The sequence below is a fragment of the Choloepus didactylus genome, chromosome 1 (assembly GCF_015220235.1).
Source record: "Choloepus didactylus isolate mChoDid1 chromosome 1, mChoDid1.pri, whole genome shotgun sequence".
Lineage (NCBI taxonomy): Eukaryota > Metazoa > Chordata > Mammalia > Pilosa > Megalonychidae > Choloepus > Choloepus didactylus.
Window position 1 is genome coordinate 101,225,463 of NC_051307.1, and position 288,358 is coordinate 101,513,820.

At 37.4% G+C, this 288,358-nt stretch overlaps 2 protein-coding genes and 1 pseudogene across 4 annotated transcripts in view; 2 read left to right on the forward strand and 1 right to left on the reverse strand.

The window, feature by feature from the left end:
• Window positions 1-18,361: 18,361 nt before the first annotated feature.
• Window positions 18,362-186,757, reverse strand: LOC119535870 (interleukin 1 receptor accessory protein). 3 transcript variants are annotated; one of them, XR_005217310.1, is made up of 12 exons: window positions 186,605-186,757; window positions 126,865-126,929; window positions 94,037-94,322; window positions 91,379-91,565; window positions 79,101-79,266; window positions 77,868-77,939; window positions 76,000-76,126; window positions 72,785-72,933; window positions 60,663-60,812; window positions 59,199-59,342; window positions 22,997-23,940; window positions 18,362-18,717 (listed from the first exon to the last, which is right to left on the reverse strand). XR_005217310.1 is itself a non-coding variant. In XM_037838271.1 (11 exons), the coding sequence occupies exons 2-11, from the start codon at window positions 126,926-126,928 to the stop codon at window positions 23,222-23,224; spliced, it is 2,064 nt and encodes a 687-aa protein (XP_037694199.1). In that variant the 5' UTR covers window position 126,929; window positions 186,605-186,757; the 3' UTR covers window positions 22,607-23,221. The 3 variants fall into 3 exon arrangements, 2 of the variants coding, with proteins under 2 accessions (XP_037694199.1, XP_037694203.1); XM_037838271.1 differs by lacking the exon at window positions 18,362-18,717 and having other exon boundaries at window positions 22,607-23,940; XM_037838275.1 differs by lacking the exons at window positions 18,362-18,717; window positions 22,997-23,940 and adding an exon at window positions 53,501-56,634.
• Window positions 186,758-275,928: 89,171 nt separating this feature from the next.
• TMEM207 (transmembrane protein 207) overlaps window positions 275,929-288,358 on the forward strand; it is a 21,056-nt gene continuing 8,626 nt past the window's right edge. The window contains exons 1-3 of the mRNA XM_037816677.1: window positions 275,929-275,978; window positions 276,270-276,314; window positions 277,188-277,330. Coding sequence (XP_037672605.1) covers window positions 275,929-275,978; window positions 276,270-276,314; window positions 277,188-277,330 — 238 coding nt within the window. The remainder of the gene's footprint in view (window positions 275,979-276,269; window positions 276,315-277,187; window positions 277,331-288,358) is intronic.
• LOC119540155 lies at window positions 284,748-285,352 on the forward strand (annotated as a pseudogene).

A 288,358-nucleotide genomic window follows, 5' to 3' on the forward strand; every position in this document is an offset into this window, starting at 1 on the left:
GAAAAGAATGGAAAAATATGAGCAACATCCCTGATAACTTAAGGACAAAACAAAAAGTAGGAATGTATGTGTCATTGGTGTCTCAGAAGGAGCAGAGAAGGAAAAAGGGGCAGAAGCAATAATAGAGGAAATAATCAATGAAAATTTCCCATCTCTTATGAAAGACATAAAATTACGGATTCAAGAAGCACAGTGTACCTGAAACAGAATAGATCTGAATAGGCCTATGCCAAGACACTTAATAATGAGATTATCAAATATCAAAGATAAAGAGAGAATCCTGAAAGCAGTAACACAAAAGCGATCCATCACATACAAAGGAAGCTTGACAAGACTATGTGTGGATAGAAGCCATGCAAGTAGGAAGTGGGGTGATAAATTTAAGATATTAAAAGAGAAAAACCACCAACCAAGAATCCGATATCCAGCAAAACTGTCTGTCAAATATGAGGGAGAGCTTAAAATATTCTCAGACAAACAGACAATGACAGAATTTGTGAACAAGATACCTGCTCTACAGGAAACACCAAAGGAAGCACTGCAGACAGGAAGGAAAAGACTGGAGTGAGAGGTTTGGAACTCAGTTTTGGGAAATAGTAGCACAGCAATGTAAGTACACTGAACAATGATGGTGAGTATGGTTGAAAGAGGAAGGTTAGGACCATGTGGGACACCAAAACAAAAGGCAAAAGATTAAGACTGGGACTGTATAACTCAGGGAAACCTAGGGTGCTTAACAATTGTAATAAAAGGTACAAATATGTTTTTATATGAGGTAGAACAAATGAATGTCAACATTGCAAAGTGTTAAAAATAGAGTGGGATTGGGGGGGCAAATATAATCAGCACAATTAGAGACTATAATTAACAGAAGCATTGTGTTATGCTTCCTTTAATATGACAAAGGCAATACACCAAAGCTAAATGCTTATGGGGACAGAGGACATAGGGGAAGGGTATGGGACTCCCAGCACTGATAATGTTGTCTGACTCTATTCTATTTTAGTTTAATGCTATCTTTCCTTTTGTTGCTTTCTAGCTGTCATTTTTTTTCTCTCTCTCTCTCTTCTTTCTTTTTCTTTCGTCTCTTTACTTTCTTTCACTCTTCCTCCTTCTTTTTGGAACAAATGGAGATGTCCTTATATAGACAGTGGTGATGGTGCTGAATACATAAATATGTGACTATACAGGGAACTAATAATTGTTTACTTAAGATGGAATGTATGGTGTGTGAACAAAACCATCTTAAAAAAAATGGGTTGATGAAGAAAACTTGAGGGCACTATATTGAGTGAAATAAGAGAGACACATAAGGACGAATATTGCAGGGTCTCACTGATATGAACTAATTATGATATATAAACTCATAGACATGAAATACAAGTTACCAGGATATAGAATGAGGCTAAAGAATGGGGAGCAGTTGCTTATTATGAGCAGAATGTTCAACTAGGGTAAACTTAAATGTTTGGAAATGGACAGAGGTGATGCTAGCATGCTGTGAGAATAACTAACAGTGCTGAAAGGTTTGTGAAGGTGGTGGAAAGGATAAGCTCAGAGTCACATATGTCACCGGAAGGAAAGTTGGAGGTTAAAAGATGGGAACATATGAAACAGTGAATCTTGTGGTGGACAATGTCCGTGATTAACTGTACAAATATTAGAAATTTCTTTCATGAACTAGAACAATGTATGACACTATAACCAGAAGTTAATAATAGAGAGGCATACAGGAAAATATATATATATCTATTGCAAACTATATACTGCAGTTAGTAGTATTTAAACATTCTTTCACCAAAAGTAACAAATATACTATACCAAAACTATGAATCTGTAATGGAGGGGGAGGTGGTTAGGGGTATGGGAGGATTTTAGTTTTCTTTTTGTCTCTATTTATTTTCTGGAGTAATGAAAATGTTCTAAAAGTTGAAAAAAAAACATTAATTGTGGTGATGGATACACAGCTGTATGATGGTGCCTTGGGCAATTGATTGTACAGTTTGGATCTTTAGCTAGTTCTATGGTATGTGAACAATCTCAATAAATATATATATAATAAATAAATGTATATATATATACACACACACACATGTATATATATATATATAATCTCAAGCCCTAATATGCAGAGGCCACTTTACTTCAACTCTTGCTCTTTGCTATGGCTCTAGGATAATTTTTCATTTCTGGCATCAGTATGTTTCTTTTCTTGCCTTATAGCCTATCTAGGTCTATTTCCTCAGTTTTTGACTGTTTTTGAGTGTCTTCCTATCTCTTTTCTTCCCACTGAAAAGCTGTTTTGTTTTGTTTTTTTTTTCTCTTCTGTATTTCCCTATTCAATGTCCAGAAAAAGAGTATGGGGCAACAGCCATTGCCCTTAAGAGCAGATCTTTCATGCTAGGCCACATCCTAAGTTGACATCAGTTTATAGATTTGCTGATCTTGCATCATGCCAAATTAGTGAGCTAACTCAAAGAAAAGCCTAGATCTAGACATGTCTATTAGTAGGGGTGCTAGGTTGGGACTAGAAAGGTTGTTGTGACTTGCAGGCACTTTCACTAACACAGCTAATATACTCTGTAATGGAAGGCTCAAGATTATGAAACTGAGCAATAGATTGGATATCACTTAAGAAATAGTGTGTGGCACATAATAGTTACACGGAACTTTTTGTTGAAAGAGTGAATACATTAATGAATGAATGACTTGTGTTTTCCTATAGGCTTCGATTGAACAAATCCCTTTTCTGTCCTTCAATTTCTTCAACTGTAAATAATGAGTAGAGTATTGACTCTGTCTACTTCACATGTTGTTGTGAGCACAGAATCACAGGAGATAGACAATGTGAAAATATTTGAAACTGTAAAATAATATATAAATGTGATTTATCACTATTGCTATTGTAATAATGTAACAAAAAGCTATATATTTTAACTCAACAGATCATTTACATAGTCTTATTATAGTTTGTGATATGAAATGACAAAATAATAAAGCTTATTAATCATCACACCATCAATGATAGTACTTCATTACCATATTATGACAATGGTGCCAAAAATATAGACAACCATTTACGTGCCACATTGATTTGAAATATGCAGCAGCTTGATTTGTGGGGAAAACTTGGACTTTGAAGACAGATTTATCTAATTTACAAATTTTTGTTCTACCACTTGCTAGCAGTTTGCTCTTGAGCAAGTTAGTTTATCTGAAACTTGGCTTTCTTATCTATGAAATGGGGCTAATTATACCTGCTTTTCTTGGTCCCAAGGATGATTTAAATGGAGTGATGTATGTGAGTGACGGTAGGTAGATGCTACTACCCTTCAGCTCTCTCTCTTTAATTAGTTCCTTTCTGCCTAATTCAAAACAATCCTTTACAGAAAACTTCAAGATCAGAAAGATTGAAAAAGGCTATATAAATGGAAGAAAATATTTTACTCTTTTAAAGGAAAATGCTACCCATAAATGCAAGTATTTATTAAATACACAGCTTTGGCATTTTCCATAGTGTTCGATCAATGTACACCTTCAGTAGAAAGGTGACAGTCTGTGTTTAATTGAATTTGATAACCAATCACTATGACCTGCTTCAGGCAATTAATGTAATTCCCTGAATAGATGTGAATGTAGAGATCTAGCCTAGGATTTGCCAGATGCAGGTATGTATAATAAAACTGTGTAGTGTGTTATGGACATTCTATTGACTATGACTCTCTTATTATATTCCAGAGGAAAAGGTCATGTTGTCTTCATCCCCCACCCTCCCCCTTAACTCTACAAAAGATAATGTGAATCACAAAATTAATGAATAAGGTATGTCTTTGATATGCGTTTCAAAGTTGGAAGGTAATTATGCAGTGTATTTGAAGAAGTTATCTCTGTGCCTTTGTGTGTAACCTTTCACTGTTCTGCTCTAGGTTATTGCCAAATTAATGTTAATTGATTAATTAATTGGTTTATAGCTCTGAATAAAAGTTTGAAATTCTTGAATAAAAATTATGGAAAGCTGTTCCTAACAGCAAGTGGTTTGATAAAATGTAAAAGGAAAACAGTCTTCCTTTGAAATATTTTGATGTTAAACTATTCTTTGTTTCTCTCAAGGGCAGGTTTTGTCTTCAGACTGTGTGACTTGTGTTGAATATGGGCATTGTCATAATTGAATGGATTTTTAACTGTAGATTTTGGGTGGCTTTCAAAAGGAGAAAGAATTTCCCCTAAATCATCTTTGGCTAATTATCTCTGCATTAATGGCTTGACTGATGTTATTCATCATCTGGGAAGCATAAATAGAGGGTTAGAGCTGAGAAGAACAGTCTCAGATGAGGTCTTTTCTCTCCACTGTCAAAGAGACTAACTGATCCTGTTATGCATGCTAGAAGGCCCAATAACTCTCAGGAGCTTGATTATTAGACACAGGGCTTCTAATTCTTCACCATGCAAAGTGATTGTATTAGCATGATTATTTTATTTATAAATGGAAGACACCCATTCCAGCTGTCTTAAGGAAAAGTAGGAAATTTATTGGTGCACATGATTGAAAAGTTCATAGGTAGAAGTTGCTGGAGCAAGGGGCTCAAAATGTGTCTTCAGGAGTCATTCTCTTCATTTCTTAGCGCTTCTTTCTCCCCCTGTTGGCTTAATTCAGGTGATCTATTCCCACACAGCAGAAAAGGCCCTTAACAGCTTGTGCTAGTTTGAATGTATTATGTCCCCCAGAAAAAGCCATATTCTTTGTTGCAACCTTGTGGAGCAGACATATTAGTGGGAATTAAGTTGGAATGTTTGGATTAGGTTGTTTGCATGGAAATGCACCCCACCCAACTGTAGGTGATAACTCTGATGAGATATTTCCATGGAGGCATGGCCCCATCCATTCAGGGTGGGCCTTGATCAGTGGAGCCATATAAATGAGCTGACAAACAGAAGGAACTCAGTGCAGCTGAGAGTGACATTTTGAGGAGAAGTGACAGCCAAGAGGGACACTTTGAAGAAAGCACAGGAGCTGCAGATGAGAGACAGTTTGAAGACGGCCATTGAAGGCAGACTTGCTCTGGAGAAGCTAAGAGAGGACAAATACCCCAAGTGCAACTAAGAGTGACATTTTTGAGGAACTGCAGCCTAGAGAGGAACATACTGGGAGAAAGCCATTTTGAAACCAGAACTTTGGAGCAAATGCCAGCCACGTGCCTTCCCAGCTAACAGAGGTTTTCCAGACACCATTGGCCATCCTCCAGTGAAGGTACCCGACTGCTCATGTGTTACCTTGGACACTTTATGGCCTTAAGACTGTAGCTGTATAACCAAATAAACCCCCTTTTATAAAAGCCAATCCATCTCTGGTGTTTTGCATTCTGGCAGCATTAGCAAACTAGAACACAGCTCCTATTCTTTAATCAACCCAATCAAAAAATAATTTTCCTTTCTAAAAATTCCAGTACTAGTCTGATTGAATCTCTTTGGACAGATTTGAATCATATGCCTTCCCTAAACTAATTACTGCACTGAATCATATGCCTTCCCTAAACTAATTACTGCAGCCAGGAAAATACTACTGATTGGCTGATCTTATGTGGTGTACACTACTCTTCTCAATCCAACCCTTCCCATATAACAAGGATTGAGAAAAAGGAAGGGTGGTGTGATGGTTAATTTTATGTGGCTAAGTTATGATGTCTAATTGTTTGGACAAATATTGGTCTAACTGTTGCTGTGGAGGTATTTCATAGATGTGTTTAGCATCCTCAATCTTTGGCTTCAAGTAAAGAAGATTACCCTTGATAATGTGGAAGGGCCTCATCCAATCAATTGGAGGCCCTAAGAGCCAAGAACTTAGATTTCCAAAAGGGAGAAGAAATTCTGTCTCAAGACTATACATCTACTCCTATCTGAGATTCCAGTCTGCTAGTTTGCCCTACAGACTTGAAACTTAAGACTGTAATATCACTCCTACATGAATTTTCATCCAGCCAGCCTGCCAGCCTGCCCTCTGGAGTTTGGACCTGCCGGCCACCACAATCACATGAGCCAATTCCTTAAAATAAATCTCTTTAGTTCTACTTCTCTGGAGAACTCTGACTAGCACAGGCTGGATCCTGTTAAAAATATCAGGATGTTATTACTGTGAAAAAGGGGAAATGCATACACAGCATTGATCAAGGATGTAATATTTGTGTTGAGTCTCAAATGATGAGCAAAAAGTGAACAAGTGGCTGTAAGAAGTGGGATAGTGGGCATTTGAAACAAAGAGAAGAGCAGAGCAAAGACATAAGGGTGGTTAAAGAGTATAACAGGTTTGAAAAAATGGAAGTAGGCTGTTGTTGTGGCTAAATGTCATGATAATGATCTCCAGACAGTCACATCTGGTCCAGCCAGGGCACTTGAGACTTTCCAAGCATAAAGCATTTAAAATCTATAGTGCACAAATTTAGGAAGAACAAGGCAAGATAATGTTCAGTGCTATCTGAGGATGCCTCAATCACTACTTCAATATAGGCTTATAAAATAGCTACCATGGTGAGACCTTGGAGGGTGTAGAGAAACTAACCAAACAGCAATAATCCTGCTTTCAATGAGCTGTTAGTAAGGGTATATCACACATCTAAACAAATCACTATATGTAGGACAGAAAGTAAAGAGCCTAGTTCTTATTTCTCACACTTCCATTAACATGTGTCAAGAGGAAGTCCCAGAGCTCTCTATGGTCTTAGAAAGATCTCTGACTCTCCTTAACCCTAACTCTCACAGCCTCACCACCTCTTTCTTCCTGGAGAATACTGGGACCAAATCCCATCATGCTCTGTCCTTCTTTACATTGATTATGACCACAAAAAAAACCAAGACTCTCTGGTGACCCCTAATCCATTAGTTTCTTCTCCTCATGGGTCTTTCTATATCCCTCCAACCTGATCCAATTGCTGATTCATCTCTGCTGAGATCCACCACAGGCAGCACATAAACCCAAGGCTCTCAAACCACCTTTATCTCCTATATTACAGTCCACATGTGTTGTTGTACTTTGCCATTTCTGATCTCATCTTTCTCCACTCCCCAATTACCACGATGCTTTCACTGAGCCCTCTGGAATTCATGACCAGTCATCAGCAAAATCTTTCATATCTTCTATCCCTTCTCTGTAAATTCCCTTCACATCTTACTTTAATCGTATAAAATCTTCCAGCTTTAAATTTCATGTATACCACCCAGATTGCCTCCTGAATGCAGTCATCTACCAACACCTGATCCCTTGCCAAGCTTTTGTGAGCACTTTAACTGCTAGTTTATTCTTACTCTCTCTATAGTACTGCCTTAATTATAGGTAATTAAAATATTCACATAGATTATCCTTCCAGTACTCTGTCCTCTCAGTTCCTTGATTGCCTCCTTCCAATGATCCTATCTAATCTACCACACTCCCTCACTTCCACTTTCTTACCCTTAGCCTTGCCAGGCCTAATAATTGCAGCTTTTCAATAATCTTTGTTTCAAGCATCCCAATTCCTGTACATCATCTATTTTTCTAGCTCACTTGACCTGGTGACGTAATTTCAACAATCCTTTGACCTCTCAAGAATTTCCAACTCATTGATGCTACCACTTTTCACTATTCCTAGACTGCCTTGTGTCCTCAAATCACTCTTTTTCTGTCTTAAATCCCAAGGCCAATCAACATAAACATGCCTTTGCATGCATTATCAATCCCAATGCTGGTTACACCCTTCTCCCCATCTAGATGCCTCCTGCACATGTGCAGCCCAATGTGGTAGAGAAAAACACACAACTAAGCTGACTGATCTCACATCAATTTCATGAACATTATCCTCAAGGGAACCCCTATTGCTCCCCAACAATTTTATTACATTGTTCTAAAATATTCACTCTCATACTTTTCTAGATGGTTATTTCATATCTGGCCCTCTCCTCTCAAATATCTAACACCTAATATCTCCACTCCAATTCTCACTCTAGACTGATTATTTTGATTCTTTTTTTTTACTGAGAAATCAATAGAAGAGAAGCAGAGGAGACAACTTCAAATTCCTGGCACAGCTTCTCAACTACCAGCATCACTGCTCTTCCTTTCTGTTGCTCTGAACCTTGTACTACTTAAGGAAGCCCTTAAACATATGGACTACATTCATTTCACTAAGGGACATTTTTGCAGCAGTTTTCTCCTCTTTATCCTGCATCTTTAATTTTTCCCTTTGTGCCAGTTTGGTTGTATTATGTCCCCCAAATGCCATGTTCTTTGAAGCAGTCTTGTGGGGGCAGATGTATTAGTCTTAATTAGACTGGAATTCTTTGATTGAGTGGTTCCATGGAGATGTGACTCAATCAACTGTGAGTGAAACGTTTCATTGGATAATTTCCATGGAGGTGTTACCCCGCCCATTCAGGGTGGGTGTTAATTGGATCGCTGGAGTCCTATAAAGGAATTCACAGAGAGAAAGACTTCAGAGCAACTGAGAGTGACATTTTGAAGAGCAGCTGCAGCTAAGAGAGGACAAAACACCCCAAGAGCAACACTTTGGAGGACGCCATTTTGAAACGCAACCTGGGAGCAAGCAGATGCCAGGAACATGCCTTCCCAGTTAACCGAGGTTTTCTGGATGTCAATGGCCATCCTCCAGCGAAGGTACCCTTTGTTGATGCTTTAGCTTGGACACTTCATGGCCTTAAGATGTAACTTTGTAACCAAATAAACTGCCTTCATAAAAGCCAATCCAGTTCTGGTGTTTTGCAAACAGGCAGCATTAGCAAATCGGAGCAACTTTCTACCTATCTATCTGTCCTTGGGCAGCTGAATGTCAGTAAAGGAAAACACACAAACCTGCTGAATGGTATCACATCAAATTCGTAACTACCATCCTGAAGTGAACCCTTCTTGTGTTTATTATGTTCATCAACATGGGAACAACAACCGCCACCAAAGAGATTACTGTCCCTCTAGTAATCATCTCATTTCTATGTTCCCTGCTGATCCAATTATTATCTTTCTCTTCTCTTTTGAATCTATTCCAATAAGGATTTGTTCCCACTATACCTACAAAATCTTGTTAAATTCACCAGGACCATTATGTTGCTGGACCCAGTAGTCAAATCTCAGTCCTTATATTATATGGTCCACCTCCAGCATTTGACATATTGATCATTTTCTTCTCCTTGAAGCACTTTCTTTTACTTGACTTCTAGGGCTCTACATTCTCCCTTTTGCTTTTTGTTTTTTTTGTTTTTTCTGTCCAGCTTTCTTGCTGATTTTTTCACATTTCCTTGACTTCTCATCACTGGGATGTCCTAGGACTATGTCTTGGTCCTTTCCTTTTCCCAATCAACCTCCACTGTTTTTTCTAATGGCTTATGATGATTCTGATATGACTATATTCAGCCCAGACCTGTTCCTTGAATGCTAGACTGCCAGTACTACACTGTCTCCTGAAGTTCTTCATTTTAAATTCTGAGAGCATCTCAAAAAAAATGAATTCCTCATCTTTTCCCCCTATTGAAACTGCCATTCCATTTTTTCAGTTGCTCAGGCCAAAACTATGAATTCATCCTTGGCTCCTCTCACACTTTCACATTCCTCATCTAATCTGTCAGCATATCCTGTCAGTTCAACCTCCAAAAATGCTGTTTGCAACCACTTATCAACACTTTCCTGCTAACATGCTGATCCAAATCCCCATCATCTTTCACTTAGGTTACTGTGGTAGCCTCTCACTTTCACTCTTGTTTCCCAATAGTTTATTCTCCATGCAACCCGCAGAGTTATCCTCATAAAATGCCATTTCTCTGCTCAGAACCTTCCACAGGATCCCTTGAATGTCTGGATATCTTCTGTTTTGCCCCCTAGAACCTCTTTATCTTTCTCTGCCCTATTTTATGCTTTTGGAGGCCAAACATTTTATATTGTGTCAAGTTTCTTTGGCACTCGAGACTCTGGATAAAATCATCATGTTAGAATCTACTGATACATAGAGGAAAATATAGATCCTACAGAGTGTTTAGAAGAGCTGAGCTCTTAATTACCAACTGACCCTAAATCAACAGAGTACATTATTTCATTTTTCCAAAATCATCTGTATTTTGAATCAGTAAACAGTTTACTTTTTTTCCGTTTGAATTCATTAGCTGGAGATAATCGATGGTATATAGTAGGTAGAGAGTATTTTTCACAGCTTTGTTTCTGTCATTTTGTGTGTATTTTATAGAAAGGTCACAAAAAGAACATCTGTTGATAAACATGCTGCAGATTCCAACATCAGCCATCATTGCAGAGTAGAGCAGGAATGAGAGTCCTTTATGTGCCAGTCCAGGCACAGCACAGTTGGCCTCTCTCCACCCCTACCTGGTGATGGATCATCTGTCCATAAGCAAGGACAAGGGCCAGGTATGGTGGTGTTGGACCATGGTGTTGGGAGCCCCAGGATTCCAAAATTGGAATTCATTTTATACAGTGATGAACAAAAGCTTAAAATGGTGCCTTCAATAAAACACTGCATCTCTGGTGGATGGGAGAAGAGAGGAAGCAAGAGGCCAGGCATCATTACTTTGTTCCCAATGACAGCAGTCATGATAATTAATTTATTTGAAGAAACAGTAATGAAAAAACTGTTACGTGCTAGACACCATGCTAAATATTCAACATAGAGATTCTATATATAGTGCTTATCCATGGAAACTTACAATACAGCAGGTGAAACAGATACCTAGAGTTTTATAATTCAGTATCACAAGTGTTATGAACAAAACAAGTACAGAAGAAGGAGCATCCAACTCTATCTGATGAAAGATTCATAGATTCAAGAAAATTTGTGCTGGATTTGAAATAATATAAGAGCCCTTAATGGAGAAAAGGGGTAGACATTTCAAGCGGAAGAAATAATATTGGCTTTATTGAGAACTCTGTATTTTATGATTTTTCTGTAAACTTAAAACTTCTCTAACAAAAAATTTTGTTAAAAATAAATAAATAAAAATACACAGACTCTTTAGGAAATAGAGATTATAGGATGTATGTAGCTTTATTTGTTGGGGGGAATGTGCCAGTTTGGAAGTATTATGTTCCCACCAAATGCCATAATCTTTAATGCAGTTTTTGGGGGGCAGACGTATTAATGTTGATTAGGTTTGGAAGCCTTTGATTGAGTGTTTCCATGGAGATGTGATTCAATCAACTGTGGGCACAGCCTTTGATTGGATAATTTCCATGGAGGTGTTACCCCACCCATTCCGGGCAGGTCTTAATTAAATCACTGGAGTCATATAAAAGAGCTGACTAACAGAAGGAATTGAACACACCTGCAGCCGAGACAGACATTTTGGAGAACGCCATTTGAAACACAACCTCAGGGAATGAGGAAAGGACAATTTTGAAAGAGTATTTGGAAGTAGAATCAACAATTAACAAGCAATTAACTCAGGATAAGTGGGAAGGAGGAGATAAGATCCCTGTGTTTTCTGATTTTGTACAACTCAATTCTCAATTCTCATTTTACGCACTTACTTGGAAAAAATCATGGATTGTACCCTGGAACACACTTTGTTCTTACCATATTTATTCCTCAAGTATTGGAATATTAGAGATATTTGAATATTCCCACAATATTAGAGATGGAAAAATACATATTGAACTTTGACTTGTTTTGATGTGGAAATTACGGCGCAGTTAGTACATGAAAAAATAGTCATATAGCAGAATAGGAAGGGTCTTTGGGGTTTGTACAGGCAAGAGATAAGGATTTAAAACTTTTAAGAATACAAAAGGCAGTGTTGGAGACTCGGGCAAGATGGCATAGAGAGGAGTGGAAGCTAAGTAGTCCCCCTGGAACAACTACAAAAAACCAGAAACAACTAGTAAATAATCCAGAATAACTGGGGGGGGGGGCAAATGAGACCATCCACTCATCATACACCAACCTGAATTGGGAGGAATGCCCGAGAACGCAGCATAAAATCTGTAGGTAAAACCTGCGGAACCAAGTCGTGAGACCATCTCCCCCATAGCCCGAGCTGCAAAGCCTCGTGATCCCAGCAAGTGAATATAGCTCAGCTGAGCTCCAACTGGGGTTTAAAGTAGCGAGTGTGAACTGCTCACTACAGGTACACGTCCTCAAAAAACAGACAGAAGCTTTGGGTGACGACTGACCTGGGAGAGCCGGAGGGTCGCCTTGGACTGGGTCTCAATGGGACTATCTGTTTCTTTCTCGGCTCAGTGGAGAAAGTCCCAGTCATTTTCAGTTTCCAGGCCTGTGACTCAGGGAAGGGTGGAGACAGCACAAGCAGAGAGCCAGACAATTGAAATGCTAATGACCTCCACCTGAGGGGTCTGTCTTCTCCAGGAGGAAAGGGGTGGGGCCCTTTCCATTCAGAACCAGACTCCAGAGCCTGGGGGAACACGGCCATACCTCCTCACACCAGTCAAGAATTATAGGCTAACAGGCATCACCTGCTGGGCAGAAAAGCACAGTAATCTGAGGCATGAAAGGGTGGAGCAATTTTCTAAGACACACCTGCAGGGAAACCAGATAATGAATATTTCTTCCCTCTGGGACCTCAACCTGTTTTGGTCTGGGAAAACCTGATTTGGATAACCAAGGAAACCATGCCTAGACAACAGAAAATTACAACCTACACTAAGAAAAACAAAGTTATGGCCCAGTCAAAGGAACAAACGTACACTTCAACTGAGATACAGGAATTTAAACAACTAATGCTAAATCAATTCGAAAAGTTTAGAGAAGATATTGCAAAACAGATAGAGGCTGTAAAGTAAGCACTGGGCATGTATACGGCAGAAATCAAAAGTTCAAAAAAACAACTAGTAGAATCTATGGAAATGAAAGGCACAACACAAGAGATGAAAGACACAATGGAAACATACAACAGCAGATCTCAAGAGGCAGAAGAAAACACTCAGGAACTGGAGAACAAAACACCTGAAAGCCTACACGCAAAGGAGCAGATGGAGAAAAGAATGAAAAAATATGAGCAACGTCTCCGGGAACTCAAGGATGAAACCAAGTACAATAATGTACGTATCATTGGTGTCCCAGAAGGAGAAGAGAATGGAAAGGGGGCAGAAGCAATAATAGAGGAAATAATTAATGAAAATTTCCCATCTCTTATGAAAGACATAAAATTACAGATCCAAGAATTGTAGCATACCCCAAACAGAATAGATCTGAATAGGCCTACACCAAAACAATTAATAATCAGACTATCAAATGTCAAAGACAAAGAGAGAATCCTGAAAGCAGCAAGAGAAAAGCGATCCATTACATACAAAGGAAGCTTAATAGGACTATGTGTGGATCTCTCAGCAGAAACCATGGAGGCAAGAAGGAAGTGGTGTGATATATTTAAGATACTGAAAGAGAAAAACCGGCAACCAAGAATCCTGTATCCAGCAAAGCTGTCCTTCAAATATGAGGGAGAGCTCAAAATATTTTCTGACAAACAGACAATGAGAGACTTTGTGAACAAGACACCCACCCTACAGGAAATACTAAAGGGAGCACTACAGAGTGATAGGAGAAGACAGGAGTGCGTGGTTTGGAACACAATTTTGGGAGATGGTAGCACAACAATGTAAGAACACTGAACAAAGATAACTATGAATACGGTTGAGAGAGGAAGGTGGGGAGCATGTGAGACACCACAAGAAGGGAGGAGCAGTAACAACTGGGACTGTGTAACTTGGTGAAATCTAGAGTATTCAACAATTGTAATCAAATATACAAATATGTTCTTTTATGACGGAGAACAAGCAAATGTCAACCTTGCAAGGTATTAAAAATGGGGAGGCATTGGGGGAGGGATGCAATCAACATAAACTAGAGACTGTAACTAATGGAATCATTGTATTATGCTTCCTTTAATGTAACAAAGGTGATATACAAAGGTGAATGCAGATAAGAGGAGGGGATAGGGGAGGCATGTTAGACATTTGACATTGGTGGTATTGTCTGATTCTTTATTCTACTTTGATTTAAGGTTATTTTTCCTTTTGCTGCTTCCTAGCTGTCATTTTTTTTCCTCTTTCTTTTGCCTCTCTACCTTCTTTGACTCTCCCTCCTGCCTTGTGGAAGAAATGTAGATGCTCTTATATAGATAGTGGTGAAGGTGGTGAACACATAAATGTATGACCATGCAGAAAATCATCGATTATTTACTTGGGATGGAATGTATGGTGAGTGAGAAAACCATATTAAAAAAAAAATGTGTTGATGACAAAACCTCGAGGGCAATATACTGAGTGAAATAAGCCAGACACATTAGGACAATTATTGCAGGGTCTCACTGATAGGAACTAATTATAATATGTAAACTCATAGATATGAAATATAAGGTATCAAGATATAGGACGAGGCTTAAGAATGGGGAGTGGTTGCTTAGTATGAGCAGAATGTTCAATTAGGATGAACTTAAATGTTTGGAAATGAACAGACATGTCGGTAGCAAAATGTGAGAATAACTAACAGCGCCGAATGGTGTGTGAATGAGGTGGAAAAGGGAATCTCAGAGTCATATATGTCACCAGAAGGAAAGTTGGAGGTCAAAAGATGGGAATGTATAAAACTGAATCCTATGGTGGGCAATGTCCATGATCAACTGTACAAATACTAGAAATCGCTTCCATGAACCAGAACAAATGTATGACAATACAATTAGAAGTTAATAATAGAGGGCATATAGGGAAGAACTATATACCTATTGCAAACTATATACTACAGTTAGTAGTATTTCAACATTTTTTCATAAACAGTAACAAATGTACTATATCAATACTACGAGTCAACAATTGAGGGGGGTTGGTTAGGGATAGGGGAGGATTAGAGTTTCCTTTTCTTTTTTTCTTTTTTCATCTTTCACTTTATTTCTTGTCTGGAGTAATGAAAAGTTTCTAAAAATTGAACAAAAATTAAGTGTGATGCATGCACAGCTGTGTGAGGGTACCCAGGGGCAAGTGATTGTACACTCTGGATCTTTGGATAATTGTATGGTATCTGAAGAATCTCAATAAAAATGAAAAAAAAAATCAATACGGTAAAACCCCTGTCCTTAAAAAGCTCCAAGATATTTCAATATACATAGAGATATAAAGAGGCAGGACTGATAAAGCTCTGTTGAGATTTTAGAGAATGAATGGATTCACTTATTCAGTTAATCAGTGGAAATGGACTTGAAATTATTTTATGAACATAGTACTCTGTTTAGCACTAGAGGGAATAAGTAAAAGTATAACCTTGCCCTCTGTTAGGAGGTTTACAATCTAAACAAGGATCAATTGCTCAATTGACAGTTATTTAATGGATGCTTACTACATATATTTTTACAGTCTTCTCCACTGAGGGTTTAATTGTCTTTTTCCCTAGAGACATTGTCTTGAAGATGTGGTATACTAAATAAAATGTATTAACAATTAAAAAAAAAAAAAAAAGGTAGTGTTTCTCAATCCAGTTTACAAACTAACAACATTGAACTTGGAGATTAAAATTGGTTTAGAGAAATTGAAGGCACAAGAGCTGAAGAATGAACAATGTATCTAGAAAGGAGTATTGACTCTGTTATAATTATAATTATATAAGTATTTCAGGGCAGAGTTAAGACTAGAATCCAGGTCACTTCAGAAAAAGCAATTATCTGCCCATCCTTCGTCTTGTGGTGGCTGCATGTGGAATAAACAATCACTCCCAATCTCTCTCGAGGTAACCACAGGAAAAAAAAAAAGTTCTATTTCAATACCCAGACCCCAGACCAGGAGTGGAGCTAACCAACCTCATTCATCTCTGTTTTGCAGAACCTGCCTGCCTCTTTTTCTGTCAACAAGAACAGAAAGAGGGGATGGGGGGAGGAGAGGGGGTCTGAGATGAAGACAATAGGACTGCAGAGGATATACTACTTTCCCATTCTGCAATCTTTCACCAGGTGAAAGAAATGTCCTAACATAGTTAGCTCTCATTTGAATTGTGGTGCCACTACAGCCAGTTAGACTACCAGGTTAGGGATGAAGACAGGAAGGTCAAGGAAAAGCCAGGAACAGTTGCTTTCCTTTTCTGGACCTTAATTCATTCATCTTAAATATAAACATTTGTCTAAGTTTCTGTGGTGGCTTAGATATATGTCTAAAACTACTTGATGCTCCTCTCTTCAAGAGATGGGACTGAATCCTCTCTGCTCTTGAGTTTTGGCTGGACTTTAAGACTCATTTTTAACAAATAGAATATTACAGAAGTGATAGTATGTCACTTTGAGATCAGGCCATAAAAGGCACTGTGGCTTCCTCCTTGCTGGCTCTCTTGGATCACCTGCTCTGAGATAAGTCAGCTGATGTGCCCTGAGGATTCTCATAGTCGATTCATCTTAATCCAATATGGCTGATGTCCTTATAAGCAAAAGACACAGAAAGAGAAGCCACAGGGAGCTGCCAGAACCTGAAAGTCAACCCAACCCAGAAGGGAAACGAGAAGACTCCACCATGTGCATTGCTATGTGACAAAAAAGCCAAGGAACTGCAATGATTGCTGGCCAGTCAGAAGAAAGCAAACCATCTAGTCTATGAAACAGGAGGCCAATAAATTTCTGTTGTTAAGTCAACCCATTGCATGGTATTCATTTTTGCAGCTGGGAATCTAAAGCACTAGGGTTCTGGCCTTCTTTGGCTACCTAGTTTAGTATCTACATTTATTGTTTCTATAATTTTATCATCTTTATTTTGTTTTTCTTATACTTTATATATTTCATAACAAGATATGAAAAAGTACTCTAAATCCCAGTATTTAACAATGAGTTTCAAGATTTTCCCTTTAAAAATAACATTATCTAGAATATCAGGATTTGGTTTTATCTTTTTATTGTAAATTTATAATATACAACCACTAATTTTTCATTGAAACATTTACAAATATTTTAAAGGTATTTAAGGCAGATTTCCTTTGTAAAAACATGTATCAAAGTCATTTTGGGAGATTTAATAGTCTGAGGTGGACCCCAAAATGTGCAAGTTTTAAAAAAATAATGCTCAATCCTGGTTAAGAACCATTGACCAAGGTATTTCAAAACATGGTACTGAATCAAAAATTAACTGTAAGCAAGTGCCACAGTTTTTGACAATAGAAAAAGAATTAATAAATTGTTATATATGCCTTTCTTATTAAACAAACACACATCAGATTTTATCTTAAGTTTATTATTTTCAACAGAGCAACAGAGTATTAAAAATCTCATCCCCTAGGGTAGGATAGAAGTAGCTCAGGATTTGACTTTAGAGTTTAATTGACTCTTACTGGTTTCTTTCCATGAGCCCATTTTAAACCATCATTCTTTCTATTAAAATATTTTCAAATGTTTTGAACTGTCCAAGAGAACTTTTTGAATTATGCATCAGCAATCTCTTCCCTATTCTCCAACATTATAACTTATTAACACAACATTATATACTCAGCATTATAACTTATTAACATAGATTTGTTCTACCTCTATCAAGTCTCTTTAAGAACTGATCTTCATCAACTAAAAAGACCTTTTTCTCATAATCAAATGATATTACACATATTAAAGAAGCCATACAAAAAATTCAGATCCTTAATACAGAGAATCCAAATCACAGAGAGAGCAGATGTATTGAAAGCACCAGAGTTCATAATACCAACACTAGCACCATCTCTTCTTTCATCTGAGCTTTAACATTTTCAATTCGAATTCTCTATTTAGCTGTTCAGGTAAATGGATCAAGTGATGTTTTCTAATGACCCCGTTATATGCTCTGCTGTGTTCTAAATGCCTTCAATTCTTCTGAGGCTCTCTGGATATTCAAAAGTGAAATGGCTCATTGGCAGGTAGTTGAGCATCACATTTTTAAAGAACCCACTAAAGCCAATGAATGGAAATTAGACAAATACTGTAACTTACAAAATTTTAAGAATGTTTTCTTTTAAACAGAAGCTATAATTGTTACTATGCATTCCTTCAATAACTTTCTTTGGTGAACATTTATGGGTGATGTCTACTCTTTTCTGTATTTTTTTTTTTTCCAAAACTAACTGGCTTGATACCCTAGAAAGCTGAGGTAGGGTGTTGGCAGCAAAGTCTTTCTATTCCTTCATCATCAAAGCTCAGTGTAAAGTCTTCTGCCTCTTCAGCCTCTTTACATAGATCATTCTTAGGCAAAGACAATGCTATGTGTTCACACAAGTTCCATTTCATTTTCCTCTTCCTGGGAATATAGGAAAGCTGCATTTACCAGCCTTCTCAATAATTACATCAGGATCTTGCAGCTAGTTCTGGCCAATGAATTGCAAGTGAAAGTATGAGTGTCATATTTAGGCTGAACCGTAGAATAACAGGAAGCAACATACTTCAGGTAGCAGAGCTACAAGAAAGTAAGGCTCCATGCTAGACATGTGGCATAAACAAGAAACGTCTTTTTATATGAAGCTACTGAAATATTGTGATTATTTGTTAGCACAGTTTAGCTTATCTTATTCTGATTAACATGTGAGATGACTACATCAATCTCACTAGATTCCAAATGTCACTATTTGATATTTCATACATTAGAAATATATTCTACTAACCCCTCTTATATTCAACTGTCTCCTTGTGCTCAGGCATCTCCAAGGGTTCAGCATGCCCTACATTTTCAGCCATTACCTGCAAACACCTTGTTAAAAAGATGATTTGAAGTCCTTCTTGGCTGGAGAAAATCGGAACCTATAAGGGTAAAAAAGGAGTTAAAGAGAGAAAAATTAATGGCTCTTAGAATTTTTGTACATCAGAATCACCTGGGAAGTTCATTCAAAATGTAGATCTGTCGCAAACTAGAGATGCTCATTTTGCTAATCTGGGATGGGGTAAAAAAAAAAAAAAAAAAAAAAAAAAAAAAAAGTATAATTTTAATACACATCCAAAATGATTCTGATACAGATATATCAAGGAACATGCTCTGAGAATTCTTAGACCAGGCCCTAATAGAGACTCTCTCTCTGTGTAACCTCAAGAACTATATAGAAAATCATGGGAAGGGTTGGAAAGAGTTCTCGTAGGTAAAACTATCTCATAGTTTTCAAAGTGTGATCCCTGGAATACCTCATCTAAATTATTAAGGGCATTATTTAAAGATATAGACTCTGGCACAATGCTCAGCACCAAATAAATTGGCCCCCCTCAGGGAGGGGCCTACCTTGGGGTAACAGTCTCCCCACACGAAGGTTTGAAACCACTGCCATAGGGAATGTTGCCCTTCTGTGCATATTTTTATGATTGGTTCCATTTATTTATGAATTTTTTAGAACAGGAACATTTTCTTCCCAGCTACTCTAAATCTTCAAACTTCAAGTGAATACATTATTTCTAGTATTTGTACTATTTATAAAAGGAAGTAACTCTGGAACTCACAGTGTGTATCATACCCACTGAAAGATTAAATTTGTACTTCAAGGTAAATGGTGATTATATTTTTATGTTCCATTATTTAGAATGTAAATTATTTATTTTTTGAAAAAAATGCATTATAGCATAATAGAGTCTAGAAGACAACAAAAAATGAGTATGTTATTTTAATGCTTAAAGAAATGTATAATATTTAGAAATGAAATTATAAAAAATAATAATATAGACTAGACCAGATGGCACATCAAACATTTAATGTAATAATTAGCTGTGTGTAGGTTTAAATTAATTGCTTATTTGATTTGAATATATTATGGTTCAAATTAAATCATTTCGTCTAGGTGGGTTTGTAATACTAACAAGGCTACTTGAATCTCACAAGGACTCTAGAATTGACACTGAATCAGATGTCAGATGCTTAGATTAAGTCTCTTACTAATTGGCTGAGTGTCAATAAGAAAGCCACTTAACCTGTATAATACATTCAGTTCTGTACTGCTTTTATGATTTTTATGAGAGTAAAAAACAATATGTGATACATATGATTAATTTGTAAACTTTACATTGCTTTGCAAGTGTAAATGTTTCCTCCACACAGTGATTTCACTATATGCATAAGGCTGGCCAACACTTACTGAGTACAGTGTGCCAGGCACTGACTTAAGCATTTACATGCATTATAACATTTAATGTCAACAAAACCTAGCAAGGTTAATAATGTTATTATCTCTATTTTAGTGATCAGGAGATTGAGGCTCATAGCTATTCAAGGAGAAAAGTGCGGCCCTCTATTTAACACTCATGTTCGTAAATCAACAATCTTTACCTATGTAGTGATCTCTATTTAATCTATATTTAACTATGTCTTAGTTGCCCAGCTGCTAAAAGAATGCCATACAATGGTTTAGTTTAAACAACAGGGGTTTATTGGCTCACAGTTTTGAGGCCAGAAGTCCAAAATTGATGTGTCATCAAGCTGAAGACTGGAATTCTGGGGCTGGCTGCTGGCGGTCCTTGGGTCCTTGGCTTTTCTGTCACATGGTAATGAACATGGCAGTGTCTTCTCCTTTGTCTTCCACATTTGGTTGACTTCATGCTTCTCGCTTCCCATAGCTCCTCTCTGTCCTCCTCTATAACCTGCCCTGGTTCAGTGGGCTGGCTATATCTTAACTAAAAATAACCTCATCAAAAGAACCTATTTGCAATGGGTTCACACCCACAAGAATGAGCTAAGATTAAAAGCATGTTTTTCTGAGGTACATAATTCAATCTGCCACAACCTACAATCATATTACTTCAGTTACAGATACATATGGCCCATAAGGAAATTTTCTTTTTTATTATTCTTTGCCTTTTTGAAATATGTGGCATTGAATATATAACATTCAATTGTAACATATTGAGTTAGGGAATAATAATGTCACCTCTTAGCCTTTTCCCACGTTGTAAAAGTTATGATCCATTATCTTTCTGACCCCTATATAGCTAATGCCAAAATCTATGACTTTACACTGCTTACACTGTGCTTATGTTGTCAATGGAAATTGATAGTAACCATAATTTAGCTTTTGAGAGCACCAAAATTATCTAGCCAATGCATTCATAATAAGAGCTCATGTTTAATTTCCATGCCTCTGCCATTAGTCTTTTTTTTTTTTTCTTTGCTAAGAATATAATTCATAAATGACTATTTTCCAAAGACATTTTGTAGTTTGAAACATGGGGCTAATAAGGAGTAAGACTGATTATGGGCAAGAGCATTCTCTCCCGTCTTAGGATTTGGAGCTACTTACATTATCTAATGTTAACAGATTTCTAGAGAAACTGCTATCTGTCTTCCAAGTGAAGAAACATCAAGGATTTCCCTGTTCCAGAAGGAAAGTAATATAGAACAAGGTCTTTGGGTTGTGGTCAATAATTTTCTGTTGGATTTCTACTAGACAGATATTATAAGATCTATGGAGTCACAGTTATTCTGTTTCAGCAGAAGGGATCTTCTGCTTTCTTCTCCAAGAGGAGTACTGGGATGAAATTTCTGGCTTCTTTCTTCACCTTTCCCTCACTATTAGTGACTGAGACAGGCTGATGCTCATTGTGCCACATCTCACTAGCGGCCAGGACTAACGTATTGAAGGTGACTGCTCATGTCTAGTATGGTTTTTTTCTCTTTTTCTGCTCAGAGTAGCAGGCTTTGTGTTTCTAATATTCTTGCAGTAAACACACCTGGAAGGGAACCTCCACAGAGTAGATGGAAGGCACCATTTTCCAGCTTTTTTCTTTACAGATGGAATACTAGTTCAAATCAGCCATTATTCTGAAGGCTCAAATTTCTTCAATGGGGACAAATTTAATTTAAAGAATAAACATCCCCCATTATTTCCTCAGGGCCAACCTGTGTTCTCCAGTCCCAGTATTGCCAGGGGCACTTGAATACTCACTTAGACATCTGCTCTTTGAGTGAATAGTTGAGTTTTGAAAATGCAAACTTGTGACTCTTAAGCTGAATATGCTCCCGTGGATGTGTTTTGTTTGTTTGTTTTTTTTTGCATTTTGTCTTTTTTTAATTTTTATTTTTAAGTTTAAGTCATCCCATAACAATCTGGCAACACTGGGCCTAAATTTCCATATGGCAACAATCAACTGGAGCTGAGCAGAGGCTGCCTCTTTTTTCGGAATATATGCTCTTCAATTAGCCACAGACCCAAAGTTCTCTATTGCCTATGTAACTGTGAAATCAAATGCCATGTTTCTTTTACAGCTGTGTTTTAAAATGGTTGGAGTAGAGAAGTAGGTATCTATACCTTTGTCTCTATACACATGTGTACCAGCCTGAGAGCATGTGTATTATGTTTACATTTGGCCACCTTGCTCTCTATTGTTACCTTCTGATCCTTGTAGGTGCTTAAATTTTCTACCTCTTCTCAGAATCCTGAATGTGAAGAAGCGATGCAGTTGCCAAATTCTACCTAACAATACTGAATTTTTCAGCTTTCAGTTCTAAAAATGTGATAAGAACTTCCATTTTTGTTGGAAACCTTTCTCATTCTTTTTTTGGAGTTCTCTCTCAGACCAATCGCTTTATATATTAGAAAGAAACTAAAGATATAACTAGGCTTTCCTGGTACCTAAACCAAATCTTATCTTCCTAAGACGTAATACTTTTCAGAAACAAATTCAAAAGCCATAAAAGGTAAAGGGGAGAGAGGAAGTTAAAAATCTGTTAGTACAAATGAAATGGCATAAAAATATAAACTTTATTGATGCTAACAACTTTAGGCAGTTCAGAGAACACTAGTTGACAATGAAACAAAGAACACCATGTATCCCTGTGTTAGTATGTTTGGTTCTTTGAAGGAAAATGTGCTGTATGTTTTCTGTTGAGCTTAGTCTCACAGCTTTTACCAGAACCAGTTCCTTTCCATGACCTTCCTTTGGGATATACATACCCTGTGAGTGTCATTTTTCCAAGTGCATCTATCTGAATGCCTCATAATGTGAGGTTCATCAAAGGCTCAAATGAATCACATTTAAATCCTTTGCTTTGTTTTAAACCACCAGGCAGGAGAGAGGATCAGACTTTAGGCAACTTTTGCATACTGACCTTCTAGGGCCCAAGAAGAGTGTGCTCTTCTGAGGCCGTTAAAGCCAATAATTCTGGATTCGGGTCCTTCAGGTCTTTTGTCTCCTAGAAATAAATATTTTTTAAAAATCAATAAAGGGGACATAATCTGATAGTCAGATGATAAAAATGTTAGTTATCTCCATAAGTTCATGACACAAAGAGGGTCGACAGAGTGAGCAGCCACCACCCCACCACAAGCAGTAATTATAGGATATAGAAGTCATTGTTATTGGACAAATCCGTGAAATGGTGAAGAGCAAGGGCTGAGATCTGGGGAGCAGGGGGTTCCAGTCTGGTGCCATTTTGTATCCATTGAGTTTCTGAATCTTGGGGAGCAGGCTTACAAAGGTGTGTCTCCCACTGGGGCTGGGTATGAATCTCTGCCCGACTCTTGCTCCTAAGGTGACTCTCTCCTTCACAGTAGGTGACACAGCAACGACAGGCTGCAGAGGGCTTCCCCCTGTGCTTGGACATTGTGCCTGGGGCAGGAGAGGCCCCTGCTGCCCTCTCTGAACTCTGGACTTCTGGAGGCTCTTTCAAACGACTTTTCCTCTTTTGAACATGGTCCAGACTGATGTCAGACAGGGAAGAGCAGCTCTCATTCCAGCCAGAGCTGGCACTCAGACTTCTCAGGGGAAGAGCCAGTCTCAAGGCCTTCCAGAATTTGGAGCCAGAATGTTTGGACTTTTCTCCCTTCCAGCTCACAAAAGACACAGACTCTTTCAGCTGCAGAATGCCTGGGTGTGGATTCTCAAGGGGACGGTACTCAACCACAATGAGCTTGGTGGCAATGGAGTTCTGGCACATGACCCCCAGTTTAAACTCCAGCATGCTGATGCTCTTTTCAGTCACATAGTCTGGGCTCAAGACAACAATCATCCTTCGGCTCCTCTGAATGAAGTCAAAAACTGCTTCCACTGTATCTATAGGAAGATGGAAAGATAGGAAAATGGCCAGTGAAAACATATATAGGATATGCAATGAATTAACACTTGAAAATATAGGATCTTAATGTTAGAAGGGAGCTGCTTGATAATCTTTCCAGTTCAGTAAGTCTCGTCAGTACCATCCTTACCAATGGTTGCTAAGCATCTACTGCCTTTAAGGATGGGAAATTAGCCACCCCCCAAAGCAGCTAATTTTAGCCCTGTATGTAAATTATTTCTTGTTTTGAAATCTTCTTCCTTACAATTTTTGTCTGGTGGTATTAGATCTGACATCTGCAAATATTTGAAATATTTGATAACTATTGTGATTTCACTTCTCACTTCTAGGTTAAATAACTTAAGGATTTTTATCTTATTCACATATGACATGGTTTCAAGTCTCCTCCCCAGTCTTATCATCTTCCTCTGAATAACATACAGTTTATATGTGTGTCTACCTAAAAGTACTAAACATAATGCTCCAAACATAGTCTGATTAGCAAAAAGCAATGAGAAATCACCACCTTCTATGATCCAAACAGTTGTATCTTTTATACCTAAAATTTTTAGAAACCACATCAGATAGTCCATAATGTTGACCTCGCTGTCAGCCAGAATTCTCTTTCCTATTGTGTGTGTGTGTGTGTGTGTCTGTTTGTGTGTTGTGAAAACGTGGACTAAAAATCTAATAAAGGGGAAACAACAATGACAACATGTAAGAATCTGTCAATCAGTTAAGAATTCTGACAAAATATTCATTTCTAGTAGTTAATGAGATGGTTTTGGACAGATCCCAATGGAAAGTCCTTCAAATAAATGCTGTGCTTAACTCACCGTGAGATCTGTTAACATAGGAAAGGGATCGCAAATGTGTAAATCACAGCCATCTACAACTCTGAAAACAAGTACTGGAGATGGACCATGAGGCTGCATGCCAACACTTTTGGGGCCACAGGTGAAACAGTGACTAAGAGACTTCAGTCTGTGGACACAAGCTTCAAGTTTTCAGTGAATTTGATAATTATGAACTCCACAGGGAATGAGGAATTTGTGCTCCTTTCCAGTTGAATTCAAAAGGAAATCAGAGGAGGCAGGTGCTCAATTTTTAAGAATTTTTGGCTGGTTTTAACAAGGTTGCAAAATGTTATATAAACTTTTTGGTTGAATCTTAAAAGATGAATCTAAATTTTTACTTAACTTTAAAGCCCTACTGTGTGTGTGTGTGTGTGTGTGTGTGTGCATTGTGGTAACTGCTTTGTCTCCTCGAGTCCTACTCAGGATCTTACATTGCTGCTCTCAATCCTGAGAGTGTGAGAGTGGGAAGTGTGCTGGCTCTCTTGTCTTATGACAAATGAGATATAACCTTAAGACAATAAGGTTAGCTTTTCAACAATCGTAAATTGTATAGCCAAATTGTGTGATTCACTTCAAAACAGTCACTTCAGGAAAAGGTATGTTTGTTCCATTGGGTATACCACTGTTGAAAATGAGGTACTGTTCTAGATCCTCTAAAGAAAATTGCCTTTAGAGCCTGTGGTTTTGTTGGGTTTTTTCTTTGTTTGTTTGTTTTTTATACTGGTACCCCATCATGAAAGTCAGGGTTTTACATTTGAAAGAGAAAATTCTTAAGATTCAGATATAAATAGTAGAATTCTAGACATTAAAGAATGGATGTGGAGATGTTTCTCAGATGTGGGTTGAGTTCTCCTCAAGTGATGCTTAGAAAGAGGCTACCTCCTTTTTGTGGCATATTCTTTTAAATAACTTCTGTATTATAAAAGCTAGATATTTGAGGATGGGAATTGTTATTGTTTTAATGCTAAAGATTATGGAAGTCATAAATTGGGTGATTTATTCTGTTTGAATTCAAAAAAGTGACAAGTGGCTATACAGTAATGACAACAGATATCCTTTGTGGTGGTAAATTGGTTTTGAAGTCATTTTTGCTGATCTGGAACTCTTCAATACTCCACAGTGCTCCTGCCTTTAAAAGTCATAATATCCCTAGAATTCACCTAAGAAAAAACTAAGGCTGTATTCTGTTCTTTGGCTAGGCTGTTTGTAGGTGGAAAAGCAGAAAAGCTCTCTCTCTCTTCTCTCTCTCTCTTTCTCTCTCAAAACTTGAAAGATAGTTAAAAAAGAAACAACAACAACAAAAAAGGACATTCTAATTTGCAATCAGATGAATGTGAATCAAAATCTCATTTTCTCCATTTATATCTGTGTCTTTATACTTTCTTTTGGTACTGCTTTTCATCAGAGAAGTTGTGGGTTACAGAAAAGTCATGCATAAAATACAGGGTTCCCACATGTCACCTGATTGTTAATACCTTGCATTGATGTAGTACATTTGTTACAGTTGATGAAAGCACATTTTAAAAATAATAGTATTAACTACAGTCCATGGTTTAACTTAGTATTCACTTCTTCTATTGTGCAATTCCATGAATCTTTTTTAAAAAATTTTATTCTGGTAACATACATACAACCTAAAATTTCCCTTTTTAACCACAATAAATATATAATTCAGTGCTGTTAATTATGTTCACAATGTTGTGCTATATTACCACCAACCCACCAGCAAAACTTTTCTATCATCCCAAATAGAAACTGTATATTTTAAGCCTTCAATCCCTATTGCCTACCCCCACCCCTCTCCCTGGTAAACTGTATTCTAGTTTCTGACTCTATGAATTTGTTTATCCTAATTATTTCATGTCCATGAGATCATACAGTATTTGTCCTTTTCTGTCTGGCTTATTTCATTCAACTTGATGTCTACAAGGTTCATTCATGTTGTCTCATGTATCAGTACTTCTTTCCTTTTTATGGCTAATAACATTACATTGTGTGTACATACAACATTTTGTTTATCCATTCATCAGTTGATGGAGATTTGGGTTGCTCCCATCTTTGGCCATTGTGAATAATGCTGCAATGAACATCTGTGTGAAAATACCTGTTCAAGTCTCTGCTTTAAATGTTTATGGGTATATACCTAGAAGTGGGATTGCTGGGTCAAATGGTAATTCTGTACTTAACCTTCTGAATAACTGCCAAATGGTCTTCCACAGTGCTGCACAATTTTACATTCCCACTAACAATGAATGAGTATTCATATTTCTCCACATCCTCTCCAACACTTGTTAGTTTCTGTATTTTTTAATAGTAACCATTGCAATGGGTATGAAATGAACTGTCATTGTGGTTTTGATTTGCATTTCCCTAATGGCTAATGATATTGAGCATCTTTGCATATACTTTTTGGCCATTTGTATATCTTCTTTGGATAAATGTCTATTCAAGTCTTTTGCCCATTTTAAAAATTGGGTTGTTTGCATTTTTGCTGCTGATTTGGAGATATATATATGTATATATATTCTGGATATTAAATTCTTATTGGATATGTGCTTTCCGAATATTGTCTATCAATGTGTAGGCTGTCTTTCTACTTTTACAATAAAGTCCTTTGAGGGACAAAAGTTTTTAATATTAATGAGGTACCATTTATCTATTTTTTCTTTTGTTGCTTGTGTCTTGGGTGTAAAGTCTAAGAAACCACTGTCTAACACAAGGTCCTGACAATGCTTCCCTAAATTTTCTTCTAGGAGTTTCATAGTTTTGTCTCATAGTTAGGTCTTTGATCCATTTTGAGTTGACTTTTATATATGGTGTGAAGCCCACCTACATACTTTTGCAAAGGACATCTAGTTTTCCCAACACCATTTGTTGAAGAGACTCTTCTTTCCCAAGTAAGTGGTCTTTGCCCCCAGGTCAAAAATCAGTTGGCCATAAATTTGAGGATTGACTTCTGAGCTCTTAATTTGATCCCATTTGTCCATATTGTCTGACCTTGTGCCAGTACCATACTATTTTGTTACTGTGGCTTTATAATAAATTGTAAGATTGGGAAGTGTGAGTCCTCCAACTTCATTCTTTCACAGGATGCCTTTGGCTAATTGGAAGCCTGTTCTGGCTTGCTAGATCTGCCAGAATGCAAAATACCAGAAATGGATTGGGTTTTATAAATGTGGTTTATTTGGTTACAAATTTACAGTTCTGAGGCCATAAAAGTGCCCAAACTAAGGCATCAACAAGAGGATGGCATCCAAACACCTCTGTCAGCTGGGAAGGCATGTGACCAGTGTCTGCTGGCCCTTTGCTCCAGGGTTGCATTTTAAAATGGCTTTCTCCAAAATGTCTCTGGGCTTCTGCTCTCTTAGCTTCTCTTAGCTCTCCGCTTGGTTCTCCTGGGGTGTTTCTCTCTAGGCATCTGGGAGTCCTTTGTTAGCTTCTCTGGGGCAAACTCTGGGCTTCATCTCTTAGCTGAGTATCTCCAAATGTCCTTCTGCCTGCATCTCCCAGCATCTCCAAGCATCAGAATCTGGGTGGGCTGTCATCTGTCTTAAGAACTCCAGTGATCTAATTAAGACCCACCCTGAATGGGCAGGGTCACATCTCCATGAAAACAACCTAATCAACATATCCCACCCATAATAGATCTGCCCTCACAAGATTATATTAAAGATCATAGTGTTTCCTGGGGTACATAACAGTTTCAAACCAGCACAAACCCCTTACTTTTCCATATAAATTTGATAATAACTTTTCCATTTCTGCAAAGCAGGTTGTTAGAAATTTGATTGGGGTTGTGGTAAATCTGCAAATTGCTTTGGGTAGAATTGAGATATTAAGAATATTTAGTCTTCCAGTCCTTGAACATGGAATGTCCTTCCATTTATTTAGGTCTTCTTTGATTTCTTTTGGCAAAGTTTTCTAGTTTTCTGTGTACACATCCTTTACATCTTGGTTACATTTATTCTTAGATGTTTGATTCATTTAGTCCCTATTTTAAATGGGATTTTTTTTTCCTGATTTCTTCTTCCAATTGTTCCTTACCAGTATATATAAGCAATACTGCTTTTTGTGGGGTTGATCTTGTACCCCACCACTTTGCTGAATTATGTATTAGCTCTAGTAACTTTGTTGTGGATTTTTTTCAAGATTTTATGTGTATAGAACCATGTTTTATTTCTTCCTTTCCAACTTGTTTGTCTTTTATTTCTTTTTCATTCTAATTGCTCTGGTTAGAACTTCTAGTACAATGTTGAATACCAGTGATGACAGTGGGTATCCTTGTTTTTTTTCCTGAACTTATAGGGAAACCTTTCATTATTTCACCTTTAAGAATGACATGAGTTGTGCATTTTTCATTTATGCCCTTTATCATGTTGAGAACATTTCCTTTTTTTCACAGTTTTCCAATTGTTTTTATCAAGATGTGCTGGATTTTGTCAAAAGTGTTTTCTGCATCAGCTGAGATAATAATGTATTTTTTTTCCTTCATTCTGTTAATGTGGTGTATTGCCTTAATTGATTTTATTATGTTGAACCACCCTTACATGCTCAGAATAATTTCCACTTGATTATGGTGTACAATTACTTTAATGTGCTTTTGGATTCAGTTTGCTAGTATTTTGTTGAGAATTTTTGCATCTACAGGCATAATACAATTTATTGCACTTTGCTTTTTTGCACTTTGTAGATGTATTTTTTTTTTTTTAACAAAATTGAAGGTTTGTGGCAAACCTGAAAGTCTCTTGGCACCATTTTTGCTATAACATGCTTACTTCATATCTCTGTGTCACATTTTGGTAATTCTCACAATATTTCAAACTTTTTCATTATAATTATATCTTTTATGGTGATCTGGATTCAGGGATCTTTGAGATTACTATTGTTATTGTTTTGGGGTGCCATGAAAAACACCGATATAAGATGGGGAATTTAATCAATAAATATTGTAGGTGTTCTGACGGCTCCACTGACCACCCATTCCCCTGTCTTTTTCCTTCACCTTGGGCCTCCCTATTTACTGAGACTCAACAATATTTAAATTATGTCCACTAATAACCCTATAATGTCCTCTAAGTGAAAGGGAAGAGTCACATTTCTCTAACTTTAAATCAAAACCTAGAAATGATTAATTTTAGTGAGGAAGGCATGTCGAAAGCTGAGATAGGCTAAAAGTTAGGCTTCTTGTGACAAACAGTCAAGCTGTGAATGCAAAGGACAAGTTCTCAAAGGGAATTAAAAGTGCTACTCCAATGAACACACAAATGATAAGAAAGTGAAACAGTCTTACTGCTGATACAGAGAAAGTTTGAGTGCTCTGGATAGATTAAACCAGCCACAATATTCCCTTAAGCCAAAACTAATCCAGAGCAAGGCCCTAACTCTCTTCAATTTTATGTAGGCTGAGAGAGGTGAGGAAGCTACAGAAGAAAAGTTTGAAGATATCAGAGGTTGATTCATGAGGTTTACAGAAAAAGCTATCCCCATAACATAAAAATGCAAGGTAAAGGAACAAGTACTGATGTAGAAGTTGTAGCAAGTTATCCAGATGATCTAGATTATTAATTGATTAAGGTAGCTACACTGAACAACATATTTTCAATGTAAATGAAACTACCTTGTATTGGAATAAGATGCCATCTAGGTAATTCATAGCTAAAGAGAAAAAGTCAATGCCTGGCTTCAGAGCTACAAAGGACAGACTGACTCTCTCGTTAGGGGCTAATGCAGCTGGTGACTTTAAGTTGAAGCCAATGCTCATTTATCATTCAAAAAAAATTCTATATCTTTAAGAATGATGCTAAATCTACCTTGCCTGTGGTCTATAAATGGAGCAACAAAGCCTGGATGATAGCACATCAGTTTTACAATATGGTTTAGTGAATATTTTAAACCCACTTTGAGAACTTCTGCTCAGAAAAAGATTTCTTTCAAAATATTACTATTCATTGTACCATACAATGCATATGGTCATCCAAGAACTCTAATGGAAATTATAATGAGATGCATGCTAACACAGCATCCATTCTACAACCACGTGACTCAAGGAGTAATTTCAAATTTCAAATCCTCTTATTTAAGAAATACATTTGGTGTTGCTATAGCTGCCACAGATATTGATTTATCTGATGGATCTGGGCAAACTCAATTGAAAACATTCTGGAAAGGATTCACCTTTCTAGTTGCCATTAGGAACATTTGTGACTTGTTTCCCAAAGTTTCATGTGTGGGAGAGTATGGCATGCAGACACATTTTGCATGGCTATGGCTCAGCCTGGGGACCCAGAGGATATCCAGAAAGATGCCACTGAGAACAGATTCACTGATATCATCAAGAACTGTTCAGGAAAAATATGTGCTTCTGGGAAATGGTGGATTAGGAGAGGAAGAGCAAAATTCTCCTCGGTGAAAAACACTAGATAAAGGATAGGAAATCCTCCAGAACAGCAGTTCCAAGGATCCACTGGCTGGGCAGGGATTTCTGCACCCATAGTGAGTATGTACATGGAGAAGCTGAGAGAGACTGCATTTAAGATCGGTGAGTGTTCGGCCCAGAACAATGCCAGGGAATGGGTGGTTGGAGCCAGCTGACAAGCACAGAGTAGAGCAGCCTTACACAACCCAGGCACCTTTCTCAGCACTTGGCTCAGATGATAACCCTTCATAGACCCACAGCTGAGAGAGCCCATGCCAGGGACTGGCTGTTGAAGCAGGCAGATGAGCATGGGGATGGGGAGAGGGCAGCTTTCCATGCCCTGTGTAGCCACCTTTGCAATTGGCTGGGGAGATGACCCTTCTTAGCCCCATGGCTGAGAGCTTCTTGGAGAGATTTCAGAACTCGGTGGGCTTGTGACAGGACTCACTTTTCCTCTATGGGTGCCAACAGTATGCACAGCCCAGAGTCAGGGGTGCCACACTGAAGTGCCAGGAGACCTCCCCCAATCCCGAGGACACAGGTGCACAGAAGACAGGGACTGTGGGACATTTGAGCTGGAAGATGAGACACACAGTTCTGCAGCCCCAGAGTACTCCACCCACGGCCCAGGGAATAGCCAGGACCACTGTGTCCTGGAGTGGACTCCCTGCCAAATTGTGCAGGAAATGCCCCCCACCCATAGGCCTGGCAGTCCCCAGTACACACAGAAAATTGGTGCACTGATTGGACTTCCACATGGCTTGGACCCCCATTCAGTACACAGATGAACTTGGGGGAGAACTGGCTTGAGGGTTAGAGGTGGCTCAAGGTCACCATCTTCTGGTAGGTCAGGGAAAGTACACTCCACTAAACTGTAGCACTGCCAAATTTTATGCAAATGTTCAAATAATCCTGCATACCATAAAAGAATACTATCAAGATAAACAAATGCCAAGAGGCCAAAAACAACAGAAAATTATAAAGCATATGGAGAAACCAAAAGATATGGATAACCCAAATGTCCAAATTAAAAAGCCAGAGGCAACATAGAACTTGGAGCAATTAATCAAAGAAGTACACACAAACATCAATGTCATGGCTCAGTATATAAAGGACATGAAGGAAACCATAAAAGAGCATAAAAAAGAATTTTCAAGTGGATCTTATGGAAATAAAAGCTACTGTTGACAAAGTTAAAAATATTCTTGAGACACATAACAGCAGATTTGAAGAGGCAGAGAAATGAATTAGTGAACTCAAAGACAGACTGATGGAATGCAAAAGCAAAAAAGATGGAACAGAGAAAAAACTTTAAAAAAATTGAAATGGATCTCAGGGAAATTATGGACAACATGAAGTGCATAAATATAAGATCATTGGTATTCCAGAAGGTGAAGGGAAGAGTAAAGGGCTAGGAAGAGTATTTGAAGACATTGTTGAGGAAAACTTCCCAACCCTCCTAAATGGCATAAATATCCAAATTAAAGATGCCAAAATGAACTCCAGATAGAAATAATCCAAGTAAACCCACTCTGAGACATTCTCTGATCAGACTGTCAAATGCTGAAGAGAAGGAGAAAGTTCTGAAAGCACAGGTAAAAGCGATTCACCACATACAAGGGAAACAACATAAGACTAAGTACTGACTACTCAGTGGGCACCATGACATATTTAAGATTCTGAAAGAGAAAAATTGCCAGCCAAGAATTCTTTATCCAGCAAAGTTCTCTTTCAAAATTGAGGGAGAGCTTAAAATTTTCACAGACAAACAAATGCTGAGAGAATTTGCTAACCAGAGACCTGCCTGCAAGAAATACTAAAGGGAGCTCTACCAGCTGAGGAAAAAAGACAGAAGAAAGACACCTAGGGAATGACAGAACTGAAGAGTGTTATTTAGAGTAACTTGAAATAGAGAGGGAAGAAATAGACCTAGCAGCTAAAAACCAAAGAATAAGATGGCTAATTCAAGAACTTCTGTCACAGTAATAACATTGAATGGGACTGGACTAAACTCCCCAATTAAAAAAATAGATTGACAGAATGGATTAAAAATATAAACCAACAATATGCTGTTTACAAGAGACTCACTATAGACCCAGTGACACAAAGAGGTTGAAAGTAAAAGGATGGAAAAAAACTTTCCACACAAGCTACAGCCAAAAGAAAGCAAGAGTAGCAATACTAATTTCAGATAAAATAGACTTTAAATGCAAGGATGTCATAAGAGACAAAGAAGGACTCTATATACTAATACAAGGGACAATTCAACAAGAAGAAATAACAATCATAAATATTTATGCACCCAATAAAGGTGCTCCAAAGTATGTGACACAAACATTGGCAAAACTGAAGGAAGCAATAGATGTTTCCATGATAATCATGGGAGACTTTAATACACCACTGTCTCCTATAGATAGATCAACCAGAGAGCCAATAAGGAAGTTGAGAACCTAAACAAGGCAATAAATTAATTAGACTTAACAGACATATATAGAGCATTACATCCCAAATTACCAGGATATTCACCCTTCTTTAGTGCATGGAACTTTCTCCAGGATAGAACATATGCTGGGGCATAAAACAAGCCTCAATAAATTTTAAAAGATTGAAATTATTCAAAGCACATTCTCCAAACACAATGGAATGCAACTGGAAGTCAATAGCCATCAAAGATCTAGGACATTCACAAATATCTGGAGGTTAAATAACATACTCCTAAACAATTAGTGGGTCAAAGAAGAAATTGCAAGAGAAATTGCTAAATATCTAGAGATGAATGAAAATGAGAACAAAAAATATCAAAACTTATTTGATGCAGTGAAGGCAGTATTGAAGGGGAAATTTATAGCTCTAAATGCATAAAAAGGAAGAAAGGGCTAAAATCAAAGAACTAATGGAACAACTGAAGAAGCCAGAAAATGATCAGCAAAATAAGCCTAAAGCAAGTAGAAGAAAAGAAATAGAAAGGATTAAACAGAAATAAATGATATGGAGAAAATAACAACAACAAAAATAGAGTGAATAAATAAAACCAAAAGTTGGTTCTTTGAGATCAACAAGATTGAGAAACCCTTAGCTGCACTAACAAAGTCAAAAGTAGAAAAGGCACAAATAAACAAAAATAATAAATGAGAGGGGGACATTACTGCAGATCCCAAATAAATTTTTTTAAAAATCATAAAAGGATACTATGAACAACTCTATGCCAACAGACTAGACAAATTAGAGGAAACGGATAATTTCCAGGAAACACATGAACAACCTAGACTGACAAGAGAAGACATAGAAGACCTCAATAACCAGTCAAATGTAAAGAGATCCAGTCAGTAATCACAAAGCTTCCTACAAATAAAAGCCCAGCACCAGATGGCTTCACAGGGGAATTTTACCAAATTTTCCAAAAGAACTGATACCAATCCTATTCAAACTCTTTAAAAAAATTGAAGAAAATGGAACACTACCTAAGCCATTTTATGAAGCCAACATCACTGTAATACCAAAACTAGATAAAAATGCTACAAGACGGTGGGGCAAGATGGTGGAGTGGTGAGGTGTAGGTTTTAGTTACCCCTCCAGGGCAGTATGTAGAAAGCCAGGAACTGCGTGGACTGGACACCAGAGAGCAATTTGACTTTGGGAATACTTCATACAACACTCATGAACACATGGAACAGCTGAGATCAGTGAAATCTGTAAGTGTTCATGGCCAAGGGACCCGTGCCTCTCCCTCCCAGGCTCAGTCCCATGAGAGGAGGGGCCACTGGTGCTGGGAATGAGGAGGGAGAACTGCAGTTGTGGTTCTTATTGAAACCTCAGTCTGCTGGTCCAAACTCCAAACATAGACAGACTGAGACCAGACACCGGAGAATCTGGAGCAGTTAGCCCAGTGGAGAGGAGATAGGGCTAGCAAAAACAAACAAACAAACAACAACAAAAAAAAAATAAATAAATAAAAACAGAGACTTTTTGGAGTTCTGGTGAACATAGAATGGAGAAGAGCTGGGTTCAAACAGAGTCAGGCTCATATGCAAATCCAGAAGGCAAGTTTCCTTGCCTGAAGAGCCGGTTTCTCTGCTTTCTTGATTGTTCCTTAACGGCCCTAATCTCCTTGTCTCTTAGCATTTCAATAGCCCATTAGAGCTGCAAGGAGAGCCCTTCTTTTTTTTTTTTCCCCCATCTTTTTCTCTTTTTCTAAAACAATTATACTAAAAAGCCCATTACAGAAAGCCTCAAAGAATTGCAGTTTGGGCCTAGACAAGAGCAGAGCTAAGAGAGCTCTGAGATACAAGGCAATAAGTCCAGTGGCTGAGAAAATTCACTAAACACCACAACTTCCCAAGAAAAGGGGGGCATCCTCTTACAGTCATCTTCCCAGTGGGCTGGGAACACTCCTGCCCAGTGCCAGCACCACAGCCCAGAACTGCCCCAAACAACCCAGTATGACAGGAAGTGTTTCCAACAACACATGCACACACCACAATATTAGGCATGGACAATAGCCTTTCCAACACCCTCAGCTAATTGTCCCAAAGCTGGGAAGATGGAGCTGTGTGAAAACGGGGAAATTAACATGCCCCATTCAGCCATCCTTTCAGCAGCCTGGGAATGCCCCTACACAGCCCTGTAGCCCAGAACCTCCCTTGGGGGATGACTCTCACCTGTGACATAGCATAGTCTTCCCTCAGCAGAGGACCAAGGAAGGAGTGCACGGCTTGGAAGACAGACCCACTCACAAGTCCCAGGGACCATACACTGATACCAAGGACTTGTGGGTCAGTGGCAGAGACAAACTGTGGCAAGACTGAACTGGCAGATTAGACTATTACAACAGCTTTAAATATCCAAGAACACCTGGGAGATTTGATTATTAAAGCCGCCCTCCCACCCTAACCACTCAGACACATGCCCTGTATGCAGGGCTGACAACGCCAACTACACATGCAAGCTTGGTGCACCAATTGGACACCACAAGACTCACATCCCCACTCACCACAAAGACAAAGGGGGGGAGAACTGGCTTGAGGGGAATAGGTGGCTCGCAGATGCCACCTGCTGATTAGTTAGTGAAAGTGTACTCCACAAAGCTGTGATCTGACAAATTAGAGATAAGGATATAAATCAGTCTACATATCCTAAAAGAATTCTATCAAGTAAAGCAAATGCCAAGAGGCCAAAAACAGCAGAAAATTTTAAAGCATATCAAAAAACGAGACAATATAGATAACCCAAATCCAAACACCCAAATCAAAAGATCAGAGGAGACACAGTACTTGTAGCAATTAATCAAAGAACTAAAGACAAACAATGAGAGCATGGCACAGGATATAAAGGACATGAAGAAGACCCCAGAAGAGCATAAAGAAGAAATTGCAAGAGTAAATTAAAAAAAAAAAATAGACTATCTTACGGAAATAAAAGAAACTGTTGACCAAATTAAAAAGATTCTGGATACTCATAATACAAGACTGGAGGAAGCTGAACAGCGAATCTGTGACCTACAGGACAACAGAATGGAAAATGAAAGAACAAAAGAAAGAATGGGGAAAAAAATGAAAAAATCAAAACGGACCTCAGGGATATGACAGATAATATAAAATGTCCCAATATAAGACTCATTGGTGTTCCAGAAGGGGAAGAGAAGGGTAAAGGCCTAGGAAGAGTATTCAAAGAAATTGTTGGGGAAAACTTCCCAAATGTTCTAAACACCATAAATACACAAATCATAAATGCCCAGCAAACTCCAAATAGGATAAATCCAAATAAACCCACTCTGAGACATACTCTGATCACACTGTCAAATATGGAAGAGAAGGAGCAAGTTCTGAAAGCAGCAAGAGAAGAGCAATTCACCACATACAAAGGAAACAACATAAGACTAAGTAGTGACTACTCAGCAGCCACCATGGAGGTGATAAGGCAGTAGCATGACATATTTAAAATTCTGAGAGAGAAAAATTGCCAACCAAGAATTCTTTATCCAGCAAAGCTCTCCTTCAAATTTGAGGGAGAGCTTAAATTTTTCACAGACAAACAAATGCTGAGAGAATTTGCTAACAAGAGACCTGCCCTACTTCAGATACTAAAGAGAGCCCTACTGACAGAGAAACAAAGAAAGGAGAGAGAGAGATGGAGAAAAGTTCACTACTAAAGAGATTCAGTATGGGTATGTTAAAGGATATTAAGAGAGAGGGGGGAAAAATATATCTGACAAACATAAACCAAAGGATAAGATCACTGATTCAAGAAATGCCTTCACAGTAATAACATTGAATGTAAATGGATTAAACTTCCCAATAAAAAGATATAGATTGGCAGAATGGATAAAAAAAATGAACCATCAATATGTTGCATAGAAGAGACTCATCTTAAACACAGGTACACAAAGAAATTGAAAGTGAAAGGATGAAAAAAAAATATTTCCTGCAAGCTACAGCCAAAAGAAAACAGGGGTAGCAATATTAATCTCAGATAAAATAGACTTTAAATGCAAGGATGTTATCAGAGACAAAGAAGGCTGCTATATACTAATAAAAGGGGCAATTCAACAAGAAGAAATAACAATCATAAATCTTTATGCACCCTATCAAGGTGCCACAAAATACATGAGACAAACACTGGCAAAACTAAAGGAAGCAATTGATGATTCCATAATAATTGTGGGAGACTTCAATACAGCACTCTCTCCTATAGATAGATTAACCAGACAGAAGACCAATAAGGAAGTTGAAAACCTAAACAATCTGATAAATGAATTTGATTTAACAGACATATATAGAACATTACACCCCAAATCACCAGGATACACATTCTTCTCTAGTGCTCACGGAACTTTCTCCGGAATAGTTCATATGCTTGGACATAAAATAAGCCTCAATGAATTAAAAAAAAATTAAATTATTCAAAGCACATTCTCTGACCACAGTGGAATACAATTAGAAGTCAATAACCACCAGAGACTTAGAAAATTCACAAATACCTGGAGGTTAAACAACATGCTCCTAAACCATCAGTAGGTTGAAGAAGAAATAGCAAGAGAAATTGCTAAATATATAGAGATGAATGAAAATGAGAACATAACATACCAAAATCTATGGGATGCAGCAAAAGCAGTACTGAGGGGGATATTTATAACACTAAACTCATACATTAAAAAGGAAGAAAGAGCTAAAATCAAAGAACTAATGGATCAGCTGAAGAAGCTAGAAAATGGACAGCAAACCAATCTTAAACCAAGTAGAAGAAAAGAAATAACAAGGATTAAAGCAGAAATAAATGACATAGAGAACAGAAAAACAATAAAGAGAATAAAGAACACCAAAAGCTGGTTCTTTGAGAAGACCAACAAGATTGACAAGCCCTTAGCTAGGCTGACAAAATATAAAAGAGAGAAGACCCATATAAACAAAATAATGAATGAGAAAGGTGACATTTCTGTGGATCCTGAAGAAATTAAAAAAAAAAAAATGAGGATACTATGAACCACTGTATGCCAACAAACTGGATAATGTAGAGGAAATGGACAATTTCCTGGAAACATATGAACAACCTAGACTGACCAGAGAAGAAACAGAAAACCTCAACCAACCAATCACAAGCAAAGAGACCCAATCAGTCATCAAAACTTCCCACAAATAAATGCCCAGGGCCACATGACTTTGCAGGGGAATTCTACCAAACTTTCCAAAAAGAACTGACACCAATCTTACTTAAACTCTTTCAAAACATCGAAAAAAATGGAACACTACCTAACTCATTTTATGAAGCTAACATCAATCTAATACCATAACCAGGCAAAGATGCTACAAAAAAGGAAAACTACAGGCCTATCTCCCTCATGAATATAGATGGAAAAATTTTCAACAAAATACTTGCAAATCAAATCCAAAGGTACATTAAAAAAATCATACACCATGATTAAGTGGCGTTCATTCCAGGCATGCAAGGATGGTTCAACATAAGAAAATCGATGTGTTACAACACATTAACAAATCAAAATAGAAAAGTCAAATGATCATCTCAATAGATGCTGAAAAAGCATTCGATAAAATCCAACATCTATTTTTGATAAAAACACTTCAAAAGGTAGGAATTGAAGGAAACTTCCTCAACATGATAAAGAGCGTATATGAAAAACCCACAGCCAGCATAGTACTCAATGGTGACAGACTGAAAGCCTTCCCTCTAAGATCAGGAACAAGACAAGGATGCTCACTGTCACCACTGTTATTCAACATTGTGCTGGAAGTGCTAGCCAGGGCAGTCCGGCAAGACAAAGAAATAAAAGGCATCCAAATTGGAAAGGAAGAAGTAAAACTGTCATTGTTTGCAGATGATCTGCTCTTATATCTGGAAAACCCTGAGAAATTGATGATACAGCTACTAGAGCTAATAAACAAATTTAGCAAAGTAGCAGGATAGAAGATTAATGCACATATGTCGGTAATGATTCTATATGCTAGAAATGAACAAATGGAAGAGACACTCAAGAAAAAGATACTATTTTCAATAGCAACTAAAAAAATCAAGTATCTAGGAATAAACTTAACCAAAGATGTAAAAGACCAATACAAAGAAAACTACATAACTCTACTAAAAGATATAGAAAAGGACCTTAAAAGATGGAAAAATATTCCATGTTCATGGACAGGAATGCTAAATGTTATTATGATGTCAATTCTACCCAAACTCATCTACAGATTCAATGCAATCCCAATCAAAATTCCAACAACCTACTTTGCAGACTTGGAAAAGCTAGTTATCAAATTTATTTGGAAAGGGAAGATGGCTCAAATTGCTAAAGACACTCTAAAAAAAAGAAAAACAAAGTGGGAGGACTTACACTCCCTGATTTTGAAGCGTCTTATAAAGCCACAGTTGTTAAAACAGCATGGTATTGGCACAGAGATAGATACATTAATCAATGGAATCATATTACGAATTCAGAGATAGACCCCCAGATCTATGGCTGACTGATCTTTGATAAGACCCCCAAAGCCACTGTACTGGGCCATAATAGTCTTTTCAACAAATGGGGCTTGGAGAGTTGGATATCCATATCCAAAAGAGTGAAAGAGGACTCCTACCTCACACCCTACACAAAAATTAACTCAGAGTGGATCAAAGATCTCAATATAAAAGACAGTACCATAAAACTCCTAGAAGATAATGTAGGCAAACATCTTCAAGACCTTGTATTAGGTGGCCACTTCCTCAACTTTACACCCAAAGCACAAGCAACAAAAGAAAAAATAGATAAATGGGAACTCCTCAAGCTTAGAAGCTTCTGTACCTCAAAGAAATTTGTCAAAAAGGTGAAGAGGCAGCCAACTCAATGGGAAAACATTTTTGGAAGCCATGTATCTGACAAAAGACTGATATCTTGCATATGTAAAGGAATCCTACAACTCAATGACAATAGTACAGACAGTCCAATTATAAAATGGGCAAAAGATATGAAAAGACAGTTCTCTGAAGAGGAAATACAAATGCCCAAAAAACACATGAAAAAACGTTCAGCTTCACTAGCTATTAGAGAGATGCCAATTAAGACCACAATGAGATAACATCTCACACCAATTAGAATGGCTGCCATTAAACAAACAGGAAACTACAAATACCAGAGAGGATGTGGAGAAATTGGAACTCATATTCGTTGTTGGTGGGACTGCATAATGGTTCAGCCACTCTGGAAGTCAGTCTGGCACTTCCTTTGAAAACTAGATATAGAGTTACCCTTCTATCCAGCGATTGCACTTCTTGGTATATACCCGGAAAATCTTAAAGCAGTGACACAAACAGATATCCGCACACCAATGTTCATAGCAGAATTATTCACAATTGCCAAGAGATGGAAACAACCCAAATGTCCTTCAACAGATGAGTGGATAAATAAAATGTGGTATATACATACAATGGAATACTACGCGGCTGTAAGAAGGAACAATGTCATGAAACATATGACAACATGGATGAACCTTGAAGACATAATGTTGAGTGAAATAAGCCAGGCACAAATAGAGAAATATCATATGCTACCACTAATATGAATATTGAAAAATGTAAAACAAATGGTTTATAATGTAGAATGTAGGGGAACTAGTGATAGAGAGCAATTAAGGAAGGGGGAGTGATAACCCAATAAGAACAGATAAGCTTTCATGGGTAAATTTAATATTCTGGGAATGGCCAGGAATGACTATGGTCTGTTAATTTCTGATGGGTATAGTAGAAACAATTTCACAGAAATGTTGCTATATTAGGTTATTTTCTTGGGGTAGCATAGGAACATGTTGGAAGTAAAGTAGTTAGTTATCTTAGGTTAATTGTCTTTTTCTTACTCCCTTGTTATGGTTTGTTAGAAATTTTTTTTTTTTTGTATTTTTTTTATATAGTTGATTTAAAAAAGTTAATTTAAAAAAATGAAAAAATATGCAGAGCCCCCTTAAGGAGCTGGTGGAGAGTGCAGGGGTGTTGTTCTTCCCCACCTCGATGGTTGCTGATGTGCTCACAGACATGGGGGACTGGTGGTTTGATGGGTTGAGCCCTCTACCACAGGACTTGCCCTTGGGAAGACTGTTGCTGCAAAGGAGAGGCTAGGCCTCCCTGTAATTGTGCCTAAGAGCCTCCTCCCGAATGCCTCTTTGTTGCTCAGATGTGGCCCTCTCTCTCTAGCTGAGCCAACTTGGCAGGTGAAATCATTGCCCTCCCCCCCAGTGGGATCAGACACCCAGGGGAGTGAATCTTCCTGGCAATGTGGAATATGACTCCCAGGGAGGAATCTAGACCTGGCATCGTGGGATGGAGAACATCTTCTTGACCAAAAGGGGGATGTGAAAGGAAATGAAATAAGCTTCAGTGGCAGAGAGATTCCAAAAGGATCAGAGAGGTCACTCTGGTGGGCACTCTTATGCACAATATAGACAACGCTTTTTAGGTTCTAACGAATTGGAATAACTAGCAGTAAATACCTGAAACTATCAAACTACAACCCAGAACCCGTGAATCTTGAAGACAATTGTATAAAAATGTAGCTTATGAGGGGTGACAATATGATTGGGAAAGCCATATGGACCATACTCCCCTTTGTCTCATTTATGGGTGGATGAGCAGAAAAATAGGGGAAGAAAAAAAAAAAGGCACCCTGTGTTATTTTTCACTTTAATTGTTCTTTTCACTTTAATTTTTATTCTTATTATTTGTGTGTGTGTGGTAATAAAAATGTCAAAAATTAATTTTGTTAATGAATGCACAACTATATAATGGTACTGTAAACAATTGAATGTATGCTTTGTTTTGTATGACTGCATGGCATGTGAATATACCTCAATAAAATGAACAAAAAAATAAAAATAATAAAAGTAAAAAAAATTTTAAAAACTAAAAAAAAAATGCTACAAGAAAGGAAAATACAGGCTAATCTCCCTAATGAATATAGATGCAAAAATTCTCAACAAAATACTTGCAAATTGAATCCAAAGACACATTAAAAAAGTCATACACTATGATCAAGTGGGGTCAACCCAGGATGTAAGGGTGGCTCAACATAAGAAAATCAATCAATGTAATACAATACCTTAACAAATCAAAAGGGAAAAATCAAACAATCATCTCAATAGATGCTGAAAAAGCAATTGACATAATTCAGCATCCTTTTTTTAAAAAAACACTTCAAAAGGTAGGAATTGAAAGAAACTTCCTCAATATGATAAAGGGCATATATAAAACACCCACAGCCAGCATAGAACTCAATGTTGAGAGACTGAAAGCCTTCCATCTAGGATCAGGAACGGGACAAGGATGCCTGCTGTCACCACTATTATTAAACACTGTGTTAGAAGTCCAAGCCAGAGAAATCTGGCAAGACAAAGAAATAAAAGGCATCCAAATTGGAAAGGAAGAAGTAAAACTGTCATAATTTTCAGATGATTGATCTTATGTTTGGAAAAACCTGAGAAACTGATGACAAAGCTACTTGAGCTAATAAAAAATTCAGCAAAGTGGTGGGATACAAGATTAATGCACAGAAGTCAGTAATGTTCCTATACACTAGAAATTACTTACCTGAAGAGACACTCAAGAAAAAGATTCCATTCACAATAGCAACTAAAAATATCAAGTGCCCAGGAATAAACTTAACCAAGGAAGTAAAAGACCTCCACACAGAAAATTACATAATGTTACTAAAAGGAATAAAAGGGGACTGAAAGAGATGAAAAGATAGTCTGTATTCATGGATAGGAAGGCTAAAGATCATTAATATGTCAATCTTACTCAAACTGATTCACAGATTCAATGCAATTCCAATCAAAATTCCAATGACCTACTTTGTAGACTTGCAAAAGTTAGTTACTAAATTTATTTGGAAGGGAAAGTGGCCTTGCACTGCTAAAAATGTTCTAAATAAGAAAAACAAAGTGGGAGGACTTACACTTTCTGACTTTGAAGACTTCTATAAAGCCACAGTAGCCAAAACAGCATGGTATTGGCACAAAGACAGAAATATTGATCAATGGAATCAAATTGAGATTGTGGAAATAGACCCCCAGCTCTATGGTTGACTGATTTTTGATAAGGCCCCCAAATCCACTAAACTGGGAGAACTGGATATCCATATCCAAAGAATGAAAGGGGACCCATACCTCACACCCAATACAAAAATTAACTTAAAGTGGATCAAAGACTTCAATATAAGAGACAGTACCATAAAACTTCTAGACAATAATGTAGGGAAACATCTTTAAGACTGAGTCTTATGAGGTGGCTTCTTAGACCTTATGCCGAAAGCACAAGCAATGAAAAAAAAAAAAAATTGATAAATGGGAACTCCTTAAAATCAGAACCTTCTGCACCCCAAAGGAATTTGTTGAAGAGGTGAAGAGGCAGCCAACACAATGGGAGAAAATATTTGGGAACCATGTATCTGATAAGAGACTGATACCTTGCATATACAAAGAAATCCTACAATTCAACAACAGTAGTACAAACAGCCCAATTACAAAATGGGAAAAGATATGAAAAGACATTTCTCCAAGGAGGAAATACAAATGGCTAAAAAACACATGAAAAAATGTTCAGCTTCACTATCTATTAGAGAGATGCAAATCAAGACCATGAGATATCATCTCACATGGCTACCATTAAACACACAGGAAACTACAAATGCTGGAGAGAATGCAAAGAAATTGGAACTCTTATTCATTGCTGTTGGGACTGTATAATAGTACAACCACTCTGGAAGCGAATTTGGCAGTTCCTCAGAAAACTAGCTATCAAATTTCCATCTAATCCAGCAACTTTACTTCTCAGTATATACCCAGAAGATCTGAAAGCAGTGACATGAACAGATATTTGCACACCAATGTTCATAGCCACATAACTTGCAATTGCCAGGAGATGGAAACAATCCAAATGTCCTTCAACAAATGAGTGGTAAACAAAATGTGGTATATACATATGATGGTATACTACACAGCAGTAAGAAAGAATGAAGTCATGAAACATATGACAACATGGATGAAACCTGAAGACATAATGCTGAGTGAAATAAGCCAGATACAAAAGGAGAAATAGTGCATGTTACCACTAATGTGAACTCCACGAAAAATGTAAAATGAATGTCTTATAATGTATAATATAGGGGACCTAGGGATAGACAGAAGCTAGTGAAGGGGGAATGATAATCTAATATTTACAGATATGGTAATGAGGGTGATCTTAATGATATGAGAGTGGTTAAGTGTGACTATGGATCATTAATGGAATTATAAGTATCAGTGATGCATTGAAGGTGAACGTGTTTGCAAATGGTTGTTTAAAGTCATGTAACCCACAGAGTAACACCACAATCCTGAATAAGTGTGAGCATAATATACTTATAAAATATGACACTGGTGCAGAGGGTTATCAACAGAGTGATATATGGAAAAACCACCCATTACATAATAAAGACTGTATTAACAGGAATATCTTACCAACACTACACTGTTACTAGGAATGAACAACTAGCAGCTGATAAGAGCTCTGGGATGTATTATATTACAATAATTGTTTGAAGCTGAGAGTGATGATTGTACAACTAAATGAAGATAATGTAAGAAATGTATCATGGGATAGAATATATATTAAGTGAAATTAGGACCCCACTAATTAATAAATTAGGCCCTTGACTTGAGGTTTGCTATTGTGAAACTTAGGGTTGTAAATGGAAGGCTGAGCCATCCTATAATCATGCCTAAGACTTACCTCCAGGGAACATCTTTTGCTGCTCTGATGTGGCCTTTCTCTCTCTAATCCAAACTCAGCAAATAAATTCATTAAGCTCCCCGCCACGAGGGACATGACTCCCAGAGGAATGAATCTCCCTGGTGACATGGAATTTGACTCCCAGGAATGAACCTGGCCCTGGCAGCGAAGGATTGAAAATGCCTACTTGACCAAAAAGGGGAAAAAGAAAGGTAACAAGCTGAGATCACAGTGGCTGAGAGATCTAAAATAGAGTCCAGAGGCTATCTTGGAAGTTTCTCTTATGCAATCTCCAGCTAGACATCCCAAATGGCCACATTATGCTATGCCCTTACCAGAAGTAGTCCCCAAATACCTAGGTACCTATGTAAGATTCTATAAAAGATTCACTCACTATGATTTCTCTCTCAGAAACTTAAATCCATTCTATGTCAAACAAGTCCTAAAACCTAGCGGCAATAGCCTCTTTAAGAACAACAATCAGATGCAGCCCCCTTCCCCATACTGTTGACACTCACTTTCAGTATGAACAAGTTAGGATGGTCAATGCCTAGACACCCCTGAAGGTGGAGAAAGAGATTAAGTGAGAGGAAGGGGTAGGAACAAACAAGATAAGGTTTAAAAAAGGTATATGAATACTGAAACTTTATATATATACATATATCAGATGCTGGAGTGTTGGAATGGCTGGAAGGGGGTGAAAAACATGGTGGAACTGTAACCTATAACATCCTTTGAAATTTGCTCTGTAGCTACTCATTGAGTTGTGCTTTGAGAGTCTACACCTTTCTGTATATACCCTATATTGAATAATGGCGAAGGAACAGAGGCTGTGGAATTGCAACCCATAACAATTTTTGAAATATATATATATAATTTTTGAAATATAAAATTATATATAAAGTTTATATATAACTGCTTGTTGAGCTATACATCAAAAGTTGACACCTTTCTGTGTGTATGTTCTATTTTACAGTAATGGAAGTGGCTGAGATTCTGGGGCTGTGGCCCATGACATTCTTTGAAATTTGTTCTCTAGCTACTTGTTGGATCATACTTTGAGGGTTATCACTATTATGTATAAATGTTAAAGTTCACAATAAAAATGCATTAAAAAAGAACATTTGTGACTCATGGGAGGAAGTTAAAATATTAACATTCACAGGAGTTTGGAAGAAGTTGATTCCTATCGTCATGGATGACTTTGAGGGGTTGAAGACGTAAATGGAAGAAGTCACTGCAGATGTGGTAGAAATAGAGGGAGAACCAGAATTAGAAGAGGAGTCTGAAGATGTGACAGAATTGCTGCAATCTCATGATCAAAGTTGAATGGATGAGGAATAGCTGCTTACGGATGAGCAAAGAAAGAAGTTTCTTGAAATGGAATCTATACCTGGTAAAGATGCTGCAAACAGCGTTGAAATAACAGCAAAGGAAGCAGTGGCAGGGTTTGAGAGGACTGACTACAAATTTGAAAGTAGTTCTACTGTGGGTAAAATGCTATCAGACAGCATTGGATGCTACAGAGAAATCTTTCATGAAAACAAGAGTCAATCAATGTGGCAAATGTCATTGTTGTTCTAAATTGTCACAGCCACCCCAAACTTCAGCAAACACCACCCTAATCATTCAGCTGCCATCAACATCAAGGCAAGACCCTTCATCAGCAAAAAGATTACAGTTTGCTGAAGACTCAGAGGATGTTTAGTGTTTTTCAGCAAGAAAGTATTTAATTAAGGTATGTACTTTGTTTTTCAGACATAAGGCTATTTCACACCTAATTGACAACAATATAGTGTGAATATAACTTTTATATGCACTTGGAAACCAAAAAATTCAGGTGACTCACTTTACTGTGATATTCACTTTATTGTAGTGGTCTGGAACTGCCTATTTCCAAGGTATTCTTGTATATTCATAAGAGATATTGTTCTGTAATTTTCTTTATGTGTGTGTCTTTATTTGGTGTTAGTATTAGGGTAAATTTGGCCTCATGATATGAATGTTCCTTCTTCAATTTTTTTGGAAGAGTTTGAGCAATATTGTTCTTAATTTTTCTTGGAATATTTCATAAAATACCCCTGGAAGCCATCTGGTACTAGGCTTTTCTTTGTTGGGTGGTTTCTGATTACTGGTTCAATCTCTTTACTAGTTATTGGTTTTTTGAGATATATTTCTTCTTGAGACAGTGTAGCTAGTTTGTGTTCTTTTAGGGGTTTGCTCATTTCATCTAGAGTATCTATTTTTGGCATACAGTTGTTCATAATACCCACATATAGTCCTTTTTATTTTTAGTCAACTCTGTGGTAATACCCCTCCCTTTTTATTTCTTATTTTTGTTTTTGTATGCTATTTTTCTCTTTATCAATCTAACAAAATGCCAATTATATTGATCTTTTCAAATTACCAATTTTGGTTCTGCTAATCCTATTTTTTTTAATTCTCTATTTCATTTATATCTGCTTGAATCTTTATTTCCTTCTTTCTGCTTTCTTTGGGTTTAACGTGTTTTTTTCTTTTCTAGTTCATCCACTTTTGAGGTTAGGTTTCTGATTTAAAATCTTTCTTCTTTTTTAACATAAGAATTTAGAACTATAAATTTCCCTCTCAGCATTGCCTTGCAGCATCCCATAAGTTCTCAAATGTTGTATATTCATTTTCATTCACTTCAAGATATTTCCTAATTTACCTTGGGATTTCCTCTTTAACACATGGTTTGTGTTATGGTACATTGTTTAATTTCCATATATTTGTGAATATTCCATTTCTCCCTCTTCTATTGATTTCTAGTTCCATTCCACTGTAGTTGGAGAAGATAAATTATATTATTTCAATATTTTTTGATTTATTGAGACTTGTTTTGTGAACTAAGGTATGGTCTATCCTGGAGAAAGATCCATGTGCACTTGAGATGAATGTGCACTTTTGTGTATTCTGTTGTTGGATGAATTGTTTTATATCTATCTATCTATACATCTCTATCTATCTATATCTCTATCTTTATATCTATTTCGGTACCTATATCTATATATCTATATCTATACCTATGTCTATATCTATACCAAATCTATATATCTGTTAGATCTAGTTAGTTTACAGTATCATTCAAGTCTTGTATTTCCTTATTGATTTTCTGTCTAGATGTTCTATCCATTATTAAAAGTGGGTATAAAATCTCCCCTATTAAGTAGAATCATCTATTTCTTCCTTCAAATCTGTATTTGCTTTGTATATTTTGGGACTCTGCTGTTAGGTGTATATAGACTGTAATTGTTAAGTCTTTTTGTTTCATTGACCACTTTATCAGTACATAATGACCACCTTTGTTCCCCAGAATAGCTTTTTACTTAAAGCCTATTTTATCTGATATTAGTATAGCTACCCCCTACTTTCCTCATCCTTTCACTTTCAACCTGCTTATATCTTTGTATTTAAAGGGAATTTCTTGTAAAAAACATATAGTCGGGTCATGCTTTCTTATCCATTCTGACAGTCCGTCTTTTGATTGGAGAGTTTAATCCATTTACTTTTGTTTTTAAAATTTTCCCTACCATATATACAATCTAACATTGCCCTCTTTAATCACATTCAAATATATATTTTTTTCAGTGCTGTCAATTAAATTCACAACGTTATGCTATCATCATCACCATCCTAATCCATTTACTTTTAAAGTCACTACTGAAAATGCAGGATTCTTTTCTGAAATTTTATTATTTAGTCTTTGTAAGTCTTATACCTTTTTGTCCCTCAATTCTTCCATTAATTCCTACTCTTATATTTGATTTTTTGTATTGTACCATATTGAGTCCCTTCTCTATTCTATCTGGATGTATTTTTCATATATTTTGGTTACCATAGGGCTAACATTTAACATCATAAATATATAGCAATCCAATTTGATTTGACACCAATTTTTTTTGTATTTATCATTTCCATTTATCTTTATTTGTTTTAGAAGTTTATATAAATTAATTCTTTTGGTTTGGTAAAGCTGACAAAATGCAATATTCCAGAAATAGGTTGGCTTTTACAATCGGGATTTATTAGCTTACAAATTTACAGTTCTAAGGCCATGAAAATGTCCAATTCAAGGCATTAGCAGGATGATATTTGGACACTGAAGACAGGCTTCTGGCATCTAGGACCCCTCTGTCACATAGGAAGGCATGTGGCCCACATCTGCTGGTGTTTCTCTCCTGGGTTTTGTTGTTTTAAGTTTCTGGCTGCTCCATCTCTCAGCTTCTCTGGGTACTTCTCTGAATTTTATCTCTTAGCTTGTCTGGGGCTTCTCTGAGTTCTCTAGGTTTCATCTCTGTGTGTCCTTATCCTCTTATAAAGGACTCGACTAAGTAGATTAAGACCCATCTTGAATGGGTGGGTCGTATTGCAATTGAAATAACCTAATCAAAAGGTCCCACTTACAATAGGTCTGCACCAACAGGAATGAATTAAAGAATATGGCTTCAAATGGAAAAAGAAAACAACAACAACAAAATATGGCCTCTTCAAACTCCTGAAATAACTATAACAACATTAAAATTTTAAGCACAAATTAAGTTAAACTAAAACAGCTAGCTGTTTTAGATTCTTGGCTGTGAAAGCAAATGGCATGCAATGGGTTGCCTTAGACAATGGGAATTTATTGGCTTACAGTTTTAAGGCTGCAGAAAATACAAAGTTAAGGGATCGTCAAGGTGACACTTTCTCCCAGACGACTTTAGTGGTCTGGGGCTGGCTACTGGAGGTCTGTGGTCCTTGGCTTTTCTGTGATGCACATGGCAGCCTCTTCTGGCTTCTCTGGGTTCTGTTAACTTCTGGCCCCTTTCCATAGCTTTCTTTCTATGATCTTCCCTATAAGGCCTACAGTAATAGAATTAAGACCTATCCTGATTCATCTGGGCCATACCTTAACTGAAGTAATCTCATCAAAAGTTTCTATTTATAAGAGTTCACAGCCATGGGAATGGACTAAGCTTGAGAACATGTTTTCCAAGCTACCACACCAGCCTATGCATTTTGCCTTTTTAATCAGTTGCCTTTTCTGGCTTTTGTCTAATCAGGAGCTTTTGCAAGTGATACCTCCCTTGTTATTTTCTTTGCTCCCATGGCCAGCACCCTTCTCTGTCACATGGGAAAGCACATGGCAATGTGTGTTGGTCCTTCTCTCCTGGATTCCACTTTCAATGGCTCTTTCTCTCAGTTTCTTCCTGCTTGTCTGGGATTTTTTTTCTCTCTTCCCATCTTTGTTTTTGTTCTTGTGAGAAATTATATCTTTGTACATTGCAGGCCCAAACCATAGATTTATCATTACTTTTTATGTATTTGCAGTTTAGCACCTGTAGGAAGTAAGAAGTGGAGTTACATACCAAAAATGCAACACAATGGAACTGGCATTTATAATTACCCAAAGGTTACCTTTACTGGAGATCTTTTTTTCTTTATGCTACTTTGAACAAATGTCTAGTTTCCTTTCCTGTCAGTCTGAAGAATTCCCTTTAGCATTGCTTGTAGGACAGATCTAGTGGTGATAAACTCCCTCAAGTTTTGTTTATATGAGAATGTCTTAATCTCTCCCTCATGTTTGAAAGAAAGTCTCACCAGATATAATATTCTTAGTTGGCAATTGTTTTCTTTCAGTGCTTTAAGTACTTCAACCCACTGCCTTCTTGCTTCCATGGTTTTCGATGAGAAATCAGCACTTAATCTAATTGGGACTTTCTTACATGTGACACTTTTATTTTCTGTTTCAGCTTTCAGAACTATCTCCTTGTGTCTTCAATATTTGATCAGTGGGCATATTTTTCTTCAAGTTTAACTTCTTTGGTGTTCTCTGGGCTTCTTGGATGTGCATATTCACATCTTTTGCTGTGTTTGGGAAATTTTCTGTCATTATTTATTTGAATATTCTTTCTGCCCCTTTCTATCTTTCTTCTCCTTCTGGGATTCCCATAATGCATGTTTTAGTTTCCTTAGCTTCTCAAGCAAATATTAGGCAATTGGTTGGGTTAAACAGTGGGAATTTAATGGTTCATGGTTTTGAAGCTTGGAGAATTCCGTATCAAGTCCAAGTCAAAGCCTCATCAAGGTGATGCTTTCTTCCAGAAGACTCATGTTCTGGGGCTGGGTCCAGAGATCCTGGATTTTTGCCTCCTCAGTCACATGTTAATGCACATGGTGATCATTCCTACCTCTATGTTCTCTCCGGGTTCCTATGAATTTCAGTTTCTTGATTCCTGTTATTTTCTTTCTGTGTCCAAATTTCATTCTGTTTATAAAGGACTCCAGTAATAGCATTAAGGCCCATCCTGATTGAGTTGGGCCACACCTTAACTGAAGTAACCTAATTAAAAAGTCCTACTTACAATGGATTTACACCCACATGAATGGATTAAGTTTAAGAATGTATTTTTCTAGGGTACATACCTCTAACCCACCCCAACACATATACTGGTACATTTGATGTCCCAGAGGTCTCTTAGGCTATTTTCATTTTTATAATTCTTTTTTCTTTCTGCTCCTCAGCCTGAGTTCAATTATCTTGTCTTTTATCTTACTATTTCATCTGAATTTATCCATTTAGGAGAGTAACTTGTTAAGCAAATTAGTGATACCTACATGTGAATGTCTAGCACATACTAGATATTTGAATGAAAACTTTACTAAATTAACATTATTCAATGTCTAGTAAACATAAATGGACTGCTTTTATTGAATCTGAATTAATTCTTCATGGTAACTTGAAAGCATTACCTTAATATGTGGATGTATGGGAGAATAACAGACTTTAAAAAATTCTATCCAATTTAAAATAGATGTGAATTTAAAAAAAATATCACTGAAATACTTCATCTCCAGCCCATTGCTAAAGTTACTTTGCATCTCTCAGACAGAAAAAAGAAGCCAGACTAATCACTGAATGTGTCCCTCATACCATACTGTGAATTTACTTTGGTGTCAAAGACCAAGTGATATTCATAAATGACTGAGGAAGATATCCTGACAGTTTTAACAAGGTCAATAACAGCCAGACACATGATGTCCAAACTGCTGATACTGAAACTTTTAAAGAGTCACTACTATATTCTAGGAAGTCATTTAATATGTCCAGGGTTAGAAGCAGCTTCAGACTAATCGCCATTAATCCAATGCAAGAAATCATATAAGAATACAAAATCTCAGTAAGAATCCATCAAATCTCCACTTGTATACCTCTAGTGATGGGGGACCTAGTATCTCCCAAGATAGTGAATTCCATTATTATTCAGTGTTTTAAAGCTGTTTCTTAATAGAGTAGAAGTCTCCTTCCTTGTAGATCATAAATCTACCATTCAGGGACTGGTTTGAAAGAGGAAAATTCTTCAGTAGGGTAATTTTTACTAAGCTAACTAGTTCAGAGCAAATTTTAGGAATTCAATAAATATTCTTTGAATAAATGAATAAGTAGGGATTTTTTCAAAAGCAAAAAGGCATCCCTGTTACTATGGACTTAACATTGTTAATGCAAAAGAAGATGCATTTCTAAAAATTTATCACTGGTTTACATGAAGTTTATGATAAAAATACATCTCTGATCCAAATGATCCATCAGTTAACTCAAGGAAGGCCATTAATCTCTTTAATCCCATTCTAAAGCAACTGCACTGGTTGCATTAAAACCTATAAAAGGTAAGAGATTCCTGTAAGTTATTGAAGTTAAACAGAAAGAAATACGTTTGTGTCTCTGCTTAAAAAGAAGAACCTCTCTCACTCTCTTTCTCTCTCCCCATTTATGTATGCAAACATGCCCTAGTATACTGGAACAATTCATTTTACTTAGGTAACTCTCTTTTGCTCACATGTAAAGAAATTGTTCTTGAGATGAATAAGGTCCTGTTTTTCTCAGCTTTCCCTAAGAAAGAGAAACTTAACTAATATACCATTACTTTTCCTTTTTATAAGTATAGCTGTTAATTTTTTTATTCTCAATTATTATACCTAAACATGGAAATAAAGACATAAAACACATGCACAAAATAAAATTCAAAGTTGAAAATAAATGGTTTATTTAAAAAATAAGCAAATTTACAAATCAAATGAAAAATGGAAAATATAAAAGTACATGAATAAAATAAAAAAGGTAACTGTAAAATATTAAAACCTATAGAAAGAAAATGATCATTGACAAGTAGAGTGGTGCTTTTGTTTCCCAATACAATGGAGTGCTTTTTAAAATTAGAATCCTAGGAAATCATCTGAGTTACAATAAAGAAGAGATTTAAATAAATTTTATATAAATGTGTAATTACACACTCTATATATCATGATTCTTTGTGAACCTGAATGTAGAAGTTCCTTATATTTACAACCATTATTATTTTTATAACATTAGAGACATAATTTTTCTCTCTAGGTTAAAATTTGATTGCTCATTTACCACAAATGTTTGTATGAGGCCTCTTCTGGGACATCAAAGAAACAAACAATAAATCTTTAACAAAGTTTTCTTAGGATGAGACATATCACTTCGAGTTGAAATGTTTTAGACTTTAGCATTTGGAAAAGTTCAGTACCAAAGACAGGAATATAAATACGAAAAAAATATATATCAAGGAGTTTCTAGGAATGTCCAATAAGGATTGAGATAAATAGGGAACCCAAAAGGGCAAAAAGGATGCAGCATTGGCAAGAGAAAGGACCCTTGGTGCTGAGAGCATCCCTCACGCAGGAATTAGTATTCAAAGCTTATCTGGAGTCAGCTCTCAGCTGGTCTTGTGAGTGAAATGTTAACAGGGAGAGTAATTGCGGTACGTAACAAAGAAAAGCATTAATAAGTTAGATCCCAAGAGTGACTCCATACAATAGTTTTCTTGTCAAGAATTCAGAGGTGAAGCTTTCTTCAATTTAAAATAATCAATAATTTCTATATAGAGAAATGATTTATTGTGAACTTTACTATGGCTGAAGGACACTTAAATGTAGGAAATAGTTTCAGAATTACTTAACATTCATGGGCTACTGAGATAAGGGTTTTTTAAAATAATGAATTGTGGTGCTTTATATGATACCAGGGCTCATTAATAGATATTTTATTTTCCTTTCCTTTATTACTCACCAGGTCAAATAGAGATTTATCTCCCCAGCAGTCGAGCATTGAGATTAACATGGTTTACTTTCTAAATGTAGTTCTAGGAACTTAGCAGATGATCAATTAATGCCATATGGTTGTCTACTACTTAACTCTATATGCAATAGGTTCAAATGCACTCAGTTCAAATGTATTTATTTATATTAACTTAGAGAAGTGTTATTTTACATTAACTTAGGGAAGGCAAGAACTAATGATAACTACCACTCTGTGAGCTGTGAATTCACAAATAATATTAATATATGTAAAATACTGACATAAGTGCTTTGTGACAAAAACATAATTTAAAAACTGGATAAGGCTTCCAGTGGTTTTTAATATTATGACAGTAGCTATTTAAAGTCGTATTCATATATATGTATATGTACAAACACACACATATACATAATTCATGTGTGTGGATACATAGGTATTATGTACATATATAACACAGATATTCAATACTGTAAACTCTGGACTTTGTTTTCACTTTTCCTAGTCTTTTGAACAGCAAAATTTTACTTAAACAAAAGCAAGTTTCATTTGCAGTGGCTTTTCAGAATGACTTGTTTGCAAGTAAGTAAACTAACTGTCCCCAGTGATTATAATACAGAAAATACTGGGGGTTCAGTTAATTCTCTTAGAATATTAATGCTAAAAGCAATTTTTAAGGTCACTGAGTTTACCCTCCACACAATGGGGAGACAGAAAGAAGTGAGGAGAAATAACTTTCCCAGTATTCCACTTTGGCAAGGCTGGGATTAAAAGACAAATTGCCAAACACCCATTCTATGCTTTTCCCACAGGTCAGAAAATGCCCTAAAAGCATTTTTTCTGTCACTACTCTCTATATAATAGCACCATTAGGAGAAATTTCCTTTTAGACAGAACCAAGTATGGAGCCACCTTCAGATGCTGAACAATGGCTACAAGGTACAGTAGACAGGGAGATGGAGTGATAAATATGGGTCAATCCACAGATAATCAGGAGTTTACTGTAATAAAAACAGAAATTCTGATATATTTTTCAAGTTTACAAATATGACATCAATTACCTGAGTTGGAGATCAAGGGTGGTAAAGTAGGACAAAATGTAGGCACGCCCTTTAAAGTCAATTATACACAACATTTTCAGCTAGACTGCTTTGTATCGTCCTATGTGAGTGTCAGTCTTGCTGAGGTGGTACGTAATGTCATGCAGCAGAATGAGACAAAGAGCTCATTAGCTTGAACAAAAATAAATCCAGGCCCTAATTATCTTAAATGGATTAGTAAAAATAAAAACAAACAAACTGTACTCAGAAATTCATGATCATCCTGATTAATAGATGACTTATTTTTAAGGGGGTCATTAAATCCATGGGAAAAGGCCACCCCATAATGTTAAGATAAAATAAAAGAAATAGAGGTATATAAGAAAGGGATGGAGGATGCAGAAGGGGAAATTCCCATCCACCAAGTCCTTGCCAGCAAATAACACAGACATCAGTGACTGGTGACAGACTGGTGACAATATCATTCTAAACCTTAGCATTGCCTGAGGAAGCAGAACGGCCAGTCATACAGTCACCCTGAATGTACCCCTACAGGGAAGCTCTGACAGAACTTTTTTTTCCTACTGATGAAACAATAAAACTGAAATAAGGGAAAGGGAAGTCTTCCTTCCTGGAGTAGTCTTGGTACTTTTATTCCCTTTCATTCCCCTTTCACACGTTTTTTAAAGATGAATAGGAGAGGCCTTGCGCATTACTGCTAGACCACCTAGGACTTTTCTTCACTGGCATGGCCACCTGCAGCTGCTTCCAGAACCTGCCCTGTGGGTATTTGGATTTCTCCCCTTTCCATTTAATGACCGTGAGCACCGTCTTAGCCCTCTTCAGCTCTTTCACCTTCGTCTCCTTCACAGCTTTGTACTGTACTAAAATGACGTTGATGTTGCCCCGAGAGGCCATGTTTTCTAGGCCAGCCTTGAGCTCCAGGAGGGCTTGGGTTCCCTGGAGCACGTAGTTGGGGCTTAGGACAACCAGGAGGCGTCTGCTTTTCTGAATGAAGCTCAAGGTCTCATCTGTGACAACTGGGAAAGAAAACACCATGGGGATTAGTGTTGGCCAAGAACTCCCCAAATACATGGGGCTTGAGGAGCAAGTGCAGGCACCTTAGGGCAACGGGCTAAGGTGTGAGGTCAAACTTTTTACCAACAACGCTTTGAACAACTTAATCCTTAAACCCAATCACTCTGTTCACTAAATGCCACTCTCCTCAGGGAGAATGCAAACTGCATACACAGATGCCATCCCAAAAGGAATTCCAAGCAAACATAAAGCCAAATAGTGGTATGTTTCTGTGATCCCGGGCTTCAGAAGCATTACTTGGGACACTAGGAATAGATGGTTTGTACTGAAATCAACTTCTTCATATTACATGGCATGTTAGAGCCCAGCCAAATCAGCTCCTGAGCTCCTTCTCCCCAAAGATATCCATGTACCAATTCTCCAATACCAGTGGGCTTTCAAAAAGATATACATTATAGAGTCAAAATCCTAGAAATTTATTTTCTGGTAATACAGGACTAGAAAAGTTGAACCTTCATTTTGTGAAAGCCCTTCTCTGTTGCCAGACTCCTCCCCAAGTCAGACTAGTTTTCACTATGTCTTTGGAAAAGGAACTTAAAGAAAAAAAACATCTAGCCACAGAATGGCATTTTGTCTGGTAACACATTCTCAGCTCAGCTTTCCATTCCACTCTCTGCTCTGGAGCCTAAATTAGTCCCTGGCTCTTTCTCTTTAAACTCCTATCACTACTGTGAAGCCATGTGTTTCAGCAGCTGTTAGCTGATGTGTCTGCTTTCACTAACAGGCAAATGCTTTCTTTTGGTCAAAAAAAGAAGAAAAGGCAGGAGGAACAATGGAAATGCAATATAATTTTTTTCTGCTGTCAAGGGTTCTGATTAGTTCCTGTTACTAAATTCTTGGGACTTATCCATCTCCTTGTGGGACTTATCCATCTGCTTATTGAGGATTGTATAATCCTTTACTGGGGTTCAGGCAGGAGCCAACCGCAGGGCATGCACTAGTGTTGTGGAAAGTTATTTCAAGGCTTGTCATATTCCCCTAAGCCATCATTTTGCTCTTTAATCTTCACAGGTACAGAGGCAGTGTGGGAAGAAGTGCAGCCTGGAGGAGAAGCTAGGAATAAGTAATTGTCTATTTTAGGCAGCCTCCAGGAAGTTGACCATGTATAAGCATGAAAAGAGACTCAGAGGCAAAGAAGACTAAGAGCAAAAAGCATAATTACCAACTATCAAAAGCAAGATTCAAGAGTAACGATGTGGAAATTGAATTCTTCAAATATCAACCCCATTGGAGAGACTTAAAACCGTTACATCTTTTTATATAACTTTGTAACATTGCAAACAAGATAAGTATTTGGTGAATGGCTGTATGAATGAATAAATGGATGAATAACGATTTGGGGGACTTGAAACTTAGACTGAGGGGAAGGTATCCTTTAACTGTATAATCAGGTCATCATCTCCTTGACAAAGTTATACTGAAGGAGATATCTGCTGTAGAACATAAGCATGGTGGGCTTTTGGATGGCGACTGGGGAGATAAAATGATTGATCCAGCCAACACAAAATGAGAATAAAAAAATAAGTCTATTCGATATCTCAACTCTTCATATAAAATTAAAGAAAATGTGTTAAACAAATGATTAATGTAAACAGGATTTTAGGGGAAGAAAATTACTTCACACACTTAAGATTAGAGACATTTCATGCATTTCAACAATATGAAGCTTAACAATGGGTTTAGTAATGCTACTTATGTCTTTATTAAAACATACTCAATGGACCATTATTCTGTTTACACTATTTGGACCTGAAAATGGGAGATATACTTTTATTTTAAATATCCAGCAATTCAAGCTTTTTAAAAACTAGAATAAACTAAGCTTCATAAGACTTTTAAACTGTATTTCCAATGTGTACGTGATGACAAAAGAAGACACAGACCAAGGGAAAGAAAGGGAAATTTGAGTAGCAACGCTGTGCTGGAAAACAAAGGTGAAGAAAAGGAAATGAGCAAATGCCAAAGGGAAATATGCTAATTATTCCAGTGGGTGCTATAATGAAAGATTCTATGTACTCCTTTCTGCAAATCAGTTTTGGTAAAACTGAGCAAAACTCAGTCTTAGTGAAAACATTTTGTTTTAGCTAGGTCAACTTCCACACTAAATAATATTACTAATATCAGCCATGTGACCTTGCAAATATTCTAGGAAAATGGATGGAGATAAAATTAAACCTTCAAAAAATCTAAATGTGAGCAAACAATGTTTTAAGCTGTGGCATTTAATATAACTCTAATCCACTGTGGATCCACACTTTTCTGCATCTAGTTCTTAAACCTACCAGGCAAAATATTTTAATATCACAAACTGAGCTGGAATAGTTTACATCCTAACTACAGTTTCACTCCTAGACAGGCCTCTGCCTACATCACATCAAAGAATTGGATGCTAAATGTCCAAAGACGTCAACATAGAGCTATTCCATGACTTCCATACATGATCCAAAGCAAATGATACTCTTTGCCTTTCAGGGTAGTATAATTTGTACTCATTTGAAATACCTACTTCCCCCAGGTAGACTGTCTCGGTCAAAGATGCACAGCTTGTATCCAAATTCATTCTCCAAAACTCCACGGAGTGTCAGTAATACAAATTCTTCTTCTTCTGCATTCCTTGCATAGGATACATAAATATCATACTCCTTGCCATCTAGTAAAAGGAACACCAATCCAATATAAATTAGGAAAGTTTCTCAATAGCATTGCATTTTTTTCTGCAATCAAATTTCTGCAAATTAGACATTTTTCCTTTTTATATGCAAGAATGATCTGACAGACTCCAGTATGATTTCCCACTTGTGACATGTCTCCAGGCAAAATGACTATTTTAATGTGTAATTGAAAATTTTATCTGATGTGTCTTTTACTCTCATCTCACCGAGTTCAGTTTTTATAGTACAGAAAGAATGAGGTTTGGCCCATTCAACTGTCAATTAACAGAACCAGAAAGCAAACAGTTGATCAATCTTAGGTGCTGGCAATTAATACCATGCAAAAAATTTCTAGTACCCTTAGCCTATAATTTAATAATACATTAGAATTGTCAGTTAAGCAATGTTTTTTTGAAAGTTTCTAAATTACTTATATCTGAAAAGAACTACAATTAAAAATACACTTAGATTCAGTAGGCCAATCTTTCCCAAAGTTTCTTGATTATAAAAATCATCACTCATTAAAAATATATATTCTGTGTCTCTCCTACAAATTCACCCAATTAGAATCTCTATGGGATGGGCCTAAGAATCTGTATATTTAAATTTGCCATCCTTAACAACAGGCAGATCCTTAAGGGCAGTGCTTATTAAGCTCTAATGTGTACACGAATCACCTGGGAATATTGCTAAAATGTAGATTCTGATACATTAGGGGTTACATCTGACAGTCTTCTAATAAGCTCCCAGGTGATGCTGCTGTTGCTGGTTCATGGACCACCCTTTGAATACCAAGTGACTGGACCTTTGCTGTCCAATAGAGCAACCCCAAGCCACATATGGCAATTGAGCACTTGAAATGTGGCTGATAAGGTGAGATATGTTGTAAGTTTAACTAGAGTCAGGATTCTGAAGATTTTTTTGTAACTCCTTCCCCCCAAAAAGGCTGTAAAATACCTCATTAACATTTTATTATTAATTACATGCTGAATAATATTTTGAATATACTAGGTAACATTAGATAGTCTTAAAATTATTTCAACCATTTCTTTTTTTACTTTTTCTAAAGTGGCTACCAGAAAATGTTAAATTACATAAACGGTTTGCATTATGTTTCTACATGGATGGCACTGATCGAGACTAAACCACATACTGAGCCAAGGAAGTAGAATAATTCACTTTGAAAAGATTTTCAATACTAAGGGCTGAAACAAAAGGTAGTCTGATTAAAATCTTCCAGTTAATCCAGGTTTTATCAAAACAACATGTTTTCCAAAGACTGCAGAAAAAGGGGATTCCATCAAACTTCCATTACTCACCTAAAATGGTTTCATCTGTTCCAAAATGAGCCCGGTAAAACAGGACCATCTCCAGCCAGTAAACATGGTAAACAACAATGAGAATCACTACCAGAAAGACTGTGACGCCAAAACCACAGGCCAGTTCCACTGTGTATTTTGGAGTTATCACTGGAGTGAACAACAAAGAGAAAGACTTAATTTCTACCTGTTGATCATGGAGACCCATCATCCAGCAAATAGCTGTAAATCAAGCATCTGAGCCATGCTTTTATGTATGAATAAGCAAAGATAAAATGGTAGGGCTTAAGCACTACTTTTTATTACTAGACTGTGTCTTATCTTTCTTCTTATTTCCAGCACCTGGCATAAAAGGTGTTTTTGACTATTAAATAAATTTGAACAAACTTTGGTGATGTACAAATTGAAACAGAATCTTAGCAGCGGGAAGGATTTAAAAGGCCATCTATTTCAATTCACAATCTGATAACTGAATCTCCTCAAAATTATTGTGTCATTCCAGCATCTGGAGTGATGGAGTGCTCACCTGCAGCAGCCCATAAAATGTGGTGGAATTTTAATTGCTGGAGCAATTGAATTGAGCAAGAAATGTAACGTGTTTCTGTTAGTCTTAATAATCTTTACTGTATCCTCGAATCCAGCTCCATATCTAAGAAATGTGATTCCTTTCTTTAATATTTGAAAATAGACATAAAAGTCGTCTTCTCTTTGGGCAGGAAGTGGGCAACCACCAAATGCTGAATATGTATGGCTCGTATCACTAGGGCCACTGTCCTAGATACACATTCCAAGAACTGGTTTGTAATATGTGGGTTAGAACAGATTTCCACATCATCTGCTTTTTATTATATATATATATATATATATATATGTATAAATATAAATACATATATATTTTAAAGACCTTGCTAGTTTTTTTGGGATTATCAGAAAAAGAATGTGGTGATTCCTGCTTACCTAAAGAGTAAATATTCTCAGCCCCGTAACCAAGGATCTTCTCAATCAAACCACCAGGCAACTTTCCAACCTCGTTTACCATTGCTCTGTCCTCAAGCACAACAGATTTAACTGCATGCCTTTGTCCATGCTATGACTTCTGATTGGAGCAGTCCTTTCTTTTTCTTTGGAGACTTAGTTTCCAAGTCCATGCTCAAAGGTCATTTTTTATAAGCTTTCTTAGAATAAAACTCTTTTTACAACCACACCTCTGCCTGGTAAAAATTCTCCCTGTTTAGTTTTAAACTCTATTATATCTTTATTATATTTATTATATTTTATTTGTCTGTAGGTCTGCTTTTCCATTCCTTCTCACACAACACTATATATTTAAGGTCTTCCAGGTAGAGAGCATGTCTTCAACCATCCTATCTTTAGAACACCTAATACGTCAATAAACATTTCCAGAATATAACATTTTGTACTTCTGGAATGCTTAATACTTCCAGAATGTTTAAAAGAAACCTAGTACTATACCAACTTCATTTGGCTGCTTTGTTAGCTTGTGATTACCAAGCTTGGAAATTTGAGGAAGAAACAGAGTATTTACTGGATCTGATGCAGGAATGGCTTAGATATGTATTCACTGACTTGATGATTACTTATTGAACAATTGCTATTTTGCCAGAAGCTGTTGGGGACACAATGGCAGACAAGACAGAAAGAGTCTCTGTCCTTTTGGAGCTAATATTCTAATGCAGAGAAGAAAATAAATAAGGAAACAAGTCATTATTTGTTAATTTTAGATAGTGATCATGCTATAAAGGAAATAAACCAGGGTAATGTGATCGAGTTGACTGAGGGATGGAGCTGGAGCAGGGGAAGTATTTTAGGTCAGGTGGTGAGAGAAGGCTTCTTTGAGGGATTGAGTGTTTGCTGAGCCAAGGAACAGAAGATTAAATTTTATTCAAATCTGGGTCTGTTGTTGAGGCTTCTTGGCTCCAAAGTCCAGAGATCTTTGCACACCACCACCATGAAGTTCAATTAATGATCATATACTAGTGGAAAAATCCTTTTTAAAACAGGTATCTAACCTGAGGGAAAAACGGTTAGCAGCCTGGATATGAGCCTGAAGTTTTATAATTAAAAGGCAAACCACAGAGCTTCAAGTTTATTATCCTAAACTCAAGATATTAATCCTGCCGCAGGTATAACCTGGGACTCAGCAGTGCAGAATTATTATCAGATACTCTTGTACTCGTTTCATAAATAATGGTGCTTTAAAATAGGAAAACTCCATCATCAAATGCCAGAAGCTATGGCAGTTCAGTTGTGGAGAATTTAGTAAGATCAATTCAGGTAGCTGGCATGAAAATCACTGTGTCATCGGTATTTCTGAATACATGTTATGTTAACGGTACACTAGGGTAATTCCCACTGTCATTTTCATTATTTGCTCACTTATTTTGGCTCCCTCTGAGTGGACCTTTCTTATTTTTTTTTTTTTAAAAGGGTCAGAGTGGCCTCTCTTACCTGAAATGGAGTTTTTCTAGTGTCAATAGAGATCTTGCTTAATGATTAAGGGATCAATTACTCTCATAAATTTCCCTCTGCCACATTCATTTTACAACTGTCTATTTTATTTCTAATGTGGCTTTTAAATTTTGTTTTGTGTCATACAGTCACATTATATTTACAGGTTGCATTTTGAGGGGTATATCAAGGAGTGCTTGATGCTACTTCACTAATTGGACTCTTAAGAAAAAATGTGACTTTCTAAATGTAGAAAGTACTCTACAAAGCTTTCTTACAAAGTGGTGCTGGCTTGCAGGGAAGGGGTGACCTTCAGCCAACATTTTCTCTCTGTCTCATCTAAACTCTTTAGAGATTTGGATAAAGATTTTACTTTGATGCAATCCCAGAGCAAAGCTGAACTGCAGCATCCAATCAACAAAGGGTGGTGCAATTTGACCAAACTGGACACCCAAACTGCTCTTCTCATTGATCTCAGTGATAATCTATTTCAGAATGTTGATGAATTCAGCCATCTGCCTTGTTGTTTCACTTCAAATCAGAATTTCCCCCATATCTTTTGCAATTCTTCTTAATAACTTGTTCCAAAGTCCTGGTTTCCAGCTAACCTTTGGTTAAACCAGTTCAAATTCTCAGCTTCAGCCTTTTCCATTGTTTGAGTTCTTGGTCTCTAATCGTGTTTCTCCATGGAAACTAAGTTATTCTCCTCATCTTCATTGTTGTAATTTGTGACCCTACTGCCCACTAGTCTCCCAGCCAAATTCCAAATGCTTGGACTTCCAAAGATTCCTTGCCACAGATCTTCTGCCTATACTTTGCTAACTGCTGGGACTCATTGTTAATTTTGGAACTGTGGTAATGCCCATTTTTCTGAATAGTAACAAAGGCAATTCTTTATTTAAATGACTATAAATCTCATACCATATTGGAAAAAATAATTGGAGATGGATCAAAGACCTAAACTACATAAATGAAACCCTAAATCTTTTATAAAAAATATTCTATACATCTTTTAGAGAAAACCCAGGCACATATTTTCACAGAAAACAATAAGAATTAAGGAAAAAGTTAATAAATTATACCTCACCAAAATTAATAACCTGTTTATCAAAACACACCATTAAGAAACTGAATAGGCACACCACAAATTGGAAGAAAGTATTTCAAAACATGTATCTGAGAAAGGACTGATAAAGAACTACTGAGACTCATTAGGAAAAAGACAAACAACCCTAGTGTGAAATGGACAAAAGCTTTGAAAAGACAACCACAAAAGAAGACATATAAACATAGAAATAGCCAAATTAGGACATGAAACCATACTCAGTATCTTTACTTGTCAAAGAAATGAAAAATAAAACTACAATAAGGCACCACCACACACTTACCAAAGTGGTTAAACTAAAAAAGAGTGACAACAATAAATGTTGGAGAATTGCAGAGCAACTGGAGTTCTCACCCACTGTTGGTGAGAGTGTAAAACGATCCAGCCACTGTGGAAAAGGTCTGGCAGTTTGTGATAAAACTAAGCCAGCAATTCCACACATCGGTATTCACCATAAGAAGCAAAATCAAGAGTCCCCAAAGAGACTTATGGAAGAACGTTCACAGACACTTTATTCAAGGGAGCCCCAAACTTGTAACAGCCCAAATGTCCACTAAGAAAAGAATGAACAAGCATTCTTTCAAAAAATAGTACTTGGTACAAAAAGGAGCAAACCATTGATAGACACAAAAACATGGGTGGAGATCAAGAACATGTGCTGAGTGAAAGAAAGGAGCCTTATACAAGAGTAGATTCTATGGGAGTCCATATATATCAAGTTCAAGAAGTTGAAAAATAATCCATAGTGAAAAGAAAAATCACAGCAGAGGTTGCCTCTGGATGTGGAGGCAATGGTAAAAAGGGGGGACACGAGGTTGCTCTCTATAGTGATGGTAATATGTTATATATTGATAGTTTAGGTTACCTAGATACATGTATTCCTTAAAAATGATTAAATGGCACACAAAATAGTTGTGTGATTTTTCACTGTATATAAATGTTACCTTAAAAATCCCAAAGAACTGTAAGTAAATATTACATCTAATTAATGATAAGATGTTCAAATGTTTAGGGATAATTGTGTTGATACCTGCAATTAGTTTGAAAGCCTTTAAAAATAAGATGGATTGATGGATATATAGAAAAATGGAAAGATGAATAGATATGTGATCATGCAAAGATAGCAAAATAATGGTAATATCTAGATGGGGTATATGACTGCTCACTACAAATTTTTAAGGTTGCCATATATCTGAAAACTTTCTTAATAAAGTGTTAAAAGGTAAAAATTACATGCAATAAGACATTTTCAGAATTTGAAAAAGCTGAGAGACTTTCTCACCAGCAGACTTGTACCAAGAGAAATAAGACATATTTATTCAGACTAAAATTAAATGATACAAGAAATAGTGCAAGAAATGAAGTATGTGTGCATACATATTTAAAAATATTTTTCTCAGTTCTTAATTTCATTAAAAGGTACTTGATTACTTAAGGAAAAAATAATAATACATTATATCACTTATAGGCAAAATTAATATGTATTTAAAACGCACAAAGAACAGGAGGAAAAAAATGGAAGTATGTTGTTGTAAGGTTCTCATAAAATATATGAAGTGATTTATTCAAGATAGACTATGCTAAGTTCAAGACGCATACTGTAAATTCTAGAGAAATAAATGAAAAGAAACAAAAACAGAGGTAGAATCAAGATCAATAGAGGAGAAAAAATGGAATTGATCAATTAACCCTAAAGAAGGCCGGAGGGAAATAAATGAAATAAATAATAGATTAAACAAATATATAACAAATTGCAAGATGTTAGTCTTAAAGCCAATAATATTAATAATTACATTCAAGATAAATGGATTAATAATTCCAACTAAAAGACAGATACTGTCAGATTGGATAAAAATTCAAAACCCTATAATACTTGGTCTATAAGAGATGTACATTAAATATGAAGACACTGACAGATAAAAGTAAAAGGATGATTAAAAAAACAAAACAAAACAAAAAAAAGTAAAAGGATGAAAAATGATATATCACCCTAACACTAATTATAAGAAAGCAGGAATGGCTAAATTAATATCCTACACAGAGTGTTCCATCAGAAAAAAGAGACATTTCATAATTACAAAAGAACCAATTCATTAATAAGACGTAACAATCCTAAATTGTATATACCTCATAACACAGCTCCAAATACATGAAGAAAAACTGGCAGAACTAAAGAGAGAATTAGAAAAAACCCACAATTACGTGCTAAATATTTCAACACCTCTCTCTCTCTCAATAATTGAAAGACCTACTAGCAAAAACAAAAACAAGAAATTAGTAAGGTTATAGAAGATGTGAAAAACTCTGATGACAAAGATGACAATGTTTATAGAATATATCCAAACTGCAAATTACAAACCCTTTTCAAATGCACATGAAGTATTCAAATGATATGCAATAAGAGGGAACATTAAGAAAAAAAGTGTCAATAGGTTACAAAAAACAAAATCATACAAGTATGCCCTTTGGCCATAACAGAATGAAATTAGAAATCAAGTGTGTGGTACTGTGCTAAGTACCTGTTACCTATTCCCTCAGTTCTCAAACACACCTTGCAAGTTGGGTATCAGAAGGGTGAGAAGTAGAAGGCCTGGACCAGGTTCATATGCCTAGTTTGTTCGGGAGCCAGAATTTGAACTCAGATCTGTCTGGTACCAAAATCCATATTTCTCCTGCTGTACCATGTTTTCCCAGACAGTTTTAAATCAGAGGAACCCCCCATGTGGATTTTTACCTCCATGCGGATTTTTTACATACCTAAATTTAAAAGCCAATATGAAATATTACAAATTACTAAGAACAACACAAGGAAAAATCTAGAATACAAATAAATTTTCATACATAACATAATGGGAAAGAAAGTTATCTGGAAAATCCTTAAACATGTATAAATTAAGCAGCATGGTTTTAAATAACCCATGGATCAAAAAAGATATTGGAAGGAAAACTGGGAAATATTTTGAACTGGCTGCTAACGAAAATTTGACATTCAAAATTTGTTAGATTCAGCTAAAGTAGTGCTTAGAGGGAAATATCTAGGTATCAGAATGCATATATTGGAAAAGAAGGATATTTAAAATCGATTAAACTTTCACCTTAAGATGACAGAAAAAGAAGAGCAAGTTAAATGCAAAGCAAACAAAAATAAGAAAATAATAAAGGCAAGAGTAAAATCAATGAAATACTAAATGGATACAAAATAAAGAAAAATCAATGAAAACATGTTTGTTCTTTGAAAAAATTAGTAAAATTGATGAACCCCTAGCTTGCATGACCAAGAGAAAAAGGAGTGAAAACACAAATTACTAATATCAAGAATGAAAGCGGGAGCATCATGACAAATCCTGCCAACATTATAAGGATAATAAAGAAATAAAAATTGTATGCCAATAATGTGAAAACTTAGATGAAATGGAAAAATTCCTTCAAAGACAAATTCCCAAAACTGACACAAGAAACAGAAAATCTTAAAAACTACTAAAGAAACTGAACTTCTAAGTAAAAGCTTTCCCATAAAGAGAATGCCAGACCCAGATAGCTACATGGGTGAATTCTTATAAAATTTGAGCAAGAAATAATATGAATTTTACACTAATCCTTTTAGATAATAGCAAAGGAGGAAACATTTTGCAACTCTTATGATGAGGTCAGCATAGCCCTGATATTAGTCAAAGGCATCGTCAGAAAATAAAATTATGGACCAATATTCCCTCATGAACATCAATGCAAAAATCCTTACCAAGTATAAGCAAACAAATCCAGCAATATATAAAAATAATAAATCAGGAGCATGTTGGGGTTTTTCCCAGGAATGCAAGATTGGATCAACATTTCAAAATCAATCTGTGTAATATGATCAAAATCATCACGGTAGCAGGAATGTAAGAGACAAATCATATGATTCTCTCAATAGGTAGAGGAAAGAATTTGACAAAATTCATCACACACTCTTTATAGAAAAAACTCTCAGCAAACTAATAATAGAAGGTTAATCCCTCACCCAGATAAAGGACATCTACCAAAATCCTTCAGTAACATCATCCTTAAAAATGAAAAGACTAGATTGGGATTGCAAGAATGGCTGCCCTCATAACCTATACTGATCATGATACTGAAAGTCAAGGACAGTAAAACAGGCAATAAAAAGAAATCAAAGGTGTGGTGGTTTGAAGCTGTAGGTACTCCAGAAAAACATGTTTTTAAATTTCATCCATTTCTGTCTGAACCCAGTGAAAATAGGACTTTTGATAAGGTTCTTCAGTTAGGGAGGGGTAGCCTACTGTAATCAGGATTGGTCTTAATCCTATTATTGGAGACTTTTTTAAGCAGAGTAAAATTCAGACAGAGAGAGAAAGTAAAGGAAGCAAGAGGCTGGACATCAGTGGAATCCGGAAGAGAAGGGAGATACCAGAAGATGCTGCCGTGTGCTTGGCCATGTGACAGAGGAGCAAGGACTGCCAGTAGCCTGCTCCAGAACACCAATCTTTGGGAAGAAAGCACTGCCTTGATGACACCTTGATTTGGACTTTCTTTAAGCCTCAAAACTGTAAGCTAATAAATTCACATTGTTTAAGCCAACCCATTTCACAGTATTTTCTTGAGCAGCCCAGAAAACTAAAACAAAACATATAAAAATTAGAAAGGAAAGAGTAAAAGTCTATTTATAGGTGACAAAATCAAGTGTAGAGACAATCCTAAGGGACCTCAAAAAAAAAAAAAAAAAAAGAGAAGAGAAACCCTCGTGGATTTAGGAAGGTCAAAGATGAAGGCAATACATAAAAATCAATTAATTATATTTCTATATTTTAAAAATGAACAATTGGAAAATTAAATTTTTAAAATATCATTACAATAGAATTAAACTCACAAAATATTAAGGGATAACTTTAACAATATATATAAAAGACCTGTACGCTCAAGTCTAAAAAATACATTGCTGAGAAAAATAAATGAAGAACTAAATAAAGAGAAATATATCTGTTCATGGATTGGGAGAGTAAACGTTGTTAAGGATATCAATTCTCCTTAAATTGATGTGTAAATTTAATGCAATCCCAGTAAAAACTCCAGCAAGCTTCTGGGTAGAAACTGACAAGTTGATACTAAATTCCATATGAAAATATATATAAACCTGAAATCATCAAATCCACTTTAGAAATGAAAAACAAAGGAGGACAAACACCCTGATTTTGTGACTTACTTTAAAGCTGTGTTAAGATAATGTGGTATTGACCTGAAGACAAACAAATAGATTAATGGAACAGAATATAGAGTCTAGAAATGACCCATACTCATAGTCAATTGATTTTTGACCATATTATCAAAAATTTTCAATAAAAATAACGAAGATTTTTCAATATGGTGCTAGGTCAACTGGTTATCTTTATGGAAAAAAAAAAAAAACACCACTAAACCTTAACCCACACCTCACACCATACAAAAATTTTTTTGAAATGGACCATATACCTAAATCTAAAAGAGAAGTCTATAAATCTTCTAGAAGAAAACACAGGAAAATATCTTAATAACATCAGTGCCGGCAAAGATAGCCAATACAAGATTTAGAAAGCACTAACCATAATAGAAGAAACTGATAAAATGGACTACATCAAAATTTTGAAAGTTTTGCTCGTCAAAAGACATTGTTAACAAAATGAATTGGCAAACGACAAACTGGGTAAAAATATTTGCAAGTCATATATCTAACAAAGCATTTATATACAATATATATGCATACACCCAAGCACACACACACACTTCCACAACTAAGTAACTAAAAAATAAACACTCCAAATTAAAAATGGGCTGAAGTGTTTAATGGCCACTTTACCAAAAGAAGTAATATGAATTAATGGTCAATAAACCCATGAAAAAGTGCTCCACATCTGAGAAAAGCGATTTAAAAACAAACGTGATACCACCACCCATCTGCTAGTACGGGTAAAATTGAAAAGTCTGACAACTCCAAAAGTTGTTGAGAAAGTAGAGTACCTAGAATTTACATATGTTGCTTGTGGAAGTATAAAATGGTACAATCCGTTTGGAAATAAATTTGACAGTTTCTCATAGAAGTAACCATACGCCTTGACTTAGTCTCCACCATTCTCCTACTGTAAGAACTGCATGTGTAACATGTTTACATTAGCTGCCTCTTCTTTAATGCTTTGCTTTAATTGATTAGAGGAAATTGTGCTGTCAATAGACCTATCCCAGGGATATTCTCTTATTCCAGATCCCAGTCCATTCCTAACACCTTTCTTGATGAAGTGCATAGAATATTTTATGAATGAATTCTGAGAAGAACCCTTCATATAATGTATGAATGTGAACACAGATATCACCTCTAAACTTCACATCAGCTGGCGCAGCATAGAAGCCGAGTAAATAAACCTACAACCCTTCTGGGAACAATGGATGGACACAGATGTGACCATGTTACAAGTCACCTTTCAACACAGATTATCTGCTCTAATGGACTGACTTGGCACTTCACATTCCCGATGCTTTCCATACTAAATCACTTAGAGCAGGGCCTTTTAAGAAAGAGTAGCTTCTCAAGTGGCTCCGGTAGATGTACTTGTCCATCACTCCTAGATTAAATGTTAGTTTAACTGATTGTTTTGCTTCTATTCATCTGACAAGAAATTATTAATTTTTGCCATTCCTGTAATTATTTCCAAAACACGTGCCTCAGAAGATGAGTTCCACAAGGTGCTCCATCCTTAAGGAATTCTGGTGTTGAATATATTTGAAAAATAGTGCCTACTACATTCCAACCCCTCTAGATCTTCATACCAAATGTTACTATATTAAATACTCTGAAAGACCCTGAATTAAAATAACTTGACTTTGTTTAATCTAGATCTTAATTATAATTATTTGACCACAGAAACCTGTCAAATAATACCTTTGAAAATCTAATGGAAGTAATAACATATATTGAGTGTGTTTGTGTGTGTGTGTGTGTGTATATATATATGTGTATATTTATATATACACATATACACATATACATATATATGCATGCCATGCCAGTAACAGTGCTGAGTTCTGTTTTACAATACTCTTACAGGGGAGTAGTATCATTTTTCCTACTTTGAAGATGAAGAAATTGAAGCTCAGAGAGGTTAAGTGGCTTTTCCAAGGTCAAGAGCTAGGATGCACAGGATTCAGCATTCAAATAATTGCAGTATAATAAGGATTCTTAGACATGCTCTGAGGAACTAACTCTGGGAAACACTGCCTTATATCAAGTAGTTCAGTCTTCTCTCTTTACACTGGCTTCTGAAGAGCAGAAGCAATTAACTACCCAGAACCAATCCACTACTATTTTTAAGTGGCTTATAACTTTGGGCCTTTGCTCTTTACTTTCTAAATTGTAATGAAACATTAAGATGAATCCTGTTTTTTCACCAGCTTTAAAAAAATGATTAAGTCCCATTGAAAAATGTACCAGCTATGGACTATCTTTGTTTTGATTTTTTCCATTTTTCATATAAATGATACAGGCTCTATGAGACACAACGATTCAGGGTGATTCTGAATAACCTGATTGCATATGTGATGTCCATCATTATCTTTCTCCAGATCATCGAAAAACATTCTTGAGAGCTTACTTCTCTGGGGTTCTGTGTTAGGTGTGACCCAAAAAGAGTTTCAGACATAGCCTGTCTTTCAAGAGCAACAGCTCACACAGGCTTTTATAATTTTTATTTATTATAGAACAATATAGTAATATCAACATGGAAATTAGTTTTTTAATTACCCCCAATCTACTACTTTAATTTCCTGTTTATATTTTTCCATGTTTACTGCCATTCCCTAATCATGAAATCATTTTACCTCATTTATAATCATATTTAAATAATATTAGTTTTAAGAAATGTAGCTTGTGGTTATAAAACTGCTTGGATATTGACACATAGTATTAAAAGGATAATTTAAAATTTTTATTTTTTTCTGAAAATAAAGATTTTATACCTTACTTAACTACTTGCATACAATTAGACGGCTGGCATTTATAGTGTTTTATTATTATAGATAATGCTGGTAAGAAAATAATGGGTGAATGATTCTCTTTATGTTAAATTATTTGTTCAGTATAAATTCTAAAAGTATCAGATCATATGCTTTGCTCATTTTTATGATTCTTTAACTCTGCCATCAGTTTTTTAAAGGGTCTCTGCAATTCTCTAACAATATGTGGCACTACCAGTTTTATTATATCATTGGTAGCTTTGAATTATTTTCTTTATTTTTCATGTTCGTAATTATTTGGTATTAAATTATGCCTCATTATCATACTCGTGGATTGTTTTTAGCTACATTTGGGCACTAAAGGCATTGAAACTATCAGAAACAATTTTCTGAGTATCTTTTCATATATAGAAACTTTCCCTCAAGATTTTTTGTTGTACATTCATTCACTGTTATGTGTCAGATCTTGTGCCAGGTGCTGGAGCTCTCTCATTCTCAATATCGTTTGTCCTTATTCACTTCAGTCTTACATTTGGAGTTGGCAGATTCATCTGCTGGGTGCATCCATTACCTTTCTGCTTCACGGTGGCTTCCTTGTCAACCTCCCCTTTGGCATTTCTAGCATGACAGACATAGCTGCGTTTGAGATCCTCGGGGGTAACTTTCTTGATGCTCAAAATTTGAATTCTGGTTTCATCTTCCGTAACAGAATAACTGATACTAGAAATAGAGGAAAGAAAATCAAAGTGTTAGGGAGACTGAAGGGCCATGTACTGTCTGAAGGACAGACAAGAAGGCAACCACAGGGCCCCTACGTAAGGGCAGACAGACCATAGATAAGCCTGGGCCCCACTGTGTTCTCTAAATTTCAACTGTTCTTTAGCATCTATATTACACATCCCAGTGTACTCATCAAATCTCAGCCATGGGCTCAAGTTATAGAACTTTCTTCTAAGTGTAATGTCTCCTGTCCTCATAAACTTCTGAGAAGGGAGGCTATGCTGGTTCAGAGATAGCTTCTGCAGTCAGGCCCACTTGGGATTGGATCCAGGCTCTGCCATTTACTAGCTATACGCTTTGGGCAATTTAAATAATCTCCCATACCTTAGGTTCCTCCCTTGTAAAAAGAGGAATGTAGCAAGTAATGACTATACAGTACATTGCATGCATTAACTGACTCAAGAATTCTGAGGATTAAGTAGGGTAAAATGTAATATATTAGAATGATGCTGGTAATGGGTAATATTTTAAAACAATTCTTAAATATTATTAGAAGGTATTATTATTATCCCATACTCAACCCACAGTAACAGCTGATGCATTTCAAGGATTCCCAAAGCTTAGATTCTGAACAGAGGTAGAATATTTTGGTCAAAATGCTGAAATCTCATGGTTACATCCTAACATATAAAAAGAGGAAACTGCACAGAGCAAGTACATTTTGTGAAAATAAATATATCAAAAGTTCAGTGAGTCAGAGATCAGGTGCTGTGATGGTTAATTCATGTCAACTTGGCCAGGTGACAATGTCTAGTTGTTCGGGAAAGCAAGCACCAGCCTGATTATTACCGTGAGGACACGTCATGGATTCATCAGTGAGTTGACTGCATCTATAGCTGATTACACCTACAATCAACTGAGGAGATTGCCATCAACAATGGCAGACATTTCATCTAATCAGTTGAAGGTCTTAAAAGGAGAAGGGATGAATTCAGCAGTCAGAAAAGAGAATGGCCATCTCCACTTCAGTCAGTCATTCTTCTCTTGGGGAATTCACTAGAATTCCCAGCTTGTGGCCTGTCATATGGAATTTGGACTTGCCCATCCCCACAACTGTGTGAGCTAACCCCTATTAAAAAAAAAAGTCTCATAATAATTACATTACATATATACATATATATACACACATTTTATATATCCTGTCCATTCTGTTTCCCTAGACAACACTGTCTAGCACAGATACTTTGGATCAAAGATCAAGATTTAAAACCCCTTAGAACTACTTTGCTCAACAGAGGTGTGGGGGGGTGGGGATGGGGGTGGACGAACAGACAAACCGACAAGACAACCTTGCCTACAGCTGAGCCCAGTATCCAGGCTCTCATTCTTTTCATTCTGTTAAGGCTTGCATTGGTTATGAGAACTTGACTAAAGGTGGTGACTGCTTTAGCTTAAGCTTACCTCTCCTGTTTTCCAGTTAACACTGAGGCAGCACATCATTTATTTGAGAAGAGAATGGTATGTATTAATCATCTACTTTGATATAAACTACTTCTCTTTTGTTTGTGGACAGCCAAAGTATGTATTACAATAACAACAAGAAAGAGCAACTTGACTTTCATGATGATGATAAGGATGGGAAGCCCAATGTTCAGAATTCCTGAAGTGATCAACAACTCTCCTTTCCCTCCAGCAACATCTTTCATCAATTCCTTTTGTAAAAATTTCTCCAATTTTAGGAAGCTCCTTCTGTGATTCTGAATATGCTCTGCTTCTCTAACCTCCAGGCCCTTGCACATGGTGTCCCTCTTACCAGGAACATTCTTCCCTTCTCTTTATCTAGCTAATTTCTACTCATCCTTTAAAGCTCAATTTAGGTACCATGTCTTCTGAGAGGCATTCTCTAACCTCACAAAACTAATTGGTATCCTCCAATGAATCCTCCCATAACATCTGATACTTCCCAGTCACTGCTTTTATCCACTATAATTCATTGTCTGTTTAATTATTGTTATTCCTCATGAACTCTACCTAGTTGGGGGCTAAGTATCTTGCAGAGTTTCTGATGCAAAGTAGGCATTTTATAATTATTGCCTGAAGTCTGAGTTTACCATTAGGAAAGAAAGCCTTTGTTTTTCAGAAGTTTAAATAGTCTAAGATCTATTTGCACATAGGTGATAAGGCATAAGGTCTTAAAACTATTTCGCATTGTAGCTGATCAACTGCTAATTTTTATTACTTGCTGCAGTGAGCCAATTACTCTCTGGAAAAGATGTGCTTCACTTCCAGAGAAATCCTTCTCCTCCAATTCTCCAAAGACCCACACTTCACTCCCTGCCAACCCCTTAAAAAGAAAAAAAGAAAAAAAAAAAAGTTTATTTACAGATAAACTGACCTAAATTATTATTTAGAATGGGATAAGTAATAATTGTTATTTTAAGGATGCGCTATATATTACCCATCCACTTTTAAAATAAAATTTAAAGGACACAGAGGAATTCAATCAATACTCACAAAATAATTTTTAATTTTTGATGTGACATACATGTTATGTATATTAAGAAAGAGAATGTGGAAGATAGGAAGAACATGCTCACCTCAAGACCATTATCTGAGTTACAAACACACAAGCCCAAATTCCAGAATTGAGAAAAAAGAATAGTACAGACACACTGATAGGCTTTCATGAATCAACAGCACAATATTGTGGCTTTTCATTCATAAAGAACTTGCACTTTATCAGCATCCAAGTGGGAATCATAAATATTTGATTCTTGCTGGTCTTAAGAAATAGAGAGCCCTGCCCTATGGACAGACTTTGAGGAAGAGTCCCATCCTAAAGACATTCTAATTCAATTTTTAACAGTCATCAGGCTGCATCTGGCCTGTGGATGGCAAGTCCAGTAATGTTGCATTGAAATGCAGTCACTAAAGACTTGAAAAACCTTGCTGATGTTTGTTAATGATAGACAAAAATGAGAACTTTTGTTTTCATTGAATAGAAAACCTCAGATGGCATTAGACGAGGGACAAGGTTAGTGAACTCCTTCCCTACCCCCATGATACCTTTCATTAATGGTTATGTCAGCAGCAGTGTCTTCAGGCTTTTTTCCATCAATGGTCCACCAAATCTCATTGCGAGAGTCCTTCAAGAAAGTAAAATAGACTCTACAAGGGATGATTAGCTCCTCTCCTAAAAAAACAAGTGAGCAAATGAAGTTAACCTATCAGTCTGCAGCCTTCATATGGCTACACTGGTTCTACTTCATGGCTAATCAGAAGTTATCAAAGTTACATGCACCTAAAATCCTTCTTAAGACTAATTCTCAAGAATTAGGTAATATACCACACTCCATCACAGAACAAACAAACAGATCAAAGAAAAGAAGACCTGCAACTTTATATAAAATTACTAGAATCACTGACCATCTTTTAAAACAACCTATGTATGTTCTAAAATAAAGTATTTGTTCAATAAGTCCCTGAATATGCCATTTTTAGCTCTAAACCTCCCAGGACTACCCTTCTCCTTTGATATTTTCCTCACCAGCAAAGGGTGACTAAGGAAAAGTCCCCATTTTGGTCCCTGGCTCAGGGAAGATGTGGCAATGCTGTCACTGAGGGGACTGACAAGACTCCATCTTGAAATGCTAAAGCTACTGGGGTTCATTCAACACACTGAAAACCAATCCACAAATAGAAAATTCTATTCTATCCTTCTGAGATGGAACATTAGGGTAAGGGGATCTCTGGATAGAAAATAATAGTAATATTAATAACAACAAAAAAAGCAGTGATAACAAACATATTCATTAAGAACTTTGTACAAGTCGCTGTACCAAATATTTATACCTATTAATGATCTTGCTTTATCTTAACAAAATCCTAAGAGGTATGTTTTAAAGTCACGTTTTACAGGAGGGAAAACTGAAGCTTAAAGACATTTAATGACATTTCTAGGTCAAATTATTAATAAGTGGCAGACCAGGACTTAACCTAGATTGACCCTATATCCCAGTTGGTCCAGGACAGTTCTGTTTTATGCCTGTTCTCCTGACTAATTATTAATATTCCATTTTCATTCTCAAAAAATGTCTGGGTTTAGATTGCAAATTATATGGTCACCTTACTTTGAGCTTAAGTTTGTCTAGGTGGTCAAACTCTGTCCTCCCTCTCAATGTATGGTTCTCATGCCTTTCCTCTCCAGTTTTCTATATCAACATGTCACCAAGGAAAATTAAAGTGGGCATGGATTTGGGAAAGTTTCTGTAACCATAATGGGATGGGTAGATGAAACACATTTAGGTGATCCATAAGAGTTTGCTCTGACAGCAGGAAAAGTTTACTGATTACTATATAAAACAATCACTAATTCTAGGAAAGGATGTCCATTTGGAATTGGCAGAACTTTAGTGTGTTCTCTGTTCTTTTGGGGGGCATATCACTATTGACAAACTTATATTAATTTGGGAGGGGCTGTTCTCCATCTATGTTGATCACTGCCTCTATAATCTTTATTAAAGCTTAAACAAATGCTCTTTTGTAAATCTAACAGAGTTTGGAGTGAATATATTATAAAGGATACGATATGGAATATATTAAAATTTTCTAAGGCTTTCAACTTAATTGTTTTGAATCATAAGAACAAAACAAATTGTGTCTTATTGGTGATTTACAATGATTTGTGTCTAGAATGAAAAATTATGAGAACTAAAAGGAGACCCAGAAAGCCATGGCAAACATCTGATGATGGAATTATGAATCAGGGTGTACTAATTTAATCAGTTGTTACCCTTTATATTTAACAGTTCTACAGTCCTACCTCCAAAATCCATTCCCTGCCCCTTCATAGCAGAGGAGAATCTTATTTTATTTCTTGTAGTTAAGAGAATCTAACTGAAAATCAGAGGCAACATAGGCATAGTTGTAATTACCTGGTTCTTTCTCATAGACCACAAAATCATTGGGTGAATGGATCTGAGGGGGCAATGCATTTTTTGGTGAGCCTGTGATAGAAAGCAAAGAACACAATGAGATGAAGTTAAATTATTGGCCTTTATTCCTCATGATACATTTCAAAGATGTGCTCTTCTGTAAAGTCTTGCCCAACTTCCTGGCTTAGTTTGTCAATTATTTTTGAGTGGGTCCATAGTTCCATTACATGCTCAATTACAGAACTTCAATCATTTAAAACAAACAAAGAAAACAAACAAAACATCTTGGGTATACTCCATGTTTTAGAACAGAATGCTTAATTAGCGTTCTTGTTCTCCAAAGCTCTTATTTGATCGACTTCCCATACTATATAAATATTAACTGCTTTCTTATCTTAATCAATAGTTTTTTTTTCCTATATATATAATTCCCTTTAACATGTCCAGAGTGTCTAGTATGGGACTTGGTTAAATAAATAAGTATTAAATGAATGACTAAGTGAATGGAAATTTGAAATCACAATTTTGAAGCCAACATGTAAGTCACCACATCTGATGTGTAGTTACAGCTGAATGTTCATGCATGGTATTGTTACTCTTCATGATGTTCAGTCTTTACAAATTTTAATAAAAATAGCAAGAAGGGGCTTTATAGCATAGTGTTTAAGAGTATGGGCTTTAACGATTAAAGAACCAGTGTTCTAATCCTGTCTTGGCCACATTTTTACCATATGACTATGGGTTTTACATAATCCATGAAAAGCCAATTTTCCCCAACTGTAAAATAAGGATAAATTCACCTCATAGGGTCATTATGAGGTTTAAATTAAACAATGTTTATAAAGCTGTTAATTAATAATTTTATATTTATTTCTAATATTCACAACTCTCCTGAAAGGTTGCCTTCGTGTCACAGTACAGATAAGGAGACTGATGCCTTCATCAAAGTCATACTGCTAATAAATGACAGTGATATAATTTTGAACACAGATATTTCTGGTACTCTTCTTCATTCCTCAAACTGCCTTAACTTCATTCATATATTATTCATTCAACCACTTGTTAGTGAATGCTTACTATGTACTTGGTGAAGACTCTGGGGATGGTACAGTGAAGAAAGAGATAAGCCCCTTTTCATTATAGAGTTTACATACTTGTATGCAATAAACTACTAAGAGCCAAAACAATATTATGGCATTTTTTTTATGTGCACCTAATAAAAATCATGCTTACCTACCACCCTTACAGTCAAAGTCCTGGTGAGATGGAAGATACGCCCATTTTCTGGATATGTAACAACACATGTGAAATTTCCATTATTTGAAAACAAGGCAGTGAGAAAACTCAACTTCATGCCTTCAGGTACTACATTACTAAAGCCCTGTACTTTGTCACAGCCCTAGAAAAAGTAAAAGAAAAAATGTTTAATATTTAGATACAAGCATAAAAAATAAACACAAATGCACACTCACATCTAATTTTGCACAGAACACATAAATACATATGCCACACTTTATACAAAATTATTTTGGTCAAGTATCTGACCATTTTTCTTCAAAGAATGAATGTAACAACTGTCTTTATGTTTTCTGCAAAAGGAAAGTTAAAATTTTGAACTGAGATATGGATTCAATAGTAAAGGCTTCCAGTCTTTAAGACCTAGTATTCAAACTCTAGGAATCCTGTATTGGTGGTAAAGCAAGGGTAAAGTTTTGAAATAATGACTAAAGGAACTTGAGCAACTGAAAGCCCTGCTACTTAGAAAATAATTTTTTTTTTCATTTTTCTCCATTTCTTCACTGATTAGATTAATTCAGAAATATTATCACTCTGACAAACTAGGCCTCAATTTAGATGTCTGTTATAGGCATTCTTGGTAACTCTGTTGAATAACTATATCAGCCTTTTCCAAACTGTTTTGTATATTTGCCTTGTTCTTCATGCCAGTTTTACAATTATTACAAACTCCAGAATCTGAAATAGAAGGAGGATTTTCTATGAGCTTTACAAGAACTTGGAATTTATTTCTGCTCCTAAATCATATTTTCATATAGCTTCGCTGATTTTTTTAAATTTGGGGATTGAAAGACCTCATTCGACATAAACAGAATCCTGTTTTGGGTCTCTCAGCCTCACTAATTGGATATATTGCTTATTTTTTTTTTCTCTAAGAAAAAATTATATGTAAACATTTACTTTTAGAAAAATTGCTTTCCTTTTAAAAATTATCTATCTATGACAGAAATATATACTTTTAACCTATACCTTAAAATTTAATTAGATTTCTGTGATCCAATAATCTGGGTATTTTAATATAAAAAATAAAATTAAAAGTACTCAGATAACAATGATTTTTAAGGAACCACATCTTGGGTGTATAACTTTGGAAAGTTTATTTAAACTGTAAAATGAGGGGTTTCAATTAGGCTATCTCTAGGGCCCTTTAGCGCTTTCAAATTCTGGGAACTTATGACTGACATCTACTTCAATTTCCAGTATTTACATTTTTAACTTTAATTCTGATATACTTTAGGTGTTCTCATTTCAATTCCTGGAGCAGGTGTTTTGAAACATGACAGTTACGCTAAGTGGCACATTTTGTAATTCTTGTTCACAGGAAATGTGTCTTTTAAGAAAAGCACTGAATTTTTACTTCATGGAGAAGAACATTACAAGGAAGCTGACATATGCTCCAGTAAGTTATTTTCTCAATATAATTCATCCTGTTTTGATACAAGGCTTTTAGACACTTGTCACATCGCAAATATTTATTTCCATACCCTTAGGTTATCATTGCAAAGTGTAAGGTCAGAAAGGTCTGTACTCTTATAATGAATTTATGTCAGCTTTAGTTTAAATCACTTCAAAATATCTGTAGGATGCCACGTGATATATGTCGCACCTTTCACTTAAATACTCCAAAGATGTTTTTTGCTCTTATTAATGCGCTTAGCTGTTCTTAAATCCCTGTGAAGTGGACAGATCAAATTTATTATGCTCTAGCTTTACAGATGGAGAAAATAAATGAGATAGACAGATAAAGAGACATTCTTCTAGATAACATAGTGCAGAGCTAAATCTGAGATCTCCAGATTGCTGATTCTCTTTCACTAGATTCTTAGACTAAGAACGAACACCTCTTCTCAGCAGGGAGTGAGTTGAGGCTGGAAAAATTATACTGAGACATACGTTTTACAGGTACTCTATTATCTCATTTGTTCCTTATTCAAACTTAGCCTGTGATATTCTTGTCCCCATTTAACAGATGAGAAGAAAACAAAGGCCTAGAAAAGTTAAATAACTGCCAATGTCACAGAGCTGGGCAGTGTCCGAGCTGGGATCTGAACCTAAATCTACCTGTTTCCAGGACCTTGCTTTTAATCCCACCCATTGTTGTCTCCCCACCCTATACTGTGGTCTTGCAACCATGTCAGGCCTGCACCCAGGCCCAGTGTTAATAGTGTGCTGTGGATGTAGCACTTAAAGAGGCTGATTCCTGCAATTACTGGGGAAATGGAAAAACACACTCTTGAGGATGAAAAGTCAGCTATTAATACTGAACTTGCCAAAAGCATTTCTTAAGAATGTGCTGAAAGGAACTTTCTGTAGCCACTTCAAAGCTATTAGACCTGTAGCATTTTTGAAAAGGAAAGCAAGGAAATATTTTTCATTCTAAGTTTGTTTGTGTGGTGGCAGTACTTCCAGAACACAACTTCAGCCTGTTGTGCCTGGTTAGTTCTCTTTTCAGTTTTGCTTCTATACATTATTCTGTTTTTTTTATCAGCATACCCATCTCTAGAGCCTTCAGCACACGCACCTGAGACATACAGAAGACTTTTATACACAATAAAAGCATAAATAAATCCTGTAAATTTTATAATGATTTTAAAATCATTTTTGGAATCTAGAAGAAAACAGATATGAACAAAGATTTGGATAGCCAAAGACTAAGAAACATGTTTCCAAATATAAGGAATGGGTTAACAGTAGATGAATTTTCCACTGTGAAGCAAACACTTGCCTGACTAGTAGACCAGTCATTCTTCTAGCTGACCCACCAGTTCCTCATTCTGAATTTTAACAGAGAAGTTAAGCAGGAGAGCAACATTTCGAACCATGCAATGGTTGCCATGACAACCTACCACAATGTATAGATGAAGAACAGCACAAGAAATGACTCTGAGATCCCCAAGTGGAAATGAATTGTGTAAGGAAGTGAGTGGAGGAGGGGCAGGGGAGGCAGGGAGGATGTCGTGACAATTGTTTCCATTCTATAAACCTACAAGGTGTAAAAAACATATGAGGACACCGACATAGAAAAGATGCAGTTCCTAACTTATAATTATTCACAGTCTTATCTCTCTCCTCCTCGTTCCCAGATCTTTAGACTCCAGGTGGTCTAATTACCACAAAGGAAAACATTCAGAATCAAGCGGTCCTAACTGTAACCTCAGTAAACCCCCACCCATCTTGGTGTAACCAAACCATCCTAATTGCAACCTCAGTAAATCGCTCACCCACAGTGATCAATACTCCCTTACTATCTTCTAGCGTTTTTCTTCCAGCCCACTCCCAGCCCTTAAAAAGCTTACTGTTCTTTTTTGCAACAAAGTTGAGTTCTACTCTCTCTTCCCTGCTATAGCAGCCACTTGAACAAAGTCATCCTTGCCTGTTTAACTTCGTTCAGTACAGTTTATTCTTTGACACCTCCTTGGAAAACTGACCTCTTTGAGAACCAGTGGGGATGGATGAGTTCCATATCTGCATGCCCTGCAACTTGCCAAATACTTGGCACATGGCAGGGGCTCAGTACATTTGTGTTGCATGACCAAAAATATGAATTATAGGAGCAAAGACAAAAGACATGGAGTTGAGAACTCAGGGTATGCATGTGATGAGAAGGACATGAGTGTATGGATTATCAGAATTAGCATGGGTGGGTGACATGATGGATAGGGGAAGTGGAAGTAGGGATACAAAGAGTTGATCTCAGATATAAGGTTTGAACAGCTGAGAATATCTACTAAAGCTTTTGCATCCAAGATTAAGTTGGTGTAAGATACACCATACTTTGTTATGTACACAATGCCCCCAAGGTTTGCCACAAAGTCTCATAACAGTTCTGTAAACCAGCCACTTCCAATGAACAGAATTAAGTCCTCCATAGTTTACATGACAAGTATTTACAATGTGACTCCTAAAGCCAGGCACAGTATTTTCAACTGGTCATACAATGGCCAGTAAAAAGAAAAATGGCCCTTATGTAATTTACTGTCCAATCTAATTCATTCAATTATTTAAACAATTCCTAAGTTCATTACACATTGGCTGTTTTGTGCTGTGTACTTGGTATTCAAGGGAAATAGAGAGTGGGTTCACTAACATGTACAGAAGAAAGAAGTACAATCATTGTAGTAACAAAAATGAGACACTAACTCAGTGCTATCAAAGTTTAGAGCAGATGATTTGCTTGGCCTGATTTGGTCTTAAGGCTTCAAAGATATTTGAATTGTGCTTTAAGTTTAAAGGATGGATCTTGGATCCTTGGAAGCCCTGAAACTATATGTCAAAGCTGCATGTATTGATGTCTATGCACATATGAAATTACACATACATAGTTCTGAAAGAAAATGACACACAATCCCCTCATACCAAAGGTTAAAAATCACTCTATAGGAAGGATAGGGAAAAGAGAGAGAGAAAGAAACAAGCCTAAGTTGTCAGATCAAATTGAAGCAAGCACTTTAAAAATTAATTCTATTACACAGACTTTGGACTAACTTACCAACATGTGTTATACCAGAAAAGAAAGCCGAGCCTGGTATTTTTCAGAAATGTGCTTTCCTGATGGCACTTTCTCAGAAAAAGAAAATATTTTTGTATTTTCTGAGAGAGAGCTATAAACAATATCTGACCAATTCTCTTTAATTTCATGTTAAAATTAGAAGTGGAAGTAATATACCATTTTTATGAGCACATTTTTTATGGGCAAATTGTTATCTACAGACTTTCTCCTTCATTCTGCTAAATGGCAGTTGAGAGCATTTTAGCAGGTGACATGAATATAACATCCAAAACTACAAATAAAGTGGTTCCTCTGATCCTCAATGAGAGGGGAGATACTGCCTTTTCTTTCATAAATGTCTCTGGAAAATAAACTTCAAATATCTCCTTAACAAAGAAAAAAGGAATTAACCTAGCAGTATGGAAGGTAGGATAGCTTGTCACATATTAAAGCTCAGGTCTACGAGTGAAATTTAATAACAACAACAACAACAAAGGACCATACTCACCTGTGTCTTTACTGTTAGGTATTTGGAGGTCCCTATAAGTAAATAAACAGGCAGTCTCTCATTTTTATACATTGCCTTTCAGAAGTTCTTTTATAAGCTGACTCTTTGAAATTTAGTAAATCACTTACAAACTGGTTTGTTTTCCAGGCTAGTTACAAAACCTGGTTCATTCAACAAACGTTACTGAGCATCCAATTAACAAAGTAAGAATATTCATTGCACATTGTTTGAAATAGTGAAAAATGAGAAAGCTTAAATATATACCAAAAGAAGAATGGATAAAATTGATACAATGACGTACTATATAGCATTTTAAGTGAATGAACTATAGATACATGTAATTATATGGATGAATCTCAAAAACTAATGTCATCTGAGGTGGGGGAGGATTTATAAGGACCTATAAAACAATGGAAGTGCTTTTTATATCCTGTACTTTAACAATGAATAATTAGCATTTGCTACCAGAGCAGGTGGAACCACCCACATTTAAAGATATGTAAAAACTCAAAGATGGAATGTTGGAAACTTTAAGGTCTTTATCATAGAGGTAGAGAAACTGAGATAAGGGAAGAGATCTCAAGATTGCAAAGATATCAAGACAAGTTTAAAAGACTCAAATTCACGGTCCAAATCCACTGTTTAGTACCCTGAGAAGATCTCCAGAAGTCCTAGAATTCAGCTGCTTCATCTCGCTAGAACAAAGGAAACTGAAGGAGAACTGATGTAGAAGGCCCAAGATACCTAGGAGGATGCTTGGGAAAGACTGTAGAAGATATAAAACAGAAAGCAATGTCAGAACTGTTACACAGCCATCGTGGAATGCAGCTATTAAAAAACCCTGATTTTGTTCCCAAGATGGGGGAACTCAAGCTTTAAGGGTCAGTGAATTACCCAAAAGTAGAGAAACAAAAAGCAATACACCACACATCGATAGCAACCTCTTCATATTCAGAGACTAAAACAACTGGTGGGTTTCTGGTTGTCCTTTCCAGTGACTTACACATAGCTGGATATCATCTCCCATGGAGATGGTTTCACCTCCATAACTTTTTTCCTCAGTTTCCTTCCCAGATTTTCTGCCTCCATTCACCCCATGATCATTCTCCCCAGATTTAAATGTAGCCTTCTCTTCTCATTTTATTCAGTCTTAAGGGCTTCAACTACAATGTACATGCTTCCAATTCTCTGTCTCCATCTTAGATTACTCTCCTAAGTTGCAGACCCATATACATGTAGCCTCAACCTGTTGCTCGCTGCCGCCTAGATGCCTCACTGACACCTCAAATTTAACATGACATTACCTAAATCCATTGCTTACCCCCTAACTTGCTCCTCCTCCTCCACTATTTCATCCCTTGGTTAATGGCCCCACCATTCATCCAGAAATCTGGGAATCATTGGAGATACAGAGATGGAGATGGCATAACGTTGCGTTCAAGAAACAGTCCCTACATGCATAGGCTATGTGCATGTAAATCTCTCTCTCATGTTAAAACTATCAGTTTCTCTTTATCATTCACGGGGAACTTAAAATTCCACATTTGAATAAGAATAAGAATTCTTCTTTGTCTGTATTAAATTAACTCCTTTGAGGCTACACAGGGCAAGGTATATATCTCATTCATCACTGTATTCTCCAAAGCCTTTTGAACTTAGTTGATCTTCAACAAGTATATGTTTAACATATTCATGATAAATGACTATAAAACAATAAAGGCAGTGAAAAGTGGCATTGAAACAGGCATAAATAAACTGCTATGGGAGTTTATATGAGGGAAAAATTACTTCCAGTTGGAGGAAACAGGGACCATTTCATACAGGTAGTAGAATTTTATCTATTCTAAAAAAAGAATTGTTTTTAGACACAGAAGAATAAAGAGGGAGATCAGAATGGGATATAGAGAGGAAATTTCAGGTAGGGGGAATGCATGGAGAAAGTGGGGAGAAGGAAAATGATAGAGTACGTAGGGGAATAAAACTAACTTCTTTTTGTCCAGACCATTCAAAATATAAAATAACAGGGTAGGGTTTGAGGTGAGAGAACTTGATTGTCAGGTAGATAGATGAACACTTTTTTTTTAACTGGAATATAGATTACAATGATTGAGGTAAAATTGTTAATATTTTTCTTTTTAATCACCTTTTATATTTTTGACTCCTATGAAAAATTTCAATCATAGAGAGAAGCTACAATGACTCTCCATATTCATACCTATATCTTATTTCATCTATACCTACTCACTACACATCAAGATGATTTTGAAACAAATCACTGATATCATATAATTTCATTGGTACATATTTTTGTGTATGTTTCTGAAAAGAGGACTCTCTGAGAGCATAACTATAGAACCATTATCACAGTTTAAAAAGTAACAATGATTCATTGATATGCCAGTGTTCTGTGTTCAGATTCCCCTGATTTTCTCAAAACTTGCTTTATAGCTCATTTGAATGAAACATGATTCAAATAAAATACATATAATGCAATTGATTGTTATCTCTTAAAACAGTCTCTATCTTTTCCCAGTCAAAAATAAAACAGATACAGAAAACCACTCAAAAAATGTACAAGTTAATGAATTATTCTAAGTTAAACATTCTTGTAATCACTACAGGTCTGGAAGTGGAATTTTGCTCAGCCACCACTGAAGGCCTTCCACACGCCCTGTGCCAATCACAGCTCCTTTACTCCCACAGAGCAACCACTATCTGTACTTTCATAGCATAATCACTTCCTTGTTTTCATTTACAATTTTATCACCTATATGTGCATCCCTAGACACTATAATCTCACCTACCTTTTTTCAATGTATTTTTAATGTTTCTTTTAATCTATATATTCCTGCTCCATGCATTTCTTTTTCTTACAGTTTATCTGTTAAAGAACCCAGGACACTTGGCCTATAAAGTGTCCCACAGTCTGGATTTTATCCATTGCAAACTCATTACACATTTCAATATATTCCTCTATTCTCTACATTTCCTGCAAAATAGAAGCAAGATCCAGAGGCATGATCAGATTCAGGTTTAATCCCTTTGGTGAGATTATGGGTAATACTATGTTCTTTCATCAGAAGGAAATTAATGCCTGGCTATTTCTCTTCTTGTGATCTTAGCAGTCATTGATGCTTAAGGCTTAGATTTACTAATTCCTTGCAGATTGCAAAGTGATGATATTCTGTAATTTTTTTTTCATTTATTTGTAGGAATATTTTATAAAAAAGACACTTTACACTATTTCATTACACAATGGTACATTCCATATAGGAAAGCAGAATGATACTCGATTTTTTCCCTTTACTTACTGGTTTTCAAGATAATAAATTTGATTGCCTATCATTGTTCAAATGTGATCAATTACATTTTTAAAATGTAATTATGAATTTATGGATTGAAACTTATTTCATGAGATTCAACTCATTGCAATTCTTATTCTTACTGAAGTTCAAATTGTTCCTTCTTTGGCTATTGAGACTCTTCAAGTTGGCTTCTAAGTTAGTTATGTTCCTAATAAACATTCAGAACTCACTTGCTAACTAATGACAAAATGTTCCAGATCCATCTTGACCTAGAATCATCCATTTCTCCAAGAAACCCAAGTTTCATTTAGTAGGAAACGGTTATTTCAAGACCATAACCTGAGCACAAGGGGATGGTCACTGGTAACATAACAGGTTGGTCATTGTTTATAGATGTTTTCAGCTAGAGAAAATATATAAAATGTGGTACTGATACATTTTTATATATTTATGTATCTATTATATATTTATCTATATATTATATATATTTATATGAGCTTTACTATATACATTTAATATACTGATATGGAATAAAATATTCTTTTCTAAGATAAAAACCCCTCAAAGACTCATATTAATACCTCCATTCAAATATAGGACTACAGGAGTTTTACTTAGACTCTTCTATACTAAATTTGTATCTCCTTTCTTCCACTCAGAAAATCTTGGCTATCAAGAAAATAGGTAATTAATATCCCATAATTACTCATTTTCTTTATTCCACCTAACACACAGAACTCTCAGAAAAGCCATACGAATACCACAACTACCAATATAATTTACTGAGAACAGCTAATTTCTTTTTCCTGAGTGGACTCTGCCCTCAGAGCCTAGAGCTATTACATGCAATACTATTTCCTTTTTAACTTTTATTTAGTCTTAGTTTTACAAATAACTGTACATTTAATGCTCATCACCAGTCCTTACATTGAAGTCACACTAGTCGTTTTTTGATTGTCTGAATCTTGCTTTCTAGTAGATTCCTCAGAATGAGTTCATGGAGTTTTTAAATGTTGACAACTTTGGACTCAAAAGTATGTTTTTCTGAATGTAAAATATTTGGCTCACACTTAATATTCCTTATTATTCCTTAAATATCTTATGTATGTTATTTCATTTTCTTCACACACAAAGCATTATTGCTGAAAATCTGATTATATTCTAATTTTTTTATAACTGATAAAGTTCTTTTGTCTAGAATCCCAAAGTGTTTTTCTTTCTTTCTTTTTTATTCTAGTAATTTTACTTTAACAGGTCTTGATGTTGGTGTTCTGGGTCAATAGTCTCAGGTATGCAAGCACTTATTCAATATGAAGCTTTAATTTTTGTGTGTGTAATTTAAAGAATGCTTTGTTGAATTACAACTTTTAGTATTTGATTCATGCTCTTGCTTTGATCTTCTTCAGGGAATTCTGGTATCTCTGTGAGGAATTGTCTATGCCTATCTTCAGATTTGTCATTCTCTTAAAACTTTGTGTCTTTTTCTTCATCTATGACTTCATCTCCTTCATTTATATTCTTTCTTCATATCCTCACCTTCCTCATTTACTTTTAACATCTTACTATGAAAGAAATTCACATATAAAGTTTGAAAGAAAGTGATGATACTGTGAGATATTGATTGTATAATTTGGATGGAATATATGATAAATGAATATATCTCAATAAAATCTGCATACACAAAAAAAGTTTGAAAGAATTTTTCATGAACACCCATATACTTACCACCTAGAATCTACACTTAATATCTTGCTGTAATTGATTTATCATATTTCTATCCATCTTCCCTCTATTCATACATGAATTCACATTATTTTTTGATACATTCCAAAATAAATGACAGGCATCAAGATAGCTTTCTCCTAAACACTTTTTGCGTATCATTAACTAGAACTCAATATCTGTTTATGGTTCTATTTTTCTTTTGTCATAAAATTTACATATAATTAAATGCACTAATCTTAACTGTACCAACAGCTGATATTGACAAGTGAACACTAAGTATCGCTCAACCCTCTGTCCAGACATAGAATATATTATCACTCCTGAACATTCTTAGTCAAACCAGCAGAAGCCACTATTAAGATTTTTTTCTACCATAGGTTAGCATTTGCTGTGTCCAGATTATGGTATGTCTTGAACATATCATACAAATTTGGAAACAATGTTTACCTGCAATATTTTGATATACTGTTAAAAATATCAATTATGTCAAAGTGACTGATAGTGTTCATACTTTTTATGATTTACTGAATCATTTGCCCGGATATTCTATCAATTGCTAAGAATTATATGTTAAAATTTTTCAACTACCATTGTGAAATTGCCTATATTGTCTATTTCTTTCTTTAATTCTGTCAACTCTTGCTTCCCAAATTTTGAAGCTGTGTTATTAAGCATATGCAAATTTATTATTGTAATGTCTTCCTGATGAATTGACCCTTGTATTATGAAATGTGCCTCTTTACCTCTGGTAAAAGCCATGGTGTTAAAGTTTATTTTATTTGATATTGGTATAACCACTCTGAAGTTTTCGTGTTTATTCATCATTTTTATTTTTAAAATGTTTCTCCCTTTAACATTCTATTATTCTTCAGGTATTACGTATTGTGCTTATTTGCTGTTATGCTCCTCTTACTTTAGCTTTATTACATAATTTCTGAAATTTCTAATTTTTATTTATGTTATTCTTTCACATATTGTACCATTTTCTTAATGCTGTTTAGCTCATTTTTGAAATAGTAGGTTACAATAATGCTTCTGACATGCTTTCTTTTTCCGTTGAGATGTTATTCTGCTTCTTGTTCTCCTTTTTTCCTAAAACTTTGAATGGAGTTTCATCTTGCTACATTTTGTAGTAAATTTTTATATGAAACTGTTTTTTTTTTTTTTTTTTTAACTTTAGAATACGGTAGGATTTTCTAAATACACAAAGCTTCAAAGGTATGATGGCTTGGTCTTAAGATTTCTCGAATCTGTTCCTCTCCTTCAATTTTAGCCAGTCCTTCTCTTTCCTTCCTCTATATTTTCCTGATCTTGCTTAGTTTTCATTCCACTCCAAGCAGTGTCTCCATAATGTAATGTTTGTTTCCAGAGGTCCTAAGTGCTAGATCTGCTCCCATCTCTTCAGAACTTCTTATCATGGGCCTCTTGAACTGCTAATTTCAGCTGTTGTTCTCAAATTGGCCCACCATACTTTCAGTGAATTCCTGTTGGCTATTTTGGGGTTCTCCTGTTCTCAAGTCTGCCAGAAACCCCGTTATCTACAGACAATGACACAATATGGGTCTTACGGCTGTTGGTGGTTTGTTTCACTCACTTTATGGAAAGTAGTTCTCAGGATATCCTGTCACTGAATTTTGTTGTGAATGTTGTCCAGGGGTTTCTGGCTTTGTTTTATGTGGAGACTCGAAGAGATTAAAAACTATGCTACTTCTACAAGTACCAACTTCTAACACATTCCCTTTTAATTTAACACTTGCCAAATCCCTCAGATGTGAGAGACCATATGGAATGGGGACCAAGTGAAGGTAAATAAGAAAACACACACAAGTAATAAAATGCAGTACTGAATAACCAAGGATTTGAAGGTCACCAGATGAATTAGCAGCTCTGATTTTGCAGTGAGTAGAAGTGGGCAGCATTTCTCAAAAGGTGTTTCATAGAAAATTAATAAAGATAAGATAGTTCTGACATTCCAGTGAATGTAACTTCACAAACGGCAAATTGAGGCAAAGTGCTCTTCTACTCCTTCCTTTAAAGTGGTACAAGTGAGAAAGCAGTGAAAGATTTCTATAACATTATTAAGAAAGGAATCAGAAGATCTGAGGAGAAAAATCCCAGTTTCTACATTTAACTCAACAATCAGGTATTATCATTTTAGACAGGGTAAGATGTCCTCTGGTTCACTTACCTTATACCAGGTGACGGTTGGTTTGACACTGGAAGGAAAAAATCCATCTACATTTGGACAAGTGATCTTCTGAACATTATATTCCAAATACAGTCTATTCACTGGGTGTTTCATGGGAGAATTGAAGCATTTGTCTTTTTGAACAACTTCCAGGGGAAATGCAACTTTGCTGCAATATGTGGCATTCCTGAAAAGAGAAGTACACAAATGAATGTTCAGCCTCATTTGATTTGGTGTAATATAACAACCACATTAAAACTAGCTAAGTAAAGTTCTGAAACTCAATTTATATGTATAAGTTCATATCATGCAAGAATTAAGTGGGTTATGAAGGTATTTCCCATACCAATTGACACCACAGAATTTTTAAAGATCCACAATTAGCTTCTATTAATGTACAAAAATATTTGTATTTTAAGTTATGTTCCTATATATTCTTATATAGCTAAGGTATGTTCCTATATATTCCTATTTTTCTATATCCATACCTATATAGTCATTTCATACTGAAACATTCTGAGTAATACTCAGTGCTGGTAAGTCTATCATTAGAATGGCATATTTACTCATTGCTGATAATGGCATAAACTACCTTTTGAAAAGAAATATGTTTCCAGAATCATAAAATGTAAAAAAGGCTTACCATTGACCTAGTCATCCTATTTCTAGAAATTTTTTTAAATGATAGAAGCATGGAAAAGGGGGAATATAGAGAGAGCACATGATCAAAAATATCCATCACAATGCTATCTCAGGAAAGAAAACACTGGAATCAATAGGAAAGTCTACCACAAGGAAATCCGTAAGGAAAATTATGGTATAATTATTCAAAGTTGTAAATATCTATTAAAATTGAACAATTATGTCTTCTGGGGAAAAATTTTTTTTTTTTTTCCTTTCTAATCTTCATGCTTTTTATTTATTTTTCCTGCCTTATTGTGTTGGGCAGGTCCTTTAGTCCAATAATCTTAAGGGGCAAGTACTCAGTGTTTTAACATTTGGTATCTGTAGGTTTTTCAGGAAAGTCCTTTATCAAATTGTTGAAGTTCCCTGGAATATTACTTTGCTTAGAGTTTTTATGATGAATGGATACTGAACTTTGTCTAATGCCTTTTCTGTTTTTATTGAAATGATATGATTTCTCTCCTTTATTTTGTTAATGCATTGAATTACATTTATTTTTGAATATTTATCCCAATCTCATGTTTTCAAGATAAAACCCATTTGGTCATGATATATTATCATTTTTATATATAATCCGGTTACATTTCTTAATTAAAAAAATTATGTATGAAGTGCAAAAGTAAATTAAAAAAATAATTAAACACATAAAACTTCTTAGTTTAACTGGGAATACCATTATGTTATAAAGTCGCACAGTTCAATCCCTTTGTCTGAAGGGCTCTCCTTCCCCCACCACACACCTTTCACACAGAGGTCTTCTGTGTTTTCCTCCACTCACCTTTACTCACCCCATATCTAAATTGCCTCTAATTCTCTGAGGGACTTGGACTCTTCCTTGAATTTATCATAGTACAAAATTATATATTTGTATCATGATTTATGAATATCTAGGTGTAAGTTCCACAAGGAACTTGCATGTTTTGCTTATTATTATGTTCCTTTCATCTAATATAGTGTCTACAACTTTCAGTAGGTGTTGAGTAAATACTTGTTAAATGAATGGAGTGGATATAAAACTTCTGTCTACACACAGGCAAATAAAAAAGGGAACAGCATAATTCTTAAGAATAACTGATTTTTTCAGAGTTAAGGAATAATAGGCCACTCACTTTTCATCCTTTTTGGTAGCAGACATTCAATGACTCATAAATGAAGATTAAATACAATGGAAGGAGTGGGGAATGCATTCCTCAAGAAGTGGGGAGGGGTGGTCTTTAAATAAAGATCACTTGTGACTATGGAAGGAAGGAAGTGAGGGGAGTGACACGGTTGATTTCTGCCTACATATAAGAAAACACCTACTAGGTGGAAAAAGGATTCTATAGGTGGAATTTGTAGATGGTAAATTTTTAGGTTAATGCAAAGACGCATTAAAAAAGGGATTTTAAAAAAGGGATGAAAAGGAGTTGGACTGACCTTTTCAGCTCCAAAAGTCAAAAAGAATCTGGATGTCATAATAGAGATACTGAGGCAGGAATACAAGTAGTAAAATATGAAGGATGAACATAACTCTATGGCATTAAAGACACTCAGGCTTCTGATTCCACATAGTTCAGTTTAAGGTTTTTAGAAATCACCTCAGGACAATGAGAAACTTTTGGTGCCTCCAACGAATAAGTAGATATGCTCTACTTCCTGCTCTGCTCTTGCCTAGGGAATTAGACGCCTCCAGAAGAAGTAGGAAGTTAACCAGATTCTAGCATCAGAGCAAAGGAGCAAATAAACAAGGCTCCACTCTTAGACAATGTTGATACGCTTAACGGTCTGAAAAGGAATCACCTATGGAAAAATGTTCCCGGGGTAGCAACCATTTTCTCTCCACCTCCTCCAGCCCACCTCACTTAACCTACTGAGGTGAAGTGTAACTCTTTCTAAATGCCTCCTTCCCACCCTACCTTCACAGCTAATGCACTGTCTAATGAAAACCCAGGGACTAAAGAACAAAGAGAAAGTCTCTGCTGAGAGTCAGGCTACCTTAACATGCAGGTATAGTTGCCTGTGTCGTTGAGGAGGATGGGCCGGAACCAGAGCACATCTTTCTCCTTACGAGTGCGGTTCTCAGGGAGGCGGAAGTTTATTGGTTCCTCAAGGTCTCGATCCTGCCCAGTCCAATACCAGATCAGAGTAAGGCCAGCTGAATGGGCTGTGCTGTAGTTAAATTTCAAAAAGTGCTCAAAGAGTGGGCACTTGATGCGAGCTGGCTCATTTTCAAACACTTGGATTTGCCTCATGGTATCTAGTCCCCAGTCATCGCAGCGTTCTGGAACAATCAAAAAGAAAGAAGGGCAGATGAGTCACCTTACAATTAAAGGCCTCCAGAGAAAACACCTTCTCCTCAGGATGCCCAGTCTCTCGCAGGATACCCTTCCCTAGGCATCTTTAGTAGCCCCCCCTCTAATAATGGCACGTGCCTGTGCCTGTGGTGTGAAGAAATGACTTCCCCCCTTTCCTTTATTGTTCTTTTCGTATTCACTCCCGGAAAAGGTTTGATCTGATAGCTTGACCCTGTTGAACCCTACAAGGTACAAGGGAGTGCTCTTTCATCTGCTTTTTAACATTTTTCTACAGTTTCTCCAAATGAAAAGAGAACCCTCAGGTAGATGGGTGACAATTCTTCCCAGGTCTCCTGATTTTTGCTGTAGACACAAACTACCTAACAGAAATATAATGCATGCCATGTGTGTTATTTTAAATGTCCTAGTAGCCACATTAAAAAAAAAATTAAAAAGCAGGTGAAATTAATTTTAATAATAAATTTTATGAAACCAATATATCCAAAATTATCAAAATATATTAATGAGCTATTTTACAGTTTTTTGTTTCATTTTTGTACAAAATCTTCAAAAGTCGTGTATTTTATATTATAGCACATCCCATCTTGGGCCAGCCACATGTGTCTTATCTGCCTGGACAGTGGGACCACAGCCCACAAGAAGTCAGGAGGTCTCCCTGATACCCACAGGGGAGCAGAAGTGCTAGAATTTCAATGATTCAGACACAACTAAAATTTGTAATGATTTTTAGAATTTATTTTTTATTATACAAAGTAATCACTGGTATATTCATTTAAAAATAATAATTACTTCTTTTTTTAAGAGTGTTATCTGGGTGGAGAGCTCAAGATTTCAGCATATGAAGTCAGGACAGAGGCCAGGAGTGACAGAGTCCTGCAAGCCCCACAGCAATTATCTTAAAATAGTTTTCTTTTTGCTTGCATCCCTTCACATACATACATATGTGCATGTATGTATTTTAGCTATGTAATCTTTCTTACATTTAAGTTGACATCTAAAATTTTTCATCCTAAGTATAATAATTGGAAAGGATATATTTAGGGATGTATTTTAAGTAATGGCCATTAAAAATAAAATAGTTACATAACTCTTAATTATATTCAGTGGAGTAGAGATTTGCCACATACCAATACCCACCTAAAAATATGTAAAGAAGCTTTCTTTTAATGGTTGGGAATTCTATGTTCTTTTTCTCCTTTAACTTGTATCAATTCCTCTATCTCCACACACAATATTACTTTAATGGAATGTATTCTTAGGTTGATATGGTTTTTTGTTTGTTTTTCATCATTTTATTCTTCTGTGCAATATATAACATTCTAAGTGTTAAATTTTTTTTCCTTCTGTCATGAATTTTATTATGCATATCAGTAAACATAATTTAAATAATATATATTTTCCATGTTTCATAAGTAAGTATAAAATGTAAAATTTTATTGGAAATGTATCTCTTAATGATCTAGATGGGCTGTTTTTGAATGAGAACAGAGGTATTAATTCAAAATTTTTGATATATACATATATATACACATACATCATATGGCATAGTATATATAAGCACTTAGGAAATCTGTTTATATAGAGGAACAAAAGGAATTTGGTTATAGCAGGTTCACTCAATTCTTTAAATTTCTGAGCTAGCATAGAAAATTAATTTTAATGCTTTCTCACTTGATAACTCTGGAACACCAACTTTGTAAAAATACCTCTAATTCTCACTTGTCCTGGCATCAACACCCTTTCAATTTGATGCTATCAGGTGGAGTCTCTGTCTCCACTTCTTGAATCAGAGTTGTCCTTTGCAGTACATTTGCCAACGAAACACAGAAAAAGTGATGGCGCATCTGTTCCAAGCCTGGAAGTGAAAAGGCCTTTGAGGGATTTTGCTTTTTTTCTTGAAGCTCTGCTACTACCATGAGAACAAGTGCAATAAAGCCTACTAGTAAATAAAAGACCATATGGAGGAGAGCTGAAGTAAGCACCCCAGTCCATGGCTGACGCACCCCCAGAAGTACAGCTCTCTGGCCTTTCCACCACTGACCAAAGATGCAAGACTCAGCCCAGCCTAGAGCAGCTGAGCCAAGTAAACTTCTCTTAGCAGAAGTGCCCAAGCAACACATAAACTCATGAGCAAAAATACATGTGTAATAAATAAAACATAAATGTCAATGACGTTTGTGGTTTTATATATTAGACAACATTATTGTAGTGGTAGATATGTAATAGAATAACTAAATTAGGACTACTTTAATTTTTATAAAAGCACAGAATTTGAAGATTTCTGAATTGCTAAAGGGTCTGTTACCTTAGTAAGTCTCTGGGAAATTTGACAAACTGGCTTTTCCAAGACCCAACAAATAACTGTTTATAATTGCAATACTTTCATTTAGAGGTACCTTTTTAAACCCAACATTTGGATAAAGGATTGGAAAGATCAAAATATTGTTCACATCAATACACACATGCCAATACAATAATTTTTGGTAAAATATTTACCTTATCATTCTTTATACATATTTTTAATAAAACTGCTCATTCAGTTTATGGAAAATAATAAGAGATTTTCAGGTAAATACGGCTGATTGCATATATGCATGAAATTACATTCCTTTCTGAAATTCCACTAAAACTATAGTTAATTTTCAAGACATAATCCTAAATAACATCAAAAATGGGAGAGAATATAATAGCAACATCAAAATTGTCATGGTAACTGGCTTAGCAGATACAAAAAGACAAATCCTAAATTAGCAGGGGAAAGCTGGAACACAAACCAATCAATCTGCAATGCAAAATTCAGAAAAGGCCCAGGAACTGGCAGGATTAGGATAGAGTCATTAGTGCTGTTCACCCAATTTTCTGAGTTTTCATGTGACTTAATTTGGCCAATAAAATGAAATGAGTTTCACTAGCAGCAGGTATTTTAAGCGCTAAGGTGTATGTTACCTTGCTCCTTTTCACCTGCCTTGGTAAATATGAAAACACAGAGATTGGGGGAGACTCCCTCACTGTAGATGACATAACAGCCGAGCTTTGCTATTTTAAAACACAGAGAATTGGGGTTTGTTTCTTACCCATACCAATAATCTATCCTATGCTGGCAGATATAATAAGGTTCCTTAAAACTGAGTACATGGGAAGAGTGGTAAAATATGGAGGATTAGTTGAAAGTTATATTAAAAGGTTGCATCCCTAGTTCCAATTATATTCTCTTAGTACTGAGCAACTTTCCCTGTTTAGCTCCAAGAAGGATGGCAGCCAGACCTTTACCCCCTGGCAGGAGAATGAAAGAATTTTGACCAGCTAAACAAGAGAGACCTAACAATCTTAATACTGGAGGCTCTTTAACAAATTGTACAGCCAAATCATACAACAGAAAGGCTCAAAGTCAACAGCCTCATACTCATATTTAGAACTTTTAATCAGTTTCTTAATTGTTTCTTCTTAAATTGGGCCGATAACCAAGAAGGCAGCTGAGAAAACTCTCTACCATGAAAGGGAAACTCCAAATAAACAAAGTAAAAGAAACTTGGAGAAAACCAAGATTACTAAAGGAAAAGAAACTTAGAAATTAAAAAAAACTATCATTATCATCCTCAGAGATATTAAAAACTCATTGCATCCATGAAGCAAGAACAGTATGTTATAACAAAAGAATTAATCAAAGAAAAAACTGAAATTTTAAAAATATTATTGCATAAAGCAAAAACTCAATAGAAGATTTGTATGGAAGTTAAAGCCAAGGATTTTCCATTTAAAATGTTGAGTAAAATGTAAAAGAAAAAAAAAGGACAAGAAAGTTAGAAGACCAATCCAGGAATTCCAACATCTCTATAACAGGATCCCCAAAAGAAAAATATATATACATATAGAAAGAAGAAAATTCTCAAATAGTTCAGAGACAAAGATTCCAGAACTGAAGTACATAACCTTATAAATAAATAGGACCCTGTCAATTGCCCAGAACAATGGTTGAAAATGGACTTACATCACAAACACATTTTCAAAAATTGTAAAGAAAAAGGAAATTTGATAACCTACCAGGGAGTAAAAAAGGAAAACAAAATAAAGGTCACATACAAAATAGCAAGAATCAGAATGGCTTTGGGCTCCTCAAAAACAAGACAACAAAGCAACAAATTTGAAGGGAAATTATTTCCAATCTTGAATTGAAACCCAATCAAACTATCAACCAAGCTGAAGATAAGTTTTCAGATAAAGACTCAATTTTAATTCCATATGCTTTTTATCAGGAAGGTGCTGGGGGATTTGCTCCACCAAAATGAGAGAAGAAAACAAGAAGGAGGAAGACAGGGGATCCAGGAATAGGGGATCACATATAAGAGAAAAGAAGGGAGCCCCAGAAGGACAGTGAAGGAGATCCCAGGATGACAGCTGTAATAACAGGCTTAGCAATGAATCAGTATTGATAGACAGAGAATGGAAAAAGGAAATATGAAAAAGCAAGGCAATTAATAACTTCAAAAATAAGTGCAACATAATCAGAGTTCATTAATATATGAAAACATTAATTAAATGATTATTGATGTAATCAAATATTATAATAGTATTATGTAGAGAGGAATGGAGAGGGAAAGCCAAGGGGATCGCAGTTTAAAAGAGATAATCTTCATTTATTATAATAAAATAGTAATAAGATAATGCCTAGAATTGATTAAATGAAAAACAGCAGTATACACATAATGGCTAGCACAGATGGGAAATGGCAGATGAAATAAATGAAATATTCAATAGGGGCAGAAATAATATAATTACTTTCGTATGAGCTTTTTAATATATCAGACTTTTTAAAACCCTCTGTGCTTTGATTTGATTTCCTTGATTTGACTTGCTCATGATTTGCTTTGATAATAATTAAAATAATGATGACAAAGGAAGACAGGAAGGTAGGAAAGAAGGAAGGAAGGAGGGAGGAAAAGGAGAGAAGGAGGGAGAGAGGGAGGGAGGAAGGAAGGAAGAAAGGAAGGAAGGAAGGAGGGAAGGAGGGAGGGAGGAAGGAGGGAGGGAAGGAAGGAGGGAGAGAGAAAGGAAATATCCACCATGTAATCTAATTGGCAAAGCTATCCTTATCAGACACACTTTGTTAGAAAAAGCCTTGCTCTCATTTTTAAATTCCAAAACTTATATTAAAATGCACCAGGAGGACAGTCATTTCATATTTTAATTTTAAGTTATATAACTTAAAGAGAGAAGAGACAGACAGACAGTGGTACAGCAGAGGAACCTGGAACTTAACCAAATTAAAGTTTGTTGTCTGGATGAAGTAAGGTGTCATTTCCTTCTGAATTTCATAAAGACATTCTTTATGCTATTCTCAAAAGCATTACCTTCAAGAAGTCTGCACTCTTTGACCAAAATTGGGTGATGATAGAAGCAAGACCATTAAATCAAAATTATCATCATACCTGCAAACATACTCTACAATATATCTGAATTCAGATCACCCCAACTCGGGCCAAAAGACCCTAGTTCTGAAGTCATGACTCACTCGTAACAAGGACACTGGTAAACTGGAGAGGACGACGAAGCCCTGCTCAGGGGTTAACAGTGTCATGGTTGATTAAGGGAGGCTTTCCAACACCAGTACTTCAATTTGTCACTTTATTTGGCCCGTAGAGGTCTTTGTAGCCCTGAATGATGATCAACAGTAAGATAGAGGATGAGTGGCAGGTAGATTTTTCTCTTAAAAAATGGGAAAATAGTGATTATGAAAGGGATAGATATGGAAAAGGGAAGCTTGCATGACATCATAACCACAAGCATGTACTCAGGCAGACCAATTTAGGAGGAAGTGTGCAATGGATTTTTGTGGCTCACAAAGGCAGACTGTGGCAGCGACTGGCCAGAAGCTCATTAATTCTGTTTTCTCTTCTTTGGCATATACAGAAAACTACATATTCGTAGCAATTGGGTTGGAGCCATGTGATTGGGTTGTGGCCAGAAACGCTCTATAAACTAAAAGCCCCTACATATTTGGTGCTCCCTCTTCCCCTTATATGGAGACCCCAAAGGCCATGTTTTGAAAATGATAGCATCACAAGATGGAAGGAGCCTGCATCCCTGCCACTGCACTGAACAGAACTGTTCAGGACAGCCATCTGACTTTCAAGGGGCTGTGACATGAATGAAAAATAAAACATTATTGTGTTAAGTCACAGAGGTTTAGGGGATATTTTTATAGTAGCTAGTATTGCCTATTTTGACTAATAAAGGAAGTCAGAATTTTCCTTTTGTAACATAAATTAAATCAAGAGCAGACTTTTTTCAAGTAGCATTTGTTAAAGGTCTTTACAAACCAAAATTTAAATACAGATCAAATCACCAAGATTTTTGGTAAATTCTATAGACTTAATATCTTTTCAATAAAATTAAATATAATCCATTTTAAAAGGAAAAGGAAATAATTGTACCTGCTATTATCTCCCTCAGAGAATGTTTTTTGGGCCAAATAGATGTGTCTATAAAGTGAACTGGGCTCCTTTGCAATAGGCACTGAAAACATATGTATTAATATTCATAAACATTAGCAAGAATGGTACTACTATTGAGCTTTTTGTTTGGGGCATCTCCCTATTTGAAATTAATTCTGTGAGTTTTAAGTTTCTCTAGCTCGCCACCTGAGGGTATTTTGTCAGGGCTTTCTGAATTATTCAATGAACAAATAAAAATAAAATCTATGGCAATGGGCTGGAGTGTCATGTAATACCAAATTAATTATATGATTCACTGCAGGCACCAGCCGAAGAAAAGACTGGGGAGAAGCTGTTATGCAAATAGATTTGTCTTTAATAACAGCAAAGGGAATTTAGCAAATTACTGGCACAGTGAATTACATTTTTTTTTAAAATGCCCCTTCTTATCCAGTTTACTCCACAGTGGAAATCTGCTCTAAATTGGCCCCTCAACATGGGGAACCACAAAGCCATCATTTCCCTCAGCCAAAGGATTTCTTAAGACTGGTGCTGGGTGGCACGGAGGACTAACGGAAATGTGCAAAGCCTGGCAAAGCCAAGTCACTGGAAAATACAACCCACGCTCCTGACATCAATTAGCATTTATATAGTGGGGTATACATTTTAACTAATTAATCTCACTACACCCTCTTGGGCTTTCATGCCCATTCCCACATTACATGCCAGGAAACGGAGACAGAGAGATTAATTGACTTACTTTTGCCTGAGTGGTAGCACAAACAAAAGCTGCCTGAACATAGATCTCGGACGCTTGTCTCAAATCTATGCATTCAGAGCAGGGTATTTCCCACAGAAAAGCTATTCATGTATTTGTCTGTATTAAATATTTACCATGAACATACTGTGAGCAAGGTGCTGTGTTGTTTGTTAGGGTAGAGAGACATGGAGATATAAAAAGTCAGAAAGCTCAGGTATAGAAAAGAAAGAGAGAAAGACCTGAATTTTGGAAGAACGAACGTGGAATTATATTCCATATGCTGTTATGGCCACATCCCACTTACCTGCCATATGACCTTAAACAGAACTACTCTCCTCTCTTATTTGCATTTCCACATGTGTAACATGTCTATCTATTTTATAGTGTTTGTGGGAGAATTACAGGTCTCAGTACATGATAGGAGCTCAGTAATATTAGCTGAATCTGCATGATAAATCTGAATGGGTTCTTGCCATCAAGAAATTAACAATCTTTGAAGAAGAAAGACCATCAACACAAAATTAGTGAAACTAAAATACCTAATGAAGTGAGCCAGCAATTATAACAGGCTTCTAAGGCAGTGCATAACAATATTATATTAAGTATAGTATAGCATTAGTATGGTACAGTATTATAAAAAGGGATCAAGGTAGAGGTAGTGGTCCTGAGACTGAGTTGAAAACAGAACCAGTCGCCTTTTACATTCCAAACTGAAACCCAGTGCAAATGGGGCCACCTAAAAAATTGTCCCATCAGCATTTTCTAGTGGTTGTTGCTAAGTGTGAGGTCAGGAGACTAAGTCAAACAGAGCAGCTGGTTTTAAATTCCTTTGCTAGATTTGTGTAATTTTGTTTTTACTAATGGTATGCATGCTGTTCAAGAAATATTAGCCTTGGATTGTGTTCCAGAGAGGATCGAAGATGTGAGCAAACAGATGAGGTTGGCTGGCTACATTGAAGAAGAGGCATGAAGACAAAAAGTAAATCAACAAGTTAAGCATGGCCAAGTTTCTGAGGCAAGATATACAAGTGCCAGAGACTAAACATTAGCAGGAGCCCTGATAGAGGAGGCATGCTGCACAGAGCTCGAATGGTGGGGAGAACACAAAAGGGTCAAAGGCAGGCTTTGACTTATTGGGTTTATTCATCCATTTTGAAAATATTTACAGAGCATGCTATCATGTGCCTAATACTAATGTATATGCTTGGGATGCATTAGTGAACAAAACAGACAAAGGTCTCTGGGAGCTTTCCTTCTAACACAACTCTTATTTCTCCTGAATGACAATAAACAGTAAAAAATATATGAAAAGTATATATTATATAGTATGGTATGAGGTGTCAAACCAATGGACTTATATTCCATATGCTGTTATGGCCATATCCCACTTACCTGCCATATGACCTTGGACAGAACTATTCTCCTCTCTTATTTGCATCTCCACATGTGTAACATGTCTATATGATAGGAACTCAGTAATATAAGCAGAATCTGCACGATAAATCTGAATGGGTTCTTGCCATCAAGAAGTTAACAAAGAGAACCTGATAAGAGGAATCATGAATGTATGTGAAGTGGTAGCATGGGGGAGGAGAGAAGTGGGAATATGCAATTTTCAAGAGGATTGCTCAGAATTGACTTTACAACTAATGAAGAGCCTCAAACATTATGAACCTCAGTTTCCACATCCAGAAAATGAAGCTCATAATCTGAGTCTAGTTATAAGAACTGAATCAGCCTGGGATATAAAGTACTATATAAACTTCAAAATTCTGTATACATATGGCTTACAATTCATCTACAGACTGTCATTTACTATGTGACCTTTGAAAAACCCTTTGCTCTCTCAAGGTCTATGGCAGAGGCTGCAAGACATGCCCCAATTGCCATGTTCCCCCTCTCCCCTTCCTCTAGAGTATGGGGATTTTTAGGTAGGCACATTACCATCTAGAAGAAAGGTCAATATTCCCAGCCTTCCACTCAGCTGGGGGTGGTCGGTTGACTAAGTTCTGGCCAATGGAATATGTGTGACATTGTCATGTAGTAGATTCTGTCTTAGGAGACAACTGGTTCTACGATCCTGCTGCCATCCCATTTCTTCCATCCTTCTTCTTGGAACATGGATGTGATGGCTGGAGCGACATCATGGACTGTAAGTATAAAGGCTACATCCTAGAGATAGTGGAATGTGAAACTGGAAGAAGGTGGGACCCTGAATAATTTATGAAGCTGCCTTACTAACTTAGAAGTTTCGACTTCTAAATTTTACATGAGAAACAGATTATTTTTTTAAAACAATTGTCAACTCAAAGTGTGGCCCATGACCCACAGTGTCACGAGCATCCCTTCGGAGCTTAAGAGAACTGCAGACTCTCAGGTCCTACCCGACCTACTGAATCAGAATCTGCATTTTAACAAGATCTTCAGGTGATTCCTACGTACAGAAAAGTTGGTGAAACATTGGTTAAAACATTTTGAGTCCCCTTATTCGCAGCTGAAATCAACCTGACAGCAATATCTTCTTTCATCTGTTAAAATTAGTTGGTGGTTGAACTATTTCTGTGATTGTATTCTCCCCATGAGTCTGTTTCTTTGATTAATAGTTACCTTTAAAAATAATTGTTTTTTTTCCCCTCAGTAGGGAAAAGCATTAAAATTATCTGGATTTTTTTTCTAGCATGTTCTATAATAAATCACCTGCTAACTCCTTCAAAAAAAATCTTCAAACTCCACTTACCTAGAGAGTGATTTACAGTGGAAAAAGTATTATTAAAACTTAGGTATTTTTTATTCAGGGAAGACCTCCTCAATCAAAAGTCTAGAAAATGTTTCTGAGGACTTCTATTTGTCACCTAAGCCATCAAAAGAAAAAAAAAACAAGTTAGGGGTGGGGAAGGAAGAGCTGGAATGGCTGTTAGCACCCATCATTCATTCTCATGTTGCTTGGACAGTTCAACAAAACTCAGCTAATATCTCAGCAGAAGGCTTTCCTGGGCCAGGTAATTAGACACATCTTACTCCCGCCAAAAAAAAAGGAGTTTTCTTGACTGAGTAATTCGAAGAACATAGGAAATAGCCCTGGGCAGATAATAAGGTTTGCCAGATAAGAAAAGAATGCTAAATTCAGAAAGAGCCTGGGGAGAGAAACTAACAACTCACAGCCATCAGTTTTGCAAGGGTTGCTGGAGTTTACTCCCGGAACAAGTGTTATCTCTAATAGTGTCCTACTCCTAAATCAACTGAAGTGGCAGGGCTGGCTAGTTATAAGAGTGTGGAACAAGTCATTACCAGGCAAACATGAGGAGTTTCTCCTATTATGAAACAAAGGAAAAATGAAAAGTGAAAAAGGAAAGTGAACCCAAGTGAACCCCCACACATGAAAACAACCAAACCCATGAAGGATGAATTCAGAACATATACCAGGGTAGGTGATACTTAGAGTTACAAAATCAAATCACCTTAAAGATGACTTCAAGTTGGGGATCTTCCAGAGCCTAACCATTATTACAGAAACAGCACCCCAAGATCTCTGAAAAGCTTGGTTTTCATTCAATACCTGCCATTCTAAGCTGCCAACTCGGAGTCTGTGAACACAAGCGTCACTGTCACATAGAGGACTTGAGTAAAGCCCTGGGTTCACTAGAGAATTTTAGAGTTCTAGAGAAGCTGCTGAAGTTCTCCAGGCTTTTTTCCTGGTCTCCATCAAATCATGACACAACTGGTCCTTTGGAGCATCAACAAAAAGGCCACTAATCATCCTGTGCTTATGGCCAATAACAGTCCAGTCACTACCCCTCCTGCTGCTGTGCATAATAAAGAAAAATATGGGATAGCATCATCTAATAGCCACATAGAAAAGGCTCTGTACCTCTCATAACAGTGGCAGCAGGGGTCAGCAGGCCAAAGAATGGATTCTGGGTGTGCTCCTCTGTACCATGGCTCCATTATATTCTTTTAAAAAAAAATTACTGTAATGAGCATCTTCATGCAGCTGAAGGGAATGATTTTCTTTACAGGGCTGTTGTGACAATAAATAAACTTGTCTTATGTCAAGTGTGACATAGTATATTGGGAAAATTCTAGGCAGTCATTAGCTGGTTTTGTTTTCCTTTCCCCTTAAGCAATCTTTCCTAACCCATGATTAAGATGTAAAGTTCCAATTGCTATTCTCATATAATAATCAAGCAGCCTTCACTCTCATTATTTTCATTATTACATAATATTTATCTGGGATCCTAAGTTTGCTAAGGGATATGGACAATATGCAGGAAAAATATAATTTCTGCCTTCAAATTTCCATTCAAGAAACAGTCAGGATTGTAAGTAAAGGTGTTTCATACATTATTGTAGAATCTCAAAACACCTGGGATTTAGATATGATGGTAGCCTCCAGTTCATGTAGAATAGTCGGTAGTACCCCCATTCCACAGATGAAGTGAATGAGGCTAAGAGAGGACCAAAGTGAGGTCCAAGAGACAGGCCAACAATAAATGATAGAGGTAGGGAGGGAACAAATCAAGTCTCATATTCCTAAATTACTTCTCCTACAAAGTACACAAAGGTTGTCTTTGGAGTTTGACAGTCTCAAATCAAATCTTTGTTCTGCTACTTTCTAGCCATTTGACTTTGGGCAAGTAAATTAAATACGCACATCTGTAAAAGACCGGCTTGAAGAGTAAATGAGAAAACACTTACAAAGTGTTTAGCAGAGAGCTGTATGCATAGTCTTCACTAGTTTTTAATATTACATTATCTCCCTCCCTCTCCTTCTCAATTCCAAACTAAGTATAGCCAATTCCAAATTGAGTATGGTCCAACAAATGTTGCTCACTTTTCACCTATGGGGACTAACTCAAAGTGTTTGAGAGTGTTGGACAAGAATGTTTTAAAAGCATTCAGGGCAACTCTCTCATTTTACAAATAGGATAACTGAGCCTAGAGAGGTAACTTGATGAATGACTCAGGGTTCACTATGGCCAAGAATAGAATCATTTCTTTTCATACCAAATCCCATGTTCTTTCTATTGTACCATCCCAGTAAAATACATATTCAAAATACATATTCTGGACAGACATCCCAGCTGGTATTGGAAATGTAAATAGAATAGTACAATAGTATATTCCTCTTCTACATGAAGGATGAAATAGGCAAAGAAAGAAACTCGGGAAGATTGAAACAGATTATGTAAATAGCGGGTCAATGAAGACACCTTGGCACGTGCTCCATGTTAGTCAAGCTGTACCATTATTATTCTCACTCCTCTCTGTTTATAGGTGAAGAAGCTGATGTACAGTTCTCGTCCCTGAAGCTGCAAGCAAGCTGGGTGGCAATGCTGCCCATAGGCTGACATCTGGAGAGACGGATCCTGTACCTCAGTTTCCTCATGTGTAATAGTCCATGAAACTAATAAAACTCTGTACACTTATTGTTAGGAGTAAAAGAGATCATACATGAAAATACCACATGGTCTCTCGGGCACAGTAAGCACTTAATAAATTTTAGCTACAATTATTATCTCAATTTTACAGATGAGGAAAATTGGAACTTAGAAAAAGAAAGGCAATAGAGAAAGTGAATTTTTTTATTTCATTTTACAGGAGTCAGAGACAGAAAACCCAAAATTAAGATTCAAGTCCTAAAATGTAGAAAGCAGGCTAAGAATGGACTCACTTTTTACTTAGATATGAATGGACTCACTTCTTAGCAAAACAAACATAGCTCAGCAAACTCATTTTTCTTTTCCCACTCAACAGCATGATGGAAATTTAAAGCTTTCCAAATACTCAACCATCCCCATGTCTCACTTCCCAGTCAGAGGGCAAGGGAGGCTTGTTCAGTGAAAGCGCATTGGGTGCCTTCAACTTTCAATTATGATTCCCCCGCCTCGAGATTTGTAGCCATATTCTATGCTCAACTACAAAGTCAAAGGAAAGAACATCTTGTGAACCTTGCCAGCAACCTCCCCAGCAATTTTCAGGAAACTGCCTGGAGTAAAAGGGAGCTTGAGATCTTCATCACCTGCCGGAGAGAGATGCAACCTGCAGTCTCACCACCGTGTTTAAGAGGCATTACCATGAAATGCCAGTGCAGTCTTATTCAATTTTAATAATGTGTCAAGCATGTAGATTTTTCTTGAAGGCTGGTAGTGACAAGCAGACAACAGAGACTGTGAGAGAAAATAGGGTGAAGGAAGCATCAAAAGCTGAGCGCATGAGCAATGGTGGTTTAGAGAAATATCTGGCAGTGAGGATGGAGTGGTAGGAAGATTCAAGAGGTAGGGGTTCTCAGTGGTTGGGGTTTCAGGGGTCACTCACCTACAGAAATGTGTCAGCTCCCAAGAGAAGGAATGGAGTTTGAGGAAGACAAAATGCCACGATGAAATCTTGGTCAGAGTTTTTGTAAATCTAAGTCACCTATAATTCACCACACATCTTAGAAAATCACTGCAGATTAGAGATGGAAGAGGTCCTTAAAAACCATTCAGTCTCCCCCACACAGTGTACAGATTATATGCTGAAACCAGAGTGGGGAAAGAATACCTGAGGTTACAGATTGGGTTAGTGGCAGTGTCAGGATGAAAAACCCAAGCTTCCAGATTCTTAAGTTGTTTGCCCCATATCACACATTGTTTCTGTATAGAAAAACCAACTACAAAAGAGAGTTTACATTATGTTTGTATCAGTCTTTGTTTTTTTTTTCTCCTGGTAAATCAGAGGCTGAATTTTTATACCTAAATTTACTTTCAGCTTCTTGAATCACTTGTCTTAAAATTGAGAACACTTGCCTCATATATTTATTATGAAAGAAAAAGCAGAAACTACAAATCAACTTCTCTGAACTCCGGAGCTCTTAAAAAGAAGAAAGCAAAACAAAGGAGAAATGCACTCTTCAAATACGAAGAAAGCAAACACTGTAGAAAAGTCAAATTTGGAATGTCTTACATAATATCCCTGTTGTTGTCAGAGCCCATTTCACAGGATGCACACACACTCTCTCCATTCACACTTACCAGTGGCTATACCACCAATGTTCTGTCACTGAAGATAACTAGAATAATTACCAGAAAATAGAAAAAGAACAAAGAAAAAGAAAAATAGATGCTAGATCCAGGGAGAAGGCCTGCAGTTTACACTAAGAGGGCTTTTAGGATTTATTACAATTATAACTGCCCACGTATATATCCCCAGTGTGTGTGAGCGCACATACATGTGTGTGTGTGTGTTTCCAGATATATATTCCATGGCAAAAATGTCAAGTCCAGGACACTTGTATCTGGAGACTTTTAGCCTCTCAATGTTGCGGTTTCGTCTAACGAAGAAATTGATAAGGTGGTTGCTTAGAAAGATGTAACAAAGCTTTTTATTTCTACACTCTTTGAAGTAGGAAAATGTTTCAAATTCATCATTTTGGACTTACTGCTTTCTCCCCACCACCACATATCATCAAAGATCATAAATCCACAATTGTTAACAGAATACAGCAGAATTTACAGTTTATATAGAAGTTTCAGACATATTACATTCTTTAATAACAGAAATATGGAGTGTTGCCCCATTTTGGGGTTTGGAAAAAGGTTCAGAAGGTGATTTGGGGAGCTCACAGAGTTATCAGACAGCAGAGTCTTTTTATTTGAGAGCCAGCTGCCTCTCCACTGACCCTCTCAGCCTCTATGGTTATCATCCTCACCCTTTTGATTTCTAGTTTGTAACGTTTTTGTAGAATTCCTTCCCTCAAACACTCCTCACTTCGATTCTTTATGCTAACAAACCTCTCAAATCATGTTCTTTCCTTCTGTCTTATAACAAACAACTAGCTACTGATCCTTTCTTTGCCTATAGGCAGATCACTTTAAACTTCCTTCCCATGAAATACAGTTCCTGAGGTACATCATGTAGTATTCTCTATAGAGAACAATGACAGAAGATCAGGGGACTCACTTTCTTGTCCTAACTCTACCTTTAGAATTATAACTACATCATCCGATATTGAATGCTTTCCATACACCAGGTATCAAGTACTTAATATTTATTTTCTCTTATAGTCCTCATAAAAAACTCTTTTAGATAAGCTTTATCACTGTCCCCATTTAATAAATTAGGATCATGAGGCTTAGATAAGATAAGGAATATCCACAGATTATACTGCAAATGAGTAGAAGAGAAGGATTCTAACACAAATTTGCCTCATTTTAGAATGGAAGCTCTAATTCTTACTGTGCAAAGTAACCTCCCTTCTCTGGGTCATGGTTTTCTTACCTGTAATACATAAAAGTAGAATCAGAGCGTCTCTAATCTCTTCCATCTCTATAATATGATGTGTTTATAATCAATGTGAATTTCATGAGTATTTTCTAGAATGAATCCTAAAAATACAAAACCCAAATTTGTTTTTCAGGGACAAAGGGGAGAACAGGTTGGGTACTACTTAGTACAAAGTGGAACATTCTGAGTGAGTATCTTTAATAAAGAGCAAAAAATCCTTGATTAGAGGCCCGCATCTTCAGAAGGCACATGGCACAGCCAAGAGACAGTGAATTCGTGTCATTATCTAGTCCTGTTTCCAATGGTGACTACAAAGCTAACTTCATGCCCAACTTTCCCTCATAACACCCACTTTTAAGAAAGAGAGAAGTAAGAAATGTCAGCCTGTCCTCAAAGGCTGCTCGCTCAGGCATTAGCTCCTTCTTTCTTATTAAGCACAGTCAAGCATGACTCAGCGCCTCCATCAACTGTCCAGGAAGGAAAACATTTCCTGCTGGTAGAAAATCACCTTAAGCAGAACAATGGGAGGCATTTAAGGTAGACAATTAGAGACAGGTTGCTTTTTACTCAAAACTAAATCACCCTTTCCCTACCCTTGGCAGAAAAGCACAGTCACAGTAAATAGGGAAATAGCCCTTCATTTGCTTAGAACCCGTCAGATGCCCTGTCACCTCCAGTTACAACTATCAGCCACTCAGACACTTCCTCCGTCTGGGTCACAAAGCAAGGTGAACCACGGGTTATGGCACGTCCTTCAATCAATAAGCCTTTCTCAGGGAGAATCTGTTGCATACAACAGTTTATAATAGGCACCAATGGGGGAAATAAGACAAATAAGACATGGTCTCTGCTCTCAAAGACCTCATCATCTAGAGAGGGTGGACAGACAGGCTGACAATTAACCACAATTGTCAAAATGGAGTAAATGCTAAAAAGGAAATACATGCAGCATTTCATAAGAGGGCAGTAGAAGTTCTTAATTCTGACTGTAGGAGGAAGAGTTCAAATAAGCCTTCACGGCACAGCTGGATCTGACTTAAGCCTGAAAAAGAATAGAACGTGCACGGACAGACACAAGGGAAGGAGCCCAGGCTGATGGAACCCTGTAAGCAAAGCCACAGAGAGAAGGAGGGAGCCGTGGGGAGTCAGCCAGTCCCTCAATCCAAGTGGAGTGATTTGATTTAGGACAGTCTGAGAATGGTAGACCAGGGTCACACAGGTTAAGAAATTCTGACCTTATCATGGTAGCTGCTGGGGGCTACTGATGGTGCTGGAAGAATGAAGTGTTAACAGATAAAGATAACCATAAACAGAAATAAAGGGTGGTCTGGGATATATATGTTTGTGCTTGAGGCTGAGTTCCAGAGAAGCATCTGATGGGTCTCACACGGGTGCAATGTGCAACACATCAAGGATGGGATTTCTTTATCCTCTTCTTATCTGTCTTTACTTATAGAAACCACAAATGAAGACAAAGGAGACAATTACAGCAATCTAGGAAGGGAGAATGGGGGCAGTGACACTAATTACTTCTGAAGTGAATGGATAAACTGTGAGATATCCATGCAAGGGAATACTACTCAGCAACAAGGAGTGAACCTCTGATACAACTAATGATATGTATGTGTCTTGAATGCATTATGCTGAGTGAAGAAAAGCTTGTCCTGTATATATGTGACAGTCTGGAAAAGGCAAACTTATAGGAACAGAAAACAGTCCGGTGGGCCAGGGCTTAGGGGTGAGGAAGGGTTGACTGCACAATAGCAGCAGAAGAGAAACTTCAGGGTTAATGATTCCAAACAAAAGCGAGGGATTCTCTGTCTGATGCACATAACAGCCAGTCATGACACTGGGCTTTCAAACACAGAAAGAGTTTATTGCTACACGAAGCAGGAGATCAGATGGCTTATTGGCCCAAAAATCTGTCTCTCCAGAGTCTAAGGAGTTCAGGATTTTTATGGATTCAAACAAGGGGAGATGGAGTTGTTACCACTACAATATAAAGCATAAACAGGACTGAGACCAGGCTAGAACAACCGTTACAAAAGTATAAACAGGGCTGAGACTAGTTGAATTTCAGCAATTTCAGGTATTAACTTTTGGCTATTCCATAATATAGAAAGAAAAAATATCTATATAATGACTCTGTAATCATCATTTGTTAATTCTTAATTTCTCAGTTACAGTAATAGAATTTTTCTGTACAGTGATTGTGTCAGTTTTTACACAGCTGTATGCATTTGACAATATTCACAGAATTTATAGAGCAAAAAAAATTGAATTTTACTGCATATGAATTAAAAAGTGAATAAAAATTTAAAAAAAAAAAAGGTCAGGAATTTAACAGTAAAAATCAAACCAAATAATTCCTACTTCTTGATTAGAGATTTACCTTTCCTTTAACATCTTGGAGAGAGGAAGCATCCAGTCATAGACTTTTCCCACCCATCTCCAGCAGTCATATGGCAGTAATCTTTCAAGGCATAATACATACACTATCCCTTTAGAAAGGCTTTCTAGATGCTTGCAGCTTAAAGCAATTTCTCTCACTTCTAAAATTCTACACCATAGGAGTTTCTCTGTACCTCTCTCATGACACTAACCACTTTCTGCCTCATGTAACTGTTATTGAGGTTATGGCTGTTCCCTGCTAGAGCTCAAGCACACGACTTGGGTCCTGTTCACCTAACACAGTACTTGGCACATGGAGTTTGACTGCCATTTGTTTCTAAATGGGCTGGAATAAAGAAGCTGACAGGGAAAAGCAGAGATCAATAACTGCAATGAGATAAATGTCTATGCTTCCTCAGAACGTGCTGACATATGTCTCATGATCTCCCATACAAAATGATCTCATAACTAAAGTAAAGAATGAAATTTTATTTATTTATTATATCTATCCATTCATTTACCAAGTATTTACTGAGCACTTACTAAGTGCAAAGCCTTCGGCTAGGCACTAAGGACACAGAAGTGAATAAAACTGTGCTCATGGAACATCCATTCAAGAGATGGCAGGCATTAAATAACTAATTAATTAAATAATGGCTATTGAAATGGGCACCATCAGAAACAAATGCAGGGTGATACAAAAAGGTATATTTCAGGGATCTTACGGAGTTTGAGCTGTCCTGACTGGGGAAGGGGAATGTTCCCTGAGGAATTAACTTGTGCGCTAAGTGCTTTAGAATGCAGGGAATGAGGGGCAAAGTTGAGAGAGGCTGAGCCTTAGAATGGAAAGGACACAGTGTATGTGAATATCTCAAACGGTCCCAGGATTCTTCATTTCTGAGAGCAAAAAGGCTCTGGATTATGAAGAGGGTGAACAGACAGGTAGGGACCTGAAGACACAGGGCTTGCACACCACTGTAAGGAATTGAAATTTTATTCTAAGAATAATGGGATTATAATTCAAGACTTTTCATGACAGGAGACACATGATCTAATCTAACTTTTAAAATAGGTAATATGGGTTACTGTGTGAAGAATGGATTGCAGGGATTGAGAGAGGAGGTGTAGCAGCCAGTTATGAAGATGTGTAGAAGAGTCTTAAGAAGAGCTAAGGTGGACTGATGAAAAGTCCAAAGTAAAAGAAAGGCAAGGTGGTTCAGGAGCTCTTGAACCTGAAATTTATAGCTACAGTTGTGGAATCCTAAGGTGTCTGAGCCTGCAGGAACTAAACAATTTTACAGATGGGGAAACACAGATCCAGAGAAGTTAAGTACCTTGCCCAAGGTCACCCAGCAAATTAGCAACAGGACTTAATCTCGAGATTTTTTTATGTTCCTTGTATAATTTTTCATTTATACTGTTTCCCATTTAAATTTGATCCCCACTTTGTTCATTGTTAAAGCAAACACAACAGCGGTGCCATCTATGAGTCACGGTGAGTAACAGAGACCCTCAGACATTCAGATATAAAACACAGGAGATTGTAAGCAGCTTGAAGAAAGGAACAGGACCTATTTTGTTCAGCATTATATCCCAATGGATACAATGGGTCATTGAAAACATCTCAGTAAATGACCTTTGAATGAATACATAAATCTTCTTTTACCTTCATTTTGCAATTATATTGAGGAATACAATTGAAAAACATAGAAGTCTCAACTGATTGTCAACAAAGCCAAAGTAAGTAGCAGAGAAACATGAGACCACAAACTGATTTTAAAGCAACTGGTTTCAAACAATATCTTATTACCTGACTCTGAATTCTTAGAAAATTGATAAGTAAATAAGCACCTAGAGCTCATGAAAACAATTCTGGGCAAGTTAAATCACACTTGTGAACAAGTAACCACCTTCAAAAGGCAAAATCTCTGTCTTAATCTTATGATACAGATGACCAGCTGGGGTTTACCCATCTGCCAAGTGTGTGGTGTCAATTTCCAAGCTCATTCAACTGAGCTTCTGCTTCCTCACTTGCCTTTGCTGGTTACAGATAACTTTCAAATACGTTATGGCTTTGGCTCTCCATAATAATTCTGCAAAGTAAGCAAGGCTGATATTCGCATTTTCACTTTATAGATAAGGACACCAAGAGTCACTTAGAAAAAGAGTTGACCTGAGTCCAGGATTTTTTCCTCTTCATTACATATTGTGAATTACCTGGAACATTTTCTAACCCAGGACATTTTCTAAACAACCAGAGCAAAGATCTAAATTTGTTGCACTAACAAAATTGGAAGTGCTTAGATTCTACTCTAATGGATCAAGAATTAAAGGGCCGAGTCATGGGAATTCACCACAATCTCTTCTTTTTGAAGCAATGCATTTTAACATAAAGAGTCATTCTGTAAAAGGGCTGTGGTACAGTGCCCACACTGAGATGAACCTGTTATTTCAGTATTTCTAAAACTCATTTGCTATGTTGCAGCTACTTTGGAAAACAGTTTGGCAGTTCTTTAAAAGGTTAAACATAGAGTTAAAATATGACCTGGGAATTCCACTCCTATGCAACTAAAGAGAAATGGAAACATATGCTCACATAAAACTTGTACATGAATGTTCAATATAATGATAATGTAAACTGTGGCACATATTGTAAGTCCAAAACTGCATATGTTTATTGCATGGAGAAATGAAGGAATGCAGACAGAATGAAGGAATAAGTATTCATTTAACACATGTATAATCATGCCTATGGATAATGAAAGGTTGACAGCTGGCCCAGTGCATCTGCAGTACAGATTTCTTTAAAAACAATAACGGAAGAATCCCAGAAAGCTGCCTGTAATCAATAGAAATGTTTAAGTGAGCAGATAAAGTAGGTACATAGGTACTTTTGGGGCTAAGTATCCATTACTGGCAAACTTTGAAGTGGGAAATTAGGGGTTCACTGATTTCAGCTTCCAAATATTTGATGAATATTATTTATTTTCTTGACATTACATTCCGAACAAACATACAAATACAAGCCTTGTTACACTGCAGGAATATTAACAATGGTATCTCTTTTTTCACAAAGCTTTTAATTTACTAGTCTAGCAAGGTCATTTCATAAATGTTGAAATTGTCTCTGTGCTGAAAAAGTTATTAACATCCTAATTTACAGGTAAAAACAAAGAGCCAGTGCTTATACCATATCTATCATAAGTGTCCTTTCTTTACCATGCCTAGGACTCCAACAAGTCTTCATTTTTACTTCCAAAAACTATGATTACTTTTTATTTCTAATCATTAGGATAATTAGATTGTAATACAGCCCAAAAATACACAATATTATTTTTAAAAGGGAGAGGGAATAAATGTACACACAATTCTACTTTCTAAAGATAATCACTGTTAAGATTTGGGTGTATATTCTAGCAAAGGTTTCCTCAATATAGGCACACACGTGCTCACACATACTGTGCTGGTAAAAGAGCTTAGGGGTGGGGCTGGTTTATAGCATTTGTTCACCCCTTTCTGTAGTCAAATAATCCCACCACGGCCAATTTCAAACTACCAACAATTTAACAACTGGCTTGCAAAATCCCTGAAAATATAGCAATTTGCTCCCAGCAATATATATATTTATATATATATTTTATATATATATATATATATATATTTTTTTTTTTTCCTTTACCAGACCTGCAGCTTTGCAACCTACTTTTAAACAGAAACTTTTATCACAAACTCAATTCCAGGTCAACAAATATAAATGTATATTGTGTTTTTAATGGCTCCATAGTATTCCATTTTATTGACATAATTAAAGCATCCTTTATCAAAGGAAATTTGTTGTTTCTAATGTTTCCCCTTTTTAATAACTCTATGAAAAGTATAGTTGGGAATACATTGTAATGCATTTCTCTGATTATTTCCTTAGGATTCGTGTGTGGAAAGATCATTACAAGGTCCAAGGGAAGCACTTGGTGGGATCTTCGGAATAAAGAGCCAAAGTGCCTCCTGCATAATTCTCACCCACACTCATGTCAGGGTGCCCTGACCAATACTAGGGAGGTTGTTCTCCTTAATCTTTGCTAAGCTGATGGGTGAAAATTGGCATCTCATTGTTGGCTTAATTTGCATTTATTTACATATACACAAGTTTGAGCTTCTTTTTAGTATGACCAATTTGTTTTTATCTTTTGTAAACTGCCAGACCTGCCAGTTTCAAATTTTTGCCCGTTTTTCCACACAGTATACTTTATATTTGAAAGCTTTCATTTGCATACAATAATAGCTCCTTGTGTTCTCATGACATTAATCCTTAGTCAAATACCTAAATTTTCCCAATTTTTCATTTGTCCTTTAACTTCATTTATCATATTCTGATGATATTCTAATTTTGTCAATCCCTATGTAGGAAAACATATCAAACTTTCTTTTATTGGCCCCTACCTTTGATGGCAGATCTGAAAAGGCCTTCTCCATCCTAATGTTATAAAAATGTTTACATATATTTTCTTCTAGTATTTTCATGGTTTAATTTACTTTTTACATTTAAATATTTAATTTCACTGAGATTTGTTTTGGGGTAAGGCATAAAATAAGAATCTAACTTATTTTTTAAGGAAGTATCCAATTGTCCTAGAATTTAAATACATCTTTCCCACTGACTTTGATGCTACTCTTTGGATGCCAGGGGCAGAGGTGGCTTTCTTTCTTTTCTGGATTCCTGTTTTCACTTCAGTTTTGGCCTCTGGGAATTTCTTATCAATTCAGTCACTCATTTTAAAGACAGTTACTTTTAAATGCAGCATTTCTAACTGCTTTACAGCAAAATGGATGTTTAGGGGACCTTGTCCACCATCCTGAGAGAAACCGAAATCTTCTCCAATCTATTCCCTACTAGCATGATCATTTAAAAACTTACCTGGATAATGTCAGTGACCTGCACAAATCACCTCAAAGACCTCCCATTGCAATGAAGGAAAACAGAACAACACCCTCAATATGCACTGGACCCTGCCACCTCTTCCTCCTCATCTCATGCCACTTTCTTCCTAGTCTCCAAAGCTCCTACATTGTTGGGGACGATTAAGGTAGCATGTATAAAATCCACCCTCAGTGATGCCGGAGATATGCAACATGACCGCTAGGGCTGATGCAATAGCGGCTTAAGTTGCCCTCAGCCTTCTATGGAAGTAATAGCCGTTCGGGCCTAAGATTTGCGCCTAGAGTGCTAGCTTTACTACCTGCCTTCTACCCCAGCAACAGTAGCCACCAATCCTGTGCTAGCCTTACATCTGCCATCCGCCCTAGCAACAGCAGCAGCCAATCCTAGGCCGCCACCCGTTCGTACTAGTCACTCCCTCTACCTTAGGGTATATATACCCTGCCTCTTCAATAAAGTTTTGCAGCTTGATCAGAAACCTGTCTTGCTGTTGTTCTTCGTGTCTCTTGTCCCATACCATTCTTCCCTCGCAGGAGCTGGAGCCTCGGTTGATTGTCCCGCGGGCCGGGACACTACATTGGCACCATGATCCTCTGGCTTTAGGGCCTTGCACATGCTTCCCACTGCCTCTTCCCACTACTTTGCATATAGGTGTCTCAGTCTCATCTTCAAGTCCCATAGATGTCCATCTTCTCAGATAAACCTTCCCTAACCAACCTATCTGGTGTATTAGCCCATTACATTCCATTATCAACATAATGACCCCTACTGATAACCTTCACAGAACTTAAAAAATAATAAAATAAAATGTGTTTATTTACTTATTTTCTTCAGTCCCTCTCCTCCTGCCAAGACTGTAAGCTCCAAGGGGGCAGAGAGAATTTCTGTCTTGCTTACCAATATAGGCAAGCACAGCATCTCAAACCTACCACTAGACTGCAAATGAATGAATCCAAAATGTCTTATGTGTCTGTACATTCCCTATGGTACAAAGCTTTGTACATTACAGGTGCCCAGGAAACAAATGCTGAGTCGAATTTCATATCTTGTCATGAAGGACCGGTTGGCCTGAAGTGTAGAGTTATTGGATCTTTGTCCTGCTTCTATGTAATCACAAAGATGCATCAAAATAAGAGAGGAAGACATTATCCTCTTGTGACAAAAGGACTGCAATGCTTTAAAATGTTATAACCAGCCTAGTGAAAATCTGATTTCCTAGGGCTGAAGAGGATTGTGCATTAAATCAGCTGGGATTTCAATTCTGCAAATTTCATAATAAGTAAAACAGTTTTTGCCTCTGTAGAGATTGGTGATAATCCTCCAGCCCAATCTTTTGTGCACTTGGTGAATCCAAGTGACAGTTTATTCTAGCTATTTTTGTTGCTCCCCACACACAAATGACAGTTGCTGAGAAATATAAAACATATTAGCTCTATCAGAAATAAAATGGCACTTGGAATGAAATCACCAACAAATTTCAAAACTTTTTCACAGTCAATCAACTGCCAGAACAGAACTGGCATTTTCAGGACTGAAAAAAAAAAAAAAATTCTGGAATCTCTTATCCTCATGTAAACATCTTTTGTTAAGTCCCTTAACAACTAGGAGAAGGGACAGAATCTGCAGTAGGTTGGATAAGGAGGAAAAGACAGAAGTTAGAGTCATTTGATCTCTGATTTGCCACATGGGAAGCCAATGAATAACACTTAAAACAACCTTGCAGCATGCTCAAGTTAACAGCCTCCCACTCCACCTGACTATCACTGCATCTGTACTAAGCCACCTTCCTTCATCCATCTGTATCTTTAGAACTAGTTCCTTTACGAAATTTATTATAATCCTGGAAAGATGTATAAATCTGAATATATGGCAAGTCAAAATGTAGTAAATATGTGTCAAGGAAGCTTGGAGCAAACCAAATTAAAATAGCATTTGCAACAGGAAAATCACATCCTATTTTCTCTATTTTTTTTTTAATTGTTGAATGTTGCCTTTCAAATGTGTGTGTTTTTCTATAATATCATTATTTACAGAACCTTTGTGGTCAGTATGTTTGGAAAGTGAAGAACATTTGATTATAAAGAATTCGTGGCAGCATGGATAGTACAAATAGCATGCACATTAAAGTTGAACAGCAATACAAACTTTAACCACTGCTTACTATCTATTATGAGCCTGGGCAAGTTAATTTTCTTAATCTGAAATTCTCACTGGTAAAATGTAGATGAAATATCTCTTTAAAGGAATATTCAGAAATTTATGATTTATATATATCATTTATATATATAAACACTAGTTCATTTAGTGTTATTTCCCTTGCCTTCTTTCCTTTCTATGACTTTGCACACACACACACATACACACACAACACTACTTAGTTATCCAACCAATTTCCAGAGAATTTGAATAAAAAGAGATAATAATCTATGCTTAGCTTCACATTATTTTCCTTCAGTGATTAAAAAATTCAATATTGTATAATGCTTTATGATGTTACTGCAGCCATCAATTATCACTGCATTGTAGATGAGAAGAAGAACCTTTTTAATAACAGGATATTAAGAGTAATAAAGGTGAGATAAACAAAGTTTTGCTCTAATAAAGCAATTCCAGAACAAAGACCCTGTCTTCTCTTTCTTTCTGAAATCCCCTTTAGCATTTCACACAGAACATTGCATGCAGTAGGAGAGACTCCTCCAACTTGTCCATTTATTAATTACTCTGTTAACAATTTCCATATTTTCAGTTATTCTCCAAACAAAGCTACACCATTCTCCTCAGCCTGGAAACAGGCTAGGTTTCTACTGAGCCTCAAGCAGTACACTGCTACTAGCACAGATGATTCACCTTTGCGTCGATTGCGAGCCACACTAGATTGTTTTTGCCTTAGAACTTACGAAAGCAGCAGGCAAAAGAGGGACCAGAGTCCTGCATGCTCACCTTCCTTTCTCCATTATTTTGAAAGCCATGCAGGCCTCTATGCCTCCATCACCTCTACTGAGTTCAGACAGAGTACAGGTGATCCTGATTTGCAAAGCATTATCTGGAGATCTTGATAGCTATCATGACTGGAAGTGCCCGAGCTGGAATATTTCTCCACATCATTTTAATATCATAGGAAGGAGGAAAACGAGTCAGAATGTAAAAACAAAAACAGAACAAAACATAATGAAACAAAAAAACATAACACTACTAAAAAAAAAAGTCACTGCTGAAGAAGGAAATCATCCAAGAAGAAAGGAGAAAGTAGTGTAACTTAAGCGTGGTAGTAAGAAATGTGTTTGTTTTCTTTATGATCTGAAAGAGTATATAGCCAGGTTTGCATCAAATCTAGCAAGTTCCTTTGGTGGGAAGACTGTCTCCATATTTCTATTTTCTCTGGGTATTTCTGTCTCTTGCTATCTCTCTTTGGTCTCTGCCTCTTTCCTCTCTCTCCCTCCCTTTTCCTTCCACGTCCATCCCTCTCTTTTCTTCCCCTCCTTCTCTTTGATTTTCCTTTACCTTGAGTGGACAGTAAAAAAAATAGCTGAAAAGGCATTTAGAATCAAGCTATGGATGTCAAAAAAACTTGCATAAGAGAAACCTGACTTTCCCTAGGGAACAAGAAGGATTTAAAAACTCCAAAGAAAACTAGAAAAAAATAAGGATAAAATTACTGTTTTCTTTCAAAAGTAAAAATCAGTTCATTAAACAACTTTTGGGCCAATCTGAAGTATCCAAGGAACCAGAAAAAGGACAGAATTACTTCAGGTACATCAATTGAAAGCTATTAGGTCTAATGTGTCTGATCAGCAAACAAGTCCAGGAGGAACAGTTAAAGTTTTCACCCCAAAGTAAAAAAAGGGCAAACAAACTACAGTAAATAATGGTTAATAATGGTTGAAATCCACTTGGAAACAATAATTTGTATATCTATACTTGCTTTAAAAATAATAAAGTCCTAAATTTCAACAATAGTTATACTTGTTATGCAAATGTAAATAATTAGGAATTAGATAAAACTCACCATACTCTTAAAAAGAGTAAAAATAAATAAACAATAACAAATATATTTACATCAGATTATTATGATATATACTATATGATAATAAATAAATAAATAATGAATAAACAAAACAATAGAATTTTTTAAAACATCAACTCTCAATAAAGAGTTATATTTATGTAGAAAAATCATTAACAACTGACAGATGCACTCTTTTTCGGTTTCTTTCCTCTTGGGCATCTATACCTAGGGAACAGGCCCCAAGATCCACCTATGAAGCATAGTTGGCGAAACTCCTTGCCTGGCCAGTCTTCCTGGCATGGCAAGCCCAAGGCACAAAGAGGCTACAATGGCCTGTTGGAGAAGCTAAGAGAAAAATGCAAACACCAGGACCTTGGTGGGCATATCAAAATGTGCACTTCTGCTTACCTCAAAGAGCACTTCAAACACAGGGAACTATCTCTGAAGGAAAAAAAAAAAAAAAAAGAGTTGATGGAAAAAAAGCTTTAAACTATTATTCCAGCCTACCACACTGCTTGAAAATGACATTATTTTTCTAATAATGTGCAACTATACCAGAGTTTGATTCTGATGACAGGAGAAATGAAATTCATAAAACAGAACACAGTTCAAGTTTAGATTATTGAGGGTGTGACTATTTTCTCTCTTTCTCTCAGTCGTCTTACATTTTCATTGTTCCTACTACCTCTAAAAACGGAAAGACAAAACAAGGCAATTCTGTAATCAGCTTTTATAGGTTTGTATGGCAGGTACTTGAAATTACTGACTGAGGTTCCCAGATTATTTGAAAATTGTGTTCATTTTCTCTCAGCACCCAGTGAATTTAAAAATAGAATAATCATCATTTTTGTTACCTTGAGGTTGGAAATATAATGGAAATATATTTTATTTCCTAAAGAAATTAGTTGATAAGCAGAAAAATTTTGAAAGCAGTGGAATAAAAATGGGTGGGAACACACCCAGGAATGATTCACTGAAAACTCAAGGCAACTATCTGGTCCTAAAAAGCTCATCTCAATAGGGCAGAAATAAATGTCCTGTGAAAACAATGCAGAAATAAAGGTGATTCAAAGGGCAGAATAAATTCATATAAATCAGACACTGCCACTTACAATCATATGCACCCATATATTCTGTACAAAATAATGGATTCCCTTAACTGACACACTCATGTTAAGGAGAAATCAGGTCATTTTCCTAAACATAGAATTACCACTGTGATAAAAGAAGCTGGTCTAGAAAGTCTGTATTTGCAAAGTCAGCATCCAGGCTGGAGAATAACCACCTTTGAGAAATATAAGTAGCTTAAAAATCAACCCCAACGTTTTGCAAAATGGAAATGCAGCCTTAAAAAAAAAAGAGTGAAAAAGATTGACAAGATCTGCCCCCAAGAGGCAGCTATCAAAGGACAACAGGGTGATATGCTGTAATTCTAATGACTATTAGGTCTAAGAAGAAAATGAAACTGTATTCTTCGTACATTCTCCAAATGTTTGCACTAAACTGCATAGAAACTTAAGTGTGTTCAGGATGACCAGCCATGGGCAACAGAGACAGGACTGAATGTCACAAGTACATCTGAATACAGAGTTTTTCTAAAAGCACATTCAAATAAAACGAGGCCATTGGGGCTGGCAATAAATTGATTCCTTACCAAAAGCTCAAAGAACCATTACCAAACTATTAAAAATATCATACGTCCTTCTAGACTGGAGTAAAACAGAACTAAAAAAGAAACCTGCCAATTATATCTAAAATACATTAAACACAAAAATTCTCTTTGCTTGCAGGGATTCCTGTCCTCTACGATCTGCTCCCAAACTAACTGCCCTCACATTCCCTGCCCCTTCAATTGTCTTGCATGATTCTGTCCCCAAATAAGAGATGCATTTCCTCCTAGAAAAAAACAGTTACTCTTCGAATGGAAAGACTTCCCCAATATCTCCCAACAGGATTAATAAGTGTTGTCTTTGCTCTCTCATGACATTCTGTTTGGTATTTTTTTCAACTTTCTTTCTCAATTTACTGTAGAAACCTTAAAAGAAGAAGCTTGCCTTATTCGCCCTGGATTCCATAATATAAAATGATCAATTACATGATCTTTAGAAAGATGGGAAATCTTTGTAAGATAAGCACTTTCAATTAGAAACTGTTTAATTAAATAATAGGAAGAATATACCCTGTGTATGCCAATAATGTAGACTGTTTTCTAATAAAAAGCAAGAAGGCAAAATAATTGGTTAGATTTTTTGGTTAGTGGGCTTGGTTTATAGGTAAAGACACAGGGACAGAGAGTGATCAAGGGACTTCTTCAATGTAATGAAACAACCCACAGAATGAAACATCAGAACTTAGACCAATGTCTCTTGATTCCTGGTAGGGTACAGTGTTTTTACTTTTATTTTTCATAGAGTAATTCCCTCTAGATAAGCCAAGGGTCCATGTCTACCTCTGCAAATTTCTTAGAAAGATAATGGGAGAAAAATCAGGGAATCTTACCTCCATTAGCAGAACAAAGTCCTAAAAGGAAGGCAATAGGGTATAAAGAGTCAAGGAAGCCTGTAAAACCAAGCCCAGCAAGCCTGCCATTTAAGAGCACTGTTAATGTAAGTCACCTCCCTGGCTCTTCGTTTCCTCAAGTACAAAGCAGGTGTAAGAATCTCTAACCCACAGTATTTTCTGTGACATTAATAATAATGTGTGTGAAATCTAGCCCTGCAACTGGCCCACAATCAACAGTTCGTTGACTTTGAAATAAAAAGCTATATTCAAAGATCTGTTCTGAATGTGCTTTGGAGGCAGAAAAGGCATTGCCTATCATTTGTAGCAAATAATTTTGATATGACAATACTTTTAATATTCACCATTCTATATGTGGTGCTGTTTTCACTCTCTCCCCAACTTGGGATCACAGGTATCAAATATTTATTTCTTCTCTGAAGAAATGGGGGTGCTGAGCTTTATCACAGTGATTTGCCCCCTAAAAAAAACTTTTTAAAAAAAAATGGGTTTGGGCAGGGGATGAAAAGATACCACTTATCTAGAAAGCACAGAATCCCATTACTATGTGGCTCCCCAACATTAGGAAAACTGTTTTCCCTTGGATCTTAATATTTCTAAATTATTTACATCCTAGTAGAGCCCAGGGGAAGCATATTTAGTAAAGATAACACAGATTAGGGGAAGTGAAAAACTAGTTGAAGTCTCAGTCCTGCTAAGTATTAGCTGTATGGCTTTGGGCAATTCACTTAACTACTTTGATCCCAAGTTTTTAAATAGAAAAATGGGAGTTAAAATAGCTGCCCTGAGAAACCCATGATGTGGGTATGAAATCAAGTGACATCAAATATTTCAAATGCAAAGTGCTTTGAAGATACCTCCATGCACAGAGAGGTCAGTTGATCCCTCAGGATGTGCAATGATCCTTTTTTCCCCCTAATATCACAGAGCCAATTATCGCAGAGCCAATTCCCCCCTATATTTTTGTCAACAACACTTTCTTTTTGTTGCTCTTCCTCTAACTAGGAAGTGAGCACTGACACAGACACAATATACCTCTTCATAAGGAAGGCAAATGAGTATGTGCCAGATGGACTGAGGGGATTACAGCATGTTTCCCACTCCCATGGTGACTCAATGGGGATGGTATGAGAATTTATCTTATTCACCAAGTCAGCTTCCCCTGACAGAATTATGAGTCACATTTCCTGAGTAAAGAGCTCACTTTCCAGCAGCACTGGGGAGGGGGAGAAGGGTTTCCTTGGACGGATCACAGCAAGGGTGGCTCAGGACGACAGCACTGCCAGGACCACTGGGGAGGCACCAGTAGGCACTGACTTCTGGGGCTTCCCTGCCCTCTCAACAAAAGTTACACAGTTACCTCTCCCTAAGGTGAGGCAGAGCACAAAATCAAACTGATGCACTGCTGATACGGATCTGAACAAGTTCCATTATAAAATTGGCCAGTTTGGACAAAAAGGAGTATGAAGAGACATTTATTCATCCATGTAATATGCATGTCCTAGTATCTATTATATGTCTATGAGTCAATCATTATTCCAAGTGTTGGGGTATTAAAATGTGCAAATGCCTGTCCTAAGGTAGTGTAAAAGCAGAGGAAAATACAGAGGGAAAGGAGGAGAGGAGAAGAGGAGAAAGAGAGGGAGGGGAGAAAGAAGGAAGGATGGGAGGAAAAATAAAGGAAGGAAAAGGAGTGGGAAGAAAATAGGAATAGGAGAGAATAAAAGTTAATATGACATCAGGAATGATAATTCTATGAGGAAAAGCTACAGAAGACTAGAGAGAGAGTTATTGACAGGGGCTACTTCAGTCACATGGTTAAGGAAGGCCCTATGAGCAGATAACAATCAAGCACAGAATTGATCACATAGGAATAAATTATAATCAGGACTTATATTCAACAAATTTGAGCAGCAGTACACCAGGCACTGGCCCATCAGATAAGACACCCAGACAAGTAGGACAGAGCCAGTGGAGCCTGTGTCCCAGCTGAGTATTAGCCCTCATTATGCTATAACCTTTCTTCTGTGAAACCCCATAGGGTCACCAAGATTGGAAGTTACCTCTACTTCTCTCAGCTTTGAGCTGTACTCTGTCCTAGTGAAACCTCTCCTTTAATGCCATTTTTGGTTTAGGGTTTAAAATGGCACAGAACTATCCAAATGCACCCAAGAGAGAAAATCAGAGCTTAAATCCATGTCATGTGAAAAACAGTTGAAGGAATACATTCTAGAAGACTGAGGCTATGGCCATAAGATCATTGATTTAACATTTTTGACAGCCTCTCCCAGAGAAGTGGAATTAAAACAATGGCATTCCAAGTATGTCTCGTGATCTTCAGGAGAATTATACACGGGAAGCTTTCTAAAATGAAGATCCCTAGGTTCCCTGCCTTAAAATTAGAGAACCAGGAACTTTGAATTAGGTATTTTCTGTTTTGACCAAGCAATTGATCCAAAGAAACATGTGGAAATGACAGACATAAATTTCAGTTACATGTTCTAAAACCTTGCTAAGAAATAGAGAAGAGTTCAAAGATGTAACAGGCTGCAATTAGATGATCACACCTCAGAAGTAACAAAGAGTGGCTCCAGCCAGCAATCCGGGGCATCAGAAGAGACCTGAAAAGATGGACTTCCCAGTCCCTCCAACCCTGATTTCCTAGGATCTAGTTTCATGGTCACTGAATTTGGTTATTCAAACTCTCTAAAGGCCTTGGCTGGCTCTTCTTATGAAGCAACATCCAAAGAAAGAGCCTAAAGAGAGGTCTTTTTCTTTCTATACAGAAGCAGTATGGTAGAAACGCATCATTATTTGTTTGGTTTTATAAGGCCAACCCTGAGTCCTTCATTCACTATTGGCCCAAGGCTGAAAAATAAAATTGTGCTACTAGCACTCCCATTTCTTTTTCCTTAGTACGTGAGGTAAGGGAAAGAAGCAGGATTTTCATTGCCTTGGGTATAAAGGTGATGGGAATGTCCTATATTCACACATCCGACTGCCCTAGTGTAATGTGCCCCATGAAGACTAGTGAAGTCAGTGGCTCCTCCCATCATCAAAATGTTATGATTCTGTCAAATGTGCTACCACAAAAGACAATGGGAACAATGCCAGGTTCTCTTAAACTCTGTTTCTCACAAAGAGTTGATACATTACCTAATGCATGACTTGCATTTTAACAGATCATCAAAAGCCAGTCACTTACCCGAGGCTTCACTTTGCAGGACCCCAAAGATGCAGAGACTCATTACAAACCACAGAAGTCCCATCCTGTCAACATAAATACAAAGGTAAGGGAGAGCTCTTATTACTTTTAAGTGCATAAATAAAAACTAATGAATACACATTCTGACTATGGACTAGGAACTGTTCTAAGTATTAATTCATTTAAGCATCACAACAAACCATTTAAGTATTAATTCATCTAAGTATTAATTCATCTAAGTATTAATTAATTAAGTATTAATTCATTTAAGCATCACAACAAACCAATAAGATAGGCTCTTGTTTTTTTTAATCCGCATATTGCAGATAAGGAAACTGAGGCAAGTTTAAATAATTTGACCAAGATCCCTTGGGTATAGCAGGTGGGAGAGCCATGATAAAAATTCAGCAGCCTGGCTCCAGAGCTGTCTCTTATCACTGAACTGTAACTGCCTACTTAAAAAATATTCACCTGGATTTTTCATCAGAAGTCATACTTCTGGCAGATAAAGTTGACTTTCTTACTTTCTTTTCATTTCCCTAGTCTATTCCCAACTGGAAATACTTTATGATCTAGACACTTTTCTTTCTTAATGATGAATAGAAAGTCTAGAAATCCTGGATTCAGACTTGGTCTGCAGTCCACTACATTTTGAATTTATATTAAGAGAAATATATAAACCCCATGTCCTGCTGTCCCCACTCTCCTTTCTTTACTGGAAGAGATTGATGATGAGGCTGGAGTCCAATTTCTATGATCTTTAGCCTTCTTATTGATAACCAGCTAAAACAGCCAGCAAGCAAGAACCATGACCTCGTACTTGGTTGTATGATTTTTAATGCAGAAGGCCTGGGAGATTTAAGAACTTGTGAAATATTTCTTTCCCTATTACCTTATAAATATCTGCTTCCTGATAATCGCTTTAAGTTTATACATTCTGAAACCAGGAGATTACTGAGAAATTCTGTGCTCAAGACCTCGGCTTTCTGTTGTGAACACAATAGCCATATAAAGGTTCTTAAAGCAGTCTTGGTAACTTGTCCAGGTCACACTTCTAATAAGTGACAGAGGTGGGATTTGTACCCAAGTCTGTTTAACTACAGCATCTATGATCTCATACATTAGCCTACCTTACAAGTTTCACCACTACGGAGACACACCAAACTAAAAAGGCCAAAGAAGTACTCAATAAATAAGGTACTGTTATAGATTGAATTGTTATCCCCAAAACGATATATTCAAGTCCTAATCCCATGTCTCATGAATGTGATCATATTTGGAAATAGGATCTTTAAAGATGTTATTAGTTAAAATGAGGGCAAACTGGATTAAGGCAGACCCTAATCCAATCTGACTGTTGTCCTCATAAAGAAAAGGAATTTGGACACAAAAGGACAGACAGAGAAGACAGATATGAGATGGACACAGAGACTGAGTTATGCCACAAGCAAAAGAACACTATGAACTGCTGGTAAGCCACTGCCAGAACCCTACAGGCTTCAGAGGAAGCACGACCTCGCCAAAACCTTGATTCAGGCTTCCAGCCTCCTGAACTGTGAGACAAATTTCCATTGTTTTAAGTCACACTGTCTGTGGTACTCTGTTATAGCAGACCTAGCAAACTAAAACAGTGATCATATAACTTATCTAAAATGGGACACTTTTTAGAGTGCCACATTGAAACCAAAGCTATAAAGTGACACTGTCCGGGCAAATCAGGGTTGTGTGGTCACCCTAAAGGACATCTCAAGTTTCCAAAGCCTAGAGCTCCCCTGTCACTTCTTTCAGCCATGCATCACCAAAAACAGCTGCTTCTTTCTTTAGCCTGGTTGTACACACATCACAGGTGAATCTATTATATCTCAAACCTTTTTAATCTCAGAGACTGAATGTCTCTTTCTTTCCACCACCACCCCCCTTCCATTTTTTATTCCATTACCTTAAGGAAATCATCTTCTCTCCACAGATCATTCATTTATTAAATAAAATACGTACAGGCACACATCTAAGACATTTTGGGTTTGGTTCCAAATCACCACAATAAAGAAAATTTAGTAATAAAGCAAGTCACACAAATTGCTTGGTTTCCCAGTGCATACAAAAGTTATGTTTACACTATACCATAGTTCAATAAGTGTGCAATAGCATTATGTCAAAAAAAAAAAAAAAACAACATACATACCTTAATTAAAATGTGACAAAAAGACACATGCTATTGGAAAAATGGTGCCAAAAGACTTGCTTGATGCAGGGTTGCCACAAACCTTCAACATGTAAAAAAACAGAATATCTGCAAAGTGCAATAAGTGAAGCACAATAAAATGAAGTATGCCTATAATGAAGACTTTCTGTTTACAAGTCACTATGATATAATTGCAGAGGGTCTGGAGAAAGAGATGTAGGGACTCCTCTGAAGGCATTTATCCCCAGTAGAGTAGATAAACTCCAGGTGAACCATTTCAATATCACCAACTATGTACAGAACAAACACACCCAGGGGCTGACTATAGGAGATGCAGAGATTTATCATTCAGAAGTTCTAATGCTAGGCAAAGTCTAGCAGGGACTTAAAAGGTATACAAAATGTAACTGAAATGCAAAGTAAATGATGATAAATATAGCCTACTCAGAGAGGAACAGGTAAGCTTTACTGAAGATTAGCAAAGGGAAGGGATACTCCAGCCAAGGCAATCAAAGGCAACTCAACACAAGAGGCAGCTTTTGAACTGAGCAATAACTGGTTTGGATATTTAGAACTGAGGCAGAAGGAAGTATGGGAAAAAGAAAACTCTTAAGTGGAGAACAAGGCTTAAAGGTAGGGAAAGCATGGAGCATCAATAAGAAATGCTCTATAAATCAGTTTGGCTCAAGCACAGGATATTAGAAAAAGAACTAGAGAAGACTTTGTTGGAAAGAAGGGAGCATTAAGATCGAATATTGCAAGGCCTTGAATAACGGGCTAAGGATTTCAGATTTAATTTAAAAACAAATAAAGATTAAAAATAGATTTTCTTATACCATATATACAATCTAACATTTCCCCTTCTAACCTTATTCAGATATATATTTCAGATATATATTTCTCCCTCATGTTAATTACATTCACAATGTTGTGCTACCATCACCACCATCCATTACCAAAACATTCCCACTGTCCAAATAGGATCCCTGCACATTTTAAGCCTTAACTTTCTATTCCCTCTACACTGTCCCCTTGTAACCCATATACCAGATTCAAAAAAATCCATGGAAATGCACTACACAAATTGCGAACCCTAGGTTAAACTATGGACTATAGTTAATATTAATAGTGCAATTGTAAAATGTTGTAACAAATGTACCACTTGAATGCAAGGGGTCAATAATAGGGTGGTATATGGGAATCCTGTATTTTATGCATGATTGTTAAACCCACAACTCCTCTTAAAAAAAAAAAAAAGAAAATACATAAGGAATCATCAAAGACTTCTGAACAGAGAGGGGTGATATGATCTTCAAATTGTGCTTTATGCAGATCATTCTGCCAGACACATTTTGGACAGGTGGCCACTATATTCTGTCTTGAAATCATTCTGGCTCCAGAGGCTGTCATCAAAATAATTGCTATTCTCCTAGTTTTGTGTCATCTCTACAAACTTCATCAGCATGCCACCTATATCTTCATCCAAGTCATTAAGAAAAGTAATTAATAATTCCACGTGAATCCTTGTCAGCTAAGAGCAACTAGAAACTCATTGCAGATTCAGGGCACAGTAATTTCAGCCCCAACACTCAGCTATGCTAAAGCACTCTGGCCTCCCAAATTGCTTTTGGCTATTAAAAAAAAAAAAACAAAAAAAAAAAACACCTCACACCTCTAGATTTTCCCAGTTTGCCTGTTTATAAGCTGCTGAATTCATAAGGCAACATTCTGAAGACATTCCAATTAGTGTGATTGAGGGCCTTAATTAGTATTCCCATGAGTAACTGGATTACACGTGAAGCAGCTGGGAGTCAGGTCACCAAGGTAAATCTAATCTAAAGATAACCGAACCTGTGTGCAAACACAAATCCAGGGTCAGCCCTGTCCTGCTATGAATTACAATAAAGCAGTCATAAGACAAAATGTGACCGTGCAGGCTGGTTTCCAGATCAAGGGTACTAAGGTTAGTGGGAGGCAGGTGGCCAATCCGAAACCTCAGAGAATTCTGGTTCATTTAACATCTTCTTGCATTCCACCTCAGAACTTTATTACTGTAACTAGAAATACATGTTTGGTTCTTGTTTCTTAGCAGAGAGGAGAAACTTGGTATTTTCAGAAATGGAAAAACTTATAGAGAGCAAAGGAACTTGCCTAATAACACCTGGTTTCTCAGGTTGTGAATTACACTTACCTTTAGATTATCATGATGGGGACTAACAGATCCTGCCCTTGCTTAAGATGATTGGAATTTTTATGTAATAAATTCCCCATTGGCCTTTCCTTCATCATCCATTTTATTTACTATACGACTATATATTTCCTCTCTTAGGTGTTTGTATTTCTCTCATATTTAATGCCATTGTTTCCCAGTATATCAATTTGGATGCTTATGCCATCTGGCAAGCTGTTCCTGACATGTACTTATTTCTATGTAATACATAGTGACATTAATGATGAGTATTAACAAGTGCTCAGTACTTTAACATCTACCCCTGCAAGTGCATCTCTATATTGCTTGCATTCTCTAGGCTTGTTAAACTTTAAGATATCTCTACCTCTGAGTCAGGCCTGACCACTGGATTCTCCCACTGGGACAGCGGTAACATGTCGCCCCAAGGCTAATATTAGCTCTGGATCACCATCAGATCACCAAGCTGCAGCCTTCCTCCAGTACATCAGTGTTTCTCCAGGCCATGGAGGTTCTCCCTCAGATTCTCAATTCAACACATACTCAGATCACAGCTACTACTCAAAGCCCCCCAGCCTGGTTGGGGCTTGACCCTCAGCCAGTGCTTGTCTGCCTTCTTTTCCAGGAGGCTTCATTTTGTTTCTTGTAAAGTCTTGTTCCAAGCTGATGAACCTCCTATAACCATAAGGTTGCCATCACCAGCTTCACACCTGCCATTGTTGACAGATGCTCTTTTCTATGACCTTCTCACTGAAAACCCGGCCACTAACTACATGGCCATCTCCATGTAGGGTCAGTCATTCAGTCAGAGCACTTCCTTGAGTTCTAATCCCATCCAGATACTTATTTTTCCTTTCTTTAATTTACTTAAGTTGCAGCCATGCCCACCTAAGATAAGAAAGCCAAGCATTTGAAGAACACGGGACCAGTCATTAATAATCCCTCTGTACAGAAAAGGACATAACATTTGTAAAGAAATCAGGGTTGATTTCATCAGCAACCTTTTATCTAGTTTATAGGTTTTCTTAAAAATATATTCTTAAAAAGGATCCCTATCTGTGGTGATAAATGTACAATTATATGATGATACAGTGAACAACTCATTATACACTGTGGATAATTGTATGTTATATGAACATATCTCTATAAAATTGTAGGAAAAATATAAATAGGAGTAAAAGTGCTGGAGAAAACATGGAGAGAGTGATGTACCTATTTACTGTTGATGAGGAGGAAGAATGGTGTAGCCTTTCTGGAGGTCACTGTGGTGGTTCCACAAGAAGCTAAGTATGTGGGTGCCATAAGGTCCTGCAACCTCATTATGGGGTATGTACTTGGAAAACCTGAGAGCAGAGACATGAATGGACATTTGCACATTGGTGTCCATGGAGGCAGTATTCATGATTTGCAATGAGTGGAGGTGGCCTAAGGGTACACTGACTGAGGAACAGAATGGTGAAGTGTAGTGTATGCATTCAATGGAATATTGAGCAACTACGAAAAGGAGTGAAGTTGTGAGACATGCAAGGAGTTGAATGGATCCTGTAGACAGCATTTTGAGTGAAGTATGCCAGAAACAAAGGCAAATACTATAATGCCTCACCAATATGGATTAACTACAATGTGTAAACTCAGAATTGAATCTTACAGAACAGCCTAACAGGGAAATGATTAAGGTAATGGTCCCTACATTGTAAGCTCTTACAGCAGTCAAATCTATTCCTGAATTGTAATGGCTGTCTCCAAACTCTGAGATGTTGATCCCTTGGTGTATAACCTGATTGGTCTCTGGAACATTGGGTATCTGTGTGACACCTGAAACTCAGACCTAGAGCTAAGCAGATATGAATGTCAGTATTAATGCATATAGCAACTGTTAAAAAAAAAAAAAAAAAAAAGGCTGAAAAAGAGCCCAGCCTCTTTGTTGCTCAGATGTGGCTCTCTCTCTCTAACTAAGCCACCTTGGCAGGTGATCTCACTGCCCTCCCCGCTACGTGGGACCTGACTCCCGGGGTTGTAAATCTCCCTGGCAATGCAGGATATGACTCCCAGGGATGAATCTGGACCCGGCATCATGGGATTGAGAACATCGTCTATGAAAAGAGGGATGCAAAACGAAACAAAATAAAGCTTCAGTGGCTGAGAGATTTCAAATAGAGCTGAGTGGTCATGCTGGTGGACATTCCTGTGCACTATATAGATAACACTTTTTAGGTTTTAATATATTGGAATAGCTAGAAGTAAATACCTGAAAGTATCAAACTCCACCCCAGTAGCCTTGACTCTTGAAGATGATTGCATAACAATGTAGAATACAAGGGGTGACAGTATGACTGTGAAAACCTTGCGGATCGCACTCCCTTTATCCAGTGTATGGATGGATGAGTAGGAAAAGGGGAACAAAAACTAAATGAAAAATAGGGTGGGATGGGGGGGATGATTTGGGTGTTCTTTTTTATTTGTATTTTTTATTCTGATTCTGATTCTTTCTTCTATAAGGAAAATGTTCAAAAATAGATTGGGGGGTTGGGCAACATGCCGGAATAGAGAGGAGTGGAACCTAAGTAGTCCCCCTGGAACAACTGAAAAAAAAAACAGAAACAACTAGTAAATAATCCAGAATAACTGCGGGGGGACAAACGAGACCATCCACTCATCATACACCAACCTGAATTGGGAGGAATGCCCAAGATCACAGCATAAAATCTTTAAGTAAAACCTGTGGATCCAAGTCACAAGACCCCCTCCCCCATAGCCCGAGCTGCAAAGCCTCGTGGTGCCAGAGAGCAGCTTTCCCCCAGCAAGCGAACATAGCTCAGCTGAGCTCCAACTGGGGTTTTAAGTAGCAAGTGTGAACTGCTCACTACAGGTACGAATCCCTAAAACACAGACAGAGGCTTTAGGTGATGACTGACCTTGGAGAGCCGGAAGGTCACCTTGGACTAGGTCCGAAGGGGACTGTCTGTTTCTTTTTCGGCTCAGTGGAGACAGCCCCAGACATTTTCAGTTTCCAGGGCTGTGACTCACAGAAGGGTGGAGACAGCACAAGCAGAGAGAGAGAGACCATTGAGATGCTAATAACCTCCCCCTAGGGGGCCTATCTTCTCTAAGAGGAAAGGGGTGGGGCCCTTTCCATTCAGAACCAGACCCCAGAGCCTGGGGGAACACGGCCATACCTCCTCACACTAGTCAAGAATTATAGGCTAACAGGCATCACCTGCTAGGCAGAAAAGCACAGTGACCTGAGGCATCAAAGGCTGGAGCAATTTTCTAACACACACCTTCAGAGAAACCAGATACTGAATATTTCTTCCCTGTGGGACCTGAGCCTGTTCTGGTCTGGGAAAACCTGATTTGGATAACCAAGGAAACCATGGCTAGACAACAGAAAATTACAACCTACACTAAGAAAAACAAAGTTATGGCCCAGTCAAAGGAACAAATGGACACTTCAACTGAGATACAGGAATTTAAACAACTAATGCTAAATCAATTCAAAAAGTTTAGAGAAGATATTGCAAAAGAGATAGAGGCTGTAAAGGAAGCACTGGGCATGTATACGGCAGAAATCAAAAGTTCAAAAAAACGACTAGTAGAATCTATGGAAATGAAACGCACAACACAAGAGATGAAAGACACGATGGAAACATACAACAGCAGATCTCAAGAGGCAGAAGAAAACACTCAGGAACTGGAGAACAAAACACCTGAAAGCCTACATGCAAAGGAGCAGATGGAGAAAAGAATGAAAAAATATGAGCAACGTCTCTGGGAACTTAAGGATGAAACAAAGTACAATAATGTATGTATCATAGGTGTGCCAGAAGGAGAAGAGAAGGGAAAAGGGGCAGAAGCAATAATAGAGGAAATAATTATTGAAAATTTCCCATCTCTTAAGAAAGACATAAAATTACAGATCCAAGAAGTGCAGCGTACTCCAAACAGAAGAAATCTGAATAGGCCTACGCCAAGACACTTAATAATCAGATTATCAAATGTCAAAGACAAAGAGAGAATCCTGAAAGCAGCAAGAGAAAAGTGATCCATTACATACAAAGGAAGCTTAATAAGACTATGTGCGGATCTCTCAGCAGAAACCATGGAGGCAAAAAGGACGTGGTGTGATATATTTAAGATACTGCAAGAGAAAAACCACCAATCAAGAATCCTATATCCAGAAAAGCTGTCCTTCAAATATGAGGGAGACCTTAAAATATTTTCTGACAAACAAGACAATGAGAGACTTTGTGAACAAGACACCCGCCCTACAGGAAATACTAAAGCGAACACTACAGTGTGATAGAAGACAGGAGTGTGTGGTTTGGAACACAATTATGGGAGATGGTAGCACAACAATGTAAGTACATTGAACAAACGTAACTATGAATACGGTTGAGAAAGGAAGGTGGGGAGCATGTGAATGTGGGGAGCAAGAAAGGAGGAAAGATAAAGACTGGGACTGTGTAACTTGGTGAAATCTAGAGTGTTCAACAATTGTGATAAAATGTACAAATATGTTCTTTTAAGAGGGAGAACAAGCAAATGTCACTCTTGCATGGTGTTAAAAATGGGGAGGCATTGGGGGAGGGATGCAATCAACATAATCTAGAGACCGTAACTAATAGAATCATTGTATTATGCTTCCTTTAATGTAACAAAGGTGATATACCAAGGTAAATGCAGATGGGGGGGGGATAGGGGAGGCATGTTAGACACTTGACATGGGTGGTATTGTCTGATTCTTTACTCTACTTTGATTTAAGGTTATTCTTCCTTTTGCTGCTTCCTAGCTGTCATTTTTTTTCCTCTTTCTTTTGCCTCTCTAACTTCTTTGCCTCTCCACCTTCTTTGCCTCTCCCTCCTGCCTTGTGGAAGAAATGTAGATGCCCTTATATAGATAGTGGTGAAGGTGATGAACACATAAATATATGACCATACAGAGAACCATTGATTATTTACTTAGGATGCAATGTATGGTGAGTGAACAAAACCATATAAAAAAAAAAAAAAATGGGTTGATGACAAAACCTCAAGGGCAATATACTGAGTGAAATAAGCCAGACACATAAGGACAAATATTGCAGGGTCTCACTGATAGGAACTAATTATAATATGTAAACTCATAGACATGAAATATAAGGTACCAAGGTACAGGACGAGGCTTAAGAATGGGGAGCGGTTGCTTAGCATGAGCAGAATGTTCAACTAGGATGAACTTAAATGTTTGGAAATGAACAGGGGTGTCGGTAGCAAGATGTGAGAATAACTAACAGCGCCGAATGGTGTGTGAATGAGGTGGAAAGGGGAAGCTCAGAGTCATATATGTCACCAGAAGGAAAGTTGGAGGTCAAAAGATGGGCATGTATAAAACTGAATCCTATGGTGGGCAATGTCCATGATCAACTGTACAAATACTAGAAATCACTTCCATGAACCAGAACAAATGTATGACAATACAATTAGAAGTTAATAATAGAGGGGCATATAGGGACGAACTATATACCTATTACAAACTATATACTACAGTTAGTAGTATTTCAACATTTTTTCATAAACAGTAACAAATGTAGTATACCAACACTATGCGTCAACAATTGAGGGGGGTTGGTTAGGGATAGGGGAGGATTCGAGTTTCTTTTTCTTTTTTTTTTCATCTTTCACTTTATTTCTTGTCTGAGGTAATGAAAAGTTTCTAAAAATTGAACAAAAATTAAGTTTGGTGATGGATGCACCGCTGTATGAGGGTACCCAGGGGCAAGTGATTGTACACTTTGGATCTCTGGATAATTGTATGGTATCTGAACAATCCCAATAAAAATTAAAAAGGAAAAAAATAGATTGGGGTGATGAATGCACAACACATGATTGTACTGTGAACAGATGATTGTACACCATGGATGATTGTATGGTATGTGAATATATCTCAACAAAACTGAATTTGAAAGAAAAAAAAATTCCTGTGCAAAATATTTCAGACCCCAATATTTATCTGTAAAAATAGTTGTTGGCACAAATAAAACATGACAAGGAAGGCTATGGTTTTGGGTAAAATGAAGTTAAACACATTCTACCCATAGTCCCAATGAATTTATCTATAAAATGTGGACAGGATGCATGGAGCAACTACTTGAGGATTCTAAACAGCAAATAATAGCAAGCAGATTGGAGAAGAAGACTAGAATTGAAGTATCACTGAATCCACAGTGAGTCTGCCATCCCTTTTTTCTTCTAGTATCCACCATCCTGAAGTCAAGGCACCTTGAAACTTTGACTACAGACAAAAAGAACTCCAGGAGAGGCACTCTAGTGCAGGCTCTAAGTATTAAAAAAATGCATGTCTTGGCAGTGGCAGTAGCAAGGGCCTGCAGGAAACTCTGAGTAAGGGAATCTTTCTCTCCTGTAAGGAGGGCTGTCTTCCTAAAAAGGTAGAGAAAACCCTCACTGCTTGTTTTCACTTTCTGTGTTCCCACCACTTGGCCCCAGACGCAGGTGCAAACAGTCAAGGAAGTTTAGTAAGGGCAGTACTTAAAAAAAAAAAAAAAAAAGGCCCAGCTTTCTGGCCACAAAACTATAATGGGAAGTCCCAGAAAATCAAAAAGCACAGGAGAGAATGAATGAGAAGAGGGAAAAACTCAGGAAAAGGACTCCTAAAAAATTATACATGTGTGAATCTAATCCTAAACAGCATACAAAAGACTTTAACAACTGAGCTAAGAGATAGACTACTGGTAAAGTCACAGGATGGCCTCAGAGTGGCACAAATGCAGGACAAATCTGAAGAGAAAGCTTCAAAAAGCTTTGAAAACAGAACTAATATTGAAACCACAACTTGGAGAAGGCTATTCAAAACTTGCAGCCTTTACCTAGCCAGGTGACTGCATGCCAAAACAAAAATATAAATATTCTCTATAGGATTTAAATAAGACCCAGTACCTCATAATATTACATTCATAATGCCCAGGATATAATACAAAATTATTCAACACATGTAGAACCAGGAAAATCCCAACTCACACAAGGAAAAAACAATGAATAGATTCCCACAACAAAACAACACTCATGTTGGAATAATCTGAAAAGAATGTTGAGTTGTTATAAAAATACTCTAAGAAGTAAGAATGAATGAAAAAAAGTCACAACAAAAAAATAGAAGCTAGAAAGAAGAACCAAAACTGTGGCCAAAACAAAAAACAATGAATTATCTTAGTAGCAGAATGGATATATGACAGAAGATGAAGGCAGTGAACTTGAAGTGAGACAAATAATGTTCAATCTGAAATATGAAAGGCAAGAGATGAGAAAAAAATGAACAGAGCTTTAGATCATACATTCATATCATCACACTTCCAAAAACAGAGGAGAAAGTGTGTACTATAGTGCAGAAAAAAATATTTGAAAAGCTAATCACTGAAAAATTCCCAAATTTGGTAAAAGATATAAACAGATAGCTAGATAGATAGACTCAAGATACTCAGTGAAACTGAAACAGAGAAAAAAAAAAAAAAAAAGAAAAAAAGAAATCTACTCCCAGTCACATCATAGTCAAAATACTAAATAATAAAGTCAAAGAAAAATGGTGAGAGCAGCCAGAAAAAAAAAATATTATTTATTGGTGTACAACAAATTTTAATGACTACAGATTTCTCACCAGAAACCATGGAGAGTAAAAGGAAGTGGGATGGTGGGGGAGAGAAGAACTTTCAACATGAAATTCTGTATCCTGTGAAATATTCTCCCAGAATGAATTTATACAAAGACATTCTCAGGTGAAAAAAAAAAAAAACAACAACAACAAAATTAAGAGAATTTGTTGCCAGCAGACTTACTCTAGAATTGCTAAAGGAAGTTTTTCAGGTAGAAGGAAAATCACATCAGAAGGAAATATGGAACATCAGGAATGAAAGAAGAGCAAAAAATGGTAAATATATAGGTAAATATAATAGGCTATTCATCCTCTCTTGAGTTGTTTAAAATACATTTGATGTCTGACAGTAAAAACTGTAAAATTTTCTGATAGGGTTTTCCCTGTATATAGATGTAATATATAAGGGAACCGAAACATAAAGGAGTAAAGAATCTTAATATACATAAGTTTTCTACTTTCCACTAAAACCATTAAATATTGGTTCTAAATAGATTATGAAAAGTTAATTATGTATATTATAATCTCTAGTGACACCAATGAAAAAACTATACAAGCAGTATATTCAAAAACATGAAAGAAGATAAAATGAAGCAGTAAAAAATGTTCAAATAACCCTTAAAAGATGCAGGGAAATAAAGAAATAAAAACAGAGGAAACAAACAGAAAACAAAACAAACAAACAAAAAAATGAAATAGCAAACCTCAATCCAAACATATCAATAATTTATATTAAATGTATAAAGTCTAACCACACCAACTAAAAGAGATTGTCTGAATGGATTTTAAAAATATATGACAACTATAAGCTATCTGTGAGAAACTCAAATCAAATTAAATTATATAAGTAGGCTAAAAGTAAAATAATGGAAAAATATATACCATGTAAACACTAATCCAAAGAAAGCTGGAGTGGCTATATTAATATCATAAATAAGATTTCAGAGCAAAGAAAATTACCAGGGAAAACAGAGGGACATTACTTGATGGCAAAAGGTTAATTTACCTGAAAGACATACCAATCCTAAATGTGCACGTACCTAAATACAGTTTCAAAATGCATGAAAAAAGAAAAAAACGACAAAACTGAAAGAGTAAACAGACAAATCTACAATTAGAAATCTCTCAGAAATCTATAGAACTGGCAGATCAAAAAACTTCAAGAATATAGAAGAATTAAATAGCACTATCAACAACTGGGTCTAATTAACAGCTAAAGAATACTCCACCCAACAAAAGCAGAATAGACATTCTTTTCAGGTACACAAGGAACATTCACCAAACTAGCTCAAATCATGCACCATAAGTCAAACTTTAACAAACATGAAAGAATTGAATATGTGTTCTCTAACCATAGAATTAATCCAGAAATCAATAAAAAAAAATCCACACACCTAAAAATTAAATAATATACTTCTAAGCAATCCATTGGTCATGTTGGAACATCAATATTCAATACTGAAGGAAAATGAACATATGACAAACCAAAATATGTGATATATCTTCAAGCAGTGAAATTAGCAGGAAAATATATAGCATTAAATGCTTATATTAGAAAAGATGAAAGGTCTCAAATCAATAATGTAGGCTTCTATCTTAAGAAGATAGAAAAAGAAAGGCAAAATATACCAAGCAAGCAAAAGGAAGGAAATAATAAAAATAAGAGTAGAAATCAAATAATTTGAAAACAGAGAAAAAATGGAAAAAGATATAAAAAACTTGGTTCCTTGTTAAGAACAATAAAATTGATAAGCCTGGAGGAGACCCAAGAAGAAAAGAAAGAAGACACATATCCCTTATATCACTAATGTTGCATAGACTTTAAAATTATAATAAGAAAATATTAAGAGGTCCCTTCACCCCTCATGCCCTCTCTATCCTTCTCCAGAACCCCAGTTCCAAGACCCTCCCTGCCTCTTGGATTAGAGCCCAGGTAGGTGCATCACTGAATCAAACCTGGGAGGAAGACAGAAAGTACTTGCATTCTTCAAAGTGGGACAGTTACTACTTGTTGATCACCTGTTTTAACATAATTTGATCCATTGTTATAATAAAGCTGTCCTCTACATCAGAGGTAAGCAAAAAAAAAAAAAAAAAAAAGTTTAGGCACATACATTCCACAACTTAGATGAATGGACCAACACCTCAAAAACCACAAACTAACTACTAAAACTCACCCAAAGTGAAATAGACAATCTGAAGAGTCCTATAACTATTAAAGAAAAATGAATTTTCAATTAGAAATTATGGTGGTTTGAATCTGTATTTACCCCCATTAATCCACTCTGGTGGATGTGAACTTATTGGTAAGTAGGACCTTTTGACAAAACTACTTTAGTTCATCAAAGTAGTGGCTCCCCTCATTTACGATGTGTCTTAATCCTATTGCTGGATCCTTTATAAACAGAAAGACTGCAGAGAGAGAAGCAAGAAGCTGAAATAAATGAAACCTGGGAGAAGGGAGAGACCAGGAGATGCCGCCATGTGCCTTGCCATGTGGCAGAGGAGCCAAGGATCACTGGCAACCAGTCTTCAGGAAGAAAGCATCACCTTGATAATGCCTTAATTTGGATATTTTCTCAGCCTCAAAACTATAAGCTAATAAAGTCTCATTGTTAGAGCCAAACCATTTCATGGTATTTGCTTTAAGCAGCCTAAGAAACTAAAACAGAAATTTTCCAAGAAAGAAATATTTAAGCCCCAGATGGTTTCAATGGTGTATTCTACCAAACATTTAAAGAAGTAACATTAGTTCTACACAATTCTTCTGGAAAAACAGAGAAGAAAACAGTGTTCAATTCATTCTATGAGATCAACATTATTCTGATTCTAAAATTTGCCAAAGACAGCACAAGAAAAGAAATCTACAGACCAATATCCCTCAGAAGCATATTTGTAACTATCCTCATAAAATCTCATAAAATGTTAGCAATCAATATCAGCCATATATATACGTTGCAGCACAACCAAGCAGGGTTTATCTCAAGGATATAAGGACATTTCAGTTTGAATAATCCATCAGTACAATTTACTATATAAACAATCTAAAGAAAAAAAAATATATCAACTGATGCAGGAAAAGCATTTTGCAAAATTTGACACCCATTGAAAATAAAAACTCTCAACAAATTAGGAATGGAAGGGAATTTCTTAAACCTGATAGGGGCATCTACAAATAAACAACAGCTAACATCATGCATAAATGTGAAAGGGACTGTTTTCCCACTAAGTTTAGGCAAGGATGTTGGTTATAATTACTATTCAACATCATACTGAAAGTCCTATCCAGCGGAATAAGTCTATTCACAGATGACATGATTTTCTACATAGAAAATACCAAGTAATCTACTAAAAAGTTCCTAGATTTAATAAAAGAGGTTAGCAAGGTTGCAGCATATGTGGTCAACACACACAAAAAATTAATCATGTATACCAGCAAAAAACATCTAGAAACAAACTTTTAAAAAAATACCAGTTACAATAGCTAAAATATGCTTAGCTAAAAGTCCAACAAAACATGTACAGGATCTGCTGCTGAAAACTACAACATGTTGATGAAAGAAATTAAAGAAGACCTAAATAAATTGAAACATATGGTAGGCAGAATGCTCCCCAAAATATACACATCTTAATTCTTGGAACATTTTATGTTATGTTACATTGCAAAAGGAACTTTGCCAATGTAATTAATGTTATTAAAATAGGGAGATTATACTGGATTACTGGGCTCAATCCAACCATATGAGCCCTTATAAGCAGAGAACTTTGGCTGAAGTCAGAGAGGTGTGACACAAGTCAGAGAAATTAGAAGATAAAGACTTGACCTGCCATTCCTAGTTTGAAGATAAATAGGGAAATGTGTCAAGGAATGCAGGTGCTCTTAAAAAGCCAAGAGAGTCTCTTAGCTGACAGCCAGCAAGAAAACAGCCCCAAATCCTGACAGTCACAAGGAAATGAATTCTGCCAAAAAACATGAGTAAGTTTGGAAGTGGATACTTCACCAGAACCTCCAAAAAAAAGTCACAGAGCCTTGCTTACACCTTGATATCTGCCTTGTCTAAAGCAGAGAACCACCTAAGCAAAAATGTACCTGAACTTCTGACCCACAAAAACTGAGATAATAAACGGGTGCTGTTGTTTTTTTTTTTTTAAGTTCCTAAATTTTTGGTAATTTGTAATGACAGCAATAGAGAACTAATACAAGAGCAATACATACTTGTGGATTGAAAGACTCGACATACAAAATATGTCCATTCTACTTGTCTTAGTTTGCCATGACTTTATCACAAATACCACTGGCTCACAGGTTGGAAGGTAGAAGCTGAAAATCAAGGTACTAGGAGGTCGTGCTTTCTCCCAAGTCTATAGCATCCTGATGGTGGTTTCCTGGCAATCAGTCTCTGCCTCTGTCATATAGCAATCTTCCTCTTTCTGTCCCTTCCTGTAGCTTCTACTTGTCTCACTCAGTCACCTGTATCTCTGTCTAGATTCCCTCTGCTTATAAGCTCATCAGGCATATTGGATTAAACCAATCTTTGAAGAGCCTATTTACAAATGAGTCCACCATCCTCAGGGCCTGGGCTTAGGACCTAAACATATCTTTACGTGAGTATGTACCACACTCCCCAATCTGATCTAGATATTTAATGACATTCCAATCAAAATCCCTCAAGATTTTTTATAGATATAGACAAGTTGACTCTAAAATTTATATGGAAAAGGACAGGTCCTGGAACATTGAAGACAATTTTGGAAAAGAAGAATAAAGTTAGAGGAATCACACTACTAACAACCCAATTTTAAAATGCCTACAGCTTTGAAGAGCCACTTCACTCAAAAGGATACGAAACAGACAAAAAGTCAGTAAACACAGGAAAAGCTGTTCAACATCATTCGCCATTAGGGAAATGCAAATTAAAGCCACAGTTAGATACCACTACACACTTTTTGAATGACTAAAATAAAGAACACTGACAGTATCAAGTGCTCTACAGGATGCAGAGTAACTGGGACTCTCATACTGGTGGGAATACAACATTGTACAGCCACTTTGGAAAACAGTTTGGCAGTTTTTTTATAAAATTACCATTGGGCTCAGCAACCCCACTCCTAGGTATTTACCCAAGAAAAATAAAAACTTATATTCACACAAATACCTATGTACACATTTATAACAGCTCCAGCAATAATTGCCAAAAATTAGAAACAATTCAAATGTCCTTCAACAGAAGAACAGATAAACTCTGGTACATCCAAAAAATAGGGTACTATTCAGTAATACAATGCAATGAGCTATTGCTATAACAACTTGGATGAACCTCAAAGGCATTATATTGAGGGAAAAAAGCCAGTGCCAAAAGGTTGCCTACCAGGGCTTGGGCAAGATGGCGGCATAGAGAGGAGTGGAAGCTAAGTAGTCCCCCTGGAAAAACTAAAAAAACAGAAACAACTAGTAAATAATCCAGAATAACTGTGGGGGGACAAACGAGACCATCCACTCATAATATACCAACCTGAATTGGGAGGAATGCCCAAGATCACAGCATAAAATCTGTAAGTAAAACCTGTGGATACAAGTCGCGAGACTCCCTCCCCCATAGCCCGAGCTGCAAAGCCTCGTGGTGCCAGAGAGAAGCTCTCTCCCAGCAAGTGAATATAGCTCAGCTGAGCTCCAACTAGGGTTTTAAGTAGCGAGTGTGAACTGCTAACTACAGGTACAAATCCCCAAAAAACAAACAGAGGCTTTGGGTGACGACTGACCTTGGAGAGCCGGAGGGTCACTTGGACTGGGTCTGCAAGGGACTATCTGTTTCTTTTTTGGCTCAGTGGAGAAAGCCCCAGTCATTTTCAGTTTCCAGGGCTGTGACTCAGGGAAGCGTGGAGACAGCACAAGCAGACAGTTAGACCATTGAAATGCTAATGACCTCCCCATAGGGTCTATCTTCTCTAAGAGGAAAAGGGTGGGGCCCTTTCCATTCAGAACCAGACCCCAGAGCCTGGGGGAACACGGCTATACCTCCTCACACTAGTCAACAATTAGAGGCTAACAGGCATCACCTGCTGGGCAGAAAAGCACAGTGACCTGAGGCATCACAGGGTGGAGCAATTTTCTAAGACACACCCGCAGGGAAACCAGATACTGAATATTTCTTCCCTCTGGGACCTGAGCCTGTTCTGGTCTGGGAAAACCTGATTTGGATAACCAAGGAAACCATGCCTAGACAATAGAAAATTACAACCTACACTAAGAAAAACAAAGTTATGGCCCAGTCAAAGGAACAAATGGACACTTCAACTGAGATACAGGAATTTAAACAACTAATGCTAAATCAATTCAAAGAGTTTAGAGAAGATATTGCAAAAGAGATAGAGGCTGTAAAGAAAACACTGGGCATGCATAAGGCAGAAATCGAAAGTTCAAAAAAACAATTAGTAGAAGCTATAGAAATGAAAGGCACAACACAAGAGATGAAAGACACAATGGAAACATACAACAGCAGATCTCAAGAGGCAGAAGAAAACACTCAGGAAATGGAGAACAAAACACCTGAAAGCCTACACGCAAAGGAGCAGATGGAGAAAAGAATGAAAAATATGAGCAACATCTCCGGGAACTTAAGGATGAAACAAAGTACAATAATGTATGTATCATTGGTTTCCCAGAAGGAGAAGAGAAGGGAAAAGGGGCAGAGGCAATAACACAGGAAATAATTAATGAAAATTTCCCATCTCTTGTGAAAGACATAAAATTACAGATCCAAGAAGCGCAGCGTACTCCAAACAGAAGAGATCTGAATAGGCCTACGCCAAGACACTTAATAATCAGATTATCAAATGTCAAAGACAAAGAGAGAATCCTGAAAGCAGCAAGAGAAAAGCGATCCATTACATACAAAGGAAGCTTAATAAGACTATGTGCAGATCTCTCAGCAGAAACCATGGAGGCAAGAAGGAAGTGGTGTGATATATTTAAGATACTGAAAGAGAAAAACCGCCAATCAAGAATCCTATATCCAGCAAAGCTGTCCTTCAGATATGAGGGAGAGCTCAAAATATTTTCTGACAGACAATGAGAGACTTTGTGAACAAGACACCAACCCTACAGGAAATACTAAAGGGAGCACTACAGAGTGATAAATTTAAAAACTAATGCTAAATCAATTCAAAAAGTTTAGAGAAGATATTGCAAAAGAGATAGAGGCTGTAAAGAAAACACTGGGCATGCATAAGGCAGAAATCGAAAGTTCAAAAAAACAACTAGTAGAAGCTATGGAAATGAAAGGCACAACACAAGTGATGATAGACACAATGGAAACATACAACAGCAGATCTGAAGACAGGAGTGTGTGGTTTGGAACACAAGTTTGGGAGATGGTAGCACAACAATGTAAGTACACTGAACAAAGATAACTATGCATACGGTTGAGAGAGGAAGGTTGGGAGCATGTGAGACACCAGAAGAAAGGAGGAAAGATAAAGACTGGGACTGCATAACTTGGTGAAATCTAGAGTGTTCAACAATTGTGATAAAATGTACAAATACGTTCTTTTACGAGGGAGAACAAGCAAATGTCAATCTTGCAAGGTGTTAAAAATGGGGAGGCATTGGGGGAGGGATGCAATCAACATAAACTAGAGACTGTAACTAATAGAATCATTGTATTATGCTTCCTTTAACAGAACAAAGGCAATATACCAAGGTAAATGCAGATAAGAGGGGTGGATGGGGAGGCATGTTAGACACTTGACATTGGTGGTATTGTCTGATTCTTTACTCTACTTTGATTTAAGGTTATTTTTCCTATTGCTGCTTCCTAGCTGTCATTTTTTTTCCTCTTTCTTTTGCCTCTCTACCTTCTTTGACTCTCCCTCCTGCCTTGTGGAAGAAATGTAGATGCCCTTATATAGACAGTGGAGAAGGTGGTGAACACATATATATATGACCATACAGAGAACCATTGATTATTTACTTAGGATGGAATGTATGGTGAGTGAACAAAACCATATACAAAAAAAAAAAAAAAACTGGTTGATGACAAAACCTTGAGGGCAATCTACTGAGTGAAATAAGCCAGACACATAAGGACAATTATTGCAGGGTCTCACTGACTAATTATAATATGTAAACTCATAGACATGAAATATAAGGTACCAAGATATAGGACGAGGCTTAAGAATGGGGAGCGGTTGCTTAGTATGAACAGAATGTTCAACTAGGATGAACTTAAATGTTTGGAAATGAACAGACATGTCGGTAGCAAGATGTGAGAACAACTAACAGTGCCAAATGGTGTGTGAATGAGGTGGAAAGGGGAAGCTCGGAGTCATATATGTAACCAGAAGGAAAGTTGGAGGTCAAAAAATGGGAATGTATAAAACTGAATCCTATGGTGGGCAATGTCTATGATCAACTGTACAAATACTAGACATCACTTCCATGAACCAGAACAAATGTATGACCATACAATTAGAAGTTAATAATAGAGGGGCATATAGGGAAGAAATATACACTTATTGCAAACTATATACTACAGTTAGTAGTATTTCAACATTTTTTCATAAACAGTAACAAATGTACTATACCAACACTACGAGTCAACAATTGAGGGGGGTTGGTTAGGGATAGGGGAGGATTAGAGTTTCCTTTTCTTTTTTTCTTTTTTCATCTTCCACTTTATTTCTTGTCTGGAGTAATGAAAAGTTTCTAAAAATTGAACAAAAATTAAGTGTGGTGATGGATGCACAGCTGTAGGAGGGTATCCAGGGGCAAGTGATTGTACACTTTGGATCTTTGGATAATTGTATGGTATCTGAACAATCCTAATAAAAATTAAAAAGGAAAAAAAAAAAGTTACCTACCATATGATTCCATTTAAATGACATTCCCAAAAAGACAAAACTAGAGTGATGAAAACTAGATGAAGGGGTAGGAATAGTGAGAGGGTGTGACTGCAAAAGGATGATAGCACAAGAGAGATTTTTGGGGGGGATGAAACTGTTCTGAATCCTGATTGTGGTTATATGATTCTACATATGAACTAAAATTCATAGAACTGTCTCCATTAAAAAGCAGTCAATTTTATTATATGGCAATTAAGAATTTTTTTTAAAGTGGCATGATTTTTCTTTCTAAAAAGCTCAACAAATGATTTATGAATCCTTTTAGACAGTTTAAATAAATGAAAGCTGTTTTAACCTAAATACAGTTTTCCATTTTCAACATTTACTCTGAAAATAACACAGTCCTGTCTTTAAGTACTGAATGTTCCAGAAAAGCCTAGCAGTAGAAGTACATAGAGATCAATGAACTGCCCCAACTTTTGGCTCATTAAGCCAGTGCTGCAAACCTCTGTTGATGCAACAGAGAGTCAGAGTTCACACCAGTAAATGTTAGCACACTTCTCTTATATATCGCCCTTCCCCTTCTTACTAAATAGCTTCAAAGTACTCTGAACTCTAAGAGGACATAGAAGTCTGAATAGACTGCAAGCAGATTGATTTCTTTTTTTCTGTAATATTTTGAATAGCTACATGCTCTTTGGGGTGAGGGAAGAAATAGCATCGTACAGTCACGTCCCTTACAAGAGAGAAACAGAATTGGGTTTTCAGTGAGGGAAAGGGGAAAGAGCACTTTTAAAAAGAGCACTGAACTTGGAGTTGAGAGTTTGAGTGACCTTGGACAACCTGAGAGAAGAGGAGAGGAACATTCGTGGGGACCACTTAGGAAGTGTTGCACCCCAGTCACTGTCTTCATGACTAATTTAAGAAGGATGTGCTCAGGGTTTAAGGGCACTCCTTCTGGAGGGTGGGAAGAGTTTTCCACAGTACTCTCTCCCTAGAGGGTGGACAATTTGATGATTAAGCATTCTCTATGTACAGAGACACTGAGGCTGGAATTTCGAACCTGGGCAATAGAAACAAATGCCTACCTTCACCAGTTTGTTGGGAAGAGAGGGCTCAATAATTCCTGCAGAGCACACAGAACTGCTCAGACACACAATCATTGCACAACAAATGCTGATTATTATTATTAGCTCTTATTCAATGAAATAATGGATGCAATACACCTTAAAAACTGTGAAGCAGCAGACAAAAGTGAGTTACCTTTAATATTATTTACAAGAGGTGCCAAGTTACTTAGTTCAAGTTGACAAGTGACCATTGGACAAAACCTGCCACATCCTACCCTCTATGTACACAAGGACCAAGTTCAGTGCTTTGTTCCCAAATATTTCAGAAGAGACATTTGTGGCTGTAAGTCTGGCCTCTATAACTTATGGAAAAGCCAAGACTGTTGATGGACTCTACAGTGAAACTTGAACTTGGAAAAATCATGGTCCAGGAGGTTTCTCTTCTCTAGGCCTCAAATTCCTCATTTTAAAAGTAGCTGTGGTAGAGGATCAAATGGTGGACATGCAGAAAAAGACTCAGTAATTACAAAGTGCTATACCAATATCAAGGATTATGGCAATTGGTTTTATTATAAGATAAGCTGGAAGTTTTGTGTTGTTTAAATTTGAAAAAGGTTGGGGTCATGGCAATCTTAAAGTCAAAAAGGAAGTATTTTTAAAATTGCTTAATTCAAGTCAGAACAAGGATTATCTTTAGGCATATTGACAGGGAACTGCTGGTAATGCTCTATTTCTTGGTCTGGATGAGGGTTATATGACTACACATTTGTAAAAATTCATCACGTTTCATACTTAATATTTATGCACTTTATCGACATTATGTTGTGCTTTTTTATAACAAAAATTAAAGAAAAAATAATTGCTTGATTGAAGTCAAAAGGCAGTTTACAAGTACAAGGAATAATGAAGGAAAGATACAGGATAACAACGATTATACACAAACCTTTAAACCAAGATAGCAGATTAAATACAACACAGGATGTGCCAGGGAGCCATTTCAGGGGACCTTACAGCTAGGGGAAGAACATCTGTGATAAATATTTCTAACATCCCTTGTAATTCACTCAGCAAATAGCTATCAAGCTCTGGACACAGTCTGGAAAGGAGGAGGGAAGGAAACTTCCTCTGTACTTAGGGAGCTTGCAGTCTCAGGGCATACAATACCCCAGGGCCTTTGGAACAGAGGCTGCATTTCCAAGCATGTGAGAGTACGAGGGAGGGGCGACCCACTAGGGATATCCAACGTCATGTGAAGTTAAGTCGGAAATTAGGTGAACTTATAACCACCACAGACACAAAACAGTGATAACACCTTGTGGACTATATTCCAGTCACCTCCAGGTTAGGAAATTAATTACTTTTCCCAGAACAGAAAAACTTCTCAGGCATCTGAGGTTTTCTGTCTTTAACTTTCATACAAAGACATTGCCACTATAACCCTGCTAATTCAAAGGGATGGTCTGAACATCACGATCCTTTCTGTAGGGCTCACAAGGGAAAGACACCATCTTCAAACTGCTAGAAAGGCCACAAGTAACAAAATCATGGCCAAGTTTTCATAGATTTCTCCATAAAGACAGAATGCTTGAGGTTTCTGTGTCTGTATCATCAAATTTTGTTCAAATCAAGAAGTATTTATTGAGCCCCTATTTCATACACTTTAATAGAAACTATAGAGTACACAGAAATAAATGCACAGCTCTCATAATCATGGAGCAAAGTCATACTTACATATACACAAAACAAAAAGACAGGAACAAAGTAGAGAAAAGAAGAAGAAAGTAAACGCCAAGTAAATATGATCACACCAAAATGCATGCTGGAAACCACCATGTCCCATAGTGAGTGTTCTGCAAAAGGACAACATGGCCAAATGAGTTTGAAAAGTAAGATACCACATAGCTCTTTCTTGGATATTCACAAGGTGTCCTGGCATTTTAAAGGATCAGGATAAAAGGCCAAATAAATATTGTCACCAACTTGACATATATATATATATACCATTATTCAAAGTTATTTGACCATGAATCCCTTTTTTATGTTTTATAACTATTAGGGTGCAATGGAAAATACTGATATTGACAGTGAAGGATACAATTAGGGAAAGGAAAGTTCAAAACCACCACCACCACCACCCCCACTTCATTCTCAGGTCAGTTCCTGAGCACAATATGCACACACTTTTCAAAATCAACCAACTCCACTTGAGACTAAATTAGCTATCAGTGAAAGGAAATGATTCCTAATTTTTCCTCAGCCTCACTCAACCCTCACCTCATCTCTGCAGCCCTTCCTGGTTCTCTCTTGGCTTTCCACTGACTAGAAGTAAATTATCCCTTTTCTAAAAACTCTGGGCAGGTATCTGTATCTCTCTTTGAGCCCTGAGAAATTTCTGCACTGTTGTGTTGCCATTTAGTTTTTTGTCCAATCACCTACCACTTTTCTTTTTAGATGGAACTCTAAGTATTGTGTCCCCAGGCCCTAGTCCAACACAATTACATAATAAACGCACATAAATATAGGGCAGCTGATGGGAAATAGAAAGAACTTCTCCCTAGGACTGCCAACCTCTGTTTCAGTTTGCTCTTGACCACTTATTAACTGTGTTGCCTTGGGTAAATTACTTAATCCCTCCGAATCCTTGATATTATCAATAAAGTCATGATAAATATTTATCTCATAGGATGCTGTTAGGATCAAATTAGATAATGTTTATGAAAATGCCTAATTAATAGTAAACTGGTATACAAATATGATGATTGCTCTTATTTTATACATGTATTGACATAAGCACACTACATTCTTTAATGAGGCTAAAGGCCACCCAGAGGATGTATTCTCTTCAAGGGGTCACTCCAAATAGATACCACTGTACCATCTCCAGAAATTAGATTTGTCTGTATCTAAGTCATCCTGGGGCTCTCCACATAATCAGTTGACCTCTCACAGAGCTCTTCCCAGTGTTATTTCCACCCCCAGATTCTGTCAGAAAATGACCGGCTTGCTAGAGAGCATCTACCAAAGGAGAGCATTTACCAAACGAGGGCATCTACCAAACGAGAGCCTTGCCTCCCCCCTTCAGAAGGCCTCCGTCCCTCACACAGACCCTGCAGCAGCCAGAGGCTTCCCCTCTCAGTTACACAGAAACAACACAAGTGAGGCATCCCAGATTCTAGTTCTGACTCTTACATTAACCAGCTGTGTGATTTTGGCCACGTACTTATTAACCTTGTGCCTCAGTTTCCACAACCTGTTCTATTAAGATGAGTAAAGTCAAGAGTTAAATGAGAATGTTCACTGAAGATTCTACCAAGTACCAGGCCAACACTGCACCAAGTGTGAGAAAACAGGGGTTTCAACACATACAACCTCTTCCTTCAGGGCTTCTACTGGAGAACAGGATTTATTAGCCATCCTTTCCACCCCTAGTCTTGTCCCCCAAACACAAGGATAATATTCCAAGTCTTCCTGGGAATCCACTAAGGCAAAACTAGTGAGTCAGAGTTTGAATTGAAAGAAAATATCATCTCTCCGAATCTAAAGTGTTAAAGAAAATCCCCTCATGAACTAACACTGAGGAGGTCTGTGTGAGTCTGTGCCCCTGTTGAGAAAATTCTATGACTTCTTTCACTGATTTTTGGGCACCGGCATCATCCTGACAGATGGCAATGTGTATCCACCAGGCCCGTAGTCTGGGCTGTGACCTCAGTCCACCAGTTCATACTGTTTGGAGGGAAGAGGTGGGGACCAGAAAGAGCTGGCCACAGATCTTTTCACATGCAGTTGGCATTTGGTAACTTTATTGCGAATAAAGTAAGATCATGCAATCCCCCTTTCATTAGAAAGACGATGAGCTGAATTTTTATACTGCTACTATCTACTGATCCATAAACCTCCAAAGATTTGAGTGACTCTAATTTCAACAAATATACCTGATCTTCACCATACAGGTACTTACCAAAAACTATACACTCACAGAGAGGAGCTCAAGTAGAACTTAATATGAGGTTTTAAAATGTTTTGACAAGCAAATTGAGCAGGAGAGTAGAACATATACTAACAATTGACACAGTACAGGGGTGGGAGCAGAACTTGTGAGTGCATCATTAAACTCTTCCAGGGCATTTTTCTTAATGCAAAGCCAATAAACAGTTACTAGAGTACCTACTGTGTGGACCCCGTGCTAAATACTAGGAGCCAAACAGATTTTAACATGCCCCAGGCATCTAGGAACTCACACCTTGGTTGGGATTTCTAACTTGCATATTTGCTAATCATAAACTTGTAGTTAAACGCCTATTCTCTAAGTTCCAACTCCTGGCTCTGCCACTACTAAATTGTAGAACGTGGAGCTAGTTACTTAATCTCTCTGTGACTTTGTTTCCTCATCTGTAAAATGGAAATAATAATAGTATCTAATTCATATGCTCTTTTGAGGATTAAATGAATTAATATATGTAAAACACCTAAAAGAGTGTTTGCTATTATTCTTTCCTTAACTATACAAAGCAGTTTAGGTGTGTTTGCTCATGCTATTATTAAGTACACAAATCATTCCAAGCAAAATACTGCAAGGAATTTCTTGCATTTGGGGAGGGAGGTGTGTGACCAGGTGGTCGGGGTAGACTGGGGTAGGGGTGGGTAGGAAGGCTCTTTGAACAAGTTGGTCTTACAGCTGGACTTTGAAGACAGGTAGCTCTCTAAAAGACAGCCATGCATGAGGAAGAAAGAAATCTAGAGCAAGATTAAAACAAAAGAAAACAAACCTTACTTGTCACCACTGAGGAAAGAAGAGAAAGGAAAAGCTGCCGAAAATTACTAATTGGATGAATATTTTCTTGCAGGTTTGAAGTTCCTAAAACCGTAAGATAGGAGTAGCAATTAGGAACAGAAATTTTTTTTCTGTACCTCATTTAAAAGGCATACACTTCTTGGAGCTGCTAATCGTGCCAATACATGGTTATCACGTTCTGGCTGGGTTATAGTACTGTGATTATAGGAGTTAATAGGACATTACCCAAGCAATGGGGCCATAAAAAGAATGTTCAATTATAATGACACTGTCAGTTCAAGAATGGAAGCCTTTCTCATTAGCACAAAAAATATTTTTAAAGCACTTTGCCATTTACAAAGTGTTTCTCACACATATAGACATTTAAACCTCTCAAGCTCACCAGATGTTTGGTATTTAATACCAAACCCATTTTACAGAAATAAAGGAATTCACTTAAAGTGTCACAGATACTAAACTGTGATGCCAGTGTTCAAATTCCCATAACCTGACACCAAATCTGATGATATTTTCATCAAATGCTACCTCTCTGCTCTTGTTGTCATTACTTTAAAAGTTTGCATGAGAGCTGAGGGACCACAGAAATACGATTTTCTACTGGAGTCTGAATGTCTGTCTTCTGCTTAGCAACAATCTCAGCATTTGTCAAGTCCAAAGAGAACCCCATGTTGCTTCATGCCATTGATTTGTAGCTGTCTCCAACAAAAGGACCTGAATGCTTGCCATGGCCCTGGGAATTTTAAATAAGAAGTCAATGAAAGATGCTAGTAAGTCATTCTGCAATTGTCTAGGGGTGGATAAAACCTTGGTGGAATAATAATCATATCAATATGCTGGCTACATGAATGATCCTACAGTGAATTACAACAGGGCACTTCAACTCCAGAGCCTAGGGTGGCAGATCTGCGTAATTAATCTCCCTCTGCAATAACCCCACAGGGTCAGCAGCTCTCGGCTTGCTGCAGCTGAAATTAACGTCTTATTATTTCAGTCCCCTTTGGTGCTTCTTCTGATTCAGGAAAAGAATATCAGATGTAGCTGCTCTGTTGACGCAGGCTGGGTTTTACAGGATCTCAAAGTTATAAAAAATCCTCACATAAATCCTGGGAGGTGGAGAGAGGATAAATTCAATATAGTCCTTACATACCTACTAAATGCAATACTCCTGATATGTTTGTTTTCTTTTTTTCTTTTTTGATTGCTTCATTTTTGGATTAATTTTGACCCTCTTAAGGCTACATATTGATCCATATTATCCAGCATGGACTTCTGCAGAACAATTTTGAGACGTTACATCTTTGTATTTTGTCTCATTTTGTAGAAACATAAGGTTAAACAAACTGAAAAGGTTATCTTTTCTATAGGACTTCTCAGGACTTTTAGGATACTAATATGTACTGAGAAACTAAATTACTTTTACTTAGGAATCACTTCCAGCACTTCTCAAACTTAACTGACTTTGGGAATTTTTGTTTAGTAGTATCTCCAAGCATTAGGATTCTTGTCATGGCTCAGAATTGCTGATGGAAGATTTCAGAGAGAAGGGGTTTCGTCTGTTTAAGGCACTCTAGGAACAGACCAAGCTTGGAGAAACGCCTATAAATTCTCTCATGGCTGTATTACTCCTGGTTGAGGTAGCTTCATAGCAAGGGTTGTGAATTGTTGATTGGGGAAAAAAGTGGGACATTCAAATCAATTTTCTAATCTGCTAAGCCATTTCTATGGCAAGCTGATGGAGAAACAATGGCATCATGACTAACTAAAATGAGGTGGAAGGCACACTGGTGGATTTAAGTATGGCAATGTTATTCTTTACCAGTATAGTTAATTGGAGTTGATTATAATTTCATGTCTTCTAGTATGTGAGATACTTAAAGAGTGTCGCGAAATCAAAACATAAGACACCATAGAGAAAAAGTCAGAAAACGGAGGGAAGCCCTTATTCCTCCAATGATAAAAGGAGTCAGTGCACATGAGGACGCATGCCAAATAACCCTTTCACCTCTGTGACCTTAATATATGCAAATAAAATAAAATGCACTCTTATTCTTAATTGTCCTACCCTCCTCTGAAAAAGAGAAAGATGAGAAAAACTGCATGTATTCATTAGGCTGACAATGTAGATTTGCATGTAAATATTCTTTCTATCCACTGATGCACAAAAAACAGCCCAAAATCTTGTTCTTCCAAATTCAAAGGAAGAGATGTGTACCACTAACAACAAGACTGTAAAAGCCTTAAGTAAATTTGGGGTGTCATAGGCCACCTGCAAAGCCTGACTGATGACAAGGACCAAATCAATTTTCTCTCACACAGTACATCTTCATGCTACTTCCCTTATGTCCCGTCTTCAACGTTCCGGATCCTTCACAAACTGGCTGCAAACTTCTCTTTCCATCCAACCTTTTTCCCCACCACTCTTTCTCTTATAACCCAGACTCCAGCCACAGTTATTTGTGTAGATGGTGCTATAAATCAGCTTTGTGCCTTCCGTTCCTTGTCATCGTTCCTTCTGCCTGGAATGTCCTCATTCCCCTCTCAGCATGTACAAATACTGCCTGTCCTTCAAGACCTATTTCCAAAACCATTTCTTTCATGAGACCCCCTGCTTCTCTGAGCCAGATGTAATTTCTCCCTTCTCCCTATAACTTTCCCTATGCTTCCCTTACAGTCCCAGTAATTCTTTACCTTGCATTACACTTTGTGCACATCTTCTCTCGACACTAAATTGTATGGTTGTTGAGGACAGGTCTGCCTCTGATTAATTTTGTCTTTCAAGGCCTTGCACAAGGCCTGGTACACAGAAACTGCTCCAGACTGCTGGCTGAATGAATGCAGTCTCCTGAAACAAGTGATTGTACAGGTTATTTCTCAGTCCAGGAAAATACTATAACTCTTTCATTTTATTTCCATACCTTTAATCTTTCAACACTCATTTCTTTCTTCCAGAGCATCATTAGGGAGGTGTTTTCTCACTAAAATCAGCCAGATAATTTACATTCAGCAGAATACCCCAGGACAGAGATCTATGTTTGTCAGTGTAAGACTTGGTTATGTCTTATAATAAATGCATTTGCATTTATCATGGGCACAATGACAATGCACAAGCTCCTGTCCAAATGTCCAAATGTCCAAATAGAGACCTACCAGGACTAGATTCCAAATAGTGTTTAATTTGGATTCACAGCATCTGATTCCACATTACTGTATATCATTGGTTTTTAGCCAGGGTTAAATCTCCTAAATCTGACACTAATGCTGGGCAAAAAGAATATTTCCTCCTTCTTAACTGTACATGTTCTATTAGATGATGTTTCTAACTGCCATTTCTAACCACCCAAAAGCTTTGTGGAAGCAGCTAGATTTTAAAAGGAAGAACTGATGGGAGGATGTAAAGAAATTCCTTGGGGCTGTTCAGACAACTCCCCAGACTCTGAACTCTGGCATTTTTAAAGCCGAAGTGTGATTTGGATCAGGATAGGAGAGTGTGATTGGTAATCAGAGGAAAGTAGAGAGTGAAGACGAGACAAAAGTATGTGTGGAGAGAAGAGAACCTTAGAAAAAGTAACTTTGAGAAAAGTTATCCATTCATTCATCCAACAAATATTTTTCAAAATCTTTCTATACTCTATTTACCGTCATCAACTGAAATAATTCATGTTTGAGAGTACTTGATATTGACTATTTTATTTGATATTGACTCCCCTTATTAAGAAAGGAATATAATTTTCCTGGTTTACAGATGAAGAAATGAAGGTACAAAAAGGTAAAGTATCTTACTCAAGATATCACAGCAATCAACTAGCAGAGCTCAGTTTTAAATAAGGTTCTCTGACTGCAGCAGATTGTCTGCCCATGGCACATTATAAAATGAAACTTATGAAGAAAGTGATATTTAGTTTGCTGTGTTTCACAAAATATCTAAAGGATCAATTAGGAAAGATAAAGTTTCACTGGAGCAGAGGTTGTGGAAAATGCCAATCTATATTAGTGAAATCCATGAATTATAAGCAAAAAATAGATTACTAGAAAAGAGGTTTTTATTACTTTGGAAGTAATGGAGTGACACAAATGAGACAGTTCTGGGAACTGCACAGACTTAGATGACTTATAATTAGTGTAGCATCACTTGAAAAAATGGAGGCAGTACCTTCAAAGGTTTCAAAGTTGTTTTTCTCAGTCAGTTTCCCAACAAGACACTTTTGTCTTTCAAATCCTGAACAAACACAACTCTCCATTATGATCTATTGGTAGGCTATTGAAGTGCCATGGGCACTTTTTTACTAGGTAGATTAAAATGCTAATGAATTTGGAGATCAGATCCTATCATGGAGGTACATGATATGTTACACAGGCTAAAAACAAACTTAGGCTCAATCTCTGGTTGACCATAAACTCAAAAACCTAATATTAATTCTGAACTTCATTAGTTAAACATACTGAAATATTTGCTAGCTTCCAAAACCTACAATCTGTATAATTTTCACTAATAAGATATTTTAGAGGGGAAAAAAAAAAAAGAACACTAAACAAACACATATCAGAAAAACTAATTCCCATTATTATAACTGGTAGGAAACCAGAAGAAAGTGCCAAATGAATTTCTGGAAGAACAGGAAAAACAAATTTTTTTTTTAAATGAGTAAACATGGATATCTCTGAAAACAAATAAATGGTTAATTATATATCCAGGACCGGAAGAACTACCCCTACAAACAGTTTCATAAAATGACTTCCAAAAAGATAATTCTTTGCCTTTTGAGCCTTTCAGCTTAAGAATGGACATGATACATCAAACATTCTTCTACCAAAGATAAAAATGGAAGGACAAAGGGAAGAAAGTGTGGGAAGAAAGGGAGATGAATAGGTAAAAAGAAATGTGGAAAAGGAAGGATAGATGGAAAGAGAGAAAGAGAGAGAGAGGGAGGGAGAAAATGGATGTGCACAGCACTAATCAGAATTTATGTAAACAAGGCTCTCCTCTAAATTAGGCTCTCACAGTCTTTCCAACATTTCTGTTCAGCTCTACCTCCTGGATCTCTCTAAACAAAAACCGTATCACAGTTTGTTTCCATGTTTGTTACTATTTATCCCCTTCTTTGTTTGATGGTAATGTGGGTACATGTTGTCTCTTCTGCATGAGTGTATTCAACTTGAAAGCAAAACAAGTTTTGTTTGAATTTGTTTTGGCATTCATTTTTGCATCCATTACAAAGTCTCATGGAGAATACAGATATAGAAAGTATCTTCTAAATAAATTAATGAATAAATGCAGAAAGGAGTCTTCAAACAATTTCATAATCTTAATAATTTAAAAGAAATAGCTGTAACAAGCATTACATAGTCAAGATTTGTTTTTAATAATGGGGAAAAAGAGGTCTCCACCAGACTTGTTCTTATATAGGTTAAACAGTCATTTTTAACCTATAGAAGGTTATAGGTTATTTTATTTTATTTTGACATTGAGCATTTTTGTGAAAGATGAGGACATCACCACAGTTATATAATACAGATGTCTTAAGTGGGATAAATAAGAAAGCTACAAAACAAAGTTGTAGAAATGTAGATTTTAGAGAGAAGACAGAAGTAGCAGACAATAAGAAAAACAGTTATCTGAGGGAAAGTAGGAAAAATAGAGGCACTGGGAGGAAGAAAAAACCCTTTTGAAATTACAGAGCTTCTCCCCTTCAAGTTTAAAAGAAGTAAATATAATCAACTAAAGCACTATCATTTGCCTGGGATCAGATGCACCAAAATCTGCCTCTGGACCTTACTCTGACTTTGTGATCACGCTTGCAATACTTGGAACAAATACCCAATTACACCAGTTACACAGATAGAAGCTGTGCTGATCTGAATCTGTTATGCACTCCAGAAGAGATCATGTTCTTTTAATCTATTCTTGTGGGTGCAGATCTATTGTGGATGGGACCTTTTAATTAGGTTGTTTCCATGGAGATGTGGGTCTTAATCCTTTACTGGAGTCCTTTAAGAGAGCTCACAGAGAGAGAGAGCTTATGAAAAAAACGTCCTTGGAGAAGCAAGAAGGACCCACAGAAACTGAGAGAGCCATATTGAAACCAGGGCCCAGGAGAGAAGGACCAGCAGACATCACCATGTGCTTTCCCATGTGACAGAGGAACCCTGGATGCCAGCAGCCTTTCCTCAGAGAAGATATCTTCCTCTTGATGCCTTAATTTGGACATTTTCATGGCCTTACAATTGTAAATGTGTAAACAAATAAACCCCCATTGAAAAAGCCAATCCATTTCTGGTATATTGCATTCAGGCAATTTTAAGCAACCAAAACAGAACCTTATTAATAAAATATTAATGCTAAGTATTTCCCTGTGCCTTAAATTTAATCCCTTGGACAGTGAATTCACATGAGTTTCTGAAAGCTCTAATTGTGGCACTTCTCAAAGAATTGAGAGGTGGAAACAGATTCGATAGTGGGCCAAGCCCCTTTGTACCATGGTCTGTAAAACCCAACCATAGCAATGACTGGGAATGTAACAATCTGAAAGGCATCTCACTAATAACAACCATGAAAATACCTTGAATTCATGTATTTCCACACCCTTGTCACTGAAAGCACAGGCTTCCATTCAACAACAAACTTAAGGACCCTTACTATATGCAAAACATTCAGCTGTGCTCTGCAGATTTCCTCCAAGCTGATAAGAAGTAGCAAACTTGGATGGAAGACAATAGGCTTTTATAGGTAGGTTTGTTAATGGCAGCAAGACAATGCAGCCATTAGCAGACAGGAAAAGTAAAACAAACAAACAACAACAAATTAGTGATATGAAGTCAGGGGCCATTTACTAACAGAGTCTTACACATTTTGATAAGTCCTGAGGCCATCATTAAGCATACTGAAAAATCATGGCCCAGAATTACTAATGAAAGGCATATAATTTGTCACTATACTTGCTAAAGGAGAGCACCATGGCATGGAATACACTTTGAAAATACATCCTATTAGGACTTGGGGCAAGATGGTGGCATAGAGAGGGGTGGAAGCTAAGTAGTCCCCCTGGAACAACTACAAAAAACCAGAAACAACTAGTAAATAATCCAGAATAACTGCGGGGGGACAAACGAGACCATCCACTCATCATACACCAGCCTGAATTGGGAGGAATGCCCAAGAACACAGCACAAAATCTGTAAGTAAAACCTGTGGATTCAAGTCATGAGACCTACTGCCGCATAACCCGAGTTGCAAAGCCTCGTGGTGCCAGAGAGAAGCTCTCTCCCAGAAAGCGAATATAGCTCAGCTGAGCTCCAACTGGGGTTTTAAGTAGCGAGTGTGAACTGCTCACTACAGGTACGAATCCCCAAAAAACAGACAGAGGCTTTAGGTGACGACTGACCTTGGAGAGCCAGAGGGTCACCTTGACTGGGTCTGAAGGAGGCTATCTGTTTCTTTTTTGGCTCAGTGAAGAAAGCCCCAGTCATATTCAGTTTCCAGGGCTGTGACTCAGGGAAGGGTGGAGACAGCACAAGCAGAGAGAGAGAGACCATTGAAATGCTAATGACCTCCACCTGGGGGGTCTGTCTTCTCTAGGAGGAAAGGGGTGGGGCCCTTTCCATTCAGAACCAGACCCCAGAGCCTGGGGGAACACGGCTATACCTCCTCACACCAGTCAAGAATTATAGGCTAACAGGCATCACCTGCTGGGCAGAAAAGCACAGTGACCTGAAGCATCAAAGGGTGGAGCAATTTTCTAAGACACACTCTCAGGGAAACCAGATACTGAATTTTTCTTCCCTCTGGGACCTGAGCCTGTTCTGGTCTGGGAAAACCTGATTTGGATAACCAAGGAAACCATGGCTAGACAACAGAAAATTACAACCTACACTAAGAAAAACAAAGTTATGGCCCAGTCAAAGGAACAAATGTACACTTCAACTGAGATACAGGAATTTAAACAACTAATGCTAAATCAATTCAAAAAGTTTAGAGAAGATATTGCAAAAGAGATAGAGGCTGTAAAGGAAGCACTGGGCACATATACGGCAGAAATCGAAAGTTCAAAAAAACAACTAGTAGAATCTATGGAAATGAAAGGCACAACACAAGAGATGAAAGACACAATGGAAACATACAACAGCAGATCTCAAGAGGCAGAAGAAAACACTCAGGAACTGGAGAACAAAACACCTGAAAGCCTATACACAAAGGAGCAGATGGAGAAAAGAATGAAAAAATATGAGCAACGTCTCTAGGAACTCAAGGGTGAAACAAAGTACAATAATGTACATATCATTGGTGTCCCAGAAGGAGAAGAGAAGGGAAAGGGGGCAGAAGGAATAATAAAGGAAATAATTATTGAAAATTTCCCATCTCTTATGAAAGACATAAAATTACAGATCCAAGAAGCGCAGTGTACTCCAAACAGAAGAGATCTGAATAGGCCTACGCCAAGACACTTAATAATCAGATTATCAAATGTCAAAGACAAAGAGAGAATCCTGAAAGCAGCAAAAGAAAAGCGATCCATTACATACAAAGGAAGCTTAATAGGACTATGTGCGGATCTCTCAGCAGAAACCATGGAGGCAAGAAGGAAGTGGTGTGATATATTTAAGATACTGCAAGAGAAAAACCGCCAACCAAGAATCCTATATCCAGCAAAGCTGTCCTTCAAATATGAGGGAGAGCTCAAAATATTTTCTGACAAACAGACAATGAGAGACTTTGTGAACAAGACACCTGCCCTACAGGAATTACTAAAGAGAGCACTACAGGGTGATAGAATACAGGAGTGTGTGGTTTGGAACACAATTTGGGGAGACGGTAGCACAATAATGTAAGTACACTGAACAAAGGTAACTATGAATACGGTTGAGAGAGGAAGGTTGGGAGCATGTGAGACACCACAAGAAAGGAGGAAAGATAAAGACTGGGACTGTGTAACTTGGTGAAATCTAGAGTGTTCAACAATTGTGATAAAATGTACAAATATGTTCTTTTACGAGGGAGAACAAGCAAATGTCAACCTTGCAAGGTGTTAAAAATGGGGAGGCATTGGGGGAGGGATGCAATCAGCATAAACTAGAGTCTGTAACTAATAGAATCATTGTATTATGCTTTCTTTAATGTAACAAAGATGAGATACCAAGGTAAATGCAGATAAGAGGGGGGGATACGGGAGGCATGTTAGACACTTGACATTGGTGGTATTGTCTGATTCTTTATTCTACTTTGATTTAAGGTTAGTTTTCCTTTTGCTGCTTCCTAGCTGTCATTTTTTTTTTCCTCTTTCTTTTGCCTCTCTACCTTCTTTGACTCTCCCTCCTGCTTTGCGGAAGAAATGTAGATGCCCTTATATAGATAGTGGTGAAGGTGGTGAACACATAAATGTATGACCATGCAGAGAACCATCGATTATTTACTTGGGATGGAATGTATGGTGAGTGAACAAAACCATATTAAAAAAAAAATGGGTCGATGACAAAACCTTGAGGGCAATCTACTGAGTGAAATAAGCCAGACACATAAGGACAATTATTGCAGGGTCTCACTGATAGGAATTAATTATAATATGTAAACTCATAGACATGAAATATAAGGTACCAAGATATAGGACGAGGCTTAAGAATGGGGAGTGGTTGCTTAGTATGAGCAGAATGTTCAACTAGGATGAACTTAAATGTTTGGAAATGAACAGGGGTGTTGGTAGCATGATGTGCGAATAACTAACAGTGCCGAATGGTGTGTGAATGAGGTGGAAAGGGGAAGCTCAGAGTCATACATGTCACCAGAAGGAAAGCTGGAGGTCAAAAGATGAGAATGTATAAAACTGAATTCTATGATGGGCAATGTCCATGATCAACTGTACAAATACTAGAAATCGCTTCCATGAACCAGAACAAATGTATGACAATACAATTAGAAGTTAATAATAGAGGGGCATATAGGGAAGAACTATATACCTATTACAAACTATATACTACAGTTAGTAGTATTTCAACATTTTTTCATAAACAGCAAGAAATGTACTATATCAATACTACGAGTCAACAATTGAGGGGGGTTGTTTAGGGATAGGGGAGGATTAGAGTTTCCTTTTCTTTTTTTTCTTTTTTCATCTTTCACTTTATTTCTTGTCTGGAGTAATGAAAAGTTTCTAAAAATTGAACAAAAATTAAGTGTGATGGATGCACAGCTGTATGAGGGTACCCAGGGGCAAGTGATTGTATACTTTGGATCTTTGGATAATTGTATGGTATCTGAACAACCTCAATAAAAATGGAAAAAAAAATTAAAAGAAAAAAATACATCCTGCTAAATTAGTTAAAAACAGAGGCACTGATCATCGAATTTTGTGGCTAAAAGACCTGGGGAAGGCTGCAGGCCAACCTCCTCATTCAGCAGACAGAAAAACAGAAGTACCAAGTGAAAACATGATTGATTCAAGGTCTGCTGGTTGTTGAAAATAATGAGAGCTATAACCCAGGATAGATGAATCTTAGGCTACTGTGTTTCCAGGTACCCCATGATTATAAAACTGAAAATTTGCAACTGAAACCTTAACTTTTCATAATGTCCCACTTTCTGGAATGCATCCATCACTCAATATTTTCAGAGCTGAAGCTTTACCTTATGAAATACTGTAATCAGAAATGTGAAGGTAAGTAGCCCTGGTGGGAAACTGAGAGTGAGTTAAAAGGCAAAACTTTTTTGGGAGAATGTAGACCTTCTACAATCTAAGAAAAAGAAAAGTATTACTGTATTTTTTGGCCAGGAAGAGAGGTATGCAAAAGGCAACTTAAGACCAACACATTTATGATGCAGAAAGTAAATCATGTATATGCATAACAAGCAGATCTCCTTATAGTAAGCATGTTTTTCTGCTCACCAAACTCCAATGTTTAGAATCAATCAACTTGGAGACTCTAGCTTGATTCTTTCTCTAAAGACCCATCACTGTTAAATGAGCACTGAATAGACAATGTATTTGACAGCACATTATATAAAGATGTAAGACCTGAATTCAAGGCTCTGTGTAACTAGACAAGGGCCTCAAGTTTGTTATTTATACTATTAGTAATTTGGACATAATAATCTCTAAGCTTCCTTATGGCTATGATTCATGTTTCCAGACATGTTTTAGCAACCAGAAATGAGGCAATTCGGGGAAATCCTCATACCCCACAGTATGCAATACAGACAAAGTTTCCTGCATTTGGGGCCTTTGCCACAATATAGGCCATTAGAGATGTATTTAAGACAGAACACTCTTACTTTCCTAAGTCCTACCCTCTACTTAGTTATTTTTTCATCTCTGCCCCTTTACCTATCTTCTTATCAAGAGGACCTCTAGAGGATCAGAAAGGGCCTCAGAAGTTAAACAGTGTCATTTGGGAGACGGGAGTCCAGGAAGGAAAGGTGATTTTTATGAGGTCAATCATTAGGTGATGGGAAAGTAAGAAAATGGAGTTTGATTTCCAGTTCAGGACTGTCTCTGATGAAACTCTCTGCCTCCCGTCTCTGAAAAAAATATGATGAAATATAACTGTCTCCTAAAAATAACCTACTATCTATATCCAAAGAAAGAGGTCTACACAGACAATGAGCCTGTGTCAAAGGAAGATAGCTTCTTAGGTCCAGGAACAATGACAGGCTCCTAAGGAAGCTGAAGTTGCCATTTGCTTTCTACGACGTTGTGAAGATTTGTGGTGTACATGGGGAAATCTTGGCCAGACTATCTACAGGCAGTGTTGGACCAGATCCCTAAGGAGTCTTTGCAGCTATGAAGTTTTTAACATCTTTTATTTCCTGGTGACAGCAGGGTTCACCTGACTTCAGTTATCTGTGAATTCCTGAAGCTTCCCTGTAGATAAGACCTTACAGTTTAAGATATCCAAGCATGATAGGATACTTAGCTACAAAATTCCATGTGAAAAAACAAAAATTGAACTGGGTTGGAGATTGGTAAAATCTCTATAAAACCAGAGAGGAAAGATCACCTTATTTAACTGAAAAGCATTGTCCTTTCTTAGTTGCAGCTCTGGTGGGTATGACCTGCTACCAGTTTTAGTAGCTTTTTCATTCTTTCAAATCAAAGCTGTTTCAAATCAGCTGCTGGATACTTCCTATCACTGCAACACTCCTTCCTTCAGGAACTGAGGAATTGTCTTAATTTTAAACATTAAATCAAAGGATTTTCACTTTTGAAAGGCTGAGTTTTCAGATTAGTAGTAAGCCAATTAAAAGAATAAGAAGAAAGAAAAAAAAGGGAGCTTTGCACTCCTGACATCCTGATCTGCAAGCAGCTTTCCTTTGAAATGACAAGAAGAAACTACCCTTAAAGACACTTTCTCATATGCTGCCAGCTGCAGAGGGAATAATTTTCAGAGGATACTTGTCTGGTCGACTTGAACTTGTTTCAGGGTGTGTCATCACTCCTTCAAGAAGTCTGCCCTGGGTAAGATGACCTTCATGAATAATTAAAAACAAATAAATAAATAATCCAGAGCTAGCAGCCAGTGGGAGGTTTTTCTATACGGATGTGTACCTCCCACGTGCTCCAGCCCCAGACACAAATGAACTGGTAAGAGGGCCTGACGGAACCGTGCCAGGCCCAGACACAAGTCTTCCATTCTGACCCGCAGTGCTGGCAAGCGGGAAGGAACCACATCCTTCCTCATCCTAAATTCCCTTCTTAAATCGAGTAGTTGTTCCGTCGGGGGAAGCACAGGGGGAGGGAGGAGGCAGCATCACTAGTTGGCGTTAATTATAACAAGGGGAAACCTTTATTCCCAATATAAAGTTTCTGAGTGAATTCAAGACAGAATCTCAAGGCCGGAAAAGCCCCCAAATGTCATACTGATTCAAACTCCTTTTTCCAATATTCAACTCTCCCTGTAACATCCTTGCCAAGTGGATGTCTAGGCTCTCTTTAAATATCTCCAGTGATGGTAAACTCATTACTGATTTAGTTCTCATATGGCTCTAACAGTAATAAAGGTCTCATTGTGTGCTACTGAACTCTGATTCCCTGTGGTTTCTACCCACTGGTCCTGGGCACGGTCTCAGGAGCCACGTCAGACAAGTGCCTCCTTCTTCTACAGACATTTTCAGGTATTTAATCCAGTGGTCTAAGTAGTTGAAAGCAGCATTTCCATGTCTCTAAAGACCTCACTTTCAAAACTGGGAAACTAGGGCTTTTGGAAAACACACATTCCCATATTCGCCTCCCTGCCCTTCAACGTGAGAAAAGCATACTGAGGAAATGAAAATGTCATTAAATCAAGAAGAACTGGCATCAATTGATAAGGCATCCTCCATGCTGTCTGAACCACAAAGGAAATTGAAAAAAGAGAAAAGGGAGGACTAAGAGGCCAAAAACTCAAATGACCAGTGGGACTGACTCAGGCCAAGTTGGGGTTTCCAGGGAATTGTGGGACAAAGGTACACAGTAACTCAACACCTTTTATAAGATGCACAGCTGTACATACAAGCAAACTGGATGGAGCCATGGGTAAGCCTCCAAATAATGAAGCCAAGTACAGTTTCAGCATGGGCTTTGGAGTCCCACCAGCCAGGGCTCAAATCCCAGTTCTATTTCTTAATTGCCGTGCAAGCTACTTAACCACTCTGAGCCTCAGTTTCTTACTGATGAATAGGGTCAGTAAAGCACCTCATGGAAATAGTATGAGGATCACATAAAATGATTTTATAAAGTACCTGGCACATACTAAGCACTCAAAATTGTTAGGTACTGTTAATATTCTTATTCTTTCTCTTATCACTAGAAGTCTAGCCTTTGATTTTCCCAAACTTTTACCTACAAACTGTACCAAATACAAGAAAGCAGAAAACCCACATATCTAGTAGTCCAAATTTCCAAGTATGAGAACCAAGGCAGAAGAAGCAACATATTGTACTAGAAAGTACACTGTATATAACTTAGGAAGCCAGAGTTATAGACAGGTTTGGGTGACAAGGAAACAAGGCAAGTCCCTTTCAGCCTATTTGTAGAGCCTGAGATTTAATTTTTTTGACCCTAACAGACTAGTCTCTGAAAACCATTTCAAGCATTCCACTTAATGGCAGCTGGGGAAATTTGATGCCTCCTCCTATCTTCCTGATCCATGTCTTTACATCAATAACTGCAGTGACCCTGCAGAGCAAGACTCTCAGGTAGTCACCTCAATTAGGCATGCCCTGGGGATCCCTCTAGTTCTACCACACACCGCAGAGGTGGGTTGAATGGAATATATAAAGGTTTCCGTTGGCTGTTGAAATCTCAGGTGATTCAGTACTGTGTGTAAGTGTGTTTTTAAATGAGTCAAGACAATTGAATGAGTTTTGTTGTGTCCTGACAAGTAGGAAGCCAGGAAATATGGTTTTTAAACATTCAGGAATGTGTGCTTGGAAACGCTGACAGGGAAGACGTATGGAATGACCTAATTCAAAGGTGTGTGGCTCTCCTGGGGATGTTAAGACACCGGCTTAGAGATGCTTTTTTAAAGAATGCTTTTCTTTTTACCCTGTTTGGTGCTCCGCGCTTTCAGGGGAGGCAGTAAAAATGCTGCAGTAAGGTGAAGAGTCAGAATATCTTAAATCATAACACCGGAGTGATTTATAGCTTGCTTTCTGGGTGGAAAGAGGCCTGAAAGGTAATGAAGTCCAAAATCTATGGACAGAATTAGAACAGAGACAACGATGATCAGAGCTGTGTCCCAAAAGGATAATCATGCAGTGGTACACAGAATGAAATGGAGGGGCAAGAGATAGAAAGGTAAGCTCTCTTGAATGAGCGAGGGCTAAGAGCCACTTGATGGTCATCACAGCCTGTGAGCATCAGTTTTCTCACTTAAAATAATTCAGACCAAACTGACCTCACAGAACTGTTGTGAAGCAAATGAGATAACGTAGTTTGTAAATTATTAGGCACTTGGACAAACATAAGGATTATTCTTATTATCACCCAGCAAGGCTAAAAAGCATTAGTTAAGTAAATGCAATAAGTAACTGTTTTTATAGGATCTTTCCTTCTCTCAAAATGATATCGGGGTGGTTGCATAAGTCAACTTCATTTAAGTCGATGTTCCAGTTGCATATATACCTTTCCTTGCTTTACACATACAGGAAGCAGAAACTATCAGGGAATTTTAAAGAACAGTTATCTAGGCATGCCATGAGGACATTTTCATTGACAATATTAGCCATAGGTAAAATCACCTTGGCTTGCAATCTGCACTAACATTTTTAATTCCCAGGCTGGTCTCAAACAGTCCCTTAGAATAATCTCTTACATTGAGTCTGAGTCACCTGTCTCAGTGAGAACAGAAAGAGCTCTGCAAAAGCAAATTTTCTTGCCTGGATTACTATAATAGAATCCTCATTAATTGCCCCACCCAGTCCCTTTCTCAGCTCCAAAACTTCTGATACCCTATGCTGCCCAATCTGTCTAAAATACAATCTGAATATGCCCCTCCCTTGCTCAGGAATATTTAGTACTCTGCCTTGGCTTACAGGATTACATGCAAATTGCTCATCAGTGTATTTAAGGCCTTGATAATCCATGCCCTGTTCATCTTTTTCAGTTTGATCTTCAATGACCCCTGTGCTCATATTCCATCTCCCAGGCAGAGTGGGCTGTCCCAAAACTAGACTCCTGCTTCTCTTCCTCACTTTATGTTTTCATCCTGTTTCCTCTGCCTGTAGTATCACTTGTCATTCTGAAGTGTGTCAACTTAGCCAAACTGGAATTATGTTTCCCACATTCTTGTCCCTGGATGGTTCAGACTTAGAACTGGCCAAAAGGGAAATTTTCATGAGACTTGGATGAGACAAGTGAAGCAGTGGCCATTATGTTTGTTGGGGATTGAATCATGTGCCCCACAAAATCATTTTCAAGTCCTAACCCCATGTCCTCTGGGTGTGAACCCATTTGTAAATAGGATCTTTGAAGATGGTATTAGTCAAGGTATACCAAAACTGAACAAGGGTGGGCCTTGATCTCATATGGATTAGTTCTTATAAGCAAAAGAAACTGGACACAGAAGAAGATACCAGGAGTTAGCAGAAACCAGAAGAACAGACACAAGGAGAGAGAGACAGCCATATGAGAGAGGATTTCAGGAGCACTGCAGACTCTGGGAGAAAGCAAGTTCTGCTAATACCTTGATGTTGGACTTCTAGCCTCCAAAACCATGAGAACATAAATATCTGTTACTTAAGCCAACCCACTGTGTGTATTTGTCACAGCTGCCCTGGCAAACTAAGACAATGTTCAAAGGGTGGTATCACTGCAGGTCGTGTACATTTTTGCTGATCTGCTGGATCAACCATGGAAGTAGGGTCAGCCAAGCCCACTGCTCCTTAAGCTTGTGTCAGATCTCCTCTTCAACCTCTCCAGGCCCAAGTTCAATGAGTATATAGCTCCATGGCTAAGTACACCAGCTCCTTCAGCTCAGCAGGTTACCACATCATCAGGGTTAGATACAGAAAGAGAGAGTTAAGGATTGCAGTGTGTCCTCATGGAGTTCAGGCTGCTCTCTGTCACTTCATGCCCAGCTTTTCTTCCTGCCTCTCTGCCAACCCCAGGCAGAGGCAATGACCTTCCACAGACATCTGTACCAACTCCCTTTCAGGGTCCTTGGCTGGTGGCCTTTCTTTGATCTCCCAACTGTCCTCTTTTGGGCCTTTATAATCCAATTTCTCTCACAATCATAGGCCTAATGGTTATGATAAATCCAATAATCCAAATCATTCTCAGTGCCCTGCTTCTCCGGTTGCCCTAACTCATATGCTGCTCCTCCCCACCAATCTCTCCATGTCCAAAACCTGTCTATCACTCAAGGCTCACTTCAACCAACACTGCCTCCTTCAACATTTGGCTGAGCTACACAATTGCCTCTTCCTCTGAAACACCAAAATTTCTTATTGTATCTATCTTTAAAAAGTTGCATTACCTTTTCTACCTTACCTTTTCATTCCCTTCCCCTAGAGAAGAGCTGTTTCATTCCCTTCCCCCAGAGAAGAGCTGTTTATTTTTATTATATGCATAGTTCTAACAAAATTTGTTACCTGACTCACTACTCTACAATAAGGTAGAAAGAGATGACTGTATGGGGAATGGAGGGAAAACTGCTAAGGGAAAACATGCTGAAAGCATCAAGAAATAGCAGACAATGAGAAAGAGAAAATACAGAAAATTTATGAAAATCAGATTACACAAGTTTAAAAGTATACCAGTCAGGTACTATTAGGTATATGGGTAAGTGATCTTATCTCAATAAATTCTCAAAGAATTACAATCCACTCCAATAAACTGTCCTGTACTGCCAAGATCAAGTAATGCTACATCCTTTAGAATAATCTCCTTCTGAAATTCTTTATAAAACAAAAATTTAAAAAAAGGAAAGGTGTATATTGAAATTTTAACTTTTTTTAAAATCCTATGGAAGCCCTCATTATCAGAAAAAAATGAGAGGTATTCATTATCTCATGCATTCATTCAATAAATATGTAGTGAGAGCCAACTGTGAGTCAGGTACTTCCTCAGAAGAATTCATCAAACTTGGGCAGATTCATTGAAACACCTGAACTTTTCTTGGTAAATATGGGAGGATAAAAGTGCTATCTTTCAAATATCCCATAAAGAAAAAAAAAAAGGTCACTGTAAATCACACCATATTGGTTTCTTAGGAAGAAGTAAACAGACACAACCAACAAAATAGGACTCAGTTCATCGTTACTAGCTTCTTCTAGGGCAAAATAAACTGTCCGTTGAAATGAAGCTTCTTGCTTTCATCATACAACCTTTGCTTCATTTCTCTGAAAAACAACTCTTCACTGTAGAGAAGGTGTTGCAACCCCACACAATTTGCTTTTGAAGAAAAATGTGGCAAAACCGAGGTAAGAAAAATTGATTTTATCATCACATTCACCCAATACTCATATGGAGACAACTGTGGTACTTTTATGTTTTTTTCCTGGCTTCTAACTAAAATTTAAAATTCTCATAGAGTTGCAGTAAGGATTGAATGAGATAGTGAAAATAGAGCATTGAGCACAGCTCCTGGCACACAAGGAGCACAGGATCAATATTAGTGATTATGATTACCAAGAGGTCCTAAACTTCCAGCAAGATCTGTAAATTAGCCTCATTAAGAGCTATCTGGTACAAAATTTGATTTTTCTGCTGCATTTCTCTTGTTACCCGGAATGCTCTGGGGCCATCACTGGAATACAAAGCAACTTTCTGCCAGCCAGGCATACCTTGGGAAAAAGAATGCAGAGTTAAAAGGGCTGCCTACAGGTACTTCAGATGTTTGCTCCCAGGTCATTCCCCCAGCCTTTCAGAATCCACAGTGTTACCCTGAGGGCAGGGTGCCAAAGTGGGCCCTGGAACAAAACCAACAGCCTTGATTATATGATTGGATCTTTGGCGTTCATTTTTAAAGGGAAGTTGATAAAACAAACACCACTGAAACTGCCCATGTGTATAAGCATAAGCATGTTTGGAGAGGTTATTTTAGTTCAAAAAACAATAAAAACAGCTGAAATGGACTGAGCACTAATTATGTTCCAGGCCCTGCACTAAGCACTTTACATGCATTACTTTATTCAATCCTCACAACCCTGTATCTGCCAACAACACAGATGAATAAACAGCCTAGATGTTAAATAATTTTGCCAGTTCCCAGAGTAGTAAGTAGCATTACCCTGCCCGGGTTGTCTCAGTCAAAAACCTATGTTCTTAACCACTATATGTTAATAAAATGATAAAACCAGAAAGAATATGCCATTTATTCATTCACTGATCAATATGTTTATGGAATTCTATCTTCATATGAGGAACCTTGATGCAGGGAAACTAGAGATGAATAAATCATGAAGTGTCACTTCTTACAGTCAAAGGGTAAAACAGTATAGTAGTTAAGATTGCTCAAATCCAAATACTGGATCTATCACTAAGTGTGACCTTGGGCCTCAGTTTCCTTTTCAGTAAAATGGTACTTATAACAGTACCTGCCTCAGAGGGTTATTCTGAGGTTTCGATGAGCTAATATTTATAAAGCACCTGAAACAATGCCTGGCACATATTATCAAGCTCTCATTAGTTCATATTATTAAGTGATAAATGCGAGGCTATGTGTTCCGGTGTGCTGATGCTGCCTTATGCAAAATACCAGAAACGGATTGGCTTTTATAAAGAGGGTTTATTTGGTTACAAAGTTACAGTCTTAAGGCCATAAAATATCCAAGATAAGTCATCAATAATAGGGTACCTTCACTGGAGGATGACCAATGGCATCCAGAAAACCTCTGTTAGCTGGGAAGGCACATGGCTGGTGTCTGCTTTCAATGGCCATTTTCAAAATGTCTCTCTAAGTTGCAGCTCCTCTCTCTCAGTTCCTGTGCATTCTTCAAAGTGCACCTCTTGGCTGTAGCTCCTCTTCAAAATGTCACTCTCAGTTGCTCTTCAAAATGTCACTCACAGCTGCACGGAGTTCCTTCTATTTGGTAGCTCATTTACATGGCTCCAGTGATTTAATTTAGACCCACCATGAATGGGTGGGGTAACACCTCCATGAAAATTATTCAATCAAAGTGATCACCCACAGTTGGGTGGGTCATATCTCCATGGAAACATCCAATCAAAAGGCCACACCCTAATCAAAAAGATTAATCAATCTGACGCATAAGATTGAATCAAAGATAATGGCATTTGGGGGGCCACAATACATCCAAACCAGCACATTATGTATGTATGTGTCAGTAAAGACATTATGGAAAAGATGGCTTTTACGTTACTTCTGGAAGATTTATAGCATCAGAAAGGAGGAATGGATCTTATGTGGAATGTTATTTGTCTTTCAGGTGCTCACTCTTCAGTAAGTCTTATAAAGAAATAGCTCTAGGTCTAATGTTTTGGGGACCTACAAAAGAACTGTAGAATTTCCAGCTGGATTGTATTCAACAACAGCGCATACATTTCCATCCATTACTTAATGTATTTGGAAGTAAGAATGACATCATTTTATGAAAAGCAAAGGAATCTAGTTTTACCTATTTTACCTGTTTGGGGATTTTTTTTTTTTTTTAAGTTCTAACAGGAGAGAGTCCATAAATAACACATCAAGGAAACTGAACTGTCTTTGTCTACGAGTCTACATGAGATCAGAGCAGTTTATCTCCTCATCTTATAAATAAATTTCTCCATCTTCCTTCACTCTTTGTTCAAGGCTCCAAATGTGTCAAACATGGTCAGCATTCTGCTTTAAACCTTTCAGTGACTTCTGCTGCACTTTGCAGAAAATCTAAACTCCTTACCATGGCCTGAAAGGTTCAGTGTAATCTAGACCCTGCCTACCACAGACTTTATTTCAATATTCTAAAAACATAAATATTCAATATTCTTAATATATATATTCTAAATATATACATACACATATCACAAATATATACATATGCATTTATATGTTGTCCCAGTTTGCTAATAATACTGGAAATACCAAAAATGGATTGGCTTTTACAAAGAGGATTTATTTGGTTACAAATTTGCAGTCTGAAGGCCACAAAAATGTCCAAATTAACGTATCAACATGAGTATACCTTCAACAAAGGAAGGCCACTGGCATCCAGAAAATCTGTTAGCTGGGAAGGCACGTGGCTGGTGTCTGCTGATCCTGGGTTGTGTTCCAGCAGCTCTCTCAGCTCCTGTGTGTTCTTCAAAATGTTGCTTTTGGGGTGTTTTGTCCTCTCTTAGCTTCTCTGAAGCATACTCTGGGCTAGCAAAAGTCTTCTTTCAACAGCCATCTCCAAAATGTCTCTCTTAGCTGCAGCAGTGAGGTCCTTCTATCTGAGCTCTTATATAGGACTCCAATGATTAAATCAAGACCCATGCTGAATGGGCAGGGCCACACCTCCATGGAAATAATCTAATCAAAGGTATTACCCACAATTTTGTGGGTCACATCTCTATGTAAACAACCTAATCTGAAGATTCCAACCTAATCAACACTAATATGTCTGCCCGCATAAGATTGCATTGAAGAACATGGTGTTTTGATGGACATAATACACCCAAACCAGCACATATGTATACATATATGTGTATGTATTTATCATATTCAGATAAAATTTCTTTTCCTGTCCAGTTCAAACTATTTCTGAGTTCTATTCCTTGGGGACAAATAATCATCCTGACATCTATCCATACACTTATTTACTCATCATTTATTCATTATTGTGCATCTACTCTTTGCTTGGCAATATTCTGGACACCTGAACAAAACCAAGTTCACTGGGCAGTAAACAAAACCAAGTTCCTTGTTTTGTGGATTTTACATTTGTCAGGAGTGAAATAAGCAGTGAACAATGAATATAATAAATGCATTAATTAAACAGTATGTTAGAAGCTGATAAAGTGATAATTGCTATGGAAAAAGAAAAAGTAGAGCAGGGTAAAGGAGAGCAGGAATAGCAGAGGTGAGGGGCAATTATATATAAAGCAATCAAAATAGGCTTCATTGACAAGAAATTGAATAAAGACTTCAAGGAGCTGAAGGACTTAGCTATGTATTTATCTATGAGTTTACATTAGCGAGGAAAGAGAACACAAATCATGTGAGGTCTTGCAAGGTATTTTAAGGACTAGCTTCTACACTGAGTGACATACTGTGTGGTTACTTTTGCCAGTCACTGGTCTGGGCACTTCACTATTAAGTCATTTAGTTCTCACAACAGCCCAGTGAGTTTTGTTTCATTTTCGTCCTCATTTTACCCATAGTAGTTAAATAATCTAGCCCAGGTTTACACAGATGGAGCCAGAGTTTGAACCCAATTTACAAGACTCCAAACCCCTACAATAAGCTGCCTTTCAGTACAGAAAATTCTAATCCAGTGGTTGTCAGATTTCAGTGAAGAGGCTTTAAATGAGCTATGCAGAAGATTCTGATGTAGATGTTCCATGTATCACAATTTCATCATCACTTGTCTAAATTCTCCTCCACAAGAAAACTTTCCAGATATTTTAAAGTAAATACCACATTCACTTCCTACCCCTTGCCATCTCCATTTTTCTTTTTAATGTCTTTGCTACTTCAAGTCATGCATCTGATAGCATACACAGTATTTCAGGTAGAGTTTGGGGAAAATTAGAACTCAGAGTTCAAATAAAGAAAAGTTGACTTCCAAACTTGCCAGTCAATGGGGGCATGAAAGAGAAAAGGATACATATGTCCTCACTTTATTCAGGTGTCTGTCTGAATGTTTCTAAATTACAGAGAACTTCCCAGACTGCAGTATGCAAAAGAGCACCAGAAGTCACCTTCTGCCCTTACCTCACCTTACACCGCATTCCTAATATTTTATTTTTTGAAATGTTCCCATCATAAATTCCAATCTCCATCATATGTCAGAGATTTAGTCTGTTCTTTTCATTGCTGTATCCTAGTATCTAGAAGTTGAACATGGCAGATGGGCAACAAATAGATGATGAATGGCCATAGGCTCCATTTGAGTAGAAACCACATCCATACTGTGGCCCATTTCATCTCTAAGAACTGGCCTGGCATATGGGACACTCTTAATAAACAGATGATGAATAAATAATTGAAAGAGTGGATAAAAGGACAGATGCAAGGATGAATTCCTAGTTTGAAGGAAGGGAGGATGTTCAGATGACAACATAGTGCAAGCTCTGAGTTCTACTGCCATAAGGGACTTGATTTGATTGCTCATTTCACTCTGTGAAATCTCTCTCAATTTTTCTTTTTCCAGGTGGCACTTCTGGTCTCTATGGAAGGGTCTATTTCTTGAATTCAACATGTCCAAATTGTCCTTATTATATTCTCCCTTAGAATTGTTCTTGGTTCTGTGCTCCCTGTTTCAACAAACGGCACATAATCCATCAAGTCAAAATCTGATCCCATTTTTGGACTCCCTACTTTACCACCACTTGTAATCCATCAACAATTCTTAGCCATTTTACTCTTTTATATTTTCTAGAACCCCTCCTTTTAAAAACTGTCTTAGTTTGCTAAAGCTGAAGAAAGGGAGTATACCAGAAATGGGTTAGATTTTACAATGGGGAATTATTAACTTACAAGTACACAGTTCTAAGGCCATGAAGATGTCCAAATCAAGGCATATGAACAGGTGATGTTTTTTCCCCAAAGACCAGCTACCGATATGCAAATGGCAACGTCTGCTGGTCTCTCCCTTCTCTCCTGGGTTCTGGCTTCAGTGGCTTCCTCTCTGTTTATGTATATCTCTCTGTCATCTGTGTGTCCTCTCTGAGCTTCTCTGGCTTTTTTCTATGTCTTCTTTCTGTCTTGTATCTTCTTATAAAGGACTCCAGTAAGGGGATGAAGACCCACCCTAAATGAGATGAGTCACACCTCAACTTAAGATCCTACTCACAATGGTTCCACACTCATGGGAATGGATTAGCTTTAAGAACATGATCTTTTCTGGGGTACATACAGCTTCAAACCATCACACAATCTAACACAACAGCCTGTTGACTGGTCTTTCTGTTTCCATTTTCATCTAACCCCATGACTACTCCTTTAAAGACCCAACTCTGACCCCAGGCATCTACTCCAAACATAACTCAATAAGCAGTCAAACACAACAAGCAGTCACCCCTTCTTAAATATTTTCAGTGGCTCCCCACTGCCTACACAAAAATTTCAAACTTCTCATAATGTCATTTAAAATCTTCCATAAACTTGCCTCATTTTACCCTTCAAATATTTTGTAACACATCTCCCCACTTCTACCTTACATGTGTGATGGATATCCTCAACGTCCTTAACGTGCTCTATTTTGAATCATCTCCTTTTCTTACTCATGTTGACCCCTTTGTTTTGAATACTCAGCTTCATATCTCTACTGAATCAAGTGCTCACCAATGGCAAAGACCCTAAGCTAAATAACCTCAGAAATCAGGCCTTGCCAGATAAGCCCAGTCAGAAATATTCTTACCTCCCCCCATTCCTTCTCCCACACATCTCAGTTCACAGTTATTATATAGCATTTAAGACTGCCTGCCCAATCAATTACCCTGCCTTGGACACGTCTAACTAACCCAACCCAACAACACAGCATACATGCAACAGCAGACACCCACCAGTGTCTAACTTCTAGTGTCTAACTTCTAGTCCCTTCCGAATCCCAATTCCTTATGTGCCCAAATTACAACTTGATAACCTTTGCCTAATTTTGAATGCTTGGTTGAGACCCTAGTATCAGTTTTGCTCTGGCCCTCAGGCTTGTAAATCTAGTTCTTTGGGCCCCACACTGTACATATAGAAAACCTGTCCTTGCAGAATATGACACTAGAAGGTTTAATTGGCCTACTGATTGGCAGGGGAGATAAACCTACTTTCCTAATGGGGGCTTCAGACAATTCCCTGTCAGTATGCCTCATTTCTCCCCACCGGATAAGGAGACAGAAACTCTGACTTTAATACAGCATCTACAGGGGTATTGGGCTTCCCCACCTCGATGGTTGCTGATGTGCTCACAGACATAGGGGACTGGTGGTTTGATGGGCTGAGCCCTCTACCACAGGACTTGCTCTTGGGAAGGCTGTTGCTGCAAAGGAGAAGCTAGGCCTCCCTATAACTGTGCCTGAGAGCCTCGTCAAGAATGCCTCTTTGTTGCTCAGATGTGGCCCTCTCTCTTTAGCTAAGCCAACTTGGCAGGTGAAATCACTGCCCTCCCCACTACGTGCGATCAGACACCCAGGGGAGTGAATCTCCCTGGCAATGTGGAATATGACTCCCAGGGAGGAATATAGACTCAGCATCGTGGGATAGAGAACATCTTCTTGACCAAAAGGGGGATGTGAAAGGAAATGAAATAAGCTACAGTGGCAGAAAGATTCCAAAAGGAGCTGAGAGGTCACTCTGGTGGGCACTCTTACCCACAATATAGACAACCGTTTTTAGGTTCTAGTGAATTGGAATAGCTAGCAGTAAATACCTGAAACCATCAAACTACAACCCAGAACCCATGAATCTTGAAGACGACTGTATGAAAATGTAGCTTATTAGGGGTGATGACGTGATTGGGAAAGCCATATGGATCACACTCCCCTTTGTCTAGTCTATGGATGGATGAGTAGAAAAATGGGGGAAGGAAAACAAACAAACAAACAAAGGCACCCAGTGTTCTTTTTTACTTTAACTGCTCTTTTTCACTTTAATTTTTATTCTTGTTATTTTTGTGTGTATGGTAATGAAGGTGTCAGGGATTGATTTTGGTGATGAATGCACAACTACATAATGGTACTGTGAACAATTGAATGTGCACTTTGTTTTGCATGAATGCATGGTATGTGAATATACCTCAATAAAATGAATTTTAAAACAAATATATAGCATCTGATACCTAACACATGTCCAATGTTTGCCAAACTGGGACACATTCCCCAAGACCAGATAAGACATATACTTGATATACTTCCCCTTTCCATCTGAGTTTCATCAAATGGGTGAGAATTCAGGGTAAATAACAATGCTAAAAAAGAGGGAAGAATTAATATTTACTGAGTGCCTTCCAGGTGCCAGGTGTTTAAGTGCTGAGTGCTTAATATATTTTATCTTATTTTAACTTCACTAAGATAGAAAGATGATAGATAGATAGATAGATAGATAGATAGATAGGTAGATAGATAAAGATGATAGAGTTAGAGATCTATCTCTCTATGGGATATTACCATTTACAGGTAAGGAAACTATGTCTGGACAGCCTAAGCAAGCAATAGAGCTATGGTTCAAACTCAGTCCTGACTCCAAAGTCAGCCAACTTTTCACTACCCACTTTATCCATTCAATTCCTTGCCCCTTTCATTGTCTCACCCTGTAATTGGAAAAGTAAAGTCTAATCTTCCAGAAAAGTGTATATTACTATTCTCAAGTCTCTATCATTTCAATAGGTTGAAAGAACTATATTTTATAGAGAGTCAACCTTCTTCCAAGGGCACTAAATTGAATCAAAAGAGAAAAGCTGAAAACATGCACTAATAATGCTAAAATCCAAAAGGAAGCCAAATATTTTGTCCCTTTGCTTCCTTGAAGAAAATTATGATGATTAATGGTGATGGAGAGCCTACTTTATAAAAAAAAGGCTCTACTTTCATTTCCCAAACAATAAATGTCAGGGTGCCTAACACAGCTGTGTATCTTCTCTTCCCACCCCCAAACTGCATCTTGAGGGGAGCATGGAAGGAGGGGGACCTGTCTGCAGGTCATGGAAATGTGGCAGAACCACATCATTAAGAACATAAGAAGTTTCTTTGTGGCTTACTCCTTCTGGTGCAGTGCTCAGTTGTGATGATCATGGAAGTCAAGGAGACCACAGAGTGTTTGAGACTTAAGATACTCCACTTAACACAATGGTGGATTCCTCTGTGGAAAGAAGAGTGAGATGCTGCTCTTAGCCTTTCGCGGTTTCGCCTATGTCACTACTCTGCAATCACAGATTCAGAGAACATTGTACCTTTGGGAGCATCTTGTCCAAATTCCTTGCTTTACAGATAAGAAAAAGGTGGCCTAGAGAGGAAAATGCAACTAACCAGTAGCAGTGCTGGTGGACTGAAGAGCTGAGAGGAAAATGCATGATCTTAGAATTAGAAAGTCAGGGTCCAAGTCCCACCTCCACGATTTACCAGCTGTATAGCCTTAACAATTATTTAGCCTCTCTCACACTCAGGATGTAAAATGGTACTGGCAATACCTGATCTGACTATTTTAGAGTTACTGTAAAAATAAATAATTTTTTACATGTATGCGTGTGTGTACCTAACAGCACAGGCATTGTGAAGGCTTAAAGTTCTGTATAAATAAAAACTTATTATTTGAACCTATGTCTTATATCTTCTAATACAATATCCATTGAGTACACAATGGAATCATCATCATTGTTGCTACTACTCATAATAAAGGTTAAACCCCCTGTGTTCCAGGCACTTAACAAACATTATATGCATGACTGGCAATACCCAACAACCTGATACAATGATTTTTGGTATGCTTGTTCTGTAGATGATGAAAATAAGGCAGAGATAGACCAAATAAATTGTCCAAAGTCAAACCCAGGGCTGTCGGTCTGATGCCTCAGCCCGTAGTCTGTCTACTATGTTACTCAGCCACAATTTTAGGTCACCATAGCATCTAATCATAACTGGCTTATGGAACTGGGTTATCTATGAAAAGACATTTTCAGATACCAGAGTTTATAAAATGACTGATTCTCCTTTCTTTTGCCTTTAGCATTGATTGGAAGAGGAAGGAGCCAGTGTAATCATAAGGACTTATGTGCCAGACAGGCAGAAACTGCTGGCTTTTCCTGGATACAAACTGGATACAAAAGGTCACCTGTCCTTATACCCAACTGATGCCAATTATATCAAATAACAGCAGGACTGATGTGAATTCTTCACTGCTTTTAGAAATCTTGAGATCGAAGCTTATTGCAGCTTCCCCTGGAAACTTTCTACTTTCTTTCAAGTAATTTATTTATGACACTTTACTGGCCTTGCTGTCAATAGACACAAGCATGCACTTCAGTGTCATCCTTCAGTGTTTACTGCAAAATGCCCATTATTATTAGTGGAGAAAGGTGTTTTTCTGTCATCCTTGAGCTAGTGATGTCCAACCCTCCTAGAGCCTGTGACTACTTATCATTTCTCTAATTTTGTGACCACAAAATTAAAGGAAATTAAAATTACCTTGTTAGTCTGTAGAGGCAATCTCTGAGAAAATTAATGACATGCTGAAGTATGAGCAAACCAGGAAGCTGGTTCTGGGCTTACCTGACAGTATGAATCCATCATCCATTCAACTCTGCACCTTTTATGTACAAGGCACTTGCTAGCATGGTGTGGGATTAACCCTACATTCAGCTACTTAGGTGCTAAACCAGGGACTTGGGCAAGAGCAAACAAGCACAAATTATTGGCCAGCAGTTAAAAAAAAAAAAAAAAAAAAAAAAATCAATGAGGTTCCATGATGGACTGGGAAGAATTAAGAATGATTTGAGCAGCATGCTTGGGAGGAAAAAAGAGGAAAGGAGATAGCAGCTGCAGGGCTGGGGGTATGAGGGGACATTTCCAAATCTAGTCATGTGAGTCTTCAAATTATATAGCATGGTGTCTAGTAAATGAGGAACGGTGGACCAAAAGGCTTTGCTCTTAGGCACACATGGGTTCTAATCCTTACTAATTGGATAAACTTGGGCAAATCTGTAAATCTCTCTGAACCTCAGTTCTCTCATCTGTAAAAGGTAGACAATCATACATGAGAGTTATTTTTATGCTTAAGTGAAATGACAGAAGACACGAGTGCACCAGTGAATGCTGATTTCCCTTGCCCTCCCCTGTTAAACTGGAAAATACATCTCCTGGACATAAAACAAGGGTATTTTCACTTTAATCCCTTTCTTCCCCCTTTAGCCTTGACTTTCAAAAAGAGACAGGATCATAGAATTTCAGAGTTAAAAGGAATCTTAAAGAAAAATACTCAATGTATTAGAGCCAAAGAAGAGTAGAGATCATCTAGCCCAGCTCTCCCATGTTTTAGGCCCAGTGGTAAAAGAGACTTCTCAGTCACACGCAAGTTAATACTTGAATCAGAATGGCAGGGTTGGGAAGGGGTGAGTCACCAATCCTAGACTAGGTCCTCAGTTCTAGTCCAGAAAGGCTGGATGATTTAAGGGTCTTCCTAGCTCTAAAATGAAATGCACATATGAGTCTCACAATAAGCTCTTGCTTCATGATGCCAGTGATGCTATTTAACCTCTCTGGGTCTTGGTTTCCTCAAAAAAAAAAAAAAAAAAAACCACGGATTATTGCAAAGATTGAATCTGGTGATATATGTAAAGCACTCAGCACAAACCATGACAGAGTTCAGAAAATAGTAGCTATTAAATTAGATTTTCATAATTTTACAGACTATTAAGTTGAAGGAAGAGAAGGCAGAGGAAAAAAGTCACATTTGTTAAATGCCCCCTATGAATAAGTTGCTGAAATGGGAATATAAACTTCTAAGTGGGCCTCAGTGTCACATTTCCTGCCTGAGGAGATTGAGGCTTACCCTGAGATAAGAACTTGCCTCAAGTTCTTGTTGGATTTTAAAATGCCACCAGGGCTGCCAGAGCTGGTCAGAATAAAGCCAGGCTTGAAGGAGGTCTCCTGACAACCCCATCAGCATCCATGTAACCATCACAGCCTGCACTCTCAGTCTCAAAAAAAAAGAAAAAAAAAGAAAGAAAAAACTGAACAAATGAGTAGCTAACCTGAATTTATCCCCCAAAATATCAGATACCAAGTGTTCTGTAACTTTCCTTCTTTCCAAAATGGGCAAAGAGCACAGTAGGTGGCTCTCTTTAATACTGCAAGGCAAGGCGACAGTGACTCACCAGACCCTACATCTGTGTCACCAACAAAAGTCTGACAAAGTGGAATAACAAATGAAACCATGTTTGCTGGAGATAACCTTTTTTATTTTTTCTTCTGCCTCTTCCTGGCTGATTTCCTCTAGCCACATTCTGCTTTCCTAACTGTCCCACATAGGATGATGCTAACTGCCTACCTTTTGGCAAAAGCAAACATATGCTCCTAAATGCCAAAAGCAAGGAGCAAAATGTTCCTCTGTGTTTGCAAGCCTGTCTACTTGCTACAAAGCAAAGAAAGCTTACCGCACGTGAAAAGTCTCGACGGATAAATGGCCCTAATGCCTAGGTCAGATACAGATTTGTTCATCTTCCTACATAAGCCTGCAGCCATCAGTTTCCACAGGAAAATTCCACACCAATGATCAGCACACCAGAAAGCTGTTGTTTTTCTGCAAATGCTGCCTTTTCATACTGCTCTTCCAACCCCTGCCCATGGAATTCACAGAAGTGCATAATATTACGGTCACTTGTGGCACCTGTTCCCCAATCTTCTTACCACTGTGTGAACTAGCACAAGCACAGCAGAGGGAAGAAATCTGCTCTGTTTCTTCAGAACAAGAAGAAAAACATGACATAATTCTGAACTTTATGTCTTCATCGTACCCTTCCTCCTAGGAAACGAAGCTGCATTACATCAAACCTCAAAATAGAAGAGTAAGAAGGTTGCCTTATATATCATCTCTTTTAAACTCCCTCTTCTAAGAATAAGCCCCACCAAACTCTACAGAGCCACGTTTACGGACTGCTTTATTAGCAAGGAAATACATTCTTTGGGACAGAAAAGGTCCCCTGCAATCTCAGATAGCTAAACATACAAGGTAAACTTAACTGAAGTAAGGTAAATGTAACAACTGAAGTAAATTGTTAAATCTCTCATTGGACAGGCCTCCAAGGTGATGTCATTGGACATCAAAAGTGTGAAGGAAAAACTGTGAACTAGAAGTCAAAAGGCTTGATTTGTGTTCCCAGAGCTAAAACTTATTAGCCTCATGTCACTTTACTACCGTTTCCTTTCCCTGAGTCCTAATCAGTTTTCCTTCTCAATATAAACTGGGACCAACTAAGAAGAGATATCTAATGAGTACCTACGCACTACATGTACATCACACTGTTCCATTTAATTTGATCCTCACCCAAATCCTTGGGGTAAACCTTTTCCCCCCATTTTAGAATTGTAATAAAGAGAAGCTCTAACTTGTGAAGTAATTGTCTCCATATCACCCAGCTATTTAGGTATCACACCTGGAATTTTGAATCAAGTAAGTTTGATCACAAAACCTAGCCTCCTTCCGTTATTAATATGCTTGTCGTGTCCTTCTTCCTGGGCTATTGTAAGTAGCAAGGGAGATAATACATGAGGAATAATAAACTTTGGAAAATTTAATGTTCTATATATATGTATGGTTTGAATAACAAAAAATAATCTGGATAAGAGGAAAGGACAAAGTGAGGTATCCTTTTTCAAAGAGCCAGAATCAAAAGGAATTACCTTTCTATCTCCCTTCCATCCCTTTGTCCTGACCTTATTTTGAACATTTTTCTTTCCCTACGAGTCCCTAGTCTCTCAGGCACGCGTTCAGATGTATCCTGGCCAGCTCATCACAATGCAAGCACACGGAACAGGCAGACAGAAGCAAGTGATCCCATCCTCAGCAAATGCTCAGTGCAGGAAGAACCAAATTGGGCATTACCAATCTCTTCCATCCCTCAAGGTGCACCACAACCCCTCTCAGCACACTCGCCATGAACTGTGAAGAAGGCAGTCACTTATAAATGCTGGACACTCACTCATTCTGGGACTTCTAGCATCACCAGTTCTAGATAGTAGTAAATAATTGTATGAAGACAAATATTAAAATCAATTGTTAGGAGCAGGATGGGGGGTTGTAAGGGAAGCTATTTAATTTTAGAGAACAACTGATAAAGTAAAGTTAGTGTGGGCATGAGTGTGTGTTTAAACAAGAAAAGTCTATGTCCGGCAGGGACTGGATTTAGCAGCATTACTGCACAATCCAAGAGAAGTGCATGAGAATTTTGGTGGTGGTATTCTCCTATACTAGCTGAAAAATATAAAATTGTACGTCTGACCTGAGAGACCATGAACATAAGGCTTAGAACAGTCTGTATCACAATGGAACTTCCAACTTCTCCTCTTATCTTCCTACATCTTATCAAAGTCAAGACCCTCTTTGTCAGTAAAGGATGCCCTCCAATTAGGGAGGATCACAGATCTGAGGTTTGGCCTAAAAACTTCCAAGGAATTTGCAATACTAAGAAGCATCACTTCTATATTCCCAGTCAGGCATCCATAAATCCAAGTCACATGTAAACAGCATTCAGAAAACACTTTCTATGAAAGAGAAGTTCAAACTCTAAAGATGAAAACACATTTCCGGATTTTTTTTTTTAAAAAAAAGAAAGAAAACCACGTGGCTCTAAGAATATAAAACCACCTTTCAGAAACCCACTGTCCCCTAAGGTTTTTATGCAACCATATTTACAATAGTTGTCATCAGTTTTGAGCTGACCAGACACTGTGGTAAACAGGTTACTTGAATGACCCCATTTAATCCTTGCAATTACTCTAAGGGATCATGATAACCATTTTAATCTCTCATTTTGCCGCCGGGGGGATAAAAATAGGATCTGAGACGTTGGGTAACTTGCCCAGGTTCACAGAGCTAGTACCTGAAAGAGCCCGAGTGAACACCAACTAAGCCCTCTTTCCCCGCCAGCAGCTAATCCAGAGACGTGCACAGGCACCAAAAGGCTTCTCCAGGCGCCTGGGTTCACAATTTCACAACCAGGGGATAGAGGAAGGACTGGCTCTTAAAGGGAACATCAAAGTTTGCCTTTATGTGTGTGATTTTTGTTGTTGTTGAACTCAGGCTTCTTGTTCCTTCCCAGTACTCAGAAGTAGGAAGGAGCCATGGATTCGTGAAGTCACTTCTTCCAAAATGAGGGTCATCCTACCCCCCACAGAGCCACCAGCTAAGCTTCGCCAGAACTGGGAAGAGAAGTGTGAGAACAATACGAGATCACCAGCGCCCGGGCGTCCCTCACCTCTGCCTGGTCTTCGCCGGGCGCAGGGCGGACACCCTCGGCAGGGGAATCTTTCCGAGAAAACAGGTTAGGGGAGGAGAGAGCCAGCCTGCAGGCAGCTCTTATCCGGGCTGTCACGGATCCAGGCTGGGAGCGACGTGATACCGAGTGGGCTTGCTGAGACACAATGCCGTCTTCTATCCCCCTTGCTTACAACAGTGCTCTGGAGAAACCAAGGCGTTGGGCAGAACAGGGTAGATCCCTAAAAGGGCTAGGAGAAGGGGGAAGCAACGCGCAGCTCTCACCACCACTGCATTACTTAAATCCCTACAAAATGTAGATAGGGCTTTGGACAGCCAGGTTCTAATCCTGGCCTTCGCACTACCTAGCGGTGTGATCTAACCCAGCCGCTGCCTTGCTTTGTGCCTCAGTTTCCGCTCCTATAAAATAAGAGCGTTGAGGGAGAAGATCTTTAAGAACCCTTCTGCCCTGATGTTCTAAGGTTGGGTGATTCCTCGGAGCCCAAGACAGCGCGAAACTCACCTTTCTTGGGAGCAGAGCGGGCGCAGAGAAAGCAGAGGGGATGGATGCTGAGTCGCCCAGCACTACTTCTTTCGGTGCGTCTGTCCAAAGCGGAGACCATGGGCCCCTAATCTGCCGAGTCTCCCTCATGAACCTTTTACTTTCCACCGCACTTTCTTTTTCCCTCTTCTGGGCTCCTCCTCCAGTACGGCGCGATTGGCCGCCGCCGCGCGGCTCGGGCTCCACCCGCTTCCTCGGCTCTTGGGCTTCCCGAGCCGCGGCCACGGGGCGGCACTGAAGGCAGCTCCACCCGCTGCCAGGAAGAGCCACGCCGGGCCAGACTGCGGGAGAGCGCGAGGCTGTCCTGGCCGCTTCCGCGCTCTGCCCCCTCCTTGGAGGGTTTGTGTGCGCAGGTTAAGGAAAGCGTTTGCGCTGCCGCTAGACACCCTGTCGGGCGTTCTGGGAAGATATGTCCCCCACCATGCACACACATGCATACATACGCTTATTGCAAGATCATGGTCTCACAGTCGAGATCTATGCGACTCTGCCTTTTCTTCCCGTCTCTATGTATGTATTTAATTATTATGCTGCAAGGCTGTGAATCAATTCAGGCTACCTGATTTGCGCGCCCACCGTGTGCCAAGCAAAGAGCGCGACCGCAGGAAAGAGACGCGATCTCTTGGCTTGTGGTCCGCCAGGACTGTCTGTCATGGAAACAAACAACGGGTTATCATGGCAGGACTGAATCTGTATTGTTCACTGGTGTATGTATACCCAGTGCCTAGCAGAGAGCCTGGGACAAAGTAGCCACTCAATACATGAATGCTGAATGCATGAATGACTGAAATAACCAATAGGATATAAAAGGAAATAATCTCAAAACAATTATTTGTTTTTCATTCATTCTCTTTCTCCAGATTTCTGCCAGAGCCCTCAGCTGGCCTCTCCCACTCTAGATGGTAGTCTGATTATCACCCTGAGACTCTTTATAATGGCTTGCATTAAACTACTATCTTGTTCAAGACCTTCTGTATCAGTAGACCATCATGATTTCCTCCTGACTCTTAAGGCCTTTTATGACCTGTCCTCATTTTCGAGACTCCCTAACAAAGGCAGTCTTTTGGGTGGACTTTCCTCTTCACACATGCCTTGCTCATTGCCACCTCCATGACTTCTCTCTCACTCCTAGAGTGAACCTAACTGAACCTTACTCATTTATCTAAGAAACTGAGTTCCAGAGAAAGCAGTTAAGTAGGAGAAAACATGTTGTGAAAGAAGGAAAGGGCCTGGGTTAAAGGAAGGAAAGGGAAACAAGCAGGAGCCAGTTCCTGCACAATCACTGAAGATGCACAGTAGTACAGACTTCAGACACAGCACCTGCCCTAATGAATTTTAAACTTCCCAAGGTAAAATAGTAAAATTGAAGCCTAGCCATGATACTTCACTTACTGTTGACACTTATGAAAATTAATCCAAAGTAATGATTAATTACTCCAGTACCTGGCAGTAGTAGAGGCTCAGAACACTTTCACTGAACTAAATGGAAATAATACAAAAGAAGGAAAAAAGTTGCCTGCATGGAGCAGAAATAAAACAGTTCTTTAATTTGTTATTCATTTATTAAACATACTCAGAGTACTGAATTTATTTTTTTCTTATATAGAGCAATTATCAAACACTTATATAGTGCTTACAATGTAGCAGGCACAATCATAAGAAATTTGTACATTAACTCATTTAATCCCCAGAATAACCTATAGGGTACTATTATTAACTTCAGTTTATAGACGAGATATGGAGAAGTAAAGTAACTTGACGAAGGCCTACAAGTGAAGAACTCAAGATGAAAACCAAAGTTGTCAGTGTTCTTGCTCTTAACCACCCCAACTTACAGTCTTATCTGCTGCCTGGAAGCCATGACTCTGTACCAGGCAGATGCTGGCAATTCACATTGAACCAGATGTAGTCCTGAATTTCGAGAGGCTATTCATAGCTCAGTGGGCATGACAGGCACCTAGACAAATAGTATATTGTGATTTGAAAACAACATAAATGGTTGGAAATGAAAATGATTAAATGATGCTGTATATTCATACAATAAGGTTATTTGTTGTCATAATTAAAATATGAAAATATGTCTACAAAGGAAAAGGCTTAAATAAAATGAATAAGTTTGTATGAAAGTTGTGGAGACATATGGACAGTAATTGAAAGGAATATGGAAAAATGTTAAGTTAAGATTATGGGAGTATAGACATACTCTCCTTTTTAAACTTGTTTCAATGTCAAAATGTTATTGCAACAATTAAGAAAAAAATTTAAAACCTACCTGAGTGTCCATCACATACTAGACATTCAATGAATAGCAGTTGCCTGAATGAATGAATAAATGAGGTTTCAAACTTTGAGTCAGTATCTTAACAGTGCAGGATGTATAGGAGATGCTCAATAAAATATTTCTTAACTGAAGTATTTCAAAAATACGTTACTCACTTTGCCATACCTAAAAGGAATCTGAGGGTTTTTGGTAGTCCTTTGAATCCCATCTTAATCTTTTTTTCCTCTAACACTACATTACCAAGGTCTCTAGTGACCTCCACTAGAGGTCAAATTCAATGATCAACTCTGTCTTCATCTTCCTCAACTTGTTAGCAGCATTAGACACAGTTGATAAGTTGCCATTTCAAACACATTCTTACTCACCTCCTTGTTTTCCATCTATCTCATTGCCTGCTCCTTATCAGACACTTGTTCACCTTCATGACCTCCAAAGGTTAGAATGTTCTAAAACTCAGTCTTGAGCTGCTTATACTCTATACCTAGGGGATCTCATCCAGACATAGCTTCCTAGAACATCTGCATGTTAATAACTCACAAACTTAAATCTACAACCTGGACCTCTTCTCTGAACCCTAGACTCCATAAACTCTCTTGCCTCCTTGATGTCTCCTGTTAGACATCCCATATACATCTCAAAACTCTTCACATTCAAAATAAAACTCTATTTTTCCACCCCTTACCACACCATTTCCTTTTCCAGTTTTCCCAGCTCTGTAAGAAACTGTCTACACAGGTACTCAGTCCAAAATGTTGGAGTCATCAATGATTCCTCTCTCTCTCTTGCATCTCACATGTAATACATCAGTAAGCCTTCTATTTCCTCTACATGTGACACATCTTGAATCTGACCACTACTCTGCTCCTCCACCACTGCCCACCATCATCCAAGGCACAGTCATCTCTCCCCAAACTGGACTTCCTTCTTAAACTCTTGCACGCAGAGTCTATTCCACATGCTTCAGAGTGATCCTGTTAAATGTAAATCACAAGAAAAGCATCCCAGTGGTTAAGGGCAAGGACCCTTGGGCCAAACTGTCTAGGATCAAATTCTAATTCTGTAATACATTTGCTGTGCAACCTTTAACAGGTTACTTAACTTCTCTGTATTCTCAGTTTCATCATCTATAAAGTAGGAGTAATAAAATCTATATCAAAGAGTTGTTGTAAACTTAAAATGAATTTATATAAGTAAAGCACTTGAAACAGGGACTGGTCCCATGAAATGCTATGTGAATATGAGTTATTATTTTTCTTAGTACTATTATGTAATCTACTCTCAAACATTCAAAGATTTCTCATCATGATTAGAGGAAGTTCTGGAGTATACACTGTGGATTACAAGACCCTACATGATCAGGCACCAAATTACTTCTTTAAATCTCACACTCTGTGCCTCTCGCTGTGGCCCATATATGCTCACATTTTCCCATCCAGGAGCTCTTGCACATGCAGTTCCCTCTGCTTGGAATGCTCTTCCCCCATGGCTCACGCCCTCATTTCATTCACGTCTGCTCAAAAGCCACTTCTTCAGAGAAGCCTTTCTTGTCAAGCATATGAAATGCCACCGCTTTTCTTCTCTATCTTAATTACATTACATGTGAATTTCTTAATTAACTGAATGTCTCTTTCACTAGAATGTAAGCTCTATGAGGGTAACATGTTGTTTCCCTAGTAAACAGACAGTACTTTGCACATCATAGTTGTTTAATAAGCAATTGTTGAATTATAAATCCAGTCCAAAACTCTCCTGGTTAAACCAGGACCTGAAGAAAGAAAGTCATCAATTTTCTGCCCTTCTCTCCTTTAATTTACAATTTTGGGGGAGGACAAAATAATTGGAAGAAAAGAAATAAAGCAATAAACACCTTTCCTTGGCTGGGTGCAGGGTAAAGAAAGTACAATATAGAGACATTTCCCTTTGAGTTTTATGCCCGGTAACTGCATAAAACTTAAGCCTTTATAATCAGAGGTTCAACTCCTCTTCTTAACAAGATGTTTTTTGCCAATATTTTATGCCTAATCATCCTCATTCTCCTAGCCATAGCGTTGGAAGGAAATCAGAGAACAGGACTGGGCCAAGAGGAAAAATGTGAAAAAGGCATAAATTAATTATGCCACATCCTACATTCTTTTATACCTTTTACCTGATGGACGTTTTTCTTCCTTCTCCACCTGGCCCCACAAGCTGTTTTCTAGCTGCCCAAAGCCCCACAGGCAGTACTCAATCATGTCATTCTTCACCCCACCCCCTGAGAGCCCCATGTTTCCAAGTCATGTCTCTCTCTTTTTCCCTATCACCTCTATCCTTGACAAAAGTCCGTCTCACTTCAGCCTCAGTTCATTTGTCTAGGTACAGGAAAATAAGTGGAATTAATAGTTACATTAAAGAGAAGATGGCTAAGAGCTCAGCCCAACTTGTCAGAGGTTTATGCTCATTTGCCCACATGTGTCTAACTATTGAGATTCAAGTAGTTTGGAGGAGGAAAGTTGGCTGTGCAGTGAGATACTCCTCAGTCTCATGTGCTATATTACATGCAGTCTTGGAAGAAAGGAGGGGAACAGGGAGCTCCTGGATCCCATTCAGAACTCTCTTTCTCTGCTTGGGGTGGGGCAAGCCCAGGAATAGGAGTTACTCCCTGTGCCAGTTTGAATGTATTATGTCCCCCAAACGCCATTATCTTTGATGTAATCTTGTGTAAGCAGACCTATCAGTGTTAATTAGATTGAAATTCTTTGAGTGTTTCCATGGAGATGTGCCCCACCCAACTGTGGGTGATGACTCTGATTGGATAATTTCCATGAAGATGTTGGCCCGCCCATTGGGTGGGTCTGAATTAAATTACTGGATCACTATATAAGATCAGGCAGAAGGAGTGAGCTTGCTACAGCCAAGAGGGACACTTTGAAGAAAGCACAGGAGCTGCAGATGAGAGACAGCTTGAAGACTGCCATTGAAAGCAGACTCTTGCTCCAGAGAAGCTGAGAGAGGACAAATATCCCAAGTGCAACTAAGAGTAGCATTTCTGAGGAACAACAGCCTAGAGGGGAATGTCCTGGGAGAAAGTCATTTTGAAACCATAACTTTGGAACAGACGCCAGCCACATGCCTTCCCAGCTAACAGAGGTTTTCCAGACACCATCGGCCATCCTCCAGTGAAGGTACCCAATTGCTGATGTGTTACCTTGGACACTCTATGGCCTTAAGACTGTAACTGTGTAACCAAATAAACCCCCTTTTATAAAAGCCAATCCATCTCTAATGTTTTGCGTTCCAGCAGCATTAGCAAACTAGAACACTCCACCTTAGTGGTCAGTAGATTTTTCCCACAGGAAATCTGTATTTGGAGAATGAGAACCCCATTCCAAGTTGCTTCTCCTTTTAAAACTGCTTTCCCCACCCCTGGAATGCTTGTCTTCATGGTGATGCTCCTCTAGTGCCACCCTAGGGGCACATCTAGATCACTGACAGGGTAACAGAAAAGGCATGTTTTGCAAAAGACAGCCTGAGTCTTCCTGGCTTATGGTGTTAAGCTCCTGGAGACTATTAGAAAAGGCCTAATTTTCTCTCCTTATTTTTCTCCTCCCAAACAGAAGCTTTGAAGCAAAGGTCAAGATTTTAATAAAGTCTTGGAGGATGCTTATTATGCAATGTTAACACTTCACCACATCAGGAAATTTACAGACAAGAACTTTGCATGCAAAAAAGGAGAAATTTACCTTTATGGTTCTAACTCGGCCTTGTAAGTAGCTAACACATTTACCAGCTTCCAGCCTCCAAAATCTAATCTAAATGGAAGGCATGCTCTTTTTATAGTTATTATCACCTGTATTATCTCATAAGTCAAACCACAGCATTATTCTTTAGACCCAATCTAAATTGGTCACCAACTGGTGAATAACAGCTAGTCATCTCCAGTTAAAATATGCTAATATTTTCTTGTTCATTCAACAATATGAGAGGGCTATGCCATTCAGTCCTTTTTTTTTTCTTCTGTGCCACAATGGGAAAATTGAATGGTATTTGAGCTGGGAGCCACTTGTATTATTCATCTCCAAAGAAGAATTTTCAAGTAGTCACCTGGGATTCAGAGACTGTATGGGATTCTCTCTTTGTTGTTTTATCTTTTATTCATCCATGTATTCAAACCATGTGTTGAACATTTGCTCTGTACAGGCACTGTGAGCAAGGCCAAGGACAGGGTAGACATGGTTCCTTTATTATAGACCAGAAAAGAAGAGAAGATAGTGTCCATGCAGATTATAGAATACAAGGTTGAAATAATATCTCCATAAGCAATTATTATGCTTTAGGTCCTTCAAGCATGCATTATTTCTAAATATTACAATAGTCTTAAGTAATATACATAATTTTCTTTTATGATGTGAGATGAGAAAGCTTCTAGAGTTGAGAAAACAGTCAGAAAAGCTGGCTGGCCAAAAGCCACACAACTATATAATGTTGAAGCCCATAACAAAACCCAAGTCTAGCAGATCCTAAAGTTCCCCATTCCTATACTAGACTAAGGTTCATAAGAAAGTTCAAATAAAGTTCTCCAGGAGTATTGTGAAAGGAAAATTACACTGTTTGGAGAGGATTCTGGAAAAAAAACGGAGAAAGTTTCACTAGAAGTGATTGGAAAGAGAGATGGAATTGAAATTTATGGGGATAAAAGGGGACAGGAATGAGAACACTACAGGGCAAGGAAAGAGCATTCATTCATTCATCCATTCAACTACCATTCAGTATATAAGTAAAGTAATCGCTACGTGATGTAGTAAGTGCTTTTGGAAAGCTAACACAATGCACTCTGTAGGCCCAGAGGGAGGTGTTTCCATGTGGCACTGAGGGGTGGGAAGGACAAAGCAGTGTGAATTCTCTGACTCTAGCTGGAGAACCTGTGGTAGGCAGTGGGAGAAAAGGCTGGAAACTATTACTTGGATTAGACATTGGAAGAAAAGGGATGGGAGAATAAGACTTCTTACCATTAGAGAGCAAGAACTGTGACTTTTTTGCCTTTATGTCCCAGATCAGTGCTTGGCATAAAAAACTGTTTGAACAACTGAATGAATTACTGACACCTACTGAGGGCCAGATGCTCTTTAAGCCTGCTGCTTTTTACAAAGATTATATTATGTTATCATCACAATAACTCCATGAGGTAGGTATTTATTTTTCTTACTTAAGAGATACAAAAAATTTCTGCAGCTCAGAAAAATAACCTGGCTTATCCAACTTCACAGAGCTAGGAAGACATAAAGTTGTTTTTAAGGTTTGACTTCAGATCCTATGATTTTTTTTTCCCCATTTCTGCCCTGATTTAAATGCCAGGCCAAGGATGTGCTGTGTTGTTGCTACGTTGTTTTTATTTTAGATAAACATTTTTATTGAGGTATGACATGAATACATAAAACTGCATAAACCATAAAATGATTCATCATAAAATGATGAATTTTACACACCCATGTAACTGGCATCCAGACCAAGTCACAATTCATCAACACAGGCTATAGAGTTTTGACTTAATATGGAAGTCACTGATATCTTCTTTTCTTTTGGTGTAAAATGCCCCTGTAGACTTTATTCGTGGGACTCATTCGTGGGATCTATTCATGGGACCTCATGAGATATTGGGTCATAACCTGCCTGGAAAATGAAGGAGTGATGGATAGCTTCTCTTTGGGGAGCATGTGTACTTCCCCAAGTCAGAAAGCTACCTTTCTTAAGCAACAGCACCAGAGGCATACCTTGGGATGATTGTATCTGGAGCAAATCTAGCTGCCTCTGAATTCCAGATAGCACAAAGGGAAGCAGCAGTGAGATTTTGGCATCTATTTTTTTTAAGTGGTCTGAGATTAACATAGTGCTTTGTTGCATTTCTGAACTGTGGTCTATAAAAGTTAAAGTGGTCAGGCATGTGGCCCACATCCAGAATTCTGGAAAAGCTGAATAGTGGCAGGGCTGTCAGACACAAGTGACCCACCTTTCTGGCATTAGGTGGCCTGGGTTGCATTACAGGTTTGGCCCCTCTTTCTCTGAGTGATCTTGTCATAGTCACTTCTGCTTTCTGAGTTTCTGGTTCCTTACCTTTAAAATGGTCATGGACTTACAATATTGTACTGGAATAGCGGTCTTTAGCCATTACTAAGCATCAAAATCGCCTGTAGGCTTTTTTATTCTTTTGTTTTATTGTTTTTTGTTTGGGTTGTTTTGTAGTTAATAATTAGAGATGCCCAGAGTCAATGTTTGACCTGTGGATTGTGGACTTTGAATGAGATTTATTGCCTCATTCTAAAGATGATTCTAAAACAGAAATTCAGTATAGAGAATGACTAAACTAGATGATTCCTCAATTCTCTTCTAGGGCTACATTTCTAAGACCATATATTAGCTCAAACATAAATTTGGCAAAGTTCCCAAATGTGCACTTAATCTGAAAAAGAAATGGCATACAAACTATGTATTTATCTGACCCATTTTTTATTACAAGAGATAATTAAATTTCAAATACAGTTGGCAAAATATGCACATATTTAGTGGTTGAATGTTATCTAAAGTCCACAGGAAGGAAGAACAATTAAGAGATTATTTGACTGTGTTTGTATTTACTCATTAACCTCAAATGAACTATAATATTATTTGCCTTCTTAAAACCTGCTTTGATATTCAGATAGGTTATCAATGAAAATAAAGTTTTAGAAAATTCAGAGATTAAAACAATTAGTAAATTTAAAATCCTGTGTTGTGTCCCATAGGAAATGCAAAGTAAACTTAAGAAGTTAAATATCTATATGAAAGCTTTAAGAACTATACAAACATGCATATCTATATTGTGGAATACAAGATAACTTCCAACTGGGAAGATCAGAGAAGGTTTTATGAATATAGTATTTGAGATCGGTCTTGAAAGATGGATAGGACACGTCTGTGAGGAAGAGAGGGAGGTGGGAGGCACTCAGGCAGTGGAACCTCCATGGGTGAGGGCATAGCGGCATAGTTCAGCACAGCAAGGATGTAGGAAATGGTCCAGTTTTCTTGCCTGTGATCTGTATCCTCTGTCCCTGAGAGTAGGTGGAGATAAGATAGGAAAGGTGGGTTAGAGACTAGGCCATGACAGGCCTGCCTAGGTTAAGGGCTGCTCAAGGGTGTGAGTTGCTTAAAGACAGACAGGAAATAAGAGAAGAGTTAGACTGGAATTCAGATTGCCTGGTCTGATGTCTAAAGCTCTTTTTACAGTCCCCAACTACTCAAACGCAGTTGGCAGATTCATGCAAGAATACCCACGCCAAATTCACTGCCTAAAGATATCCAAACTTTTCTGTAGGAACCTAAGTGATTGGAAATAGAATTCTTTAGAAGTGAAAGACAGGAATGACATTTATATAACGATTTACTCATTGTGGCTTCAAGGCCTTCTCCAGAGTAGATGTGGCAGCACCGACATACTTATCAATGCAGAGCGGCAGTACACAGGGGGTGGCATCAGGAAGCACAGAAGGTATTGCTTTAGAAACTGCAAAGGGAATTTAGAATTGGCAGGAAGCAATTACCCACCCAACTTGGAATTTGTCCAAGGTCTCAAAGATTTAATATCACCCCTCATCCTGGTCCTTGTAAAGACCCTCTGTGGTCAGAGACCTTAATTTTATGGTTCCTGTAAAATTCAAGGGAGAGCGTTTCTCAGCTTTGCCCTCCACCCCCCTAACCAGAACCCTTTACTTGGCCACAGTATTTCCAATATGGTTTTGATCGCTGCTGCTGCTGCTACCGAGACACTTTCATTGCCCCTGAAGGCCATTTTATTTATTGGTGTGATGTTTCCAAAAGATGCATTTCCCTCCACCAATATGTTCAGCTGGCCTCATAATAGCACAGGCTGACATTTTGGTGATCACTTAGGAGAGCAGCAGATTGTGTAAATTCCACAGTGCCAGCGTGTCAGTTGTGATACCTTGAAAATATTTGGGCAAGTTGACCCTGCTTTAAAAAAATCGTAGAAAATACACAATCATAGAAAATACAGCAAGAAGTAGAATCTAGTGTTAAATCTGGAAAAATCAGAGAGATTTAATTAACTAATTACACATATATATGTATGTATATAGACATATATATCTTCTCTAAAATAAAAACTAAAATATAACAAAAATTAATGCATATAGGGAAATATTTCAGAATATCTAAAAAGTTATGAGACAAATATCAAAATTCCTATGGTTAAATATGCAAATATGTGATAAAACTATTAATAAATAACAAATATAGTTAGGCCAAAGATATATAGAACAGTGTCTTTCAATGTCAATAGTAATCAAAGAAATGCAAATGTAAACAATAAGGAGCATTTTTACACTTATTATTGAAAAAAAATTTTTTTTAATTGTAATTGTGCTACTGAAATTTTAGAATTCCTGGTTGGCCTCTACATATCCATTATGGTAAAGTTAATAGGCACAACTCTTTGAACAAGCAATTTGGTGTTTACAGTCAAGATCTTTAAAATGTTAGCCTCTGTAAGGCAGAAATTTCAATCTTAGAAATTAACCTAAAGAAACAATTTAATCTGATTTTGTTAGAATGCACGAAAATTATTTAGTCATTCTGGGACATCATGTAATACAGTATTATATGGTCATTAGAAATTATAATTATACATAGCATAAAAATGTTTATGATATTAAATTTTAAACCACAGAATCCAAAACCCGCTCTATTAAAATCACCATAGGACCCAGCAATTCCACTTCTAAGTATACACTCAAAAGAATTGCAAACAGGTTCTCAAATACTTGTATATGAACATTCCTAGCAGCCCTATTCCCAATGGCCAAAACATTTGGAAACAATCCAAATGCCCATCAACAGATGAATGAATCAGTAAAATATGCTATGTACAACATACAGGAGAAAATTATGCAACCATAAAAAGGAATTATTCCATGCTACAACATGGGTGAGCCTCAAAAACATTATGCTAAGTTAAAGCAGCCAGGCATCAAAGGTCACATATTGTATGATTCCCTTTATATGAAATCCTCAAAATAGGTAAATTAATAGAGACATAAAGCAGATTGGAGGTTGCCAGGGGCTGAGGTGAGGGAGAAATAGGGAGTTACTGCTTAATGGGTATGGGGTTTCTTTTGGGGTGATGAAAATGTTTTGGAACTAGATAGAGGTGATAGTTGCATATTATTATATATGTACTAAATGCCACTGAATTGTAAACTTTAAGTTGGTTAATTTTATGTTACATGAATTTCACCTCAATTAAAAAAATTTAAATCCTGTATTTATAACCATCCAGACAAATATAAAAATGAAAAGAAGTGATGTGTTAGGATGGTAGCACTGTATGCAAACTTTGTAATGTTTTCTTTATTATACTACAATAATGTTATTTATATAATTAATAAAATTGGTACCACTGTCCCCCAAAAGGAGGTTCCAATGTATTTTTTCTTATGGTAAAGGATTAAAAATAAATATTCTCTCTAATCCCCTCCACACCGCCCCTGCATCCACGGAAAAGTGAACAAATAAGTAATTTGTTACATGGAGAAGCACCTTTGAAGCAAAAAACCTAAACACTGTATTTAGTTTGGGATAAAGGCAAAGGGACAAAGGCAGAGCAATGAACCGGAATTTAAACCATGAGCTATAGGAAATCCTATGGATACAAGGAAATTGAGAATCTTATTTAGCATCTTATGTTTTAGAACTTATACTTTGTAACTCATTTTAATATTAATATCATTAATGTTTTCATGTAGAAGTTTTTCTTCTTTCCAAGGTATGGCTTTATGAAGATGATAATCTCCCTTTGTGACTTTTTCTAAAGTTCATACCTAATACTGCAAAAACAATTTTCTATTGGAATGTATCTCTAGCAGTATAATGGACATCAACAGAAGAATATGAGTTGGTATATATTTTCTGTAATAAATAGCCTTTAGAGGATACCAATGCCACTTTAAAGTGTTTATGATTCAATAAACGCACACTTGTTTTTTTGTTCACTAATTTGTGGTAACTGATATTTACATCAGACACTAAAAAAAATATGTCAGGTGTCTCTGAGATGTTATTTAACCTGCCTAAATTTCTCTAACTAGAAAACAGAGGAAACAGTCCTCATCCCCTTTGCAATACTCAAATATTCTGTGAGGATGTACGAAATCATATGAAAACACCAGCTATGAAACATTATCATTTAAATGAAGCAGGCTATTTGATAAAGAGAGAGAGAGAAGACAGGGTGTAAGTTTCCCACAGATGTGAGTATGTGGAAAACATCTGGAGGAAGAGGAACCACAAAAAACAAGAGCAGAAAGAACGGCTCCATCTGGCTCTACCATTCGTGGCCAGATTTTCCTATTCACCCATAATCCAAATTGGGTTGAATTTCCAACTATCCACAAATACATTATCTGGTGTCATTATGTCTCAGTGGCTATGTATGTGAAAAATAAGCATTAAAAAGACTCTAACTCAAAAGGTAAGTTATTGTGAGGATTAAATAAGATAATGCATTCCAAGTGCCTGCCATAATATCTGGCACATTGCAAGTGAGGAGAAAATGGAAGTTCCTGTCTTTCTTGACCCTCTCTGCTTGACTTAACCTGAATTCATAACTTGACTCCTGCCCCAAAGGAACCATATGCACCTTAAATGCCTGATACTAATTCTTAGTCTCTACAAAGTCTAATCCAATCCTTCCATGTGATAGGTAGCTGGTATACATTTACTGATTAACACAAACATTCAATACACACTTTTTGATCCATCAACATTGCAGCAGGAGAGATATAGTTTTCCTATTGGGAGACACCTAAGATTCCAGATGCAGAGAAGGTGGGAAGTCAGCTCCCAAGTATTATTTAAGAAGAGGGAAAAGTCCTTCCCTGGAATCATTTTAATAGTTGCTATTTTTTAACATTTATGCACTTTAATACACTTTATAAAGCTTTATCATCTATTAACTTGATCCTCACAACAATGATATAAGAAAGCTAAAAAGCAGGAATTAGTATTCCCATTTATAAATGAAGCTCAAATTAGAGAATGTGACTTACCCAGGGACATATTTATAGTAAATGTCAGCAAAGGGACTTGAAGCCAGGTCTACCTCATCAGGTTTTTTTTGTATTACAATGCTGCTTTGGGGTTAGTCTTACTCTATCACAAGCCCTCGTACCACCTCTCCAGTCCCAACTTGGTTATGTGCTTATATCCATGTAAAACAGGGCTAGTCAGTATCTTCATTACTTGGCTTCATAGTGTCTAGCCTCCACCTAATATTGCACTGAGATTTAATTAGACAGGTCAACTTCCCCATCGAGAAAGACACAGAAAAGCAATTTTATTAAAATTACTATAATCATCATTACTATTTCATGGGGGCTATTCCACTGATGCTTTTCATACTCCATTTATATTAAATCATCATCATTTTTTCAAGCTCTTTACCTTTGAAGACCTACAACTCAGAGCTAAGGTTTTCAAAAGAACCTCAGTGTAAAATGAGTGGGTGAAATTGTCTTGTCTGCAAACTAATTAAATGAAGCTGGCATCGCAAGAGAGCGACTGACAGAATCTTTCCCAGCCATCAACGGCAGCTGCCTGACATGAGCACGAGTGCCAAGTGGTTTGGTTTCATCAGACTAGCTCTGCTGATACAAGTCAGTATCTTGTCACCTAAAAGGCCCATATGTGTTAGGCAACATTAAATCCTGTAGCTGTCTTTCCAACCCATTGGCATAACTTACTATACGTTATAGGAAAGATTCCCAAGGAGTGATTGACAGCAGGATGCAGGGATACAGAAACAGCACATGATAATCCATGTGCATAAGTCCTTGCCCTGCATCCCTTCTCATGCCTTCAGCCAATCAATCATTGTTTACCGTGCATTTACTATCTACCAAGTATTGCATGAGGCATCATGGAGAAGGATATTCTCCATCACACCCACTCTTCTACCCTCAACAAATTTTTGGAATTGCAGAGGAGGTAAGAATACACAAGTAAATATCAAAGAAGGAAAGTGGGATGAGAACCGTAGACAATCGTAGAGAATAAAGGTGTTCAGAGAGGTAAAAAATCATTCTAATTGCTTCCATCTGGCAAATTGTCTCCTCCATGTATATTTCTTAATTTTAAACAAGTCTTTAAAAATCTAACATCCCACACTTTCACATTATACTTTATGTTTTTTTTCTGACATAATCACCATAAAGATATAAAGGCACCTTTTTGCCTCTCTCACCCCTTCTCTCTGCTTCAGGGAGAAAGGGATTTGTTCTGCTCATTAAGTGATTTTAAATGTTGTATCTTATTTTCTGCTAATGGAAGTCCTGGCATCCTGGTAGTTAAATTTCAAAGGAGATAGAAAAAAGGAGATCTATCCAGTTGTCTGGACTCCAGCTCCTGACTTCTGACTTAGGACCATCTCTGACAAAGGACAATGGAAGAGAGACAACATCTGTCAGCAAAACGTGCAGCTCATTGCTGAGAGAGTTTTAAAGGTCAGACTGCAAGTAACCTACTCTTACATGTGAATTTCACAATGACTGAAGAACAAATGTTCTAAAGAGATTAGCTAGATAAAATGACTATTATAAACTCACCGTTTATGTATGTCAAGACAAATGGAGCAGGGTAAGGGCTTTTTTTTTTTTCTGAATTTCTTTGAGGTATGACAGAGAAAATTAATTTGAGAATAGAGAATAGGGAAGGAGAGTTATAAATTTGGAATTTGACAAATAAGGCATGCTTATACAATGTGCCACATCTGAAATAAAAATGTGTTAGAAAATCCCAAGTCCTTGTGAAGAAGTCTCTTCCCTTAAAAATTTTATGCCAGTCAGGCCTTTTTGTACTTTTTTTTTTCTTTTTTGTTGTTGTCTCTGTCTTTGTATTTTGAATATCTTGAGCCATGATTGGATCATTATCACTATCTTCATCATAAAAAAGTACATAAAACTTGGATAAAAATGTTTTATGGATTATGCACAAACTAGCATATATACACTATAAGATCTACAGCCAAAGGGGAGAAATTTTTTAAAGCCCAGTAAAATTAAACAATAGCATATATATATACACACACACACAGACACAGACATATATTTAATATGTATATAGGGCAACTATAAATTTATGGGGATGATTTTTTCATACACACACATATATACACAAGTACATACACACAACACACACACACCACCACCACCACCACCAGCAGCCAATACTCTTGCTATATATATATATATATATATATGTGTGTGTGTGTGTGTGTGTGTATATATGTATATGAATCTTTATGTATTTATAGATTTTATATATTTATAAAATTCACAAATATACATGTGCAACACTTTATATAGCACTTTAACCATCTGTTTTAGAAGTTTTCATATATTCTCTTCAATTAGAGTTCATTGTAAGCATGTGTTTCCCATTTAGGATCCAGGCAAATCCATCTTTTAATTTCCACCCAGCACATGGTACATAGTGCCCAGGACACAGTAGACACTTAGTTAAATAATGTTTGAATTAAACTGGATTGAGTGGTAAACAGCACAAATATGAAGTAAATCAACACAACACTGATATGATTTTTAACATAGGCACAATGAAGCAGGGTTTAAGTCTGTAATCAGAATAGTTCAATAGGGAAGTGTTATGGTTGAGTAACAAGGGCATATCTAGGTATGAGAGTCACAAAACCTGGGTATGGATTTCATCTCTGTCACTAAATAGCTGTGTGTTTGAGGGTGATTTAACATCTCAAGACAGTGCTTTTGCAAAAAAAAGTTTTGAAAACTCAAATGAAATAACATGTACCGGCAATTTGTACATAGTAAGCACTTGATATACCTTGGTTTCTTTTCTCTTTTCTATTCTGACCAAAGTTTTGCTGTTTAATATTTGGAAATAATAGCTTTGTCCTTTGTGAATGTAAAGATACAGTTTCTCCCCCACCTAGAGGAATACTAAATATTTTAAAAATATTATGTTTCTATTAGTTCAATTATACTATCCATTCTTTTATTCAGAAAACAGGTATTTTCCAATGTAATAGGCAACTATGAGGTATCCGTTTGTATCCAGGTGTTTTGATATTAAAGGTGACCTCCTGGTAGAACAGGATCAAGTCTGAAGTGGTAGGTGGGAGACTGAGTTCTAGACTCCAATCCATACGACCATGAACAAGTCATGTCTCCACTCTTTGGGCCCCAATCTCACCATTTTTAAAATGAGGGAGTTCTACCATCTCTAAGGGAAATTCTGAGAGTTCTGTGATTCTGCATGCAGGAAAACAAAAACAAATAAACAAAAAGAAAAGAAAAACTCTCCTGTTTACTGGAATTTGAGGGTAAACAACAGAGAAAAAATTTTTAAAAAGGCCTATTTCCCCTACTTGAACAATGGAGTCATTCTTTTATATCTCCTCTGTCTCATAAAAGTATTGAAAATTAAAGCACACCCTTGTTCAGAGAATTGTCCTACAGTTAAATGTTGACCTTTGATTATGCCTACTTCATAGTTTGAGTTATTATTGCCTCAAACAATGGCAGTTAATATTATTCTCCTATCCTTTCTCTGTGCAGCCCGTCCGTTTTAACCACTTGCTGAGCCCTTCCTGTGTGTCAGCTGCCTTGGTGCTATGGGGACTGCACAGAATAAGACAGACACCGTCCCTGTTGTCAAGCTGTTCACAGCCCCGTGAGAAACAGAAAGAGACACACCAACAACTAAAGAAGAATAAAATAAGGTCTCTAATTAGGACATGAGAGGGTGGGGAGTACTGAGCGGAGGGTGACTAATTTTGACTAAGGAAGAAATACTTAGTAATTTTAAAATAAACGAACTGTAAGTTTCCATACACAGTTCTCAGGATGATTGCTTTCTTAAAAAGTAATAGCCTTTTAGAATGAATCAAATTTAGGTCCTGCAGTGCTACTCATAGAAAGGTTTTATGACAAAGTACTAGATCCCACCTCCCTTGGAGAAAAGGCTCTGATGCAGATAGGGGATTCTGACCCTAACTGCCCATCCATTACTCCTGCTTCCAATTCATTCATTCATTTATTCATTCAATGAATATATATGGAGTGACTCCTCCGTGCCAGGTACAGAGGGGTGCTGGGTGCTGGGGATATAGAATTAATAGAACTGTCAGAAGTCACCACTGCTCCTTGGAAAAATGGCTGTTTCTAGGAATAGGGCAGCAAGCATACAAGGTTAGTCTACCATCGAGCACTTTGTAGTGCCAGAAATGAAGGTTGTGCTAAAAAAAATAATAAACCACATTGATGATGCTATGCCAGGGGCAAAATAGCAACTGAAAGAGGTCCCAATGGCCAAAGCTGGAGCAATGCGAGCAACCAAATAATAAAGCAGTATTGGATTAGAACTCAAAATGTAAAATAAATAGCCATCAGTCTTACAGATATAAATAAATGATTAAATAAATTAATAAATGAGAGAAGAGACAAATCTCCCACACAAAAGAATTCCAAATAATTTATGTAGATACTCTGCCCTAAAGGAGTTTGAATGTAACTTCCCACTCTTTAATTGTGGGTTTTACTTAGTAACTTCCTTACAAAGAAAACAGTTTGGAAAGGGGAGATAAGAGAATAACTTCAGAGGAGAAACTGAAAAACACTTCCTCAGTCATGTGATCAAAGTCAACATCAACAATCATAAATCATGTTAATAGTATGTACCCTTGAAATGATGTGATGAAAATGGCACTTTACCCCAGCATATCCATGGAAAAAAAAATCAGATAAATTCCAATAGAGAGGCAGCCTATAATATATATATATCTGATCTCAAGAGTGTCAAGGTCATCAAAAATAAGGAAAGTACAAGAAACTGTCACAGCCAAGAGGAAGACATGACAACTAAATGTAATGTGGTATCTTGGATGGGATTCAGGGACAGAAAAAGTACATTAGGTAAAAATGAATGAAATCCTAATGCACTGTGGATTTTAGCTAATAATGATGTATTAATATTGGTTCATTAATTGTAACACATATACCATACTATTGTCAGATGTTAATAAGGGAAAACTGGGTGTGAGCTATATGGCAAGTCTCTGTACTATCCTCCAGCTTTTCCTGTAAATATAAAATCAGTTTGGGGGAAGTTATCATGGAATAGGTACAGAGTTTCTGTTTGGGTGATGATAAAATTTTGGAAATAGATAGTGGTGATGGTTGTACAATATTGTGAATGTAATTAATGCCACTGAATTGTACACTTAATGGTTTTAAGAAGGCAAATTTGATCTTATATATCATATTACCACAATGTTTTAAAAACTTTTAAAAACAAGTCCATTTTTAAAAATTCACCTCTTAGTGGATCTTACAAATTAATATGAAACAAATTGTAGAATATATAGTGTGCTAGGTAGGATAAATCCTATGGAGAAGAATAAAGCAGGAAAAGGACAGAGAATTCTGGGGGAAGTGAATTTTATACAGTATGGTCTGAGAAGGTGACATTTAAACAGTCTTAAATGAGGTGTGCTGGTTTGAATTTATTTTGTACCCCAGAAAGTTTATGTTCTTTTAATCTAATCTTGTGGGGACAGACATATTGTAGTTGGGATTTTTAGGTTAGGTTGTTTCAATGGAGAAGTGACCCCCAAGGCGGGTCTTAATCCCTTTGGTGGAGTCCTCTGTGGAAGGATAAAAGACAGACACATTTTGAAGAGAGTTCAGAGAAGCTAAATATATAATCCAGAGTTTGCCCCTGGGAGAAGCATGGAGGACCCACAGGAGCTGAGAGAGCCAAGAAAAGCTAAGAGAGAAGCTGAGGCAAAAGCCAAGGGACATTTTGGAAAAATCCACTGAAACCAGAAGCTAAATTTGGGAGAGAAAGATCAGCAAAGCCAGCCATGTGACTTCCCATATGACAGAGAAACTCCAGATGCATTAGCCTTTCTTCAGAGAAGTTTATCTATCTCTTGATGCCTTAATTGGGACAATTTCATGGCCTTAGAACTGTGAATTTGTCAACTAATAACCCCCCATTGTAAAAGCCAATCCATTTCTGGTATATTGTATTCCCGTAGCTTTAGCAAAACAGAACATGAGGCAAGGCAGTGAATCAAGTAGCTAACTGGAGAACAGGATTCCAGGTAGATGGAATAGTCAGCACAAAGGTCCTGAGGCAGGAGCTAACTTGTCATGTGTGGCTGTGTGGAGAGAGCAAGCAGAGTAGTAGAAGGTGAAGTGTGAAGTGAGAAAGGTAAAAATGGGAGAGATCATGTAGAGCTTTTAGCCACTGTAAGTAATTTGTCTTTTACTCAAAGTGAGAAGGAATACTGCTGGTGGATTCTGAGCACAGGAGTGGCATGATCTGATCTAAATTTTAATGGGCTCACCTTGAGTGTTGTGTGGATCATGGTCTATTGGGGGACAGAGGCAGAAGCAGGGGCCCAGGCACGAGGCTGTGGCAGTAATCCAGGTGAAAGGTGATGGTGGATTGGGACAGAGATTTAGAGGTATGATTGGTGAGAGGTGGATTAGTCCAAACATATTTAGAAAGTAGTACTGACAGCAGAGTGCTGGCTGTTTGAATGAAGAGTGTGAGGGGAAGACTCCAAGGAACAATTGGAAGGATGGAGTAGTCACTGAGTAAATCTGGGAAGATTGTGCAAAGCGCCAGTTTGTGGCAGAAGATCAGAAATTCGTCCTCAAGTTTCTTTGCTTCTACCTCCTAAATATATCTCAGATTTGCCTTCTCTCTATCTCACCTGCTACCCACTTCATCAACACTCTCATTCTCTCTCCTGGACCATCGTGATAGCCTCCGTTGTCCTCCTGCTACCAGTGCTCCTCCTGAAAGTGAGGATAAATGTTTAAAAATGTAAACTGAGTCAAATCACTCCTCTGCTTAAAGCCTTCCAAAGGATTTCCAGTCACTCACTATAGCTAAAATCCAAATCTCTACCATAATCCCAAACTCATTTATCTTCTCCTCAAACTCTGGTCGCTTTGGCCTTTTCTCAGTTCCTTGGAGCAAGTTCTTTCCTGGCCGTTACCCCTCCCTGGGGGCATTTGCATAAACTGTTCCTTAGGCCTGGGCTACACTTCAAGTGACTGGTGCCTTCTCTTAGCATCTCAGCCACAGATAGCCCTCGTCTGTCCATCTATTTAGGATACCCCCCTCCCTCCTTGTTATTCTTTCTCAGCATATGTTTCTTTCTTTTATTGTCCTTATCATAATTTGTCATTTGTGTGTTTTTGTTTATTTGTCTGACTCTCTTTCCATGTCTTCATCAGTGCTTTGAAATCAAGGGCCATGTCTGCTTAATTCAATAATTTATTCGAATTGCCTAATGCAATGCCATAAACATAGTAGGCGCTCAATAAATACTTGATGAACTAATGGATTTATGAGTTTTTCCTGCTATTTCTTCAATACATTTCTTGTGCAGGTCATTGGCCTCAGTTCTACACCCCCATCCCGGATGCCTAAAAACTGCATTCATAGAGAAACACTGGTAAATGCTTAACCTGCACAAGCTGCTTAGTAGCTAGGCTCAGTGATAGAATCTCATCCAGTGGGCCTCTATTCCGCTCAAGTGGAGTAAAAATAGGCACTGCTTAGCAACCAGCATTTTGTACTGAGTTCTCTCCTCTGAGAAAGGCAGAGCTGTGCTAGAGCTACAACAGTGAGAGAGTTTAGGAACTGATAAGTATATTAAACAATTAGGGGAAAAGGCTTTTAAGGAAAGCCTCCATACACTTGCTCCAGAAAAAGCAAGAACATGACATGTTGATGATGGAAGGATGCCCTTTTACAGGAAAACCTGGCATCTCCAAAATTAGGTGGAGCACTCAGGTCATATTACAGATATGCATAAACTGAAACAGACTAATTGTTCATAAATAAATCTTCTCTATCCCTCCTGTTTATCTTGACACACTGTTCTTATTAACACAATCACAAACTACAGAAATAAAGTGAAAAATAAATGAAAAAGTTTTTTGGTTTGTGAATTTGGAGCTTTAGCCTTGGTTTTGATTTTTAATTTTAATCCACCAGCCAGGGTATCCAGGCCTCAAGTTTGTTTCTGCCACTACATCTTTACATAACCTTGGTAGTCACTTTTGCTCTTTGAGATCTACTTTCCTCAACTGTAAAGGGAGGAGTTTCCATGACCTCCAAAGCCCCTTTTAGATTTAAAAGTAAGTGATTGAATTTTTTTTTTGTCAGCAATCTAGCTTCCAGAAGCAACCGTGAGCAGACAATTTATAAAAATGTAATGATTTGTAAAGACATAGAATGAATAAAATTCGTCTTCGTTTTTTTAATGCTGGGCACTTCCGCTTATACATCTCTTTTTTTGTTTCAGTGCCAAAAAAGTCACTTTTATACCTAATAAAATACATCTGAATTTGCCTCCAACTACAAGGATTGGGAGGAAATTTGATCTCAGTCATTGCTTTTGGAGGGTCATCGGGGTCTCTTCCCTCAATTAGGGTCATGTAGGGATCCAGAAGGCTTGTGGAGTTTACCAGACTGGAGCTGCTCTGGAGTTGCTAGACACATAGTAAGTAACCCTCTAGACTGCAGACAAGGAGCAGGAGATCAGCAACCAATGGCATCGGACTTCAGCAGGAGCCCAGAGGGAGTCCTGGTGTTCTCGGGCACAGAAGTTCTTGGGCACAGAACACTTCCCTGCTAGAGGACTGGGGCTTGCAGATGAAATGACTGCTCAGTGTGTGACTGTCCAGGCCACAGGCAATTGGAGCTTGCCCGGGGAGTCTGGACTGGTGGTAGAAAGGTTTTCACCAGGCAGAAACTGCAAGGTCATAGAGGAACTGAGTTCCGGGTCTATGGTTGGGGAAGCCTCCCCCAGATGTTCTCACAACCACATTGTGGAGTTTAGAAAATTTGAAAAGTGGTTTTTGGACCTTAGTTGTTCATGGCTGTTCCACCCAGGGCTGAAGATACTGGAGATGCCAACTTTTATGCAAAATTTCTGGACTTTTAAAAGATTTCCAAATAATTTGACATGTCCAAAAACCTTTCATTGGATCAGCCAAACATGTCTGTAGCCAAATTTGGCCCATAATCTGAAAGTTGGTGACCTCTGTCATAGAGTTTAGAATATAACATCTTGCCTATCCATCTAGAATAGTGAAAAGGGAGGTAAAAAGGAAAATTTTAAATTAGATTTTCATTCATGTACATTTCTTTCAAGACAATTAAAATTGAATAAATTATTCTACTACACTTATTGAAACTCTTTGAAGTCTTCAAAGCTTAGTTCGGATATATTCCATGAGTTTCCTGAAGCCAACAAGAACTATCTCACTCAATGAAACTAACTGGTATTTCCTCTATACCCTACAGCATTTTGCTTTTTTCCCTCCTGCTCACTTTTCATGCTCCTCTCTCGCTCCCTCCATTCCTTCTGCCTTTTGGACTAGTTTAATTCTATCCTATGAGGCAGGTACTTTCATTGTTCCATATCCATTAAAGACAAGCTACCTGAAGCTAAGCAAATGAGCAACCTGTCCAAGGTCACGCTATTAACAAGTAGCATATTTAGGATTCAAACTCAGGAAGATGTGTGAATCCAATGACTGAGATCTTAACAACTGTGGAACTTAAAACCAAGTGAAGTCACTGGTTAATTACCCAATCCATAATTCTCCTAAAAATGATCTGATGGACTTAAACAAGACTGCCTTGTATTAAATTAGTTTATAGACATGTAATTTTCCCTTACTATAGTAAGAAAGTTTATGCATGCCTCCATATTATTCAATTCTGCACTGTTACATCTTAACCATGTTGTGAACTCTACATCATGATGGATCAATGGATCAGTTTAGAATTCCCATGCAACATCTCAAATTATATAAAAAGGAAGCATTTTTTAAACTCTGAAATCAAAGTTTTCATGCTAATGATGAAAACCTTTTTTATGGGCTACTTACTTTGGTTCCAATATACCATGGTTGCTGTACTTCATATATGTTGTTTACTGTCATGGACCCTCAACCTTAGGAGGTTTCTAATCCTAAAAAATGGATTACTAACCATCATTTAGGTGATAACCCAAAATTCCCTTCACTTCAAAAGATTAAATCCATAGTGCCTCAATTATTTCTTTTAAAATAAGAATTGTGTAACCAATTGGTTTCCATGGGACAAGAACTGTAGTAACAGTGGATTTGACTGACTGTATTACACAATTATTCTAATATTTTATTACTTCAAAAGCACTTTACAAGAAAATATAAGTATGGCTTCCAATAGGAATGTTATACCTCGACTTGGTACCAAGCTCACAGATTTGCAAGGAAAAACAGGCTTTCAGGCTTTGAAATTAAGCAACAATTTGTAACTAAAACTTTAATCCCAAGGATTCTCACAAAACATATTACAAATGACAGCATGAAAAAAATCTTGCACAGTAACTCAAAGTTCAGCTCTACAATGTACCCTTAAACTGGCAGGACATAGATATCTTTAATAGTCTCAAATTTCCAAAAAAAAAAAAGGATATTATTAAACAGCTATGTATTCATACAGAGCAATCACATAAGGAACTTGCGACCTAAAAGCAAAGGTAACTTTCTTGAAACATCAGATTCTACAACAACTGGGCAATTCTGCCCAGTGAAGACTAGTAGGATTTTTTAAAAACCTCTGATCTAATTTAATTTTTTTTTTAATACCAGCTGGCTTGTGTTCACAGCAGTTTTTTTTTCTTTTAATTTATTTTTTTAAATCTTCATTTTATTGAGATATATTCACATACCACGCAGTCATACAGCACAAACCGTACATTCGATTGTTCACAGTACCATTACATAGTTGTACATTCATCACATAAATCAATCCCTGACACCTTCATTAGCACACACACAAAAATAACAATAATAATAATTAAAGTGAAAAAGAGCAATTAAAGTAAAAAAGAACACTTGGTACCTTTGTCTGTTTGTTTGTTTGTTTCCTTCCCCTATTTTTCTACTCATCCAGCCATAAACTAGACAAAGGGGAGTGTGGTCCTTATGGCTTTCCCAATCCCATTGCCACCCCTCATAAGCTACATTTTTATACAATTGTCTTTGAGATTCATGGGTTCTGGGTTGTAGTTTGATAGTTTCAGGTATCTACCACCAGCTACCCCAATTCTTTAGAACCTAAAAAGGTTGTCCATATTGTGCGTAAGAGTGCCAACCAGAGTGATCTCTCGGCTCCTTTTGGAATCTCTCTGCCACTGAAGCTTATTTCATTTCCTTCCACATCCCCCGTTTGGTCAAGCAGATGTTCTCCATCCCACGATGCCGGGTCTACTTTCCTCCCCAGGAGTCATATTCCACGTTGCCAGAGAGATTCACTCCCTTGGGTGTTCACAGCAATTTTTAAGGACTGCTTTTCCAACTACAATTGCATACTACATTCCAGCTATGGACATAATTTTTGCCAGTTTTATTTCCATACTATTAAAACATCACACTTTGGCTTGGCAGGATTTAGGGGTTTATTATCAGTCTATGCAAGACTAAAAATTGAAAACAAATTCAATTTTGCTTAAGGGAACATTGTAAAGTAACAAATTTAAACTACAATGCTTCTCATTGTCTGCGGTGGAGCTAAGATTATTCATTTCTAACAAGCTCTCAGGTGTTGCAGGTGCTGATGGTCCTCCGCTGAGCAGCAGAGCTCTAAAGCAAAAACAGGAAGTCAGGACGGATTCTTGCCAGGGGCCCTAGGGAACCTTAGGTGAGGACCCATCCTGAAAACTGCAAGTCTGAGTTAACAGGTGGGGACTGTACAACCTATATTATGTAGAGTGCAAAGCTGAAAGAGCTCAAACACAAGCTGAGCCTGACCCACGTCCCCGGGCACTGTTCGATGACTATTGTGATAGAGAAGACTCTGAATTTTCGGTAAGCAAGAACTCATCAGAGACCCACAAGCCATGAGAGCAATTCTAAAGTAATAATTATATAAATGCTTTTTAAACAGGCTTGCAGAAAATCAGAGTCAGCCATTTTAGACTATGCCTTAGGTCAGTGGGAAATAATAAGTAGTAGATTTTCATTGTTTAAAACTGGCAATAAATTTGGGAGCATGGCTCAGCTTCTGTAGCTTGCCCAAGAGAGCTGAAAATAGGACTCGCTGGCAGAGAATGTCATCTGCTGTGTTTGAGACTAAAACAAAAGCCAGATGGGCCCCAAAGACAGAAGAAGAGGTGAGGCAGATGGGAAGTGCCCACCATGGGCTATATAAAATGCAGAGTGAGAAACTTGCTTGTATTTTACCCTTTTGACTAAAAGGAAGTTAGGGAAGTAGTCACCTTGAATAAAGTGAGCAGGGTCTGCATGGAAGCTAAGTAGTGTGGTTTTCAGGATGCTGGGAAGTTCCTGAATAGCTCCACTTTGGGGAAATTGTGGAGCCTGAAATATATGCCCACAGGTTCAGATTTTTACATGATGCAATCAGAACATTGAGGAGATCATAAATGAATCATCAGCTATTATAATAAAAAAAGCAAATCCATAGAAGATTACTGCTTGAAGGACCTAAAAGGTTCATCTGCGCAGCCATCGCATCCTCATTGTCCCCAACTCTGGCCCATTTCATGAATGTCCACAAAGTGATTCAAGGAAGGGTAAGTGGTTGCCCAAGGTCCCACAAATGTCAGAGAGAGAGAGTCAGAAAATAAAAAGTTTCTGAAGCAAGATAGGAAATTTGATTTCACAAAATCTGGGTTTTCCCCCTCCTAGTTAGAGTTTGCAATGCCTTCTAAAACTTGCCCCACACCCACATCCATGCTTGTTCTCATGCAGTATCCAGCGTCTCGGGTGGGAGGCAGTGAGTCTCGATGCCATCTGTGCTGCTAGGATGCCCTGGTATTTCTACCCTCCACCCCCTGAGTCTCATCTCCACCCTTATATTTTCTTCTTTGGAAAAATCTGCAATAGAAGCGGAGAGCTGTTTGAACTCATCCCCCTCCCTTTTCCCACTCTCCCCACACAAAAACACACAGTTCTCCCTTGAGTCAGTTTGTCAAACCTTTTGTTATTTACCCTTTAGCGTCACAAATAAGTCTGGTCTTGCCAACATTAACCACATTGCAGCATTATTTATATAGCAGCAATTGCTTCCTGCATCTGTGATTATAACCCAGAGGAAAGAACTAGAGCACCGGCTGGTCTTTCAAGTATTTCCTTTTTGTTTAAGTCATTAATGTTTTAATGTGCAGTACAGGTTTCTGTCATAGCTTTTAGCCACTAAACTAATGTTACATTAAAGTGATAAATGATGCTATAAAAATAAGGAACCCCAGCTGAGGGATTAATGTGAGATGCCCTTTGAAAAGGATTCAGATTACGTGTTTTGAATGTATTTATTATGAGATTCCTTGAGCATTTTAGTAATGCACCAGCTTTCAATGCTTGCCTTCTGATGTCTGTTTAAACAATGTCAGATCAACTCTCGCTACATGGACACCAAAGGTACATCTTCTCATTGGATGAAGCTCTTTTGGTACTATCTAGAGAGAAGCCTATGGTAGACAAATGATTATGCAGCGCCCCTAAACTCAGCACCATTCATTCCGTCCCCCACCTTCCTCTTCCAGACCATATCCTTTCTTTTCCTCTCCACAAGAGTCCCTTACTTTCTCACACTACACCGGTGAAGCCCATTTGATATCCTACCATGCAAAGGTGTTTTGACAGAGGATAAAATCTTCATTGCTAAGAACTGAGCTATTGTGTCTTCTCCCTAAAACAGGGACATTTTATGTTAACATTCAGTTGTTCTGGGTCACTCAAGAGTTAGTTGAGGGAAAGATCAAACATTTTCCCAGCTATATCAGAAGTAGATTTATTTTATTTTTACCTTTTACATTTGTGAGAAGCTTTTAAGCTAAAACCCTCTCAACCTGCTCCCCAAGTGCCAACTCTTATAGTCATTGCATCACAAGACGTATGTGCTAATGTATGCTATGAAGGTAATTACGTTTCCATTAACTAGAATACTGACATTAAATTATTCCATAATATCACCTTCAGTTAATCGATCTGTTTACTATCATACCTTTAATCTTATGTCACTATTCTATCTTCTTCTACTAACACTCAAAAAACACTTATGATAAGGGATGATGTGGGTAGAAGAGGTGCCATAGCAACAAGAAGCTGGAATTATTCTGTAATGCTATCAGTTTGGCTTTACATAGGGTTATTCTCTCTTAAAGAAAGTGTACTTCCTTTTCAAGTGAAGGTAATTAGAAGTCTGTGCAGATTGGCTATTAAATGGGACCTCAGAAAGCACATCCAAGCCCAGTTATTCAGCTTCTTAATTGCAGCACAAATGATGGAGACTGATGCAAAAAAACGTAGGGAACTTAAATTTATATTGATAGTTCACACCAAAAATGCTTTGGGGGATACCTCTGTGCCTTTTATTTTATTATTAAAGTCTTGGTTGAAGAACTGAGAATGTTCTCAAACGTCCCAAGTTTTCTCCTTTCTCTATTTCCCTTTTTTCCCTTTTGGATTAACATTGATTCATATGATTGATCACAACATGACACATGAGATTACGTGTCTTTGGAAACAATTAGAGACACAGAAAAAGGGTTTTGGTCCTTAAAAAATCAAAGCTCAAAAGTAAATCATGATGATGATTCAAAGATCCCTCTTTGTTGACAGCTAATAAGTCAAGCTTCCTGTATTAAGCACCCCCACTTGAAAACCCTAATAAGTAGGAATACAGCAGAAATACTGCAGTCTGAGCTTTGCTCCATCTGGACCACCATTCTCAATTCCCCAATACTTGTCAATCATCAAAAGCATGGTTTAGCTTACCTGTTACCTAAGATCAAAAAAGTCTCTATTCTAATTAAAGCTTCTTTGCACAATTACTTATGCCCATTTTTTACCTTTCCTATTTTAAAAATATTTTTATTACCAACTGTATTTTTCCCCTTCTTTTCCATTCCTTACCTTAAAAGAATTATTTAAGTCCATTAAATATGTAAATGATTTCTCTGCTTTAAGATGTAGCCCTTCTTACTCTCAGATCTTCTTCATTTGGGCTAAAACTAGAGTCTTTCAAGAGTTTTCTCAGCAATCCACTGAGGTAGTTGTGGTCAGATCACTGGATCTACGTGTCAGATGTGATAATCCTCACATTCATATATGGAACTATGCTTAATTCCCCTGGAACAGATAAGACATAGATGGAAAATAAGGGAGGGAGATAAAGGGATTACAAGTGATAAACTGAGATAGTACAGATGGTTCTAAGTTGTACTAGAGGAGTCTTATTGGAAATTATCTATTACATCAACAGTCATCTTTTTTCCACAATTATTATCTCCCACCTAGAATATTCCAATAGCTTACTTTCTGATCTCCTTTGCATCTGTTCCACAAAGAAAAGAAAAAGATACTATTAGGGGAATTCCTTACTAAAAAAAAAAAAAAAAAAAAAAAAATAGCTATAACAAAGTTTCTCAAGGTGAGGTTCATGAACATTCTGGTTCAGAATCTCCAGGGAAACCCACGAAAAATTTATAGATTCCTAGTCCTTGTTCCAATCCAGTGGATGGGGAGCTCTACGTATTTCTACCAAGCTCCTTTGCTAATTTTTAAATCATCAGCTTTTTTTAATATGTACAGTACAGTCTAAAATATCTAGCTTGCCATGAGAGGCACTCTACGATAAGGCCTAATTTCTCAAGGTTTTGTGGTCCCCAGATTAGGCAGTTTCTTTTGGTTTGAGAATCAGAGACTCCCTCAAGATTACTTAGGATTAAGAAGGTTTATGAAAATATGTCAGTGACTGAAGTAGCTCTAGGGACAAGCCACTCTGACTCTCGTAAGAGCCTCATGATTTCTTTCCACAGAGCTTATTTCCCTGTAATAGCAAATTGCCATGGTCTTGATTCTACTCTGTATGTACTCTTTCAGCTTCAATTTCCACTGAACTTTTGTGTTTCCAGATTCAAATAATCAAGAGATAGAATATCACTGGGCTCTTCATCATTTTTTGCCAGCCTGTGGAATAGTAACTTTGCAATCCAGGAAGTGGTTTTTGGAAAGAGATCACGTGAGCATAATTGTGTCTACCCAAGAGAAGGCCGTGAGTGAGTGCTAAGTGCATAGGTGGCTTCAAAGAAGAGGCTGGGCATTGGGCAAGCACTGCAATTGGTAAGCCAACTGCACACTCTCCCACCTCAAACACACACACAGTGTATTTCCTTTTCCTAAAAAACAAGCTAGATTTCCCGCCTTCCTGCCTTTGTATGTACATTCCTTTCCATTGGAAATAGCCCACTTTCCCAATCTATACCTACTGAAATCTTACTATTCTTTTGAGCTCTTTCCTTAATTTAATTTCATGAAGTGTCCCCAAATTCTCTACTCAGAATTAAACTCTCCTTCACCTATTCTTTCAAAGACCTTTAAAACCCACTATTTTTTAGCTTGCCTATAAAGTCACTTGAATAACTGCAAACCACTGGAGGTCAGGAACATTGTTGAATTAATTTAAGGTTTCTCTGTAGAATTAAGCATACTGTCTATAAGCAATAAGCATTAAAAGTTTTTTTTTTTAACTTTAATAGCAAGTATTAAAATAGTGTTTTTAAACTTTAATTTAATAATACGGCTAATCCAAAATTATAAAGTTCAAGTTATTATTTTGGACTTCGGATGTGACTCAGGGTGGTACAAAATTCACTATGATTTTATCATTTTATATATCATTAAAATATTTAAATATTGGGTGAAATGAAAGATTAATAAAAAATCAATGACAATGATATGAATCCCTTTGAAAAACATGGAGATTCCAAGAGTTATTATGTGTCTTATAATTTATCTGATGATAAAGAAATTAACAACATTAAGACAAAAACAATCCATATTACTGTAACTATGGGCCTTGTCTATAATAAAACTGGCATAGATGGTTTCCAAAGTACCTTCTGGTTCTGATAGCCTAAATCTTAGGGACTTAATGTGCCATTACCGAAGTCATTCACCTTCTCTGCCATTCCTCTTCTCCCTTTATTTTTCCATCCATTTTATTAAATTTCTGCACTATTTTTTCTTCCTTTTCTCTAAAGTTATAGCTTCAGCTTCCAAATTCATCGCAATTGCACTAGTCAGACTCCACTTGCTCTCTACCTCCCTTATGTTTATAATGGGACTTTGCCACTGACACTTTTATTTTCCATTTCAGACTACGTTGTAAGAAATGGTCCTCAGATCTTTTTTGGTTAATTTCCATAAAGCTAACTTAATTAAGTTGTTTAGAATACTTTGTGTAACTCAACAACCGCATTGTCTCCACAGGATGCCCAGGGACTTCCAGGAAGTTTGTTGGAGTGTCGGGGGGCTTCTCTCCCCTCCTGCCTCTCCTCGGGGAGCCCCAGCTGGTGAGTCAGGACCATGCTGGCAGAACCCTTGGAAGATCCTGGAAAGGAAGATTTTTGAAGGGCAGATAATTCTTCTTTGTGGAAAATGCCAGGTTGCAAAAACAGAGGCTGAATGACTGAATTTACAGCAGTGATTATCTCAGAATGATAATTAGCTATTTTCTTCAAGTTGTCAGAGATTTAAATGCCTCCTACTTTCCTGTAAAACTCTCTGTTTTAGTATGAGTGTGTGTGGATTCCAGAGAATGAATTGTTGACTTTTTTTTTCTTTTCTTTCTAGGATTTGGCACTTATCTCCCACTTCTTTTCATAGTGTATAATGGGAATTATTTTTGTGTAACTAGATTTTTTCCAATTAAAATGACCATGAGTTATAGGAACTCTGTATTTTATGCATGATTTTTCTGTAAACCTACAATTTCTCTAATAAAAAAAGTGAAAGAAATGACCATAAGTGAATATATCAGTTTTTAGACCTAAACATCAAAATCCTTTTTAACATAGTGTAGCAGTTAAGATCTCAAGCTTTCCGGCATCACATAGATTTGAGTCTAGTAGGTTCCCTGGGGCAGAGTGATATGTATCAAGGATGGGACAGTGGGAGTGGTCTGCTCAGGGGTAGGCAATAAGGGGGTGCATTGTAGAGAATTTTAAGCAATGTCAGTAATAAAACACTGCTTTGAAAATATTCTTTTTTGGCCTACCTTCCAAACCAATGGATCTCTAGGACTACTGGGGGCCCTAGAGACCCTTTCATGGGGCCATGAGGTCAAAGCTACCTTTATAATACTACTAAAATATTATTTCCTTTTTCATTCTTATTTTCTTATGAGTGTACAGTGAAGTTTTCCAAAATCTGCACGTCATGGAATGGTATAATACACTGAAAGTTGAAACAAACAGGTGTTTTACAGTAGCCAAAATATAAAGTAATATACATTTTAATGAAAATGTAATTTTTCATTAAAACATTTTATTTGTATTAACATGTAATATATTTATTTGTGATATTTCAAAATATATAAATGCACATTTTTTAAAATTTCTATTTCTAATTTTTAATATGTCAAATATCACTATCCCATTGAGGACCTCAATAATTCTTAAGAGTTTAAGGAGTCCTGAGACCAAAAATGTGGGAAAAACAACTGTTCTAAACTATTGCTGGGGTTAATTTTATTTTTGATGACTGCACAGTATTCCTTTGAAAGGATGGACTATTATATATTTAACAAGTAACCTAGCAATGGATATTATTTGTAATCCTTTGCAGTGCCACAGTTAATATTCTTACATATAATTACTCACATACTTACAAGATATCTATATAATATATCATCCAATGAGGATACCTTTGAGACTGAAAGGTCAGGGCTATTAGTAATTACGTTAGAACAGGACAGATGTAAACCAGGACTATTCCCAGGCAAACTGGGATGATCACTCTAATTATATAGAACTTTTGAGCCATGAATTTTGCAAATTCCTTATTCAATAATTATGTCAACTCTGTGAAGTAATTGCTCCATTATCTCCATTTTAAAAATTAGAAATCACTCTCATAAGAGAGGTTAAAATTTGCCCAAAGACAAACAATTAATAAATTCAGAACCAGGATTCAAACCCAAACAATGTGGCTCCAGGGCATCTACGCTCTTAACCACCGCATTATATTCTTTCTTTTTGAGGAGTTCTGTGAGATTACTAAAGGATAAGTTCCAGAATTATAAATGTGGATAATAGTTTATGTCCATTTTCATGTGATAGATATTGCAACTATCTTTCCATAAGGTTTTATCAGTTTTCTTTCACCAGGAATGCATAGAATTATCTATTTTCCCACATTCTCACCAAAGTATGTATTATTGATCTTTTTATAACAAAATAATTGCCTTTCTGATAGGTGAAAAATTGTATTCCAATGTATTTGCATTTCTTCTATTATGAGGGTAGTTGAGCATATTTTCAAGTTTAAGAATCCTATGTATTTTCACTTCTGTTTATAATTTTTGCACTTTTATCAGTGGTGGTGTTTATATTTTGCTTATTGATTTGTAGAGCAGTATATGCGTTAAGGAAATCTGACCTATGTCCTTAGTGTTAAAATTATCTTCCCCACTCTCTTCACTATGTATTACTGTTTTCCATATATATATATTCAGCTAAGTTAAACAATCTTTAATGAATTTGGGGCTTTTTTACATATTCAGAAAAGACAGTCTCCCTCCATTTATGCATATGTATGTGTGCATGTGTGTGTGTGTATGTGTGTGTGTGTGTGTGAGTCCTGGAATTTCTTCTTGGTTATTTTATGGCTTAATTTTCATAATTCAATCTGTGAATTACTTGTAATTTATTTTAGTGTAGGAAGTGAGGTAGATGCTCACTTTTATTTGTTTTCCAATATACTTTTTAGATTACTATATTGTCATCATGTATTTCATATATGTTAATCACCTCAGCCAAATCTATTTTTCAAAAATTTCCTGGATATTCTTTTTGTTTATTTTTCTATATGAATCTTAGAATCAGCTAATTTAGTTATAAAACAAAAATTCTATTTGTATTATTAATTTATCTATTACTTTAATTTATAAAGAATTTATGTTTTTAAAATAGTTCACTTGGAGAAACTGACTTTTCTTATTCTTTAAAGTCTTACTTGACTTAAATTTATTTTCACATAGATCTTGTTCAAACATAGGAAGGATATTTATTTTTATAAAATAATTTTGTATAGAAGAACCTTACTGGATTCTAACACCTCGGTATTAAATATGAATACCCAGCCAAAGATCACCAGACTTAAAACAAATCTTTCAAAATGAAAGAGTAGAACAAAATAAATAAAAAGAGAAAATATATCACTGGATCTCACACAGATAATTCAGAAAAACTGAAAATAACTTCAAACAAAAACAGTGCTCTAATCATAGTCCTGAGAGAGATTGGAGAAAATGTTGCATAAACAAAATAAAACAAAAACAGAATGCTATGGAAGGAAATCTGCAGTTTTACACAAACCTGATAAAATTCTCTATTTTGGAAAGTATTTTGTTAGTGTTACATTTTCATCCTTTATATTTTGTTTTCCTTCTGATTTAACAAAAATAGTCAAAGAACTTTCCAGCATTGTTATAGACTAAACAGGTTCTAGTTTGTTTTCATTTACTTTATGAAAGCTCATTATTCCTTCAAAGCTAAAAAAAACGTAGTCTTTCAAAGCACTTTGTGGTACATAGACAGAAAGTATAAGGTTTGTTACTGGTTGAACTACAAATCGTATGAAATAGTCACCCAGGTCTCTAAAATTTGGTAAAAATAAGTTGCCCCTTGGAGATTCGGTAAAGTAGGGCAATGGACTCGAATGGAAAGAATGGAAAGAATGAATAATCAGAAGTCAGGCATGCCGGGCATTCTCTGAGACACTGTCAATCTGCCTGTCCAGAGCTCTCTTTCCATTATACATAAAACTGGGAGTTGGAGTAATGAAACCTAAGGTCATTTCCTGCTTTACAATTCTATGACATTTTTTAGAAGTTACTTAATCCTTTATTTTTATTAGGTTTGTTATAAAACTGTTGGGCCAAAATCATTTATTCATTTATTAATGTCTTATTTGTGTCATCCACTTCTCTCCATTCTTTACCTGTTGAAATTCTATTCATTCTTCAAATTTCAACTTATTGCCATTTCTTAAGTAACACTTTTGCCTCTAAGCAGAATTAGCATCTGTTTATTTTGGATTCCCACTGCCTGTTTTTCCCCTCTTATTTTTGTTTAAGTGCATTTTGTATTGCATCATAAATTATCTATTTATACATATTTACCTATTAAGCTAGTAGTGCCTTGTATATAAAGACTACCCAATTGAACTTTTTTTTTAAAACACAAACTTCAAAGAGGGTAGCCAAGAAATAGTGGACATTAAATGATCGCTATTGAATACAAATTCAGCTTAACAAATGTTGACTTATCAGGTAATAGACACATGCTCCACATTACATGGGAACCAAGGTGAGGAAGACCTAGTCCAAGATGCTTATAATGTAACTGAAAGTAAAGATGAAAAACCAAATTCATCTTATATTTTAAGTTAAAGCATGGTTTCTCTACTCAGCAATTACTGTGGGAGACAGTGCTGAGCAATGTAGGATATTTAGTACCATCCCTGGCCTCTGCCCACCAGATACAAGTAAACAACCCCCCCCCCCCCCCCCCCCCGCTCCCCTAAGTTGTTACAACCTAAAATGTCTTCAGACATTGCTAAATGTCTCCTGGGGTCAAAATTATCCCTTATTTAAAACCACTGAATTAAAGTAAGAAAGGTGTCACACAGTCATATAAACAAAGTGCTGTGAAGATTCAAAACATGGAAGATCATGAAGTTTTTCATGAAGGAGTTGTTTGCAATGAGCCGTCATTTGCTTTACGGCCAAGGCATGTTTGAAATATTGGCTGAAATGTTCATCCCTTGAGCTCTGAGAAAAGTTTGATTTTACAGGCATACCTTGATTTATTGCACTTTGCTTTATTGGGCTTCACAGAAATTGCATTTTTTACAAACTGAAGGTTTGTAGCAACCCTGTGTTATACAAGTCTATTGAAGCCATTTTTCCAATAGCATGTGTGCCGGTTTGAATGTATTATGTCCCCCAGAAAAAGCCATATTCTTTGATGCAATCTTGTGGGGCAGACATAATAGTGGGGATTAAGTTGGAATGTTTGGATTAGGTTGTTTGCATGGAGATGCACCCCACCCAACTGTAGATGATAACTGATGGGATATTTCCATGGAGGTGTGGCCCCACCCATTCGAGGTGGGCCTTGATCAGTGGAGCCATATAAATGGGCTGACTCAAAGAGAAGGAACGCAGTGCAGCTGCGAGTGGCGTTTTGAAGAGGAGCAAGCTTGCTAGAGAGGAACGTCCTGGGAGAAAGCTATTTTGAAACCAGAACTTTGGCGCAGACACCAGCCACATGCCTTCCCAGCTAACAGAGGTTTTCTGGACGACATTGGCCATCCTCCACTGAACGTACCCGATTAGTGATGTGTTACATTGGACATTTTATGGCCTTAAGACTGTAACTGGGTAGCCAAATAAACCCCCTTTTTATAAAAGCCAGTCCAACTCTGGTGTTTTGCATTCTGCAGCATTAGCAAACTAGAACAGATTTTGGTACCAGAGAAGTGGGGTGCTTTTGCTGCTGTGTTTGCAAATACCAATCATGTTGGAATGGCTTTTTAAATGGATAAGGGGAAGACTCTGGAAGAATTGTGAGGAGCTTGATAGAAAAGGCCTAAACTGCTTTGAAGAGACTGTTTATGGAAATATGGACTCTAAAGATACTTCTGATGAGGCCTTGAGCAGCAATGATGAATGTATTGGTGTGAACTGGAAGGAAGGTGATCCTTGTTTTAAAGTGGCAGAGAATTTGGCAAAATTGAGTCCTGGTGTCAGATGGAAGGAAGAATTTGAAAGTGACAACTTGGAATACTTAGCTGAGGAGATCTCCAGACTACATGTGGAGGAGGTACCCTGGCTTCTTCTTGCAGCTTATAGTAAAATGCAAGCAGAGAGAGATAAACTTAGAACTGAATTCTTGGGTTCAAAGAAACCAGAAGCTGATGGCTTGGAAAATTATGAGCCTCCAGGGGGTGGAATCCCAGAAGCTACAGCCCAATGTGAGGATGTAACCAAACATGGAACCCAGCCGCCATTTCAGTACAAGCCAAGATTGAAAAAGGATTTAAGCAGAAAGGATTTGTGGAAAGTCCTATTGTCTGATGGCTTTGACCCCTGTGTGCTTCATGCAAAGCCAATAGAATTTTTGCGAGATCTTTACAGACAGAGCCGCTGCCAGTCGGGACTAGAGGAGAAAGACAAGGAACAAATTGAAGGAAAAATTTCTTCAAAGACAGAGCCATGGAGGTTGAGGTCTGGAGTCAAGAGGTCTTGGGCTGGGAGAGTGGAGTGGCCCACATGCATGGAAAGGGTGAGTTTGCCCTGGAGGTCGAGGGCGGGCCTTCCACCTCCATGCTCAGGAAATATTTTGCCACCCAAGGTCCCAAAGAGGGTGGAGCACATTTCCAGGGAATTGGGGAGAACCTGGCTGCCACCACACTGTTCTGAAGGGGTTGAGCATGTGCCCCAGAGATGGAAGGGAATCCAGGAGCAGCCCCGATGTTTGAGGAGGGTGGGGCCGAGAAGGTGGTCTCCCCAATGTATGGGTATGTTGGAGCACTCACCTAAGCGTTTGGAGAGGAAAGGGCTGCCGAAAAGGCCCTTAGGAAGGGTTAGGCTCCGGCTCTCTCAAGCCCCAAGAATGCAACATTGTTCTGTAAATGACTCTCAGACTTTGAAATCTAATGGACTTTGTCCTGTGGGTTTTAGGAACCCTGTTTTCCTTACTGTTTCTCCTTATGGCAATGGGAATGTTTATCCTGTGAATGTCCCTCCTTTGTATATTGGAAGCATATAACTTGTTCTAAGTCCACAGATCCAAAGCTAAAGGAGAATTATGCCTTAGGACCCACCATGCCTGTAATTGATTTTGATAGGATCTTGTACTAAACTTTTGTTACTGAAATGATTTAAGTTTTTGTGGTATTGTGATGGAATGAATGTATTTTGTATTTGGAAAGAATATGTTTTTCTGAGGTCCAGGGGGTAGAATGTGCTGGTTTGAATGTATTATGTCCCCCAGAAAAAGCCATATTCTTTGATGCAATCTTGTGGGGCAGACATAATAGTGGGGATTAAGTTGGAATGTTTGGATTAGGTTGTTTGCATGGAGATGCACCCCACCCAACTGTAGATGATAACTGATGGGATATTTCCATGGAGGTGTGGCCCCACCCATTCAGGGTGGGCCTTGATCAGTGGAGCCATATAAATGGGCTGACTCAAAGAGAAGGAACACAGTGCAGCTGTGAGTGGTGTTTTGAAGAGGAGCAAGCTTGCTAGAGAGGAACGTCCTGGGAGAAAGCCATTTTGAAACCAGAACTTTGAAGCAGACGCCAGCCACATGCCTTCCCAGCTAACAGAGGTTTTCTGGACGACATTGGCCATCCTCCACTGAAGGTACCCGATTAGTGATGTGTTACCTTGGACATTTTATGGCCTCAAGACTGTAACTGGATAGCCAAATAAACCCCCTTTTTATAAAAGCCAATCCAACTCTGGTGTTTTGCATTCTGCAGCATTAGCAAACTAGAACAGCATGTATTCAGTTCATGTCTCTGTATAACATTTTTGTAATTCTCACAATATTTCAAACTTTTTCATTATTATTATATCTGTCATGGTGATCAGTAGTTAGTGATTTTTGATGTTACTATTGTAATTATGTCGGAGTCCCACGAGCCACACCCATGTAAGATTGCAAACTTAATTGATAAATGTTATGTTGCTCTGACTGCTACACCTACCAGTCACTCCCCAGTCTCTCTCCCTCTCCTTGGGTCTCCCTATTCTCTGAGACACAACAATATTGATCGATTAATAATCCTACAATGGTCTCCAAGTGTTCAAGTGAAAGGAAGAGTCATATATTATCATTTAAATCAAAAATTAGATATGATTAATCTTAATGAGAAAGCCATGTCAAAAGCCGAGATAGGCTGAAAGCTAGTTCTGTTACACTAAACAGTTAGCCAAGTTGTGAATGCAAAGGAAAAATCTTGAAGGAAATTAAAAGTGCTACTGCACATGAATGGTAAGAAAGCAAAATAGACTTACTGCTGATATGGAGAAAGTTTTAGTGGTCTGGGTAGATCAAACCAGCCACAACATTTCCTTAAGTCAAAGCTTAATTCAGAGCAAGTCTCTAATTCTCTTCAAATCTATGAAGGTTGAGAGAAGTGAGGGAGCTGCAGAAGAAAAGTTGAAAACAAAGGTTTGTTCCTGAGGTTTAAGGAAATATGCCATCTAAAAGTGCAAGGTGAAGCAGCAAGTGCTGATGTAGATATGCAGCAACTTATCCCGAAGATCCAGCTAAGATAATTGATGAAGCTGGTTACACTAAACAACAGATTTTAATGTGGATGATACAGCCTTGTATTGGAAGTAGATGCCATCTAGGACTTCATAGCTAGAGAGGAAAAAGCAATGACTAACTTCAAAGCTTCAAAGGATAGGTTTTTTGTTAGGGACTAATGCAGCTGGTGACTTTAAGTTGAAGCCAATATTATTTACCATTGTAAAAATCCTAGGGCCTTTAAGAATGATACTAAATCTACTCTGCCTGGTCTCTGTAAATGGAACAATAAAGTCTGGGTGGCAGTACATCAGTTTACAACATGGTTTATGGAATATTTTAAGTCCACTGTTGAGAACTGCTGCTCAAAAAAGAAGATTCCTTTCAAAACATCACTGCTCATTGACAATGCACCTGGTCACCCAAGAACTCTGATGGAAATGTACAAAGAGTTTAATGTTACTTTCATGCCTGCTAACACAATATCCATTCTGCAGCCTGTGGATAAAGGAGTCATTTCAACTTTCAAGGCTTATTGTTTAAACAAATTTCATAAGGCTACAGCTGCCATAGACAGTGAGTCCTCTGATGGATCTTCCAGAAAGGACTCACCATTCTGGATACCATTAAGAACATTCATGATTCACAGAAGGAGGTCAAAATACCAGCATTCACAGGAGTTTGGAAGAAGTTGATTCTGACCCTCATGGATGACTTTGAGGGGTTCAAGACTTCAGTGGAAGCAGTCACTGCACATATGGTGGAAACAGCAAGAGAACTAGAATTAGAAGTGGAGCCTGAAGATATGATAGAATTGCTGCAATCTCATGATAAAATTTAATGGATGAGAAATTGCTCCTTATCTATGAGAAAAGAAAGTGTTTTCTTAAGATGGACTCTACTCTGGGTGAAAATGCTGTGAACATTTTTGAAATGACAACAAAGGATTTAGAATATTACATGAACTTAGTTGATAAAGCAGCAGCAGAGCTTGAGAGTATTGATTCAAACAGCATCACATGCTACAGAGAAATCTCTCATGAAAGGAAGAGTCACAGATATGGCAAACTTCACTGTTTTCTTATTTTAAGACATTGCCACAGCCACCTCGACCTTCAGCAACAACCATCCTGATCAGTTAGCAGCCATCAACATTGAGGCAAGATCCTCCACTAGCAAAAAGATTACAGTTTACTGAAGGCTCAGTGACAATTAGCATGTTTTAGCAATAAAGTATTTTTAAATTAAGGTATGTGTATTGTTTTTTATACATAACACTATTGCACTCTTAATAGATTAAAAAATAGTTTAAACAATTTTTACATGCTCTGGGAAAACAAAAAATTGTGTGACTTGCTTTATTGCAGTTGTCTGGAACTGAACCTTTAATACATCCAAGGTATTTTTGTACCTAGGAATGGAATGAGTAGGTATGTTTAAGTATTTAGGAAATTCCCAAATTGGTTTCTAAAGCAGTTGTAATATTTTACATTCTTACCAGGGTGTATGAGAGTTGCAGTTACTTCACACCTTTGTCAACATTTAATATACTTGGTCTTTTTAATTTCAGCTGTTCTAGTGGGTATGTATGATATAACATGTGATTTTTATTTTCATTCCTCTGATTACTGAAAATATTGAGCATATTTTCATGTAATTTTTGGACATTTGTATAGCTTCCTTTAGGAAGTATCTGTTGAAAATTTGCTCAATTTTTAAGTTGAGATGTCTTATTATTGACTTATAAGGTTTTACAAATATATTCTGGATGCAAGTCCTTTGGCTGATATGTGTCTCACAGATATTTCTTCCCAATCTGTGGCATTCTTTTTCATTTTCTATGAGTAAACTTTTATTTGATGAAGTCCAGTTTATGACTTTTTCTTTTATTTGGTTCATGATTTTTGCATTCTTTCCAAGAAATCTTTCCTGTCTCAACTTCACAAAGATATTTTCCTATGTTTTATTATGGAAATTTCATAATTTTACTTCTTACATTTAAGTCTATGATCTACTTGGAATTAATTTCTTTGAATGAGGTGAGGTATTGATTGGTGTTCTTTATTTTTCCATTAAAAATATTTGGTTGTTTCAGCAATATTTGTACTAAAAAGATTTTCTTTCCCCATTGAGTTGTGCTGGAATCTTTGTTAAAATCGTTTATAATATACACGAGGGTCTATTTCTGAACTCTCTATTCTCTTCCATTGATCTGTATGTCAGATACAAAATTTTGTTTTGCAGATGCAAAATGTATTGATTATTGTAGCTTTAGGATGAATCTTGAAATCAGATAAAATAAATAAGCTCTCCAACTTTGGTGAGAATTATCATTACACAATTCTCAAGTCTTCCAATCTAAGAACATGGTATATCTCTCTATTTATTTAAATCTTCAATTTCTCTCAACATTGGTTTGTAGTTTTCAGCATAGAAGTCTTGCACGTCTTTTATTAGATTTATTTTATGTTACTTTGGTGATGTTATAAATTAAAGTTTTAAAAATTTATTTTCAAATTGTTTGTCGCCAATATAAGATTACAATTGACTTTTTCTTTTATACTGCAACCTTGCTAAATTCACTCATTGGTTATAGTAGTTGTTTTGTAGATTCCCTGAGATTTTCTTTAAAGTTATACTTCTTCCTTTACGATTTTTATTTCTTTTACTTATGTTACTTGCCTTATTGCAATGACTAGGATCTCCAGCATCACCTTAGCCCTGATTTTAGGGGGAAACAATATGGGCTTTAAACATAAGGCTCATGTTAGCTTTAAGTTTTTCAGGGTTGCATTTATCAGATTGAAGAATTACCTACTATTCCTAGTTTGCTGAGAGTTTTTATCGTGAATGGATAATAAATTTTGTCAAAAGTTTTTTCTACATCTATTGAAATTTTCATATGGTTTTTCTCCTTTATTATTTTTATAGGGTTAATGTTCTTTGAATTTTGAATGTTTAAACAAACTTATTTTCCTACAAAAAAAAAAAACTTTAAATGCACTTAATGTATTATTCTTTCAACATATTGTTAGATTTATTTTTTTTAGTCTTTTGTCATAGATTTTTGCATCTATATCTTTTGATAGTGATCTAAGCTTTTTTTTTTTTCATTTTTATTGAGATTGTTCAGATACCATACAATTATCCAAAGATCCAAAGTGTACAATCACTTGCCCTTGGGTACCCTCACACAGCTGTGCATCCATCACCACACTTAATTTTTAGAAACTTTTCATTACTCCAGACAAGAAATAAAGTGAAAGATGAAAAAAGAAAAAAAGAAAAAGGAAACTCGAAAACTCCCCTATCCCTAACCAACCACCCTCAATTGTTGACTCGTAGTATTGGTATAGTATATTTGTTACTGTTTATGAAAAAATGTTGAAATACTACTAACAGTAGTATATAGTTTGCAATAGGTATATATTTCTTCCCTATATGCCCCTCTATTATTAACTTCTAATTGTATTGTCATACATTTGTTCTGGTTCATGGAAGCGATTTCTGGTATTTGTGGACATTGCCCACCATAGGATTCAGTTTTATACATTCCCATCTTTTGATCTCCAACTTTCCTTCTGGTGACATATATGACTCTGAGTTTCCCCTTTCCACCTCATTCACACACCATTCGGCACTGTTAGTTATTCTCACATCTTGCTACCGACCCCTGTTCATTTCCAAACATTAAAGTTCATCCTAGTTGAACATTCTGCTCATACTAAGCAACCGCTCCCCATTCTTAAGCCTCGTCTTATATCTTGGTACCTTATATTTCATGTCTATGAGTTTACATATTATAATTAGTTCCCGTCAGTGAGACCCTGCAATAATTGTCCTTATGTGTCTGGCTTATTTCACTCAGTATATTGCCCTCGAGGTTTTGTCGTCAACCCATTTTTTTTTTTAATATGGTTTTGTTCACTCACCATACATTCCATCCTAAGTAAATAATCGACGGTTCTCTGTATGGTCATATATTTATTTGTTCACTATCTTCATCACTATCTATATAAGGGCACCTACATTTCTTCCACAAGGCAGGAGGGAGAGTCAAAGAAGGTAGAGAGGCAAAAGAAAGAGGAAAAAATGACAGCTAGAAACCAGCAAAAGGAAAAATAACTTTAAATCAAATTAGAATAAAGAATCAGACAATACCACCAATGTCAAGTGTCTAACATGCCTGCCCTATCCCCCCCTATTATCTGCATTTACCTTGGTATATCACCTTTGTTACATTAAAGGAAGCATAATACAATGATTCTATTAGTTACAGTCTCTAGTTTATGTTGATTGCATCCCTTCCCCAATGCCTCCCCAATTTTAACACCTTGCAAGGTTGACGTTTGCTTGTTCTCCCTCGTAAAAGAACATATTGTACATTTGATCACAATTGTTGAACACTCTAGATTTCAGCAAGTTACACAGTCCTAGTCTTTATCTTTCCTCCTTTCTTCTGGTGTCTCACATGCTTCCAACCTTCTTCTCTCAACCGTATTCATAGTTATCTTTGTTCAGTGTACTTACTTTGTTGTGCTACCATCTCCCAAAATTGTGTTCCAAACCATGCACTCCTGTCTGCTATCACTCTGTAGTGCTCCCTTTAGTATTTCCTTTAGGGTGGGTGTCTTGTTCACAAAGATTCTCATTGTCTGTCAGAAAATATTTTGAGCTCTCCCTCATATTTGAAGGACAGCTTTGCTGGATATAGGATTTTTGGTTGGTGGTTTTTCTCTTTCAGTATCTTAAATACGTCGCAGCACTTCCTTCTTGCCTCCATGGTTTCTGCTGAGAGATCAGCACATAATATTATTAAGCTTCCTTTGTATTTAATGGATCGCTTTTCTCTTGCTGCTTTCAGGATACTCTGTTTCTCTTTGACATTTGATACTCTGATTATTAAGTGTCTTGGCGTAGGCCTATTCAGATCTCTTCTGTTTAGAGTACGCTGCACTTCTTGGATCTGTAATTTTATGTCTTTCATAAGAGGTGGGAAATTTTCATTAATTATTTCCTCTATTATTGCCTCTACCCCTTTTCCCTTCTCTTCTCCTTCTGGGACACCAATGATATGTACATTATTGTACTTTGTTTCATCCTTGAGTTCCCAGAGACGTTGCTCATATTTTTTCATTCTTTTCTCCATCTGCTCCTTTGCGTGTAGGCTTTCAGGTGTTTTGTTCTCCATTTCCTGGGAGTTTTCTTCTGCCTCTTGAGATCTGCTGTTGTATGTTTCCATTGTGTCTTTCATCTCTTGTGTTGTGCCTTTCATTTCCATAGATTCTACTAGTTGTTTTTTTGAACTTTCAATTTCTGCCTTATATATGCCCAGTGTTTCCTTTACAGCCTCTATTTCTTTTGCAATATCTTCTCTAAACATTTTGAATTGATTTAGCATTAGTTGTTTAAATTCCTGTATCTCAGTTGAAGTGTACATTTGTTCCTTTGACTGGGCCATAACTTTGTTTTTCTTAGTGTAGATTGTAATTTTCTGTTGTCTAGGAATGGTTTCCTTGGTTATCCAAATCAGGTTTTCCCAGACCAGAACAGGCTCAGGTTCCAGAGGGAAGAAATATTCAGTATCTGGTTTCCCTGAGGGTGTGTCTTAGAAAATTGCTCCACCCTGTGATGCCTCAGGTCACTGTGCTTTTCTGCCCAGCAGGTGATGCCTGTTAGCCTATATTCTTGATGGTGTGAGGAGGTATGGCCGTGTTCCCCCAGGCTCTGGGGTCTGGTTCTGAATGGAAAGGGCCCCACCCCTTTCCTCTTAGAGAAGATAGACCCCCTAGGGGGAGGTCATTAGCATTTCAATGGTCTCTCTCTCTGCTTCTGCTGTGTCCACCCTTCTGTGAGTCACAGCCCTGGAAACTGAAAATGACTAGGGCTTTCTCCACTGAGCCAAAAAAGAAACAGATAGTCCCCTTCACGCCTAGTCCAAGGTGACCCTTCGGCTCTCCAAGGTCAGTCGTCACCCAAAGCCTCTGTCTGTTTTTTGGGGATTCGTATCTGTAGTGAGCAGTTCACACTTGCTACTTAAAACCCCAGTTGGAGCTCAGCTGAGCTATATTCGCTTTCTGGGAGAGAGCTTCTCTCTGGCGCCATGAGGCTTTGCAGCTCGGGCTATGGAGGTGGGGGTCTCGCGACTTGGATCTGCAGGTTTTACTTGCAGATTTTATTCTGTGTTCTCGGGCATTCCTCCCAATTCAGGTTGATGATGAGGGGATGATCTCGTTTGTCCCCCCGCAGTTATTCTGGATTATTTACTAGTTGTTTCTGTTTTTTTGTAGTTGTTCCAAGGGGACTACTTAGCTTCCACTCCTCTCTATGCCGCCATCTTGCCCTTACCTAAGCTTTTCTTTTTTAAATGTCTTTGCCAGGTTTGGGTGGTTGGTTATGTTGGTCTAATAAAAATGTGTTAGAAAGTGTTTTGTTCTCTTTTGTTTTTCTAAAAACTATGTGTAAAATTTCTATGAAGTTGGACTTGTGCAATTAACAGAACTCACAAATAAAAACATCTGACTCTGAGCTTTCTTTAGAGAATGGCCTAACTATGAATTTAATTTCTTTAAGAGATATAGAGCTATACATGCTTTTTGTTACTTTTGCATCGGCTTTGTTAATTACATTTTTCAAGAAATTTGGCCATTTCATCTAATTGTCAAATTTTTTCATCCATTAGTCCTTAATATGTTCAGTAAGTGTCATTTAAATCAAGGTGGTTGATACTGTTCAACTCTTCTATGTACTTGCTGAATGTTTAATATAGTTCCTCTGTCAGTTGCTAAAAAGGGATATTAAAATCTCTCAATATGATTGCCATTTTGCCTGTTTTTCCTTTTATTTCTGTCAATTTTTGCTTCATGTATTCTGACACTCTGCTATTAGGCACATAAGCATTTGTAATTATTCTAATTTCCTGATAAATTCTCCCTTTTGTCTTTATGAAATGTTTCTCTTTTCCTCTGGTAATACTCTTTATCTTGAAGTCATTTTAACTAATATACATATAGCTCTCCTGCTTTTTTCATGTGTATTATTTGCATGGTAAATATTTCCATCCATTTACTTTCAATGTATCTGTGTCTTTAAATTTACAGTGTGTCTCTTATAGGCAATGTATAGTTGGGCCTTCATTGTTAATCTTTGTTTTTCAAATGGAATGCTTAAACTACCAACAGTTAAAGTAATTTTTAATATGATCAAACTTAGGTCTACTCTTTTGGTATTTGTTTCTGCTTTTCCTCTCCAGTATCTAGTCTTCTGTTCTCCACCTCTTTTCATGCCTTCTTTTGAATTATTTCAATAACTCCTCTTGCAACATTTTAATATATCTATTGACTTTTTTATATCCCCTTTGTAATTTTAAAAACTTGTTTGTTCTAGGAATTATATTTATCTAATCTCAGACAGTCTACTTAGAATTGAGTTATGCCACTTCTCATAAAATGTAGAAACATTGCAACCATATACAGTTCCTTATAAGTTCCTTTAATATCACCCCTGCTATCCTTTACAGTATTCTAGTTAGCTGTATTATATCTACTTACATTGAAAACCCCACCAAACAATGTTATAAACTTTGCTTTAAATAGCCATACGCATTTGAAACAACTTAAGAAGAAAAAAAATGCTCTTTTTGGTTTATCCAGTGCTTTTCATTTGTCCTTAAAGACCCTCTGGTATGATTTTTTTCATCAGTCTGCAGAAATTCCTTTGTTATTTCTCCTAGGTCAACTGGTAACAGATTTTCTTAGTTTTTGTTCGTCTGAAAATATCTTTATTTTTTCATCATTCCTGATGTCCTGATGGATATTCTCTACACATAGAGTTCTGGGTAGATTTTTTTTTTTTTTTTTTTTTTTTTTTTAGCAGAACTTTAAAGACATTGTTTCACTATCTTCTGGTCCCCATTGTTCTAGCAAGAAATCTGAAGACATCCAAATTGTTCTCTTGTTTGCCAGGAATCATTTTTCTCTGTTTCTAAGACATTCTGTTTTTCTTTGATTTTCAGCCATTTGATTATTGTTCATGCAAAGATTTCTTTGGATTTATCCTGTTTGGGAATCATTGAGCTTCTTGAATCTGTAAATGTCAGTCTTTTGCCTACTCTGTAAGGTTTTTGGTCACTATTTCTTCAAATATTATTTCTGCCTCTATCTCTTTTTTTTATCCATTAAGAAAACCAATTGCACATATGAAAATGTAACTGAGAATTAACAAATATAGTTTACTGACCTTTATATAGATGTTTATTAATATTCTGATATGTTATAATGTAGCTAAAAGGTAAATAAAACTGTTATAACTCACTGAACTGTAGCCCAGATGTCTTGATGCTTTGCTTTGTAATTATAATTGTAATTGAATAGCCTCATAATAATCCTGTCCTTATCTTGTTTTGTAAATTACAAGTCTATTGATTTATTAACAGCCCCCTTAACATTTATTAATGATGCCAACCCAACCCAATTCCTACCTCATCACATTACACAGGACCAGTTTCAACCAAAGTTGGCCTGCCTGACATGTTCAGTAACACAAAACTTCAGCCTAGAGTAAACTATACCTCATTGACATACTAAAAATCATGCCCACAATCATATTAAGCCACCGTTTTCCTTACTTTCGTCCTCTAACCAAGTATGTAAGCTGACTGTGCCTGCTCCATGACTAGACTATGTCTAACCTCATCATCTCAAACCACTGTACTCGTTATCATAAACCCGCCTTTGCCAAGATGTTATAAAACTCTCAGAAGCTCTCCATTTTGGGGAGACAGATCTGAGGCCTGCAAGTCTCCTGTTCTTCTTGCATTGTGCTTCGCAATAAAAGCTCTTTCTCTCTTTGAAACCTCTGTTCCCATAGACTGGCTGTTATGTGCGTCGGGCGGCGAGCCCAGCCCAGCAACTGTAAACCGTTTTGTATTGTCCTAAAGGTCTCTGAGGCTCTGTTCTTTTTTCAATCTTATTTTTCTCTGTTTTTTAGATTGATAATTTCTATTGATCCATGTTAAAGTTCACTGATATTTTCCTCTATCATTCCCATTCTGCTACTGAGTCCATTTAGTGCATTAAAAAAAAAAAATTAGTGTATTTTTAGTTCCAAAATTTCGATTTGATTCATTTTTGCTATCCATTTCTCTGCAGATATTTTCTGTATTTTCAAGTATACTTTCTTTTACCTCATGGAGTATGGTTACAATAAATGCTTTAAAGTCCTGACTAATAATTCCAAACTCTGGACCATCCTGAGATTTGTATCTGTTAGTTGTCTTTTCTCTTGAGAATGGCTTACCTTTACTGATTCTCTGATTAATTTTGGATGATGCCTTGGACATAAGGAATGCTTTGTTATTTATACTGTGGGTTCTGTTATAGTTCTCTGCAGAATGTTATTTTTCCTTTAACAGGCAATCTAATTGCATGTGGCTTACAAACTCATGCCTTCTGAGGGTGGTGGCTCAAATACCAGTTCGGTTCCTTAGATCTCTGCTACATTGTGTTGGGTAGGTATTCAATATGCATTCCACATATGCATGGTGCAGCAGCTAGGCTAAGATTTGTGTGGGTGGGTTCATTTCCAGAACTAAGAGTTCTTTCTCCAGGTCTCTTCCTTCCATCCCTCTCTCCTCTTGCCCCACTACCACTCTAGCCCACCTGTGCTCCTTTCTTTCTTTCCTATGGTCATAAATAATGCCAAGTTTTACTGGAATTTAGTTGTCCACATTGTGTCACTTTGCAACTGTGGTTTACCCTCAAGTACTGCCAAAGGGGGTGGGGTGCAAGTTTCTGAAACTCTCCAAATTCTTGTTATTTCTTTACATTTTCACACCTCTTTATAGCGTGCTTACATTACTCTCCCTAGTAAACAAAAGTTGCTGGTGGTTATCTTTTTAGTATCTTGTCTAGAGTTTATCATTCTCAGTAGGAGGTTTGGGCTGTTGGGTACTCACACCACCATAGGAGAACTGAACTCTCACTAGTTTCTATGTAAAGTGTCTCATTTCATTTCTTTGTCATGTATTCCATAGGGAACTATGCTACATATCAGAGGGAAGCAAAAAGGTTAGTGACAAAAGGTACTCAATTATTTCATCGTACTTCTCCAGTGTAAAAGAATATGCATGACATAGATGAAAAAAAGCCTGACTTTTTGTTTTATTTGATGTTAATTAGTTGTTTTGCTTGGGAAAGTCACTTTGCTTCTCAGAGTCTCAGTTTTCTTAGGATTATATTATCAGACCTCTCTGTGGAAAGTATGAATTCCAGATTGCTACAGTAAATAAGGAGTTGTTGGATTCCTGGAAAAGCTATCTCAATAGATAATTTTGTTTACTATCTTTGGTTATTAAAAAGCATTTCAGTATCAATGCACGCATTTTGCCAAAGTAAAAGAGGAAGAAACTAAGAAGCACATAGGGATTGAGTTTTTATCTGTGATTTATCTACATTGTTTCCACCTCCCTTAGTTGATGCTGAAATACTCATTTGCTGACCCATCATGCTCCTAAGCATATTTTATTTGCCTGTTTTTCAGTTGGGTTTGGAATCAGTAGTCTAAAACAGAAATTATCGTTATCTGATTATTAACTTATAGCTGTTTCAGTTTTTAAAGAAAACAATTAAGAATATGATGAACCACAGTGAGAGAGGCTGTCTGAAAGCTCTTTATGGTCCTCATCACTTAGAAGAATAGCTGTGCAATAAAATATATCTGAAATTTATGGATTTAAGACTTAAACCACTGTGGCTTTAATTTTTGATATTAATAAGCTTTTTACTCTTCAGTAAATGAATAAGGAGTCATTTTTAAATTACATTTGGTCCCTCATGCAGTTACTTTTATTTCTGCTTCCCCCCAACTTACCCATTTGTTCATTAGAAATTGAATCCAGATATTACTTATAACTGGCTTCTAGGTAAAAAGCTATGACAAAAATAATTTATTTGGGATTTCAAACTTAGGTTTCACCCAATATTGGAGGGAAAAAAGACAGAAAGGAAGCAAATGACTTTTAAAAAAACAGGAGTTATCTTTTTTATTCCATTTTTGAAATACTGATACAGTTTTAGAGTGGACTTTGAAATTACATGATAATAGCTAGCACTTTTCAAGAAGCACTATCAAGTCAATTTCCTTGGCAAGACCATTTAGCACTGCATACTGCAATATATTCTGCTTTAAGATATCTTATGAGCTACTTTATGCACATTGTATTTAAAATTTCACATTTGGGTGATATATATGACTGCAGCATGATAAATATCAAACGTGATTGTTGAGAACCTCAGAATTTCAATGGCTGTGAATACTTTATTTTCTTTTTCATTTCGTATTTTCAAATAACTTGTTCATAATTCTCATTTTAATATAATTTCACCATCTTTAAATTTTTACTCATAACTCTTTTATTAATAACATCTCTGGTATAACAGTGCATGATTTGTCATATTATTATGACCTGGATTATTTCTTCTCTTTGAAATTGTGTGATGAACAGGAAAGATCCTAGGAGTGAAGCTGGAAAAAATTTTTAGGTGTCTGTTCTGAGTTTTGCTGAATGGTTTTAGATTGAGCAAGTAACCCCCTGGTTTCCTATAACCTTCCAATGTATAAATTCTGTTGCCAGTACCATCAAAGAGGTTGATTTAAAAGCTCATTGAAAAATGTTCTTTTATTCTCCTGTGATGTTATGTGTATGGCAAACTCTCAATACATCAAGTATTGATATTGATAGACAGTGCTTGCCCCAGGTTCTGGTAAAATGGTCTACTAAGCTACTGTAAAATCCCTCCCATTGTGAACAGTTAGAGATGCTGGGTTCAATTAAACAATATATAAAAAGCAATGCTGGATTTACAAGATGGAATAAGCATCCTGAGATGGTAGAAATGAAGAGTGGTAAACTCATGGGATGAATGTCTGGCAGCCTTAGGGGACAGTGGGTAGAAGGAGTAAGTATCAGACTCTGATTTTAATGACCTCAGTTTAGCTCATTCAAATAAGAATCAGGAAAAAATATTGATGCATAAAGCTTCAAAAAGCAGAAATATAGGTGAAATGGCAAACTAGAAAAAAATCCACACACTAACAGAAGTAATAGATAAACACAATGAAACTTCTCTCTACCTTGGTTTTGGGTGGAAAAAAACAGAACTTGTAAACCGAGACCCAAATACTTTATTACTAGAGTCTTGCCAGTAATTACAAGAAGTAGAATCCTCATCTCAGTGATTAAGATAAAAATTGGTCCCAAACCATTGTGTGCCTAACAATGGCAAATAGAAAACCACTCTAAAGACTTTCTACAATCCAGGTCACAAGAAAATCTCACAAAAGAAGCACTGTTGAAAATGAACTCACAATAAAAACAGTTTACAGGAGATTAATAAGAACCAAAGAGTGAGTTAGAGAAGTGGAAGATAAATTGGAGAAAATTACCTGTAATGTAGCACAGAGAGACAATGAGATGAAACATGGTAGGTGTCAGAGATATGAAGGAGAGAATAAGAAGGCTCAACATATGTCTGATAGACGTTCCAGAGGAAGACAATATAGAAAATGAGATGATCTATATTTGAAGAGAATGTGGTTGAGAAATTTCAGAATTAAAATTGTTCATATTAAAGGATTATAATTTCTGAAAAGGATAAATAATACCACACTTACACATTTTATCAAAACTTCCAACCATCGTACCAAAGAAAATATTTAAAATACAAATAAATATAAAAGACATTAAATACAAAAGAACTGCAATTAGATTGAACATAAGAAGCTCAACAGAAAGAAGAGAGATCAAGATTGTTTTGGATGATAACTTCACAGTGTGAAGAAAAAATAACTATCAACCTAGAATTCTCTACCCAGCTAATCTTTCAAAAGTGAGGGTTATTTTAGATAAAAAAGATAGGAACTTTTCCCCTGACAGGCCACTCTCCTTAAGGAAGTCAAATTTTAAACCTAGGCAATAGAAGTGAGGTACAAAAAACAATGATAAGCAAAATACAGGGAAATATTTAAGTAAATATAAACATTGGCCTTAGGATATATAATAATAATGATTAATCTGGGGGAATATAAAAATCACAAGAATCTGAAATACTAGATGACAATAAGAAGAAAGATGTAAGGGAATGATAGTTTTAAGGAATTCTTATATTTTTACTGTTTGTATGAAAGGTAAAGTTATTGATTAAACTTTAAGTTAAATGTAACCACAGAAAGAAAATAAATGAAAATGTAAAATTTTGAAACTAGTAGTAACAAAAAAAGCAAATAAATTATATTACACCAAGGCTAATCCAATGCAAGAATAAAAAGAGAAAAAAAACACCAAGGAAAAAGTAAGGTATGAAAATCATAAAATTATACATACATATGTACATTCTTACATATATGAAGAGTTATTGAGTTCATATAGTAAAATTAGGCACCATTATAAAGTGTATTAGATGTATTTTCTCATTTAATTCTTAGAATGATATCAGGCAATGAGTATTATAATAATTACATTTTAGAGATGAGGAAATTGATATGGAAGTGATTTAAATAGTGTTTACAATTTAGAAAGATTTACCATTTCTGTAGTAGAACCCAGAGATTTTGGCTCTTGAGTCCATTCTCTTACCACTACAATAACTTTTCTATATACAAAATAATGATGGTGAAATAAATCCAATTATATCCATAACTATAGGAAATATAAAGGATCTAAATATGCCAGTTAAATGTATATGGTATAAAGTTGCAATTTAGAAGAATCTCAGATGGGATTAACAGAACAACAGCAACACAATGTTTTATTTACAAGAGAAGAACCTGATAATAATGACTGAAATAACAAATGTGTGGGGCTGGAAAAAAACAACTTCTAATCAAAGGAATGCTTAGTTTATCTGCATTGATAACTGGCAAAATAAACTAGACATTAATGCAAGAAAAGTTTTATCAGGAATTAACAGGGTCATTTTATGATGAAAATAGGAACAATTCATCAAAAATACAGACACTACTACTAAATTGCATTTTCAAGATGAAAGTATAAAACCTCTGAACATAAAAATATTTATTTGGAAAATATGTAAAGAATCAGCTCAACAGTAATATTTCTCCTTGATATTTATATATTAGAAAATATTCACAGCATGATTTTCCTCTAGTTTTAGGAATTCCCTTTGCTAACATGCACACTCAAAACTATTCAGCTATTTCACATACAGATATACACTGGAGACACTACAGGTTAGGCTCCAGACCATTACAATAAAGTGACTGTCACAATCAAATGAGACACACAAATTTTTTGGATTCTCAATGCATGTGAAATTTGTGTTTACACTCTACTGTACTCCATTAAGTGTACAATAGCAATTTGTGTATAAAACAATGCACATACCTTAATTTGGAAACATTTTATTGCTAAAAAATGCTAACCATTCTCTGATCCTTCAGTGAACTGTAATCTTTTTGCTGGTGGAGGGTCTTGCCTTGATGTTGATGGCTGCTGACTGATCAGAGTGCTGGTTGCTGAAGGTTGGGATGGCTGTGGCAATTTCTTAAAATAAGACAACAGTGAAGTTAGCCACATCAATTGACTCTTCCTTTCATGAAAGATTTCTCTGTAGCATGTGATGCTGTTTGATAGCATTTTAACCACAGTAGAACTTCTTTAAATACTGGAGTCAATCCTCTGAAATTCTGCTGCTCCTTTATCACCTAAGTTTATGTAATATTCTAAATCCTGTGTTGTCATTTCAACAATGTTCACAGCATCTTCACCAGAAGTAGATTCCATCTCAAGAAACTATTTTCTTTGCTCATTCAGAAGAAACAACTCCTCATCCATTCAAATTTTATCATGAGATTACAGCAATTCGGTCACATCTTCAAACTCCTTTTTAAATTCTAGTTCTCTTGCTATTTCTGCCACATCTTCAGTGACTTCTTCCACTGAAGTCTTGAACCCCCTCAGAGTCATCCATGAGGGTTGCAATCAATTTCTTCCAAACTCCTGTGAATGTTGGTATTTTGACCTCCTCCCATAAATCATGAATGTTCTTAATAGCGTCTAGGATGGTGGATCCTTCCCAGAAGATTTTCAATTGCCTTGCCCAGATGCATCAAAGGAATCACTATCTATGACATCTATAGCCTTATAAAATGTATTTTTAAATAATAAGACTTGAAAGTTGAAATGACTCCTTGGTCTACAGGCTGCAGAATGGATGCTGTGTTGGCAGGCATAAAAGCAACATTAATCTCTTTGTATACCTCTATCAGAGCTCTTGGGTAACCAGGTGCATTTTCAATGAGCAGTGCATTTTCAATGAGCAGTAATATTTTGAATGGAATCTTCTTTTTTTTTTTCAGTGTATTCAGTAAACCATGTTGTAAACTGGTCTAGTGTAACCAGCTTCATCAGTTACCTTAGCTAGCTCTTTGGGATAACCTGCTGTAGTACCTCCGTCAGCACTTGCTTCTTCACCTTGCACTTCTAGATGGCATCTTTCCTTAAACCTCAGGAACAAACCTCTGCTTCCAATTTTTCTTCTGCAGCTTCCTCACCTCTCAATCTTCAAAGATTTGAAGAGAGTTAGGGACTTGCTCTGAATTAAGCTTTGGCTTGAGGAAATGTGGCTGGTTTGATCTTCTACTCAGACCATTAAATCTTTCTCCATATCAGCAATAATGCTGTTTCACTTTCTTCTCATTCATGTGTCCACTGGAATAGCACTTTTAATTTTCTTCAAGAATTTTGCCTTTGCATACACAACTTGGCTGATTGATGTAAAAGGCTATAATAGTTAGGGTTCTCCAGGGAAACAGAACCAACAGAAGATACCTGTAAATATGAGATTTTATAAAAGTGTCTCATCTAACTGTGGGGATGCAGAAGTCTGAATTCCATAGAGCAGGATTCACGAGTCCAAATTCTGTAGGGCAGGATGCATGAAATGCTGGCAACTCCAGGGAAGGTCTTCGATGAACTCCCCAGGAAAGGCTGGCTGGCTGAAGATGAAGTGAAAGTTCTCTCTCTTCTCCATTAAAAGTTTTCAACTGATTGGATTAAATCCAACTGATTAAATTCTCTCATTTTGGATGGCACACCCTTCATTGATGCAATTGCCTACAGATGCAATCAATTGACTATTGATTTAATAAACTAGCCTTCTGGTTTATTAGCCAGCCACAAATGTCCTTGCAGTAATGGTTAGGCCAGAGCTTGCTTGACCAGACACATGGGTACCATCACCTGGCCAAGTTGACACATGGACCTAACCATCACAGAGCCCTAGCTCTCAGCCTATCTTGGCTTTTGACATGCCTTCTTCACTAAGATTAATTATTTCTAGCTTTTGATTTAAAGTGAAGTGTGACTTGTCCTTTCACTTGAACACCTAGAGATCATTGTAGGGTTATTAATCATTGCCTAACAAGAAAGCCAGCCTGTCCTTTGAAACTTTGACACCAGGCAGTCAGAACACACATAACATCTATCAATTAAGTTTTGCTCCCTTATACGAATGCAGCTTGTGGTGCCCCAAAGTAATTGCAATAGTATCATCAGCCATTACTGATCATGGATCACCATAACAGATATAACAATAACAAAAATGTTTGAAATATTGTGATAATTACCAAAATGTGACACAGAGACATGAAGTGAGCACAGGTTATTAGAAAAATGGCACTTCCATACTTACTTGATGCTGGTTTGCCACAAGCCTTCAATTCATAAAGAATGCAATATTTGCAAAGAACAGTAAAGTAAAGCACAATAAAATGAGGAATGTCTGTATTTACTTAGAGAAATGAAAAGACGTACACAAAAAGACTTGTACATAAATGTTCACAGAAGCTTTATTTGTAATTAATAAAACCTGGAAGCAACCAAATGTCAAGCAACAGGTGACTCAATAAGCAACTGTGGCATATCCATACAATGGAATAGTATTAATTAATGAAAATGTATGAACTATTGAAACATGCAGCAATGTAGATGAATTTGAATGAAAGAAGTGAGACATCAAAGAGCTCATACTGTATGATTCCATTTATGTAAAATTCTAGAAACTGCTAAATAGTCTATAGTATCAGGAATAAGATTATGATTGCCTGGGGCCTGGGTGAGGGAGAGATGGATTGCAAATGAAGTTGAAGAAAATTTAGGGGTTGATGGAATTATTCAGTACTTTGATTGTGGTGATGGATTTATGAATATGCACATATATCAAATTTGTTGAACTACAAATTTTGAGTATTTTTAGTTTCTTATATATTAATTATACTTCAATAAATTTATTTTTAAAAAAAGAGTTATCACTAAGAACCAGTATAGATTCATTAAAAACAAGTTCTTTCAACTTAATCTCATTTCATTTTTCAGACAATATTTCATGTCTCTTAGGTCTGATGATACAATAGTCTTAGTGCATCTTGATACAAGTTTCTCATAAGAACTTTTAGATAAGACATGAAGATGTGAACTGGATAAAAGGATTCATTAGGTAGTTAGAAGGTAGGTGATATAGTGTATGCCAAATTTTATAAGACAAAATGAAAATATATTCAGATTGATCAGATTTCAAGACAGTGATGGTCCACATGGAAAGGAAATCACTGGACAGGTTAAGTGTTGAAATAGCCATTTGTTTCCGTCCCTACCATATCTTCCTTCTAAACATTTGGGTAGGTAAATTGTCTCAGATTGCTTCTTCCATGCAGATCTAGCTGTGTTGAGCAATCTGTTCTACCTCCTGCTTTCAGGTAGCTAAGATAGTAAATTCACGTAGACCAGGTCCTAACTTTAGCACATATCTCTCTTCTCTTTTTTGACTTTTTTTTTCATTCCTTTCCCCTCCCTCCTTTCCTTCCATGTCTTGCCCCACTCCCTCTCTCCCTGCCCTATTCCTTCTTCCTCTCTAATACATTCTCTCCTCACCCATATAGAAGAAGGTTTAAATTGTCCCATTAGAACACTGAAGTACTCTTACTCTTCCCTCTCATTTGTACTTAATAGGGAGTTTGGACTTGATCATGAAAACTTTTGGAAGCCAATATGTATTTTTGAAGAGACAGAATTACATGGTTAACTTTACAGTTTTGAAAGATCACTCTGCCTGGGAGATTATATGGGGAATGGAAGAGAGAAATTAAGGAGACAAATTACTAAAACAAACAACCTATTGCAGAGATCCCAGGCTGAACCAGAGTAAATAAGAGGGGATGGTTTTGAAAGCCTACAGAGATAGAATTTGCAAGCATTAGTGATTGATTATTTTGCAGGTGGTGGGAGATAAGAATGATGTTCTCTGATGACACCTGTTTCTGCCTTGAGTGATGGGGTGGATTGGGGAAAAACCACACAGAAAATATACGAAAAATGATAGCCAAATGCAACATGATGTATTCAACTGTAGATAGATATAGCTTGAGGCGCAAATGGAACGTCTAAGTACAGATTGATACCTATAGGGAAGTTGAATACAGAGGTCAGCTCAAAGAGTCTTTGGCTAGAGCTATAAATCCATGAACATTTAATATGTGTATGATAGTTAAAGCCAAGGGAAAGGGTAAGGTCATCTTAGGTGCCTTTAGTGAACAAGGCAACTAAGGGTAGGCTATTAGGGATACTGATATTAAAGAGGTAAATAAAAGAAGAAGAATCAAGAGAAATAAAGGAGACTCTGTGAGGCAGGAAAAAAACTAGAAGAGACGGACTCCACGGAAATTCAGAGGAGAGAATATAGAAGATGGAGTAGGCAACACTCTCAAATGCCAACTGGGGATGACTACATTTCAGTTGAAGCAATTAAAGTGTTTAATCCAGAGAAGGGAAGACTACAAAATAGGAGAGAAAATAAGTACAGTGGTGATTTTCTGATATCTGAAGAGCAGTCATATATAAAATGGCTTCAAAACCAGCATTAGAACCAATGTGTAGAAGATCCAGAAACAGAAGTTCCAGCTCAACTTAAGGAAGAAGAGCTCTTCTATGTTTTGTGAGAGTCGAACAAAGATAAGATGGGCTGCTCCAGTGGACGTCTTTAGTACTAGACTGATGAATCACATGTCAGAGGATGAGGAGTTCATATATACATATACCAATCACCATCAGCTAGAAGAATTCCCTAAATAGTGCATTGAATAATATGTAATTTCCAATACTCAACCATTTTTTGACTAACAAAAAGTGACAATTTTATATGGCACAATAGGATATTTGAATGAATGCATGGATGTGCAGATTTTGGACTAGAAGTTCTGTTTTATTTTCACTTTAAAAGATAGTGCTTCTATTTTTTAATTATATCTAAAAGCACTAAATGAAATAATTGAGCAAAATTTGATTGCAGAATGGCCAGAAGAATAAATGTTTCCTTGTACCTGTGAGAATCTTTTGAAGGGATCCAAAAGCACTATTTTAGTTAAATATTTATTTACCTGAATATATCAACAACTCAGAGATATTGCATTGAAAATCTATTTTAAAATTTATAAAATGAAAAGTAAAATTATTATTGACAGCACAAACAAAGGAAAATATGTTACCTAATAAATATGCCTCTGAATCAGGAAATGCAATAGCATAACATTTTTTTTTATTTCACAGGAAATACTTTATCTTCCAATTCAGCTTATATAATTCAATTTCCATTGGTTCCCCCCCCCCCCATTGGTTTTTATCATGCTTCACAGAAAGAAAGGAATTGCTAGTTGATTTTTTAAATGATTCTAGGTTACTATGAATATAATTTCCTCATGTTGTTGCCTGGAAGTCATAAATGCCACCACAAGGGCAATTTTTGTTCTTATTTTGATTTCCATTGACTAAACCTTTCCCTTTTCAGCCACTTAGTGTCACCCTATCACAACCCAAATTATAGTCTAAATTACAAAGACAAAGCACTCCTTTCTTCCACCATAGTGGAATGCAGACTCCATGGAGCATAAATTGTTCCCTAAGGCATGCAGTAGTCAATCTTTCATTTTCTTTCACATTCTTCATTCAAAAGGATTTCTGGAAAAATTATCTGAAAGAAAAATGAATATTTTGATTCTTTAACATTATGGTATTCATATAGTCTAAATTATTTTCATCACTGTCTTAGGAATCTGATTAATTATTAGCGTTTAACATCTGAATAAAAACTAAGTAAACCCATGCTTAATTAACAATACACTGAAGTACATGTAGCTGTTTCCTGGATCTAGATGTGAATAACAGCAAGCACTTCAGTTGGCATTTTTTCCCAGCAGAGTCATCTCTAGAGGAGACACTGATCAAGGTGGAGACTTGCTCAAAAACCTAAGCAATCTTATTTCTTGAAGGGAAAGACTTGTTTTGGTACTCAAGGCCTCCATGGTCTGTCCCTAAATCTCTTGTCCTAACCACACTGGAGTCCTTGGTTGCCATTCACCAGATTTATCTTACACATTCTTGACTGTACCTTTGTGTGTCATCTACACCTGAGATGCCCTCACCCTTCAAATTACCTCTACCCATCCTTCATGATCCATCTCTAATATCATCTCTTCCGTGACACTTGTTACAAAATAGGCATAACACTTTAAACAGGAGGCATCCAAGGGCAGAAAGATTTAATCATTCTCTGGTTAATATGTCATAATAGTGAAAACATTTTCCTATAATCTACATCCCCACAGCATATTTTTTTCCCATGTCTTTGTCCAGAGCTGGGTCATATCCCATACCTAAACCAAATTACTAACAAGCTGAATGAGTGGATACCACAAATGGTGAGGAATAGATTTTGATCAACAAAATTGATAGACTGAATCCTCCCATTAGACCTTCTAGATTTAAAACAGTAAACCAGCTCAAAAGTAATTTTTATTACACTTTTTAAAGAAAGACTGACTCTAATCTCTATCTTCATGTGAAAAGAAAGAACCAGGCACCCAAAATGAAAGTCAGGAAGGAAGAAATGTGGAGATGTGAAAGCAAACTGAAAAGTATTTATCTTTCATGCATTCACAAAGGTGTGAGTAATGTTTTGTAGAACCGATTTTGAAAGTTAGAGGCCTAAACTTTTAATATTTGACAAGAAAAAATATTCCAAAATTCGTGAAAGGAACAAAGTAGTTTCATATCTGTCATGTTATATTTAACAGAGCAGTAAACTCAGCTATTTAGCAACTGCAATGTTTATCCAATGGTTTTTAAAACATAACCAGAATATGCAATTTTTGTAGGAACTCAATAATGTTACCAGTTAATAAAACAACTTCTACCCTTACCCACGTCTAAACTAAGCATGGTTTGTCAATTATTACCATAAACAGTGGCACTTATAGCAAATGTTTAACTCCAAGTTATGTCAGAGAACTTTTCAGAGTGTTATAATTTGTGTTAAATCTGCAAATGACTACATTTAATGGTCCATTTCAGACATGGCCTCTTGGTTGCTGGTACAATCTAGTAATGAATGTAGAACAAAACAATGTCAAGCTTTTCCATTCAAGAACCATCTAGACTCTATTTCCCCCAAGTTGGCCTTAGATTCATCAAACTACCATGCCTTTTTATCAATCCTAATTCCCTTCTTCCATCTGCTTTTTTCTTTTCCCTAGTTGACTCCTACTTATATTCAAATGATGTTTGTCAGTAAATTCCAGAAAATGTGACCTACAATTTGTGTTTTTTTTCCCCCCTCACACCCTCTGGAAGATGGCCTTACTGTAGAAGAGTGTCTGTTCCCCTGCCCCCGTAAGCAACTTACTCTCCCATCAGTCAATTGTTGGTGCTCTGTAGCTGACCTCCAGGCTAGCTCATTCACTCATTGCTTAACTAATCAATTGGTCAATTAATTCATGTATACAAAAAATATTTCTTGAGTGTTTAATATGTGAAAGGCTACAACTGTGAACAAAATAGACAAAATCCCCTTTTCCTCACGAAGTGACAAAATTCCCTTGTCTTCATGACGTTTACATTCCAGAAGAGGGAGAAAAACAATGTCATATATGGCATGGCAATCCTTTTCCAAAATACCTTGGAAAATAAGAATTACAGAAAGAGCATAGGAGGCATTGGTCTGGGATGAGGTTGTAACAATATTAAAGGAAAACCTCACTGAGAAAGAGGTATTTGAGCAATGGCCTCAAGGAGGTGAGGGAGTAAGCTATATGGTTACATTAGTGCATTTCAGACAGAGAGGAGAATAAAAGCAATGGCTCTGAGGCAGGAGAATGCCCGGGAATTTCAAGAAAAAGCAAGAAGTCTATTCTGCCTGGAGCAGAGTGAGCCAAGAGGAGACCAGTAGGATTTGAGGCCAGAAAGGGATGATGGAAGAGGCAGTATTTGAGGCCTTTTAAGCCATTGCATGGCCTTCATTTATTTACTTTGAGGGAAATGGGAAGACAGTTGAGGGTTATGTGCAGAGGAATGACAATGTGCAACTTAAATTTAAGAGCATAACTTTGGCTGCTATATCAAGGGTAAATTGTGAATGGGCAGGTGTAAAAACAGAAAGACTTGTTAGGAAGCTATCACAATAATTCAGGCAACAGATGGTGAAGGTTGGTTGGTAATTCAGGTAAGAAGTTGCTCGTAGAGGTAGTGAAAATTGGTGGGACTCTGTATATTCTGAAAGTAGAGACTACTGGATTTGCTGATGGATTTGGTGTGATATATGAAAGAGAGAACTCAGAAATGTTTACAGATCCTTTTTGATCTCAACAACCAAAAGCATGGAGTTCTAATCTACTGATATGGGTAAGATCTGTGGAATAAAAGACTGGAGGGAAAAATCAGAAGGTATGTTTGGAGCAAGTTTATTTGCGGAAGTCTAACAGACATTGAAATGGTAATAGTAAAGTGACAATTGGTTATATGAGTTCAGAGCAGAAGTCTGGGTTGGAGATAGGAATTTGTGAATTGAGTTTATGGATGAGACTCTATGAGACTAGATGAGATTTCTAATAGTGTAAATACATACAAGAAAGAAAGAGGCCTCAGTAATAAATCCTAGGGTACCCTAACGTATCAAGTGTGGGGAGATGAGGGAGAATCAGCAAAGGAGATGAAAAGAAGCAATCAATAACACGGGAGGGAAAAGCAGGAAATGCATTGTTCTGAAAGCCAGGAAAGAAAATGTTTAAAGGAGGAAGAAGTGATTAGCTGTGTTAAATGCTGCCAATTTGGTCAAGTGAAATGAAGACTGAAAATTGACCACCTGTTTAGCAATGTGATCAATGTTTGTTCTCACTTGGGAAGAGAGCAAATGAAGGTACCAGAGAAAGCTGTTGCCTCAATTCATATACTACTTACATTAGTTCTGCTCCCATAGATTCCATGGGTTTCTGAACTGATTTTTGAATTATTATTTTTTTTTTTTTTGCTCTAGTCATCAATTCCTTATATCTCTACCACTTCCTGTTTTGTGTCTGTATTTTCAATTTGATCTTTGGAAAAAAAAATCATTTGAGAGAGATAAGTTAATATTATTATCATGGTTTTGTAGAAAATACAGTTTTTAGAAAAGATAAATAACTGTGATTGTCACACTGCTGGTGAGTGGCAAGCTGCGACTTCAGCCCAGGTCTTGTGACTCCTAGAACCTTACCTTGTTTCTTTAATTTCTTTAAAGAGAGTGGCTGATGCCTCCTTGTTTGTTCTTTGAAACTTCCTTTATATTTTGCCCTCTTCTATTCATACCTTCTATTTATTCTTGCTTAATCCTTTGATTTTGGTCCTTAGGTCCTTTTGAACAGCTGTATGCCATGACCTTTTAGGACAAATATTGATATGACTTTAGAGCTTCAGGGAATTTGGACCCCTGCTAGGATCAGAATTTGGAGGATAGTTTTATATCCCCTCATCTCCATCCCATCCTGCAGAATTTAATTCCTCTTAGCATAGAAGCACTGGCCCTTTGCAAGCATTGTTAGAGTTTACTAGATATGTGCCCTTTCTCTTGTTATAAAGATGAGAATTGAGGGTCCACCATCTAAATACTCAACAGATCTTGTGATCTCATTTATCATCACAATACATGTGTTCTTTCTTCTTCTTCATGATTCTTCATGAAAGTTTTGCTTTGTCTACCCTTATATTCTAACATAGAAAGTCCATAGAAACTTAGCTACATATGAGATCATATTATTATGAATAATGGTATCTATTTTCAGCTTGAATTCCCAGTGATAGGAAATCACTACCACAAGTTCATCTACATAAGCATGCAGTTGGATTAAATTATTGGAATTAATCACAAGTTTAAAATAAAACATAAATTTAAAAAATTATGTGGGTAATGGGTTGTAGCTGTACAAATTTCCTGGTTGTGATATTGTACCATAGTTATGCAAGACATTACTATTGGGGAAAATCAGCTGAAGGGCATATGGGATTGCTCTGTATTATTCCTTAAAACTGCATGTGAATCTAACTTTTTATTTTATCTCAAAATAAAAAGTTAAGAAGAGTATGTAGGTAAAAAAAATAATCATGATCAGATTTCCTTTTCCAAGATGAATCAAACTGTTATGCTGGGAAAGTTATGTCCTGGGAAACTATTGTCTTAGGAGTAATGTGGGAAAGTAATAGGAACTAAACAGATAAATGACAACCTGGAAAGAGAAAGGTGGTCATGAATTTGAATTTCTATCTTATTGCCAAATTTGCGATATGCTTGTGACTATAAACTCTACTCCCAATCAGCTACCATCCTCCTAGTCAACCACCTGCTGCAGGATCATGTCTTTTTGTCACAAAAATTATTTAATTTGTGTATCTGGTTGGTCACTGCTGCTGTTTCTAAAGCTAAACCAAACATGCTGCCCTTGTGAATTCCTGTAACTTTATAATGCCTTAATATATAGTAGTTTAGTGTCTTTTCATCTCTGTTTTAGTCATCTGCCCTTCCCTTTCTTTCCCAGAAATTCTTAAGATCATTGACTCCACTGATGGCAGTCAGGCTTCTGACTGCCTGATAAATAAGTTGACCAGTGAAAAGCCTGTTTTTCACTCTGTTTAATTACAGGCTTCAGACACACTCAAAATGGAGAGTGTCTTGGGGGCAAATAATACTGTAGGCTCAGTTTGCTCATCTATCGGTATTGGCATCAAGCCCTTCCTCTGCTTTGAGAGTCATGGCTGTGTCTGTGCCTGCATACTAAACAGAGCATGGCCATCACACAGCCTGCTTAGCCCATCCAGATGCAGCTCACAAACCCGTGCACCTTAATGGCCAATTCAGTGCTGTGGTTTAGGTAACACAGCCGGTTTGTTTCTAGTACATTCTCTGTCAGTGATCATAAATAAGTTCACATATAATCATTTGCATTGGATTTGGTGAACTACAACATGCTGGTTCTGATTTCTAAATGATTGGTTTTAAATGACCCTTAAAATGTACGTATATATTAAATGACTAGATGATATATAGATATTGTACAAAGACATCAAACTTAGAAGAAACTGTGCAGTGAAAAGTGAGTTTTCCTTTCTCTCCTGTTTCCTCAGACTCCCATTTCCCTTTCAGAGAGAAAAACACTCTTAACAGTTTCATGCAGAGATATTTTATGCATATATAAGTATATGTGTATAGGTTTTATATATTGAAAACACTATAGTTATACCTTCCTATATTTTTTCAGGAAAGGTACTATGATGTCTCGTCTTCTACAGTTTGTTCCTTTTACTTAATAACTCTTTGATGCCTTTCTGTGTCAGCATCTGTGATCTGCCTCCCCCTTTTAAACATCTGCTTAGTATTATATTGAATGGATATAACTATTATTAACTATTATGTATTTGTACCATGTGTGGCAGTGTCTGTAAGATACACTCTTGGAAGGAGAATTGCTTGCTCAAAGGTATATAAATATATTTTTTAGGTTGCTAGATATTGCCTAATTGTCTTCCAAAGAGACTGTACAGCTTTCTCAATGATATATGAGAGGATTTTTGTCTTCATTTCTCTCCCATACCACTGTTTTGATGTTTTGAACTTGCCAATCTGATTATAATTGTAAATAACTTTTATCTAATTATGAATGAGGTTAAGTATCTTAAAAATCATTTGTTATATTCTTTTCAGAGATCATTCAGTTCTTTATTATCTCCTGCATTTTATCTACCCCCAACCCCCCATTTGAAATGACAGCTAAAATAAATCCCCATGTTTACTTGGGTCTATTTCTTAACTCTCAGTTACATTTATCTTACTGTTTACATGAATCAGCACCAATTTTTGTGAATTCCTGTAACTTTATAATGCCTTAATATATAGTAGTTTAGTGTCTTTTCATTGTTGTTTTTCAGAATTTCCATGGTGTTCTAGTTTGCTAGGCTACTGAAAACAGATACCATGAAATGGGTTGGCTTTCAACAATGGGAATTTATTAGCTTACAAGCTTACGGTTTTGAAGCTGTGAAAATATCCAAATCAAGGCATCATCAAGACAATGCTTTCTTCCTGGAGGCTGGCTGCCAGTGATTCTGGACCCCTCTGTCCCATGGTGTGCTGGTTTGTATATATTGTGTCCCCCAGAAAAACCCATATTCTTTAATGCAATCCTGTGGGGGTAGATTGATTAATCTTTTTGATTAGGGTGTGACCTCTTGATTGGATGTTTCCATGGAGATTTGGCCCCACCCATTCAGGTTGTGATTAATTTGTAGGAGTCCTTTAAAGGGAACTCTCGCAGAGAGCAGAGAGAGAAAAATGCCCCAGGATATGCTAAGCCAGGACACACAGACATTAGACGCTTGGAAGCTGACAGAGTTGCTTGCTGATGCTTTGAGACGCCAGCCTAGAGTTTGCTCCAGAGGGGCTAAGAGAGGAAAAAATGACCCAAGAGTTGCTCGTGGACACTTAGAGGTTTTTGGAGATGCAGATAGAAGGATGTTTGGAGATGCTAAGCTAAAAGAAACAGAGACATTTTGGAGAAAGCCAACTAGAACCCCAGAGCAAAGAATTAGCAAACACCAGCCACGTGCCTTCCCAACCAACAGAGGTTTTCTGGACACTATTGGCCATTCTTCAGTGAAGGTATACTCATGTTGATACCTTAATCTGGACATTTTCATGGCCTTCAGACTGTAAATTTGTAACCAAATAAGCCCTCTTTATAAAAGTCAATCCATTTCTGATATTTTGCATAACAGCAGCATTAGCAAATCAGAACACATGACAAGGCATGTGGTGGCTTCTGCTTGTCAATCCCTTCTTTTCCGGGTTTCATTTGCTTTCAGCTTCTTGCTTCTGTGGCTTTTTCTCTCTTTGACTGAATTTCATTCTCTCATAAAGGATTCCAGTAAGAGGATGAAGACCCATCCTTAACTAAAGTAGCGTCACCAAAAGATCTTAAAATGAGTCCATACCCATACTTTAAGAGCATATTTTTCCAGATACATACAGCTTCTAACCATCACTCCTAGATATTCTTGCAAATTTTTTGTTGTTGGTGATGTTGGAGTTGTTTCATTAAAATAGATGTTGAAGTAATGCCCTGTTTAAAAGTAGTGTGCGATTGTTTGACACAGGGAATGTTTTCGGCAAAAGGCTGTTTGACCTGGGCCTTCAAATGATGTCTAGGAAAAGAGCAAAGAGGGCCAATATGATGGTTAGGTTCATGTGTCAACTTGGCCAGGTAATGGTGCCCAGTTGTCTGGTCAAGCAAGCACTGGCCTATCACTGCAAGGGCATTTCATGGATTCAAATCACTAGTAAGTTGATTGCATTTATGACTGATTACATCTACAATTGACTAAGGAGAGTATCTTCAGCAATGGGAGACATTTCATCCAATCAGTTGAAGGCTTTAAAAGGTATAGTAATTACTTCAGCAGTCAAAGGAGAAAATTTTCATCTCTACTTCAGCCAACCGCTTCTCCTGGGGAATTCATCGAAAACCTTCCTCAGAGATGCTAGCTTGCTGCCTGCCCTATGGAATTTGGACTTGTGCATCCCCACAGTTGCATAACACACTTTAATAAAATCTCATTTATTTACAGATATCTCCTGTTGGTTGTTTCCCCAGAACCCTGACTAACACAGCCAACAAAGGGGAGAAACCTGAATAAATATTCCAAATACCAGATTCTGTATAACAACAAAACAAACAAACAAACAAAGGAGATTCCTTGGGAAGAAAAAAAAGCATGCTCTTAAATATAGAAAGTAATTTAAGCAGCCAATTTGCTTTGCAGGTTAGCATTTATAACCCCTGCTTTTAAGGTCCTTGACAAACAGTGCCAAGGTTCTGACCTTAAGACTTAAATTCCTTGAACTCTCAGTGCCTCTGAGCATGCACCCAACATTCCTTCCTCCAGCATGCATTGTACTAGTCACAAGGAGCCATCATTAATGCAAGCCCTGGCAGGAAGCATAACTTACAGAGAAACTAACAAGTTCTGAGAAAGAGGGAGAAAAATACAGACAGCAAACTACTTTCCTGAGTAGATTGTTCTTTAAGTATGTCGAGATCCAGACCTTTCAGTCTGACCTCAGTGATCTTAAAAACAGGAACCTGGAGTTTACTACTATTCCAGGTAACCATTTCTCTTTCTGGGAAAAGATTTCTGGTGGTATGCTATAGACCTGATTTGCATAGATTTGTTCTTTGGGTAACTTAACTACTCTCACATTTAAATGAGTTCCTGTAAGAAAGTATCTTCAACATCTTATGGCTTTTTACATTCACTGGTTAGGGAAACAGAAAATAAAATGATCCATGACATTAGTCTTATCTATTTCTTTTTATTTAGTTAGTTCCATTGCTACTGATGTATGCAAATTTAACCTTTGTTGAACTTTAGTATGCTGTGACTTTTTTCTTTTTAAATAAGAAATGCTATTGACAGAGCAAAATGTTATGATTGGATTAATTTAAGAAATATTTACTGTTGCCAGCAACCATATATGAAGGCTTGCCAGTTTTTCAATGTTGATTGGCATGGACAGAACCATCTTCAGGTTTATTTTGGTTTCTGTGCTCCAGCATCCCATTCTGACTAACACCTACATCTCTGTATCCGTGTTACTGGAATGCAATGTAGCTGAAAGATTTAGGTATGAAATATATTAAGACTTCACTTTCCATTTCATAGTAACACCAAAGTCTGACAGCTAATGCATTGGCACTGAAGTGATAATAGTGCAATAGCGTGCACTCCTTGCTGGGGTACAGCACACTGAGAAGACTATGAAATGACGTGAAAGTGAAATGCCTATTTGATTTGTTTATCTGTTGGGCTGGATCCCAAATGATTTCATCTACTCATAAATAAACTTTCTTTATGAACAAAACCTGAATGCTCATTTTCCTCTTAGTTAGTATGCAAATCTATTTGCAACATTCAAGCAAAAGAGAATGCAACTCATTTTCTGTGCTTATAAATTGTTCATTGCCATGCTCTCTGATGGCCAATTCATGGCTCTGTCTGCAACTCCACAAATCTCTTTGCTCAGATAAACTTGGTGGAGTAAATATAAGTGCTGAGAAGATGTGTTTGGGCTGAGGGATAAAAAAAGAGATCCAGAGAACACAAGATTCTCAAATCTATCATTTTAAATTTTGGTCTACATTGTACTTACATGTGCATATTATGGGCTAGGAAAATAAGTACTGCACTGACCTCATCAACTCAATGTTTAGAACCACACATAAATGAGTTTAAAGATGTTCACATTGTACGAGGAAGAAGTCTTAGTTCAAGGGGGAAAACAAACAAGCAAATGAAACCTCTAGCAAGGAGTACTTTCTTGCCTTTATGGTTTTTGGTGTGTAGTTATAACTTATGATGCCCAACCCAGAGCATTAGGATAACTCTTGTTAGAATGTTTATGGTTTGGATCTTTCAAAACAAAGCAATCAAGGTTATCACTTTTCTTCTTCATCTTTGATACAGGAATGTAAAGCTCAACAGCAATGCCATGTGATTTTAATCAGAGTGGGTTAAAATCACTCCTTCATGCATATGTTTAACATCCATTAATGCTAATGGGATTGATTTCTGTTTCCAAGTCATAAGGAATACTTACAAATAAGTGAACCTCCCTTCTCTAAATGAGCTAAAATGTGAAAACAGAAAAAATGCAACATGCACCAAAGCTCTTTAGAGCAAACAAAATCTGCCTATAGAAAAAAACAAAATGGGTTTTCAAATCCATCTATAGCAGTATGTAGGATAGAAATGTGGTTCAATTAATTAGATTTGGTCACTACTGAACTTGAGAGTCTATTCAGAGAAATTTTTTCAATTAAAATTCTGTTCACTGACCATAGACTCTGCTCCAGAGCTTTTAATTAAAAAAAACAAATGAAATGATATAAACCCACATTGTCTCTAGATGCTGTTTGTATTAAAGGATTAGCTGATGAGATGTTTGGATTTTATTGTTATAAACATGTGTTTCAGTTGGTGCTCTCGGACCTGCAATGTGAAGAAAATGAAATGTAAGTAAATAGCAAGAGTTTCCATGTTTTTATTTAGTATTTTAAAAATTCAAAGACTAAAAAGACTCAAGTCATTTGAGAAGTCCCAGATGAGTTTTGAAAAATCATTGTAATCATGCAGTGAGAAAAAAGGAAGTAGCTTTATAATGCAAATGGCTCAATTTTTTTTAAAACCAGAAAAGATACATTTTCATTATGATCAGCTTTCTTGAATAAATAATAGGCCTAATGATTTCTAGGCATTTTTTCTCACTGCATTCCCATCCCTTCAGGTTTCAAGGGTAATTTAATTTCATGAAAGAATCGTGAATTCATCCTCTGCTGTGTCCAGACCTATAAGTCATGATGATCATAGGAGGCAGTTTTGGGGATAATTCAGTTTCAAATGTAAGCAAACTATATGGACCTTTCAAACAAAGTGCTTTGGATATGAATCATATGAATAATTGTCTCAATTTTCTCACTTCTTTTGGTCCTGTGGACCTTACGGTTCTCAGAATTCTGTTTGGGAGAAGGCACCATGAATAATGCTGATGATGATTAATGACAACCATAATCCTCTGTGACTTAGCCCAAGTGTCAGAAAAGCACTTCTGCCAGCACTGTCTTCTCTTGGGTGCAGCCCTCACTGCCAGCAGGCTGTTTCAATTATCAGGACCTATTACTCTCAAAGCCAGAGTCCCTGGGCACGGGCTCCAGAGTTATAGGCCATGCTGGGTGAAGTGCTTATTTGGCCCTGGACTCATTCTGGTGGATTATCTTGTTCGTGGCATTCTGCTCATTAAGTTGGTACCAGTCTTTCAGCTTTCACATGGCTTTTTAGTGCTGTTTTTTTGGTATTAATTTTAGACCTAATTTTTGCTCTGCATTCTGGTGTTTGTGACATAATGGAATGGTGTTGTTTTAAAATAGTTTTACTGAGATATATTCAAATACCATAATATCTATCCAACCTGTGCAATAAACGGATTTTAGTATAATAGCAGAGTTATGCATTCATCACCACAATCAATTTTAGAACATTTTCATTACTCCAAAAAGAAAAGTCCCAGACCTCTTATACCCCCCTATTATTGATATACAGCATTGGCGTGGTTCCTTTGTTATGACTGATATTACTATTAATTACAGTCCATAGTTTACATTAGGTATAATTTTCCCATAGACCACCTTATAATAGTGTCATACATCTGTTATAATTCATGAAAGAAGAGTCTTGTATTTGTTCTATTGACCACAGTCCATCATCCACAACAGGGTTCACTGTTTTATAAACTCCCAAGTTTATCTTATAATTTTCCATCTAGTAATTTACATGACCCAAAAAGCCCCCTTTCAACTACATGCTCTAACATAACTCAGTGCTGTTCACTACACTCACCTTAACGTGCTAGTATCACCACTGTCCATTTCCAAACATTTACAATCAACATAAATATAATTTCTGCACAAATTCAGCACCATCTCCCCTTGTTCTACTCCCATTCTAACCCTGATAATCTGTATTCTAGAGTTTGACTCTATGAGTTTGCTTATTATAATTAGTTCATATCAATGAGATCATATACTATTTGACCTGTTTCTGGCTTATTTCAGACACAAATAATGCCCTCAGTGTTCATCAATGTTATCATATGTATCAAGACTTCATTACTTCCTATGTTTGAATATATTCCATCTTATGTATATACCACGTTTTGTTTATCCATTCATTGACTGAGTTCCATTCAACACTTGAGTTGCTTCCATCTGTTGGCAATTGTGAATGACACCGCTATGAACATCAATGGAAAAGGTCTGTTCGAGTCCCTGCTTTCTTTTCTTCTGGGTATACACCTAGCAGCAAGACTGGCAGATCACATGGCATTTCTATACTTAGGTTCCTGAGGAACAACCAAACTGCCTTCCACAGTGGCTGCACCCTTTCACATTTCCACCAGCAGTGAATAAGTGTCCTATTCTTCCACATTCTTTCCAATGCTTGTAGTTTTCTGTTTTTTTAATGGTGGCCATTCTGGTAGGTGGGAAATGATAATCTCATTGTAGTTCTGGTTTGCATTTCCCTAATAGCAAGTGATGTTGAACATCTTCTCATGTGTTTTTTAGCCATTTGTGTTTCCTCTTGGGAAAAAATGTCTATTCAAGTCTTTTGCCCATTTTTTAATTGAGTTGTCTTTTTATTGTTAAATTGTAGTGTTTCTTTATATATTCTGGATATTAAACCCTTGTTAGGTATGTGATTTCCAAATATTTTCTCTCACTGAGTAGGTAGTTTTTTTCACTTTCTTCATAAAGTCCTTTGAAACTCAAAAGTTTTTAAATTTGATTTTCTTTCATTGCTTGTGCTTTGGGTGTAAAGTCTAAGAAGCTATCGCCTACCACAAGATGTTGATGATGCTTTCTATGCTTGTTTGAATCTGATATGTACCCCACAAAAGCCATGTTCTTTTAATCCACTGTTGTGGGGAGCAGATCTATTGTGGGTGGGACTTTTGATTAGATTGTTTCCATGGAGATGTGACTTTGCCCATTCAAGATAGGTCTTAATTATCTTTACTGGCATCCTATGAGAGGATAGAAATACCCCGGAAGAAGCCAGAAGCCCAGAGACATTTTGGAGAAAGCAATTTTTGGAACCAGAACACAGGAGAAGGACCAGCAGATGTTGCCATGTGCCTTCCCATGTGACAGAGGAACCCCAGGTGCCATCAGCCTTTCCTCAGAGAAAGTACCTCTTGATGCCTTAATTTTTATATTTTCATGGCCTTAGAACTGTAAATTTGTGAACTAATAACTCCCCACTGTAAAAGCCAATCCATTTCTGGTATATTGCATTTCCAGCTTTAGCAAACTGGAACGCTTTCCTACATTTTTTTCTAGGAGTTTTATAGTCCTGATTCTTATATTTAGGTCTTTAATCAATTTTGAGTAATTTTTGTAGATGGAGTGTGATGGGGTCCCCTTTCATTCTTTTGTGTATGGATATCCAGTTCTCCCAACAATATATGTTGAAAAGACCATTCTATTCCAGTTAAGTGGACTTGGTAACCTTGTCGAGTATCAGTTGGCCACAGATGTGAGGATCTATTTCTGGACTCTCAATTCTATCCCATTGGTCAGTACATCTATCTCTATGTCATACCATGCTCTCTGGCTCACTGTAGTCTGTAATATGCTTTAAAGCCAAGAAGTTTGAGTGCTTCAACTTCATTCTTTTTCAAGATGTTTTGGCTATTCAGGGCCAAATAAATCTTACCTCTCCAAATAAATTTGATAATTGACTTTTCCATTTCTGTGAAGTAGGATGCTGAAATTTTGATTGGGATTGCATTGAATTTGTAATTCAGTTGGGTAGAATTAACATCTTAACAATATTTAGTCTTCTAATCCATGAACATGGAATGTCCTTCCATTTATTTACATCTTCTTTTGATTTCTTTTAGCAATGATTTGTAGATTTCTGTGTAGAAGTCCTTTACATGCTTGGTTAAATTTATTCCTAGATATTTGATTATTTTAGTTTCTAATGTAAATGAAAATTTCTTCTTGATTTCCTCTTCAGATTGTTCATTACTAGTGTATAGAAACATTACTGATTTGGGGGAGGTGGTTATCTCATATCCTGTCACTTTGCTGAACTTGTTTATGAGGTCTAGTAACTTTGTTATAGATTTTTAGGGATTTTCTACTTATATGATTTTGTCATCTGCAAATAATAAAAGTTTTACTTCTTCCTTTCCAATCTGAATGCCTTTCGTTTCTTTTTCTTTCCTAATTGCTCTATCTGGATGTTCTAGCACAATGTTGAATAACAATGGTGACAATGGAAAAAAGAGAGAAGATACAAATAAATACAATCAGAAATGTGAGGGGGTAAATTTCTATTGACCCCACAGAAATAAAAATGTGATCAGTCTTGTTCCAGATCTTAGAGGGAAAGTTTTCAGTCTCACCATTGTGTATGATGTTAGCTGTGGGTTTTTCATATATGCCCTACATCATGTTGAGGAAATTCCCTTCTATTCCTATCTTTTGAAGTGTTTTTATCAAGAAAGGATGCTGATTTTTGTCAAATGCCTTTTCTATTGGGATGATCATGTGGTTTTCCCCTTTTGATATGTTATTGAGGTGTATTACATTAATTGATAATCTTGTATTGAACCACATGGTTACATACCTAGGATAAAAACCACTTGATCTTTCATATACGTACAAAAGAATGGTGTATAATTCTTTTATTGTGCTGTTGGATTTGATTTACTAGTATTTTGTTGTAACTTTTGCATCTATATTCATTAGAGAAATTGGTCTGTAATTTTCTTTTATTGTAGTGTCTTTATCTAAATTTGGTTTGGGGTGATGTTGGACTCATAGAATGAAGTAGGTAGTGTACCCACCTCTTCAATTTTTTGGAAGCGTTTGAGCAGGATTGGTACTTTTCTTGGAATGTTTAGTAGAATTCACCTGTGAAGTCATCTGGTCCAGGGCTTTTATTTCTTGGGAAGTTTTTGACAACTGACTCAATCTCTTTAATTGTACTTTGTCTGTTGAGGTTTTCTATTTCTTCTAGAGGCAGTGTAGTCTCTGTGTGTTTATAGGAATTTGTCCATTTCAATAAAGTTGTTTAATTTGTTGGCCTACAGTTGTTCACAGTATCCTCTTATGACCATTTTTATTTCTGTGGGGTCAATAGAAATTTACCCCCTCACATTTCTGATTGTATTTATTTGTATCTTCTCTCTTTTTTCCATTGTCAGCCTAGTTAAGTGATTGTCAATTTTACTGATCTTGTCAAAGAACCAAATTTTGGCTCTGTTAATTCTGTTTCTTTTTTGTTTGTTTGTTTGTATGGTTTTTTTTTTTTTTTTGATTCTCAATTCCATTTATTTTGCTCTTATTGTTGATATCTCTTTATTTCTGCTTGCTTTGAGACTATTTTGCTGTTTTTTTTCTAGTTCCTCCAGGTGTGCCATTAGGTCTGTGATTTTAGCTATTCTTTTTTAATGTAGGCATTAAGAGATATACATTTCCTTCTCAGCACTGCTTTCACCACATCCCATGAGTTTTGATGTATTGTGTACTCATTTTCATTCATCTCAAGAGATTTACTGATTTCTCTTGCAATTTCTTCTTTGATCTACTGTGCCAGTTTGGATTTATTATGTCCCCCAAAAGGCCATGTTCTTTAATGCAATCTTGTGGGACAGATGTATTAGTGTTGATTAGGTTGGAATCTTTGGATTCATATGTTTCCATGGAGATGTGACCCACCCAACTGTGGGTAATACCTTTGATTAGATTATTTCCACAGAGGTGTGGCCCTGTTTATTCAGCGTGGGTCTTGATTAGTTTACCAGAGCCCTTTAAAAGCTCAGACAGGAGGAGCTCATTGCATTGCAGTCAAGAAAGACATTTTGAAGATGACCATCAAAAGTAGATTTTTGCTACTCCAGAGTTTGCCTGGGAGTAACTAAGAGAATACACCCAGATTCCTAGACAGAAACGTCCTGAGAGAAAGCCATTCTGAAACCAGAACCTTGGAGCAGATGCCAGCCGTATGCCTGTGGCTTCCCAGCTAACAGGTTTTCCGGATGCCATCGGTGTTCTTCAGTGAAGGTAGCCTATTGTTGATGCCTTTGTTTGGACACTTTTATGGCCTTAGGAATATAATTTTGTAAGGAAATAAATCCCCTTTATAAAAGCCAATCCATTTCTGGTATTTTGCATAATGGCAGCATTAGCAAACCAGAATATCTACCGATTGTTTAATACTGTGTTGTTTAACCTCCATATTTTTGTGAATTTTCCAGTTCTCCAGCTACATTTGATTTCTGGCTACATTCAACTGTGGTCCATTTTTAAAAATTTATTGAGCCTTGTTTTGTGATCCAATATATGTTCTATCCTGGAGAATGATCCATGAGCATTTGAGAAGAATGTGTATCCTGCTTTTCTGGGGAACAATGTTCTGTTAATGTCTGTCAGGTCTAGTTGATTTATGATATTTTTCAAGTTCTCTTTTTCCTTATTGATCCTCTATGTAGATGTTCTATCTGTTGATGAGAGTGGTGTATTGAAGTCTACAGCTTTTATTGTAGAGATATTTATTCCTCCCTTCAGTTTTGCCAGTGTTGTGTCATGTATTTTGGGGCAAACTGGTTAGGTGCACAAATATATGTGATTGTTGTTTCTTGGTGGATTGCTGCTTTTACTAACATAAAAGGTCCTTCTTTGTCTTTTATAACAGTTGTGCATTTAAAGTCTATTTTGTCTGGTATTAGTATAGCTACCCCAGCTCTTTTCTAGTTACTATTTGCATAGAATATCTTTTTCCAGTCTTTAACCTTCAACCTGTTTGTGTCCCTGGATCTAAGGTTAGTCTCTTGTAGACAGCAGGTAGATGGATAATAATTTTTATTCATTCTGCCAGTCTGTGTCTTTTGATTAGGGAGTCTAACCCATTAACATTTAATGTTATTACTATAAAGACAGTACTTTCTTCAATCATTTTATCCTTTGCCTTTTATATGTCATATCTTATTTTTGTCTCTTTTTTTACCCCTTTAGTTACCCTTACTGATAATATTCATTTCTGTATTCTCCTCCAAACCTCTCTCTCCTGTCATTTTTTTTTAGCCTGCAGAACTACCTTTCATATTTCTTGAAGGGCATGTCCCTTATTAATGAACTCTCTCAGCTTCTGTTTATCTGTGAATATTTTTAACTCTCCCTCATTTTTGAAGGACACTTTTGCCAGATAAATAATTCTTGGTTGGCAGTTTTCCTCTTTCAGTGTCTTAAATATATCATCCCACTGCCTTCTGGCCTCCATGGTTTTTTGATGAGAAATAAGCACTTAATCCTCCTATTGTTCCCTTGTATGTGATGAATCACTTTTTCTCTTGATGCTTTCAGACATTCTGATTAGTGTGTGTCTCAGAGTAGGTTTGTTAAGATTTATTCAATTTGGAGTAAGTTGTTCTTCTTGGACATGTATGTTTATTTCTTTCACAAGTATTGGGAAATTTTCAGCTATTATTTCCTCAAATATTCTTTCTACCCATTTTCCCTTTTCTTTTCCTTCTGGGACACCCATGACATGTATGTTTGGGTACTTCATTCTGTCATTCAATTCCATGAGACCCTGCTTAATTTTTTCTATTCTCTTTATCTCTCCTTCTGTTTGTGGGATTTCAATTGTCCTCTCTGCTAGCTCACTGATATATATATTTTTTCTGCTTGTTCATATATGTTGTTGTATGCCTCTAGTGTATTTTCAGTCTCTTGTATTGTGCCTCGCATTTCCATAAGTTCTGGGGTTTTTTTCTATTCATAGTTTCAAATTCTTCTTTATGCTCACCCAATGTCTTCTTAATATCCTTTATCTCTTTAGCCATATTTTCCTTCATCTCCTTGATTGATTTAGGAGATTTGTTTGAAAATCTTTGATTAATTGTTCCAAATTCTGTGTCCTCCAAAGTTAATTTGTTCCTCTGACTGGGCCTTCTCTTCTTGTTTCTTAGTATGGCTTATAAATTTTTTTGCTGATGTCTAGGTACCTGATTATCTTGATGAGTTTAATCTGAAGGTCACTTCTCTCTCTTGCTTAGAGTTTTATTGTTGGTTGACTTTGCATTGAGGCTCTTCTTTGACACTTGGTTTAACTTCTTGAGATCTTTAGAACTGCCCATGTTTGATTGATCATATTTTTTTCAGCACTTATTATTATTATTCTTGCCTTGAGTATATGGTACAATTTTTAATTTTGTACTCTTGGTGCAATTGTTTCACCCCCAGGGGAAAGCTTCCTTTCCTTTGTTCCTGCCCCAGAAAAATCTTGATCTATTCTGTTTGTTTTAGTTTTGCCCCTTTAATTTTTTTTTTTTTTTTTTTTTTCGGTCTCTTTTCATTGCCTCTAGCTGCTTTTGCCAGGAGGGCAAAGTCTGAAAGGAGGATCACCCCAGACTAGACTTTCCAAGTCAGTATTTCCCAGCCAAAACTGGACCAGGGGTCCACAAAGGGGGTGCAGACTAATTCCATAGAGCCCTGGGGAAAGTGTCAGGAAAGAAGTAAAAAAGGGGTTTTGGTGGCTCCCTGAAGCTGTGCTTTCCTGGCATTATCAGCAGATGGTATTCCTCAGCAAACTTTTTCCCCACAGCCCTATGTAGGCCCTGCTTCTTTGAATCTCCACTGCCTTCACCCTGTTGGAGTCAGGGTTAAAACAATGGTGTGGCTATTCCCTGTCTGGGGCAGACTGAAAGAGCCAGAACCCAGCAATCTAAACTTACTGATCAAGAGCAATGCTCAGTGTTCACCCTTATCCTCCCTTTCTGTCCCCTGTTCTTGGAGGAGAGGACTTCATCTATAGGAGCCAACCAGGAACCAGATCCCAGGTGGCTAGCCTCGAGATCGGCAGTTGATGCTGAGCCATTTACTCACAGTTTTTTGCCACAGTGTCTCAGCCTCTTTGTCCTGCTCTTCCCTGGGTGCTGTATAGTGCTCCCCTAGCCTCTGTAGCACCAGAACAATTGTTTCAGAGAGTTTCTGCCAATCCACTAGCTGTTTTTGGAGGAGTGAGCACTGCAGCCCTCTATTCTACCATCTTCCCCAGAAGTTAATCCATAATGATGTTTTCGATAGTGTCTATGCTTACCTGACTATGGATCTCATGACTGCCCTCATCTTACCTCATCATCTCTTTTTGACCTAAAATAATAGAATAAAGGAATTGTTATTGGAAAAGATCTCAAATGTTGAATCAAATTCAATCAACATGTTTTAACAGGAAAATAGAGTATTAAAGAACTTTATAGGCTGCATTTAGAACTGCTAAGGCTACTAATCTCTTTTTCAGGGTGAGGAAATTAAGACAAATGAATAGCAGGATTTCAGCTGATACTTAGGTATGAGCTATTATGACCACATCATTCTGCATCTAAGTGTCTATCATATTTGTCATTATTTAATGCCCTTGCTTTTGATTGAAAACAAGAAGACACTTCAAATAAGAAGAAAAATAGCAGAAAATAAAGACAAAGTAACCAAGAGGGTGGCTGGAATTATAGGGAGGTGGCATGGGAAAGCAAATATATGAAGATAGAGATAATATCTTAAATCTTTTCTACCACAAGAAAGTGTTAGTTGGGTGATATCTGCAATGAAAGGCATCCTGTTTCCTGAGTGTAGTAAAAAGACTCCCCCTTCAACAACATTCTCTTATCTACTATATTTATTCAAGAAATTTTCAATTAAGAATCACTTTTTTTGGTCTGAGACATTATCTCCTTATGTTACCTCCATAAGAATGCTTATTCATTCTTTACCAACACTGCTACAGGAAAGTAACAGAAACATGGTGGATTGCAGTTGGAGGGATCCATAGAGACCATCTAGTCCAAATGTCCTGTAGAAATAAGGAAGCAGAAAAGGACAGCAGCTTGCTCCAAGCCCAATACAAGAAAGACACAGTAAAGGGAGTCTGGGATTATAATGCAAGGGAATATTACAGGGAAAAAACCCTTGAAAATAGAGTGAAGTGTTGGCCCAGGTGGAGGGCTTGGAAGAGGAGGTACCTGATCAGCTAGAAATAAAAACATTCTATCAATCAGTTCTTATGTTCCAAGCATCACACAAAGCAATTTATATTTTCAATTTTAAAAAAACAAACTATTAACTATCCTTATTAGCTCTATTTAAATTTATTCTCAAACACCAGATTATAATTTTTGGGTTCCAACCAACCTATTTTACTTCTTTTTAACAGAATTTTTAATAAGAACAATGCATTTCTATGCTGCCTTTGTATAAAATGTAAATATTGTAAGAAATTTAGGATATGAGGTAAAACATGACATATAACCTCCCCCTCCAGTTGTTCCATCTCCAATTCATTCCCTTTCCCATAAATAACCAAATAAGTTGTTTTGCATCTATTTATAAATAGGTTCATTTTCAAAACATAAATATGACCTTACTATATAAAGGATTTTGCAAATTATGTTCATAGATTTCCTAGCATATTGCCACCATCTTATCTTGCTCAGGTTAAGCTTTTTGCTCAAGATCACAGTGTAAGTCAGAGGCAGAACTTAGATTTGGACCTAGGACTACTAGACTCCTGAGGGCAGAATTTTAACCACAAAGCCATGTTATATATCCAACATATAAAAGAAATTATATACTTAGAGAAAAATCTGAGGAATGTACAGTTATCCGTTTTCTAGATATGATACAATTTACTTCCAAATTAATTAGGCCAGGCCACCAGTCTCTGGGTGGTATGATTTGGCACACCATCCCTCCTCCAAGTTACTGTAACTGAACTGCATTTTGGTCTATGTTGAGGAATGATTAAAAAAAAACAATAAAAATTTCGTGTTTATTCTAAGAGTGCTGTGGAGAATATCATTTCCCATGGTTAACATTGTCCTTTTAATGAGGCCCCACAGGATGAATTTTTCTCTGGTCTCTATACCAGGAAGAGTTGTTCATCTTGGTGAGCAACTACTGGGTTTTTGTTGTTGTTGTTGTTAATTTTAGAGGACACTACATAACCAAATCTCTCTCTCCTACTGTTAACCACTAGAAAGCTCAAGCCAAATCTGGAGCCCAACTTATAAACAGGGTTTACATTGATTTTACAATGAACAAACCACTCTTGGCTTCTTCTCTTTGTCTAATATTCTCCATGCTCACATTTCAAAATTATTTTTATATTTTCAACATTTCCATAAAGCATTTTGGAACACATAATACTGGCTGCATTCAAACAGTACTATGCAGAGTAATCAGGGGTGAGAACTGTTTTTGACTGTTCTCCAGTTGCAGTACTGCAGAGAGACAGAAGGCAGGGACTTCACAGCCAGAAAACAAGTTGAAAGCCTGACTCTCACTTTTAGCTGCATTATCTTGGGCAAGTTATTTAAGCTCTTTATGCCCAAGTTTCCTCAGTTGCAAAATGAGAATTATAATAATGAGACCCTACTTTATAGGGTCACGTCACATGAGAAGTGTTTAGAAGAGTGCCTGCACAAGAAATGTTAGCCACAAGAAATGTTGAGTGCTTGTGGCAGAGGAGACATTGGAGCTACTCTGTAGTTTTCTTCTTGAAATTATCAAATTAATGAATTTATGGCTAATCTTAGGTTCCACAGGTTCTCAGCACTGAGAAGGATAATACAGATCAACTAGTCTAACCACAGTGTAGAACATGAATCTTCTCCAGGACAGAAATTTTCTCCCTCAAAAACCACTTCTAGAGAACTCTCATTGCTAGAAAGGTCTTCCTTAAGCATTAGGCAGCTATCACTTCTCCCTGAGGTTTTTTTTCCTTTTTTGATTTCATCACACCCAATTTGACTAAATATGTAAATATCTCTGGGTAATAACATTATTTACAAAAATTTAACCCTTGCTACACTGAAACATTCACATCTAAAATTTTAGTACTTAGAATAGTGTTATAATTCAGACACAGTTTCACTTTCTTCAGAACTTAAAAAGGTTATGCTTAAAAACTAATCTGAGAAAGACATGGAGATAATGGTTGTAGAGGGAGCACAGAGAGTCTAAACAGTCATATTCTCATATAAGTTCCTTGGCCAGCTAGTGACCTCTCCACTTACTTTGCCATTATGGGTCTCAGTTGTCCAATGTGTAAAATTCTAAAGGTGAAATAAATGATCCCAAAGTTGCCTGTCAATTTTTTTTTAACTCAGTTCTAGTGAGATATATTCACATACCGTACAATCATCCATGGTGTACAATGGTTCACAGTACCATCATATAGTTGTGCATTCATCACCCCGATCTATTTTTGAACATTTTCCTTTACCAGAAACAATCAGAATAAGACTAAAAAATTTTTAAAAAACAGCACCCAAATCATCACCCCCCCATCCAACCCTATTGTTCATTTATTCTTTGTCCCCATTTATCTACTTATCCATCCATACACTGGATAAAGGTAGTGCGATCTACAAGCTTTTCACAATCACACTGTCACCCCTTGTAATCTACATTGTTATACAATCATTTTCAAGAGTCAGGGCTACTAGGTTAGAGTTTGGTAGTTTCAGGTATTTACTTCTAGCTATTCCAATACATTAAAATCTAAAAAGTGTTATCTATATAGTGCATAAGAATGTCCACCAGAGTGACCCCTTGACTCCATTTGAAATCTCTCAGCCACTGAAGCTTTATTTTGTTTCGTTTTGCATCCCCCTTTTGGTCAAGAAGATGTTCTCACTCCCATGATGCCAGGTCCAGATTCATCCCCAGGAGTCATATCCTGTGTTGCCATGGAGATTTACACCCCTGGGAGTCAGGTCCCACGTAGGGGGGAGGGCAGTGAGATCACCTGCTCAGGTAGCTTAGTTAGAGAGAGAGAGTCACATCTGAGCAACAAAGAGGCACTCGGGGAGACTCTTAGATACAGTTATAAGCAGGTTTAGCGTCTCGTTTGCAGTAATAAGCATCATAGGGACCCCAAGACAGAGGGCTCAGCATGTCAAGCCATCAGTCCCCAGAGTTCGTGAGAACATCAGCAACAATCCAGGTGAGGAAGTCCAACATCTCCGCATCCTCCCCCAGCTCCTCAGGGGGGCCCCAGATATATATTTTTATTCTCTGCCCAAATTACTTTGGGATGTGTTGCTATTTCACTCTAACCTATACAGACCTACCATATCTCACTTCCTATTCAAAGTTCCATTAATTGTGGTGTTTGAACAAACTGTTTGTAGAAGTTATATTGTTTAGAAAATATAGATCCTAGACCAAATAAACATTTCTTCCCTTGGTCTCACATGGAAGTTGAAGTTTTAAGACATAGTCAGTTTCAGCCTTTACCCTTTGGCCCAATTTGCCCTAGTCTTAACCAGATTTGCTTCATTCATATCTCTAATTGAAGTCTGGACTCTTTTTCAGCTTTTTTTTTTTTTTTTTTTTACAGTTGCTGTATGCATTAATACTGACATTCATATCTGCGGAGCTCTAGGTCTGAGTTTCAGGTGTCACACAGATACCCAATGTTCCAGAGACCAATCAGGTTATACACCAAAAGATCAACATCTCAGAGTTTGGAAATAGCCATTACAATTCAGGAATAGTTTTGACTGTTGTAAGAGCTTACAATCTAGGGACCATTACAATAATCATTTCCCTGTTAGGCTGTGCTCTAGGATTCAATTCTGAGTTTACACATTGTAGTTACTCCATATCGGTGAGGCATTATAGTGTTTGCCTTGGTTTCTGGTGTACTTCACTCAAAATGCTGTCTACAGGATCCATTCATTTCCTTCCATGTCTCACAACTTCACTCCTTGTAGCTGCTCAATATTCCATTGTATGCATATACCGCAGTTCACCATTCTGTTCCTCAGTCAGCGTACCCTTAGGCCACCTCCACCCATTGCAAATCATGAATACTGCCTCCATAAACACCAGTGTGCAGATGTCCATTCCTGTCTCTGCTCTCAGATCTTCCAAGTACATACCCCATAATGAGGTTGCAGGACCTTATGGCACCCACAAACTTAGCTTCTTGTGGAACCACCACAGTGACCTCCAGAAAGGCTATACCATTCTTCCTCCTCATTAACAATAAATAGATAAATCCTTCTCTCCATGTTTTCTCCAGCACTTTTACCCCTATTTATATTTTTTCCTACAATTTGATAGAGATATATTCATATAACATACAATTATCCATGTTGTACAATCAGTTGTTCACTGTATCATCATATAGTTGTACATTTATCACCATAGTCAGCACTTGAACATATTGATTACTATGAAAAAGTTTTTTTTTTTTTTTTTGGTGAATAATAAAAAAGATAATAATAAAAAGGAAAATAAAGTGTCATACAATACAATATATTAGTAAGGACAGAAAACAACACCACTATCAAAAATCCCATATCCCTCCCTTATATCCCCCTCTCATACACATTTAACTTTGGTATATTGCCTTTGTTACATTTAATGGAAGCATATTACAATGTTACTGTTGACCATAGACTCCATTTTACTTTGATTATGTTTTTTTCCCCAATATCAATGCTTTTTCAACACTTTGCATGGCTCACATTCATTTATTCTCTCACATGTGAGAACATTTTTATATTTGTATATTTGGTGACAGTCATTGGCCACTCCAGTTTTTATGAAGTTATACAGTCCCAGTCGTCATCATCTATCTTTACCTCTGGTGTCATAACTTCCCCTATTCCACCTCTTTCAACCTTACTCACAGACATCTTTGTTCATGGTACTTACAATATTGTGCTACCATTACACAATATTATGCTATCTATTTCTGGATATATTCAATCAATCCTGCTGAACATTTCTGTAGTCCTTCAGCATCAAATGCCTGATCTCTACCCTCTTTCTATCTCCTGGTAGCCTGTGTTATCAGCTTTTAACTCTCAAAGTTTGCTCACTAATGTTAATTCATATTAGAGAGACCATACAGTATTTGTCCTTTTGTTTCTGACTAACTTCACTCAACAAAATGTCCTCAAGATTCATCCATGTTATTATATGTTCCATGTCTTTGTTCTGTCTTACAGCTGCATAATATTCCATCATGCGTATATACCACAGTTTGTTTATCCACTCTTCCATTAATGGAATTTGAGCTGCTTCCGTCTCTTGGCAATTGTGAATAATGTCGCAATAAACATCAGTTCACAAATGTCTGTCTGTGTCTTAACTTTCATTTCCTCTGAGTGTATACCTAGCAATGGAATAGCTGGGTCATTTGGCAGATCTATATTTAGCTTCCTGAGGAACCTCCACACTGTCTTCCAGAGTGCACCATTCTGCATTCCCACCAGCAATGAATGTGCCTCTTTCTCCACATCCTCTCCACCACTTGTAATTTTCTGTTTTTTGGATAATGGCCATTCTAGTAGGTGTGAGATGATATCTCATTGTGGTTTTGATTTGCATTTCCCTAATAGCCAGTGAAGTTGAACATTTTTTCATATATTTTTGAGCCATTTGTACTTCCTCTTCAGAAAAGTGTCTGTGTCTTTTGCCCATTTTTTAATTGGATTGTTTGTCATTCTGTTGCTGAGTTGTAGGATTGCTTTATATATTTGGGATATTAAACCCTTATCTGATATGTGTTTTCCAAATATTGTCTCCCATTGTGTAGGCTGCCTTTTTACTTTTTTTAACAAAGTCCTTTGATGTACTAAAGTGTTTGATTTTGAGGGGATCCCATTTGCCTATTTGTTCTTTGGATGCTCACGCTTTGGGTGTAAGGTCTAGGAAACCACCTCCTATCACAAGATCTTTAAGATATTGCCCTACGTTTTCTTCTAAGAGTCTTATGGTTTTAGTGCTTATGTTTAGGTCTTTGATCCACTTGGAGTTAATTTTTGTATAAGGTGTGAGGTAGGGGTCCTCTTTCATTCTTTTGGAAATGGATATCCAGTTCTTCAAACACCATTTATTGAAGAGGCTGCTCTGTCCCAGTTGCACCTGTCAATTTTGAAATGACATGACCGCTTTGCATTTCTCCAGCTAACTGCTTCCTGGCCATTTTATTTCATATCATAACCTCCACCAGAGGGTGCACAGGGTCAGAAAGAGAAAATTACATAAGTCAGCTTAGAGAATTGTTAGCACTGGAAAATATAAAAATATTAGAACTAAGAAATAAAACAAGGTAATTGATATTTAGAATTGACTTTATATATAATATGTATATGTATACATTTAAATGGAAATAAGAGAAGGAAACATTCATATATGGAGGGAGAAGAAACATCCTATCCATGAGCTTAGATTTTAAGATTCTAAAACAAAGGCCTTCTGCTCTTTAACTGGGCAAGGACACCAAGAGAATACCCCTACATTCATCTCTAAAGTGGGACGTTATAGTGTTAAGATCACTCTACATTTTTAATATAATATTTTATTATTTTAATGTTCTTATGAATTCTTGTGAATGCAAAAGTAATACATGTATATTATGAAACTTCAAACAACATGGCAATATTAAAATGAGGAAGTTGCTGGTAATACCATCCTCCAGAAAAGTAAGCCCAATTAATTGTTTGGTGTGTGTGTCTGTGCAACTATATAATGATTATTTGGGGGAAATTATTGTAATTGTGTTTAAAAATACATAAAAGTAGGATTTAGCCCTATACATTATTTTACTTAGCAATGGTTTAAGTTATACACATAAGTCTCATTCTTTTTGATGACTGAATAATATTCCATCATAAGGATGTGCCATTAATTATATTTAAAATATTTATTTATTTTTTTTTCATTTTCATTGAGATTGTTCAGACACCATACAATTATCCAAAGATCCAAACTGTACAATCACTTGCCCCTGGGTACCCTCATACAGCTGTGCATCCATCACCACACTTAATTTTTGTTCAATTTTTAGAAACTTTTCATTACTCCAGACAAGAAATAAAGTGAAAGATGAAAAAAGAAAAAAAGAAAAGGAAACTCTAAACCCCCCATCCCTAACCAAGCCCCCTCAATTGTTGACTCCTAGTATTGATATAGTACGTTTGTTACTGTTTATGAAAAAATGTTGAAATACTACTAACTGTAGTATATAGTTTGTAATAGGTATATAGTTCTTCCCTATATGCCCCTCTATCATTAACTTCTAATTGTATTGTCATACATTTGTTCTGGTTCATGAAGTGATTTCTAGTATTTGTACAGTTGATCATGGACATTGCCCACCATAGGATTCAGTTTTATACATTTCCATCTTTTGACCTCCAACTTTCCTTCTGGTGACATATATGACTCTGAGCTTCCCCTTTCCACCTCATTCACACGCCATTCGGCGCTGTTAGTTATTCTCACATCTTGCTACCAACACCCCTGTTCATTTCCAAACATTTAAGTTCATCCTAATTGAACATTCTGCTCATACTAAGCAAGAGCATCAACATTTCATCCACAAGGCAGGAGATAGAGTCAAAGAAGGTAGAGAGGCAAAAGAAAGAGGAAACAAAAAAAAAAAAATGACAGCTAGGAAGCAGCAAAAGGAAAAATAACCTTAAATCAAAGTAGAATAAAGAATCAGACAATACCACCAATGTCAAGTGTCTAACATGCCGCCCCTATCCCCCCCTTTTATCTGCATTCACCTTGGTATATCACCTTTGTTACATTAAAGGAAGCATAATACAATGATTCTATTAGTTACAGTCTCTAGTTTATACTGATTGCATCCCTCCCCCAATGCCTCCCCATTTTTAACACCTTGCAAGGTTGACATTTGCTTGTTCTCCCTCGTAAAAGAACATATTTGTACATTTTATCACAATTGTTGAATACTCTAGATTTCACCAAGTAACACAGTCCCAGTCGTTATCTTTCTTCCTTTCTTGTGGTGTCTCACATGCTCCCCATCTTTCTCTCTCAACCGTATTCATAGTTACCTTTGTTCAGTGTACTTACATTGTTGTGCTACCATCTCCCAAAATTGTGTTCCAAACCACACACTCCTGTCTTCTATCACCCTGTAGTGCTCCCTTTAGTATTTCCTGTAGGGCAGGTGTCTTGTTCACAAAGTCTCTCATTGTCTGTTTGTCAGAAAACATTTTGAGCTCTCCCTCATATTTGAAGGACAGCTTTGCTGGATACAGGATTCTTGGTTGGCGGTTTTTCTCTTTCAGTATCTTAAATATATCACACCACTTCCTTCTTGCCGCCATGGTTTCTGCTGAGAGATCCGCACATAGTCTTATGAAGCTTCCTTTGTATGTAATGGATTGCTTTTCTCTTGCTGCTTTCAGGATTCTCTCTTTGTCTTTGACATTTGGTAATCTGATTATTAAGTGTCTTGGCATAGGCCTATTCATATCTCTTCTGTTTGGAGTACGCTGCGCTTCTTGGATCTGTAATTTTATGTCTTTCATAAGAGATGGGAAATTTTCATTGATTATTTCCTCTATTATTGCTTCTGCCCCCTTTCCCTTCTCTTCTCCTTCTGGGACACCAATGATACGTACATTATTGTACTTTGTTTCATCCTTGAGTTCCCGGAGACGTTGCTCATATTTTTTCATTCTTTTCTCCATCTGCTCCTTTGCATGTAGGCTTTCAGGTGTTTTGTTCTCCAGTTCCTGGGTGTTTTCTTCTGCCTCTTGAGATCTGCTGTTGTATGTTTCCATTGTGTCTTTCATCTCTTGTGTTGTGCCTTTCATTTCCATAGATTCTACTAGTAGGTTTTTTGAACTTTTGATTTCTGCCGTATACATGTCCAGTGCTTCTTTTATAGCCTCTATCTCTTTTGCAATATCTTCTCTAAACTTTTTGAATTGATTTAGCATTAGTTGTTTAAATTCCTGTATCTCAGTTGAAGTGTACATTTGTTCCTTTGACTGGGCCATAACTTTGTTTTTCTTAGTGTAGGTTGTAATTTTCTGTTGTCTAGGCATGGTTTCCTTGGTTATCCAAATCAGGTTTTCCCAGACCAGAACAGGCTCAGGTCCCAGAGGGAAGAAATATTCAGTATCTGGTTTCCCTGCAAGTGTGTCTTAGAAAATTGCTCCACCCTTTGATGCCTCAGGTCACTGTGGTTTTCTGCCCAGCAGGTGACGCCTGTTAGCCTATAATTCTTGACTGGTGTGAGGAGGTATGGCCGTGTTCCCCCAGGCTCTGGGGTCTGGTTCTGAATGGAAAGGGCCCCACCCCTTTCCTCCTAGAGCAGACAGACCCCTCAGGTGGAGGTCATTAGCATTTCAATGGTCTCCCTCTCTGCTTGTGGTGTCTCCACCCTTCCCAGAGTCACAGCCCTGGAAACTGAATATGACTGGGGCTTTCTCCACTGAGTCAAAAAAGAAACAGATAGTCCCCTTCAGACCCAGTCCAAGGCAACCCTCCGGCTCTCCCAGGTCAGTCGTCACCCAAAGCCTCTGTCTGTTTTTTGGGGCTGCGTACCTGTAGTTAGCAGTTCACACTTGCTACTTAAAACCCCAGTTGGAGCTCAGCTGAGCTGTATTCACTTGCTGGGAGAGAGCTTCTCTCTGGCACCACGCAGCTCCGCAGCTCGGGCTATGGGGGAGGGGGTCTCACGACCTGGTTCCGCAGATTTTACTTACAGATTTTATGCTGTGTTCTCGGGCATTCCTCCCAGTTCAGGTTGGTGCATGATGAATGGATGGTCTCGTTTGTCCCCCCGCAGTTATTCTGGATTATTTACTAGTTGTTTCTGTTTTTCTGTAGTTGTTCCAGGGGGACTACTTAGCTTCCACTCCTCTCTATGCCGCCATCTTGCCCGAGTCCCTAAAATATTTATTAATAGTCATTTGTGCTTATAAACTCATCCTTTATTTGCCATTTTCTTTTCCCAGCCATTTATACCTCATCAATGTGTTAAACCTGCTAGCTGCAGGAGGAAATAAAACCAACGTTGCCTGGGTGATCAACTTTTTTCTTAAATCTTTGGGGTAAAAGTTTTAAGTTGACGCTTCATGTACGTTAAAATGGCTTTCTGACTAGTATGATAGAAAGCATGACACACTGTCTTTTTAGGGATGCTATGAGCAATAAATTAGTTGACATTTATGAATGATTTCAAGCTGAAAAGTGCTGAGTGTTATTTTAATAAAGGTAAAAGGAGACATGATTAAGTATAGCCCCATCTCAGAAGCTTACTGGGCTGTTATGAACAGGTTTCCACTGTTCAGGTAGAGTACATTAATAGGATGGCCAATATACTGAGATGGGAAGCAAGTTCATCAGAAAACATGATTTCTTTGTACTGTACCAGGCATAGTGAGGGACTCTGGGATGAATAACATGTAAGTCCCTATGCCTGAGGGTTTGAACCTCCTAAAAATCATACTATGGGCTTTATTTTTGTGTGATCTTTTAAAATTTATGTCAGGAATGATGGAGTTCTGTCAAAATACACAAATGATTTGGCCATTCTCACTGGAAAGTTCAACCTCTAACTACTGAGCCACAGCCATTTGCTTCCTCATAGCCTAGCTCCTTTCCTTACCAGTTGTCTAACCTGTGTTGCATGCCTGCTATTTCCTAACAAGATACTAAAGGATAACAGAGGTTATAAACCTTCCTGGGAGAATTTGCATGGTAAAGGGCTCTAGCTCTCTGAAAAAACAAAATAGTGGAATGGTTTTCCACTTAATACCTTATCACTATACCGGGTTGGCCCTGAAAAGGTAGGTTTTCCCTTCTCAACACATAACAGGATTCAAAGCTCTGGAATCAAACCTATTACAATGTAATTCTCTTTTTACATGCCTGACAGTGTCACTCTTATCTGTTTTCTCGGAGTCTTGAATTGAAGGGGCTATCAGTAAATATTTGCTTAAATTATGTTGGGGGTGGTGGTGGCAAGCAGGTGATTTTTCTGTGGAAACAGGTCAGGTCAGCACAAACTTCATGGTACAAAAAAAGTAGGCTTTGGCCATCTAGACATCCAGTACTAACATTTCTTCCTTTATTACCAGGTGTAAAAATTACAATGATCAGCACCCTAATGGCTGGTATATCTGGTAAGGACATCCTCAATTTGGTTTTTAAAACATATTATGGTATACACGCACATATAAGATTATGGCCTCTCTCATTTTTCTGAATAATTTGAGATGGTGCAAGAAATCATATAGGTTAAGGAAATCTTGGGAGTCATGTGAATCAATATCTACAGAAATGTCTTAGAGTTTTTATTAAGGTTGAGTTAAATACTTCCTTTGACAAAGAAGTCACTACTTTTAAGAATAATAGTTTATTTCAGAATTGGATACTTTTAACTGTAAAACAATTGCTCTTTCTCTTGAAATCTCCCTAAATGAATCCCCCACTGATTTAGTTTTGGCCATAAAAACCATTCAGAAATGTTGTGCATGTGTGATATGTCCCTACAAAAATTTTAAGACATTTGTTATAATCTCTAAAATTTTGACTTTCGTATTTATTTTCCAAGCTAAATATTACCAGTTCTCTCAATTAGACTGTTATCTCCTCAAAAGCCTTAGTGACATTTGAATCCCCAACTCCAACCTCTAAAATCTGTTCAATTGCTTAAAAATTAGTTGAATGGATGGCTGGGTGGATGGCTGGCTGAATAAAAGGAAGAATGGATGAATGTATTACAGAACCCAAGAAACTCCTCCTTAGAATATCTCTCCACTTTCCAAAGAGGAAACTATTTGCACCAGCTGCAAGATTGTCCCACTCTGAACTCAGAGAACATTCCAGGCTCAGTGGGTATGTCTGGGTGTGGTGGGGGTTACTTAAGGAGCTCACCATCTCAGATTGCTTACAGCGAGTCTAGCTGAGTCTTCCTTTCCAGGAAGTAACAGGAGGTCTTAACTTCTCTGGATGCTCCACCTCACTCAAGCTCCTCCGCTGTCGTTTGGCCTCAGGTTCTTGCTGCTCATTTTCCTGGTGGCTCTTCTCTTTGGAGCTGTGCTCTTCTGCCTCCACTGCTGGCTGAAGAGACCCCGAATTAGTTCCCCAAGATGCACCATGGCCGTTTTTGCTGTTGGAGACTTGGATCCTGCTTATGGTGAGTTGTCTGTGGACTTCTGAACTTCCTCTCTGAAATTCTTGGGGTTTTGTGGTGAGTTGCAAAATTATGCTCTGAAAAGTGAATTTGTAAACTTAGAACAAGAGATGGCCTGATTGGAGGCAAAAAAATAATGTTTTGGGGATAGGGCCTAAGTGAGAAAACTTCAGAAGAAAGGAAACCCCAGAAGAAACAATGCATCTTGGGGAACTGACTCACAGTTGACCATGGGAAAAGAACCTAAATGCTTTGCTCTGAGGACAAATGGACAGAGAGGAGATACACAGCTTGGTAGGGTTTAAAGTGCAAAAGACCATCTCTGAACTTTAGGTTATCAGTCTATCCTGCCCTGTGTTCATAGCCTCATTTCCTAAGTTCTCTATTCCTCACTTAATCCATCTGCAATAAAACTGAACACTTTCCAGATTTCCTGCTGTGAATGCAGAGTCTAAAATGGTTGGAATTGGGCTGGGGCAGGGGGAAAGAAGGATATGGGGTGTCAGTACTCATGTGCTGTCTCCCCACAAACACTGGCAGCATCCTGATCATGCCTACTACCAACTCCCCCACCCCCCCCCAAAAAAAAACTGTGTCCCGCCAGTCGTTTTCCAGTTTGATTAAGGAGATAAGACATGGAGGAAAATGAGGTCTTGCTTATTTGTCACTGCCAGCCTTATCTAGAATTAGAAGAAAACATCGTTTACTGATTTCTGGGCTACCATAACTGATGACTTATTTCTTGTTATGCATTGTCCTCATCCAGAGACCATGATTATGAGATTTCTCCCACTAAGGTACTACCTTATACACCAGATTTGCTTCAAGTGTGCTTGGTAGAGACCAACAGCTCTCCTTCAGAGGCATAACTCTTCATCAAGATAGGGCAGCATGAGATTTTCAGTTAGTGGGTCAGGGTATGTCCTGGGGAAAACCAAACAGCTAATGTTTTTAAATGGGATAAAAATGCCACTGCCCCCACCCCACCCCCCAAGTTTTTTAACATCAAAACTCAGTACTCTGAGATTTAGTGATTATATTTACTTTGGCTTTTTTTTTTTTTTTCCTCCAAAAATTGTTATTTGACAAGGAAAAGACACTGTCAATTTGGGGATTAGTTACTTTGGATAGGATAATTACAGTCTCCATTGAAAATAGAGCCTTTCTCCTAAAAACAACACTACTTTTCACTGAGAATACAGGGAGAATAGGGTCACTGACTTTCTAATAAAATGTTAAAGGGGTCAATGTAGTAACTTTGTCTTATTTTTCTTTATTTAACTAGAGGTAGTTAATAATAAGGTTGTTTCTTCAAATTGGCTTGAGTTTCCAAAGCAGAGAATCCATCCTGGTCTTGTTAACCCTTCTCTCTCCCCGAGAAAGACTCCTTTACTACCCTACCTCGAATCTTAAAAATATTCTGTTTTTAATTTTAGGTATATTATTAAATTAACAGGTTTACACTATTACACTTCTATTTTATCTTTTGTTTTTATATTTCCTAATGATGCTTTACACATATGCTATTGAACTTGCTTGAACAGGTATGAGTGTGAGATGGGTCAAAGCTGACATATCATTTCAATAATCTGAATGTAACAGCACTGAGTGCAGGGCCTTAGAATCACATGCTTTATATTACCCTGAAGTTATCATGGACAGGATAAAAAGACCTTGGGAGAAAAAAAAGTTAAGACAAAGAAAATTATGTATATACAGCACAACTACTAAGTGCTAGGCACTACGTTAGAAGCTTCTCAGATATTATCTCTAATTCCTAAATACCAACTCTGTAAAGTAGGATTATCTCTCTTAGAAGATGTTATCTACTTCCCTCCCTCTGCTGTAAATGTACATTTTTCTTTGTTGCAATTTTTGTTTTTTGCAACTAATCTGAACTGTTCAGAATTGGAGGTAGGAAGCCAGTGAAATTTCGGGGCTGGGAATCTCTAGTCTAGCCAACTCATCGCTGGACACTGAAAAAACTCTCATGTACTGAATGCCCATGCATTTCCACAGGGTAATTCCTTGCTGATAGGGAGTGGTCCCCAGAATCCTACATCCCTTCCTCATTGGATCCTTTCATCTCCAATCACATAGTACAGCTTCCGGGTCTTATTTGGCTCAAGAAACATTTGTACTCTTCTCCAGCTTAAGGTGTATTACAAAACTCTCTTCTACTGACTTTCATGTTGGACACCAACAACTGGGCTGGGAGTTAAGCCATTCTGTTCTACAGCACATCCCCTGTCACTTCCGGAATGGTCAGGAGTCTGTGCAGGCGGGAACAGGATGAATTAAAGGGGTGCCAATCAACATTTGATCTAGCTCTTCCCTTTGAAGCTGTGCCTCTAGGCATTCCTGTTTCTCTTCCCCAACACTAGATAGAAAAGAGTGAATTTAGCAAAGGACATTCTCTGTGATCTCTAATTATCTCTTCTTAACTAGTAACTTCTGGAAGTAAATTCCAGAGAGTCAATATTTTAATACAGTCTGAAACCCAGATCCACACTGCATTTCCTTTGCCCATTGGATCCTCATTATACCTTCACTTCTCCAAACAAATGATTTCTACCTCAATATGTCTATAAGTGGGATCTCTCTGAAAGGGAAGTTAGAAAACCATTTCAGGATTTTTTTGTTGCTACAGAGGGAGGTGAGGGCCTACATCACAGCCTCTACCTCAACAGCAACCACAGCTTGGAGTCGAGTCTAGCTACCATGCATCCATACTGCAGCTTATGGGCTGAACTTCCGAGTCCTCCTCACAGCCACTATTCAGAAGGAGTAGTGGAAAATAAGAAAGCATTGGAATGACACTGACAACATATTAGAATGTGAAGTTTCTGAACTTCCTGCCACATCAGGAGCACAAAGGGGAAGCAAGGACATTCTTGCCTGAGTACAGAATGTGGAGACTGGGTTATTTAAAATGATTTAATAGAGTGACTAGATTTGATATATTAACCTTGGATTCCTCCTAGACCTTTATTTTATTTCTTCAAAACTATTTTGCTCTATTACTACTCTTTGCTGAATATATTAATTGAAATTACTCTGCTCTTTTGACCTTTGGACCAGCAGTTTGACTCTCAGGATCCCACAAAAGCTACCTTTGACTGAGAAGAGGCAAGAGGAGAATATTGACTAAAAATCAGAGGCTGGAGTCAAGTGAAAATTTATCTCTATAGCAATTCCTGATAATATACCATAGCTCAGCTTTCCAATTATCTTGATTAGAAATAATAAAGTTAAAAAAGAAAACACTTGGCTTGGGATCCTTATAAAAGATGTTCCAAGAAGGCATGGGCAGCACAGCCCATCTCAATATATGTTAAAGATTTTCTGTCTGGGAATGGTCCTTGGAATCTCAGCCAAGCACCCCAGGCCCCAGTAGCTCTCCTGGACCAATGATCACACCTTTTCACAATCTTCTGCTGATATGGTACCCAGACAGTTGGGTCTTTCTTCCTCTCTCACAGGATCCAGACTCCTAGATGGCAGATCCTGGAGGGGCTTCTCTAAAGTCATTGTGTTTAGTAGAGAGAACCTGGCACTTTTTGGGCTTGACCACCACCTTCCATGTCCATAACATGTAATAATGGAACTCTTTACCCACCAGAAAGGGATCAGTAATCCCTCTGATACCCACCTTGGAGGATAGGGAGAAGGAGGAGACATTGCCACAAAAGGAGGAGGAGGAGGAAGAAGAGGAAGAGGAGGAGAAAGAGGAGCAGGAGGAGCAGGAGTAGAAGGAGGAGCAGAAATAGGCCAAGAAGGAAAAAGGGAAAGGGAAAGAAAAGTAACTTAGATTTGGAGATATTTTAAGGACTAAAATTAAAACCTATTTTTTTTCATACAAGCCCTAAAATCATCTTGTTTTTTCTGCTTCAGGCCCACCTGCTGTTCCTGAACAGCCACAGCATCTCATAGACACTCCCTTCTTCCTTTATCAATATACTCCCCCTACACACACACACACACACACACACACACACACACGGCTTCTGTATCCAGTTCTCCTGCACATCCCTCTGCTACAATACCAGAAGGAATCCATTCAGTGCCCTAAGATCTTCTTGAATGGGACCATCCATGAAGCAGTCTCTGAGACCTTGTTCCCTTCTCTTAACCATCAGAGTCTACAGGGTTTCACAATTCTAGTAATATTTGGGTGTTTTCTCCAGCACCTGTGTTATGGGTAAAAATGATTTATGGATTCAAGCTTCCTTATTTCATATATTATGTATTTTAATGATGCCACTGGAATCCCTCCTATTTGACAATTCAACAGAAAACTCAGGAGCTTTGCAATCATTTTTCTTTCCTCAACTATGGAAATGGAGATTAAGAACACACATCGAGCCACAGAAAGTGATTTTTTTAAGGAATATACTGAAGTTTTTAGTAAAGGGGAGGGGGGAAGAGGAAGAGTAAGTCATTAAAATTCTTGTGAAAACATCTGTATTCCAAATCTTTATTGTTTGTGACCACTTCATAAGACCAACAACTATGACGTAAGATGAAATAGGAAGAAAATAGTAGTGATTTTAAAAAGAAGAAAAAGAAAATAATTTGGGTTTGTTAGGTTAACTGTTTTGTTAGTTTTTTTAAAACATGTGTTTAAAAATAAGTACTCTCAAAGGAGTGTTAAAATTTATTAAAAACAAAGTTTTTTTAATTCATTGAAAATAAGGTTGTTAATAAAAGCCCGTACTTACGAGGAAGTAAGACATTTCAAGATGATGAAGGGAAAGAAGTCTGGGGTTTGGCAAGTGAGAGCAGGACAAGAGGACTTGAAGCTGAAATACAATCTAGTGTTCATTAGTAAAAAGAGAATGTGAGATATAGAGGAAGAACCCATGACTGTTTGTCCATATATACATTTTTTAATAATAAGTTTCTGTAAAATCAACATCGGAGTCCTTTACCTTACATTCTAAGTGGTCTGTGGATAGGAGCTGGTTCCTTTCAGCCCTGACAGGGCAGCAGGCAAGTCCCAGGCCTTTCCTGAGGAGCACGGGAGGTAAGAGCCAGGCGGCAACACTCCTCCTGGAGCACTTATCTGGTTTAGCTTGTCCTCAGGGTTGATTTCCCCGAGAAGGCTGCCTTTCAACTAACCAATCTCTCTGACCCTATTTCCTCTTCAATTTCAGAGATAATCTTTCCTTTTTCTTATTTCAGAGCAAATAGAAATACTGGTCTTCAGGCAGTGATTAAATGTGGGTGCTTGGAGCTGGGGTAAGGAAGGAAAGCTGGAGAGAGAGAGACAAGAAACAGGACCATAGAAAACTCCCCCTTTCTCCTTCCAGCTCTCCCTAGATTCTGTATTTTATTTTAGGATCCTTCTGAAATGTCACTTCCCCATGTTTCATATTCTACATGTAAATATTCTGTGACTTATTTTAGGTAAGAGAAGACACACGCTTTCATGAAAAGGCGTGACAATAGTAATGGCTCACATTTATTGAAACTTTGCCATGAACCATGCCCTGTATTAACATGTGACATCCCTGATCTCATTTAATCTTCCCTACAACTCTATGAGGACTTCATTCCATGTAACACTCTAAAGATGAGGAAGCAAAGGTACTTAGAGATCAAGCAATTTGCCCACACACTGAATTCCTTAGCCGCTCCCATATGAGAAAAAGGGGATGTTGAAAGAAAGAAGGGGAAAGAGAAGAGAGAGGCAGAAGGGCATATTAAAATAAGCCACGTTCATTGGAGTGGTTCCTAATGATGTGGAAAATCTGAATTCTGACTATAAAAATAGCAGCAAGTGTGTTGGTATCACTAAATTAAACAATAAACACTAAAATCTTCACCAAGAACTCTGCCAAAACTATAGGATTTTTGCAGGCATTTTTACTGAGTTGTCTCAGATTCTTAATTTGTCAAAAGATAAAAATAATCCTGCCTCCCCTAATCACATGATATTGTAGGCAAAAATGCTTTGAAAACTGATATATCTTCAATTTTATTAAAGCTTTCTGTGCCGAGAATATTGACTTAGTTATGTTGATCAAATTAATGCCTTCTGGTTTTCATAACAAGTTGGAGAGCAATACACAAATTTGTAGCAAGAAGATAAAAATAAAACTTTCCTACAACAGAGAGCAATTGTCAATATCCTATTGCCTGGAGCACAATATCAATTAATGGCAGAGTCTGAATTTGAACTAGTACAAATAATAAATGTGCCCAGTCAATGTGGTTGGCTACTCCAGGCAGAGAGATAGCTAAGCTACCATTGACTTTCTGTTGCATATACCAGTAAAACGTTCACCAGGAGAATGCTCAATGTTCAGTATAAGTATCCACAATGGAGGAAATTATTGAGGCAAGTACACTTTACCAAAGCTAACTCTGTTTCTTCAAGTCCCATTGACTTAGCTGAATGACTTAATTACTTACAGCCTAAACTTCCTAAAGGCTAAAAGCTCTAGCTCCAAGGTATTTTTCTTTTAATAATTTCTGCATTATAATATTAATAATGATAGTGATTAAATCATTATTAAAGTAGGAAAGATTGGGATATACTATTGTAGCTAAGAGAAAATGCATGCATATTCCTAACATAGTAAGGAACATAAGGAATTCCATAGTAAGGAATGCCTGATATATAGTAATAACAATAATAATTAACCTTTAATGAGCGATAGGTGTGCCAGACTTTGTTCTGAGCACTTTACACTCATTTAGACTTGCTTCTGTAGACTAAACACCATCATTATCCTTGTTGTGCCTAAGAGAAAATTGAGGTACAGAAATATTATGTAATAGCCTATGAATAGGTTATTCAATTAAATAAATAATAACTCCCCAAGCAAAATGCTGAAGCAGGAAGTAAGACATACTCTAAATATGGCCCTATTCTTCTCATATAGTATTATTTGAATTCTTATGCTTTTGCTCTGAGAACGAGAGGGGGAAAAAATAAGAGATATACACAGTGTATGAAAATCCATGATCCTAAATTAACATTACCGACTCCAAAGCAATCGTTTTGTATAATCTATATATGGATTCCGACAATGCAGCTATTCCCTAATATGTGTGTAAATACACTTTGAATTCTTTAGATAATTGTAGCATGTTCTTTGGTATCTCCTCAATGGTGTCAAATCTTAACACTTTAAAGCAAAGGTCAGCAAACCTTTTCTATAAAGGGCCAGATAGTACATATTTTTGGCTTGGTAAAGCATAAACTCTCTATGAGGACTCTCACCTGGGCCCTTGTAGTGCAAAAGTACCTCTAGCCAATATGTAAATAAATGGGTGTGACTGCTCCACTAAAACTTAATTTGCAAAGACATAGGCTGGATTTAGTTCAAGGGCTTTGTTTGCCTTCTTTAAAGGTAAATTCATGGTTGTTGCTATTGTTTGGGGAAGAAGCAATCAAAATCACTCAAAGGAGTCGCAGCGGGGCCGTCTTCAGCGGGCGGGCTCGACCTGCGTAGCCCTCACCCGCGCCCCTCGCCCCTCGCCCGGCCCCATGGCGCCGCGGCTGCTGGGGCCCCTGGTGCTGGCGCTGGGTGGCGCCGCGGCCCTGCTCGGCTCGGTGCTCTTCATCCTCTGGAAGGCCTACTGCAGCGACGGCCGGGAGCGGCGCTGGGACCAGGGCGAGGCCTGGTGGGGCGCGGAGCCTGCCCGCCTCCCGGAGTGGGACGGGTGGGACTTGGCGGCAGCCAGAGCCTGCACTTCTACTGGAAGGAGTTTGTGAATGAAGTGGACATGTTCGTGGTGGACTCACCTGACCGCCTGCGGTTGCCATGAGCCCAACGGGATCTGCACAAGCTGCTGGATAAAGATCCCGACCTGCCTGTTGTCCTCGTGGCCAACAAACAGGACCTGAATGGGGCCATGAGCCTGGTGGAGCTGCAGCAGGAACTGGGCCCGCAGGCTGTTGACAGCTAGCGGGAGGTCTTCCTTCTGGCCGCTAGCATTGCTCCTGCAGGACCTGTCTTTGGTGATCCCAGCACAGTGCACATCTGGAGGCTGCTTTTGGAGCTTCTCTCCTAGGCTGGAACCCAGCTGTCCACCACCCAGGCCTGAAGACCACAGTCGGCTGCTCCTGCTTCTTCATCACCAGCCTGGGCTAGGGCAGGACCAAGAAACTGCACAGAAGCCTTCCTGGTGAAGTCACTGAGGCTCAAGCAGGGAGGTGGGTAAGGCAGAGGGTTGGAGAGTTGTGTCTGGCCCATGCACGGCTGGAATGGGGGTCCCCTTTCCCCAGTGAAGACACCCCCTTCTCTTACCTGCACAGTGAGATGCTCCGTGGGCTCGTTCTCCCCCACTGTAGGTCGCAATAGTTGATGGACCAGTGGAGGTATCAGAAGCACCCCAGGAGCCTCAAAGTCTCCCAGTCAAACCTGTTCCCTCCTGGTGACGTGTGCCCTTCTCACTTGGGCAGATTCTGGGCAGTCCCCAGTGAGCCCATGCCTCCCAGCCCTGCCTTGTGCTCCAGCCCCAGCTCTGCCTAACTCGCTTGTGGCCTTGTGCAGTCTCTTTACCCCTGTACCCTGGGCTATCATTTATAAAGGGAGGTGATTTCCACAGTCTTTTCTTTTGGAGATGCGTTTCCCAGCCCTGGAGATAAGTGCCAGAACAAACCTAGAGATCCTAGCAAGGAGCTCTCTGAAGACCTCCCTGCTTCTCCCTGTGCCAAGGTCTGGCCTGCCAGCCTCTCTTAGCAACAGAATAAGTGTTATTTACCACCAGTGAGAAAAATCGAAGGTCGGTTTTCTTTCCTAATCTGAAGACAGAAGCTGCTCTCAGATTAGCAGCTCTTTCACTAACTGTGCCCATGCCCATGTTTACATAAGTCTGGGGAAGGAAGGAGTCTGTGTCCTGGGGAAGAAGACTGTCTGAGGGAGCTGGACGTCAGCCTCAGAACTGCTTTTTATTTATTTATTTATAAAAGGAACAGGCCAGAGTTTGAGGCTCTGTTTCTAGGTGCTGTTATCAAATCTCGAATGATGGTCATGGAAATTTTGGAAGAGGAAAATAGCTGGACTCATGAATGACAATGACAACTTACAGATGTCAATGGAGACAGCTGTAGATTGCCTCACCACCCCCTTTGAGTTTATAGTTGAAATCGTAGTACTTCACATTGACTGACAGTGAACTTCAACTTCATCACTTGGCAGGGTAGGTTGAAAGGATGCAAACCTTTTCTGTTCAGGTAACAATGACCGGGAGAGGAAATTTCCATCATGTGAATCCAGGTAAAAAGAAAAAAGCCTTTGGACTGGGAATGAGCAGACCAGCCCACTGGGGGGCCTTATGTACACCACAGAATTTCTGGGGTTCTCTCCAATATACATTCCAAGATTCTCCTGTACCTCGGTGACCAGCCAGTATGGGTGCCATCTCTATATTGACACTCTCTTCAGTGCAAGCAAAGGGAAGGAGGCTTTGTTTGCCACAGGCCAATGAATAATCAGCAACCACAGATGGAAATTTTTTTCTTAGAGGAAACGTCTAATTCAGTTTGTTTTTTAATTGAGAATAGGGATTATGTGCCTTTGCTTCATTTGACATGTACTCGGTATGCTTTAGTTCCGTACTCTGGCCAGGGCACTGGGAGGGAGGGAGGGAGGTGGGTGGGGAGCTCCGGAAGTAAGAAGTAAGCTTGAGAATTGGAAGACTGCCCTGCGGTGCTCTTGGGCTGTGGTTGTATCAGAATAGAATCACTGCGGCATTAGGAAATGATTTGTCTGCTTTTACTGACGAATTTTAAGGAATGACTTTGACACTTTGCTGGCAGCTTTTCATTTTGTCATTGCAAAGATGAGACACTTCACTACTTTGTTGACTCCACCTTGTTTCCATTTACCTTTGGAACCAGCATTGATTGAGGGAGTCTCTTTTCTCCTAATTAAGACCTGCCTTTGGTCTCATGAATAGCATTCTTAAGTCGTTGGTGGCGGGGAGGGAACCTTGAGGAATGAAGAGTTTAACTATGTCAAAAAAAAAAAAAAAAAAAAAAAAATCATTCAAAGGCAAGTGTAGAGAGGCGGGGCAAGATGGCAGACTGGTGAGCTGTATGTTTTAGTTACTCCTCCAGGAAAGTAGGTAAAAAGCCAGGAACTGCGTGGACTGGACACCACAGAGCAATCTGTCTTTGGGCATACTTCATACAACACTCATGAAAACGTGGAACTGCTGAGATCAGCGAAATCTGTAAGTTTTTGCGGCCAGGGGACCCGCGCCCCTCCCTGCCAGGCTCAGTCCCGGGGGAGGAGGGGCTGTCAGCTCCAGGAAGGAGAAGGGAGAATTGCAGTGGCTGCTCTTATCGGAAACTCATTCTACTGATTCAAACTCCAACCATAGATAGACTGAGGCCAGACACCAGAGACTCTGAGAGCAGCCAGCCCAGCAGAGAGGAGACGGGCATAGAAGGAAAACAACACGAGAAGCTCCAAAGTAAAAGCAGAGGATTTTGGAGTTCTGGTGAACACAGAAAGGGGAAGGGCGGAGATCAGGCCTTGAGGCGCATATGCAAATCCCGAAGCAAGGCTGATCTCTCTGCCCTGGGCACCTTTCCTTAATGGCCCTGGTTGCTTTGTCTATTAGCATTTCAATAACCCATTAGATCTCTGAGGAGGGCCGTTTTTTTTTTTTTTTTTTTTTTTTTTAAATCCTTTTTGCTTTTTCTAAAACAATTACTCTAAGAAGCTCAATACAGAAAGCTTCAAAGAATTGCAATTTGGGCACGTCAAGTCAAGAGCAGAACTAAGAGAGCTCTGAGACAAAAGGCAATAATCCAGTGGCTGAGAAAATTCACTAAACAACACAACTTCCCAAGAAAAGGGGGGTGTCCGCTCACAGCCACCATCCTGGTGGACAGGAAACACTCCTGCCCATCGCCAGCCCCATAGCCCAGAGCTGCCCCAGACAACCCAGTGTGACGGAAGTGCTTCAAATAACAGGCACACACCACAAAAACTGGGCGTGGACATTAGCCTTCCCTGCAACCTCAGCTGAATGTCCCAGAGCTGGGAAGGGGGAGCAGTGTGAATT

Bases quoted from the DNA above. Each gene is read 5' to 3' on its own strand.
- LOC119535870 (XM_037838271.1), bottom strand. From the start codon at position 126,928: ATGGGACTTCTGTGGTTTGTAATGAGTCTCTGCATCTTTGGGGTCCTG. The intron at 77,940-79,100 runs GTAAGCATGATT...TTTCTATCACAG, and splicing joins TTTGACTGTAAGGGTGGTAG to GCTCACCAAAAAATGCATTG. The intron at 60,813-72,784 runs GTAATGGATGCA...TGTTCACTCCAG, and splicing joins AGCCACCGTGAAGCAGAAAG to TGATAACTCCAAAATACACA.